The following is a 288,358-nucleotide window of genomic DNA, read 5'->3' as shown; positions in this document are numbered from 1 at the left end:
TTGTCATATACCAGAGCCATGAAATGTGTTCTTGAGCCTAGAGCTTAGACTGTCTGTTATTAGAAAATAAAGAATGGTCTGCCTTTGATAACAAAGAGGTCTTATTTTGGGTGGCTTGGTGATGGGAGTCTGTTTAGCAGGCATGGCATGTGATTGGGTTCAATAGGGTTTACCGCCTGTCCCCTGCAGTCTGTCTGATCTCATACCCTTAGGGTAGTCAGATTTAAAGCATTTTGGTGATGTTTAGGAGTATCCCATGAAATACAGTTACCTAAATACACCCATATATCTGTACATTTCCAACACAAATACATACTTACATTTTTAAGCTCTATAAAATAGACGAATCCCAAACATTTGACATACTAAATTGCTTGCGTTTAAAAAATTATCTGAGTAGCTCAGTGTAAGACAACATTGCTAAACGATTTAGTAGCCTTAGGAAAACCGTGTGTTTACTGGGCTAGTGTCCATGTTGGCCTGCTGTGTCTGGTCTTTGTCCGAGGAAGGCTTGGTTCCTCCTCCTTCCTCCTCCTTCCAGGCTGCTGAGGTAAAGATGAGTCACTGACTCAGCAGCTGGGCTCCGTCACCAGTCATATATCCTCACATTCCACAAGAGACTCGGTCACGGACAAGTCCGACTCTGACGACATAATGACTTCCATTTCTTCCATATATGGACAGGTGTACCCAAGAAAGTTTGACCTCTGTTAAAATGTCTTATAATCTGCGTACATGCAATACAAGGGAATTATGGGGAGGAATAAGTCAAACATTCTGTTTGGTTTTTCTATAGTCGCACTATCTGTTATAATGTTTTAGGCTCAAATTAATGTGGGAATCCACGTAGTTGGAAAAGCAGAATAGGCACATTTGTTTTAGTGGTGCTTTACCTTCACCTTTGAAAACAGACATTATAGCACAGTATTTGGTTACACTTTGAGAGTCCCAATATCCATCTGTAGATATTCAATTGATTGTTTTCTAATGTTTGTTAATAGCATTACTCCCTGTTGATAAGCAACTGCTTGCTAAGATTAAAGTTAGGGTTAGGATTAGAATAAAGGTTAGGGTTAGTGTAAGGATTTGTGTTAGTAGATAGTTAAAATGTTACTAATAGTCTATAGATACAATTTAGAGAATCTCTAAATGAAGTGTCATCCAGTTTATAACTCTGATTGATATAATCTACAAGGACTTCCACAGAATTCCCAATAATAACAGTTATTCCAGTTCTGTCAGAGCTTCTCTTCCGTTTGAAAGACGAAATCACACGAACGATGAAGCCGACGATGTTGAGGAGGGATGGTGCCAATTCATTCCAAGGAACCATAAACAGCTGTGGTATCTCTTCAATACAGGACAGTGAGGGGATCCGATTGGTCAAACCTATTTTAGCACAATCTAAAATAGTTTTTCAGAAGAAATGTGATATTCTGAAGTATACCAGAGAACCCTCAAATTAGTTGTCGTATCTTCAGATGTTCTACATTTTCCAAGCTTTTTGTTTACTTTAGAAGAGATTCCTTTATTGGATGTTTAAAAGAAGGTGTTTAGTGTTTGCATTCCGATAGCCCACTCAGCTCTGTCTCCATCCATTTCATCTTCCTTCCTCCCTCCCTGTGCAAGGTACGGGATCACCCAGCGCGCTGCTTATTTGAATAGATGCAGTAGTCTGCTGGCTGAAACTCTATTTCTAATTTGACCAGGCATGGTGTAGAGATTAGAGCAGCTATACAAAAAGGGCCTGTTTAAAGATAAGCAGGTGATCCTAGTTGTTAATGTGTTGGAAAGCAATCCGTCATGCTTTGAGAGAATTATATGATTGACTTTTTCTCCTTTCCTCCTCTTTATCTTCCAAGCTCACAAGTTTTGAATGTGGCATAAATGCCACAATTTACTGTCCTTCTGTTTAAAATGGTGTAATGCCAATAGAACTTGATGCCCAATGGCACATTGACAGGTACTTTTCTGCTACTAACTATGTAGAAACCTTGAGGCAAACTTGAACAAACTGAAGACCATGGGAATCTGTACTACCTTTTAGTTATAATTTATATTTTGACAGTGTTTGAATGGTAAAAGCAAGACCTAATAGCAATGTCTTAATTTACAAAATCAGCATGTGACTGAAATACATCATGATTATCTATAAAAGAATAATGCCAAAGAAGCAGAAGAAGCATTTTCTTTGCAAACTCATCCAGAGATTATACTACTGACTCTTTTGAATCAATAGCTAAATGCTGAATTTTGTTGGTTACATTTGAGGGAAAAAAAACATTATACAGAGAACCTTTCTCTTGCAATGTGGGAACACATCATTCTTTAATTATTACAATTATAGTCAAGCCAAAATCCATTTTGTTTCCACAAATACTTTTTCATAGTTCTGGATACAAAGCAACCACCTTCTCGCACAAAATACTACATCATAGTGACTAGCTGCCATGCACAGAGGAAAACAGTTGAACACTGTTCATTTCTATCAGTTTTGATAATTGCCACTACTTAGACGACGGAGTCACATCCTTGATGTTTTTGATTTTTATTTCCTAGACTTATAATTCTATTCTATTATAATTCAGTTGTTTTGTAAGAGCTCATTTATTATTTTGACTACGGCAAAAAATTCTTAATTGTCCAGCTGCAGCTTACTAATGGTATTTCCACTTTCTTTCTACAGCACTTTGATATTTGTGGCCCACAGTGGGCTTATTCAGTGTTGGAGGGAGCTTTTCTAGGTCTAGAGGGATGTACAGACTCGGGCCTCTCCCTGACTCACCCATACTGTTGTAGGCTATGTAGCATTTGGCTGGTTCGCCTGTATGACATGTTTCTGTGCACAGGCCAAAGTAACTTTTCCCCTCGTTTGACTTCCCCTCACTGACTGCTTACATTATTCTATACTGTGCAGTAGTAATGGAAATTATTTCTCAGCTAATACGGAATCTGTAGGAATGCATTTCCATAGTATCCTCAGGGGAGAGACTCCCAGAAGCCTCTGAGGATTTTGTCCTCTCATCCATGTGTTATTTGGGGTAGCTTTCTCATCAGTATAATTGAGCCGCCCACCCTACTCTATCTGGTGCTGGTCCAGCAAGGCCTGTGTTGTGAAATCAACATCAATAGCCGTTAATAATATGCTTTCTAGATACCATTGACAAAGGGAAAGGAGACTTCTGTGCAATAGAACAAGTCTACACTCCTCTTCTGTCCTCTGAGAAAATATGTGAATCGGAAACCCTTTTGCCCAAAACACCTCTTTCCCATCATCTGTTCCTCTTTAACACCCCGGTAACAGCAGCCCTACCCCCTGGATTCCTCTGCTTGTCTGGGCCACTATGGAAATATTTGACGATGTGGGACCAATTTGAAGGGATCACATCTCCTTGTTCAGGGTTGTAAAAGTTTTGTTTTTTTTGACTGAAACCTTGTGAAAGGACCAATTCTTTGCAGTCCAAAACCACTAATCTGCATGTGCTGATCCATAGCAGACCAAAAGCATTGGTTATTTTATGTGATTATGGTCCACATGCTATACAATACAATGCAAAACAAAAGTACAGATGGCAAGAATATACAGTGATATCTGCGAATTGTAAGGTTCAAACTTGATATACAGTGGTTCTCAAAAGTATCCACCCTCTGTGATGGTTCTTCAAAGGTAGGGTAGCAGGACCCAGGCGCAGAGATACATTAACAAAATTTTATTTAATTCCACGACTTGACAAAACTAAATCACAACATATCACAAAGGTCTGACGCAACGAACGTGAACATAGTATAGGACAATGGCTCACAGCAAACACCAGGGCAGGAGGAACTTAAATAGAGACATGAATTATAGATGAATGAGCTACAAGTGAAGGCTGAACTAGGCACAGGGGAAACCAATACAAAAACATAGAAACAGAACAAACAGAACATAAAACGATACTGAACACAGAAGTGCAACAGCCAGCTGTTACACCCCCCTTGGACTTCTTCACATTTTGCTACAATAAGTAATCAAAACTGATTTAATTAGGAGTTTTGGACACTGATCAACACAAAACATTTCCATAATGTCAAAGTTTTAAATATATATTTTTTAATAATTACTAGTAAAACAATGAAAATAGATTGCATAATGACCCCAAACATACAGCCAAAGCCACACTGGAATGGCCTAACAACAACAATATTTATGTCCTGTAGGTGCCCAGTTAATGCCCGGACCTCAATCAAATTGAGAATATGTGTAAAGATTTGAAAATTGCTGTTCACCAAAGGTACCTATCCAACTTCACAGAACATTGCAATTTGCAATAGACAAAATTTCTGTGCTCAGAAGTGCAAAATATTGACTAAATGGGATGGATACTTATGCAATCCAATATTTTCTGTTTTGGTTAACACTTTCCCTTAAGTTGACACTATGTAACTGCTATGTAAGTACATATAAACAACTGTATTAACATCATTGTAATACCGCAGGTTTGTATGTACAGTATTCACATAGCAATTACATAGCCATAAGTGTCAACTTAAGGGAAAGTGTTACCTTGTTTTGTATTTGTTATTAATTTAGAACAATTTGTAGACAGATTTTTCACTTTTACATCAATCATTTCTAAATCCATTTTTCTGTAATGTTGTAACCCAATAAAATGTGGAAAAGTCCAAAGGGGGTGAATAATTTTTAGAGCCACTGTAATTACTGCCATTAATAAAATCAGATAAAGTGTATGTGTGCTTCTTTGTATATTCACAAAGCTTTGTGGAAGTACATGATCTTCCATGTGATGATTGCTGGGAACACAGAAACAGCTGGCAAGGCTTTGGGTGGAAATCAGAAGAGAGGAGTACAAAGCATTGGATGTTGTGGGGGACTGGATTCAAAGGGCACAAAGGAGTGAATCATCTTTCTGCTGGGTTGGGTTACTAGTGTTTGGACTGTACACAACCATGCAAATGGCTGGAAAGCTGATTAACCGCTGCACTTTGTATGCTTGACAAGTGTGTGAGCTGATCCTACACAGCCGCCACCCTAAAGCCAGTCCCACCCTTAACACCCACATCAGTGGTCAAATCCCTGTCAGGGTTGTCTGAGGGTTTTGCAATATCCAACGCACAAATTCTTTGTCTTTCCGAATGTTGGATTTTTTAAACATGTTACGTTTAAAGACCGTCATTTTTTCTCTGTTTTGAAGACCTCTGCCACTGTTTTATCTGTAAAAAAAATCTATAAACATTTCTGGTTAGTTTTAAGCTAATATTTTGAAGTATTTTGGAATGATAATTGAATCAAGCTTACAGTGAGGGAAAAAAGTATTTGATCTCCTGCTGATTTTGTACGTTTGCCCACTGACAAAGAAATTATCAGTCTATCATTTTAATGGTAGGTTTATTTGAACAACGAGAGACAGAATAACAACAAAGAAATCCAGAAAAACGCATGTCAACAATTTTATAAATAAGTATAGGATTTTTTCATTTCTTTGGGAGTTTTAGGGCCAATTTATAAATACTCTAAATTATTAGAGTATTTGAAAATAATGTTGTCCTTTAGTGCTATGCATTATACAAACAGACTTTTATAAAACATGTCTAAATGGCATTTGTAAAAATACATTTGTGTATCACTGGCGTCTTGTGATGAAATCAAAACTAACTGCATTCATACTGTGTGGTTTGCACTCTTTTGTAGTTCAAACAGCTGGAATTTTACAAAGAATTTCAGAAAGGTTGTCTTACCAGACCACACTTTGATGAAACACTAGGATTTTCGGCCACAATCAATGCAATGCATCCTTGAAACTAGTAGATTATTTAGGTTGGAAAGGTCAATATGTGGAGAGAAAACAGGATGTTTTCACCCTCAACAGAAGTAATAATCTCAGTGGGTTTAATTCCACTGCATCTGAATATGAATTAATGTCAGCAATGTGAGTATATTGTCTCGTTCTATATTGTAGCCACAACAAGTTGTGTTAGAGGAAGAAAACACTGAGGACGAGATGATGTGCAAGCTCAGCCAGGTTGTACAGACTAAGTGGCCCCTCATGTCAGCTCTGCGGTTATCAGGAGCTGCTATAGTCTTAAAAGGGATTTGAGACCACTGACATGAGAAAACAAGACATGGACATGGTTATTATACAGTATATTTATGAAAGCACTACAGCTTTTAAAGTCCAATTACATGTGTACATATTTTGCCATATTTTTCACATTTTCTTTCCATAATTTGAACATTTTTATTTTGTATTTTACAAACAACCTAATAAAATTATTCCGAAAACCATTTTCTGTGGTTAACTTGCATTTGATAACAAGACCACCTGGGTTGTTCCCAGCGCCCAGTTCAAAAACCAGCAACTGTTATGGTATGGGGGTGCATTAGTGCACATGGCATTGGTGACTTGCACATCTGTGATTAATCAATTAATGCTGAACAATATGTATAGGTTTTGGAGCAACATATGCTGCCATCCAGACTTTTTAGGGAAGACCTTGCTTATTTCAGCAAGACAATACCAAACCAAGTACTACAACAGAGAGTCTGGGTGCTAAATTGGCATGCCTCCAGTCCAGACCTGTCACACGTTGAAATTATTTGGTGCATTATGAAACAAAAGATATGACAAAGTTGACCCCGAACAGTTGAGCAGCAGAAATCCTATATTGGTCTCCCCTCAATTTTGGTCTCCTCAGTTCCTAAATACTTACAGAGTATTGTTAAAAGACATGATGCAACACAGTGGTTAACATGCCCATGTCCCAATTTTTTTTTAATTGTGTTGCTGGTATCAAATACAAAATGGGCATCCAAAAACAATAACATTTCTCAGTTTCAACATTTGATATGTTGTCTTTGTACTATTTTCAGTTAAATACAGGGATAAATTATTTGGACATCATTGCATTCTGTTTTTATTTGCATTTTACACAGTGTCCTAACTTTTTTGGAAACAGGGTTGTACAAGAAAAGGCGGAAATTGTTAAACTGTTTCATAACTTTAACCTTTGACTTTCTTTTGAAGTGAACCCGAAGAGAAAGGACAGACATAAAACCTCTCTAATACCGTTGTATCTATCCTACTGACTTATTTAGCAGGGATGCTTTAAATGTATATTTTCCTAAGCAAAATCTGCAGACTGTGGGTCTTCAATCACAGACACGTCATGTTTTTCTTTTTCCTCTCTCCGTCTTGGTGCTTTTGCATTGCTCAGCTTCACTGGAGACATATACCCTATTGTCATTGGCTCGGCTTGCTCTGTTTACTCCCTGTAGAACGAGAATGTCTGAAGTGATATTTTGTGATTTTCACTGGCTTGTGTTTTCCCAGCTGTATTAAGCACAGACAGTGGTCTGTAAGGTTGCAGTCAAAATATCAGGATAGAAAAGTTAATTGTGGATTTAGAGTGTATTTGTCCAATGAGCTAGGTTGTGTGAAGATATCATAACTGTAGGTGAAATGTCAATGGAGAGGACTGTACATATAAATGTAAGGAAAAGACAGCAGTCATACCAGGCCAGTAGGCTTTTCTGTAAAATTGCTGCAAAAATGAAATATATATCTTCAGTATACACACTACCATTCAAAAGTTTGAGATCACTTAGAAATGTTCTTGTTTTCCATGAAAACATACTTGAAATTAGTTTGAATAGGAAATATAGCATAAATGAATAGGAAATATAGTCACTGACAAGGTTTGAAATAATGATTTTTTATTGAAATAATAATTCTTACCCAAAGCACAGCTCCATACTATGCAATAACTATTTAGGGAAGAATCAGTCAGCTGGTATTCTGTCTATAATGGAGTGGCCAGGACAGATCTCAACCCTAATGAGCTGTTGTGGTAGCAGCTTGACTATATGACAACTAGAGATGTGCCCATCAAGCCAATCCAATTTGTGGGAGGTGCTTCAGGAAGCATGGGATGAAATCTCTTCAGATTACCTCAACAAATTGACAACTAGAACGCCAAAGGTCTACTAGGCAATAATTGTTGCAAATGGAGGATTATTTGATGAAATAAAAGTTTGTAGACAATTATTATTTAACCTAAAGGATTATTAGGAACACCATACTAATACTGTGTTTGACCCCCTTTCGCCTTCAGAACTGCCTTAATTCTACGTGGCATTGATTAAACAAGGTGCTGAAAGCATTCTCTAGAAATGTTGGCCCATATTGATAGGATAGCATCTTGCAGTTGATGGAGATTTGTGGGATGCACATCCGGGGCATGAAGCTCCCGTTCCACCACATCCCAAAGATGCTCTATTGGGTTGAGATCTGGTGACTGTGGAGGCCATTTCAGTACAGTGAACACATTGTCATGTTCAAGAAACCAATTTGAAATGATTCGAACTTTGTAACATGGTGCATTATCCTTCTGGAAGTAGCCATCAGAGGATGGGTACATGGTGGTCATAAAGGGATGGACATGGTCAGAAACAATGCTCAGGTAGGCCGTGGCATTTAAACGATGCCCGATTGGCACTAAGGGGCCTAAAGTGTACCAAGAAAACATCCCCCACACCATTACACCACCACCACCAGCCTGCACAGTGGTAACAAGGCATGATGGATCCATGTTCTCATTCTGTTTACGCCAAATTCTGACTCTACCATCTGAATGTCTCAACAGATATCGGGACTCATCAGACCAGGCAACATTCTTCCAGTCTTCAACTGTCCAGTTTTGGTGAGCTCGTGCAAATTGTAGTCTCTTTTTCCTATTTGTAGTGGAGATGAGTGGTACCCGGTGGGTTCTTCTGCTGTTGTAGCCCATCCGCCTCAAGGTTGTGCGTGTTGTGGCTTCACAAATGCTTTGCTGCATACCTCGGTTGTAACGAGTGGTTATTTCAGTCAAAGTTGCTCTTCTATCAGCTTGAATCAGTCGGCCCATTCTCCTCTGACCTCTAGCATCGCCAAGGCATTTTTGCCCACAGGACTGCCGCACACTGGATGTTTTTCCCTTTTCACACCATTCTTTGTAAACCCTAGAAATGGTTGTGCGTCAAAATCCCAGTAACTGAGCAGATTGTGAAATACTGAGACAGGCCCGCCTGGCACCAACAACCATGCCACGCTCAAAATAAAAAATCACCTTTCTTTCCCATTCTGACATTCAGTTTGGAGTTCAGGAGATTGTCTTGACCAGGACCACACCCCTAAATGCATTGAAGCAACTGCCATGTGATTGGTTGATTAGATAATTGCATTAATGAGAAATTGAACAGGTGTTCCTAATAATCCTTTAGGTGAGTGTATATTTCTTATTCAAAATAATTTCATGTATGTTGTCATGGAAAATAAGGACATTTCTAAGTGACCCCAAACTTTTGAACAGTAGTGTATATACTTTACATACACACATACAGAATATGTATGGCTGTGTGTGCATGTGAAGGTACATTGCTATTAGACACATGCCTGGGTCATGGTTAGAAGTATGGTGAAAGTCAGTTTTAGTGTAATTTTGATTTGCAAATCAAATGCAATAGTGAAAGTTCAGTGCAGTTGACTTCTGAATTCCGTAAGACAAGAGTCAACACTGTCCATATGTTGCTGCTGGAGAACCCTCCCTCTACTGTCATTTAGTAAACCATAGCCAGAGGAATCAATAGGTTCCACCACAGGAATCCTCAGTCCAAACTTTGGATTCACTCTGCCCACTTTAAATCAAGTGTCCCAGTATTGCATAAGAACCACTACTTGTTGATGTAACGTGGAAGGGTAGTAAGTCTTTTCAGCTTTCAAAGGTTTATTCATGTAGATTAACGTTCTATGTTGTTGTACTGGAGTGAAATCCGAAAGAATGTGTACACAAAGTTTATGCACACAAACACATGAAATCATTTACATGGTTTATTACAATAATATTTGAAAATAACACCATGATTTATTTATGCACCTTTTATGTTTGAACTGGGACCATAATTGTTTTATGATCAAAAATGTCAATCATGCTCAGGGGGAACATTTGAAAGTATAATATTTCACGCATGGAAATATTCAACACCTTTTTCTTTTATATTAATAAGATTTTCCAGAAGTGTAGTTTTAATTCTCCATAGAAATAATAAAATGTGTTTGGGCACTACTTTGGCCTGGTTTAGTTATGCAGGATGGAATCTCAACATAGAAGTCAGCCAGTGTCTATCAGATAAAAGGTTCTGGGCCAGCCCAAGAACCTTCCAGAGGTGCTGCTCCCTTTCAGATGCACAATTGGGTTCTTTAGAGCTGCATGGAAAACCTCTTAATGGGGAAAACCACCTTGGATTAATGAGAAGATGTACACAGAGAAGCACTGCAGCATGTCAGCAGAAGCCAATCCATTGACCTTTACTCTAGCTGTATATCAAGGCAGTACTGGTGTATTCCTAATAACTGTAGTGCAAGGTGAAAACGACTAGTTAACCTCAAAAACCGGATGGTCAGGTTACAGTTTGCTAAGAAGTAGGCCTAACTAATAGTCCTGGAAAAATATATTGTGGACAGATGTGATAACAATCAACACCATTTCAGTATCCACATCAATACCACTTCAGTATCCACATCAATACCACTTTAGTATCCACATCAATACCATTTCAGTATCCACATCAATACCACTTTAGTATCCACAGCAATATCATTTCAGTACCAACATCAATACCACTTTAGTATCCACATCAATACCACTTTAGAATCCACAGCAATACCATTTCAGTATCCACATTAATACCACTTTAGTATCCACATCAATACCATTTTAGTATCCACATCAATACCATTTCAGTATCCACATCAATACCACTTTAGTATCCACATCAATACAACTTTAGAATCCACATCAATACCATTTCAGTATCCACATTAATACCACTTTAGTATCCACATTAATACCACTTTAGTATCCACATTAATACCACTTTAGTATCCACATCAATACCATTTCAGTATCCACATTAATACCACTTTAGTATCCACATTAATACCACTTTAGTATCCACATTAATACCACTTTAGTATCCACATTAATACCACTTTAGTATCCACATTAATACCACTTTAGTATCCACATCAATACCACTTTAGAATCCACAGCAATACCATTTCAGTATCCACATCAATACCACTTTAGTATCCACATTAATACCACTTTAGTATCCACATCAATACCATTTCAGTATCCACATCAATACCACTTTAGTATCCACATTAATACCACTTTAGTATCCACATCAATACCACTTTAGTATCCACATCAATACCATTTCAGTATCCACATCAATACCACTTTAGTATCCACATTAATACCACATTAGTATCCACATTAATAGCACTTTTGTATCCACATTAATACCACTTTAGTATCCACATTAATACCACTTTAGTATCCACATCAATACCACTTTAGTATCCACATCAACACCACTTTAGAATCCACAGCAATACCATTTCAGTATCCACATTAATACCACTTCAGCTGTGAGATATGATGAAGGGGGTGTTATGGCTTCAAAGTTGGGTGTAACAGATTACATTTAAAAAGTAACCTACCCAACCCTGTATGGCATGGGCATGTATTGTCAGCCAAACAACGACCACATGTTTTTCTGATTTGGGGAGAAAGTGGAATGGCCAAATCAATTTGCAGATTTGAACCCATTATAAACAGAGATAGTATACTGCATTCGGCCCCTTTTGGTGTCAGTGGGTTCCAGACTTCAGGTGGTTATTGCACACAAAAGATATGCAACGAAATGCTAAACAGAAGTGCTTAATTAGGGGATTATTTTAATCTGTCCCAATAATTTTAATGCCTTGATACAAAGGAACTGTGTATAAAAACTTGCCATGTAAAAAATAAAAACCAGAGAATCAATACATTCACCTCATATTTGATTTTAAATCTAAACTTTGGAGTTCAGAGCAATAAGTAGAAAAGAGTGCTTACTGTCCAAATAATTACGGAGGGCTCTGTAGTGTTCCAGCTCAGATGGTCAGCACGTGGACAGTAATGCCTGTTAGTCTTGGAAGGGAAAATCCTCTCCCAAACATAATTATAGTAATTTTTTAACGCCCAAATCCAAATTTCCCACTATACCAATACATGGTCTCCCTTGCACCTCTCGACTGTACCATATCTGCTTTACCACAAAGAATTGACATGACATGAGAGAAGAAAAACAGGTTCAAATTAAAGGAAAAAATCCTTCAATGTGTCTTGTGTATGGCCTGTTGGTTTCGGTTTACTGGTGGAACAAATAGTGCCATTTGGCTGTAACCAGGAGAGCCATCTTTCAGACCCCACATAACCGGAGGACAGACACAACATTCCCCCTCCACTCTGCCCAATGCTCTGGCTCTCAACCACATCACAGTACATCATGGCACAGTCCAGTGCATCAGCCTAAGCAGACAACTCATCTGGTATGTCAGCATGGCCATTAAGTCTTCTAGGCTGGGGCTGGTTAAACAAGTAGCTGAGGCGGCAGTGGCTGCATACAGTAGAGCAACTGAATCTTCCTTGGTTCCTTCTAATTATTAAACAAATGTGGCTTTTATGAAGTGCAAAAAATCTAGTTATGTTTATGTCAAGTTCTCTCCCTCTTATGGGGAAACGGGCCAGAAACTGCTAAAATCAATTTTCCCTCATGAGAAAGGCTTAACAATTGTACCATTGTTCTGTGGTTTCACATGACTAGCATGTGACTAAATTGTTAATGTTTATTTTATATTAATATATTTTAACATACATTGTTAAGAACAGGTGTAGACTTAGAGTGAATTGTTTACTTAAAATTAGGGTAGAAGTAAATATAGACAGAGTGATACAAATAAATACAACTAAATAAATACAATATATGAAAAACATGAACTTGGCAAATACAGAAATGACAGGTTCACAGTCAATGCTCAGACTTAATTTAGGTGTATATCCTTTATAAGAAGGGCTGGCAGTGGGTGGGTAATAAACAGAAGCAATGCATGTGAGAGTGTGTGGTGTCAGTATACAGGTGTACGTCATGTATAATGTGTGTGTGTTTTGGTGGAAATATTGCAGCACAACTACCAGTTCAGACATCTTGGGGCAAACCTTCTGTGCTTGTGAAATGGAAATATTAAGAAGATTCAGCTAGCGATTATATCTATGCTAGCACACAAATAGTTTCTAATAGGGCACAGACTTTATGGGCTACTCTCTTCCTTTTGCTAATCTCACTACACCGGAACCGAAAGTTAACCGGTTGGGAATCCAGGGTGAAGGCTCCCTCTCTTGAGACCAAGGGTAAATGTTTGTAGTATGTGTTATAGCCAACTTGACTTCCAGGGCCAGCTGTAGGTGGAGGTTGGTGAGGGCGGAGGCCATTACCGACCAAGTTGAGGGATAATGCAGCAATTCTCAGTCACTGGTTCTGGGCTGTAAGATTCCACTCAGTTCCTGAATTAATAATTGTAGTGTCCAGTTCTTGTACAGGACCCTTTGTCAAACAGGAGAAATGACACTTGTATGACACCAATGCATCCACATATAAACACAAAGGAATGGAGTAGGTGAGTGCCAAGCTACTCGGACAAAACGTGTATCGTTTCAGATATGAGCATTTTGCAGGATACAAATATGATCTGATTATTTAAACTTGTGACAGCGTGACTTGCTAAGAGCTCACTGGAACGGGTTTGTCCATTTTCTCAGTTGCTTTGTACCTCTCAGTTATTTTCAGGTAAATTGCAACAATAAAAAGAATGTGTCCAATATGGTCCGATGAAAATGAGATATGACCACGCACCTGGTCCAATATGGTCCGATGAAAATGAGATATGACCACGCACCTGGTCCAATATGGTCCGATGAAAATGAGATATGACCACGCACCTGGTCCAATATGGTCCGATGAAAATGAGATATGACCACGCACCTGGTCCAATATGGTCCGATGAAAATGAGATATGACCACGCACCTGGTCCAATATGGTCCGATGAAAATGAGATATGACCACGCACCTGGTCCAATATGGTCCGATGAAAATGAGATATGACCACGCACCTGGTCCAATATGGTCCGATGAAAATGAGATATGACCACGCACCTGGTCCAATATGGTCCGATGAAAATGAGATATGACCACGCACCTGGTCCAATATGGTCCGATGAAAATGAGATATGACCACGCACCTGGTCCAATATGGTCCGATGAAAATGAGATATGACCACGCACCTGGTCCAATATGGTCCGATGAAAATGAGATATGACCACGCACCTGGTCCAATATGGTCCGATGAAAATGAGATATGACCACGCACCTGGTCCAATATGGTCCGATGAAAATGAGATATGACCACGCACCTGGTCCAATATGGTCCGATGAAAATGAGATATGACCACGCACCTGGTCCAATATGGTCCGATGAAAATGAGATATGACCACGCACCTGGTCCAATATGGTCCGATGAAAATGAGATATGACCACGCACCTGGTCCAATATGGTCCGATGAAAATGAGATATGACCACGCACCTGGTCCAATATGGTCCGATGAAAATGAGATATGACCACGCACCTGGTCCAATATGGTCCGATGAAAATGAGATATGACCACGCACCTGGTCCAATATGGTCCGATGAAAATGAGATATGACCACGCACCTGGTCCAATATGGTCCGATGAAAATGAGATATGACCACGCACCTGGTCCAATATGGTCCGATGAAAATGAGATATGACCACGCACCTGGTCCAATATGGTCCGATGAAAATGAGATATGACCACGCACCTGGTCCAATATGGTCCGATGAAAATGGTTTGCAGGTAAAATCAAACAAAAATCTGTGAAGGCAGTATGGCTAAAAAGTCCTTATAAGATCTTCTAGCTGTGTGTAAAATGTACACGAAGGCCATAATTCTCCTCAAATGTATTCATAGCCCCTGGACTATCAGCTGTCATTAATACGTTCAAAGGTTTTCAGAAGTCTCGGTCTGCTTAGCAAAACAAAAATACTTTAAAGACAGATCTAAAGTCTGCAGAAGTGGTTTTGACAGACAGAGAGCGGACAGCAGCAGCATACCATCAAACCTGTCTGTGTCTGGTCCTCGCTGTGTCACAAGGCCAAGGACATCAGGTACTGTAATAAACTAAGACCTTCTGCTGTTGCTCAACATATTTTTCTAATTTAGTCGTGGCACATCTGTGTTTTTGCAATCACAGCAGGCTGGTAAGGACTGTTTGAGTTCCATCAGAGGAAGACAGTGGGAAACATAAAACCACAACTAAATACCCTCTCCAGTAGAATATTACCTTAGAAGCCCCTGCTATGACATGAAAACTAAGAAGACAACATCCAATCCAGCCTCTAGGCCTCGCCTCCAACTAGTGTGAGGGGTCTACAGAGCACTCCTTTGTGTACGTGTCAGTCTGAGTGCTCATCACTGTCATCCACATCCAGCAAAGAGTAGCCCTGTAGACACATTCTGTTGTCAATGGGTTCAGAAGGACAGACAGTGTCATTTGCTGGGTTGACCTCAGGGGGAATGGTGGGGGCTATGCGTAGTTAATCGCTCTCCTGCTTGATGTGGTAGCAGTGTTAGGGAACTATCAATTACTCAACACTAAAATAAGTTCCATTAAAGTAAACCCTTAGGGAAAGTATTTCACTCTATCAAAACCAATTAATAAAAAAAAATCCGATTTGAAACCAAATAAATAGTTTGAGCACAAATTGCAAAACCAGATCACTTTTGGGTCATATATCAACAGAATGTTTAACCCAGCTGAAAAAATCCCTAGTCCATTGTTTTGACACGTGAGACAGTGTGATGTCATCACATTCTGTTATAAATAGCTGTCTGTTTGCGGTAGAGACTTCCTGTCCTCACCGAATCTACCAGTATAAGGCATACATGTATTGCATTGCATAAGGGTTTTGGAATTCTTTGTTTGTTGAGAGTACAATGTTATATGTTCCAAAATGACAGAGTCTAGGGACCACAAGCATCTTTGTAGGCTCCCAGCAGTATGTATGGATTTGCCAGCTATGGAGTACTTCACCCAAAAATTATATTCTATACATTGTCCTGTTAAATCAGCTCCTTTTTGGTCTTGGAAAAATAAAGGAAATATAAATAAATACATCTTTATATATTTAAGCTTGGCACTTTAAATCAAGTTCCAAGAATCTAGCATGGTTGAAGTGTTATATAAATACACAAGACGAGGTTTGCAAAACAAATGGCCACATTTTACTGGTTGACGAAGTTCAGGAGCTTGATTTAAAACCTTCCCATCATAAAATATTTCCTGTTCCATAGCTTCAAACATGTTCCATAGCTTCAAACATTTAACTACATATTATGAGCCATAATTACTGGTTTCAAAGTATCCATTCCAGAAATATGACCACAGGTATGCCATCCTTTTTATGCAAGTTTTCTTAAATAAAGGGTATGTCATACCTTCACAGAAAATCCCATTTGCAGTTTTTACTAGAAAACCAGCTTTATATCAAATAAGTTTTGTTGGCATACTCCCCAAAACATATTTTCATAATGTATTTTTAGAGTAACAATGGGTGTAATATCTATCAAAATAAGGTTATTTTTGGTCAAGGGTGGCCGAAAGTATACCTGTCTCATAGTTTGTGTTGCCTATCATGTGGGAGGCCTGGGTTTGAATCCAGTGAGGGCAACAACATTTATCACAATCAATTGCGGGCCGGCTGAACTAGGCTTGCCTGGTTTCTTGTTCTTATCAGCAATTCAAGTTGCTCATTTGTAAGTTCCAAATCCTCCTCGCTATTTCACTCATTGGCCTTTGTGCCCTAGCATGTGGCTGTGTGCCCTAAACACTTTGTGACACCGAAAGCCAAATGGCCTTGCCCCTAAAAAGACAACATTCCAAGCCGGGTCCACTCCCTTACCGAAATGAACAGTCATTGGTCTAATCACATCTATTTGGGATGTCACGATCAGGGACCATTGCACTTGGACAGGCTTCAGTCCCGGGATTACGTCTGACACAAAAAGTTCATTAACCACACATTGCCCCGAATTGGGGAATACTCAGATCTCAAATCTCAAAACGTCCCTGTGCTCCATTGCAGCAATGCACAGATTGTCATATTTCTAAGGGTTTTTCCCCTCTCTCTTTAGCATTTAGCCTGATAAAGTTTCCCTAGGACAATGGTACAAGAGACAGAGAGACAGCTTGGCATGGAAGACAGGCATTAAAAGCTGGACATTTTTCACGGTTGAAGCGTCCTGCATTCTGCATTCTTTGGGCACAACGGTCAGCAGTGTTCCTGCCAACCTTACAAAGATGCCAGCCAATGCTGACAATCTGAATGTTTGTTGAACTGAGGTCTGTATAATAGTGAATCTGACAGCCTTGATAGAGCAGCAGCAGAATGAATGGGCATGTTGTTGTGACCCAGTCTGGGTGGGATCCAGGGATGAAGCAGCAGGTGTGGGGTAAATTCACTTCTTTGATGACTTGCCTGAATCTTTCTGCGTGATTAGAAGGAATGAACATCTTTATTACTGTACTTTGACACTGTTGATGGTAGTTTCTGTCTCCAACATCAATTGTACATGTAGCTGCTTTGTAGGACATCAGACAGACTACTCTGCTTGGTAATGAACTGGCCGTTATACAATATTTTTGATGCTTTAGTGGACCCAGCAGCCAATTTGCTAGCGTACTGTTATGGTAATTTTGAACTAAGGTACATTTGAGAAATGTCTGTCTTTCCATTGGCTGGAGTACCCTGTTGCCACACAGCCCCTTACATCCCTTTGTGTTAAGACATAGTGTTAATGAGTTGAATCCATGCTCCTCGGCATACGCACTTTCTTCTTGCTAGTACTTGGGAGCTTTTGTATGACTCGCTGCCCATGTGCTCAATATTGGGCCATTTGGGAAATATGAGTCAGAGACCCAGAAGGGTCCCATACCCTCAGCGTCCATTAAATGCCTCTATCAAATCATAACTTATCTGTACAAATGGTACTTGTTGCACGGGATGAATCTGATTAGCCAACAACTAATGTCACAAACGCATTTGTTCTGAATACGAGCATCTGATAAATGATAAAAAATGTAGAGTAAATGTCTCACTGATCCATTGCTAAATGGGGGGAATCGTTATGCTTGTAGCGTATTGCTTCTCAAGTTTAGAAAAGCCTGCTCTATCTATGGTTCAAACTCTGCTAATGATGAAACACTGCACATGGTACATAAGTACATAGTTGTTGTCATTTGTTGTCAACAAAGGTATTTGTCTCGTTATATACCTCCGTTCAAAAGTTTGGGGTCATTTAGAAATGTCCTTGTTTTAAAAAAATAACTACTTTTTTGTCCATTAAAATAACATTAAATTGATCAGAAATAGTGTAGACATTGTTAATGTTGGAAATGACTGCTGCAGTTGGAAGCAGGTGATTTTCAATGGAATCTCTAGATAGGCGTACAAAGGCCCACTATCAGCAACCATCACTCCTGTGTTCCGATGGTATGTTGTGTTTGCTAATCCAGGTTGATCATTTTAAAGTCAAATTAATCTTTAGAATACCATTTTGCAATTACATTAGCACAGCTGAAAACTGTTGTGCTGATTAAGCAATAAAACTGGCCTTCGTTAGACTATTTCAGCATTTTCAGTGTCAGCATTTGTGGCTTCGATTACAGGCTCAAAATGTTATCAATCCATTCTTGTTCTGATGAATGAAGGCTATTAGATGTGCGCACAGCAATCAATCAAAGCAGATCACCTTTTGAACGTGGCCTTCTGACTCTCCATTCTAATGATGATAGTTACAATCTGGGTCGATTATTGGTGGAATGTGACAGCACACCATCACCATCCCATTATGTTGTCTAACCATGACAAACTTTCTTGTTCCTTTAATCATTTCATCTCTAAATGTATTTCTTTTTTTTTACCCCAGTGGCATGCCACCCACATCTCCAGAAAAAAAAAAGAATTCACTTGGAAGAACATGTTGTGCGAGATAAAAACCAGAAAAAAAGACTGCCTTAGCTTTGTTTCGGCTGCGAGCCCTGTGCTGTTTTAATTCTCAGATTTACTATAGAGGTTTAGCTTTTAAAGTCTCGCATGCTGCTTTCCTCCTGTTGACACCACATTCCTGGGTCCTGTAAGTCACTGGAAATGTTATTAAGAGAAGATCTACAGCAGGAATGTGTGGAACTGTGCCGTGCTACATACCAGTCTGGGCTCTTTGTAGTGGGCAGAGGGGAAATCTCCCTAATATCTTCCATAATAGTGGCATTGGGGTTGTGGAAGCACACCGGGCTTCTGATTTGATGACATTTCTCCAAGGAACATCTAAGAGCTTGAATTCACACCACAGAAAGGCAAACAGCAGACTGTTCCTGGATCAAGCTGCTCTCTTGATTTCATATGAAGAAAAATTACCCCACAGAAGTTCACTCACATACGTGAATTTATTGTTAAAGGGACTACTTGAAACTCTTTTGGAAATATATAAACTGTAAAGAATAACCACAGTGCTATTCTGTGGAAAATGTGAGGTATTCTAGCATTGGTTTGTGATGGTTGTTTTGAATGAGTTGTTTGCTTCCCAGTCTCTCATGTGGTCTCTTACTAGTCATCACTCGGGAGACTGTTAACCCATCAGCATCCACGGGACAAATATTTTGGTATAGACATGTCCTTACTAATTACATTGCGATGTGAAATTATTCAAGTAGTTATGTATATTTGCGTGAAGGCCCAAGTAAGGTTACGAGCTGAGAATGGCACAATGGAGGTACCACAATCTGTGCTATATCATCTTATCCCAAAGTAAGGCCTATAGATTCCAGAGCCCTGCAATCTAATGAGAAGTAACAAAGTGAATTCCACCGTGTTCATTTGAGACAAGCCAAACAGTAATGTCTCAATTTCCTCCAGGCCCTGAGGAACTGTCATTCTGACTAGGAAAGGCACTCGCATTGTCCTCTTTTACTAACGAGTTCAGCTTAGAGCAACTTTAGAAGTGTCTGAACCATCAAAGATTCTGTTATGCAAAGCAGACTTGCTTTTATTTTTCCAAGTAATAGGGTACATTCCTCAGAGCCAATTCACAAAGTGAGCACACAAATGAAACATTCACTCTTCATTGAGCAAACCTAAATAGAAGGATAAAATGTTAAGAGCAAGGACTTGTGAGGACTCCTTAAGAAAATAAGATCCTTGTGTTTAAATTACAGAAATAATAATTTCTGTAAACAATGGACCAGAATACCAAAAATCTGCTGTGTCTCTGCCTTAGAGCAATAAGCACATTGTATTTCACAAATAAGTCTGCAATCTAAAGTGCCATGTTATTTTTTCCCAGCTGTATTTTAATTCACAAAATTACACAAAGTCAATGACCAAGGAACGTGAACACCATACTAAATATTAACGTGTTGCTTTTAAAGCAGCTACCTCACTTTTTAGTAATTAGATATAGATATTGTACATAGTCATCTGTATTTGCATTGGATGAGTTAAAATGTAAATCCATCATGTAAATTATACATTTGTAAACAAACTGACATTTAAAACTGACAAATAAGTCAGTGGCAAAAAGATAGTAAACACCCCATTTAAGCGGAGACAACCAAACAAAATGCAACTTTACTTAGTTAATGCAATAACAAAGTAAAGTAAACAGTTATTTTCCTCTTGAAAATGTGTTTATTTTAATATTTGAAACATAGGAATTGTCAAGACAGAACACTACTTTAAGACTCACATTAATTACATTGTTAATGTGGTAAAACAAACAGAGCATCAGTAGAAGAGAATGGCTGTTTGAATGTGTATAAGTGGACCTTAAACTACCTGTGTACTTCTACAGTACTTCTACGGTGATGGTAGCGTCTCCCTATTTTTCACCCTGGGATGTTGATCCATGTGACGTAATGAGTAAACCCCTGGACTTGACAGGGTCTTTTTATTCAGCAGGCAGAACGGTTGTGTGCGATATGGTCCGGACCCAGTCTTATTTACTGCATTCTAACAGCTAGTCGCTTAGCAGTCGTGTAAACGGAAACCCACAGACACACACTGCTTAACAATCTCTAACCTTGTGGGGAGACAAATGTATTCACATTCAAAATCTCCCATCTCCCTTAATTACTAACCCTAACCTTAACCTAACTGTAACCCCAAAATCCTAACCTTAAACAAATCCTAACCCTAACTCATAAACACCCTAATTCTATCCGGTAAATAGCCTTTTTCCTGGCAAAATGTTCCCACAAGGCCAAATGTTCCTTGTTTAACTATAATTGTGGAGGTTTTTAAAAGACACACAGACAAACACAAATCCTTATTGTTGTGTTGGACAAGCCAACGGAGGCTGCAGAACTTTAGACTAACAATACAGGAGAGACTTTATCTTTTAAACATATTTCCAGGTCTTGGCCAGACAGTGTTACCCATTATGTATTAGTCTGCCTGTGAAGGGAAGGTTGTGAGTAACCAGAGCCCATTGTTGTCTGAGATGGCTTGCTTGGGTGACTGCTGTGTCTGGTGGAAACCAAAAGATACTGATAATTGGAATAACAGGATTTATTGATACCAGTTAGAAAGTTATGTGCCTTGTTACAGTAATATTCTTAATTAAGTGTTGAAGAAAATTCTCCCAATTACGATTTAATAGAGACTTATGATTGGGAATTAACACTCACTTAGGGTTTGTGACCACTATATTCAGCTGATTTACTCATTACACTTCATGATTCTGAAACCAGGTCTGATCATTTTTAGCAGACAGTTGGGAAATCTTCTTTTCCTCCCAATATGAAATGTCTGTAAACACTGACAGTCCTCCATGGCTGGCCTTGTATATGAAGATTAATTTCATAGATTTCTGGGATAATCATCATTTTGCGGATTAGTCTGATATTGGCTAACAACGCAGTTCAACAGAATTTGTTATTTACAGTGCATTTTCCTGAGAAAAGATTTCCTTGGAGTCCTAAGTTGATGAGAACCATGCTGAGAAGCCGTGTTTTTCCTTCACCACCCATATGCTGTCAATCACCTTGCCATACTGAAAGACAAGAGGCATTCTGCTAAATCACGGTGCCATCAAGACTAAATTACCCAGCCAATAACTTCTGCCTTCCATAGTGTTTTCCCTCCTTTACTCCAATGACATAATATAAGTAAGAATATGCAGAAAGCCATTCTTACACGATTGGGTGTATAAAGGAGGATCTGTCCTCTCACCTGGTCATCCGAGACCTGCTCCAGGTATAGATGGGTGGTGTTGTACACTTGCATGCGGGTGTATCCGTAATCTGTACTGCGGAAGGCACTCCAGTCCCTTGGGTTAGGGACAAACGGGTCATGCTTCTCCCGGCAGCCCTGAAAAGACCGCAGATACTGTGAATGTCTATAGTGTCAACACTGTCCTGCTCTGTTGACCGCAACTCGAGACATTATTTTAACTGATGGATAGATGTTGGAAGGCCACAGGGAGGTACCCATGAAGATGAAGATAGTCTACTTACAGCAGAGCCTGTGATGATATGTACTGGAGCTCTGGGGTTCACATAGGGTTGATCCATGCTCCCATTGAAGACCTGGGGAGAAAGACATCAAAGGGCTCTTCGGTCTGGAATAAAAACTGAACAGTGTGTATATAGATTGGTTTGAATCATAGAAAAGGTATTACTATATTGTGAAGTGAAGTGGCATGCAGCATTGTTCTAGTGTGGAACAATTGAATCACTGTATTTGACCTAACAGAACAGCACACAGACTCTGTGCTGTTTAAGTGACAGTGGGCAGGTATTGGTGTGTGAGGGAAGCGGCTGCTCGTGTAGAAAATAAGTAAAGTATGAACACAGAAGTTACGAGTGGCTGAGCTGTCATTCAGAAACACAAGTGTACTCTAATGATATGGCTATTGCACATGTCAATATTGTGATTGTCGATTCAAATAAGAGGCTGTGGTATTCACATGGGTGCTGACCTTGTAGCCATAGACTGGCCACAGCCTCTCATAAGTGTGCTCATGGGCCCACAGTTCCAGATCCACTCCTGTTAAAAGACAAACAGCTGAAATGAAACTGGACACGATTTACCTACAACGCCTGAGGGCAGCAACTCAAAGGACTAAGAGCAATTGCTGGCGATACTAAATGTATATGGATATTATATGGATGGATTAAATCCTGAATGATTTGGATTTAATCCAAATTTGGCTGAAAGTTGTGGCGTGAGGCCATATACCACAGGTATGATATCAAACCACTTTTCACTGCTCTAAATGCACTGGTAACTGGTTGGATTCCCGGGGGTTTGTGGTACGTGTTTGATATACCAAGGCCATGTGCTGGGTCCAGACACTCCACGATGAGTCGTCACTAAAAACAGCTCTTAGCCATTGAACGTAACTCACATACTTTGCCTATAATGGTCTCTCGCCATCAAGGTGCACTACATAAAGATTCTGAAAATCTTAGACCACTCAATAAAATCTCAAAAGGTGAACTGAATCTAGGAGAGAAAAAAACATAGGAAAACAGTCCTTGTTGAGTCATGTCCAAACCAGCTGTTGTAATAAAGGAAATGTCTCTGGACTGCTCATGAGACAAGTTTGTCTTCTTGGACACGTTTGTGTGTTTAACACCTAGTACAGCATAGTGCTGCTGCTGTCAAAGATCGTACCGTGAAGGTACAAGAGATCCTCCAGACCTGGAGCTGGCGGTTTGGTGTCATTCCGCCCAAGGCGGACCTGCAGTGGAGTAGAAGAGAGAAGGCCTGGGTTAAGGATTTGAATATCGGGCATCACCCTCTCAAGCACGTCAGGCTGTCAGTCCATACCCGTGCCAAGTCCTGTACAACAGGGCAGTATAGAAACTATACAACAGTGCTGTACAGAAACCATATGGTTCAAATTCCATGGATTGCAAATCTGAACACAAGCAGACATGTTTTAGGTCTACTGTGGACTAGCCAGTCATCTTAGACGTTGACAGGTCTTAGTCAGACACAACAGACACAGCAGACAACAGACACAGCAGACACAACCGACAACAGACACAACAATGCTGTACATACATAGCTCTGAAATTGTGTGCAGTCGTCTTTGTCATTGTTAGAGCAGTACATGGGTCGGTGTCCCATAGTGATGATCCAGGGTCGCTCTGCCCGGTTCTCTGGCCTGTTGGCCTCCTGAGAGAAGAGCAGACACACAAGTCACATCGCTGTGTGCTTGTGCTGTTAGAACATCATGCTCCATCTGAGATTTTTGTTCATTACCAAAACAAAGCTACTCTATACTAAACAGGGTAATTACTCAAACTGCCAGGTTCTTCTATCTAGAGACATGACAAAAACGCTTAAAAAACTGGGACTTTGAATTAAGTACTTTACCTCAAGGTCCTTTTTAAGCCACTCATACTGCTTAAAGATGAGGTCCAGGCCATAATCAAGAAAGAAGTATATCTCAGTGGAGATAGAGATGATATGGGCTGACCCTACATTCCAGCTGTGGACAGACAGCATGCAAATGATTAAAAGCCTTGACCACCCATAGTAAACAAACTACTGACCGGCACACAATTCACGTGTTAATCCTCAAATATTTTCCCTTAAGGAGTATGTCAATGATGCATATTCAACGAACAAACTGTCACTGCTATGGTATGCATATTACATTTGACACATTACCCAAACCAAGAAAATGGAGCTGGTGTCATCCTTTCTGTTGCTCAGTCATTACTGACTAGCTTGTTTTTCAATGGATGCTGGTAGTGACCGGGAGAGCCCTGGGATTTTACAGTAGCTGGAGGAGCAGGGGAACAGAAGACAGCGATTCTGTATCTGGCCAGATGCTGGCTCACAGCTCAACTCGACATGGTCTAGTGAATGCACATGTGTCATCATAGCAGGGGGGTAAGCCGGGCTGTGACCTCCTCTTTCGGGAGGTGGGGCTTATGGGTCCCCTCCCCCGGTGCATTAGCCCGGCCCTGCGTGATGTGCACGTGCCAGAGGGAAGGGGGCCTCACGCCTTCCTCAGACTGAGCCGGGGGACTGGGGAGCAGGCCTGTGGTCTTGGCGGGTATTATCTTACTTCCTCAGGGACTGGCCCGTGTGGTATGAGCCTGCCACTGGTCGATGTATGGCTCCTTTGTTCTGTAGGCCCCTTCGCTCGAAATGAGCCAGACGGTCAAGAGGGGGATGACCCTTTAGAACATCTTTGTCTCTGACAAAATCATGTTGGATTTACAACCGCTACTGTATACAGGTAGATGTGTGTGGTAGAAGCTCTCTTACCTGTACCATAGACCTTCAGTCCGTCCTGGCATGCTGAAGCGGTTCTTGTAGTTGGAAAAGTTACTGTGAAAACCAGAGAGGGTTCTACTGATTAGATGCCTGAACTGTAGTGTGCAATCTAGATGCCCTAAATATCTCACTAAGATAATTAGAGTCTAAGACCTCGCTCCACTATCATCTTGCGGTTCCCTTGTAAGTATGCTACTCCTAAACAAAGCCAATCTTAGACAGCTATTGAAGAAACACAATTATAACAAACTATCACAATGTTTAAAATACAGTGTCCCTGGAAAGTATTCATACCTCCTCACTATCAACTGATATTGTTGTGGTGTAGACAATTTTACAATTGACAGATTTTTTTTGTTGCCATCTATCTGCACACAGTACCCAATAATGACAAAGTATAAAAACATTTTTAGAAATGTGTGCCAATTTATTGAAAATAACAAACAGCTCATGAACATAAGCATTCAGACCTTTTATTGATGCTTTCTAGAAGGCCCTGGGGGATTGATCATAGCTTCCAGTCTTCTTTAGTACGCCTCTACAAGCTTTGCAAACCTGGATTTGGGGAGTTTCTAAGATTCGTCTGTGAAGATCCTATCAATCTTTCAGATTGGATGGGGCTCATCAGTGAACTGCGATCTTCAGGTCTCCCCACAGATGTTTAATAGGGTTCAAGTCTGGACTCCAAACTTCTTCCAATTGATTGGAAATGTTTTAGAAAGGCACGCACTATCTATATACGGTCCCACACTTCACAATGCATGACAGAGCAAAAATAAAGCCATGTATTTCAAGGAACACTCTGTAAACCTCTGAGAATTGTTTCAAGGCATAGATGTGGGGAGAGTTATAAATTATTTGCGAAAGCATTGAAAGTTGCTTGGGGCACAGTGAGCTCCATTATTGTGAAATGGAAGAAATTTGGAAGCCCCGAGACTCTTTCTGGCCATCCGGCCAAAAGCTTGGAAGCTGTGATCAATCCCCCAGGGCCTTCTACAAAGCACTAAACAAACGGTCTGAACACTTAGGTACATGAGGTGTTTAGATATTTTCAATACATTTTGCAAACATTTCTAAAAATGATTTTATGCTTTGTCATTATTGGGTACTGTGTGCAGATTGATGGCAACAAAAACAAAAAATAAATGGGCACAAAATCTGTTTTCACTTTGTCATTATAAGAATTGTGTGTAGACAGATGCCCCAAAAAATCTATTTAATAAGCAATAAAGTAAGAAAAAGTTCAGAACACTTTCCAAAGGCACCAATTATTGTCACTGCTAATTATGGTTGTACATTCTCCATTAAATACCACACTTACAAAAACTTTGAGTCACATTTATCATTCTGATGACTATCAAGCCTGTGGTGACTATATCAGCATGGCATCCGATTTAACCCTGCACAAAATTCAGACACAAATCAGTCCACCATCCACAGAAACACTACCCCAACCCCCTGTTACAGCCAAGATCTGTCGGTGGTCACCTTTCGAGACAGGACAGCATGCAACAGTTCTTTTCCTGTAACACCACCCCTTTTACCACTGGTAATTTATCAACTATTGTGCCAGAACCACCAGACCGGGACACAAACCCGAACCGGTTCCCATTATGAAAGAAGATCTCAAATAAAACACCAGATATGTGGCTTGAAGAGTGTCATTCCAAGGCATGTTCCCCACCCAAATATGTGCCATTTTGTAAATGTTTAAATTGTCCAAACCTGTGTTGACATGAAGCATACCAAAAGTAGTAGTCTTTCTAGGAAAATGATCACTAACAATGCTAGGCAAAGGGAGGATCAAGCTGAATCTTTCTGGGTTTGAGATTTCAATAAAACTAACAAAATCTTCCATCCAGTTAAAGGATTGATACAGAAAATACCTATACTAACAAATATCTACTTAAATATATTAATGTGGATAACATCAGGTCATCTGCAGGTCAACTGACAGGACTAAAGCAAAAGTAAGTAACCAGAGATGGTTAGGGTCAGAGATGAAAAGGAAATGTCAGGATTAAATTGGATCATAGACAATCTGTAGTTAATGGGATTGCTTGACCTTGGGATCAAGATTACATGCTCACGGTCAAAGCAAAGACAATAACTAAATAATTGGTGATGTACGACAAGTCCAATATTTAGAACATAGTTTATGAACTACAAGTTGTAAAATATGTTTTTATCATGATAAAAAAGCACCCTACAGGATTATTACCAGATTTCTCATATTGGAGGATGTGTCTCTATGAAAATTCTATGAGTAGTGAAGTCAAGTAGAAATCTTAAAAGACTGGGTCCTGTGAAAATGTTATCTAATATGAAAACTCCAATGAGAACCATATAGGGCAGCTTTGCTACATGTAATCATCATTATTATAATGCCATAAAATGTATCACAGACCATTTGAGTGGCTGAGAAGTGGAGTGCAGCAGTATGGAAGAGTATTGAGATGCTGGGAGCAACAATGCATCGGAGTGGAAGGTACACCATTTGGCTGACAGCCTGAAATACAGTCTTAAGTTAATACCCCCATCTTGTGGTGACTAGGCAAGGAAACAGCTGACTGTAGGACGGACATACTGCGAGACCAAGGGGAATGTATTCCCTCATAATGTATAAAAAGCATACATTTTACAAGACCCTGGACAATGGTAATAAAAGTCTCAATAATAATAATAGTTCAATAATATGTACTTGCAAGGTTATATTTTATTAAATGCGACAGCCTTATGGACGAAAACTGCTTGTTGATCCCTGAGGTTGAAGGACAAGCAAATAATCGTGTACATTAACTGGCAGGTCACAAAAGCAAGTAACAGTATCAGGGCTATGGACAAAGAGTGGACTGTCTCTTTACTCCATACTCCAGAGATCATGGGGTGAAAGTGCAGTATTAACATTAATGAGCTATTCTCATATATGATAGCAGGCAGCCATCTTAACACAAGCCCTTTCATAGACAAAGCAGAGGAAAAGCAGTGCCTGCAACGCTGGGCATTATTAATCTAGTGCTGCATGTAGGCTGACCTCAACACTCACTAGACTAACCAAGCTAGCTAACGAATAAAAGAGGAGGCTAGGAAAGAATCTAGGCAAGTTAGAATCTTCTCGCCCACCTATGCAGACCATTAAAGGAACCAAGCCATGTGCTTTGGTAACAAGAGAGCTACTTTAACCACGGTAATATTTACACAGCTAACCAAGCAGCAGGATATAACATGAGTGCGGAAAACATGCTTTACAAATTATAACTCAAAGTAAAACCATTCTACACACGTGAACCATGGAGGACCTTGTGCTAAAACCTCGAAACGGCAACAAACCTAGACTAAGCCAAACCCTTTGTAAGTGGCGTGCCGATGGGTGTTTAGGCCCAAAAGGAAACTATTAGGACTGTGCTTATTTTCGTCCTATTTTAGACATGTTAAGACCCTTGTCCCATCCCCCAACCGAACTAGGCAGCAGAAGTGGCTGGCACGGCACGGGTACTGCCATCCTCATTACCTGTACATAACCTGTGCAGAGATAGGAGGGTCATTTATAGTAGTCACATAAACAGATGGGCAGGGGCAGCAGAAGCATGATCCAAACCCAACTGCATCAGGCATTGGTGGATGCACTGTGGACACCACCGCAGATGACATGGGACAAAATGGAAAACGTTTTGAAGTTGTTTTGTGCTCTTTCGGTGGCTTCTAACTCACTCAGCTGGCTGAGCTGGACAGCCAAAGGAAGAGGAAACAACAATGACACACACACCATAGAACATGAATCCGGATTGGAAGTCATCGTTGACCCGTTCTAGCTGGACTCAATGCCAGCACAGTTTAAAATTAAAGCTACACTGTACCGACCTTGGCAACAGTGTCTGCCAGGGTAAGTACACTTACCTGTAATAAACAATACAATTGAAGTCAAAGCTAGTGGAAACATATACAGATACACTGCTGATTTTGCAGGTTTTCCCACTTACAAAGCATGTAGAAGTCTGTAATTCTTATCATAGGTACTCTTCAACTGTGAAGAGTACGAGCCACTCCTTAGTTGCCCTGGCAGTGTGTTTCGGGTCGTTGTCATGCTGGAAGACCCAGCCACGACCCATCTTCAATGCTCTTACTGAGGAGAGGAGGTAGTTGGCCAAGATCTCGCAATACATGGCCCCATACAGGTAATGAGTTCAAACAGGTGCAGTTAATACAGGTAATGAGTGGAGAACAGGAGGGCTTCTTAAAGAAAAACGATCAGGTCTGTGAGAGCCGGAATTCTTACTGGTTGGTAGGTGATCAAATACTTATGTCATGCAATAAAATGCAAATTAATTATTTAAAAACCATACAATGGGATTTTCTGGATTTTGGTTTTAGATTCCGTCTCTCACATTTGAAGTGTACCTATGATAGAAATTACAGACCTCTACATGCTTTGTAAGTAGGAAAACCTGCAAAATCGGCAGTGTATCAAATACTTGTTCTCCCCACTGTACGCAACTATATAATTAAACTAATCTAATTATATAAAGTTGGCAAATATATTTGGATAATCCAAAAATATAGTTAATTAAGTCCAAAAATGTATTTTGTAACTACAACCTCTAGGTTTAATATCATATTCACACAACAAATAACTCAAGATGTCCATTCTTCTGTGCTTATTTTTCCATAAAACAAATTCATAGATACTGTAATAACACAGTGAAAGGACAAAACCTTCTTTGGGGGCATTATGTAACAGGCATGTTCACACAACAATACAAATCTTAAGAGTTGTTTCAGCTTAAACCTTGTCAATGGATTTATGGATGTACTAGTTCATACACCTAATGAACCTTGCCATGTAAACTAAGAAACAAACAATCCATTCTTCCCTTGTATGTCACTGATTGAGTCTGCACTAAATTATGCCCACATAATCGAAGCCTTTCAAAACACTAAAGGAACAATTACAGCCTGAACATCAACTGACATCAGGGCTCTTTGTTTCAAATGGCAACATTCACATCCTATTGCCTCAGATGGGCCAGTGATCTATAGATTGTGAAGGGGAACAAAAGCCCTCTTATTTTGGGCCTTAGCGTCTCATGTGGACATCATCGTCTCATGCAGCTGGAATGCTGAGATCTCTTGTGGTCAGCCCAGCACTGTTGGTTTTTGGTTGGAAATTAAAAACAGAAGCCAGCTGCTACAAGTTCTGGTTCTGACAAGCGCAACAGAACAAAACAAAGTGTTATCGGACTGAGCAGGCAGTAGGCTTTAGGTTATGTAATCGAGGGTTGGAAGAATTTTTTTTTTTATATCGGTTTCGTGATATAAGGCCAAGAAAAACTGGCTACTGTTAGCAGTTCCGCAGTTAAGGCCAGGCAGTAGGCAGACTAGGCACTCTGCTTTACATCGGAGAAGACCAGACCTGAACATAAACATAACGCTCTGTTACAAGGTGGTTTCTCACTCAAACACTAAATCACATTATGCAAACATTCAGACATGATATAGGCGTTCTGTTGTAGCAGGTGATCTCATCGGGAGATGGCTGAGCCTGGAAATCTGTCTCCTCATGCAGATCTCTCAGTGAGCTGATAACCCAGACCTCGACTCCCAGGACAGTGACACGTTTTGTATTGAATGGCTCAGAAACAACCCTACACCCCACTTGTCTCAGAGTCATTGTGGGGGAAATAACAAAAAAAACTTCAGAGTGTTTCTATCAGTAGTTTCTATTGGCCTTAATGCAAGATAGGAAGATAAATCTCAGTTAGTGTTTATTTTGGACAAGGTTTACTTGTTTGAGATATCAGTGGATTTTGTAACAGCTCCAGACCTTATAAATGGGCTTCAATAGTGGATACACTGTGGTTACTACACTCTGACCAAACAATAGTTTTTCTGAGCTTCTATCATTGTCCAACAGTATATTACCAGTACACTAGAGTAGCACATTATGGATTCCAAGTCTGGAGAGATCTGGCAGTTTCGCCAAAATAAAACCAAGGCAGAGTATTTTGGCCAAACCCTATAATAACAGCAATGATTCGATGTGTGATCTGTATGGAATGAACTAAAATATCTACCAGCAATGGAAAACATTCACAGAAAAAAATACAGACAAACATTTTAGCTGTGACAATGTCAGTAAGTATCAGTTTAACTGAGAATTATTTGTGTGTATACAAATGTTACTATATTTGTGTGTACCAGAGGTTGTCACAAGAATAGTAACTAATGTCAAATTTGGAAATAAGAATATTTGTCTGGACCTCACTTATAAATAAGTATATTTTAGGATTGGGCATATGGTTAAAGTTAGAATTAAAGTTAGGGGTTAAGGATGAGCTTAGAGTAAGGGTTCAGATTATGGTTTGGGGTTAAGAATTTTGAATGTGAATCCATTTTGTCCCAAATAAGTTCTCACAAATATGGCAAGACAAGCTTTTGTGTGTGTGTGTGTGTGTTTGATGGGTGCGTGTATAAGTAGGTGGGGATAGTGAGATGTGTTTAAGTTATTTTATATACTGTTTAGAAAGATAGGGTTTCAGAGGCTCTCGGAAAATGGGCAGGGGCTGCTTTCCTAGCTTCAAGAGAAAGCTGGTTCCACCATTGGGGTGCCAAGACAGAGAAGAGCTTTGAGTGTTTGGGAGAAGTTTGTTTTTGTGTTTCTAGCTTTAATGTGAATGAGTAAAAGTGTTTTTCCCATCCAGGGTGAGTAGCTTGTAAATGGCATATTAACATGTGAAGTAAGAAAATTGCTTAAATACATTAAAAGCCCTATTTAAAGCGTAATGACTTAGTAACAATATTACAACCCTGCCTCTAATGATTATTTTTAAGTACTGGTGTGCCGATACATCCAGAACCGTATCCGATTGATCCCATTTTGTGTACATAATCGGAAAATAAATATCTACTCTTTTGTTCAATGCCAGTGTTCTTTTGACCTTATGAAAGCTCCTATGGCCTTTCCCTCATTGAATGTATCTAATTGATTCAGAAGATCATTCAATTTGGCCATATCTTTAAGGTCAAAATGCTCAAATTCAGTAATATCAGCAATCTTCTCAGAGAGCTCGGTTATCTCTGCGTCGTCTTTAAAGAATGCTGCCACCCTAAAGTTATACAGGCTGAGTTGCAAAACAAAAATAAGCAGCCATATCTCAGACTGGCCAATAAAAAGAAAAGATTAAGATGGGCAAAAGTACACAGACACTGGACAGAGGAAGAACTCTGCCTAGAACACCAGCATCACAAAGTCACCTCTTCAGTGTTGATGTTGAGACTGGTGTTTTACTATTTAATGAAGCTGCCAGTTGAGGACCTGTGAATATCTATTTCTCAAACTAGACACTTTAATGTATTTGTCCTCTTGCTCAGTTGTGCATTGGTGCCTCCCACTCTTTCTATTCTGGCTAGAGCCAGTTTGTGCTGTTCTGTGAAGGGAGTAGAGATCAACATTTGGATGAGATCTTCAGTTTCTTGGCAATATATCGCATGGAATAGCTTTCTCAGAACAAAAATAGACTGAGGAGTTTCAGAAGAAGGTTCTGTGTTTGGGCATTTTGAGACTGTAATTGAACCCACAAGCAGCGATTTTCAGCTGTGCTAACATAATTGCAAAAGGGTTTTCTAATGATCAATTAGCCTTTTAAAATGATAAACTTTATTATCAAACAACAGGCCATTGGAAAACAGAAGTGATGGTTGCTTATAATGGGCTTCTGTACGCCTATGTAGTTATTCCACTGAAAATCATCCGTTTCCAGCTTCAACAGTCATTTCCAAAATTAACAATGTCTACACTGCATTTCTGATCAATGTGATGTAATTTTAATTGACAAAAATGATAAACAAGACAATTTCTAAGTGACCTGAAACTATTCAACAGTTGTGTCCTGGATTTATGGGGCAGTCTACCAATCTCATTAGAAACAACATTATATTCACCGTTAACTATCAACTCACTGGATGGATATTTTCCCAGAATGCATTTCAGTTTTTTGAATTTCCTCTAAAAGAGTCTCTTTGCAGTTTAACAGTTTTTCTTTGTATCCCCAGGCAATGATTGATGTTCATTTCTATAGAGCACAGGTGTCAAACTGGTTCCACGGAGGGCCGAGTGTCTGCAGGTTTTTGCTCTCTCCTTGTACTTGATTGGTTAATTAGGTTACTGATTGGTTAGTTTCTACCCTCACCTGGTTGTGTAGGTATGAACTAGGAACCAATTTATAGGAAAAACCAAAAACCTGCAGACACTCGGCCCTCCGTGGAACCGGTTTGACACCCCTGCTATAGAACTATAAAAATGCAAAAGAAAGAGGTATGCAATCTCCCTGTCAACAAAAAGGTGCTTATAAAACGTATTTCTAGAAATCTTAAAGAGTAAATCGCCCAGCAGATGTCAAAAGACTTGCCATAAAGGTAGTATATAGTGTTGTCTACTCTATTCAATTCTAAGCTATATTTGAATTAAAACTTGGTTTCCTGGTAGGTTTAAATTCTGTTTGATGCCTTAACACTTGGGAGCCAGTTAAGAGGGTGTGTACGTGTACAGTTGTGCTCAAAAGTTTGTATTCCCTTGGTGAATTGGTAATAGGTACCATTTGTATAGAAAACATGAGATTCACATTCAATTGTAGGTCATAACAGAATGGCACAATCATAAAACAAAACATGGCAACAAAGAAAATAATACCATTAGTTCTTAACCCTGTGTATTGCCCCCTTTAGCATCAATGATGGCGTGAGGTTTTTTGTAATGTCTTTGAGAACCCGAATTCTTGCAGGTGGTACAGCTGCCCATTTGTCTTGGCAAAATGTCTCCAGGTCATGCAAAGTCTTTGGTCATCTTGCATGAACCGCACGTTTAAGATCTCCCCAGAGTGGCTCGATGATATTGGAGACTGTGATGGCCACTCCAGAAACTTCCCCTTTTTCTGCTGTAACCACTGGAGGGTCAAGAATGCAAATTGCCTGCCAGTATTTTCTGAAAACATGCTGCATTCATCTTGCCATCAATTTCCACATGATTCTCCGTACCTTTAGAGCTCACACACACCCAAAACATCAGTGAGCCACCACCAGGCTTCACAGTAGGGATGGTATTCTGTTCACCATAGGCCTTGTTGACCCCTCTCCAAACATAGCGCTTATGGTTGTGACAATAAAGCTCTATTTTGGTCTCGTCACTCCAAATTACAGTGTGCCAGAAGCTGTGAGGCATGTTAAGGTGTTGTCGGGCATTTGGTAACCAGGCTTTTTTGTGGCATTGGCGCAGTAAAGGCAACTCAACTATGCAGCTCATTTTTGTTCAAGTATCATATCATTATGCTCCTTGAAACAACCACACCTTCTTTGTCCAGAGCAGCCTTTTTTCTCCTGAGGTCACCTGCAGGTTTATCTTCGTATCCCAAACAATTCTTCTGGCAGTTTTGACTGAAAGCTTTCTTGGTCCACCTGACCTTGGCTTGGTATCAAGAGATCCCTGAATTTTCCACTTCTTAATAAGTGATTGAACAGTACTCACTGGCACTTGCAAGGCTTAGGATATCTTTTTATAACCTTTTCCATCTTTATAAAGTTCCATTACCTTGTCACACAGGTCTTTTGACAGTTCTTTTCTGCTCCCCACGGCTCTAGCCTGCTCAGTGCATCCACATGAGAGCTAACAAACTAAATGACTATTTATACACAGACACTAATTGCAATTTAAAAAGCCACAGGTGTGGGAAATTCACCTTTAATTGCCATTTTCACCTGTGTGTGTCTGTATGTTTGGCCTCTGTAAGACCAAACATTCAAGCGTGTATAAACTTTTGATCAGGGCCATTTGGGTGATTTCTGTCATCATTATGATTTAAAAAGGAGCCAAACAACTGTGATAATAAATGGCTTCATATAATCACAATCCTTAAATGAAAGACATGATCAGTCATATTTTCAAAATCAATGCCAAAATTTGCAAACTTATGAGCACAACTGCATGTGTGTGTGTGTGTGTGTGTGTGTGTGTGTGAGAGAGAGGATGTGTCTACGAGAGTCTGTACGGTGTGTGAGAGGGCATGTAAGGTGGGGGAGTGTGCCAAGTTCTGAAAGTGACACTGTTTTAGATTGTTTTCCATTTACTGCCACAATAACATGCAGATGATTGACAATGATTTTATTACTGCCACATCAGCAGGCCACTAGATATAAAAAGGAATTTGTTTTCAGTAGCCTATTCTATTAGTCCTAAACAGTGTGAAGGAAATTCCAATGCGTTTCTATGAGTAGAGAAGTGTCAGGTAAAGGTAAACAGAAGTCTAAAGGCACTAGGAAAAATGGTACATGGTTTGGTATAGTACTGCTGGTAAAATGTTAGAAATAAATGTAGTACTTTAAAAGTGATTATTTGTGTGTTTCTGAGACCAAACGTATCACCTAAGATTTATCCATTCATTAAAACCCAATCATTTTTAACCATCACCAGTTACTGTGCCCATAACTATCACTTGTGAAACATCTCCGGCCTATATAGCTACTACAGGGTTTTAAGATTGCATTAGGTTTCTTCAAAAACAGCCCAGAGTGTAAAATATGAAGAGAGAAAGACAACAGTGAGGAGCAATGAAGTAAAGGGGGTCATGAAATGATCCTACTGACTATGCAGACTCATGGTTCCCAGGACACGTCATGTAGGGCACGTAGGCTGCTATGGACTGGATCTGACGCATGAACTCATCTCCAATCCTGCCGTTGTCCTGAAACCGTTTCATATGGTCACCTACCAGCAGCGTACACAGCAACAGTGCAATCAATTCTTATATAATAATTCTGACAGGGTAAAACTAAAAAGCCGTTTAAGAGCCGCGACAATCTATTTACAGCCAAAGTGCTGTAAATAAATGTTCCAGACAGTTTTCGGAATGTTCTATTTAAATACCGAACAAAACCCCAGTGAAACAAAAACCGTTCATTTCACAAATATTCTAAGGGTGGCAATTATGTGTGGTGGATGGCATGGCCTTCTTCTGGTTTTCAAGCTGCTATCACTCTTAATGAGCTTTCAGACAAAAAGTATATTTCTGGTTTTATATTTAGGATATAAACAAAGCCGCAGAATAGAGTTTGATATCAAAATCAGCATGAATTGCGGTAATTCATCTTTGCGGTTGTCTATTCATAATGTCCAGCGATTTTCTCCATATTTGAGAAAAGTATGACTGGAACAACATGACCAACACTGTAAAATTATTTAGGGAAATGGCAGCCGATGATGTATGCCATGGTGATTAATATGTCATGGTAATTTCGTAGGATGCGGTGAGACTGGCCAGTTGGGTTTGGAATAGCCATGTCAAAAACAAGGCTTTCATGATGACAAAATGCTAAATTTTGTGATACCTCAAAAATCATCAAACAATTCTAATAACTTCCGATGGCAAGCACAAGGTCAAGTGGTCTATGTAGGTTTTGCAGTGTGCGTGGACTGCTGAGACATTGCTAATTAAAACTTCATTACATTTGTTTTGTGTAAAGAGCACACTTTTGGCAAGAGGGTTCCAGATTTCATCCAGATTTCCTTCCAACCACTGCAATGTCCAAATTAGCATACAGAACAACTCTGCAAAATGTGTCCCAGCCAGTCCAAAAACAATGATGAACAGAACACACTGCCCTAACCGACATGAGGGGAGGGTTCTAGAAATGCTACATCCAATAAAAATGTCATGGTTTTGGCTAATTCACATCTCTCCCAACCTCCACGCCAGGCATGACAACGACAACAACGTTATTAGGTTTGGTGAAACACGACCTCTGTCTACTACTGTCTTGGCTTAATAGAGCCCTGCTTTAAGCCATTGGTTAGTTCAGTGTTTCTCACCTAAATCCAGTTTCTCACCACAGGAAAACATTTAAAAGCCATGCAGTTTGATACAACAGCGTGGTTAAATCATGGGTCAGGCATTATCTACTGATGAAAAGTACTGTAATGGGACGCCAGAGAAAAGAGCAGGAGCAGAATGTCTCTCTCATCTGTCATCATGGATCTAAGCAGACACCAAGATGGCCTTTACCAAAGTCTCCATCTTATCCTGAGGATGTCTCCCTTCTGTCTCCGGTGCTCCCTTACGCTCATACTATAGTCCTAAAGATCCCATGAGAAAACACTCAGCACAAATATTACGTGCTGACTAGTAAAAGACATTTGCATTTACAGAAAACAAAAAACATTTCAGAGATTTTACCTCATGCAAGTCATATGCAAAGTCCCCTAGAAAACACAAAATAACATGAGTCACGCAGAATTGGTCCAAAACACAATCTATAACAGCATCGTTAAGATCCATATTAATAGGGATGTTCACCAATGGAAATCAGTTGTTAGTTATACTCCACTTACCAACGTGTAAAATGGCATCATACATTCCGACCTGGGTCTCCTTCTGCAGTCTGGCCAGAGATTGAGGGTTTTCATTGCCCATGTCCCCATATATTGCAAACCTGGGACTCCAGCCACAGCTCTCATTCAGAGCAGTGAAGGCAAACACATCACTCCAGCCAGCCTCACTGCCACAATGGTAAACTGTAGTCAACAGGGTACAGAAAACTGTCAATATCACTATGACGACCGGACAGACAGGACACGGACACAGACAGGACACGGACACAGACAGGACACGGACACAGACAGGACACGGACACAGACAGGACACGGACACAGACAGGACACGGACACAGACAGGACACGGACACAGACAGGACACGGACACTGACAGGACACGGACACAGACAGGACACGGACACAGACAGGACACGGACACAGACAGGACACGGACACAGACAGGACACGGACACAGACAGGACACGGACACAGACAGGACACGGACACTGACAGGACACGGATGCCTAACCTACCATAAGCAGAGGCCGGTCTTAGGTTGGTGAGAGTGACCCTGTGGATATACATATGCCTCCCCTCCGACCCACCATCTACAAACAGAGTTGTGTTGCCCTTGGCGGTCAGCTCAAACACCCGGCCCCCCCACAGGCCATACTCCACAGTGCTCTCGTCCGTCTCGTTGAAGGTGGTCCAGGTGATCTCCATAGAGCCAGGGAACCCTGGGGGAGGGGGAAACATAGATAATTTTCCAGCCAGGGGCCAGCTGATTGGACCAATTACCCTGCCTTCCTGGAAGCCTTAATACTTTGAGCCACTCAAATAGAGTGGATATAAAAAGTCTATACACCCCTGTTAAAATGCCAGGTTCTTGTGATGTAAAAGAATGAGACAAAGAAAAATCATGTCAGAAAATGTTTCCACCTTTAATGTGAACTATAACGTGAAAAATTCTATAACGTGAAATCTTTGGGGGTGAAAAAAATAAAATAAACTCACAATAACCTGATTTGGTAGTGTACTGTAACACCAGAGTCATACATTTGATTGTGGGGCCAGTACATAAAAATTACAATGAATCCAGACTGGATAAGAATTTCTTCTAAATAATGGAAATGAAGCCACTACAATAATTTCTAAACACCTACTGAGTATGCACCTCACTGCAATAACTATCATATAACTAACATTTTTAAGATTAATAGATGAAGATAAAAGACTTACCTGGATAGGAAATGTGCACCTGCTCAGGCTGGGTCCCAATTGGAGGGACACCCAATACCGACAGAAGTGCCAAGCTCAGCAACACAAACACAGCACCAACAGACCCCATATTTTGACTATTGCACCAGTTCTGGCAAAAGGAAAAATGCACTTGAGAAGGAGGAAGTGGACAATATAATGCTATATCCGCGTGATTTGTTTGCCCTCTCAGTGAATGTCACATGACGTGAATGTCACATGACATGGATACAACGTGAATGTCACATGACGTGGATACAACATTTAGACTCACTAGATTTTCTGCTTCCCGTAAATGAACCACAGCTTTTCAGGATCCAAACTGTCTCAATCGCATTACAGAAAACTTTATCAGATAAATGTTCTTGCAATCGTGTACTACACCATCAGCAAGCCTCTCAGTCAGTCAGTCAGTGTCTCAGAATCAGACAACCAAACTGCTGACATGAAAAAACACTTGCAGAGTCAGCAAAAATAAAATGATTGCTATACAAGAAGCCAACATGCTGTATAAAAATTACACATTATTGATATTTAAAATGAAGCAATGAAAGATTAAATATATGAAGAATAGGAATGAACTATGGATATTCTCAAAAATAGTAATGGTTCATAAACTGTCCTTAATGAACCAATTCAGACTAACATTTCGAATTTGAATGCACTCAGCATTTTGAACACTAGGTGGTGCAAAAACAATAATCCATAAACTAGTAAATACATTATGTACATCATGCAGAGTTCAGGAACTACATCTCAGTGTTCAGGATTCAGGGTAGGAACAGCTGGTTACTGTCGTGTTCAGCAAAAACCAATATTAAAGAGGATGGCAGAACCAGCCTCATGACATGTTGAGATTACAAAGTATGACTTGCTATATATAGAAACGTCTTTTCGACTGACAGGAGGTAGGTAAATGCAAAATATCAGAAAATGATAGTTCATTAGTGCAGTGTACTCATACTAGGTCCGGTTTCGCAGGCACACATTAAGCACAGTCCAGGACTAAAAAAACAGGCTCAATGGAGTTCTTATTCCATGTCTGCGAAACCGGCCATAGTTAGCTAGCTATAGAAATACAATCACTAACCACAATTAATCTGTGTAGCAAGCTACCGTACCTTGATAGCTATAGCCTTTCATATACCTAGCTAGATTTGAATGCTACATGTCCGTTGAGGAAGGCACTTAACCCAAATGAAATTAGATATGTCACGTCTGAATAAGACTGAGCGCCTGCTAAATAACAACAGCAGACGTCATGTTGCAGCGAACAGTACTGTAACGGTCATTGTTGCTAATTACAGCAGTTAACGTGCTGTAATTAATCTAATCTAATCTGCAGTGCTTTTTGGCTGATAACTATAGCTAAGATATGTAAGTATCATGACAATTCTAACAGTACCTTCCAATAACCTGGAGAGAGGATTTATGAGGCAAATTAGCTCTCACCTTTTCTGCTGAGCTACGTCATTGTTTGAAACTGCAACTAGGTGCTCGCAAGGAATTGTGGGTAGAACCTGTTCGCGCTGTTCGTTGTTTGTCCTAGGAGTTCCCTACCCCAAGGTTTGCCCAGCTACACATCCTTTATCCTAAGGTGGTCTATCTGATAATGGATTTTGAGGAACTTTGAGAATGGAGGATTAGTAGTGTGGATTTGAAATTCTAAAAAGGTGTGTAGACCCAAGCTAAATGGTCTTCATTTTATGATGACACACAGTGAAATACTGGATTATTTGGTTTACAGTTGTTATACCCACTGTCTGGTAATGGCATTTTTTCCCTGAAATGGTACAAAAATGCAGAATTTCCATATTGTATTGTCAAAATATTTTATGCAAAATGATCAACCCATTTGTTGATGGAAGAAACGCTACAATAAATCTTTAATTTACTCAAATCAACATATTTTAGTTAACATTTATTTAAACACATTATTTCATGTAAAATGTGGCTGATTGATTGAGACATTTCAGAAGCAAAAATGTCTCAAGCTTTATTCCTATAAAAAAATCCTAAATGTTTGGGGATCTGTGATAATTATTTTCATCTTCAGTGGCTCTTATCCAGACAGCTGTAATTTTATTACCATTCTTTATGTGCTACATTCTTTTATTCATTTGAGGATTTATAATGATTGCAATTTGTCCTTAGCCTCCAGGCAATTAATAATGACCTCTGAGGAGCAGGACAGTGACGATGGAGAATATCGTAGCATTGAAGATGCCCAGTACAGAGTTATCTACACTCATACAAAGAACTCCAAGGAGGCAAGTTTTGGCATGGGGTAGGATTATTTTCAGTGGCTGTCTGTCATAGACCAGTAATGACACATTATGTACACTACCAGTCAAAATTTTGGACACACCCACTCCTTCAAGGGTATTTCTTAATTCTTCCACATTCTAAAATAGTATTGATGACACATGTTATTTCCTGTGTTATCATATAGTAACCAATGACGTTAAACAAATCAGAATCCATTCATATTTTTGATTCTTCAAAGTAGCCACACTTTGCATTGACGACAGCTTTGCACACTCTTGGCGTTCCCTAAACCATGGTCATTGTTGTGGGTCATTGTCCTGTTGAAAAACAAATGATAGTCCAACTAAGTGCAAACCAGGTCAGGTGGCATTTTGCTCCAGAATGCAGTGGTGGCCATGCTGGTTGAGTGCACTGAATTCTAAATATATCACAGACAATGTGGCCAGCACAGCCACCCCACACCATCTCACCTTCTCCATGCTTCACGGTGGGAACCACACCTGGAAAATAGTATAACTAAGGAAATACCCTTGAATGAGTGTGGAAAGACTTTTGACTGTTACAGTATGAATTTTTCAATGGTATCAACAGTGTTTTGTGAACACCTCTATACAGGTTCCTTGAAATTTATACTGCGATATGTGTTTTACTTTTAGTTGGAATTCTGTGAAAAGGAAAACATTATTAAGAAGAGGTATGTTTTTCCTTTTTCAAAAAGGAGGTGTAAAATATACAATTTACAGTGGAATACCATTTACTTTTTTCCCCATTTCAATCAATCAATCAAATGTATTTATAAAGCCCTTTTTACAACAGCAGTTGTTGTTTCCTCATATATTTTATGGCTGTGCCTTTGTATCTGAGTATTCAGCCATGTTTCATAGATGTTCAGCAGGTCGTTCAGCGTACAACCCTGGGAGACTCAAGCGGGTTGTGTCATGTAAAAGGAAGACCCACCATCTCAATGTTAGCCGGAGGAAGCAGCCATCTACAGGGAGAACTCACGATGTGGCCAGCAAAAAGAATGAAATTGCCTGTGTGCAGGACGAGATGGAAGAAATATTTTACATGGACCCATGGGAATTTCCACCCACAGTCCCTGATACTAGTGAGACAGAGGAGCGTGTTTCAAAAGACAGTGACTACTTTATAGAGGTTTGAAATACCAGTAGTCTATAGGCCTTAAGTGTTGGTTGTCTTATCATCATGATATGCTTTTTGTTACATAGGGTATTGGAGTATATTCCAATTCTGCGTTCTTTTAGTTGTCAAAAGACCACAGCAGAATGATGGAGGTGTTGTTTGGAAGAAACCTGAGACTGACTGTTGCCTTGACCCTGTGGCAAAGAAATGTTGGAGAACTGCTGACATATTTTTTAAGGTACTGTAGAGCATACTACTGTACTTATTTTTTAAACACTGTAGTCAAGTTTGAAATGGTTAAAATGTCTTAGATTTTTTATTAACTATTAGCTATTTTCTCCCACAGAATCCAAGACTCTGGTGTGTTTGTTGATTTTCTTCCAATGATAATAAAAAGGTAAATGTCTTATGTATATGTGTGTATATATATTTTTGAAAACATGACTGATCATGCAAAAACTTTCTTTTATTTAAGCATAGTTATCATATGAAGCCATTTATTATCACACAGTTGTTTGCTACCTTTTTAAATCACAATGATAACAGAAATCACCCAAATGGCCCTGATCAAAAGTTTAAATACCCTTGAATGTTTGGCCTTACAGAGGCCAAACATACAGACACACAAGGTGACACACACAGGTGAAAATGGCAATTAAAGTACAATTTCCCACACCTGTGGCTTTTTAAATTGCAGTTAGTGTCTGTGTATGAATAGTCAATGAGTTTGTTAGCTCTCATGTGGATGCACTGAGCAGGCTAGATACTGAGCCATGAGGAGTAGAAAAGAAATGTTAAAAGACCTGTGTGACAAGGTAATGGAGCTTTATAAAGATGGAAAAGGATATAAAAAGATATCCAAAGCCTTGCAAATGTCAGTCAGTATTGTTCAATCACTTATTAAGAAGTGGAAAATTCAATTCTCTCTTGATACCAAGCCAAGGTCAGGTAGACAAAGAAAGCTTTCAGCCAAAACTGCCAGAAGAATTTGTTGGGATACAAATGAAAACCACCGGCAACCTCTGGAGTAATACAGGCTGTTCTGGACAAAGACATTGTGGTTGTTTCAAGGAGCACAATAGGACCATACTCCAACAAAAATGAGCTGCGTAGTCGAGTTGACAGAAAGAAGCCCTTACTGCGCCAATGCCACAAAAAATCCCGGTTCAAATATGCCCGATAACACCTTGACATGCCTCACAGCCTCTGGCAATTTGGAGTGATGAGACCAAAATAGAGCTTTATGGTCACAACGATAAGCGTTATATTTGGAGAGGGGTGAACAAGGCCTATAAAGAACAGAATACCATCCCCACTGTGAAGCCTGGTGGTGGCTCCAGGCCCAGATGCAGGATGCAATGACTGATGGGGCATTTTTCATAAATGAAGGGGTGGATCTAATTCATATACCATTTGCAGTATTTATGGGGAAACAAAACTGAGGTGGCACATAATCTTTCTGGAGGGGCAATGCCCCCTTTTGCCCCCCCGTGGCGCCTGGCCTGGGTGGCTCACTGATGTTTTGGGGGGGTGTGAGCTCAAAAGGCAGGGGGAATCTTGTGAAAATGTATGGCAAGATGAATGCAGCATGTTAGCAGAAAATACTGGCAGAAAATGTGCATATTTTCTCTACATGAAAGGGAGGCTCTTGGACTTTCCAGCACGACAATGACGCACAAGGCCAAGTTGACCCTCCAGTGGTTACAGCAGAAAAAGGTGATGGTTCTGGAGTGGCCATCACAGTCTCCTGACCTTAAAATCATCGAGCCACTCTGGGGAGATCTTAAACGTGCGGTTCATGCAAGATGACCAAAGACTTTGCATGACCTGGAGACATTTTGCCAAGACGAATGGGCAGCTATACCACCTGTTATGACATAAGGTTGATTGTGAATCCCATAAGAAATAAAAGTCATGTGTTTTGCCTGCTCACTCATATTTTCTTTGCAAATGGTACATATATTACCAATTATCCAAGGGTATGCAAACCTTTGAGCACAACTGTATATACTACCTATAAAGTAACAGTCAAAGGTTTGGACACTACTGTGTGTCCAAACGTTTTAGTAATACTGTATATATAATGTATATGTAGACTGTTTATGAAGCAATGATTACAGTTCATGATTCCTGACATTTCTTTAATCTTTTCCGATAGCCTTGATGCTGAGTCACCGAGAGTTTCCATTGGCTGTTGTGTTGACCTTTTCCCCCTTGTGAAAAAGGTCCTCACTAATCCATATGAAGAGTGAGTAGACACACACCCAAATATATTTATGACATAGGCTAAACCATTTGTAGCTGTTAAAAAAAATTATAACTTGCTTACTTCTTCTAGCCTTGTACGGCTGCCTGATCCTGCAAGCTTCGATTTAATGCTACATGGATGTTAGTCTGGTCGTGATGAAGTAGGCTTGAGTTTGGAGCCGTAGCATGTAAATGTAAGTTTGCAGGATCAGGCGGCTGTGCGAGGCTGAACTTCCTCAACCTCAATACAACAGCAATATTAAAAAATAAGAAAGACAATTAAAATACTATTTTACCTAGTCATAAAACTGGTATGTACACAATAGGTAGTATGCATCGAGATAAAACAGATGAATACAAAAACACTCAAAGTTAACAAAAAGGCAACCAATCTGTAGGCACCATATTCGGTATGATTAATTATTCCGTTTTATTACATGTTCTTGACAGCCCAACCAAAAACATTCCATGTTCTCTTGCAGTTACTTGGTAGTTGGTTTACAATGGATCCACTCAGTGTTGAAACATTGGTGGCCAGCGCTCTCAGCAAGTAAACGAAGTGACACTCAGTGTACGGATGGGTATGTTTACTCAACCTGCTGCCTGGATGTGTCTCATTTGTTAGGCAGGCACAACCATGTGTGACTGAAATGTGTCTTTCTTAAATATCATTGCAGAAATGTTCAAGTGTTCAAACAGCAGCTAAAAGAGTTTTGGGACCAGGAGCCCTATTTGATTTCCGTTCCTGGAAGTGCAGGGGAGATCGCAAAGGTGGGTTTTAAGTTTATAATGTAATTGTTGACCTAAAATATATAATCATTTGAATATGTCCCAAAGAAGTAAAAATGTCCTTAGTGAAATATTTGTTTTCTCTGTTCTTGTTCTCCAGGTTATAGACTCTTGCCTTTTAAAACTGCCCTGATGGAAGTAGTGGCCCATATTAAGCTCCTGACAATGTACATGTTGAAACAACTTATAATACACAATGTACTGTACTGGTGACAGTGAAGTGTTTTACTGGAGGTTTGATGTTAGGAAAAACGTTACCTGGATAGTTTGGTCGCTAAAGGGTGCCCTTCCAACTAATAGACACAGAACAATTGTTGTGCCTTTTTCTTTTTAAAGTATTTCCATGTAACTGAATGTAGAATTTGTGATGACTAAATGCTATCATGACTTCACTTCACGATGGCAAGAAATTGATCCATCAGATAAAAGTACATCGAACTGACTTGTTACAAAACCATTTGAAGATGTGGTTTAGGAATTAAATTGATTTTGAACTTTTATTTTATTGTAAATGTAAATAATTTCCAAAATAAAAATGTTAGTTCTACAATGTTATGTGACACATTTGTGTTCAGCAAATCAGTGGTGTTTCAGAGTGCCATGCCTTGTGGTTGATGAGATAGCGGTCATTAGTGAGAAGAAAGAGGTGACCGTTGGTTTGTGTTGACAGCTCCAGAGGGATGGCTGCTGCCTAGTTATTAACTAGATGATCGCTATTGCCACTGCAGATGTTTTCATATTTCTAGTCAGGATACTGAATCTCTGTTTAGAGCCCATTGGAGGAAACTTTTTTTCTTTTTTTGGCTCCGTTCTGTGTATTTGAACTTGAAGAACTACTATGAGGCTAATGTTTAGGTTCTCTGCTTTTATTTTAGGTTATTTGAGTATACATTGGTTTCACCATTTATCCTATACTTTGTTTTTTAGAAACCTGTATTTGGATACTGGAGCTGTGTTGTTTTGGATGTCATGGACACAACAATTCACTTGCATGCATTTACTTAACCAAAAATATTATATTATCCACATTTATTTTAATACATTTTATGGAAAACAATAAGTCAAGCAGGGGAGTGCTGAGTGATGAATACGGATTGAAAAGGCCATTTACCTTTGGCTGTATTCATGATACACCACTGCCTCGCTTTACTTATCGCTTGAATACACAGTTCCCCTATGTCAGGGCATCAAAAAGTACAAAAAACTATTGGAACAGATGAATGTCCAAATGTGTGGACTGCCTCAGGTGCATGTGTACTGCCGCACTATTGGTTCAAAATCATTCGGCTGCTATTTTAGCAAGAACTCTATTCTCTATATATTTTTTTTAAATACAGTACTGTGCAAGTACAGGCCCCATAAGAAAATAGTTTGCAGTTATTTATTTGACCAGTAAGTTTATATTTTCATTATGTAGCAAAAATGAATAGTTATTTAATGAAAAGTAATAAGAATTCCTGGTGTTGTCCAAAAGATGATTGATATCAAATGGCAGATATGTCATAAAGAAAGCTGAATACTGGAAATTCTGTGTAAGACCCAAAAGCTGTCTGCACGTGATGATCAGTACTTAAAGGTCCGTTCTAATCCAGGGCATCTGGCAGGGTCCTCTCTCACTTAAGTGCACATTTCAAACGTCTGAAGAAGTCCTACCAGAAATGGCCTATTATGTCATGTTGCAGCTAAAAAAATTGAATTGCAGAAAGGCATCAAGCAGAAGAGATTGCAATGGTTTCCTAGCTGCAACATGTCATTTCTTGTTATAAATAAATAATAACAATGTTTTTCCTTATTTTGGCAGAATCCAAACTCAAATCATAGAATATATACTACATGTAGACATGAAGTGCCCAGTGAAAATCTTTGACCAAAGCTTTATTCGTAAGAAATACCTCAAACATATATCCTAAACTTAAACAGACAAAAAAAAACACTCAGAAAATAATTACACATCACCATTAATTAATCATAAACTTACCATCATGAAAATAATTTATGCACACTTCATCTGAATGGTGCTTTGTTTATGTGCTTTATGTTTCTTCACATAATACACCTTGAAAGGTTCTCTGTCACAAATGGCTCTAACAGGCCTCTGCATAGCAGGGCGATGCAGTATGTGCAGGCTTAGCGGGATTAATTTAGGGCATGACCTCTTGTTTGTTGTTCCACTTGATCTACTTAAATAAACTGGCGTTGCAACACCAAGACAAAGGTTGAAATCTCTTCTTCCCAGGATTGGGGGAAGTGTATGGAAGGCAGAGATAATGAGCTAACCATGCCACTTCACACAGATAAACGGAGAGTGGTTCTAATGCTTGGTGTTACCTGTGGTGACGTGAAAGTGGGGCTGAAGTCCGTTCATTACTGGCCTGCAGAGGCTGTGCGGGAGGGACTGCTCCTCCGTGTTTATGGCTGGCGGCCTGGATAGTCTTGGCTTGTTTGCTTCCCCTGCCCTTCTCTCCCCATTTCACTGCTATCAAAGTACAGCGTACCGTATGTGAACACGACGTGGGGCAGTAACCGTGAAGGTAAGGGTATTCACTCTTGGTTTTTTCAATACCATTAATTGGCCCTAAAGTAGATATTTTCCGTATGCGGTGGACTTTTCTGCCAAAAACTGGGACAAGAGCGGAATTACAGAATATCTCAATATTTTTGGGGAATTGTCATTGCCTTCTTGCGTGTATGGTCAGTTGAATCCATGTTCATATCTGGTCACCCTGGTCACCTTCTTCCGTTACAAGATGCAGTGTTCTGGGATGTGGGCAGTAGCAGCAGCACTGGTGATATGTCTCATGAGAGTGCACACTGAACCCTTGGTTGCTGAAAACACCCATCTCCTGACCTCTGAAAAGCACAAGATAGTCCTCAACCAGGGAATGAAAGGTTTGTACAGTATGCCTGTATTGTTAATTTTATGTGATTACCAACACTGGATTCAATAGTATGGTTTTGCCTTTAGTTGTCATGTATCATTTAAGTGAATATGTGCTTAAAAAGGTTCACATCTCAGCCTTCTGCCCTTGAAGTTTTATCTTAGCTAGTTTGAGAGTCTGTTATTCTAATACAGTTTCCAGACACATCTTCCAAAATATCCATCCAACTTGGCCTTTATAAGCCAATAACAAAGTTGTAGGACATTCCTTGAGTAATAGGCATTGGTTTAATAGGCTTAGTCTACTTTCCTCAACAGCTTCCGCCATATGTCTTGTGAGCCCAAGCACCAATCGCATGTTGTAAGGGGGAAAAGTTCAGTGTGCAGCAGATCTCTGTCTCGTGGAACATTGCATTAAGTGGGGTGGCAATTATCTGGTTAGCTATTTGTAATATGAACTGGCCTTATTTAAGTTACCAGGTAAGGTAAGCAAAAATAGGTTCACACCCACTAAGGCCAACTTGGAATGGCTGTACACACTAGCCTGGGGATAAAGTTACAGCTGTTCCAGAGCTAGATCCAATTGCAAAGCCTAGATCAAACTACTGACTCTTCCCAATGTCATACTTGACATTTCTTATCCGCTGATTATAACGACATAATATTGTAGTGACACACATGACAGACTGAACAGCTGAGATACTACAATAGAGCATCAATGCTTGACCGTGCTTATCGTGGACATATATATTGGAACTGCCTAGCCACTGTGATTAGCCGGTCAAGGATAAGCCAGGGAGTGGCAGGTTAATCATCCCTTGTAGAGTACCTTGAATCGGTGTGAATGACCCTTTGAAAATCCTGATGATCCACTATGATTTGATCAACTTGACATGACAACTCCCTGTGTAATCTAAGTCACGCTGCATGAATTCGGTTTAATGCCACCTCATCTTGCAGATCCCCCCAGAGACTGTTTTGGGATGCTGATGGTTTCGGGGGGTCAGGCCCGGGATGGAGTGTATCTAATTCAGCCTGATGAATACCCTATCCTGGCCTACTGCGCCATGCAAGAGGGTGGTTGGACCGTGGTACAGCACATTACAGTCAATGGCACTGTGGACTTTGACCGCACCTGGGTGGAGTACAAGCAGGGCTTTGGGACCCTGACCGGGGACCACTGGCTGGGCAATGAACACCTCCACCACCTCACCCGAGGGCCTGGACGCTACAGGCTGGGCATCAAGCTGGTGGACGAAGATGGCGTCACCAAGACAGGTGAGTACGACCCTGTCATGGTGGAGGACGAGCGGTCTGGGTTCAGGCTGCGCCTTGGCCTGTTCCAGGGCTCCGCCTTGGACGCTCTCACCCAGGACACGGAGAACTACCTACACGACAACCAGAGGTTCACCACTAAGGATCGGGACAACGACAACTACTTCCAGAACTGTGCCAAGCTGGAGTTTCAGGGCGTGGCGGGCGGCGGCTGGTGGTATGACGCTTGCGCCGGGGCCAACCTCAATCGCAGGAACGTCATCTACTGGCAGAAGGACTGCAACAAGGAGCACCTGTGTAAGTATGCCTGGATGATGGTGAAACCCTCAGACACGGTGAAGGTGGTCCACACTGGGGACTGCAAGAAGGATGAACTGTAGGTCGATCGATACCGTCCCGTGGTCACAGCGCAGTGTGGTTAGCATACGCTGTTTACATCGCGAAGACAATAGTTCAAATGTTTAATAGAGAAACACACAGAGCCGTGTGATCACGAAAATACAGAAGAAGACAACAGTTCAGTTTCAACTGACTGGTCACATTTCTAATGTAATTAAAAAGCATGCTATTTTGGGGATTTCATACCACTAACTGCAATTATTGGTATCTTAAAGATGCATTAAATTTTGTGGTCATAATATCACAACTTTTTATACCTTTTGCAGTATTTATTTACTATATTATTGGGCTGTCATTTTGCTGAGATATTTGATTATATGGCCTTACCAGAATATCAGGAGGTTATATTATACAACAAAGAGGACCTGATATGATTAACTAAATGTAATAATTATCTAACAAGTCTTTTTTTGGTGTGTACTTTATTTAGGTTTCCCACGTAATTTAGCTTGAAATGTCATGTTTTTTTTTGCAGTATTTATACACAGTTGAAAATGTCATACTGAAATTTCTTGTAATCAAATCTCTTCAGCCCTGTTTCTATGCTGTATGGCTTCATTTGGATTTAGAGATGAATATGTTTGTACTAAAAATGTTTTTTGTGTTGGTGGAAATATTGGCTGACGAGTGTCTCAATAATTGTATCTAACTAAACTGAATAACACATATGAACAAGGCTTTCGTGATCAAAGTGTACAATCGTTTCTTTTCCAGCTCTTTCTGAAGTCAGTATAAGAACTGCAATGGCCCTTAAAACAAACCATATGTAATCTAATGTAACTATAATATAATGAATCAATCAGAACATGTTTTTCTATTAAATTTATCTGACCATTCTGCATGTTGTTTCATGTTATATATTTTGATATACACTAATGTTTGGTGTACAGTATTCAGTATTTGGGGCACAATTATCAAACACTTTTGTATATCTTGTAGCAAGTGATCCAAAAATTGATTAATTAAAGAACAATTCTATGAACAAAATGTATTCTTGTCTAACATTTGCACTTTTCACACTGCCCCTAATTGTAGACACAATTCAAGTACAAAACAGAAATATTTCCACACAAATATTAGTCATTTAGTCGCCATACTTGTTTACTCTGTAAGGATTGGCTCATGTCAGTTTGCTGCCCACTACTGGGTTTTGCCCATACCAGTAGAGATTGTCTTCCACCCTCTTCTTTTTCCATTGGCAGAGCAGCAGCATACGAAATGTCTTCTGGAAGGTCTTGTTGCAGAGGGCGTAGCACATGGGGTTTACTGTGCTGTTGACGTAGCACAGCCAGTAGCCCAGGTGCCAGAGTGACAGAGGGATACAGTCTGAGCAGAAAGTTGAGATAAGCACCATGATGTTGTAGGGTGTCCATGTCAGGATAAAGGCCAGCAGAATGGCACTGAGCGTCTGGGCAGCCTTTCTCTCCTTGATCAGCACCATCCTCTTCCTTTTGGTCAGCTGAATCTTTAGAGTGGTGTCTATTGGCTTGGAGGAGGAGGGTGGGGCACTCATAGAGTCAGCTGAGGAGAAAGACGATGGGGCCATACCGGTGTCTCCATTTTTGCTTTGCTGGGCACCGCTGGCAGTGTCTTTGGGAACTTGTTTGAACTTGTAAGAAACACACTTTTTGCTATTCTGGGAGTTGGTCTTGGGTGGTGTGTTGAAAAACGTGTCCTCTTCGTAACTACTGAGCTGCTCATTCTGGCAGCCTGCTGTGTCTGTGTTTTGCTCACACGACTGGTTCCGATAGGTGGGCTGGAAACCCCCAGGGGACACTGCCCGCTCTTCGTCTTCCGAGGAAGCATAGCTGTTGAAGGTGGTCAGCTGGTCACTCTTGGACCACTCGTCGTTGACGGCTGTGGCTGATTTGGCTGCATTACTCCTGCTGGAGGAGGACCAGGAGGCCTTGGTACCGTCTCGTGAGGTGGAACTGAGCTGCTTACAGTTGAAGCAGGATCGGATGATGGTTTTCTGGGGATTGGTGACACTAGGATTTGTGGAACTGTTGATGCCCTGGAGCTCAGCAAGGTCTTTGGTGCGACGTTCTGTCTCTTTGTAGATCCGACAGTACAAGATGGTCATGATCGAAACTGGGATGTAAAACGCTGCAATGGCCGTCCCAAATGTTATCACTGGCTCTGAGAAGAACTGGATCTGACACTGCCTCTCGGGGACTGTCCTTTTCCCCACAAAATACTGCCAGCACAGTATGGGCGGGGCCCACAGAATGAAGGAGACAAGCCAAGCCATTCCTATCATTATCCCAGCCCGTTTGGGAGTGCGTTTGGCTCTGTAGGTCAGAGGTCGGGTGATGGAGAAGTACCTGTCAAAACTGATGACAAGCAGGTTCATCACTGAGGCATTACTGGCCACGTAGTCCAAAGCCAACCAGAGGTCACAGGCCACACTACCAAGGGCCCAGTACCCCATCAGTATGTATGAGGTGTAGAAGTTCATAGAGAACACACCTATTATGAGGTCCGCTACAGCCAAACTCAGTAGATAGTAGTTGTTGACCGTCTTCAGCTGGCTGTTGACCTTGAAGGACAACATCACCAGGACGTTTCCCACTATCGTAATCAGGCTCACGATAGCAGACACTGTTGCTATGATCACGACTTCCCATAAGCTGTGTGTGACAGGGTGGATGTCTGATCCATTGCCATTCATGGATGAGTTCTGTATTCCTCCACCTTCCATGTTTCTGTCACGTTGTCCTTATTGTGGTGTTAGGGGTATGACCATGACGTCGTAGTCGGTTGGATACGTCATCTTAAATAAGGAATGCTGAAAAGAAAGCAGAAAGTGACTTAATAAAGCAACTGCAGTTCATCTCCAAAAGCAAATTGAATGTGCATCATGTACACTACATAACACAAAGGCTAGTGCCACAAATAGCCACTAGGTGGCAATCATTATCAAGCCATCCCTCGTGAGGGACGTGATGGAACCAATGCTCGCACTGGCCAAAGACTGGGAGCGTTCACCAATCAAAACAACTTGATAACACTTTGTAGGACCTCAGTATCAATAAAAGTGTGACAACAGCAACTGAAAAATATGCATATTTGTGCTTTGTTATAATAAATTGACTGAGTATATTTTTGCTGCAAAAAAGAAATGCAGCATAAACCTGTTAAGAGACCACGGCACCTTTTCTTTCCTTTCCAAAAATAATGAAAAGGAAAGTTTTGAGTGAGGAACAGAAGTGTTCAAGTGTTTGCAGTGGTCTCTTAATTTCTCTTAATCTCTTGGAATGGAAATAAAAAGGTGGAGTGGTCTCTTAATTTTTTCCGAAGCTGTATATATAAACAGTCTGATGTGTTTTTCTCCAGTTAATGTATCTTAATGTAGTATGGATACATGGCAGTATTTACATCCTTCATAGGCAGTTTCATACAGAACAGAGGTACATCAACAGACAGAGGCTGATGAACACATGGGTCATTTTAGGCAGCCTTGCCAAACAGCTGTGGCACGTTATTAAATCCAGGTCAAAGAAATGTATCCTTTGCTCATTAGTATCAGAAAACATGTTTCTGTCTGTATTGAACCTTATACTATCTTTTTCTTTATCATAACAAAATACATACATAACTCTTTTAAAAGATTCTTTGACATGAAATTAATGTTTTTAGGACAATAAAATGAAACGAGGTTGAAACAAAAACAAGGCACGCTCCTTGCCCTTTTTCTGTTAAAAGATGAGGGATATGTAATCACCCTGAAATTCATAGTGGTATAGATAATCAGATAAATCTCAAGAGGCATATGTTATATATTTCAAGAATCCCTGGTTAGGGCCCCCAGCACAGTGGTTTAATTCACTGCCTTGCAGTATAGCTGCGTCGTCATGGCTGTAGAAGTGAATATCGAACTGGGCAGCCATGTCTCGTCGCACTCTACTGACTCCTTTGGGAGGTTGGGAGCCTGCAAGCTCAGTCGTGGTTATTGACACGCGTTTGTGCTGGTGAAAACTGGCAGAGCGATGAGAAGTGAGAGGTGTGATATTCAAGGAGTAGCTTCTGTATAACATTTCTGTTAATACTTATACCCTGAGATTTTATTGAGCTTTTTTGACATCACATTCTGTGACATTACATACATTCTGTATTTAAGGTCATTTGAATCTTATACATGGTCATATTAAGTTATGACCAGTTAGTACTATATTGTATACAATCATTAATTTAAATACTGAGTGTTTTAAACTAACACTATTGCTCAGAAAAATCTATATAAACAAGTTGAAAAAGCTAAAAGGAATATTAGATAAAAGGTACGGGTCAAAATCATACACACCTCTATAATTAATACTTTTTCTATAGCTCACTGTGCAAGTTTAAGAGCACTGAGAGTTTTTGAATCTTTACTCATATGGAAATCAAACAGAACCTTGATACCATTTGTCTGTTCCTACGGACTGGCCACTTCAAATAAAACCACATGTTTTCATTGGTTTTCAAGTCAGGAGATCATCGATATTTGGCCATTGCAAAATGTAGATTTTTTGGCAAATAGACTGTTGATTTTGATGTTTGTTTAGGGTTAGTTTCTTGCAAGCAGATCCAATTGCTGCCAAATGTCAGGCTCCTGGCAGATGAAATAGTGTTGCGGTCTAAAATATCCTGATACTGGGTAAACTTCATACTGCTGTTGACCTTCACAAATGCCCCAGGTCTAACAATGGCAAAATAGTGCCATATCATATAAGACCTTCCATCAGATTCTACAGTTGATGGGTTCAAAGGGCTTAGGAATTCAAATTATTGGAGGATTTGAAGTTGAAATGATAACACGATACGTGGAATATAATAGTGCAGTCTTGGGTAAGTACATGCAGTGATCTGTCTCTACAGGTGATCTGTTTGGTCAAAAGCTGGGATACAGGTCTCCTTCCAGTCTATGGTGATATGGATCATTTGTAATGTGAACCAAGATTTAAAAAAGGTCTTATCAATTAAATTACTATAGACAAAAATGACCCTCAAAGGTCAATATTAATACAGAACCACTATACTTTGATTTATATTGGTTGGAAACAAGTTGATTTGAATTTTGTCTTCTAAAATATACTGAAATATGAGTATTTGATGGATATACACGCACATGGCAAGTGACTTTCTGTAACTATGGAGACAAAGAAGAGATTTATTGTAAATGATAAAGCCTGGTATTAATAGGGCTAAAAAAAGTGCTTTAAGCTTTGACGGAATAATCAACAAGCAGACAAAAGGAGATAGCTACAGTATATCATTTCTGTCCCCGAAGGTTGTTTGAATTGTTTGGCAAAGTGCTGGTTGTAGCAGGTGTTTGCTCTGCCTTTTGGGTGAGTTCATCCAGCTGAACGAAGAGAAGCATTCTAAAATCACTTAGTTTAGAGCTACATATTAATTGACTGGAATTGATAATAAAACCTGGATCATTGCAGTATTTCCATACACCTGTATGTGAAATTAATCCAGCTCAATTAATCCATCCTTCATTTATCCTTGTACTGGCTATGCAAAGTCTTAGGTCTGCACTACAGTATCATTCTGACTGGGCTGCCTGGCATTCAATTAATCATTTGTTATGTCATGACTATTACGATTTGGTGATCAAGTAGATTGTATCTGAGCAACACACAGAATTCAGAATTATTTTAGTGGTAAATCAATCTACACATGTGACTGACAGATTTTGAGGTGTCACACTGTATGTCAATTGGACCTAATGGTGATTCAACATGCAATCTTGACTGATTCTAACCAATTGAATTTAGCCCTGGAGAAAGGAACTTCAAGTGCTCATTTCAACGGTCTGCCCTTTGCTTTCTGCCAGGTCATTTAGCTTAATGTTCATGGACTCAGGCATATGTCGATGTAGTAGCACCCTTAGAGACTGAGAAAATGAAATAGTGATTGGCGTGATTGCTATCATTTATTCTGCCCTGTGTTTCTCTGTCACATCTGACAGCAGCGGTATCTTCCTATAATTGAATTCTGTTGACAACATTGCAGAAAGACATAGAAAAAGACAGCTCTGATGTGTCGTTGAGAGGAAGAACTGTTGACCGTGTCTGTAACCGTTACCATATAGACAATGAGAGACACACAAATGTTGGTTGAAGCTAGGATGTGAAGGTGGTTGACCTCAGGGCCTTGGTAAGTGCACATTCGCAGCGCCATACCAGGTCCAAACTTCTTGAATCAATGGGATCGCTCAGTAATGAGAGATTCCCATTTCTATCCATGAAGTAGACACCTGCCTGGTCATTCCTCTCCTCAAAATATTGCATAATGAGTCTCCTTGAGAAGTCTTTGTGCAGAATGCCTCAAACACAGTATTCGTACACCATGATTATTTTTCAAATAAATGCACTGAACAGGCTATTTCAGTCTTAGATTCTCTGTCCCTGTACAAGTATAATAATAGACTACTTCACTCCTTTTTGATTCGGAATACCTAGTCACCTGAAGAACTCATCTCGGTCTTAGAAGATTAACCTACCCTCTGTCAGTTCACCTCACAGTGGTAGAGTAACTTCTCCACTCATTGATATTCTGTTGGCACACCGTGTTTGGCAGGAGTGCCAGTGGCAGCCTGAGGCCCACACAAATAACATTCCATTCACCACAGGGGGGCTCAGCAAACCCTTGGATCGCCCTTCAGCTTATTACTGTGACATTTTCTGTCACTAATCTGTCCTGTCTTGTCTCTCCCTCTTTATTGTTATAATTGTATATTCAGTCATTCTCTCTGACGCTCCCAACACCATTAGCTGCTTGGTCTGTTAGAAACCAACTTTTCGTTATCAAGTCCAAAGTAACCTACAGTAAATGGGCTCACTCGATAATCGCATGTGAAAATGAGACATCTGGCTCCCAGTTCTGTTTTCTGGCCCGGGTGGAGTAAGTGGGAAGGGTCAGTAAAAGTAGAACAGAGCCAGCTGTTCCCTCTCATATGTTAGAATAATATGGAGGAACTGTAAGCTCATATGGGAAATGCTCACTTACAAAAACAATAGTAAAAGGCCTGTGTGAACTCCAATCCATCACCTGAATAGCTTCATAGTGGTGTATACTAGTCCGAAACGAAGAGGCTTTGTCAGCAGGGTTTTCCTAATCTCATTGCTTAAGCAACACCTCAGGCTTCAAAAGAGTCTTCTAAGGATGTCAGTCTTGCCGAGGTTGTCAGGTCATGTGTTGACCAATGTGTTGGTTAGAAGAGCACTGTGGAAAAGAGTGAAATTGCGTGTTAAAATGCCTAGTTAGGAAATAAATATTAATCCTCGTTGAATATTTAAGGAATCTAAAATGACATAATTAAACAAAATAAAAATCTTAATCCACCCTATTTCATGGTACTCCAGTTTGAAGGATATGTGTTTGCTTAACGAGTAAACACTTCCCTACTAGACTGAGAGTCACCAGTAAGAGCTGTTCTCCTCTTACAATACAATGTTTTAGAGGCAAGACCAGTTTCTCAATCAATACATTCCTTGCCAGGAAGGGAAATAATTGATTATGACTAAGCCTTGCTTCCCAGGTGATGAACACACTGCCGAAAGCACAATGCATTATCCCTCAGAAAAATGTGAGGTGATGAGCAGCTTTGTGTAGCTCAAATATCCACAACAGTTAACCCTAAGATGGCGTTACATAGTGGAGTGAGAGTCATGTCAGACAGTAGACATGACTTTGGCCGCAAAAGCTGCATTAGTGCAAAGTCACTTTTGAGTCAGTACAGAAGGGGTATTTTTGTAATAGTATAGACCCATCAGTAACACAGTATTGTTTAACATGACACCCCAAGAAAGCAGTGAGATGAACCTTCATCGTGGAAAATGACTGACCCGGTTCAAGAAGCTCTTGTGAGAACATCAACATGTCCTCAAATGAGCTCTGTGAGAACACACTTCCATTGTCTCGGGGCCAGGGCTAGAAAATACCCTTCTGACAGGATCAAGGTAATTTGAAGGCAAACCCCCTGCAGTGAGATTGGACCTACAGTATCAGGGAGAATCCAATCCTGTGGTCATAAGTGTCAGACCAGCCCTTCCACCTGGAACACTAAGTCTACATGACACAGCTTTTCCCATCCTCCAAGATTAGATTTTTGGAGAAAAAAAACCTGTCTCAGTAGCCTAAAGCGTGTGTGTACAAGTTGATCAACGCTTGCTCTCCCTGAGCCCAAATTTCTGGGCCCACCTAACGAAGCTCAGCTGCTTCCGCAGCATGAACCAACTAATTGTGACATACCAGTAGGGTCACCTAAAACATTTCACCCTGAGGTAAGCCTTTCCCGAGCGGCCAGATTCTCAGCTAACAGCCTGAGACAGCTCCACGATACTAGACTCTTTCATTCCTGCCTCGCCTGTAACACCTGACTTGGGCAAATCTGAAGACGGGGGTAGGCAGAGACACTCCTGTCAGTCATCATTTCTCCGCTCTCGCAGTAAAACATGCTGTTGATCAAGTACAAGTGGGCACAGTCCGAAACACAGAATGATTCGAAAGCCTAGTCAAATGTTATGGCTTGATATGTTTACTCATCTTCTGGACACACCTGACAACAGAAAACAACTACATTTAGTGAACGGAATACATCAGTGTGACTGTCTTAACGTTAAGGTAATATACAATTTGGGTCATAGAAAAACATGGCAAGGCCTGAGCCATGATTTCCTCATCTGGAAGTCAGGACACAAGCCCTTATTGTTCTTGAAAGATGACTAAATATTGGTTTTGTTTGCAATTAGAATGCGTTCCCTACAAGTGCTTTACCAAGTTATTGACTGATTAGAAACATACATTTGTCAAAGCTTAAAGCAGCAGGGCCAGGGACTGTGTTGTTCCGTTCCACAAATATGGTGAATGCAATACAGGAGCTAGAACAACACCAGCAATGACCCCAGCAGGGAATTCAAAGCTTGGGGACTTGCATGCTGGACCTACACTAAATCTAACTGCTGACTGAAATTCTAAAAGAAACATTGGAATGGTACTGCATGCTCAGACAAGCAAGCCTAAACACAGCCCCAGTTTGCTATAAATAGTGAATCTCTTTTTCAGTGAATTTTTAGGAATATTTTCAGAACAGCGTCAAGTCTGACGCACATGTGGGAACAGACTATAACCTTGTTTTGTCCTCAGGTAAAAGCTTTTCTTATGGGGAGATGCAGGGGTTGTCTCATGGGGAGATGTGGGTTAGAATTCTACCAATGGCATGCACAAATAGGAGACTATCTAGATTTCTATTGTATATAAACTGTATATTCAAACTGTTTGGGATGGACAAAAACCCAATGTTTTTTTGTGTTTGTTCTACTGATATGATATTGATTATAAATACAGTATGTATTTAAATAAATGTATATATGTCTTTTCACTTTAGTCATTTTGCTGCACCTCTTTAATTGGTCAGGTGCGGCCAGGTGTATAAGACTGAACCGTACAGCAGAGCTCAGATTACATCTGAGAGTTCCACTGCACTCCTGCTTGGGTGTATGCTTGTGGAAAGTGAACGAGGATGAGGGCATGCTTGAAAGTCTGAAAGGCACAGAGTTAGGGACAGAGATGGTGTGAAAAAAGTGCCTGCCTGTTTGTCTGGCTGTGCACTCTGTGGCCCACAACTCTTTGGCACCATGTATCCCGCATGCCTCTAGTGAGTCCAGTGACCCATACTTAAGATCCCTGCATATCTGGCATTCTGGAGGAGGACCTGTGACAGGCTTCCTTTTAGGCAGGGTGTAGTGGAGTGGATATAGAGAAACATTATAATTATGATCAAGAAGACAACTATCAGGTACAGACTTTACATCACAGACTTTACATCACAGTATTTCCTTCCTCTAAAGCTAACAACGTAATTTAGCTGTAGGATATGGATTTCCTTCGTCCTTTTACATTTGTTTGAAATGAATAATTTATTACTTTTGTGTATTGTATTTTTTGTATTTTTGAGTCCTCCTAATATAGCATTGAATTAATTTCAGTGGGTATTAGTTCCCCCTGAATCATTCTAAATGGCTTTTTATTCAGACTACAGATTATGACATACAGAAGTATGATTATTACATTCATTTTATGATCGGGATGACAATAGCTGTCTGATGTCTGCTGATGATACTCATCACAGTAGTGCCTCAGCCTCTAGGGGTTCATCTCGAAATACAGCTGGAACACTGTGTTAGTACAAAATCCCTACTTCACAAAAAAAAAAAAAGAAAAGATTCTTGAGTCATTTGTGTTTTTCACAGCTCATGTTCAAAAACTGCAAACTGCGTGTCTCTGTGCCCTTGGGTTGTGAGTTGTGTTTTTCCGAACGCAAGCCAGGTCTTTCTAATCAACGAGTTATTCTGTAATGTACAGTGCCCTCCAGAATTACTGGACCCCTTGCTAAAGATAAGAAAAAAATCTATGATAAAATAGACCCCTTGCTTCACAGTTTTATCAACAAAAATAAATAAATATATAAGATTTATTCATCCATGAATTTTTCTAGATCCTTCAAGGTCCTTGGTCCTTGCTTGTGGATTGTCCTCTTCCACTCACCACAGAAATGTTCCATGGGGATCATTGTCCATCTGGAAGATCCAATTACGATCTAGTTTTATCCTTCTGGAAGATGCAGCCAGAAATCTTTACTTCACAGATAATTTATCCTAACCAGGGTCGCAGGGCCTGTGGAAGCAACACAGCTCCACAACATCATATATCCACCATCATACTTCACAGCAGGAGTTGTTTTATTTCTTCATGACCATATCTCTTTTCTTTTCATACCCAGCCCTCTTGTTTGTTGCCAAAAGGCTATATTTTTTTCCTCATCTGCTCAAAGAAACCAGTTCAAATTAAACTTTCAATGAAGTTTAGCAAACCCCAGATTCTAATGTTTATGTCTTGACAATCAAAATTTGAATCTGGGGTGGGGGACTCAAACAACATTTGCATTTCTTCAACTGCAATCATTGGATAAATGTTTATCATTCTCTCATCTTCTCCTCACTATGCTTTTATCTTATTACAGCAGGCTAATCAAAGATAAAGTTTGACTTAACCTTCTTAATTATTCCCCTTATAGTGAAGTTGGATATTTGAAGGAATGTTTCTTTAAAGCATAGCCTAATTTATCAAGGTCAACAACTTTTGTGTGTTCTCTGAACTTCTCCAAGTTTATTGATGACTAAGGGAGTTGGACCTTCATGTCACCACATATTTATACCCTAGTGAAACAGAAGATTATAGTTGAACAACTGAGAGTTCCTAATGATTCATATGAATGAAAAAATATCTGTGCATTTTTGGTCATCTTGAGCAAGGGGTCCAATAATTTACTATGGCTTCCAATTATTCTGTTGGGTAATCTATGTTTCTGCCTAAGTGAATGTTGTATTTGTGCACTTTGTTGGGCCTATTAAAATGAATCAGGCTACTAAAAACATCCTCCATGTGTCCAGACTCTCTCTCATACACTCTATCTGCCAAGACCTGCACGGAAAGGGCTTAGGGACATTGACAACAAATTCAGGTCGACAACTCAATTTTTCAACATGCTTGCAGTCTGGCTCTGTTGACCTTATTAAGTTGATGTATGAAACATGGGTGAAATGTGCTCAGGTGTTATCACTGCCATAAAGGCACTTGAATCAAGAAAATACATATATCAAATCTAGAAGAGAAATTCTAGAAATGCAGCTGTTGCCTACACGTAACCTCTGGTGAAATATAGTTCCATGGCTACTGTATAACGGAAAGCACTGTTCTCTTGTGAGATGATTCCTAATTATCACATAGTAACGACAAGGTCCTGTACGTGAGGCTCCATGGGACACAGCAGAAACAAGGTCTTTAACACCACTACTGTCCCATCTGACATGTCTCTAAGCCGGGCAGATCCTTCCTCCTTTGTGGCAAGCTTTCCCTGAATATTTGATAGCCTTGTGTCTCAACACATTAGTTTAACGCTCCACCAATTTTTTAGGGCTCTGCAAGGACTCGTTAAAATCACGGTCCACTGCTTAATTCGTTGTTTTGTTTGGTCAAAGAGCAGGGCAGGGGATCAAGGATTGGTAGGTGCACATTGTCCCTTTTTGTGGGTAAAATAAAGATTGAATGGTATTAGAAGGTGGAGGAGTGGAACTTTAGGATTAGAGGCAACCTATTTATGGGCAATTCCACAGTGTACATTGTTAATCCAATATAATTTATTTTATGTTGAATTGACAAGACAACAAGTTCCAGGACCAGGGCTTCAGAGTTGTCTCATCTCAAGTCCTTTATCTCCACACGGTCATTCTTATGTCACTGACTCACCAGGTTCCAGTGAGAAATTAGAGGGAGAGAAGAGACAGGGGGTAAAAATAACAGTCGGAGGGAGAAGGTTCATTAGGAGAACAAGAAAGATAAAAAGAGGCATGGATGGGAAAAGAAACTGGACTGCAGGAGGGAGGAAAATAGACAAAGTGTAATTTTCTTCCAAAATCCACTGAGAGTGTAGGAGAAAATATCAAGAAACTGAGACGTACAGGCGGTCCACTGTGGGATGTCAGAGGTGAATATTCATGGAGAACCATTAAAAATGAATCATGCTGGGAAATGTGAAGAGATGTGTTGCGAGAGGCAGATGTCCGCGTACAGAAGTGACTTAGAGGGATGACGTTTGCATGAGCTGCAACCTCCTCAAGAGATCTGTCTGTCATTCATCAGAAAATCGCTGTAGAAAACTAATGTGCTGCTGATGATATTGTAAAGCATATGAGACTGCCTGCTGCTTTTTCACTGTATCTTTCTCTCCGTGTCCCTACCTGCTTCCTTCATTAGGGCAAAAGGCAGCATTAAATATATATGATAAGATCTCTCAGACATGCTTTCAGGCATGCTTGTAGCAGTATGCGCTCGTCTTTATTCAGGTCACACTTCTGTGCACATGAAACTGATTAAAGAATATCTTCTGTTTCTCTAGAGACAGCGAGCAAGCCCAGAAAACAGACACATACTCACAGTTCACTTTCACCATCCAAGCCCCATTGACTTCAGCGTGACAGCAGCATCTCCTTGATATAAATATAGATTCTCCCAGTTCATATGTAATCCCTTTATTTTCCTCTGAACTCTCCAGGTTATCCTCAGGGCTGAAAGTGTTCTCACCGACCTGGGAGAGAGAATGTAGATGCAACGGATGAGAACTCCCACTGACCGTATTGCAACATGCTACAGATGTCCAGATAGATCCCAGACAGAAGAATATTCGGCTTGGGAACAAAAGGCTTCAGTCAACAGTGACAACAGAGTTCATCTCTCTGAAAAAAAACCAAACTGACAAAAAGGGCTCAGTGTCCAATGAAGAAAAGTTTCCCCAGATACACGGTGTCCATGATGTGTTATTTGTGAATGAACCAAGCTCTCGAGGAGTAGATGCAGATGAAAGTTTCTAATGAGGAGAGAGTGAGAAAGAGGAGGGGAGAAACTCCCCCCCCCTCCGAACGGCTGTGGAGCGGCCTGGTGACGCGTGCTCCCTGTCAGTGGAGCCGGAGCCCAGTCCGTGTCTGTGACGGAGTAGAGGTCTGATCCCTGCCGTCCTTCCTGACAGACACAGACATACAGTAGCTGATGCTAGCATGGAACGGAAACTCCCATAGGGCTGTATGGTTCATCACATTTCAGGACAGTGAGCATGCAGCCCAGCCGTGGAGCCAAGAAGAGAGGGAGGAGAGAGGAAAGAGAAGGAGGGGTGAATCCCAGGCGGCTTGGTAAGGTGAGAGTGGACGGGAGACAAGAGTTGTGACTGGGTGAAAACGGTGGGTGTTGCCAGTTTATCGGCAGTTCTGTGAGAATGGAACGCTAACGAGCATAGCGGGACCGTCTCATACAGACTGAGCCGGTTAATTACCCTAAGGGCACAGCCTTTGTCTCCTCCCACAGAAGCCAGAGGGAGACAGCCCCTGTTACCTGTGATTGCTGTTCATGTATTTGAGCAGCTCCGTGTGCTCAGCGCCTATTACAGATTCCATCTGTGGCTTTCTATGCCCCCACGTGAATCACACTGCCTTTCCCCCCTTTCACAGGCAGCTTTGACCTGGCCTGACCAGATAAGGATGCTGCTGAGGCTACTGCGCTTCTCCGTGGGACGTTTGTCTGTGTGTGTCCGTGTGTGTGTCCGTGTGTGTCTGTGTGTGTGTCTGTGTGTGTGTGTGTGAGTGTGTGCATGCCCGGCTTCTGAGAGGAGAATCGTTGGTTTGGCATTAGAAGGAAAAGGCTCGAGCAGTGGCTGTAGCCGGGGCTTTTTCAGACTAAACCCCTTATGTCTTTATAATCCTGATGATGGGCGCTGGTTTGTCTCACTAATCACCAGGGAAATGACAAAAAGTACATTCAGGGAGGAACACAGGAATATCACTACAGAACATACTGGATCAGTTAATTTCATTTTTTCCTACAGTTTGTGAAGCAAATCGTGTAATTATCTCGAGGTCATAGTGCTTTACAAAAGGAATAACCTTCAGAAACCTCCAAATACGAACGTAGTAAATTCCAGATGGTCATTGCAGCGTAAGCTTCATTTCTAATAATGAAAAGTAATAATATAACGTGGACTGCAACCTCATTTCCTCTGTACCATTTACAGGCTTTCAAACAGAGCACTCGTCTTTGCACACATGTCACTATACAGTATATTACTAGCCAGTGGTGTAAATAAGTTGGTCGGTAAACACAGATATTCCTATATTTTCAATGCATTTTTCTGGAATAGCTGGGAAAATTATAATGCAAAATGAAAAGTGAGTAATCTGCATTTACCCATACTACACCCTCTGTCAGGAATACCATCTGCAATAATATTATACAGACCTCAGGTCAGATAACGCTTGTTATGTAATAATACCTAACATACCGTACACGACTAGTGTTGGTCAGCTGAGATACAATTGACTGGATAGAGATTTGCTCTAACTGGCTTTTATCTCCCTGGGTGCAGAATGAGCTTACCACTAGCCCAGAGAAACAGATGACCCAACCCTCACACACACCCACACACACAACACACACACACACAGAAGCACACAAGACACACAACTGCTCCAGCTACATCAGGAATTAAGAGATGTCTTGGTCAGAGATGGCAGTGAGGCCATGCCACAGCAATATGACAACTACACCCTTGGCGCTTTTTTGAAATCCCATTGCCACATCTGCCCAAAAATCTGTCTCGGTAATGCCTCTCTTAGGCAACCATTCCAGGGATAGCCACACCTGGACCGGGCTCATCATCTGAGATATGCTGCTGACTTGGTTTCACTCTCAGAACATTGGAAGTAGAGTGTGACTGGGCCATGTTCCCTGCATCTTCTGTGCTCTCTCATATCGCGTCCGACGATTAGGCCCACGATTTATACGGCGTAGTGGTGTTATCTCTCATGGCCTGCAATGTTGACGGGTGATGTGTCAGAGGCTGCCCGTTAGAGCCCCAAGGCAGAGCTGTTTCTCTACAGCACAGCGTCTAATCTGGCTGGGTAGTGAACAAGGCATGGAGACACAGCCAGATCACATCTGTCCACAGTCCACAGGGGTTTGCCTCTCTGCTGACCCAGTTGTGCACAAAAACACTGACAAAAGAGCGATCTCTATATCATTTTTTTATGGAGCTGTGGTGAAACATATTCATGTGTCTCCTCAGAGCATTCAGGCCTTACCTGTCTATCATGAGGATTAGATTCAGCTACTGTGGTGACGAAACATTAACACTGTACCAGTTTGGGAAACAATGCTTTGAAAAACTTATGAAATGTGACTTTCTATAGCTTTATCACCAAAGATAGGTAAGCAGAAAGATTTTTGATGTCTGATAAAAAAGGACGGAATCCTTTTAGTAAACTCTCGCTAAACTAGTGAACATTGAAGTTATCATACACGCTCTTTAGATAGTGTTAAGCCATAATGACAATGGCTTTAAGGCATTGAAAGCCGTAATGCAGTTTCAAGAGTTTACCCACCTTTTTTAGGGCCACTACAGTCCTGTTTGGCATATAGTGATGTATCACGCCTATCTAGGGAGTTGTATCACTCAGGGCTTTGATAATAGATGTCGTGCCGCTCATAAACAACTGACATATTGATTCATGAATAAAATGTGTTGTTTCTGTGATTTCCCTCTGAGCAACAAGTTTTCATCAGCAACCCCTCAAAAAGAGTGCTTGTTTCTAGATGCAAAACCTATTTATAGGACTCCTGTAAAAGTTTTCATGAAATGCATTTTTTTTTTTACTGCAGATTCATTTCTTTTTCTTCTTTGATGTTTTGAAAGCTATATGGGCAAGCAGGCTTTAAATTAATATCACCTAATGTGTGAGTGGTTAATCAAGTGGAATTGTTTTACATTGCAACTCTTAAATTATTGAAAATGATGTCCCATATTGGCACTAGAAGCATAGCTGGGTGTTACTTACATAACTGTGGTTCTATTAACTCCTCTTCAGTTCAGTCAGTAGAACTGATGGTTTTGCCACACACCAGCAGGTATTTGGACCTGTGTTTGAGGAGGGCTTGCCAAGGACCGATAACGAAAAACATTTTACGTTCTTCTTAGTACATGGTTGGTTTACTCACAAATTACTGTTGGGCTCACAGCAGGACTCTAAGATGGTGAACAGTCAGTATTGATGTGATAGATAGTTTATGTGAATACTTTGCTTTTTTACATTTTATTTCTTCTTTTCTGTCCCCTTTATTTGCTGTTGTTGTCCGTCAGTGACTTTTCTTTTCCTCTTATCTAATTAGCTACTGTATAATCTATGTCAGTGTTTACACTTGACATCCCTATTGCTTCTGTCCTAGTATATATTTAATCTATATTTTAAAGCACACAGCGATTCCAGGGGGACTACAGGCTGCACTCAGACCTTTTCAACCTGTCTCACCGTGGGCCCTAAGCCCTCCCCTTTCCAATTAAACTTTGATGATTTCTTGACAGAAGAGATTAGCTCGGCTCCACTCTGATTGAGCCATGTTGTTATTAATAGCTGTGTGTGCTGGTGATAGAAGTGTCCTCTTGTTGTTTTTCACCGGGACTGTCACACGAACAATCAGCCAGTATCAGGCATTTGCACATGGCTCGGAAGAGGGCCACAAATTATAGTGTTTCGTATTTAAAGTTCCAGTAAAACAGCCTTCACAAAATAGTTTGTAAAACCCCCAAATGTGTGAACTAGAAAACAAGTCTGAATATGAGAGCCAGGAGTCTAGGCTACAAAAAGGTCTTGTTTGTTTTGGTCAGATCACAATTCAAGGGACGCCCCCCCTTACACAGCCAAACCATTTTGGGCCACAAAAAAATGATCATCTGATTTGTGGGCATCCTGAGGCGTTGACATTTTCGATCTATGATACACACAAGCTTCAGATGAGCCATTTGTCGGAAGTTATGTTGTGTGAAGTGTCACCTGTAATGAGCCCATAAGATGACTCAATGATTCAGTTATCCATTCACTTTCACTCAGTTTCATGAAGGGGGTCATATCTTCTTGAGTTGAATGTATTTCTGCTGAACTAACAAACAGGGATACGTGTTCCATAACCATAATCACCAGTGCCCTTGCCAAGGTTCCCCTGCTGGGGGTATAATGACTATTTACATGAATAACAAAGAAAGCAGCACCAACGTGACCATTTCTGGATTTTATGAAATCATCATATAATATATAAAATGTACATACATTTTGACGTTTTGTTGTCCAGATGAATGTTGTAGTGTAAATACATATGGGCCTATACACACGACTATCAGTTGTTCAAATATTGAATATTTAACATGTTTATATTTATACACGCACACACTTAGGTCAAAGTTCAAAGCATTTGTAGCGCTGCGTAATTATGTCTGCCTGTCGGTGTCCTTGTCCAAGCAGGTGTGTTGGATAAGAGTTCTGAACGTAACAGACTCTGTGAGGTTGTACTGGACAGATAATTTGTACAGACTCTCTATCTGGGCAGCAACTGTCTGAGTGATTTATTAGCCCCAGCCACAGTGTCAAGGCTCTAGAGGGGCCAGGGCAAGTGCCATACAGAGAACCTTATCAGCCTGTCCCAAATTCATGCCCTGTGAAACAAAACATCTAACCCATATTCTATCACACCACAAATGACAACAACTGACCTCAGTCTGGCCCTGTAGAGTCTGACGTTCAGAGAGACAGAGATGGACTTTGAGGAATTGGGAGAGTGAGAAGATGATGTAGAAATGATGGATCATATATACCAATGTTTGTACTCCAAGTTGGGGGCAATCCTGCCAATGTGTAGCGCTGGTATTCCAGGACTGTCTGTCTCTGGTTAACTTGTCTGATTCACTGAATGCACACTATATGCCTACCTCTGGTAAACCACAGCAAGCCACTGCTCCTACTGAGCAGTATAAATGGCAACAAAAACAACTCTTAACATAAGCAACATACTGTATATAGGTTAATCTCTCATGGACAGATTGTTGTCGACAGATTAAACGGTGAGAATCTGCCAAGGCCCACTGGGAATTAATGTGATTTCGAGCTGTATTTATTCCTGGTTTTGCATATTCGTCATTGATTATTTGGATGAACTAGGAAGGTGGTAATTGGCTGCCCAGTGTTTTCTATATTAATATGAAATATGAATGAAATAGTTCTGCTTTTTAATATGTTACTAACAACCCTTCAGTGCTGTGTAAGACAAAACATATTCATGGAAATGGACTGCTAACTTGCCAGCTCATCCTTCTCAGGAGTATTTCATTATATTCCATGGAATATTTTTTTATACTGTTCCCTTGAGATGCAAGGTGGTTCCTTTAAGACTTTTTTCCCCCCCGAATTGATGCTTAGTCCACTATCAGTTACCCAACAGCACCTTGTAGGAAAATGACATCTTGTCAGAATAAGTTAACATTCACGTAATCATGATAAGGAGAATGGGACTTTAACTAGTGCGAAGTACTGTAGATGAACCACCAGCCTTGGTCTTTAATGAAGTCACTTATCTGAATTGATGTTTTTTTCCTCCAGTACACGCAATATAATTCAGGGGAAATTGAATACTATTCTGGGTTACTGTTGATTAGAATAGATGTGACTATGATACATTCCCCATTAAAGGTCTAATATTCCCATAGTAATAGCCTGAAAATATAGACTGCACCAAAAATGCAAATGTGCTTTTTGGTAACATTTACTTCCTTATTGACCATTCATTATCCACAATACATTTATGTGTATTCTCGGACATCCCTCACATCGTGCCTCATTCAACACCACCAAACCTGATGAATTACATACAAGTCCATTTCTGACCACTGTGATTCTATCTAGACCTGAAGCTATGATGTGCAGGGAATTTTCCCAAGGCCCTTCTCACAATACTTTCTGCATGACCAGCTGTGGGACCAGATCTGCTGCAGCCATCTATCACTGATGTGAGCATTTATTAATATACACAGTCTGCAACTTCTGTTGGGCTTGGACATGTTTTCTGTTCTCACCGATGTCCATCCACATTATCTATATTGACAGAGCACAACCAGGGTATATCTAAATGTCCACTAATGCATGTATTGCCTTGTGTCAATGTGGTCTTCTGATTTTGTGTCTTACCCCAAGAGGCTGCAATCTGCGTTTGTCCGAATCACGCAGCCCAGTAAGCATTATTCCCTAGCTACAAACACGGCAACCAGAGACAAGCTCTGTTCTTCTTGTGAAATCCAGAATATTTGAATACCCAAGATATTACCCACTGTCTCCTACTATCTGCTACACAACTATTAGGTGTTCTGAAGAGTTCAAACAAATACTACATTCTTTGTTATCTTATAACATTTCATTTTCAAATGCCAGAGTGCACGTTCATTTAATTAAAGAACACGATAAATTGCTAAACACTTTCTGCTGAAATGTTCTCCAAATTACATTTTCTCATCAAAGCATACTGGCACAGATTACTAATTTTATCTATCGGTGAGAAAAATCCAATCCTCACATTCTGTCCAAGAAAGCGTCTACAGACCCGTGTTTTAACATGAAGAATCACAAGAGCGTCACACTGCCACCACACGCAAATCCTTCATATTGCCAAAGAATGGGAGAAGCACATTGTGATGCCGCTATTACTGCAGTTTGCTTTGGTTATTGTGGCACTTATAATGGCAATGGTTAATGTAAACGGTTGTGAACGCTGCAGAAGTAAACCTGCATCTCTGTAGGAAGGACAGACTGTATGGCTGCTCTTCACAAATAAATGCTCACATCTTTTTTTCAAATGACCAGTGAAGCTCGGGGGAAAAAAATTTCCCCTGGTAAAGCTGACTGAGGATGTTAGGGTGCAGATCTGTGGACATTCAGAGGTAAGTCACAGATACAGGAGGTAAGTCACAGAAACACGAGGTAAGTCACAGAAACACGAGGTAAGTCACAGATGCAGTAGGTCAGTCACAGATGCAGTAGGTCAGTCACAGATGCAGTAGGTCAGTCACAGATGCAGTAAGTCAGTCAGGTGCAGCAGGTGTCAGTGTCAAAACTGCTTCAATGTAGATGCAGTAATAATGTATGAAGGACCTGACATCTTACAAGATGCACATTGCTTCTTCGGGATCTTTGCTTCTTCTAGAAGTATGGGACAGATTTAATTACAAATTCCATCAAAACACCTTGTCAAAACCAGTCCATGTAAACCACTGTCGATCTCTGGTTCATTTGCCCATGCATTTGTCAATGGTGTCCTAGTCACAGATTAAGCCTTGCCCTGGTCTAAAAATAAAACTAAGTGGAAAATATTTTTTGTCCTGGACTAGGTTTAATCTGTGTCCAGGAAACCATTCCCGGGAGAGCTGCAAATTCTGCACATTGCTGTGTTACTTCTTATCTAGCATTAACCAGAACATCATTTCTGAACAGGATGCTGTCCATATCCATCAAGATGAAGAGTGAGGCTTAAAGTGTAGCATCAAGTAATAAAGTCTGTTTTTAAACTTACTGAAAGACCCCAGCAGGGCATACAGTAATATACAAACAAATAGGTCTTTACTGTAAAAACCAGCAAATGGCGTTTTATGTTTTCCTCTCCCAACTCAGCACTACAGGTCATTCAGTTCTAATATGATTTAACTGTTCTAAGAAACACCTCACTTTGAACCAAAGCCCTTCTCTACATATTGCTTCCCCAACCAGCAAACCAGAAACTCAGTGAGTAATGACATACAATTGTGTCCTTCATCTTTATACATTTAAGGGCACCAATCACTGTAAGTGGATGGATATCAGCATTCTGCATGTTATTACAAAACTGTCAACTATACGGTATAGTAGAAAGCCAATGTCATCTCCTGATTCACCAGTCATTTCAAAGATGCCAGTAAGCAATATGCTGTATGCCTGCTATTAAGTAAAAGTGCACACTTCTCTTAATTATCAATGTCACTTTATAAAAGCAGGATTTTTTGTACGGTCACCACTATTTGGCAGTTAAGTTAGCCCACTGTGTTTTATGTGAACCCTGAGATAATAGATCTATATGGAAAGAGTGGTCCCTTAACCCCAGTGACAACTTTCTACTTATTTCAACTGTCACACACAGTCCAGAGTTATAACAAGTTGACCCTTTTCTCCTCCTACAGTTTGCAATTAGTTTATCACTGTCTGGTGCTCGACACTACCTGCCCACCAGCCCAACAGTCATAGAAAAACAACCACAGATCTAAGACAGTGGTTCCTCTGACTTTACAGGGTTTACACTGTTGGCAAATTACTGTGGATTGACAGTTAACGTCACAACAGATTTAGGTGAGGAGAAAATGCGGTGTAATTTCTATGTTGCCTGTCTTTTTCTAAGATTGTGAAATTGTGTACAGCTATGTTTAGAGATCTACTGGTGAGACTTTAAACCTTGTTCAGAGCTTCAGGCATTTCTTAATTTAATGTATGTTTGGTGTCTTGCTGACGTCTATTTAAAGGGTTTTGAAGACGTATACCAAGGACAGCATGGCTAAATCTGTAGGCGTATAAACTGTGTACACTGGACCAAGAGGTAAACAGTGTACACTGGACCAAGAGGTAAACAGTGTACACTGGACCAAGAGGTAAACAGTGTACACTGGACCAAGAGGTAAACAGTGTACACTGGACCAAGAGGTAAACTGTGTACACTGGACCAAGAGGTAAACTGTGTACACTGGACCAAGAGGTAAACTGTGTACACTGGACCAAGAGGTAAACTGTGTACACTGGACTATGAAGTCTGCAGAAAGCGCTTAATAAGACTTTGGAGGGAATAAGTAGAGATATGAAGAAAATGAGAATACAAGTTTGGGGCTAATATCATATCATGTGAAAAAAGAAATTGAAACCCCCATACAGAAAATTGCTTCCCCTCAATCCTTTATTCCATGTAGCACTGGGAGCAGATATATTCACTCTTCAGGCCCCTCTGTTTTTAACTGTGTTATCATGACCTTGAAACATAGCATCACCAAATCAGTGGTGACAACATGCCATTCTTTCCTTTAGTGTGGAGGAAATGAAATATGAAATAAATTATCCAGAGACAATGTTGTACTATATTGGTAAATCTTAGGCATGAGTTACCATTACGAGCAGAGAATAGCAGAGCCTTTTGTGGTGACTCACTTTCTATTCCTGAGCTTTTCTCTTTCGGTCTGGGTCATCAGGGAACTTTGAAAGTCCAAGCACTGAGCAGTGCTATGAAAGGAAGTCTCATCCTTCATGTGAGACAGTCTACCCTTTCAGCCTTTTCCTTGGGCTGGGACTCCAGAGCTTCAACGGTTTGTTGGACCATTAGAATTATCCATATTCTACATGTCAGCTTACAGAGCAAAGCCACAGGGTCTGACGTCTTGATGATGGCGGTGATCCTCAGGAGGATGTTGACATGTTGATGATGGACCATCCCCCTATAAGACTTTCCCCTCACCTCAATTTTAGGCCACGGGGATGTTAGACACGGTCCAGTAGCCAGACTCCTCTTACCCTGGAATACACCCCCGACCCCCCACCCCAGAAAACCCCCAACACTCACATTCCACCCTAAAAACACAGCTGACACTTATTTCCCCAGTACCTTTTCCAACACAAGCAATAGTCTGGCTCCTGACATTCGCAGTGATCCAGCAGGGCGGGAGCAGGGCTGTCAGAATCCATCTTATCTGCAACAGCTCCACTCACACATCAACAACCCCTGGAGTTACACCCAACAATGGCCAACTGCAGGACCATAGGGAAGGGCAACCCCCTTCTGTTATTAAATTCCACAATGCCTAAATTGAACAAATTGGGATGTCAATTTTTTTGTAAATTGGTTTCAACAAATATTAATTGGGGAAGATTGACTCTCTAGGTGAAGTCTGTATTAACTTATTTGAGAGTTAAGGCCTTCACAATGAATATTTAGCTAGACACCATTAAGCATTGTTTTAAACTGACAAACATTTCTTATTAAGTTTACTTCCACCACAAATAGCATCAATGGACTGTATGGCTTTTGCCACTAGCTTACAAGACAGTAATATTAGTATCTTACTACTTGGAATAGTCATAAGAATTGCTAGCAAGACTGAATATGATCTTTACACTGCCAAAAAATATATCATGGCACAACAATATTCATTTTTCTTTCATACATGAATGACATTGCTCACAAGGCACAATACTCTGATCGTAGAACAAGAGCACAGCCCAAGTACACAGATGACAGCAGCCCGTATGCTTTAGGTGCCAGGGTGTGGGTCATGTAGCCAAAAGGAGTACACAGAAAGATGGTAGGCCGAACAAGACTACCTCAAAGTCTTCTCCTATCGAAGAAAACGAGTTCCCTCGGTTATCATGAGCCCAACAAATGCGAGGGGAGAGAGTTCGCTCAGGTACAGACAGTGCTAGTAGAAGTGGAGTTCTTAAGCGCGGAGTTGGCAAATGTCCAGTTGTTGAATTGAAACTAAGGGATGTTACCAGTGTTTATTAGACACTGGTAGCCAGTTTGGCACAATACAGAGCTTTTTTCTGGAAAATGAGGACATGTTATTGACATTGGGGTGTTAAAAGACCACTGCAGCAAATGGGTTGGACATACCTTACTTGGGATATCTAGAATTAGATGTGGAAACTATGGGGATGACTTTACCTCAGTGTGGATTCTTGGTATTGGAAAAGTCCTCAGGTGTGTTTGCAGCTGAGGATGAGGATTTAGGTCAGAATGCAGCACACAATACATTAAACAGATGATGTTCCGGTAACTCAACCTCAGGAGAATCCCTCCTACTCAGTACAAGGATGTCAAGAAGCACATTATCAAGCTTTTGAAAAAGGGTGTGATTCAAGACAGCTCAAGCACTTAGGTTTCACCGGTAGTGCTTGTAGGCAAATCCAATCGCTGCCTACGGTTATGCGTTAATTACACAAAGCTCAATTCCAAAACCAAACGTGATGCTTTCCCTTTTGCAAGGATTGATGAGATCTTTGTTGCTCTGAGATGAGTTGATCTGGCTAGTGGTTATCACCAGGTGGCCATCCATGAGAAAGACAGACCAAAGACATTCACCACGCCCTTTGGTTTACATGAATACTTACAGATACTGATGGGGGTTTGTAATGGACCATCAACATTCCAAAGGCTAATGCAGTCTTCAACCTGATATTCCAAATTATGCTTGTTTATTTGGATGACATTTTGGCCTTCTTTTGAAGTGCATCTAAACAGACTAGAAACACTGTTCAAGTCTCTAGCCAACAAAATGAATGAAAAAGCTGCACACTCTAAACTCAAATGCATATAATATTTTTTTTATTTTTTTAATAAGACCAATGTTTCGACAGACACGCTGTCTTCATCAGGGTACAATGAAAAACACTGCAAATCACATGCTTTTATAGGGTGTTGTGGGACACACACAGGTGCTTGTAATATGTCAATCAGAGAGATTATCTAATTGGACAATAAAGAAGTAGTGTGTCAAAATTGAATAGGGAAACAAAATAAAGAATAGATATATACAAACAGGAATACACCAAAGGCCACAATGGCACTAAGTTTAATCAATAATCAAGAGCAAACCATGTTAAAAATGCCTCTAGCCAAAACAGGACTAAAGATGAAGCTGTAGAAGTGTGAATACTTACAGAATTGGCACAGACCCTAACAAGGTTTCTGATGTCAGAGAATGGATGGTTCTGGGCAGTATCAAAGAGCTAAGGTCTCTTCTAGGATTCGATTGTTATTACCAAAAATTCCCTGAGGGTTTCTCTCGAGAAGCTGGACCACTATATGACCTGGTCAGCCAATTGCTTGCATAATAAGAACTAGGCTAAAATGAGGCAACCGTTTGGTTCATTATGGACTGTAGAGTATCACAATGCCTTTGAGCAACTACAAGAAAAACTTACCTCTGTTCCTATACTAACTTCAACCACCTTTCCATTGTTCAGAAAGCCTCACTAGGTTAGGTGGCGTGTTGTATCATTAGCAAGATGATCCTGGGAGAGAGTGATAGCTTGTGCATGTAGACTATGTAACGCTGAAAAGAACGACTGTAATTGTAGCAGCATAAAGCTACAGTTACTAGCTCTCAATTGGGCTGTAGTGCAAAGATTCTGAGGGTACTTAGGTCGAAACTAGGTGGCACAGAACAGCGATGGGTTGCCCGGCTATCTGTTTTTGACTTGGAAGTGAAGTACCGGCCAGGCAGCGGTAATGCTGCTGCTGATGCTCTCTTTAGACAGGAGTTTGCAGGGGAGCCTAAGCCTAACTCAGACACAGAGTGGGATGACTGTGTGACAATTTGTAGCCTTTTGAGCAGAGGAACAGCTCTTGATTCTGACCTTGTCACCAACGGCCTGAAATGCTGTAGGGTCAGACAAATCCGTGGTCTAAAGTCAAGTGACAATGAAATCAGTCAGTCACAGGGCAATACTCTTACAGGTTATAGCAAAGAGCAGTTGATAGAATTTCAGAGCAATTATCCTATCCTGAGAGGTTTTAGGAAGTTTTGGGACAGAGACAGGATGCCACCTTATCGAGAATGATTTGTCTTGTCTAAACCTGTCAAACATCTTCTGGAGCAGTGGGGTTACATCAAGCAGATAGAAGGGTTAATTTACCATGTAGTGGACATCCCCATGTTTGAAGGAGCAAGTATTGAGTAGCATAAACGATAATGTGGCACATCAAGGAATTGAGTGCACAATCAATCTACTCAGACAGAAATGCTTTTGGGTGGGAATGCATGGAGATGCAGAAAACAGGGTTAAGAAGTGCCAGAGATGCATACTTTCCAAGATCCCTCAGCCTAAGATCCATTCTCCAGTGAAAGCATTCTTGGCATCCAGGCCTTTGAACGTGGTAGTGGTAGATTTCACAGCACTAGAGCCAGCATCAGACGGTCGTGAAAATGTTTTGGTGGTTACCAATGTGTTCACCAAGTTTACACAGGCATATGCAACCAAAGATCAGAAAGCAGGTACGACAGCGAAAACCTTACTGCAAGAGTGTTTATGAAGTATGGGGTGCCGGAAAGGTAACACTCTGATCAAGGTAGAAACTTTGAGAGTGAGGTGATCTCTTAATTGTGCAAACTTCATGGCATTAAAAAGACTCCCTATATGCGCAGGGAAATGCACAATGCGGTAGGTTCAATAGGACACTTCATGAGCTGCTACACACTTTTCCACAGGAAAAGAAACAATGGTGGCCTGAATATTTATCAGAGCTAGTATATATGCCTACAATGTGACTCCACACTCCACCACTGGGTATTCAACATATTACCTATTCATTGGGGTGCAGCCACATTTGCCAGTAGATTGCCTTTCTAGGGCTAAAGAATGTTACGGACAATAAAACATGACTGGTTAACTGTGCATCAGGAGAGATTAAGGGATTCACATAACAATGCTGGAGAGTATTCAGAACAGTGAGCCGCAGATCGGATTGCTTTGCAGAATGAGGTTTACTGTCCATTGGTCTATCTCTGTCATAGACCGTTGGGGTCAGATAAGATCCAGGATGCTTGGAGTCATACCGTTTATAAGGTAGTGAGCTAAGGTACCAATGAGTGATCAGTCAGACTCCAAAGTAGAAAGCATTTCAGAGTGGTAATGTTGTGGTAATGGAAAACGTCTGTTATTCTGGTATCCATCGTCAGACCATCGTCAGACCATGGGGGAAAAGGGGTACTAAGTATATAGGGCCCTGACGTGTAGAGGGGCACTAGAACATTTTTGAATACTGAATAAAGATGGGAGGGACCCCTAGAGACCGCCTATGTACAGGGCCCAGAATTTTGTGTTACACCCCTGTCTGTCAGTCACCAAATGCGTCAGTAACTGCAAATGTCAAGGTTGAGAAAACTGATGCCCAGGGACCATGTTCAGATAATGCCGGGAGCTTGAACCAGATTTCAAGAGCACCACAAACATAGATAATGTTGTAAATTACTGTTATGGTCCAGCATTGGAATCCCACGATGTACAGTTGCAGACATTGGGTACAGAAGATCATGAACCTGAGCCAAGAGGTAGTGTACCTGCTCCTGTTCCTAGACTTAATACTGTTTGAATGCTGAATTTCTCAGGCATTGGGAATGTAAGGGGTTAACAGTTTGTTAACATCGAAATGCTGTTGTGGTACTTCAATTCAACAAACGTAACAAATACGTTAAGCCTAGTACTTTCTTTTTCTTTCTTGCTCTTGTTGAAGGAAACACGAAATATTCACCTGGTGGGCAGAAGGTCTTAATTGCCAGGTTCCCCCTCGTGCTTTTTTTTTTTACCCTATTGCAAACTCTTTCAAAGCAACATCATTTCCGAAAAAAGAGAAGAACTCCAAATCAATGTGTTCAATCTTTATTTTACAGGCTCTGCAGAACGCCGATGTCATCTGTATCTCTTCCGACAAATAAAAAATAACGGTTTACCTTTTTGCTTTTGATTTCCATACGCAGGGACTGAAATTTTATTTCAAAGACAGATTCAGGACAGAAGAACAAAATGGTGTTTTAGTTATTTATTTAACCTCAGACCCACATGTTTTAGATAAGCATATCTGTGTGTGTGTGTGTGTGTGTGACTTATATTGTGTTCAAAGGAGATGTGTGGAGCCATTGCTTCACAGAGGCTTTTGATGTCTGGTTCTTTGTGTGTCTGGATCTCAGTGTGTGCATGTCTCAGTACCCTAATGATCCAACCTGACTCATTATCCAGGCTCAGGACCTGTCGCTGTCGCATAGCGGGCACATAGCTACCCTCACTACACACAACCCGCAAATTACTCCAGCTTAGCCCCACACTGGGAACTGGCGGCCTGCAGGTTACCATCTTTAATGGCCCCCAAAGGAATCATACACTCGTACCTAGTGTACTGTACATGTAACAGGATTAGAATATGCATAGATTTTGAGTTTCTTCATAATTGAGTTATTAAGTAGCCACCTGTTGGGAGTGTTTCTGCACCCACACATTCACGTGGGCACGTGTGTATATATTTCACCCGTCATAATCGGTTTCCATTTTGTCAAGTAAAACTAAGAAACATGTAAGGTTCGTCTGGTGTTTTCATTGTTATTCAGATTTAGCTAAAATCTGCAACATTGTATATTAGCCTAAAAACGACCTAGCCTCTCCCTCTTGTGAGACGTCCACACCTTTTTCTTCACACGAAACATGGATATTGTATGTGAATATTGTATGTGTATGTGCTGAAAACCTTTACGCATGTGTTCTGCCGTGTATCCAGGTAGGTGCTCCATTTAGAAAGCAATTAATTGAAATTCACTGCTAATGTCTTTGTGATGAAGTGGGTTAATGGTAGATTCTGTGTGTAATATAATGTGTAGAGGGAGATTTGTGTGTACAGTTAAGCAAAGCGAGAAAACCCTTCTCTGTGTTTTATTGTATTAGATGAGAGATATTTTAGAATAATCAGGATATCAAGATTAACACTACTGTATACGATGACAAAACGTCATAAGTTGTTCTTGTAACATTGTAAGTATTCGCATGTGCATTCAGCAGAATAAAGTTGCCTGGCTGGAGACAAGTGTGTGTGCAGATGCAAGTGGAAACTTTTACACAGTTGGTTCTATCGTGCCTAGCCAGAACAAAAGTGCCTTGCAGAAATGTAAAGTTCCTTGTCCCCTCGATTGTATTGCCACACACAGACAATTACATACACACATCATTAAGTATCCAATGTAATCTGCCAAGTTCATGTGAAGTTGGATGGAGTAGGGTTAAGATTAATGTTTGGTTGGAAAGCATTGGTGTCGGTTTATCTCCATTTGAGGCATATTGTTGGATCTGGATCATTTTGTTGGGTCTGACAAGTTGTATCTGTGCACTTTCATCTTGTAGTCCTGCCTCTGTAGTTTAGTTGATCTCTGCAGATGGTTGTAGCTGACAGATCCAGGCCTTGCCTTCTGTAGAGTTTTGTTCATCTGTTTTACACTATGGTGAGCATTCTTTGGTCGTCCACTGTATAGGTCACACACAGTCTACCAGGTTGTTAGTAATAGCCGACCTCACCAGTACTTTCATCTTTTTAATGTATGACACTCATGATGGCCCGGTGTTGTCAGACAGCAGAAATAGACTTAAAAAATGCAATGCTGGACTCAAGACTTGTCCATGCACCAACAGAAAATGACAGTGACCTCAAACACCTATATAACTGTGACCTATAGAACTGTGTTACTTTCAATCATCAATGAAGCTTTCAAAATACTAAATGCATTTTTTTTTTTTTATCTGTAGCTAAATACAGATTACATTTCAGATTACCTTAAAGCTAACCAGTGAATTCTTTGTTTGGACATGTACATTTTTGGCTAACAGACACTGAACAACACAACACATGTTTCTCCAAGGTCTCTTCACTAGATGTACTAATCCATTGAAGATGCACTGACGTCTGGGAGTGACTACTTGCAGGCTGTGACACCATCCTGTCTCAAATGCTAATGCTCACTTTCTCCTCACCCCGATCTTTCACTCCTGTTCATAAGAGGAGAACACAATTGAGAAAGGCGCCAGGGTGATATGCGTAATGTGACAGGGCGTTTTTTTACAGTCATTAGAGGATGTGAAGCTGTGAAGTGCCATGATTGGTGCCAGGCCTGCCAGTTGCTGGTCAACAGGCTGTTTTTTTCTGCTTAGCACTGACCTGTCCTTGGCACTGAGACTGAGGACCAGGACCGGTTCAGGGAAAAATGCTTCTCTTCCGCTCACTTGAAACTCCAGAATGTTGCAAGGTCTGTTTGTCTTTAACATTTAACATAGTATAACCTAGATGGCTCACACTAATAATGTCTTGCAGCATTATGTCAGAACAAATTTCCAAACAAAATTCAAGAGGTTCAATCAATCTATAATAGCTTTGAAGGCATTCTCAACCTCAAATTTATTTCTCCCAGCTATGAGTTCCAAAATGTCTGGACATGTATGGTGTCTTTTTGTTGTTGTCAGTATAATCTCAAAAGGACTTCCTTTGTTTTTGATGTAAATCATGTTGCTGATTTGGAGGTGTTGACTGCCTACATAGCATTGGCCTGCATGCTTACTGTTTATTGGGTGGGATGTTAATTCGTTGTGGCTCCCTACTTGCAGCTCCTCTCCTCATCAAGACCAGGGCTGTCTGCAGAGTGGGGTCACTTATTTTAGGAGCTTGGTGCTTTTCGAAGAGCCTGTTATGCATGCCTCAACTTCCCAGTGAACAGTTACTTTAACTTTTTGATAAGTCATACAGAGGACCTCCCTGTCATCTCTTTTATTGCTTCACAAAATGTGACACTTTGCCTCAAACCAGGCTTACCATATTCTCTCTTTTTTTTGTGTTGATGCTAAGTCACTAACTCATTGAAACTCTGTCTCGGTATGGAATGATCCACTGTTTGAGGATGTTCTGTTTGAGTGTGTCTCCTCCATCTCAATCATTCAACTCTGTTTTATGATACTGGATGTTAGCCTGGAGCAGAGACTTCCCTGCTGTGACTGGCTGCTACACTGAGCAGTCAGAGAGTTCCAGACATATTGTAGAACTAATTGAAGTCAGTAGTTACTTATCCAGGCTGCTGTTCTTCCTTGACACACTGCCTCTAATCATTACTGTCCTATGTAAAATGGCTATTATATATATATATATATATATATATATATATATATATATATATATATATATATATATATATATAGTGGATATAAAAAGTCTACAAACCCCTGTTAAAATGCCAGATTCTTGTGGTGTAAAAGATTGAGACAAAGATAAATCATGTCTTTTCCATCTTTAATGAGACCTATAACAAGAACAATTCAATTGAAAAACAAATTGAAATCTTTGAGGGGGAAAAATAGAAAACTCACAATAACCTGGTTGCTTAACTGTGCACACCCTTAAACTAATACTTTGTTGAAGCACCTTTTGATTGAATTAAAGCACTCAGTCTTTTTGGGTAGGAGTCTATTAGCATGGCACATCTTGACGTGGCAATATGTGCCCTCTCTTCTTTGCAAAAGCGCTCCAAATCTGTCAGATTGCGAGGACATCTCCAGTGCACAACCCTCTTCAGATCACCCCACAGACATTCAATTGGCTTCAGGTCTGGGCTCTGGCTGGTAAAGCCATGCTTTTGTGGATTTGGATCTGTGCTTTGGGTCGTTGTTGTGCTGAAAGGTTTCTTCAGCTGTCTAACGGACGCCTGAAGGTTTTGTGCCAAAATTGGCTGGTATTTGGAACTGTTCATAATTCTCTCCACCCTGACTAAGCCACCGGTTCCAGCTGATGCTGCCACCACCATTCTTCAATGTGGGTATAGTGTTCTTTGGGTGATGTGCAGTGTTGTTTTTGTGCCAAACATACCTTTTGGAATAATGGCCAAAAAGTTCAACCTTGGTTTCATCTGACCATAACACATTTTCCCACATGCTTTTGGGGGACTTGATGTTTGTTTTTGCAAACTTCAGCCTGGCTTGGATGTTTTTCTTTGTAAGAAAAGGCTACCGTCTTGCCACCCTACCCCATAGCCCATTCATATGAAGAATACGGGAGATTTAACAGGGGTGTGTAGACTTAATATACATTGGGGAGAACAGGTTCTTGATACACTGCCGATTTTGCAGTGTATCAAATACCTCTGTACCCATGATAAAAAAGGCCAGTACCTTTTCTCCCTTCTATACGAGAAGTAGCGTATCTCTGGGCCATATTCACACACAGCAGCAAAACATGTTTGATTGGAATGGAATTAATGCGAGGGACATTCATGTAGTGATTTCACTTCGTTCATCCACCAACTGTCTGTGAATCCAGCCTACCAGGGCGTCAGGAGCTGACAATCCAACTCGGATGTCAGCTCCTGCACTTCTTTCAAGTCATTAACAGATCCACTCAGTCATGGGTGAACAATGAGTAAAGCAGAGAGCTGAGCACACACACCTGGGGGCCTCAGTGTTCAGAGTCATTAAGGAGGAATGGGTGTTGTCAATACTCACAGGCTGAGATCTGGCTGTCATTAAGTCCAGTTTTCAGTTGTACCGGGTGGTGTCCAGACCAAGTGCTCTGACCTAGGTAACAGGTTTGGAAGGAACAATCATGTTAAACAGTTTCGACACTCCAACAAGCCTCTCACTTCATGATGACATGGGTGTGACAAAGTGATAGTCATTAGGACATATTACCTTGGTTGTCTTGGACACCAGGATCGTGGTGGTCTCCTTGAAGCAAGTGCTACAGTCTGTGACAGGGATAGGCAGGCTGGCATACATGCTAGCATCATGTCCAGGGATGCCATCTTGACCGGTGAATGTTCACTCTTGAGAATGTCCCTGTTTGGGACCTGATACTATGATTTTAATTTGTGCGTAATCATTTGTATTTAGTTTGGGAGTTGTTTAAATGTTAGAACATATAAACATCACCCCTATTTTGAATGGACCCAAAATAATTTGAGTGAATAAATATTTTGAACATTTAATTGACATTACAATGCAACAATTCAACATTCCCTCCTTGGGGCATAGACTTAGTCTGTCAAGAAATCATGGCAAATGACGGTATCACATTCTTGTCACGTTATTGGACTCGATGTTGCTTTTGTAATTAGGGCTTATTACTGTATTTAATGTCCATGCTCATCCTTTACCTCACCTACTATTATTCTGATTAATGTAATCCATTCCAATTCATTAAATTCCCTTTGCAGCAAGGAGATTACTTGGAAGCCAGAGGTGTAAGCAGATTTGGAAACACCAAACCAATGCAACATGGTAAAGTAATGAATGCCAGTTGTGTGCAGAATGTGGGTAAATGTAATGTACGCTTCATAAACACAGTTGAATTGTCAAACCATATGTATCTCAGTGGTGTTTCCTTAGAGGTAAAAATGATATAAATAAATACACATAAAATAACATTTGATCCATTCTATTAAGTATAAGAGAATAAACCTTTCATAGAACCATGCCAAAGTCAATTCAATCTATTTAGTCTAGCAGATGCTTTTATCCAGAACAATTTACAGGGGAAATTAGGCACAAGTTGCTATTTATGGGTGAGTTTCCCTATTCCCTTTATCTGAATGAAACCATGACATATCAGTGACCAAAGTACTGTGAATATGTGTGACTCAGCCTAGTCGCTCTTATTGCATATATATATATATATATATATATATATATATATATATATATATATATATATATATATACCAGGCAGAAATTAATGTCTAACCCCATGCAACCTATGTTAAAATAACCTTTTGAGTATCTACACTACATACTAGACATAAACGGACTGTCGCATGGGTGTATGCGGCGAAACGCTGTGACAAACAATTGTTAAGGCTTAAGGTTAGGTAACACTATAATGTGGTTAAGGTTAGGGTTAAGGATAGGTATACAAAAATTAAGGTTAGTTAACACCACTGTGTTTAGGGTAAAACATACTGCCTATCTTTCATGATTCTGGCATGCATACCATAGCACGATATGGTAATGAAAGGAATTTGCATATCACTTACACGCAAAAGGAGATTTCCATACGTGTATTGTACATGCAATGACATGCAGTACCATTCAAAGAAACAGCATACCTTTGCTAGCACTTATCTTGGGCTTGTGAGTAAGGGGGTTAGTATACTCTGCCAACAAGAAACTAAATAAGGTTGAGTTCTCATTTGAACTTATAATGTGGTCCATATTAACCCTTTGGCGCGTACGATCACACCGGTGTGATCAATCTAGAGTGGTCCCTGAAGCGTACGATCACACTGGTGTGATTAGAACGTCATGTTTAGAAGGCACCATTAGCATGCTTAGCTACAAGTAACGTAACAATGGCTGGTCAGACCGCGCTGTTATTTACTCACATTTAGCTCAAACAGTGTTTATAACTTTATTTCCTGATTGTAATTGTTTCAAGACCATACTGTGATATTAACCAGGTAGAAAGCATTCAAATCGGGACAAGAAGTGTTACTCACGTACCAACAGACAGCCAACACTAATTCACAAAAACAAATTATATTAGCGACTACTACCAATCAAAACCATTGCAAAAACTTTCTAGAAGTTACGTTCCCCGTTGTATGCATTTTATATAGTTTATTCATTTTCACTGCACTGATTTACTGGTCACGATTTGTTAGCTAGCGGGCAGCTGATGTTTGCTAGCGGTTTGCTGACGTTTTCTAGCTAGCTACAGTTATAAATCAACCAACTTTTGCAGCTCTTAGAATTCGAGTCAACGAGAGAAGCTTGCAATGCAATGCATGTAGTGTTCCTTACCTAGCAAGGTGACTGTTCAAATGCTGGCGTGAGTTCAAATGCTGCAGAGTACTGAAGTCACGTGCAAAAAAACTCACGCTGGGGGGTCTGTAAGGAATATTTGAAACTCACGCGTGAAAAGGTTAAAGGGAGCACCATTAACACACTTTTAATAATCAAATATTGGTGCATAAACTCCACGATAATATGATATCGATTGGAAACATACTCATCACTATCACATTTCCAGGACTCTGCCGAGACTGGCATGAGCATACTGAGGCTGGGCTCAAAGTGTGATGTCTGGGATGCCCTTTCCCTCGCATCTAACCTGCCAAGTATAAGCTGCCACAACATGTAGTGCTGAATCCCATCACAGCGTTTCTCCCCTTTCAGACAGTCCGGAGTGAAGGTCAGGAGAATATTCAGTTGCCTCCAACAATTCCTGTGTCCCCTCCCTGCCTCCGTGTGCTTGGCTTTGGGACAGGGTCTAATCTAGGTGCCTTTAAGGTCGACCTCCTGCCATATCAGCGCAATAGAACACCCGTGGACTGTGGGATGCTGTGCATTGTTTGGCTTCCGATCAGCACAGCTCAGCATGGCTCACCTCAGCCCACTTCGCCATTAGATTGCTGTGCGTTTCCCCTGCAGCATCTTTCCACCCTGTAGGCAAACCCTGTCTCCCCGGTACGTTCCTGATGATGACTGGGACTATCCCAGTGCCACTGGAATGGATTACGCCGGGTCTCAGTGAAGACTGGGTATGAGCACTTGAATGCACCGGGGACCGGGGTTTGTTGTAGAACCTTGTCTTGGCTAGTCTTTTCCTTTTTTTTCCTAAGCGCACAATGAATTCTCACCCTTGATCTAATCTAATGACGGTGATGTGCCGTCTGATGTCTGTTTAAATGTAGCTTAGTGAATTACTCACTTAAGACGCTCTCTATGAAACATCTCCTCCGCAGAATGGAGCTTTTCTTGTCCCCTGAAGTTAAAACACTTGAATTCTCAGCAGGGAGGTCCAGAACAGCGTGGAAGGCATAAAATAAAACATTACTCATTTACTGCCTTTGAGCGGGGATTGAGTCGTCTATTCTGTTTGCAGGATGATATCGCAGCAGTAACGCTACGTTGTACTTACACAGATGGTAGGCTGAGTCTTTTTCAGCTAAACAGCCCCCTGCCCTCTGTGTAAATGAAGATGAACAGTTTGATACCAGTATGACTGTTTATGTCACTGCACAACAGAACAAGGCCTATGCATCAGTTGCAGGTAGAGCCTCTGAGGCAGCAGTGGATAAAGGGATTTACCCAGGCCCACAGAACACTTACATAATTGTCAATTTCTAGGACAATGCTGGGAACACACCCACCATGGGTCACAATCCTATCAGACATGTCTTAGAGTGCACTGAGCATATGGGAAGTCGGTAAATATGCACAGACTAAAAACTAGAGATCAGGGAAGGGAAATGTGGATTTAGAACAGCATAATCCTGGGATCACTTGAATCTAATGCACCTCTCTTTCCCTTAACAGACTGCAAGATCATCTGACTGTCTGTATTTCTGTCCCTTCCTCTCCTCTTTGTTCTGTCTCACCCACTTTCCACACACTCTCTAGTGTATCCGTGGACAGAGGGTCCGGAAAGGAGGGACACATCTGTCGCCAGAGTACCCTGCCAGCACTGCTGAGAATGGACAGAGGGCACCCTGTCGGCTTAGAGTGTGGTATCACACGCACACTACCCAGCATCTGCCCACAGAAACACTGTACAGTCAGGAAATACTTTCATAGGCGCTTTCTCATTCCGTAAAAGTTAATCCTAAATCTTCTTTCCTCTGTCCTCTGACCCAAAAACGGATACGTTTTCAAGTGGTCAAGGAGATGGCAATTCGTTAGTATGCTCGTTCTTTTTGGATGCCTTTAAAAAAAAAAAATCCAGTGAGAAAATGATCGTTATGAATGTTGAATGTTTCAGTCTGGGCTGTTTGTTTTAACCACCCGAACAATATTTTATTTTACACACAAACCCTTAGTTGCCCAGCCCTGATGTAGAGTGTAGACTGTGGAGTAACTACAGTACTGTACAATTACAAATAAATCCACATGCAGAAATGGCGGGGTCCTTTCCGTCCAGGACCACCATGGCACATATTTATTCCTAATGAATTAATTTCCCATTAATTCCCATTCTTTCCCCACTGACTCCCAATCATTCCCCATAGGCTTCTATTTATTTCCCATTGAACCCCATTCATTCCCCATTGACCTCCATTCATTCTCCATTGAGTCGCATTCATTCCCCATTGACTTCCATTAATTTCCTATGGAGTCCCATGCATTTGTTGATTATAGCGCCACCATCTGGCCAATAGCCTTGAAACGTTGTGGAGGCCATCCTGCCATAGGCTTGATCCCATGTACTTGCAAGTTTGGTTGCAGAAGGCCTCACCGTCTTACATTAATGAGCATTTTAATTGAGACCACACCCACAGGAATTTTCATTGGCTCATATCAGCCATTCTGAGAAAGATATCAACAATCCTTTTACCCAAGATGACATATACCAAGCGGCGTGGAGATCGGTGAAATGCTTTAGTTGAAGATAACTTAAGTGTTTTAGACAAAATAGTTTGTAGTGCATACCGTCTCACAGGACTATGTGGCCCAAAAAAGTTATAATAATAATAACAAAAATAATTGAGCTCCTTGAGCCCCTTCAGGACCAGGACCTCAAATGATGTGTTCACAAAAACCCCTTAAACAGAACATTACTGTATGAGTTCAATGCATTGCATAATGCATGCTTGCAAAACATTGCTTCTCCTTTATTCAATCCCCCTCTGCTATGGGACTCCCAGTCATTTGAGCTCTAATTAAACAAATGAAGGTGATCTGTACCAATTAGCAATCCAATTAAGCAGAACTTGCCATTATCACACACTTCCTGGAAATGCCCATCAGACACAGACAACGTATTGACATAATGCATTATGTCTTAAAGCTAGTAAAGCCACGGGACAGATATCTCATCACCAGTAAGCTCAGTTCAGCCTTCTCTGAGCCAGAAATGGCTTATGATTAGGTTATGATCCCTATTAAAGACTGTACCCTTTGCCTGTTGTGTGTCATAGTGAATTCCTCTATGTGAAGACAGATTACTCAAATTGCTCTCCTGACATTTCCCCACGGCAGATGCAGTCCAACGCGAACTGAGAGCTGGACTAATGGTGTTCATCTGATAACAGGTTAGAGAGCCCTGGGAGAGACGGCAGGATGTAGCGCGTGGGGACGGTATTCAGCCGCTCGCGGCTGGAGGAGCTTTCTCTGCGGGTACCCAGCGGCTGCAGGTGACAGAACAGTGTGTGTCTCGTTCTTCTTCTGTCCTCGGTCTCTGCCCCGGCACAGCTGGGCCCACCAGAAGGAGCGCAGGATGAAAGGGCAGATGCCGCTGAGAACTTTAAGCAGCAGCTTTACAAATACAACAGTGGGGGATTTGTGGGGTTCCCTGTTGGAACACGAATAAGGGTTGCCAATTTTAATCTGTGTAAAAAAAGTTTTCATTTTCTATCATTGTTTGTCGTCTCTCTACAAACCTAGTTATTGCACTGAATTCTGGTTAGAGGAAGGGGGACACGTGCCTGTGCATGGTCATTGTCCGTCGGTTATCCGGCACCCAGGCGTGCGTCCTGCCGAATGACCAGACGGAGAAGGTCAGACCCCCGAGGGCACCGAGACGTAACAGGAAGCCTTGTTAATATTCAGGCTCGTCACCAGCCAGTCCCCCCGCACTCTTTGTTCCCATTCTCAGGGAGATAACGAGACGCTTACTTGGGAGTCTTGGTTTGCGAAAAGGCGTGTCAGCTGAGGTCACAAAGGGTCAGCTAAAAGGTATTGGCTCAGCTCCTGTGGGTTGTGTTCTGATGATCAGGCCATCAGTAATGTTACAGAGTGCTGCAAAATCAATTCCTAGCTATTCTAGAATTAGCAACGTAGGCTGTTCTTAAATGCAGGTGTGGCAAGTGCAGTGAATCTTCATGTTCTTCGTCATTGGGCGGCAGAGGCGATGTGCCGTTACACAGATGTACATCCCTTCTGTGTATGGATGTCATTGTCATAACCAGTCGCGCGATGTCTCCAAGGTACATTCATATCAGTTCATTCAATTGCTGTCTCAGGATGAGTTTAATCGAGGAATTAACTTAATAGAAGTGTGTCATTACAGAACTAATGATTCTGCCAGAGACTGTGAGATGAGCTCCCCCCTACCATGGCCTTGTTTCCACAACAATCACTTCACACAGCACATCAACCGCTTCTGGGACCACAGACTGAGACAATTATAGAAATGGAGTATTAAAATTCATGGGTATCATTTGTTTGTCAGTACTTTAATCGATTCAATGTTATTTTACATTAGCCAGAGAGTCTTTTCCTACTGCTCTCATTGTATCAAATTATTAAAGATAGTTAAAACGGCAAGGTAAAGTCCATTCTAAAGTGATTTAAAAACATGATGGGATGCAAACATGTCAGAGATGGTGAAGACAGGGAGAGGGACTGCTGTGTGATCTTAAGATGGATACCAGGTCGCAGCTCAATGTGCTACTGAGATGGAAGGGACATGATAAGATCTGACAGGTGGCACCTCGGGTAACAGGGATGAAACTCCCTCGAGCCAAGAAAGGCTATTCTGATGTTCTGCCTGCTCTCTACACCCAGGTATGACTGGACAGGTACTGAACCGTGATGAAGGGAACTGCTAGCACTCACATTTACACTTTATATTCTATAACTTGTAGGGAACACAATGTACTGCATGATCTAAAACTGTGTTTTTCAGTCACGGCTGACACTGGAACACTAGGGTGGGTGGTTATATAGAAATGAGATAATAGAATATCAATATAGTGAGTAAGACATGATTATATAGACCACTTCAAATTTACATAGTACTGCAAGCACTGCACAATTCAAGGACATAAAAAAGTGTATTGTATTCTACAGTATACTCCAACAGTCTATAGTAAGTTCTACAACAGAAGAAAATGAGTGTGAAGTATAGAATTGTAGTTTACTGCAGAAACATTTCATTTACAGAGTGTATGGGTAAATGAGAGCCAGGCTCAGATACTACAGATTTCTTTGAAAGAAATAACATAATCCTTAAAAAAAAAAAAGTCCCTTAATGTAAACGTAGTCCCATCCAGAAATGATGCAGAGGTCAGTAGAGGACCAGTGAGTCATGACACACAATGTCCTTAACAACAGTAAAATTGTACAATCCAAGACGAAACACTGTGAAGAAACTACTTTTATTGCATGGATGTCTTTATTTTTCCTTCAGAAAAAAATGCACAGATCAGCAAAGCTACGACATACAAATGGCCATACAATAGCAATTCATGTTTTTGTTTCAGGTGTCTAATAAATTCTGATGTGGTATAATAATGTGTGTATTTATACTTTTTTGTACTATGTGTGTTTGCAGTTAGAATGCTGCAGTTGGCAAAAAACTCAACACTGTTCATCCTCTTTTAAATTAAAAACATAAGCCACAAAATAATGACTCCGAACAGCTGCTTGTTGCTGGTCCAGGAAAAATACATCTCAGAAAGGAAAACCCTTGGTTTTGCATAGCTCTGTCATAATGTAGATAAGGCACTTAATCAGTACTTGATTTAGGCATTTCATCATATAATAAACCTGTCACCTGGTCAAGTCCTCTATGTTCAATATTTCCTCTCTGCAAGCACATTACTTACAACATTAATAAAACTATGTTAAATCATATTTGCTTCCTGTATAAATCTACTCCCGCTATCTTTTGGCATAAGTCTCATTTTCAACATTCTTGAAAAATTGAAGTAGTATTCTTGTGCATATTAGGACAGGCCGAGACGCACACATTGTCCCATAACCCCACACAACCCAGTGTTTATCAAAAAGACAAACATTTGTGCAATAGTTTCAGGTTATGAAGAGGAAAAGGCAACACGTTGTCAAGAAACAATAAAAAAAAGGGCTCCATACGGAAATCGAATGTTGGGCAGGCTATAAAGTCGCTGCACCAAATGTGACATGTACAGGTACATTTGACATGGATGGGAAAATTGTTATTTCGTCATAAGAAAGATAGCATCTCCTCTCTCTAGTCAGTCTCCCAGATTTATAGGAGGCAATATGTGGTGAAAGGTTACTGAAGGACTACCACAGCCCTGTTTTTAAGCTCTATCCAAGCTGATCCTCATACTGCTTTCTGAAACAGTCTCCAGCAGGGAAAAAGTCCCAGCACCTCTCCTGGTACATCTTCCACACATAGGACTCCTGGGGGAAGCAGTCAGACAAACAGACTGGTCAGACTACAGCAGCCAATGAGCCCAGCCCAAGTGTTGCCGAAAGGGGCACAGAAATCTTTGGTTCCTGAAATAACAGGACCAAGGAGCGAAAAGATGAATTGACCTATACCTGACCAGTGTGCTCTGTCTCATCTTTGTTGATAAGGTACATCAGGAAAAACCTGCAAAGTCATGATATGAACATGATCAGCGATTCGCTAGTATCGTTCTATACATTACAGAAATAAAACTGGATATACAGTAGAGCAGCATCATTCTCATATGTATATGGTACGTTTCCTATCCTTTAGCGTGAGCAACAGTCAGTTTCAGTCTCTGTACCAGTGGACACCAAATCAACATGATGAATAAGAACATATCACAAATCTACAGTATTTCCCAACTAACTAAATCAACATAAGCTAATAAAGTTAGCATCCCATCAGGCCAGTCGACTGAGTGGCCAGATTAAGACCATATGGATTCCCATTGTCAAGCTAAATCACAAAAGCACTGTAAGCGCTGATCTCCAAAGGTCGGAAATGGTTAGTATTTTTTTGACATACCAGACAACCATAGTGTTGTGCAAAACCTATCAATTAGGCTAACAGTTAACAAGTGAAAAAGCTGGAAGAGCAAAGACATGTTGGCTACTTGATACTTTTGACAAAAACGTGTAGCTTTAAAGACCATACAGAGGGATACTCACAGGTAGTTAGCCAAGTTGTGCTCTTGTAATGTGTGTGTCTCAAAGCCGTGAGGCGTGGTGTCAAAGTAGTCATTACCGATCCCACAGATGAAGCATTTGGTCTGAGGAAAACAGAAAAGATTCAAACATTGTTGTCTGTTGACTTAATTTACAGAGGTATAGTTTCCAACATCTCTTGAGCAATGTCTCTCACCTCCATATCCTCTTTCACTTGCTCTTGTTGGTCTCTTAGCTCTCCAAAAGCATCAATGATCAGACCTGCAGCCACAAAACAACCAACTAAGAGGATCTCTTTTCATAGATTGCCCAGTTTAAAACAACTGACCTTCCACCTCTTTGTATTGCAGTATAAATCATTGAAAGGCTGGATAGCGTGTGACTGTGGGAAGCAGCATGGTTCTGTTTTAGTCAGTGCTACATCTGTATCACTCTGCATTCTGGTGACTGACTGAGGCGAGGAGACAGTTTGAATGTGTCTGTGTGGGAGAGACAAGAGGCTGACTTAAGTGGAAAAAACAGTGGCCAGTTTGAGGTTATTCTGACTGTGAAAACGCTGACAGAGAAACATCCCTTTGTCAGATATAGTCCATCGTTCTGTATGCAACCAGGGTCTGATGGAGACAGACAGACAGAGCTGTGGGTCTCTGAGTCATGAATCCCTACTCCCCACAGACCCACTCAGCCCACAGGAAGCAGGGTGACTTTGACTGAGCTGGGTCTCACCCTGGTCCCCTGTGAGACCAACAAGCACAGCACATACCCTGGATGATGGCCAGAAGAATGACGATGACAAAGAAGAAGAACGTAATGTCAAATAGGATGCGGTAGAGCTCATATGGGTCCCCCGCTGGGTCCTCTATCTCGTCTCCGATGCCACCCCCTGCCCTCACACCAACGTACATATGGAACAGGTAACACTGATGGAGAGACAGAGCATAAAGAGTATTTTAGACTCCAAAGGCGCCAAGAGGGGTGACGTGGCATTCAAGTGTCTTATAGCATGTTTGGATAAAATATCAGACTGGTAATTGTGACTGTAGTGAATAGACCAAGTACTCACAGTCATCATGTCATCACACTTCATATCAGGCTGGTCCTCGTCCTCACTCTTGTTGTAGAACTTGCGGAAGAAGTTGAAGGCCACCACTGTGTACAGATAGACCACCACCGCCAGTAGACCTACGGTCAGGACCAGCTGAGACAGAGAATACCTCAGGTTACAATCAGAGCAGAACCACAGAGCTGACTCAACACTGCTCCCTGCTGACCGGAGGCCAAACTGCACCCACCCACCTGTTTGCCATTGTGGGTGACCGAGGACAGGATGGTCCGGAGGGTCTTGAATCCCATCGCAATGTCAAGCAGATGGGCAGCGAAAAAGAAGTTGTTGTAGTGCCCCAGGATGGACATGGTGGTGTACCACACCAGGTATAGGAAAGACTGCAGAGGCACAAGGCTGAGGATCAGTCAGAACAAGTCAATGGTACGGTATCATCAGACCAAATGTAAACACATCACTTACATTGTCTGTGAATACCACACCCATTTTCCAGCAGTGGTACTTGGTGTCGATGGAGCCCAACCTGACAAAAGAGGATGACGTGAATGGTACTGTTCGTGTCTCTGTATAGGGATCATATAACGCGCCACTCCCCCAGGAGTCTCACCAGGACAGCAGCGACGCCTCCTTCACCACAGTCTCCTCTGTGGGGTTGAAGTCCAGGGCACTCTTATCCAGACCCAGCAGCTCTGCTATCCTCTCTGCACCATACAGATCCCCATACTTATTGATGACCTAACAGTGGAGGCCAGGAAAAGAGAGAAATAGAAACCTGAGAGTAAGTGGTGGAAATAGTATGTGCACACTAAAGTGATGTAGCTCTGGTGAATAACGCGTTCATTGAAAACGGTCTACTTACTTTGCGTTTCACAAACTTGTCCCAGTAGTTATTAGGGAAAGAACTACACAAAAGAGGATAGAAAATATAATGATCACATGACTGAGATTCAGAAACAAAAAATTGTGCTTAAACAATGAATTCAGAACCTGAATACTACAGTCAGGAAGCAGTGATGGTGATGATAGTTTGGGGTGATGACAACAGTCAGTCTATGACTTACGGCGTGTTGATGACGAGGCGATCCCACTGTCCTTTGATGTCATCATCCGACGGCTGCTCCGTTATATAGAGGCCATCAAACTCCAGCTTTCTGGCAATCTCCTTCTCTCTCTTGAACACCACCAGGGGCACCTTAGGGAGGTAGAGGATTAGACCCCAGCTTCACAGGGCACTGCCTGGTAATAGTATCACACTCAGGCCTTTGACCTTACCAAACGGGACAATATGCACGGTTGGTAAATTAGTTCCCATATTACAATGCAAAGAACCACATAAAATAAGTAAAACATGTATATTAATACAACACTCATGTAAATTGTTAGGTACCCTATAAAGATCTTAACTGTGCGTGTGTGTGTGCGTGTGTGTGTGCGTGTGCGCTCCCAGACCTTTAGGTAGTAGTATCCCACCACACAGAGGAATGAGATGATAGTGTGGAGTATGGCCAGGAAGCGCAAGGTGGGTGCCATGTAACCCGTGCTCTCCTGCAGGACGAAATACTCCATCCCACCTTCATCCTCTTCGTCAGTACCTCTTCCTCCATTCCAGGGGTCTGGGTCATCGTCATCCCCAGTCACCTGACAACACACACACAGTTTCTGTTCATGACTATTCTACAATAATGCGGTGCTTGATCTGATATTACAAACCACGCACTTCAAGCCCTGAATGCTGATTAGATAAACGCTGCAGTAAACCACCGGAACTACACGTTTCATTGCTCTAATTAGATTGGCAACCAGTTTATATTGGCAATAAGGCACCATGGGGGTTAGGGTTTATGATGAATGCACCAAGGCTAAGGGCTGTACAAAGGCATTTACCACACATAAGAACAGCTCTTAGCCAGTGTATACAGCTCTGGAAAAAATTAACAGACCGGTGCACCTTTTTCTTTCCTTTTCAAAAAAGTTTAGAGTGAGGAACAGAAGCGTTCAATTTGCAGTGATCTCTTAATTTTTGCCGGAGCTGTATTTGCCATAGACCACACCCAGTGTATATTTGCCATAGACCATACCCAGTGTATATTTGCCAAAGACAGTACACAGTGTATATTTGCCATAGACCACACCCATTGTATATTTGCCATAGACCACACCCAGTGTATATTTGCCATAGACCACACCCATTGTATATTTGCCATAGACCACACCCAGTGTATATTTGCCATAGACCACACCCATTGTATATTTGCCATTGACCACACCCATTGTATATTTGCAATAGACCACACGCATTGCGCATCATATTGCTTGAAGGTAGCGATGGACCTACCTTGTAGAAGAGGAGAATAAAGTTGATGGCGAAAGCAACAAACAACGCCAAGAAACGAAGGTTGTAGAAGTTTCTGGCCAGATAGTTCTGCAAACACATACATAGTCAGATAAGATAAAAACATTTTTTTAAAGTAATATGTGGTGCCAATATGTTTCAGATAATAATAACATAATGTTGTAAAAAAACAATATAATATCTAGGATGAGATTGCAAAAAAAAAAACATGGTATTGCTAGCATATAATGTCACAAAAGTTATCAGATCTGTTGCAGTTTATAGATCCTTTATTCTTTGTGTGATGCTTTCAATACCTCTCGGTGAATCCTGCCTTCTTGTTGTTATCTGAACATTACACAAACATTTCGTGTCAGCTAGTCATTCTCCAAACCTGTTTAAGCCAAGTTAACATGCTAAGCTTCATAAAACACGGTGACTACCTTGGGAATAGAGGTTAATAGGCCAGGGTCCGTGAGCTTAGACAAGGGCCTACATAAAAGAGGACTGCAGGGGATTTGCTAGTGAAGATGTACTGTTGTTACTACTTTGTTTTAATTTCCATTAACTCCAACCCCCACAAGGCCTGCTACTCTCCATGTACCAGACACTTCAGAGAGACTACATGTGAGTTTTAATATTCATTTAAGTTTCAATGGCAAAATCACAGCAGTCACTTTACTCTCTTTTTTTTGTTTATGCTCTAGAGCTTCTGTACTAACCCACAGCTACTTTGTGTGTACATTATGCTACACACGAACTGATCAGAGTCTGGTCTCACCAGCATCTTGGTCTGGTAGATTTCCAGGCCAGCGCAGAAGCTTGCCATAAAAGCCTCAGGCGGTTCTTTCTTCAGTCCTGGTCTTTTCTTGGCAGCCTTTCTCTCCTCTGGTGGGGTCTCAGGTGGTGCCTCCTCTTTGGCTTTGTCCTTGTCCTTCTTCTCCTCATCCTCTGCGCTGCAAACACAAACACACACTGTCAAACAGAGCGATACACAGACCGACAAGCCCCCTCAACAGATCAGTTCCCTCGGACCGGGTAGGGAATATTGTGTTCCTACAGGGAATCAAATCAGGTGCAATCACATCAAGGATCAAGGACTGCATTGGACCACTCACTCTGCTTTTTCTGGCTCAGCTTTGTGATCTCCGTTGCTATGCTCTTTAGTTGCAGCCTCCTTCAGGAAACACATGGAATCCTGGTTAAACTACTACTATCATACAATTTGGTGACACATATTATGGAGGCCAGATCTTACACCGATGACTTATTTTATAAGAGGGACTATGAGAGATTGTACAGGAGATTCAAATACCGACCTTGGCCTTCTTCTGCTTGACGGCGCTGGCTAAAGAGGGGGCGTCGACCCCAACTACTTCCCCCATGTCCCCGAGGCCTGGTTCGGCCCCGTGCTTGCCTCCCTGGCTCTTGGTTGGGATGTTGAGCAACTCAGCCATTAGGTCTGCCTCTGCCTTGTCCCCCTGGGCCATGTGGCCCATCTCAGCCACTGAAGACGCCTCGCTGGCATCCATCTTCTCCGCCTCCAGCACATCGCCATGGATACCAAACTGGGTGGGGTCTGGCATGTTCCCCAGGATGTCCGTAACCTTCATGTTTTTGGCCCCTTCCACTAGGCCCCCTCCGAACATGGAGGACCACAGGATGTGGAAAAAACCCCACACCAGGTTGTAGAGAAAGCGGAAGAGGCCCGTGATTATCATCCAGAAGAAGGAGAAGAAGCCTCGGACCAACTCTCTCACACTCATCCTCCTAAACCTTCGGTACTGCCGTCGCATGCTCCGGAAGGTGAGCAGCTGGCGGAAGCTGGACAGGTTTTTTCTCATGGAGACGCACGAGTTGGTGAACGCTGAGTGAGACTCCATCCTTCTCTCCTCATCTTCCTCATCCAGCTCCTCCTCCAAACTCTGTCTGTCGTCCTCGTCCTCCTCCGGACGCTCCATTGCATCAGGCTCAGAGATCTGGGAGGCGAGCTGCATCTCAAAAATGGTGTCCTCACAGAAGTTGACAAACAATTCCATCTTCTCGCTCTCTCCGCCCTCATTGACCACGTCAAAGATGAACTGTCTCTTGGACTCTTTGACCTGAGGCTTCTCCCACTGCGTTCGGCTGGACTCACTGATCTCAAAGTAAACCCTCTCGATGCGCTTAGCTCCACCCATGATCTCGATGCGGCCCAGGTAAGGCTCAAAGTAGTTGATCACGCTCTCTGCCAGGTCCAGGAAGGTGGCTAGACGGGCATCGTGAGGCATGTGTTCTGATAAGTTGGTGAGCAGAACTGCCACATTAAATCCAATGTCCTTGGCTGGTTCATGAAAACGCTCCACAAACTCCTCGTAGTTGAACATGTCATTCTCATCAGCCTCTGCGCAGGAGAGCAGGAACTCGATCTCTGACTGAGAATACTGTTTCTGGTTCTCCATGGACTTTTGAAACTCCTTCTTGGAGATCACTCCCTTGCTGTCTGGGTCATACTCCTTAAAGTTGTCAGAGGTGGTTAAGTCTTTGAGTTTGAGGAACATGTCAAAGAACTTGAGAATCATTTCCACATTGCTTGATGACTCTACCAATGTGTCCACCATCTGTTTGCCGATGGTTCCATTGACAACATTACCTGTAGGTTGGTAAGGTCACTAAAGTTTAGGATGTACAATACAAAGTACACAGTAACCAAAGTACACAGTAACTAAAGTACACAGTAACCAAAGTACACAGTAAACAAAATGGAAGCCTCTACAATACATAACTGGTGGAGTACCACAGGGCAGACAGCTATGGACGGGCATGTCAGCTACAAAGTAAAAATATATAAAACAAACTATTTACAAGCTCCAGGTATTTCTAGAAAGGGTAACTCGCAATCACCTGATCCTAAATATCTTAAAATGAAAAGTATTTTAGTTGGAACGAATTACTCACTATAAGCCTGACCAAAATCAATATTTGAACATTGTGGTGATTATGATTAACGGAAAAATATATATAATGGCTGCTAAGAGTGTTAGTGAATTGCTTCCTCAACATATTTTGGACTTTGGATGGTACAATCAATGAAAGAAGAGTTACAGTGCGAGCTGGACTGTCTTCACACCGTAATGAAAGGTAATAGCTAATTCAATTGATCATTTTCTGTGTTTAGTGTTGGCCACTGGCTTGAAACTACTATAAGAAATACGTATCACTTTGTTGTCATTGCTATCCACTGCTGAGATTACATTCTGGCTGTAGGTAACTAGATAGGCAAACTCAGCAACAATGTTGTAGTCTTTTAATTACCTTCATATGTTAATGGTTATTTCTAGATAGGTAAGACGTCGCTCTTATTTCTCCAAAGTTCTGTGAATCGGAATCCTTAGTTGGCTAGTTATTGTTCTAGCTATTGATCTATTGAAATTTCCATCAATGTGCCAATATTTGTTGTTACAGTATATTTTTGGCTAAAGCTATGCTTGGGACTGCAAGTTTTATTTATTCTTGCCTGGCATGTTAACAGAGCAAAATAATACATTTAATTTGATTGAGCAGTAATTGATTGCTTGAATGGAGCATTATACATGTCTGTTGATATACAGTGGGGAGAACAAGTATTTGATACACTGCCGATTTTGCAGGTTTTCCCACGTACAAAGCATGTAGAAGTCTGTCATTTTTATCATAGGTGCACTTCAACTGTGAGTGACAGAATCTAAAACAAAAATCCAGAAAATCACATTTTATTATTTTTAAGTAATTAATTTGCATTTTATTGCATGACATAAGTATTTGAAGCAGAACTTAAAATAATCTTCAATTTCCTAATAATTGCGCCAACCATTGTTGCCTTCTCACCAAGCTGCTTGCCTATTGTCCTGTAGCCCGTCCCAGCCTTGTGCAGGTCTACAATTTTATCCCTGATGTCCTTACACAGCTCTCTGGTCTTGGCCATTGTGGGGAGGTTGGAGTCTGTTTGATTGAGTGTGTGGACAGGTGTCTTTTAGACAGGTAACGAGTTCAAACAGGTGCAGTTAATACAGGAAGAACAGGAGGGCTTCTCTGTGAGAGCCGGAATTCTTACTGGTTGGTACGTGATCAAATACTTATGTCATGTAATACAATGCAAATTCATTATTTAAAAATCATACAATGTGATTTTCTGGATTTTTGTTTTAGATTCCGTCTCTCACAGTTGAAGTGTACCTATGATAACATTTACAGACCTCTACATGCTTTGTAAGTAGGAAAACCTGCAAAATCGGCAGTGTATCAAATATTTGTTCTCCCCACTGTAAATATGCTGTCACAATTTGGCATGGCCACTACTACACAGCCAATCAGGAGCCGCCACTCCACAGTACTAAATAGAGCAACAGTCACATGGAATTCTCAATCTCCCCGAGTAACACTAGCTAGCAATAAAAACTAATTTAGAAAACAGACATGAGAACACCTAGCAGCACATCTGGGACTGTGAAGACACACATACGCATTAGATATTTTGTATTAGTGCTATCAGATTTGGAGCACACACAAACACGCAGACTATATAAAGAAGTGAAACAGAACCTTCCAGAAGGGAGAGCATCATCACGATCATGTCTTTCTGCAGGTCCAGCAGCTCCTTTAATAATTCAATCTGACTCGAGTCCTGGGGGCGGAGGAAACAAAAGCTACTTTGTGACACATCCTGGACCACATCAAAAAGATTAGAACCACTCTCTGTCAGTGGCCAGCCTGCTGCTAATATCCCAGAGTGGCATTTGGAGAGATCAAGGCTCTCTGCGAGTGCCGGGCCCTGCTAGGCCTCGCTAGGCCCCATCCATCCATCAGCACACAGCATAATGTCATTCATCTAGGCCCAAGCAGATGGCGAAGAGGGGCTGACTCATTTTGGGCCTCCACAGAGACGGCTACAAGCACGCAATCAATCTGAGGAGGGACTTTGATTAGTTTAATCAAAATACGCCCGGCCGCCCTGTCAATCTGGCCACCTGCAAACAGCCCTTTTCCTTCTGATAACCCGGAGATAATGAGGCAGTCTGACGGTCCAAGAGGTTCCAATCCCATCTGGGTTATCGGTTCTAAAGCACATAGAAGGTGTCTGGCTGTGGGAGTGATGGATCACACATTCCTCTCAAATTAATGCAGGCAGAAAATGTCAACCAGGCACGCTGTTAGGTACATCACTGAGCTGAGGGGGCCATCTAGTGGCAACACTGCAGATTGACCTAGTCAGCCTGGATGTGAACTGTTCAGACAAACGGTTCCGTAGTATTAGTAGTGGTAGTAGTATGTTTCATTAGTTTCTCGCAGTCACAGACCGAGTTGTATCACAATTTACAATCATAAAATGAATAATATACTGTAGATTACCAACTACTGTGGTAACATTCTAAACAAGCAAAACACAGCCGATTGCATCAATAACTATGTTAAACCAAATTAAAAATATGCAATACACACAAAACATGCTTAGAAATGTATAAGCAAAACATAATTTGCTTTAGGAAATACATCATTTGAGTCCTGTATTTGGCGTTTCTAATGCCGTGTTTACATGGCATATGCATCCATCACGTGGATGGGTAGAGTTCTGACAGTGTTACGATGTTCACACTAACCAGTTTTGATATCTGAAATTATACATCAAATATCGAGCCACTGATTGACAAGAAATGAGTCTAATAGAAAACTGTTGAAGTGTAATTCTGTATTTTACAGCTGTATTACCTGTGACAGCTTCATCTGCATGTTGGCAAACACATGCAGGAAGCCCACCACTGCATCCCATAGCCTGCTGTGAGCCAGGCTCTGTTGGTTTCCAATACATGGGCCCTGGGGACACAGAAGACATCTCTACAGATCACCATGAATTACCAAACAACTCATTCCTGTCGATGAAGGATTCTTTTGTCCAAACCATGAGTCTTCGGTTTGTTTGGAAATCATTTTAGATTTATTTTCCCCTCCATATTTTCTGAAGTAGAATTTGTGCTTATGGCCTTGCCTAATTACAGCAACTCCCATCAAGCTTGGGAGAGTTGAAGATTAAGACATGTCCTTTAAAGCACATCAACACCATGCCATTATGCTTGTAATGACACTGCAGGCTCAATAAGGAGGTACTTGCCAGCAACCATGCACTTGGAGGAGAATGCATTCACCAGCCCACAACCAAGATTGAACTGGCATGTGCTGGACCACAAGGATTCTCTGTAGTGCAAAAAAGCAAGTCTACACCAACTCCACCAGCCCCTTTTTGCCCTGCCACATGCAGAACTCCCGGCATGGTTGGTATGCTGCAACCAGGATTTGAACTCCAGGCTTCAACAAAGCAGTTGTACAGCGAGGCAGCGACGTTACCGCTGCACCCAAAAAGGCATGTTACCTGTATGTACTCAGTGAGAGAGTTGAAAATCTGCTTGGCCACAGCCAGGGCCTTTGAGAAGTTCCTCTGACCAGCCTCATCCATGATGTCTCTCCCAGAGTAGTACCAGTAGAAATCACTGATCGATTCCTAATATTAGATAAATAAGCCAGTAACACATGATAGTATAAATACATAAAGCACATAAAGCATGTAGGGAGCGAGGCTTGAGGACAGCATTTCACCTGCAGACGGAGCAGGTAATCCACGGTGCTGATTATGATATTTACTGTGGTGGTGTTCCCTGTCTGTGTCCGCAAGAAGTTCTGGAAATCTAAAGAAAAAGGGTCAAATGAAAGAGGTTGTGAGAGGATCTTGATCAGAGTCCAGCAAAATAATGCTATACGTGGTTCATTATTGCGGGTGGTATGTTAGGTCTCTCAGAAACAGACATTAGGTCTCTCAGAAACAGACATTAGGTCTCTCAGAAACAGACATTAGGTCTCTCAGAAGAGTCCCTAAACCACTACTGACGTATTGCATTTTAGGGAGAACATACCGTTGTTGTGTCCCTCACAGAGCAGCTGCAGAAACCTAAAGAGGTCCTTTGTGAACTCATCGTTCTGCAGTACCTTGGAACCTGGAGACAAGAGAAGAGATTGACGACAGTCCTCTTGGGGCAGGAGGGAGTTAGTTCTGACACCCCACTCTGATTTATCTAACACAGGCTTACACCATGGGTAGCATCAATTTCAAGTCCCACAAAGTCTAGTCTTAAAGCACCTACACTGAAACTTTGGGAGTGTATTCACTGCAAGGCATTTTCCATCATTTTCACTTAAATATACGTTACACACAGGCATGGCTGATAAGAATAAAACTGAATGACAGCTTTGTTGTTTTGAACTTCGGAATACAAGCAAAGCTTTGTGAATTTTATTCTTATGAATAAGTGGCTTAATCAAGTAATATTGGTTAGTATTATCAACATAAAGAAACAGACATTTCCGCACAGACAACAAGCACTAACTTTATATGAGGAGAGATATCAGAGACTAATTGGATAGTCAAATCTGACTGAATGTCTAATTGGAGCATGCATGTGTTGCTTTAGACCAGAGTAGTAGGTTATCATCACATTCCAGACAGAGGGAGGGGGGGGAGGTAGTTGGACGGAGGGCAGTCAAGATGGCAGCATGGCGAAATAAGTAGAATCTAAACCATGTATTTACCCCGCTCACTCACGTTGACTGCGACCGATGAGTTAAAAAATGATAAAGAAGAAACAAACAAAAAAAAAAAGCAGACATAAGCAAAGGAGAAGACGTTGAGTTTTCAGTAAGAAGTAAGGAACAAGAAGAGAGATATCAACATCACTTTAAGCTTTGGACCACGTGGCTACAGTCATTGTTTCGGACATACAGAAGACATGCGGGGAGGACTACAGGTTCTGCTACACACTTTGGACTGAGGAGACATTACAGAACTACAGTCACCATCACTTATGCCTGATTATATGAGGTGAGATGAGCTGTATTTATGCATGAGAACATGTCCATGTGCACTCCATTAAAAGCTAATGGAGAGGATGATCTACGGCGTGTATAGGTCGTGTTTTTGGTGTTGGTGTTTTTTTTTTACTCTTGTTGTTGACAGACAGCGACCAGACATCACATGACTGAGGAACACACAGTGGCACAGGTTGGCCTGCACAGCGAAGTCAAACACAGTGCCACGGAGATGAGCTTCTCCGCCGAAACAAAGGAGCGGGTATGGCACGCTCACACTGCGCCCAGTGCATGTTGGCTCTCTTCCAACACCAAAAGGCACGGGCCAATCATTAGCGGGCCGATCGTAATGACAGGCTTGCCGTTATTGCTCGTGCATAATCGTGTAGGATACACGTCAGTAGCATCCAGGTACAGTTGAGACGTAACATTACCTTTTTCAATTAATGTTTATCTGTGGGCAGGATGTACAGCCAGGTGGAACACATTGACCAATGACTGTGGCACAAGCAGTAAGAGCTAGCTACCAAAAATTGCATCAGTGATAAAATGCAATTTGAGACTGGCTTTGTCTGCGAGCATTCCCTGGTTGGACATCAGAAGACAGCTCAACGTGAGACCAAGTGGCTGGGCGGCAGGAAAGGGGAGGGGTCAGAAGAGTTCAACAGAGAGACTTCAGGGTCATACTGTACTCCTAAAAAGCACAATGTTGTCCCCTTGAAAGTAAGAAATATTCTGATCTCTAGAATTAAATGTTTCCAAAATCACAACATTTCTCAGGTATGCATTCCTCTCTGTGTTGACTGGAGGAAGAGGTTAGGATTCTGCCACGGTCGCACATTTCTTCCCCCGACTTACTTGATCCTTCTTCAGTCACCATCCCAAGGCCTTCCGCTTTGTTTTGCCTTTCGAACGCATTCAAATCCAGGACACTAATGAATGTGGAGGAAAAATATAGAGCGCATTGGTTTTGCGTCGCTCAAATGCAAAAAAAGACGTCAAAGATAGTTTTGAGTGCTCGGATATCAATTTACCTGCAAGACTGCATAAGTCCTGACAGACTTTTGAAAAAGCCAGCATCTCTTTTTTCCTTCAGATAGTCAAGCATTTTCTAGAGTAAGGAAATGCACACATTGGAATGTGAACGGTACAATATATTGCCCAAATAAGTGATTGATGTTTGGTTTCGTGAATATTGCACAGTACCTGCTGCACCACAATGTTCCCCCCGTTCAGAATGGAGATGCCCAGCTTCAGAGTAAAGGTCACCATGGGCCCAAGAGAACCTGACGGGGACAGTCAAGGAGATTGATATTGCACGTGTGAAAGTGTGTGTCTGACAGTGTGTGTCTGTGTGGTGGGTCTCCTGCACCTTTGCTCGCACTGATCATCTGCAACACCATCTCAGCTGCTCCCCTGTCATGCAGCCTGGCCTGCTGATACAGTGTCTTCTGCTTCTCCATCTCTTTTTCCTGTCAGGTCAACGGGCAAACACATACACACGCATGAGCACAAACAGCTCCCTGCAAAACCATTTGGAAGGAGTCATTCCGAATGAAAGTCTTGACGGGAGACATGAAACACCTCAAATGTTTTCTCTTTTCCTTCTCCGTCTTCCTCCTCTTCATCTTCTGCACAACTCTAAAGGCAACAGAAGCTTTGTTAGGTCCACGTTGTCTCTGATGACCGCTACACTATACGTTTATTCAAAAAGTAATGCATGTACAGTAGATTTAATACCTTTGCCATCATGTCTGCATATGCAATATATAAAGGGTCCTCCTCCAAAGAACTGTGTGTAAGAGCAGAGTAAATGTGTGAATAAACCTAAAATACACTGAAATATACTCCATAAGAAGAGTCTCAGGTACATTACTAAGAAGAAACGTGACACATTCACAGTCGGGTGCCTCTCCCTGTGTACAATAGGAAGAGATGCTGCAGTGATTATTTATTGCGACAGTTTATTAGTCAAGGAAAACACCTGCAATATTACACAACACATATGGATCTAGCAGCACGATGCCAGCTGCTTTAGTGTGTGTGTGTGTGTGTGTGTGTGTGTGTGTGTGTGTGTGTGTTTACCTCCGCTCAGTGAGCGCATTGTGACTGAAATGCAGGATGAGCTGATGAAGAGGGTCTGGCTGCCTCTCTGCCTCCTCCTCTTCCTCCTCCTCCACCTTCAGTTGGGTCTTCTGCACAAACAGCCACACATCAGAGAACCACCCTAAAGCCTGAGCCCCCCATTACATGTCATTAGACAGTATCTGTGTCCACAGAGAGGCGCCTATATGACCCGATACACATCTGACACACTCTCAGATTTAAGGCTGACTCAAGGAACTCTGGAGTTCCCCAAGGAACACTTGCACATTTCAGTCAATGGGTTCATATTCGCGCCTTTGGTTACGGTTTTGGAAGAACATTTAATGTTTAACTGTAGCCAAGGGTTCCTGGAATAAACTAGCTGGTCCATGCAGAGCCCTAAAATAATTTTGCCAATGGAATTTTGTTCATATATGGTTATTAATGGCATTGTGTTAGAGTTGTAGGAGTTCCTCAAGAGCCTATGCAAAAGCAAATGTTGAAAGTTACTACTATTACTGTATGCAATCAGCATTGTTAATTTGAGTTATATTACATAGAAATGTAAAATACAGCTCCGGATAAAATTAAAAGACCACGGCACCTTTTTCTTTCCTTTCCAAAAAAGTTAAAAAGGAAAGTTTTGAGTGAGGAACAGAAGCTTTCAATTTGCAGTGGTTTCTTAATTTTAACCTTTCTGTACCTCACTCAAAACCTTCCTTTTCAACTTTTTGGGAAAGGAAAGAAAAAGGTGGTCTCTTAATTATTTTATTTTTTTCCGGAGCTGTATATAAAATATTTTACTGTCATTGGTGGCCAACATTTAAGGTCAGCAAGCCATGTCTCCAAAACGCAGAGCCTCCAATATTTTGAAAGCCACTAGGCAATCTACCGCCCTGAAGCATAAAGCATAACTATGCATGGATTACTACCCATATGCAGAAGACAGCCTACTTTATTAGCAGTCCTATCTTGCTGTACGCCGTTGTTGAAAATCTGGCAACACAAGCATGTCGCTGCAGCCAATACAGCATCTGTTAACTGTGCACACAACAAATACACTATGATTTCACTTACCTTAGGGAAAACAGACTGCTCCAACACTTTTAAATGACAGATGTAGCATTTGCTGCCAGAACCCTGTCTCACTAAAGCATGCAGCACAACATGGCTCGAGTAACACAAGGTATGACTGCCTGGGGGGGGGATTTCAAACCCTACAGCATCAAGCACGAAATGGGACGTTGCTACCGTTCAGTACAGCATGCAAGCAAATGCACAGAAACATTCGTTTGAATGATAAATGTCAAGGTCAGCCATGTCAAATGGTTTGTTCTGGAGGGATGAAGGCAGGAAGAAGGGGGTTCGGCGTGACTCTCCATGAGCTTGACCCATACTCTAGTTCACTTCTTCATCCCTAGTAAAGAAAGGCCAATAGGAAAGGATGGTGCAAAAGCCCTCGATGATGATATCCACCTGGCAATATGTTTTATCTGTGGAGACGTTCAATGCATTTTAGGTCAATCAAATCTACAAAAAGGGCTTATAAAGTATGAAAGGGTTTTTAAAATCTCTGTCTTTCCTGTTCAAAAGGAATTTAGCAGATTCTGACAGTTACACATGAGGGGACGGTAAGTATCATAGTGGTAAAGAAAGTCAACTTAAAGTGTTTCTTTCTTGACAATAAATTCTTCAAATGACACTGTGCACCTTTCATAAATTTCCCCAGTAAGCCATAGTGTTGTGGTGTGGGTGAACGCTTCCTTACCCCTGTGGGCAGGGGAAACTACAAACGGACAACGGAGCAGTATAGTACACTGTGGCTGGCATGCAATGTCATGCATGCCCGAGTGGGCACTTCAGTTGGCAGAGGATAGAGCGACACAGAGCCAACAGCAGAACAAGGATATCTGGCGAAACTCCCTCGGCGCTTGGCGGGCATAGTGCTGACAAAGCGCTCATGTTTTATTACGGGTGCGAGGATGGAGAGAACAGGCTAGCCCGACAGGTAACACAGAGAGGGGGGGCTAGGCAGCAAGGGGGGGGGGGACAGTAAAGTACTTACTGCCAGGTCCTGAACTAGCTTCTCTTCAAAAGAGTACGTCTCTGTCTCTATCCATATTCTCTGATAGCCCAGGAGGAAGAGGTTAATAGAGCGATGCCTGGGGGGCAGAGGGAGATTAGGAGGGTTAGCAGGGTGGAGCAGCGCGGACAACAGAGGAGAGGAGAGGGGTATTACGTTAACAACCGTTCATTCTGGTTAGTAGAGGGCACTGGCACATCCAACTGGTCACCGCGGAGAAACAACTTGGATGACTTGGATTTACTGTAACTGTAACCCCCGTTTCGTAACGCAGTCATGTGCTGTATGCAGCAGTGGACAGATCTCAGGACATACAGTGGTCTAGCAGCATCTACAGCACACAGCGATCGTTTCAGTTGAATGCGCGTACAGAAACCTAGAACTCGGGAGAGATTTTTGGTCACGGCGAATGAGTGAATGTGATGAGTGCAGCTAGGCCTATCGGCAGACCAGTTAGGATGCCAGTGGGATCACTGTATGAGAGTTACAGCACAAACCATGTTTGGACAGGGTTGAGGAACAGGTCACAAACGTTGTCTGAACGTTACATTACCATCAGCATGGAGAGCAGACGGTCATAGTCTGTGTTCTCATGCATTTTTTCAAGCCAATAGCGTCGGTAGGCGTTCAGGAAGTAATTATTACTTTTGTGCCTAAGGGGAGGTATAGTATAGTGATGTCATTAAGGAGAGAACAGAAGAAGAAGAGGCAGAGAGATGCTGTAGAAAGGGTAGTGAGGCACTGACACAAGTAGTACAGGTATTCTAGTTTTAGAGGTGGAAAGGAAAAGTACACATTTTGTCAAATATCCTCAGAAGAAAATGCCATTGCCCCTTGATTTAAGGCTCGCGCCTACCCATCACTCAGAAATGTGATGTAGGGTCACATTCCCAAAATAACCCCAATATCTTGGTGGAATGAATCATTTAGTGACATTCAAGCACACAATAAAGATGGCCGCCCCCAGGTTGAGCTCCTAATTATTTTTCTCCTTGCTGTCTCTCTTCCTGAGTAACTCCAACTGAGTTACAGGGCAGCAGGGCATGAAATTGCCAGTGTCCAATTCTATTCCGTGACAAAAGCCTGAGGCGAGACATTTGTCGTGCAGATTGGGGGAGGGAAGCTTTACATTAATACATGATCAGAACTCTGGAAAAGAGGGATGAGACTCATGAGGCAGAGAGAGAAAGAGCTCTGTGAGAGTTAGCTTGGAAAATGCTAAGTTGTACACAGGCGGCTGCCTCCCAGTAGTGGTATTGGCAGCTGGCTTGTCCCACACTAATGTCTAACTAATATGTCAGTGAGCTAATGAAGATTAAGGATGAAGCTGGGCGTGTGATACCTGGGCAGGTTGTACAGCGGAGCCATGCGGAAGCAGGCCACCACCGCACGCTTTCTCTGTTTGGACAGGAGCTTCTGCCACACACACTTCTTAGACCTCAACGGCTGCTCCACCTAAAAAAGACATAATGTCAGTTGCAGTATCATATTATATAGGGCGAATCATATGATCTCAAATACAGACTGTATTAGATATATATATGTTATTATCAACAGGGTGGTTGGAATCCTGAATGCTGATTGGTATGACACAGTATAGCACAAATATTAGGCATCTCATGAGCGTTGTAGTAATTGCCCATATATTACAACCCCTTGTGGCTCATTGCTTAATTAATCCTTATATGATGGATGTTTGGTTTCTGCATTTTTGTCCAACCCCTTCCACATGTATCACATATCCACATGAAAACAGAGGTCAGGTAGTATTTCCTGGAGAGAGGAAGTATCAAGACAACGGGAGAGCTGAAGGATATAGGAAGGTAACAGAAAAGGCATCCAAATGAACAGAGTCTCGCCAGAAGGGCTTACCTGCTCCAGATGAAAGACCGCAGCTGAGATGCTTTGGACACGGCAGACTGTGTTCTCAGGATCTGGGGGGCCTTCGTTCTTTACCATCACATCTTTATACAAGTTCAGCTGCCAGCGCACGGCGGGGTCCTCGGACTGGGGGGGGTTAGAACGATGAAGGTGGTCAGGAAACATTACAGCGCGGTAGTCTGAGTCTCCGCCTCCCGTGCAGTTACTGCTGCCGGACGGCTTTGAATCCAGCCCACCTCGCATCTAAAATGCCCGGGGGGAAATAAAACACTGTTTCTACAGTTCCTCAGATGACAATAACAGTATCACTGACCTTCTCTTGCAGATGCAGATTCCTCCTTACATGGTCCTTCACTTCTTCGTCTGTGTCTTTCTGTTGATGCGAGACAAGAACACACGGTCAGCATGGGGGGCACTGTGCGACCAGGGCTCCTACACCAGTACGGGCTCCATATGGGCGATACAGGCCATCTCACCAGAAGGTAGCGCGTCTTGGCCAGGGAGATGAGCTCCTGGTCTCCCGGGGTGCACATGTTCAGTCCGATGGGCAGCATCTTCTTCAGCGCAGCCACGATCAGGGAGGTCTGGACCGAGTAGAACTCTCCTCGCTTCCTCTTATGCTTCCTCTCCTGGTCCTGACCTCCTGACTAACCCCAGGGCAGAGGGATGTGATCAACCTGTCTTTGGTCTCAGGCGCCACTCATTCCCATTGGGTGCATTTTTGGAATAACGGGTAGTGATTTGAATATTTAGTTGGTTGCTACTGGTTGGATATAGTACATCAGTAGGGGCACACAACAGTTTATAAAGCAGTTAATAAAGAGCCATTATAGTGACTTTCTCAATTGCCACCGTTACTATTGAATTGCTACCTTGACCTCACTGGAGCTTATTTCACTGCCTTATGGGCTACGCTTTTTCTTCACCAGATAAATCTGCAAACAGGCTGAAAATCTGTGCACAGGAAGCGTTTGAAATATAGTGATGGCCAGAAAAAAGCCCAGCCTGGCTCTACCTGTACTGTGAAGTATCAACATGAAAAGGACTGCACCGAGAGAACAACACAGTCATATTCAACCCAGCAAAAGAAAGATCTCATCAACTGCATATAAATACACCAACATATTTCTATTTATATGAGAAGCAAAAGTTGAATAATTAAGAAAGTACCAGGGTAGCGGTGTATGTGTTAACCTCTGTATTTGTTCAATTGTTTGGCCACAGGGAATAATGAGCATTAATGTGTTGCAGTATTGGAGCAGAACACCCTGCCTCGGCTGAATGGATCCATTAACCAGGCTCAGCTGGAGAACACACTGGCAGACAGCAGAGCAGGTTGCACAGCTCTCCGGTACTGGAGATAAGGCTCATATGCTGCACTGTTTGGACTGTCCGGGAAAGCAAGTACACATCAGTGAGCCCTACCTTTGAAATCTTTGTCTTGTTATCGCCAGTCAGGAAGGACAGGTTGTTGATTTCATTCTGAACCACAAAATTCTGCTCCTCCCTTTTAAAATTCTGAGGAAAGAGTATTAACAACGTACACAAAGACATCTCTGCTTTGTTTCTCAATCTGAATTGACTCAGCATTGTTACATTTTGTTTGTCCATTTGATTATGAAGGGAAATCTTACATGTGATTTGCACCAGAGGATAAAGATCTCAGCAACCATTCTAAAGAGTTCATTGGAGTCAGCGTCTGGCTCTTTCAGCCACCTGGACCTGCAGGGGAAAAGACAGTACATTAACCAACAGAATAAAGATGTAAAACTCTCTGCTCCAAAGACTTGCAACCAAACAGGGTCACTGCTTCAAAACAATATAACCTATGGTAAAAAAAAAACAAACACATACACATAAACACATTTCACTTGAACTACATTACCCAAGGTGCAGCATGGCTCACCTGTTGTTGTCTACATAGCGGATTAGCATTGGGTAGAAGGCATAGAGGTCTCTGCAGAGGACTGCAAACTCATCCAGGATGAGTAGCTCAGCCTCCTGGGTGTCTCCTTTACTGTCAGCTTTCAGTAACTCCTCCTCCGTCACCACCTTCACTGTTTTCTTCTTCAGCTTCTCCAGCGTAGGAAGGAAGTGACTTTTCAACAGATCAGCCCTGGCCTTACTGATGATGGGCTGGGCATAGACTGCACACAGTTGTTATAAAACAAGGAATAAGGTGTTATAAGATTTTAATAAAACAATACATAAGTATACTCGTAGAAATACATGACCGCTAGGAATGATCGCTCAACTGAGGAGCACAGTTTGAAAAGCACAAACTGTTACGCAACCTAGCAAACATTTAATCAAACAGAAATTCTTAGTTGGGTTTCTCAGTACAAAAGTATTATTAAAATTTTTAAATGATCGCATTTACCATCAAACAGGTCTATTTTATGTTTTACATCCCAACATGTATTAAGCGCTTTTCCCTTCAAAAGTCATTTTAGTTTTAGTTCTCTATCCACTCTGCCCCAGGCATACTCTGCGTTTTATAGCCTGTACACTCAAGATAAAAGTCCATTACTAATTCCCATTACATATTGTATCGCCAACTGAGTGTCATGACGACAAGGTACTGTGTGGTCACTGACAAGCTCAAGCCGTAATGAGACATTTACGAAGAAAATGGCGCCCTCAAAAAACCAGCATGCCCGTCAAAGCTCCATTCCAAAGTAACAGTTCCGGAACGCCGCTCACCAGCGATCCTCTTCATCCATGAGGCCTCGTCGATGCCCAGGTTGCTGTTGAGGATCTTCAGGATGTTCCCTAGGATGAGACTGAGGTGTTCCGAGGTGACCGTGGTGCAGAAGACGGCGCTGTGCTGGGGTGCCTGGTTCTCTGGGCCCCTCTCCCACCAGTAGGACAGATAGTTACACAACATAGGCAGCACCACCTCAATGACGTGGGGCATCTCGGTGTAGCGCGCCCCCGACTCCGAAATGTCGTTGATGTCCTTCATGAGCACATCCAGCTGGGGCATATCCGGACACAGCTCCTCCACGGTTTCCGGCATTCCTAGGACTTCACAAACAGCACACACACGGGATGAACACGCCTGCCAACGGCCACTAGAACACTACACTATGGAGCGTGTTAGAAGCGCGTCACTCACTGGCACGTTCCCGGGCGGTCTTGGTGTTAAAGACAGAACAGGGGTTGAGCGCGTTGAGCAGGGGCTCCAGGAAAGCCACAGGCATTGCCCCTGCTAGGGTGGCCAGACACTCCCCCAGGGCCGGAAGCTGCCTGGAGGGGGTGGCAGCGGCATGGGTCAGACAGACGCATCTCTGGATACTGTATAAAGGGAGATTTGTCTACCAGGGATATTTCAATAATTGTACCTCTCCACATAGATGTTTTTCCCAGTCCCGAGTGCATAGAGGCTTGTCAGGATACGATAGCATGACACTTGGACGTCATCCACTGAAAAAGCAGTAGGAAAAAGTGTGTTGTTTTGCTTGCTCTTCGTGGATTTCGGCTGGGTATCAATCCAAGCACTTAGCGGCAAATGCTGACATAAACATGCATAACACATTTGACCGATTGGTTCGTATGGAAACATATCAGTGATATGACATGAAGAAACCCCCCTAGATATGTCCCGCACGCCTTGCCGAGGTGACTCACAGAGCAGGTCCACTCCAAAGTGGTGCTGGGTGATGTGTTGGAACAGGGCAGTGAGGATGGGCAGCAGGGCCACCGTGGTGTAGTTGATGTTCTGGGACACGCCCTTCATCTGGGAGCGGGAATGGGTGAACTTCCCCAGCTTCAGGTTCTCAAAGGTCTTCTCCAGATCCTCTGCGGCGTTCTCAAAGAACGTCCTCAGCCCTGCCTTCACCAGCTCTGAACCAGACTTCATCACTGTCCTGAGGAGGAGGAGGAGGAGGATGGGGTTGTCATTGACGGGAGCCAGGATGTCCTCTGTCATTGCTGCCGGTGGTGCTTACAACAATCAAACAATGTCCCCACGTGGAATCATTAACTTCCTGTATTGTATTAGAATACTAATTACCATGATAAAAGAGTTCCAAGGACAGCCTCATTTCCATAGAGAGTGAAGATCATATTGCCAAGAGGTCCCTTGTCTTATCTCATGTGCTTGAGATGCTTCAGTCTGAATTTACAGCGCATTATGTATACGGTCAATAATTCACATACATCTTTAGATTCAAGGTGAGGTTGTCGGCGTGGTACACCGCCAAACAGTTTGAGGGATTGGTCCTTTTTTTTGTAATGCATTTCGTAATGCCCAACACTTTGAAGCATTGACGCATCTCCCTAATGGGTTGAGGCGTAGGACAAATGGGCAAGTACAGTCCATTGTCTGAATCAACATCATGGTTAACAAAGCATTGCCATTTTAACCTCATTTGTGAGAACTGCTGCTTCAAAAAAGACATTACTCGTTTTTTAAAAAAGGATAATAGCAGCCCAGAGCCAGCTACAGCACATGCAGTGTTACCATGCTGTGTTACCATGCAGAAGGTACTAATCCAAATGCCTGCAGATCTCCAATAATGTCAATGATTCCAAGATTACTTGAATAACAAAAACTAGCGAGCGTAAACACGGTGGATGGGTAATGTAATGTTATACAGCTCCGGAAAAAATAGAGAGACCACTGCACCTTTTTCTTTCCTTTCCAAAAAAGTTGAAAAGGAAGATTTTCAACTTTTTTGGAACAGAAGGGTTAAAATAGAGAGACCACTGCAAATTGAACGCTTCTGTTCCTCACTCGAAAACTTCCTTTTCAACTTTTTTGGAAAGGAAAGAAAAAGGTGCAGTGGACTCTTCATTTTTTCCGGAGCTATATATGCTGGACATCACAGGGTCTCATTCCAAATGATTTGTAACATCAAACCGTCAACTGAAAGTCAGTCTCTGGGGTGTCTATTGTGACGTAGCTGTGCGACTGAGCTCCACCTACCTGGTGTCCAGTGTGTGGGCCAGGATGTGAAGACAGCTCACCATGGTGGTGGAGTCACTCCCTGCAGGGGAACGACACAGACATTAGCATAGGACACACACACACACACACACACACAGAGGAGTTGTAGTCATTCATCCTCCCCACAGCGCCGAAGAGAGCAGAGAATCAACTTCTTACCAAAGAGGGAAATCCTGTGTCTGACAAGAGCTGCCAGTTTACAGAACAGGCTGGGGAAAGTAATAGAAGGAAATAAAGAAAAAAGCAGGGAGCAGAAGGTAGGAGGAAAAGACAATAAGATGAGAGGAGATTAGTAAGGAGTAAGTAAGTAGTACTGAAGTAGTGACAAGTGTCCCTGGCTGCAGGGATGAGACCGTAGTGTACTGACCTGGTCACCATCTCCTTCTCCTTATTAGAGGCATAGCCGCTACTACTCAGGTTCTTACTGGGTGAAGACAGGAAGTAGAGACTGTGGTTCTTAAAGTACTGGTCTATCAGGGGTAGGAGGACCTAAAGGAGATCCAAAATGGAGAAGAATTGTGTCCATCTCAAATCAGAGATCTCATGTAGTTCCCGTTGAGGATTATTCGTTATAAATGTAAAATTCTCACTTTGGCAAAGAACTTGATTTCTTGCTCATGGGGTGACTTTTCTGTCTTCCCTGTCGTAGCCATTACCTCTGAAATGACAACAGTTAGTAGGCAGAGACCTTAGCTTGTCTCTTATTAAGTTTTGAATTGATTTATATTATACTTCCTTCAGCCTAAATTCAATACAAATTCTGCTTTAGGTAAGGTTGTCCAATTCAAATGTATGGGTTGAATTTAAATACATTCAGAAATTCTTTATTGACCCAGCCCTGTTTCCTACTGCTTATTCTGATGGATCCCTACCGAGGTGGGCGATGAACTCCTGGGCTGAGTTCACATACTTCAGCAGTTTCTTAAGGAACTTGTAGGCAAATCTCTTCTCCATGGACGACGAGTCCCGCTCCATGTCCTTCAGCCCTCTACAACAGGGAAAAGGGACAGATGAAGTGTCATTCTGTCACAATGATTAAAATCAACGTCACACACACACACACACACACACCTGGTGATGGCAAAGCCGTTGATCTGGAGGAAGCGGAAGAGGTCTTGGGCCTTCTCTCTGTCTTTGGCCTTCTCTTTGGCAGTCAGGGTGTCATAGGGCACAAGCAGGGGGTGAGTTGCCCCACCTGGAAGCACAAATAACAACACTAAAAATAAAATAATGTATACACGAAGGTTACACGAAGGATCCATGAAGGTTACATGAAATTCCAGAGGAAGTACAATGTCATGAGTATAGACAGCCCAGGTTTCCTCCTAGGTTACGGTCTCTCTATAAGGAGTGGTTCCTAACCACTAGGCCGGTAATAATTGCTTGCACTTCTGGGTTTTAGGCTCTGCATCAGCATATCATGACTGCTGAGGAAAAGAGGTCTTTACAGATGACATAATATCGATCAACGTAAGCAGTGAAGTGTCGCTTATCACCTCTAATTCCAAGATCATTTTTTTTCTTCTTTGCCCAAATGTTGTGGTAATTCTCAGCCACAACTTCCACCATGCCCTTGGTTAAAAGAAACAAAAGAAACTGTTAAATCAATAAGATATTTCAGCTCAACCAAAACGTGTTTCTGCTAGTTATATCGAGCCACACAACTAACAACAAATAACAGCTTGGGAATGAACTCACCTGTAACTCTCTAGACAGAACCACACTGCTGGTGTCTATTGGAGTTGGGTTGAACCCATTAGCCTGCCCAGAGTCAAGAAGAAAAAGTCAGTAATACAAACTTAAACTGAACAGAGGAGTCAGCAGTGCGTAAACACTAAACTATGTTCTGGGTGTAAGCCAAGCGTGAGATCATTCCCAGACAATGTGTGACGTGGCAATATAGACACTTGCTTGAAGTGTGCGTAAATGGACGTACAGACATGACATGCATACAAAGGGTTCGGAGTGGTAGAACCGCAACGTTTGTCAAGCACAGACGTGTTTGTGAAGCCTGGTGAACAGAGAGCACACATGATAAAACGTGTGATATTGTGAAAATAATATGGGGATTTTATTGCATTTCCACTGGAAAATATTGCAGAGTATCTTGACGATATCATTAATTTGAAACAGATCAGTGCACATCAAGATAACCCATATAAAGTAGAGAAATATTCAGATTTAGTACAGTAATAACCCACATAAAGTACACCATTCTGATTCAAGTTTAACTATGTAATTGAAATACATGCCACTGTTATGTGATGTGTAGAGTATGACACATAGCGTATCACGTGCTGGCAAGGTGGCTTACTCCAGTTCTTGATTTTTGTAGAATGTCATAGCTGGGTTTGCCATTAAGGCCACATGGTGGAGCTGTGGACAATTCCTGGCTTATTGATGAGTGTTCTCTACCAGCTATTTGCTGGTGCTAAATCAACCGGAAGCTATACTCTATGTAGATCCCTTGATGTGCGTTAATGCTGTGTCCCTTCTGACACAACCGCCTCTATTTCAGCTATGGTAAAGTTGCTGCCGTGTTCTGTATTCTATATTTAAAGGGAGGATTTGACCATATATGGTCAGTTAGGAACGTTTCAAAATGCAAATAGCCAAGGTCATGCATGAAAATGAATGACCTTGGCTTTTTGCGAGAGGTCATACATGCAAGAAAATGTGATTCATCAATTGGGATCTCCTATTTGTAGGCGTAAGACGCTTATTTGATTGCTTGATAAATCACACTTTCTATGCGAACATGTATATTCTGTTAAGTAATATTTGATAACCGTTTCACTCAACATGGATAAATGGGGCCCCTGGTACGACCAGTTATGGAAGTGTGACTTCATACCGCACCTGAGAGGAGGACTGCGAGATCTTGCGCATTTTCTCGGTCTCCCGTTGGGACATGGTCTCTCCGTCCTTGGTCCTGTCAATGTTCCAGCCCATGGCCAGCATGCTCTTCAAAGTCTCCCTCACAGGCCACCTGTAAATCTCCTTCTCCTGTGGAACATTAGAGGACACACACCAGGAGACAGAGGCGTTATGGAACTTCATCCTCACATGGTTTAGTCTTCTTCTGTGGTGTGTTGTAGAGAAATCAACCTTCTCCGTGAGGCCTTTGTATGTCCTGAGCTGAGGGTGAGTCTTGGCCTTGTCGTCTATACAATCCCCGTACTTCCATCCCAACATCACCTGCAGACAGAAGCAGAAGCCTTATACAAAGATGAGAAACATTTTACAAAAAACTCAGAGCTCACAATTAGTGTGAAAGATTTATATAAAGAAAGGTGCAAAAACTGTAGATAATTACAAATTCTGTGTCAGAGTGATTTGGTTCCAGGTGTAATTTTGCATACTGTAATATAAATGTTTCTGGCATAAGAGCCCATCACTGGCCTAACCTTCTCTGCTGACCATTTGTCATGGCAGTGCGCTGCATATTTGTTGGCGAAGTGTTCCAGTTTCTCTGGAAGAGCTATGCTGTAAAGTAACAGTAACCATTACTCAATGCACGAATGAATCTGAACATCCATAATAAAGCATGTATATGAAGAACACTGTATGAAAGCCCCAGTAAATGCACGGTCGGTTTGGAAAACAAATGCCCGGCAGATGAAAGGAATATGCGCATTATTTCAACAATGCACTGATAAGTCAAAGTGTTATCCCTTCGTTCAACAAGGGATTATCTTGAGTGGCCAGTGACCGTTCATAAACTGGACAGTCACCAAATACAGACACTCACTTGGCTGTGCTGATGGGTTTGGGCTCGAAGTTGCCCTGAGCGTCCACAGACACAGGTTTCTCCTGGTTGGTGCTGATGGTGGCGTCCATGTAGTCAGGCGGTAGAGCCCCAGCTATGGCACTCAGACAAGGCATGGCCATCTTAAAGAGATCTGCGTCGTATTTCTGCAAGGTAAATTACGCTACGATTATTGGACTGGCAGAGGAACCTCCACTGTTATCTGACCAAGCATAATAACTAAAGACTGCAGGAATGGCTAGAGGAAAATACAAATGTTTAATGCACAGAAGTCCCTGTAGGCCTAGAAAGCAGAGTCTGAGATCTATGAGAGATGCTGAAACATTGATGTTCACAGCCTGCCCTCTTTCTTACCAACAGTCATTTCTTATTTACATGCTAACAGGATTAACTCAGCTATTTACATAAAAACCATACTATACAGTATATATCATCATGTAATCATATTACATAATTACAGAAATACAATAAGGTGTTCTTAGAGATTATTCAAAATGATGACGATATTGTGCTTGTACTAGGCTACTAAAGATAATCACGTGTGGACGTGAACTGATCAACATAGTCATGCTTTGACTGGATTGTCATCCACCACTCAACTCTCTATTAACTACAAGCTTGCTGGGGTCCTAAAGTCCCCTGGGTCTGCCTGTTTGACTTGAGGTGACCCTGCCGTACCCTCTGTGAGAGAGAGTCCAAAACACCCCAGAAGATCTTCTTTGTGAGGAGCAGCTCCTCGTCTGAGGCCATGCCGTAGCTGCCCCAGCCTGATGGCAGACAGTAATACTTCCAGCTCTGCTCGTAGTGGTTGGTCAAGAGCTGTGTAGGTGGAGGAGAAACGTGTCAGAAGTCTGTCCATTAGACCGAGTGAGAGGTTGTAATGCACACTCTGCTGAGCAACATCATTACATCGCAGGCAAACACGTAATTCACCACTTTATCGGGGTACTGTCAGACAACACCCTGACACTGAGCCAAACATCTCAAGTATGATCTATTGGTGATGCATCATGGGATATTCTTGGGAGAGCCTTGTGAGTGGATGCAGAATCAGCTGTTCAGCCGTCCCCAGGAAATCATCCTGATTTTACCACTACAGTCTCTAGAGGACAAACACAGACAGAGGGGAGCAGTGAAGCCAACCGCTTTAATCCAATTCCTCTAAGCTGCTATCTGCTCCTTGTTACCCAGCTGTTGTATCGAAAACAGAAGAACTGCCAACAACTCTGGGAAGAGCATAATTAATGAGAGAGAGAGAGAGTCACAGTGAGAAAGGTAGAGTAAGAACAAGAATGAGACAGGCAGAGAGACAAGCCGGGAGACGGAGAGACAGGCAGGGAGAGAGGCAGGGAGACAGGCAGGGAGACAGGCAGGGAGACAGGCAGGGAGAGAGGCAGGGAGACAGGCAGGGAGACAGGCAGGGAGAGAGGCAGGGAGACAGGCAGGGAGACAGGCAGGGAGAGAGGCAGGGAGACAGGCAGGGGCTCCATGGCTGATAAACAGCACGTGTTCTGCTCAGCAGAACAGCGTTCATAACTTGTAGCCTCCTCACGACCATGAAGCACAGCATGTTGAGGGCAGAGAACCTGGGCAGAGAGAGACAGAGCTGGGGGGAGGAATATGGCAGAGTTACAGACAGAGAGGAGGAGCGGGAGGGGAGACAATACCCTGAGAGGCATCTTGCAGTACTCTGTCAGCAAGGGAACGTCGAAGACGAGGCGTCGCAGGAGCTGCTGCAGCATAGAGGGGCGCAGGTACCTGCAAGAGGAACATACCGGGGGACAGAGCATCACGTCAACTGTGGACCGGTTGCTCTACGGTCACACACGGAGAGCTTCACTTCCTGGAGCGCTGTCGCTGTTCACAAAGGAGCTTCTTACTTGCAGGCGGCCAGCAGACACTCCTCAATGGCGTCCCTCTGTGCCTTGGTGAGCGAGCGGCCCTTGGACAGCCGGTAGACCGTGAGCAGCGTGGAGTCCATGAGAGCAGCGTAGTGCTCGGTGCCGGCGAAGTGGGGGGCGCAGCGGGTGAGCAGGGGCAGCATGGCAGAGCCGATGTATCTGTTCATGGCCAGGGCTGTCTCTGTGGTGCTCAGCGCCTCCTACGGGGGGGGGGGCAATGCAACCATCACACAGTCGCTGTTGTCAGGTGTACCGGTGCTGGACATGTCATAATGCTAAGGGAGTACAGTAGGAGGGCAAACCAACAGGAGGTGATATCTACACTTTTGCTCTCGAATACCAGGCCTGGGACACTATCATTGACAAGGCCGGGAATTGTTAACTACTAGATTAAATGGTGTGTGATGAACGAGTGATATTCCAGGCCATATCAAGAGGCCCAAGGAATCAACAAGGATAACGACACACACACACACACACACACACCTTCCTAACGCTAGTTCTGAGGCCCTCAACCCTAAATCCACATATTCCCCATTACACATGCCCCTAAATACCCAGCCTCCACTTCCACATCCCTGAAAACCTCACCCCACAACACCAATAGCAAAGCAAAACCTCTGACTTTATGTATGAGTCAGGTTTGTGTCTTCCACTGGTAGCAGTTATGAGACGAGAACTACCTCCCCACCTACCGTGTCCAGGGAAGTGGACGCTTGCAGGTCGGGCAGGAAGCCCACCTCCAGCAGGTGAAGTAAAAAGCTTTGGTCCTCAATACCATAGACACGGTCCAGAAACAATACCATGGGAGCCTTGTGGTCCGGGCAGAAACTTGCTGCCATATCAGGCTCTGTGACAGTGCCATCTAAGAGAGAGGAAAAATTAAAGTTTTGGCAGAGAAAGGATATGAAAACATGGCAACAGTAAACATGCAGTACATCTCGAGTGATGCAGTGCCCTCCCCAGCTAATTCAGTGTCATTTAGTAAATGCCAGATCTATGGCAAGATTAGTCCAAACGAGTCTAGTGGCGTCTGAGATAATGCGTGTGACCTACTAACCAACGGACAGGGACAAAATCTATTGTCCCCTTCCTGATTGCATCAATAAGGATTTTAGAGCGGGCAGATCTATATGTAAATCCATTTTTCCTGCAGCATTCACAGTTGGCGAGCTGCCCATACATTCTAGTAAGTGTCTTCTGATTATGAAATACATTCATATTCATTAGCAGCAGTGCAGCTGGCGAGAGGGTTTCTGGGAACGAAGGCAACGGCTGAGTGATTCAATTGTTGGCCAGCCGACAGCACTTGTTGTGTGGCAGCGCTAGCTAGCAGCGTTTTAGGATCCGACAGTTTCCATGCTTGTGCAGAACAATCAATAGAGAAAAAGACACTGTAACATAATTAAGGAGAAGACAAGGAGAGCCGAGCAGAGCCGGCTTACTCAGAGTCGTGGGAGGTAAAAATACATGGCTGATTAAAAACAAATATGAACTAGGACCTGGGATCAACTGCACATCAGCACCTCCATTTCAGATATGGTAAGACTTGACTAATTCGTTGTTTTCAGAACTTCTGTTTTTTGCGATTGGTAATCCAGTAGATGGGACATGATGGCTAAGTTATTTGGGATGGTACTGTGCGCTAATGAAAGGAAACGATCAAATCCTCTACCTTTGTGGACGACGGGCATTTTCAGGGGTATGCTGATGATGCCCACCAGGTCTTCGGTGGGCACTAGGGAACGCAGGATGGCACGGATACGCAGAGCCTCTCCTTTACCCTTGTTGATAAGCTGAGGAGGTGGGGGGGCGGGAGAGAAGGTTATTAGTTCTACTGACTATCACTGGCAGAGAATATGCACTCATTCAAAAGTAACGTCGCCAGAGAGCAGACGCTGAGATGACTCATGAGAAGCAGCCTCTCGGAGAAGCCGGGCCTGTGGTGCCGGGACCATCGGCCAGACTCACGTGCATCTCTGGGGCACAGCGTCCCAGTAGGTCGATGAGGGCAGAGTAGAAGGACATGATGGCATTGCCCATATGCACCACCTCTTCCTCCTCCTCATCCTCAGCGGATCTGCCCGTTACAAACATAATGAGAGAGACTTACTGGTGTCATCCTCCTGGTCTAACTAACAGGCTAACCTCCAAGGTTTACTGTGCTGTGTTCTGTTGGTTTCTTGCTCCATAGCTACGAGAGCCAGGAACTGTATGGGACTTACGCATCCGAGCTGATTCCCTGGGCGGCGGAGGGCAAGTCCAGAGCAGGGTTCTCCGAGATCTTGATGGCCTCCTTCATGGCTGCCAGTAGCCCGTTACCCCCCTCGCCTCTCAGCGCCGGACCAAAACACTCTGGACGTCTGATCAGAAGCTTCACCACCACACTGGAGTTCTCCTCCACACTCTCACCTACAACACACACACACACACACACACACACACACACACACACATGGTTAATAAAACATGATTCAGTGTTAAACTGCATTAGCGCATTGACATCAACACATCAATAAACAAGATGCACAGAAGATGCACTGGAGGGTGAAAAACATAAATATTGCTTGCAGTACACAGACACATCCACAACTGACATTAACTAAATACTCCCTGGGGTTCCAAAACACCTCAGAGGTTAATAGCACCAGACAGGAACCTCATCTATTGAGCGCTTGCCCAATGTACTGCCTCTTTTTGGACCATCACTGTCAGAAAGCAAATGAATGGCTGCCCTGCTCTTTCAGCCAAAGGCACTTTCCAATATTCAATATGTTGACTTCCTCAAGCTCTACTAGCCTGAGGCTGTAGCTCTCATCAGCTAACCCCCTCAGGCAGTCAACCAAGCTCTGCAGAATGCAAACAGACAGGCCTTCGAACTCTGCCCACGCCGAAAGGCTTTAACCTACAAACACAGACAAGTTGTTAGGACCTCCCTGGAACACCAGGACTGTCATGGTTCCTGTTTACTAGTAGTTCTGTACCAAGCCCCATCCTTCACCTTACAGAGACCATGGTTCAGAACAGTACCACGCCCCATCCTTCACCTTACAGAGACCATGGTTCAGAACAGTACCATGCCCCATCCTTCAGCTTACAGAGACCAAGGTTCAGGACAGTACCATACCCCATCCTTCACCTTACTGAGACCATGGTTCAGGACAGTACCACGCCCCATCCATCCTTCACCTTAAAGAGACCATGGTTCAGAACAGTACCACGCCCCATCCTTCAGCTTACAGAGACCAATGTTCAGGACAGTACCATACCCCATCCTTCACCTAACAGAGAACATGGACGGGGCGTGGTACTGTCCTGAACCTTCATAGTACAGAGACCACGACTCAGGGCAGTACTAAGCCCCATCCATCCTTCACCTTACAGAGACCATGGTTCAGGACAGTACCACACCCCATCCTTCAGCTTACAGAGACCATGGTTCAGGACAGTACCACACCCCATCCTTCACCTTACAGAGACCAATGTTCAGGACAGTACCACACCCCATCCTTCACCTAACAGAGAACATGGACGGGGCGTGGTACTGTCCTGAACATTCATACTACAGAGACCACGGTTCAGGGCAGTACTAAGCCCCATCATTCACCTTACAGAGACCATGGTTCAGGACAGTACAACGCCCCATCCCTCATAGGACAGACACCAAGGACAGTATCTGATGACGACCATCAGTAAAGTACCCTACATACCATTGACAAAGACAGCGAATCTCAGGAAGGAGAGGTAGCGCTCCCCCTCAATGGGGTTCCAGCCAATGTCAGGGTAGCCCTTGTCCAAAAGCATAGGACAGCTCTGCAGCCCACAGCCTGCCAGGTACGTCACCACCTGCAACACACAGCCAGGAGACGTGTAGTTACAGACAGACCCTTTAGAACAGAACGCAGGCACAAAACACGCGTTCATACAAACAAAAGACAGTACTGCCCACCTTATCCAGGTCCGGCTCCTCCAGGGCCAAAGCCAGGCCATTGTTGTCCATCACAGAGGAGGCCGCCACGTCTAGGGGAGTGGAGCCCCGCATGGCCGGAGATGCTGCCGGGATAAACATTATACACACACGATTCATAGGGTCCAATTACATCATCTGCTCTTGTATTCACATGAATGATAATGCGCTTAGATAATGATTCTTCACTGAACTGCACAATCAACAACCTGACTCCACGGTTCACATGAGACAGAGGCAGCGGCAGAAACCTGAGCTCAACAGTAGGGGGCAGCATTACACTCACCATAACCCAGAAGAAGGCTCCAGTTGCACTGGAACTCTGAATACCTCAACAGATGAGTGATCGGCTCCTATTGGCGGCTATACTCTTATGCTTCCGTCGTTTAATTAAATGTATTCTAGCTTGTTAAAACTGCAGGACATTTCACTGTGTTTCATCAATAGAAATATTCAAAGACATGAAAAAAATGTGGTTCAGGCTAACATCACACTCAAAGGCTTCATATGGGTTCATTTTTCTAATGATGTACATGTGTGTGTGTGTGTGTGTGTGTGTGAAAGAGAGAAGGAATTGGTCCAGGAAAGAAGCAGTCTCTCCCCGTCACAGCACGGTGTTCAACCTGCACAACCTCTCCTGACAGAATGTGCGATGACTCACCCTCTTCCCCAACAACACCAGCTCGACGACCAAGCACACACGTGCATGTACACACACACACACACACACACACTCAGGTGCCTCAGGTGTGTCTAATGTACGTAGACTCAAGGATCTAGCCTGAGGCCCTGATGACAATGACAGCCGTGCAAACAGGAAACAAGATGCTGGTTAAACCATGTGATTTCCCTATGCAGAGATGCTGGTTAAACCATGTGATTTCCCTATGCAGAGATGCTGGTTACACCATTGTGATTTCCCTATGCAGAGATGCTGGTTAAACCATGTGATTTCCCTATGCAGAGATGCTGGTTAAACCATGTGATTTCCCTATGCAGAGATGCTGGTTAAACCATGTGATTTCCCTATGCAGAGATGCTGGTTAAACCATGTGATTTCCCTATGCAGAGATGCTGGTTAAACCATGTGATTTCCCTATGCAGAGATGCTGGTTAAACCATGTGATTTCCCTATGCAGAGATGCTGGTTAAACCATGTGATTTCCCTATGCAGAGATGCTGGTTACACCATTGTGATTTCCCTATGCAGAGATGCTGGTTAAACCATGTGATTTCCCTATGCAGAGATGCTGGTTAAACCATGTGATTTCCCTATGCAGAGATGCTGGTTAAACCATGTGATTTCCCTATGCAGAGATGCTGGTTAAACCATGTGATTTCCCTATGCAGAGATGCTGGTTAAACCATGTGATTTCCCTATGCAGAGATGCTGGTTAAACCATGTGATTTCCCTATGCAGAGATGCTGGTTAAACCATGTGATTTCCCTATGCAGAGATGCTGGTTACACCATTGTGATTTCCCTATGCAGAGATGCTGGTTAAACCATGTGATTTCCCTATGCAGAGATGCTGGTTAAACCATGTGATTTCCCTATGCAGAGATGCTGGTTAAACCATGTGATTTCCCTATGCAGAGATGCTGGTTAAACCATGTGATTTCCCTATGCAGAGATGCTGGTTAAACCATGTGATTTCCCTATGCAGAGATGCTGGTTAAACCATGTGATTTCCCTATGCAGAGATGCTGGTTAAACCATGTGATTTCCCTATGCAGAGATGCTGGTTACACCATTGTGATTTCCCTATGCAGAGATGCTGGTTAAACCATGTGATTTCCCTATGCAGAGATGCTGGTTAAACCATGTGATTTCCCTATGCAGAGATGCTGGTTAAACCATGTGATTTCCCTATGCAGAGATGCTGGTTAAACCATGTGATTTCCCTATGCAGAGATGCTGGTTAAACCATGTGATTTCCCTATGCAGAGATGCTGGTTAAACCATGTGATTTCCCTATGCAGAGATGTTAGTTATACCATGTCATTTCTCTATATATACCCACCCAGCCCCACACTGCTGTTTTCCAGAAGGTAGCTGAGGTGGTCAAACATGGCCTTCTGATTCTGACGACTGATCCGGCAGAAGTAGCACAAGAAGCGGCAGCAGCTTGCCACCATCTTGGGGAAGGCAATCTCCTGAGAGGGAAACAGAGACCAGGGTTATTGTGTCAGTACAAAACAGAATCAGCACACATTCTGACAGCTATGCAATAGTAGCAGGTAATCAGTCGAAACTAAAAAGGCTTAACTCGGGAGCATCAGAGAGAGACAGATACAGAGTCAGACAGAGGCAGTGAATACAGACTTTATTCCGAGTTTGGGTTGAGTCAAACAACACTTCCTCAAGGCGTGTTACTATAAATCCCTTCACTAATGACTGCTTAAAAAAAGCCAGCCATACAGTTCCTCCTCCTTTGTTCTCCTTCCTTCCTACTCCAGCACAGTGTCTTGGCAGAGGCACCTGTTGGGGGAGTCACCATTACTTCAGTCTGTTTCCTTCCCCCACCCACCCACCCACAGAACAGCCTCACACACCTTGGCCTGTAAAACTGGGTTAGGGAAGAGCAACAACGCATGAGGGAGGGACTGCAAATCCCCATACTAATCGTATACGCCATGCACACTTGCTCGGTGTTGCTGACAAATCTCTGAGGTTCACTTCCACAGGATGGCTGGGGGGGTTTTTATGGATGTGTCAACTTTGGGACGCACTCGTGACTTGAACAATGCCATTCTGATTTTAATTAATGCACAGGCCATGACATTCAATTGACAAAGATACAAAACACATTTTCAACAATTGCAAATTTAATGTGGGAGGCATTTTGCTTTGTATGCGTGTCTGTAAATCAGAGCGAAAGAAATGTATGTGTCATTAAATTAAGAACACCTGTTATTTAGGCTTTAGCAGAACAGACTTGAACACAACAATGACCTAGCTGCCTCGAGCAAAGCCTAGTAAGAAACAGCTGATACGTTTTGGTAATCAGCCTCCAGTCCTTTGTGAAATGCCTTAACTAGTTGCCTTGAACGGAGCTCCTCGACATTCGCCTGTTACTCATTGCCAATCAGCCTCCACACCTGTTTTCAGTCCCCTTTCAGTCATACTTAAACCTAACCAAACTGTCACCCCTCCTCAATTCAGCATCATATCCCTCATCCTCTATATTGTGTGGGGATCCTCTGAACGTCCGAACCGACATGGACGGACAATGATGACACTCCAAGCCAAACTCCTCAGTCTGCTGCAGACCTGCTATCCTCCAATCCATTCTCGTTTCCCTCCCGAATGCACCTCCTCAACCTAGTGATGGGCAAACGAGGCTTCATTAGTGTTATATTAGCAGCAGGATAAGATGCTGGCAGCACTCAGTAGTATTACAATAAAGGCCATCGTTGAAATATTTAAGGCAATATAGTTAACAATCTAGTCTGTATAAAAGAACAGACAAGAACAACATTGGAACGGACATTAAACATAAAATGACAGACTAGATTGGCAGACAAGATGGTTAACTATATTGACTTCTATATTTCAATGAGGGTTTTTATTTTGAAAAAGAAAATCTGCGTTAGCGCTACTAGCATTATATCCTGCTGCTAGAAGAACGCTAATGAAGCCTTGAATGGTCGTCACTACCTCAGTCCACATCAATGTCAGGTTCTAGAACCTGTGGAACACGTAGACACTGGAGTTGTACAACGGTGCTGTCTGTCAGTACTGTACCTGTGACTTGCCTCCCCCAAGCACGTTGACCATAACCTCCATCACCGTCTCATGCATACCCAGCACGCGCATCAGGTTGGGGTGCTGGTAAAATATCTTGTTATTCATGATGTCACTAAATGGAAACACAAAAATAGGTATATGTATTCAGAACACAATGAGTCATTGTGACCTACTGTGGCGGCGTATAGGACGATGGTGTCACTGAAATGGAACCTACCCCAGCCCGTCCATCATTAGCTTCTCCTCCTCTTTGCCCATTCGTACAGAGAGCAGTGATCTGATCTGACCCAGCGAGGCCAGCAGGTTGATGGTGTCCTTTATGGAGCCAGCACTGATGGTGTAGCTCTTCCTCATGGCCCTCAGCAGCTCACCGATACTGTCGTACTGTCTCCTAAGCAGGCTGAACATCACTCTGACCAGCTCGGGATCCTGGATGTGGCACTCCTGAGCCCAGCTCACCATGGTCTGGCTGATGAGCTCTTTCAGGTTGGCTAGGCACCGGGGGGGGGGGGGGGGGACAGACACGGGGGCCCAGTTACCTCCCTCCGTTTACACTGTAATCATTCCGCACACTCTTTGTTTGTCATGTAGTGGCACTGTACGTATTAACATAATCCTGTTAAGAACTACAGCATTATACACACGTACAGTAGATGGAACAGAAGCTTCTAAGTAGGTACTATACACATTGTATTGATGGGTGCATGTCCTTGTGTACACACAACGGAACAGAGAATGAACTCCTCCATCACCAGAGCTCGACCTGAGACAGCAGCGTTCTTCAGTCCTACACTGCTTACGAAGCCATTACACTGCTGTTAAGGGACTGAACTAGCTGATGCCACTTGTCACCATGCAAGAGTGATAAAAGCCCTCGGAAGACTTAGATCAGATGCCTGGTTAAGTGCTACAAATAGGACTTGGAATAAGTAGCTACTCACTCACTCTCTTTCTGCCTTCTGCATTCACAACCCTGTCTGTTCTCAAAAGGAAAGGTAAGAAATTGTGTGTATGAAAGCTATGTCATCCTTTTTTCCCATATTTTTCCCCCTCAAAGATTTCAGTCTGTTTTTCAATTGAATTGTTCACATTATAGGTCACATAAAATGTGGAAAAAGTTCTGACATGATTTATCTTTGTCTCATTCTTTTACATCACAAAAACCTGTCATTTTAACAGGGGTGTGTAGACTTTATATCCACTGTATAATATGACTTCCAAGACATCGGATATCCTTTGGAGCAAAGTGAAGTCCATTAAAATGGAGAGAATAGGCAAAACAGAGAATCTGGCAAAAACAGGCCAGTCTCAAAAACTGGGTATCAAGGCAAATCTACAGACGTTCCAATTTTCCATGGCTGAGCTGGGAGACTCTGCATACTGCATCTGCTGCCTTTATGGGAGAGCGGCAAAAATAAAACAAACCGCATCTCAGCTGGAGTTTTTCAGAAGGCATGTGGGACACACAGAGACCTAGTGGAAGAACATTTGATGGCCTGGACCACAACAATTAGAGAATCTAGCATTCCAGTTGTGGCACACAGTACCTGAGGGAGTGGAACGATGAAGGGCCTGTAAAACGCCTGGCTAAATGTAATCGGACCCTTCAGCAATGAGGACTGTTTCACGGCAGAGAGAAGAGGGGGGAGAAGGGGTGTAGGAGCAGCATAGCTTCACACAGGTGGTGATTAGTGGGACTTTTTCAGAACAACACCGCTGGGAATTGTGGGTGTTGAATGAAGTTGCAAACACACAGGGTGTAAATGGGATGTGTCCACTTTAGTCGACGCAAACAACTGTCGCAATAAACACTTTCCTTCCTCCGCTCCTCCAATCCTCACGCCACACTTCCTGTTCAGTTGGTATGAGCAGTAGCCGAGAACTCCTTTTACACAGCACGGATAGAACCAATCACGTCTCAAGAGAACAGCCAGAGCTGGCTTGACGATCCTCTAACTAGTCTTCTGGGGAATACACAGCCTCAGTTTTCATATTTGCCTACTCGTTAGATCATGGGGGTTCATGTCGGGGCAGTCTAAGAAAATGCTCTCTGGTTGCTTTTGACTGTTTGCGTTCACTGCTGCATAACTAAGCTCAAATTTAGCTGCTGCTAGTTGGTCACTAATCCATGCCATCAGCCCTTTTATTACAGGCAGCGAGGTGGTTCGGGGACAGGAAGAGTGCCATCATCTTCGCCTTTGAGCAAATAAAACATTTACAAACTGCAAGTGTTGCAGTTTTTTTCCTTGATGTACCGGAGAGGATTTTGAACTCGGGAAATACTGGTATTTTACTGATTTGTATTGATTTATGACACGACAGGTTAAAACAATTATCATTAAACTTAATAAATGGTTTCAGCAAAACTGCTTTAGTGGGGCAGCGGTTGATCCTGCAGGACATGGAGGCAGGGAAAGTGGAAGAGGGTTTTTACTGAGTCTTGCATGGAGCTAATCAGTGAATTAATTAATCAGTGGATTAATTAGCAGCCCCTGACATTGATGTACTTGAATAATGCCAGGCAGTTCCTGGAGTGTGTTTGCCTGTGAGTGTTTGTGTGTGTTTTTGTGTGTTTACGTGCATGCTCGGGATGAAGAAGACAGAGTTATAGGAATGCCAATCTTCTTTCTCATTGCAGAAGACCAGGAGGACTGAGGGAAAAAGCCCCGTGACAACCAGGCAGAGCAGCCAATCCTCTTCCTACTCCACATTACCATAAAACAATTGAAAAAGAGATTGATATGGAAACGACTGCCACCGGTTTCTGTGCAACATGCCAGACAAATGGAACGCTGATTGTGTGCCACTATCACCACTCAACAGCTACCCTGCTCCATCCAATTTCCCCATCCTCCTGTGTAAGCTGGAGACTGAGTAAACACAGACTTGAGGAAAAATAAGCATAGCCTTTAACAAACAGAGTCTGTTAGCAAGCATGTTATTACTGAGGGACTGTATTGTCTTCAGGGACTCCTGAAATGAGGTGAATATCCGACTCCCTAGATCCTGTTATTGCCGGTTCTGGGAGAGTTCTAGAATTGAGCATTATAATAATAGTGTGTGCTTACAGGGGGCTTGCTGTTCATGCTCCGCTGGCTCCTCCTCCATCTTCAGAGGTTGACCTTTGATCTTATAGACCAGGGCCAGCAGACGGCCTTTAATAGACGTGTCTTGTTGTTCTTCTTCTTCCTCCATTGGGATTCCTACACAAACCACCACAGCACAGGAACACTAGAATCCCACTCCTGAAACAATATTCTTTCCTAGAGGGGTATATCTGGACACATATGTCAGGAGCATAACAGGTTATCTTTGGACAGTGTTATTTCTCTCTTTCCTTTCCATTTCTCAACTGTCTCCATTCTAAGGGGCTGGTGCAGGTCAGAGTACTTCAGTAGACTGTAAAATACATGACATTGGTAGTACCTTCCAGGACAGACTCTTTTAAATTATTTAACAAAACATCAAGATGTCAGTGCAATCTGGAGAGGCAGTGAGCTGTAACACTGAACAGGATTTTTTTTATTTTTTTTACTACAATACCCTCTTGTAATTCAAACACACCTGGGAACTCAGACAACAAACATAAATCTACAACGGTAGAGGATGAAAACAAACTATATTACACAATTTGTCAGCTGAAAAATACAATTATAATAACTCTTGATGGATACGTTCTCACCAGGTCTATTTGAACAAGGATTTGTATGCAATTTGCTCTGAGTAACTGTATTGACCTAGTAGAGGGCATCTCTAAGGTGTGATTCTCCACTACACGCCCCTGTGATGCTGCCATTCATTTTCCTTCTTAGGCAGGATGTTGTTGATCATTTTCAGGCCCTGACTGGTAATATAAAAGCAGATGTTCTTTACCACAGTGCAGCCGCAGCTCATTGTGGAAGTCATAGAGCTCCTCCTGGATGTCCTCTGGACATGGGCAGTCCTCCCCCATACTGAAGTTCAACAGCATGTTAATCTGCAATGATACACAAACAGACAGCCATTAAGACAACACAGATGTAATGCCCCGCTTTCTTCACAATGCAGGTAAAAAAAGAAATCATTTCAATTCGGCACTTATTCCTAAATGCTGTTATTCATTTTCTTTAAAAGTTTCACCTAAATCTCTCTGCATTTTTGGGAAATATAGTAATCATTTCATTTTCAGTCTACACCTGTTGCTAATGAAGCACGTGACAACGTGTGATTGGATGGCCCTACGCACAGAAAATCGAAAATTTGAACAAGCTACCATGTAGTGACAGAAAAAACCTAATTAATGTGTGTGAAAAGTGCTGAAGAGAGCGGGTAGCTGTGACCCTGAAGTGAAGATGCAATGAGGGACTGAGGTGTCCTTCCCTCCTGTCAGGCAGGGCGAGTGGAGGGTGGGGGGGGGGGGGGGGGGGGGGGGGGGGGGTCTAGGTAAAGCCAGTGTCCCCATCCCCAGGAAGTGAAAGTGAAGCAGCAGACAGGGATGGATTTCCACAGCCTTGAGACTGGCCAGTGAAGGCGTTTGCTCCAATTGAGGGCTTTGGGGAGCGGTTAGACAGACAGCCACTAAGTCACTCTCACTCACTCCAGGCTAGCCAAGCTGTGCTCTTCACCAATGAATGGAGAGCACTGATTCAAAACCAGAAAGAATTTGAAGTAATCAATTACCCATGTACATTGAAGAATTACTGAACGCTGCCACTAACAGTATCTATAGTTTAGTGTGCCCGCTAAGGTTCATGAGAACAATGTAACCTTGTGTGTGTGTGTGTGTGTGTGTGTGTGTGTGTGCACTCACTCATGACAGTATTCCCAGCCGCAACCTGTTCTGTATTAATGTGCCAACTCTCCTATCTAATACCAGTGCAACAAGGTTAACACAAGCAGATGTCTGCCATCCTCCCTCCTGAAGTGGTCAGCATTTAAAAAGGCCTAACGCACAGGGTAACAGCCATGTCTTAGAACAGTAGGTAATACCACTTCAAACACCGAATAACTCAAAGCAAACAACTAAACTATTTCGAGGTTCCTCAGGTTTGCATGCTTATTTAACCTACCTATTAACTGCTACTTAAAACAACTTGCCTCCTTTCTTAGAAGTTTATTCTTTGGGGTCACCTTGCTGCTGCAACTCTGAGAGTGGAGTGAAATTGTGCGGCCATAAGACGTGCTCTGTGAGATGTAGGCAGAACTATGCCATAGTTTCTGGGATAACAGCGAAAAGGCGCCCGGCGCCAACTGTTTTGTATTGGTATGCCAACAGCTTGCTGGGGAAATGGCTCCACATCTTCTCTTGCGTCCTCCCCACCAATTCGCTCTTCTCACCGCTCATCTCATGGCAATTTCATGTCATGTAGACATTGTTCGAGTGGTTAAAAAAATCCCTTGGTAGTGTCATGCATTGATTTAACGCCCAAGAGCTCTTCTGTAATGGATGAGTTGGAGATGAAAATGCACAATTGAACAGGGTCTGTAACATCAGTGGTATCATCAACAGTGAGTAAACGACAAAGGATTTCCATTTTCAGTGATCTGCCCTTGTAGATCGATGGCTACTGTAGCTCATCCACATAATCTGCCACTGCACTTCTGCTGAAATTGACACTTGCAAATGCTCGCCTTTTATCTGAGCATCCCACTTCGCCAACATTAACAGAAACGTGCAGTGGGCCTGGTTCGGCCCAGGGACCTTGTGTTTAATGTAATGTGTCCTAAAGCCTGTGCCCTAAAGCCCGTATCCTAAAGCCTGTGTCCTAAAGCCTGTGAAGTTATTAGACTCATCACATTTCACATGAATAACTAGGAGGTCTTTTGGGGTATTTCTACTTCAGTGTGTACCTGTTCTTGGGGAGGGGAGCGGAACTCCTTGGTTTTCTTGGCGGTGACAGCCGCAGACATGTTGAGTGCCAGCATGAGCTCGTTGTACCTAAACTTCTGATTGTACTGCAGCTTGGAGACAAAGCTGTCTGAGAAGGACACGATGGCCTCAATACGATGTTTCAGCTCACAGTCACAGAAGTAGTGGAGTAGCTCACACATCTACAGGAAATAAAAACACACAGAGGGAGAGAGAGAGAAAGAGAGAGAGAGAGAGAGGGAGAGAAAGAGAGAGAGAGAGAGAGAGAGAGGGAGAGAAAGAGAGAGAGAGGTGTGTAGTGTAAAATCATCTGGGATTTCAACACAGACACTAATAACACATACGACGAGTGAAGTCATTAGAAGAGAAAGCACTGACAGAGACATTACATGGCTTAGTGACTTTGAAATGGACCATAAATGTCAGGGCATTTTGCAAAGCATGTGATTAAAAACCTGGCTGCTGCAGTGGCTCAGTCTCAGTGGCTGTGTTACCTGTCGCTTGACTGGCTCAGGAAGCCTCTTCTCCAGGAGCCCTTTCATTGGCTGCTTGGCCTCCTTGGCCACCTCCTCCTCCCCGGCCTCCACCGCCTTCTCCTCCGCGCCCGTCAGCCCCTCCTTCTCTGTGGCCTCCGTCACGGCGGCGACCGTCCCCTCAGGGTGCTCCATGAACACGTTGGGGTCGATGAGCAGCAGGATCTTATTGACGTCCTGGCTGCCCAGCACGCCCATGGTGAGCAGTGTGCCGATCAGCCTTAGTATGGGCACAAACTGGTACTCCACACTGCCCCCCACAGGGTCTCTGATGTGGTGCCCACCACCCTGCACGGCTTCGGTCAACATGGTGATGGCCTTCTCCTTGAGGACGTCCACAGGGATCTGGGGACTGTACAGGTGTGGCTCCCGCTTGGTGCTGATGAAGCAGGGCGGGGAGAAGTTGAGCCGGGGCTTCAGGGAGGTGCTCAGGTCCACCCCGGGAGGGGAGTGATGCTTAGAGGAATCACAGAACAGGCGGATGCTGCGCGTCTCCTCGGTGACGGGGATGATGAACTCGTTGTTCATCATGAGGCGGGCTTCCTTGGCCGTCTCCAGGTGAACGCTGATGAGGACGTTGTAGAAGCCCTCGCGCAGTACGCCTGAGAGATACTGGTTGTCGATGGTGTAGAGCAACTGTGACTGGTCGAGGTGCGAGCAGAGGGCGTGGGCCACGCGGGTGTTTCCCAGGGCGCACAGGGCACAGTAGAGCTTCAGAGTGTGGTAGTGGAAGGTCCTCAGGTCCTCCTGCTCTGAAAGCTCCATCACGTCAACACACCTAGGACCAGGTCAGCGGGAGTCAGGGCAGCACCGTTTCAACACGGACAGGGGCAATACTGAAGTGTCGATGTCGTCAAGCGTGCACGTGAGGGCTTTGCTTATATCTGTGTGCACATCGGAAACGTCTACCTGTTCTCCTCGGGTATGTGGACGGCCAGCATCTGCAGGGGCTCCAGACACTGGACCAACCAGCCGTGTCTCTCGCTGACCCTGGAGGTCTCCACCTTCAGGAAGGTGTTGGGCATGCGGCTCCACAGCACTGAGGTGATGGTCTGGACGTCCAGCCTGGGAGGGCACTGGGGCACGGGGTTCCGGTGTTCACTCTTAAAAATGGCCGCCGAAAGGGGCATGGCGTTCTGTAGGGGTCACACAGACGGACACGGTGACACACAGTGACGGTAGAGCAGCGCAAAGGGGGACAGATTGAATGGGGTTTCTCCACCTTTATCTTGGCCAGCTCAAACTGGAAGAGACTGGGGCTGGTCGGTCGCACGAACACGGAGGGAAACAGCTTGGTGTTGGGTTCCACCTGGAGGAGAAAAAGCTCAGCATTAAAACAACACGCTGCAGAAAGCACAGGCTCATTGAGACCACACTGCAGTAACAGAGTTGCTATGGAGGGCAGATTGGAAGTGAAAGCAATTAAAGTGCATAATGTTCTGGAGCTACAGTATCTGACTGTGCACGTGCATGCGCGCGCGCATGCACGCGCGTTTGTGTCTTTATGCATTGTTGCTTACATTGCTGACTGAGACTAGAAAGATGCTGGCTAGAGGACTCAGACCAGTTTAAAAGCATGCCATGTCTCTGCAAAGCGGAGGACTTAAGAAGATCATGCCCTTCCATGGGGAGATGTTGTTATTTAGTTTAAATGCTGGCACAGCCCTTACTCTGCTGCTGAGCTGGAGGCAGGGAAGACTGACTATCACAATGAGTAATGAACCGATCAGGACAGGTAAATCTGTGTGTACAGAATAGATGGTGTAGGTCTGATGAGAGGCAGACTGCACGATGGGACAGATAGTGTTGGGCTGAAACAGCACAAGGCAGACTGAGTAGATGAGTTGATATGAAAGACACTGTACCCGAGATAAACGCTGTAATTGGCTATGCGGTACCTGGTAGGAAGTGGCCAGCTCCTTCCCATTGGCACTGAAGGTCACCAGGCCAGTGGCCAGGTCAATTAGACAGCCTATCTCTAGATCCACATTACTGCGACTGGACGAGTGGCCCGAGCTGGTGACGTCACCCCCCCACACCATGTAGCAGTTACTCCTCCTCACACTGGGGAAGGAGGAGAGAGGATGGGAGGAGAAACCAGGGAAACGAGGCCAGGAGACACAGTTCATTACGATGCATACCCACGTGTGGATGGGGGTTGCCTTAACAACATGCTTACCTCTCGTGGACCCGCCCACGCTCGTCACCCAGGGTAACCGTCACTGTCCTGTTCTTACTGAGGTTGAAGTGGTTGCTATAATAATGGTAATCAGGGGTTACCCAGCCCACCCATACACAGTTTGGATCCTGACCAGCGAAAACCCTCACAGAGTAGTAGTACTGCAAGAAAACACAGTGGGAGTTATTATCTAGAGTACACCCTGTCAGAGTAGTAGTACTGCAAGACAACACAGTGGAAGTTATAATCTAGAGTACACCCTGTCAGAGTAGTAGTACTGCAAGACAACACAGTGGGAGTTATTATCTAGAGTACACCCTGTCAGAGTAGTAGTACTGCAAGAAAACACAGTGGGAGTTATTATCTAGAGTACACCCTGTCAGAGTAGTAGTACTGCAAGACAACACAGTGGGAGTTATTATCTAGAGTACACCCTGTCAGAGTAGTAGTACTGCAAGACAACACAGTGGGAGTTATTATCTAGAGTACACCCTGTCAGAGTAGTAGTACTGCAAGACAACACAGTGGGAGTTATTATCTAGAGTACACCCTGTCAGAGTAGTAGTACTGCAAGACAACACAGTCGGAGTTATTATCTGGAGTCCATCCTGTCAGAGTAGTAGCACTACAAGAGAACATGACAGGAGATCATGAAGTATGTCCAACCTTATGACCAGTTCTTGATGATCACATTTCATACCGTGGTGATGTGGCTGTAATCCGATCCTCTAATTCCATCATGACTGTGTCTCATCGACTTGGGCAGATGTCTACAAGGAAAACATGAACATGAAAGAAGGATGTCAAAATGATAAGATAATGTGCTGGTGCAGAGTGGCTGTGGAACAGGCTTTTCTCAGATCTTTCCTCCTCCAATGACAGCTTGTGAAGATTCTGTGCAGGTAATTCTCCTCACAACTGCTGCCTGCCGCTCGCTCTCTGCTGTTAACTCTACCTCCCCACCACACCCTTTAACACACACTTCACCACACCCTGCACCACACCCTTCACCACACCCTGCACCACACCCTTCACCACACCCTGCACCACAACCTTCACCACACCCTGCACCACAACCTTCAACACACCCTGCACCACACCCTTCACCACACCCTGCACCACACCCTTCACCACACCCTGCACCACAACCTTCACCACACCCTGCACCACAACCTTCACCACACCCTGCACCACACCCTGCACCACACCCTTCCCCACACCCTGCACCACACCCTGCACAACCCCCTTCACCACACCCTGCACCACACCCTGCACAACACCCGTCACCACACCCTGCACAACACCCTTCACCACACCCTGCACCACAACCTTCACCACACCCTGCACCACACCCTGCACCACAACCTTCACCACACCCTGCACCACACCCTTCACCACACCCTTCACCACACCCTGCACCACAACCTTCACCACACCCTGCACCACACCCTTCACCACACCCTTCACCACACCCTGCACCACACCCTGCACCACAACCTTCACCACACCCTGCACCACACCCTGCACCACACCCTGCACAACCCCCTTCACCACACCCTGCACCACACCCTGCACAACACCCGTCACCACACCCTGCACAACACCCTTCACCACACCCTGCACCACAACCTTCACCACACCCTGCACCACACCCTGCACCACAACCTTCACCACACCCTGCACCACACCCTGCACCACACCCTTCACCACACCCTTCACCACACCCTGCACCACAACCTTCACCACACCCTGCACCACACCCTTCACCACACCCTTCACCACACCCTGCACCACACCCTGCACCACAACCTTCACCACACCCTGCACCACACCCTTCACCACGCCCTGCACCACACCCTTCACCACACCCTGCACCACACCCTGCACCACACCCTGCACCACACACTTCACCACACCCTTCACAACACCCTTCACCACACCCTTCACCACACCCTACAGCCATGATCACACGTCTTTATAGGGTGATGTCTAGGACTCTAGTCTAGGACATGCCAACATTCGGTAAAGAGGCAGACAGACAGATGTAAAAACATGCTTGTCAATTGTCAAAGTCTGTGAGTAAAGAGGAAACTCTAGGGAAGGGAGGTTCAGCAGCAGACATTGGTTAAGGGGGAGGATAAGCATACAGAAGTACAGTATATCAGAGAAAAGCTAGGTCCACAGCCACTTCCTTAGTAGAAACCGGCTCTGTCTGTCAGAAGAGATCTGACCTGAGTTTGAGGGACTGGTGTTCCTCGTTCACGCCGTTCATGTCGATGACAGAGCTGGTCTTGAAGAAGGAGTGGAACTCCACAGGCATGCTCAGACGACAGTACACCATGTCACCATTACTATTCTGGGTCCCAAACGTTTTATGGCTCACTTTCAGACAGGGAGGGCTGTCAATGGTGCCATCAATTCTGGTCACCTGGGAAGGATCACATTGTTGCTATTTTATTAATTTATTCTGAAACATGAAGTAAAACAGCCCACTGTCTTTTTCTGGGAACCTCAACATATTCATAAAGAATTTTGCAGGACGAAATCTCTAAAGAGTAACAATACGGGCAATCTATGTATAATACCATAATACAGTGACAGTGAAATACAACACAACTAGCATCAAATAATACAGTAACAATCCAAAACCAATCAAGTTAACTCAATCGATTTTGTGATGGATTTTGATCTTTAATACCTCTTACCATTATATGACTGTGGTTCTTTGGCACATTGACAAAGGTGGGGAGACGTTTGCTGAACCACATGGTGACCTCTCGGTTCATATTGACCGCAAACGGTTCGAAGCCCTCCTGGAGACCACACATGGTGTAGTACTTAAAGGCGCTGGCGTCCTTCCCCAGGTTCATACGGCCCACCTGCGACAGGCCCAGACTACACACTGGGATAAAACCTGTGTGAGAGAGAGAGTGAGACAATACCAGTCTGCCATGCACATCTGGGGAGGCTCAATCCAGCTATTACTAAAAGCCCATTTAAAAGGGTCAAAATTACATGAAGGTCATTTCATAATATGAAGATTTTAAAAATGTTTTACTTCTCAGCATGGTTTTTTTTGTAGGCTAACTTGTCAGCATGTCAGTAGACGCTCTAGGGCCACAAAGCCTTAAAACGGGGAGCAGAGCTTTGAAAGGTCCTTGACACAGTCTTCACCGTCTGTCGAACCCGCACACACGCACAAACACGGCGGCCTGCCTCACACATTCAAGGGCTCACCGTCCTCTGTCTCGAAATCGGTGAAGCAGAGCTCCGAGCCTTTATTGGTGATGAGGATCTCTCCGTTCAGGGTGAAGATCATAGACTTGTCCTCCATGTTAATCATGCATCCCACCACATCCCCCGCGCGCCAACACCGACCAAAGAAACGGCTGCCCATGTTCAGACGGTGACCCTTAAGACAAAAGCACATGCACACGCGCACACGCACGCCACTAACTTTTGGAATCCAACTCGGTCGTATTTAGAGCATTCATTATTGACAATAGTCTTCAGCGCACTCTGAAGCCTGACGATGTAGGAGAACGAAGGGAGGGCTCACCCTGTATCCGTCGAAGACAAAGGCCAGCTGGTCAGTACCCAGCTCGACATCAGGCCTACATCCGGGTCTGGCCCAGCCCACACGCATGTCTCCCCCCGTCACTGCCTCAAACTCAAAGTACCACTTCCCCGTCAGCACGGCGTACGTCCTCTCCACACGGAAGAAGCGAATTTTGTCGATGCTCAGCCTCTCCATCACGTGGGCTGCTGGGTACGAGGATGCCACGGTGTCAAAGCATGGAGTCATACTGTTCTACACATCATTTTCCCGGCCCTCATCTCCTGACCAGGCCAAATGTGGGACCTAGTTAAGGTCATGAAGTCAAGAGAACTCTGGTAATTCGGAGCCAGAAATTATAAATATCCCCTACAAAGGGGAAACTTACCGCCCTCCTGGTCGGGAGGTTCAATGTGGTATCCGTATCCAATCAGAGTGCGGATGGCCTCGCGGAGGCTGTCCCTGTTGGACTTCTTGGTGCGTTCATCTAATAAAGCATACGGCACCAGACGTGGGTTCCGCTTGCTCTTCAGATCCTGACGAGCATAAACAGAATCACAACACCCATCCTCCTGGTGACACATGCTCAGTTCCAGGGACACAGCCTAGGCCAGCATTTCTTACAACCGAGCAGTCAATCTTGAAAGGTCATTCATTGGTTAATGGGGATTTGGTGTTATGCTCTTTGTACCCTGCTCAAAAGTAAAAGGTGGCAATTAACTAAGCAAGACATTTTCTGGTATAACTTTCACAAAGACCATTATCGGTCTTATGTGTGGGTACTTCACCTGCTGAATGCCATAGGTCCAACCTTGTTTGATCCTGTCTTTCGCCCACACATTGTGGGCATTCTCTGCCAGTTTATCTACCAGGAGCTCCTGACCTGGGGTCAGTTTCACATCAGACAACTCCAGTGGCGTGGGCTTGTAACCATTCGACATCATGTAGCTTAAATCGAAAAACAATACATTATTTAGATTAACGGCTGGACAAAAGACAGATGACGTAGTATTTCAAACCTTTCACTTTTACACATATTACTCTTGTGTCCATATTACATATATTCCATCGTCTGTTACTGTATGGCCTTACTTCTTTGGGAGTTTGATCTTCTTCAGGTCCTCTTCTGCATTGACATTTACTTGGACAACATGGCATCCTAATGCCAGCAGGGTTCTGTGAAGATATACACAGATTAACACTCTTCACTTGGGTACACTATCATCATATTTGCTTACAGAATTTTATTGCAATACAGAATTACAACTGAATCAATGTAGCCATATACAAACAGTAAGATTGTTAAATGCTACTATAAAACCATAGATCTTAAAGATGTAATACAGGTCTAATACAAAACATAGATATTCTTAAAGTTGTTATACAGGTCCAATGTAAAACCATAGACCTCCTATAGATGTAATATAGGCCTACTTTAAAACCATAGATATATTCTTAAAGAGGATATACAGGTCCAATACACAAACACAGATCATAATGATGTAATACAGGTCCAAAACACAACCACAGATCCTAAAAATTGTATACAGGTCCAAAACACAACCACAGATCTTAAAGATGTAATTCAGGTCCTGTATAAAACCAGTTATCTTGAAGATGTAATACAGGTCCACTATAAAACCATAGATCTCCTTAAAGATGCATTACAGGTCTACTATAAAACCATAGATCTCCTTGATTAGATACCGATCCAACATAAACCATATATATCTTCTTAAAAAGCTATTATGGGAGGAACATCACTGGAGACTGTATCAGTAGGATCTCACTACTTCGTCACTGTAGGATGAGATGTGATATGATGACAGAATGGCAGGGCTGCTCTCTAGAGGCCCACGCTGTCTGTCTGTTGTGTCACTGTCACTGTAGACGAACGTTAATCAAACCAGGTCTCAGTATAACACACACACACACTTCGGTCTCTTATAATGTTGTGTTTCTCAGCGTCTGGCGGTGGGCTGTCAGTGGATGAATCGCAGGGGTCCTGCTGTGGCAGCTTGATGAGGTAAGGGTCGCTATGGGGTCTCCTGTGCTAAAAACCCAGAAGGAGAGAGCTCTTTCCCTTGTCTTCCTTTCTCAGCAGGGCTAAGAAGCACTGGGTTAGTGGTAATACAGGACATACTTAAAGGTTTCCGTTGACATCTGCAGGTTATAATTCTTTTCGGTTTCAGGCAGCTTGGAAAAATCCACAAGGCATGGGTGCTGGCGTTTATTATCGTCCCGTATCTGAGAGAGACAGAAAGAACTGTTAATGTATGTATATAATGTACATGCTACCGTTCAAAAGTTTGGATTCACTTAGAAATGGCCCTGTTTTCATAAGAAAGCACACTTTTTTTTGTCCATTAAAATTGATCAGAATGTTGAATGTTGTCAATGTAGCTGGAAACAGCTTGATTTTAAATGGATTATATACGTAGGCGCACAGAGACCCATTATCAGCCACCACTCCTGTGTTCCAAAGGCACGTTGTGTTTGCTAATCCAAGTTTATAATTTTTAAAGCCTAATTGATCATTAGAAAACTGATTGTATTAGCACTGCTGAAAACTGTTGTGCTGATTAAAGAAGCATTGTAACTGGGCTTCTTCAGACTGGGCTTCTTTAGACCAGTATCTCCAGCATCAGCGTTTGTGTGTTCGATTATAGGCTAATAATGGCCAGAAACAAAGAACTTTCTTCTGAAACTTGTTAGGCAATTCTTTTTCCTGAGAAATTAAGACTAGTCCATGCGAGATATTGCCTAGAAACTGAAGAACTTGTACAACGATGTGTACTACTCCCTTCACAGAACATAGCAAACTGGCTCTAAATAGAAAAGAAAGAGAAGTGTACAACTGAGCAAGAAGACAAATAGAGTGTCTAGTTTGAGAAACAGATGCCTCATAGGCTCTCAACCAGCAGCTTTATAAAAAAATTAATATATATATATATTTCAAAAACAAGGACATTTGTAAGCAACCCCATACCTCTGAACGTTAGTGTACATAGATAGATAGATAGATAGATAGATAGATAGATAGATGGATAGATAGATAGATAGATAGATAGATAGATAGATAGATAGATAGATGGAAAATGTTGTTAATGGAATGTGTGTGTGTTGAAGAAGAGTCACAGAAATATTACAAAATCAAATACCTTATTATTAAATGAGACAACTATACAACACAATGGTGAGCACAACTGAAACCACAATCAAGGTTACTGTGAATCAAGGTTACAGGAGTGACATGGACTAGCCTGGCGGACATGTTGTGAATATAGAGAAGAAGCATGTTTTCTCTGGAGAAAGAGAGGCGAGTCTGGAATACCGATTAAGATATGTATTCTTGACTGCTTTGATCTACGCCAGATAAACCCCTTCGGATGGTCTCTGCAGCCAAGGCTATATCAGATCCATGTTGACCAAAAAAACATGCAGTGCCTTTGTTGTGCAGATATGTGGCTATTTTTTGATAAATGAACCCCAGACAGCTCTTTTGTAAACAGTATAAGAACTGTTCTGCAGCAGGAATGCTTTAACAAGCAGAGTTTCCTACAGTCACTTACAGTCCATTCACAGATGATTGTCCCAGAGGACAGAGAAACACTGTTAGCCTCCCTATGAGTCACATCTAGTTTAAGACTATTTTTATACTCTTAACGATCTACGCTAAAACCACCATTAACTCTATGCAAAAGCAATCCAGGCCTCAGATTATAAAATGTGTCTGGTAACTAATATCAATACTTTGAGACAAAGTGCTTCTCAAACCCATAGCAACACCAGCCAATAGAACTCACACCTTTTCTACTGTAGGACTTAGCTAATTATAGCTGACAAGTCACCTAATGAAAAACATCATGATGGAATACTTTATAGACAGACAGAAGGACAGAGAGACAGAAAAATAAATAGTTAGAGAGAGAGAGACAAATAAAAAGATAAGAGTCAGAGTGCGAGCAAGACAGATAGAGAAAAAAATTGATCATGTAAGAGAGAGACGGAAAGATAAATAGATGATGTCAGAGAGAGACAGACAGATAAATAAAGTCAGGAAGACAGTCAGATAAACAGATAGTTAAAGTGAGAGAGAACAAGACAGATAAATAAAGTCAGAAAGACAGACAGCACCTAGGCTGTCTCAACCACAGGCTGGGGGGCCTGCTTCTCCGTGTCAGCCATATGCAGGGAACACACTGATCTGCGGAGTGACTCAAGTAACAGATCTAAAAAGAAAGGGATGCAGCAGCTGACGCAGAATCATGGCTGCCGATAAAACGCACATCGTCTGACTAAGATTGGTGTAAGGTGACAAAGATTTGTGCTAGGCAGAGCATTTGCGACAAGCGATGAGAGAGCTGACGAAAGCCTTCCTTCTGATGACTCATCAGCTAAAATTATCCAGCTGGCTCTCCCTCTTCGTCAAGCACTGGGGCTGTGTTCTCTGGAGAGTGGAACACCAGCACTGTCCATGTGTGCATGGTGATCATCCTGGCAGTACAATGTCTCTCGTTAACACCAGATATAAGAGCCACCCTGCTGTGTCTGGGGTGCAGAATTATGTTTTAATGAATGAGCGAGAGCTTGACCCTGGTGTAATAAATGTCCTCATCCCAAATCAAAGGCTCTATTAAAATGTTAGAATTGAAGGAATGGCTGGCTGGCTGGCTGTTCTGTGGGTTGAGAAGTCTGTCACAGTGGAGTTTAAATTGGGATAGGGAGGAGGGAGGAACTGAAGGAATGAGACAATCATTCAGCATGGAGGAAGGATGGGGAACGGCATGGGATCTACACCACTGCAGATTTGTAACAGAGACAGAAGAGCTATGTGGCAGAATGTCTCTGGTATTAATAGTCTGCACCTTTAGTAAGGACAGCAGGGCACAACAGGTCACTTTGGCAATGATCTACTAACATGAAACCATGGAACACTCAACCAACCGTGAAATCACTTCATGAATTAGCATCCAGTTTAATTATCTGGAATTAAACTAGCAAGACGGAGGTAAAATGACCCTGAATAAGCCCATTCAATCAGTTACTCTACTGTTAGTGTCTGTTTTAGTTCCTTGTGACCTTGAACTGAAATGCAATTGTTCAAATATGTCACTGAGGTCTTTTGCCAGGTTAATTCATATAGGGTCTTCTTTGAAATACGGTAGTATTAGCGATGACAAAAAAGGGCATGCAGTTTGGTACAACTACAACTAATATGGTAGCATAATGACTTGAAATAGTTTTAACCATTATGATACCATTGTGCCATTAGTACAATTAGAAACATAGATAATGGGAAAAAACATGACAAATAATTTTCAGTAAATTAGGAATTTGCTGAATGGAGGACATCAATGCGAATATCTAAGATCAATAATCGTACACAGATAATTCCCTAAATATAATTCATGATTTAATCTCAATATTGTTTCTCTTAACACAAAGAGACCTGTTGGATTGAGCCACACCAAATGACAATTGTAAACCCCTATATTTACTGTATGATATATTATAAAACAATGTGATTAGCTTATCATTTTTATTCAGACCCATTAGAGTCACAAGAAATAAGATTATCTGCTAAATGAATTCAATAATAACAGTGTCCCACTTAAGAGGAAGCTAAGGGTCTTGTATAGCTCTCTAATCAATGATTGTCAAGATGTTAACACCCTTTCAAATTAAAGTGTCTCGATGACCATCTGTAGATACTCTATAGATATTTTACCAACAAACTATCTGCAGATATGCAAACTGCTTGGTAGGGCAAAGGTTAGTGTTAGTAGATAGTTACTGACAGTCAGTAGACTTTTGGGACTCGCCAAACAAAGTGTTAACATACAACAGAATAAATACTTACATTCACTATATAACATTCAAAATGATAGATATCTGTTAATGTAAGAACCCTCTGACACATCACCAGAGGGACAGGGCAGGTTGCTAGCAGTCATGTTGTGTGGATTTAAAAATGCATTGACATGGTGCCGACGTCAACGCCTACCAACCGCAATTCAAGAATGGACCTTTTAAACAATTACAAAGAATGCCCTGTTGTGCTCTTGGTTAAACGACTTGCATTGTAATTCATGACTGATTAAGTACACAAAAATGATGAGTCTTACACCGACGAACAAACTAAAATGCAGTGTCTTGAATGAGAGGTACAGCATAAGGAGCACAACAGGAGAAAAAAAGGGAGTATTATTCACTTACCCTCTGTTTGGTTTGAACCGCAAATTATAAAAGAGAAAGCAAAATGGTGTACAGACTTGTTTTGTTGCATTAATGATGGTAGAGGTTGCAAGATTAGGTTGGATTCAATGGATTTTACATACTGATTATATTGATAATTGGGTAACTATTTACTTTTAACTACATTTGGATTACATATTTATTACACATCTATACACATTTCATAAATGTGTTATGACAGATAAAAACACATTATTAAAGGTTCATTCAATATATCCATAGCATTTATTGCACATTCATGTCATGCTATTCAAGAGCTAATAGACAGGCCTGTTTTTTGTAGATACTTTCAAAAGATGGCCATTCTTAAAAGTGTGATTCGTCCACAAATTGTGTGAATAGCCAAACCACATTTAGAAAAAAAAACACTGACAAACAGTAAGTATCCTGTACTGCTCTACAAAGTAACTGAAACTTCATATTGGTCAAGAAAATAGCTTTTGTTACATTACATATATGCTTAGCATATGGACAAATATCCTGTTTCCCTATAGTGATGTGTTAAGGAGGAAATGGGGGTCAAGTTGGCAGTAGCAGATCCAGTGAAACCAAAGGAAATGCGGTATCTCCCACCACTCTGTTACTGCCTTTTCCCTTTGTTTTAGCAAGCTACAGGTTCTATGGTTTACCTTGGTGTTGTTGATGGGTCTTTCCTGGTACAGTTGTCAACATATATGAAACCGACAGCCACATACGAATAGTTTGTACCTGAAACGCAGTGTGGGTGCTTTCAACAGACAAGCTAATATGCTATTCTAGGTTACAGACCTTCTCCTTCTTATTGAGGTCAGTGGCGCATTAAGATCCTCAGGTGCATGTTGTCTTCCTGTGTTTCAACCCAACAAGGGAGTTTCAGCCACTGCTCATCAATCTCAAGTTGCTACTTGCTCTCTGGGTTATTAGGCTGGGTATCTGCATGCGCTTCATGTGACCACCGCTGACGTAACTTGTCCCAAAGCCGAGACTCAAGTCACATCAACCAGCAAGACAACTGGGATCTCAGGGCCGTATGTCCCTGGTCTGACCACTCAGTGTTTTCGGGGGCCTCTTAGAGGGCATTAAGGACCACTTTTAAATGCTTGGGTAGAGACTAGGCTCATGCAGAGCAGATAAAACCTGGCTGAGCACTTACATCTTGGGTAGCCTAGGGATAAATCCCACCGGATGTAATGTCTGTATTACGGCGTATGAAAGAAAGAAAACCCTGTCCGTTATATTTGAGATTATTAACCGCATGGTTCAAAACCTGAATGTGGATTGGCTTAAAGTGGCAGTAAATGTGACTTTACTGTTCTATTTGTGTTGTTAACCGGTGTATATTAGCAAAAGGTACCTCAGGGATGTGTGAAATATACCCAATACACCATGACTAAGGGCAGCCCTTAGTGTTTTGACCATAAACCACAATCTCCTGAGCAATATTGCTTAAACAGACATTTGAGAAAGCACATGGGGGAACCCTAAAATCAATACACAAGAAGAAAGAAAATCCACTAGATGTCCCACCTGCTCAGGAGGTGAAGATGAAAAGCCTGTCTGGCACAAAGACCCTCTCTGGTGGAAGACTTACTGTTCTACTGCTCAAGTCCACAATGGATTACCGTATGGACTGGAGCTCTGGGAGGGTAAGTCCCCACTCGTTCTACCACTGCTCGGATAACAATGATGTACCTATCTGCAATGTCAATCATGACAATGCGCAATTGTATACAAGCAAGTGGGTAAATCCCAAATGATCACTTTCCCCTCAGCTTTTCAACCATCATTTGCACTTAGGTTGCCTGATATACGGTGTCAGTACGTGATTCAAAAACTCAATATACTGTAAAATAATCACCTGAAGAGTGAAAGTTATGTTACGAGTTGAAAATATTGTGGGAAAGACCCTGTGAAAGGATACAGTGACTGGGGGCTGTTGAGCTAGTTTATAGGACTTGGCTCTTTGCTAATAGTTATGTTCTGTCTAAAAAGTCAAACTAAACAATTTCTGTTGAGTAAAGTGGTAAATTTGACCCTGCCCTTACATATCTAATATAACAGGCATACAGCCTACCACAGACGAGCAGCATGTTTTATGGGAACCCTATAAAGTCCTTCCTAACTACCAAGGCCACTACACACACTCTCAAGGTGCGGTCCCAACAACTGTCCTAACAGATTTTACATCAACCATCGTCTCTACTTCACTATTTTTATATACAGACATCAAACTGTGAGAAAACGTGCCATCCTGTCCATGCATCCTGTCTATACATCCTGTCCATGCATCCTGTCTATACATCCTGTCCATGCATCCTGTCCATACATCCTGTCTATACATCCTGTCCATACATCCTGTCTATACATCCTGTCCATGCATCCTGTCTATACATCCTGTCCATGCATCCTGTCCATACATCCTGTCTATACATCCTGTCCATACATCCTGTCTATACATCCTGTCCATGCATCCTGTCCATACATCCTGTCCATACATCTTTTGCATACATCCTGTCTATATATCCTGTCCATGCATCCTGTCCATACATCCTGTCCATACATCCTGTCTATATATCCTGTCCATACATCCTGTCCATGCATCCTGTCCATACATCCTGTCCATGCATCCTGTCCATACATCCTGTCCATACATCCTGTCTATACATCCTGTCCATGCATCCTGTCCATGCATCCTGTCTATACATCCTGTCCATGCATCCTGTCCATACATCCTGTCTATACATCCTGTCCATACATCCTGTCCATGCATCCTGTCCATGCATCCTGTCCATACATCCTGTCCATACATCTTTTGCATACATCCTGTCTATACATCCTGTCCATGCATCCTGTCCATACATCCTGTCCATACATCTTTTGCATACATCCTGTCTAAATATCCTGTCCATGCATCCTGTCCATACATCCTATCCATACATCCTGTCTATATATCCTGTCCATGCATCCTGTCCATGCATCCTGTCCATACATCCTGTCCATGCATCCTGTCCATACATCCTGTCCATGCATCCTGTCCATGCATCCTGTCCATACATCTTGTCCATGCATCCTGTCCATACATTTTGTCCATGCATCCTGTCCTTACATCCTGTCCATGCATCCTATCCATACATCCCGTCCATGCATCCTGTCCATACATCCTGTCCATACATCCTGTCTATACATCCTGTCCATACATTTTGTCCATGCATCCTGTCCATACATCTTGTCCATGCATCCTGTCCATACATCCTGTCCATACATCCTGTCCATACATCCTGTCCATGCATCCTGTACATACATCCTGTCCATACATCCTGTCCATGCATCCCAGGTGTGGATCCAAGTACAATGGACACTGTACAAGAACGTAGGGAGGTTGGAACATACATTGCACTTATTTGATGAAGACAGACAGATAGTGGAGGGGATGTGTTGAAGGTTTGGTCTAGTATAAATATGCTGTTTAAGATATTTGGGGAAGCACAAATACATCTGGAAAGAACAAGAAGAGAGAAATGCAAAGAAGGATGAACATCTAGGAAAGATCTTCAATATTTTGAGAATAAACAACAAGGAACGCTTCTCTGACTCCTGACATTATTATTCTGCAAAATAAAAAATGAGTGGGCTAAGTCCCCTTTTGCTTGATGCAGTACTTCAAATGCACTCGTCCCACATTGCAAACTGCTCCATTGCATTTGACATATTTGGTGAACATCAGGCTGTGGGACGCATGGATTGCATCGATACTCTGCTGCATGGTACATGGTATTTTATATAGTCACAATCTAACAGAAATAATCATGCAGCTTGGAGAGTTAATCTATCAGTTAGACGCAAATGTTCACCATGATCGTGATGCCAGACATGTTCCACGGGTTGGCAAAAGTATTCAGACGCCAGGTGTTTTAACGTCCTGAACTGTTTCATTGTAGATTAATGATGCATGTTCACTGATCAAACCAGCATAACATTAATAACACAAAACATTTCCCCCCCAAAATACAGCAAAGATTTCCCTCTCAGATGCTGAACATTCTTTTCATAACTGCCCAGATGTTTATTATGGATACAATCAACAATCAACGTTGATAGTGTACGTTTTGATTAAATGTATTAAGCTGTCAATGTGCTTGTTTATATCCCATCAACACATAGTTGAAAGCTACAGGTCAGCATCTTCTTCGGTGGTAGATCTACTTGTGTTTCTGGTGGCAGCTGGTCAGATTGCACTCCAGTGGAATTAATTGACATCCAACGCAATGCATATGGCTTGACAAATTTGGTGTGTCCCTGGTATCAGGTGTTATGCCTGATGTCCACCAAATGCATACGACTTTGATCGATTTTTAGTCCAGCATTGTCGAACATGCTTTGCAAGGCTGCAAAGCAGCACGGAGAAGAGCATTTTAGCTTCCCCTTATACCGGGAAAGTTTTGCTAGTATTGGATTATCCATCTGGTCTGTTGAAAATAATATAATTAGCTGGAAACTGGGAGCTGGGTTTTGGTTATTCTTAATTAGTTTTTGATTACTTAAAATATTAAGCAGATAGACTGTAAGCTAGCTGTAGTCTGTTTTTGTCTTCTATTAACTTCCGGTTACAATGGCATAAAAAGACGGAAGAGCTGAAATTATTGAATGCATGCAGTAATCCAAACACACTAAGGCCTAGTCACGCATTAAGTAAGACCACAACAGCTGTTCAAATCCCTGCGAGCCAGTAGGAGACTGCCAGGACTCTACTGTCAGTACAACTTTGTTTGTTTTGGTTTCTGATATTTGGTGAATATCTTTGCTGCGTGTTTGATTAAACACCCTTGAGCATCACACCTCCAAAAATCTCCTGTCGTTTCTCTGCCAACATTACAATACCCCAAAGGGAACTGAGCCGGATACACCAATTGAGCTACAAAGGATTTACCTGATTTCTGTGTTAGCAACATCAAATAATAATAAATAATAAAACCTAAATATTCTCTTAAAAACTATGGTATTCATACTATTTCACATTTAACAGACTTACAGTATGTATATAAATGGGGAAATAGAAAATATTCTACCTTGATTTGCCTAGAATTCACACATATCCTTTTATGTTGGTGGCACAGATGAGAGGGGTTAACTGAACAGTTTGGCAATAAAGGGCTTAACTACATACTGTATGAATAGGGAATTGGATTTGAATTTACCGTGACTACATGTAATTTATACACCAACCCTTCATTTGTGGGTTATAGTGGGGCAAATATTAGCATAGATTTAAAAATACTATTCACTAACAACAGTAGGGAAAAGCACACTCTTGAAAACCGCCATAAAATTAAGCTCCTGCTTAGCAAGACATGAAAGCGCTATAGATATGCTATGGATATATTGAGTTAACTTTCAATAAAACAGTTTGACCTGTTATAACAATATAACATGCCCGTGGAATGCTTGTAGATGTGTAACTAATGTGCAACACAGATCCATTCAAAGTAAATCATCACCAATAATTATTAAACATACACATTTGCAAGCTGGCATTAATTTCATAATAAAAGTTGATTCATATTAATGTTAATACTGGCTGAAACAATGGACCGATGACCCATTTATGAGATTTGTATTGCATATGCTAGTATGTATGTCAACAATAAATGGGTAAACCAGTGCTCTGTGAATCCCCTCTCTGCATCAGCATAAAGAGGTCCCTTACCTTCCCATAAGACCAGCCCAGCTCGATCTTGTTCATGCCCCAAAGCTCATGGATATTCTCAGCCAGTCTATCCCGGACTTTCTCAAGGTATGGCGGCATGACGATCTGAGGAACAAAATTAACATTTGAAAGATAAAAAAATACAGTTTCTCTTAGTAGACAGTGGATCATTCTGTGGATATTTCGGGAAAACCTCTGAGGCTGAGATCGTGCAACAGCCTTCAAAACATCCAGCGTAATCACTGTGAAATGAGCCTACGTTACCTGGCTGGTCTCTACAGGGGTGGGTATGAAGGAAGCCTGGGACATAAACTGAGTGGTCCCCAGCAGGTCTCGAACCCCGTCTATATCCCTCTTATACTCCTTCACCGGCTCCACCTTCATCTTCTCCTTGGGAAGCAAGGCCTCGTAACACGGGGCGTAGCCCGACGGAGGCAGGAACTTGAAGTCGCCGTGACGTCCCCCCAACAGGAAACGGACCCTAGACAGAGTCAGTGTGATGGGTTAGAAGAGGGGGAGGCAAGCAGAGCCCAGCCATAACCCAAACCCCAGCCCAGTGCTGACTAAGTGCTAGCCAAGCAGGGCACAGGAGAAACTAGGGCTAAACCCCACTCCGAGTACTAAGCGGCGTTTCAGTCCTCCTGGGCCCTGACCGTAACAGCAGCTGAAGTAATAGTTATGGTGACACAATAATTTCAGGTCTTTTCTGAGTGCCGTGCCCAAATCAATAATTAAGCATTGTATGTGCCTCAGTGACTATCTGTGCTGTAGCACAACAAGGCCTACTGCTCAGAGTACCAGAAATGCCCCCCAGGGTTCATTATGTACAGCGTCTGCTGTGGCCCACATTTCTCATGTGACATTGTGCGCATGTAAAAAATGCAGAAACGCTAGCAGAATTTCTAGAACATTTAAATTATGTTGATTTTGTAAAATTACCTGCAAATGAGATTGTGGAATTAAATATGAAGAGAACTGTCTGGAGCTGTCAATTGTCCCATCTCAGGGCACAGTAACGTCCATAATAGTAAAATGGCATTTTGATGCAAAAAACGATCATGAAATACCAGGAACATTACTGGGGCCATTTTACAGACACGTCAGGCACATCATCTGAGTTGGCCATGGCAACACAACTGTGTAACACACATAGCTAGGCCCATACCTTAGTTCCGATTCTATAATGAGTATTTATTCTTTTTTTCACAGACTGTCTTGTCAAGTTCTGGTAGTCGATAAACTCATCCAATCGCTTTTTCTGCTATAAAAGCAAAAATACGTCAAACTACAAATGCATTCCTGAACACATAACATAATACTGGAATACCTATGTTTTTTATAAGGTCAAACACTAAAAACAAGGTCTAACACAAAAGCAAGGTCTAACAACACTAAAAACAAGTTCTAACACTATAAGCAAGTTGTAACTCTAAAAGCAAGGTCTAACACTAATAACGAGGTCTAACTCTAGAAAAAAGAATGAATTTGTGGGAAGAATGGAAGCCATTTGAGAAAAATGGCCATGTATAGTATGTGTATACAGCTCGTGTTCATATCCTTTAATGACACATACTTGACCCCAGCGGAGAAGCTGACAACAGGGAAGAAGAGTCCATCGATGTTGAAGTTCTCGAACATGCCCTGGACGGGTTGTCCGTTGATCCTGAAGGAGATGCTGGGAGCTCCCAGATCCAGACAACAGCTCACCACGTCCTCTGAGGTCAGGATGTGCTGGTTAATGGAAGCCACCGCCCGGGAAATACGACCTGCAATAAACCACAGTCTAAGCTCCGAAAAACAAGACACACACAGCCACTGTGGCCCGAGAGTTTTGCCCCGCAGGGGAACATACTGTCTAGGAAGTGTGGCCCTCAGCTTAGAACACCTCTAATAAGGTACTATGTATAATTCAGGTAACGATCAAAACAAACTGACCTGACCAGAGATGAAGTCCATCAAAGCCATAGGAGTAGAGGTCATCCCCCACCCCGTTGCCACCCCAGCCTTCCCCCCCACCAGGGTAAGGGGCATAACCCTTATGGGCCCAGCCAACGCGCAGGTGAGATGGGTCGGCGGTCAAGAAGTGGTCCACATGGTCAATCATCAGCTCGTAGTACCACTTCTTATACTGTGCCGAGCCCTCACTCACCCCCAGGAAGATGTTGGGCCTCATGCTGCCAAGGGTAATCAGAGATGAGTATTAATCACAGCTTTGGGATCAGTGTTGTTTTACGAAACTCACAAAATCCGATCAAACAAACACAGCAAGGAGAGGGCTATCCAACGTCTATCAGACCCAATTCATCAGCAGAAGCCAGTGGCTTTTTACCTTTGAACGTCATTGACCAATCGGGTTTGGAGAAGAAGATCTCTTTTGGGGAGCAGGTGATCGCAGATGAGGTTCTGATTGGCTCTCACAGCCACCCCATTACAGACACAGAGGGAGCAGAGCACATCCAGAATCTGCCGGTTGGAAATAGAGATATGACAGCTCCCTGATCACTGAGTACACTGTGAGCAGTTCACCTGTACCATTCAGCCCCTACCAACACATTTGCCCTCCTTCCTCATGTTTCTATTAGAGGGAGAATGTTTTCATGCAGCTATCAATGCAGCCAGCAATAATTACTGAGTGACGCTAATGGAGGCGGAGCCCCATCCAGTAATATCCTTTTGATGCATTTGGGCTGACCCTGGCTTTACAAAGCAAAGGAATTAAATGGCCAGGGAATGGCAGCCAAGGGCCCCAGGCCAAGACCTGTGCTTTATTATCAGCTGCTTCATGATGGGCTACAGCCAAATGACACATCCACTGTGATTTATGACAAAAGAGATGGCAGCCCTGCTCGAGATCTTATTTAAATGAGGACATATTGACACAAAATGTCTATTCACATCACAGCCAAATGCACCAGCCCAAAAAGAGCTCAATGAGCGATTCCTGCCCTGTCAGGACTGGGTTTACTAAAACAATGCAAGTCCACATGTGAATGACTGTGACTGACATGTAACTGTGGTCACACTGTTGTAATGGACAAATGGTATCAAATTTTTTTTTATCCAGCTTCTCTTCTCCTGTTTCAGCTCACCTTGTGGTTACGTCCATGTTTGTAGAGCAGGGAGATGATGGACTTGATGTGTCCTCTCTGGATGATATTTAAAGCCTCTGGGCTCTCAATTAGGATGCAGTGGAGAACCTCCAGTATGCCTGCCATGCAAACGTTAACGTTCCACAGAGGACAAGGGGAGAAGACACAGGGAGGCAATCCACAGAGGACAAGGAAACAAGACAGAAAAGCTCCTGAGCACAAACAGAGGTTAAGACGAGACATGCATTCCTTAAATCCACCTAGGACTAGATGAACCATGTCATAATCAAATTATACTGCAAATTATTATAAAATAATATGTATTACAGTTTACTGTATTATCATTATACTTTAATGTACATTTTCTGTATATCATAAAAATTTTTATCTGATATTTATTTTATGTATTAAATGTTATAATTTTTTATTATTTTATTTTTCATGCACTTTGAGATTATTCCTCTATAATGAAAAGCACTTTACAAATGCAATTAATTACTGTGTTTTGTGTTATGTCTGAGGTTAACATTATTGTACACTGCCACACGTCACCTTTTAAATCTAGTCTAGTCAGCATTCTAACTTTAAACTATGTTTTCATCATAGTACCTGAGGAGGACTCCAGTCTCTCCAGCTTGCTGACCAGCCAGTCAAGATTGTTGGAGAACTGGGTACAGTTGTTTCTGTTACCTCGGATCAGTGCCGCTACAAGTACACATGGTTAAGAAGGTCACAGGTCAAAGGGAGGAGACATTACAGACATGTTTCATATCCAATTAGTTTGAGGATATGCAAATTGCTCAGAGTATATTGGTCCAACAGTTTGGCAAACACACAAGTATAAAGTAAAACCCTCTCTATCTTATCGATCTTTTACAACAACCAATGACACCAATGTCAACAGAAGGACACATTACATACAACTTGGATAGCGACAAAATGAGAAGATTCATTGGAACAGAAATGGCTTCATAACAACCTGGTACATATTAATTAAGCAGAGTACAGAGGGAAGGCGTGACATCGGGTGGACAGGAGAAACCTCCTAGACAGAAATGACAGGGTCACCCGGGACAGACAGACAGAGAAGAGGAGGCCTAGCTCCCAGATTCATTTAGCAGGTGTGTGGAGGAGGGGGAACGTGGTCGGCACACTAATGCTCTCCATAAGGAGAAAACATCATGTAAACACACTGTGAAAGACACACTTAGAGGGGAACCCAAGGGCTTACATATTGATGCTGACACTAGAAATGGGAAGCTTCTGAGAGAAGAGTGACTAATGTAACTGCTCTGTAAAGGTGGACTGGTCTCTGATTCTGGAAGGTTGGGGTCTAGCATAGTTAAGGTGGGACATGGATAACAGTGACCCAGCAACCAAATACACTGATAAGAATGAATGGCATGTCTCTACAGACAGCAGCATAATGTTAGCAAACACCAGGCCAGGTTTCAATTGGACCATCAATAGCTCTGTAAATGCCAGATCAGCACAGCCAAATTATCCCACTGGGCTTTATTAGCAGGCTACCATGAAGATGTGTGTGTGTGTGTGTGTGTGTGTGTCTGTGTGTGAAGTGTTATGTTAGCATTTTGTCCTAACCAACTCATTTAGTTGAATGGCCAATCTCCAGGGACCGTCTACCCTTTATCGTTCAACGTTGCACATTCTAAAGTTAGCTAGCACCAACCATAGTCCAGTGCTAGATAGCCCAGATCCAGAGCATGGTTGGCATCATTTTTCAATTCTAGACCCAGAAAGTTAGTGCAAAAAAGCCATTGGAAAACGGTGAAGAATAATCGATATAACTTACTGTCACATCGACAACTGCACTTTCTCTTTATTTGTAAATGGTTGTCATTTCATAAGTACAACTTCATCCATCTAAGGACAAAAACCGTACAAAAACAAAATACTTCAATCTCCATAAAATAATTACTTGCTATGACAAATAAAAAATTGTTGTTACGTATACAGGCCACACACTGTACTCAACAGTAACTCTTCATTTATGGGGTTAAGTAGCAGTTATGTAGCAGCAGTTAAGTTTTACAGAAGATAGCTAGTAATATTCAGATATTACTGTCATGCTAACATTCACTCCCCTTCATACGGAGATTAAAGTTGGACCCTTGTTGAATAGTGCTTCAGAGAGTTAAGGGATACTGAGGGCCCATACTGAGGGCCCATACTGAGGGCCCATACCACCGAAACCACCACGATAACACCAGCCCAGATGACACTGCCACCCTAGCAGAGCAGTTTGTTGTCCCCGCTCCTTCTGTTGAATGAGTAAATAAAAAGCCCTAGAGGGCCCTGAACTCCTGTCACGTGTCCCTTCCCTGTGCCTCGCCCATTATAGGTTGTGATGGCTCCCATGCCGCTCATTCAGGTGCCACTGACTTGACAGTCAGACTATTCGTTATTTCTGTGCATTTCTAGTAAGGCCGGGGCATCATATGTGGGGGACAACACAAATGATGCTTTGTTGGGTATAGATAACACATATCTGAACATAATAATATCTATTACAGTTATTTTCCCATGAGTTTTAGTGATTTTCTGAGAATCTCAAAGCCCTTCAAGACAAAAAACGACCGACCAATACAGCATGAGCGGTCAGCCAACTGAGGCCATATCTATGGATGTTGGCATTTTCAAAGATGGAGAGGATTAGGTCATGGCTGGTGCAGAGAGAAGTGGGCAGCAGCTGGAGAAATATAACCACTCTCAAATCCATAGAGAAATGGACAGAATGACCAATCAATCTAAGCCTGGGGCTAAAACCAATGCAGTGTACAAACGCTTTAAAAACTATTCAAAATGAATGTGTGCATGGTAGTCTGACCATCATCAACTGTTATACTCCCACGACATCCTCTCTGTGACAGGGAATGTGACTGTCGCGGCGTTGGTTTGAGGACTGTGTAAGACCGCGTCACTACTATATTGTCTTACCTAGTAGCTCATACAGAAGATTGAGGATGTCCTTCCAGGACGCTCCAGCCTCCGCCCCAGCACACTCCCCGAAGTGGGCGGCACTGTTGTACACGTTGAGGCGGTCGATGCAGCAGGACACCAGAGTTAGCATGCCCTGAAACAGACACACTCTTTCAACGTTCTGGCAGGCCTGCCGCGCCGATGAGATCCGACCCCCTCTCAGGCTCACTTAGAGCACAGACACCTTTTTTTTTTGGAAAGCTTTTCCGTTAATGTCTTGTGTTAGTATTGTTTCATCTTAGTTCTTTTTATTGTAAGTCCTGTGCCTGTCCAGCCTTCTACCAACAACCTTATACACGCTCCTTCACTCTGAGATTCTCATCCATTCATAATTTTTAGAAGTCCCTAATCTCTCTTGTGCCTTCATGCCTTGGTGATTAATATAAGACAGAAACAGTGATCAGATACTCTAAGAGGCAGGCCCAACTCTGAGTAAGGTAAATTGCAGATGATTTATAACTGCATGAAATGCCTGTCAGCTGTCAATAAAGAAACATTTAACTGTAATGTTCATGGGAGGGTGGAATGAAAATTAACGATGACCGGATATTAATTACTTATTGAAGCATTCCAAGGGCAGTATCAGTGTAGATGCCGGATACAGTGTTGGACTCAGCTATTTTACATGAATGAATTTTCTGACATATTTCTTGAGGACACAGTGAACCACTATGGTAAAATGTAATCTGCAGCAGCTTTCGCTTGAGTAAGAAGAGCAGTTGACTTTGAGTGTTTCACATCATAGTCACAAGGGAAGGCAGTCGACAACTTAAAATTGATGAGAGCAATTTTGGGCCGAGAGGCTAATCAAAAGGCTCACTGCGTTGCCACTACTGAAAAACTGCTGACTGTTATGCTTTAAAGGCAATCATGAAGGTGGTGAATGACCTTAGGATTAATTCTTAAAAGCTCTCTAAACTTGGTACTTCAGGATTTGCTTGGAGCCTACTATATATCATTTTGTCCTCCAGGACAGACAACACAATCGGCTTGGCCTTTGAGGTATATATCTGAATTAGTGCATAAGCTACTTTGTTGCTCTGGGTAACCATATTTGCAAGGAAAATAGAGATCTCATGTGGCGTTCCTCAAGGTTATATGTTGGGTCCTGTACTGTTTGTTCGTACATTATACCTCACTGCAGCATTGATATAAAGCATGGTTTGAATTTTCAAAGCTATGCATGAAATTACAAAACGGTTTATCTGTCCTCAGATGATCTTAACCCTACTAAAATCTATTTCTAAATGTATCAACTGAATAAATATGATAAATATGAATGACATAACATTTCTTGCAACTAAACAAATAAAAACAGAGGATTTGGTTATTGGTGCGAATGCCCAAAGAGAGAAACGTACTACACATTTGCATTCTCTATACATTCTCTAACCCACCAGGTTTAAATACAAAACATTTGTGTAATTTAAGACTCCGACCTCCAACAGTTTTGAGAACCAAATCCGAATCAACCATTTATCACATCAGTAAAAAGACATGAGCAAATTACAATTAGTTCAGAATGCAGGCAAATATAAGGGCTCTAGAATCTATTGACATTTTCAAGATTGTTTTTCCCTGGTTTTCTTCATTCTTACAGATTGAATTGGACTCTCAACCATTGTTGTTTTCATTAAATAGTTATTTCGTTATTATTATTACTGCTATCTAAATTCTGTAATCTTTTTTTCACTTTCTCTTTTCACTTTTAAAGCACAGCAGAATGCAGTATATAATGTTTGATTTAAGTTGAATAATCTGAGAGGCACTGACATGAAACTATTCCTTCTTTTAAAAACAACACATTGGTAACATTGCATTTATTTTCAGCTCCAGCAGTGCCCACCTACAAAACATGTCTTAATCACAACTGAAACCGTTGATCTTGCTGCTGGATTGTGACATGACACTTCCTCAGTGGATGAACTCACTTCCTGTTTGAAGAGGTTCTGTCGATTCTTGAGCGAGCGCAGCATGATCTGTTTCTCCTCGTGCTCTAGCTCAGCGTCAGGCAGCTGGAAGTAGGTGATGAGGTCGTTGAGGGTCTGGAGGACCTCCTCGATGGGCAGGGCTACTGATGCACGGTTCTTGCCTCCCAGAGAGTCCAGGTCTCTGGAACAGGTCAATAAAGGATCTTCACCACATTACATTTTAAAAGTGCTCCATTTTGTAATTGAAATAGATCGCAATCAAAAAAGGGAATATATATATAATATATATATGTCAGCTTAGGTTTCATAGGGACGGCATTTACATTTCATAAACACACTAGACCCCGGTATTGGAATATGACTCAATGAGTGACTGCCATAGTGAACATAATGTGTCCATTGAGGTTCATCCATGCTGAAATGTTTTTTTCTGTTTGTGAGCTAAAAACAGATCCTGTTCTGTCACACAGTGGAAGAGGCTGCTGAAGAGAGGTACAGCTCAGCGGGGCAGTCTGGGTCTGGACAGTGGTAAAAGACTGAGGCTGTAGAGGGGTTTGGGTTTGAGACAGTCACGGGCCACTTTAATAGTGGCCTTTTGAGACTTAAAACATCTGCTCATACTCTGCACAGCCCTCTGGTTCTTGACTGGCTGTGTGCGGCCTCACCGCTTCAGATGTTTACTGTCATGTACAGTCACGGATGACTGGGTTATTGAGCCAGGCATGCAGGATAACGTCTGGGGCAATACGATCCATAGAGCTACTGACATGCCATAAGATGAACTACAGGGCATGTTACACTACATGAAGTGCTGAATATATTTTGGGTTTTGTGGTTTAGTGGTTATGTGCCTTAGTAGTTGTGTAGTGGTGGTAATGGTAGTGTATCGGTAATGGTTGCGTAGTAGTGATGGTAGTGGTACTGTAGTGGTGATGTAATGGTTGCGTAGTACTGATGCTAGTGGCACAGTGTAGTTGATGTAGTGGTTGTGTAGTAGTGGTGGTAGTGGTACTGTAGTGGTGATGTAATGGTTATGTAGTAGTGGTGGTAGTGGCACTGTGTAGTTGATGTAGTGGTTGTGTAGTAGTGATGGTAGTGGTACTGTAGTGGTGATGTAATGGTTGCGTAGTACTGATGCTAGTGGCACAGTGTAGTTGATGTAGTGGTTGTGTAGTAGTGGTGGTAGTGGTACTGTAGTGGTGATGTAATGGTTATGTAGTAGTGGTGGTAGTGGCACTGTGTAGTTGATGTAGTGGTTGTGTAGTAGTGGTGTAGTGGAGGTGTAGCGGGGGTCTATTGGTGGTTGGGGTTGTACCTGATGAAGTGGCTGAAGAGGCGAGTAGTGTTTCGGATTATGCGAGCAGCACGAGACTCTTCATGCTGACACCGCTGCAGGGTCAACCCATCATCCATGTGACCCTCAGAGTGGAGGCAGGCCTGGCGGACACAGAGATGGGGGGAGAGAGAGAAACGGCAGGAGTAAAACGAGGGCAAAAAAGGAAAGAGGGATTGAGAGACCACAGAGAGCACCCTCCAGGTAAGACCATGATGAGCATGGCTGTAATTAGCTGGGGATGATATTGCAGGCTGTTGGGCTGTATTTCTGTGCAGCTAAGGGGCTGACATATGCATTCCTCATGTCATTACACCAAGAAGATTTGGGTCAGAGTGTTATTCAGAGTGTTATTTATCTCAATATTATCAGCTAGCTGATATGCCATATGGATATTCTTAGGTCCTCTATCCCACTATATTTATCGTATTTCTTGTGGTCATATGGTCAATAGTTATTTCAATGGAATGCATTTTTATTACTGCTTAGTGTAATAGTCACACAATAACAGTTCTCATTTGATAGTCAGTTAATTGCTCTGGCTAGATGTCTCACCCGTCTCTTTAAGGGGCCCAAGCGAGAAGATTTTACATCAGGTGCCTGGTAGGAGAGCCAGAGTCCTGTGGCCACATGCATGACGAAACAGATTGAGTCCCCATACTTAATCTCTGCCACTCCCATGCCCTCGATGTCCCGCTTCGGGCTGGACTCCAGCTTCTCCTGGAAGAGGGGAATGAACCACAACACATCAAGATATCCCACTCCGTTTAAATGAGACTTTAATGAAAGCCTCACAGCAAGGCTCCAAAAAATGAATACAGCTCAATTCAACACATTTGATTATGCTAAGCAGGGAGACTTTGATCAGAGAAAACCAATTTAAAAGCTGCTGACAGTGGTGGACCAGGTTGGTCAATGACCTCTTCCTATAATACAAATTATGGCAAGGCTGTTCGAGAAAGGAGGAAGACATACAGGAAGAGGCATACAGTACAGTATGTCCAGCCCACAGCATTTCAAAAAGCAAACACGGTCAATGGAGGATTGCCACAGCGCATGTAAGGCCTCGTGAAACACTACGCATCCATGGCCCATTAACAACAGACAATAGAAACACATGTACAATTTACAATGTATTAAACTTGTACTAAACTATCAGTAAAATGGTGGGTAACACCACGCTATTGATCCATCGTGAGGAGCTCAATAATTGCTTCTAATCACTAGCTACGTTTGAAAGCACCATTACCAAGAAAAAGCCTTAATATACTCCAGTCTGGATTTGGATGGAGGCACAAGTCAATACATTCACAGGGAACAACTTCAGCTATATTAACCTTAATGGCATGGCTAGCATGTGCGTAATAACTCCTGTATTCTCCATTGTCCTTGAAATAAATTGACATTTACCAGTTCAAGGAGAGTGGGAGCAATTATTATTAATTATTATTATGATTAATTAATTGTTCCTAGGAATATAATACTCCACAGTTTTTCTTTGAGTTGCTGAGTGCTTGACTGTGAGCATAGGAAAAGACTGAGAAGTGTCTGAGTGTGTGTGTGTCTGACTGAACTATGTATAAAGGGGAGAAAGACATTTATTTCCTGTCCCCAATTTGAAAAAGTAAATTTTCTGGCATAAGTATTATGTTTATGGCAAAAGATACAAGTTAGGGTATATGTTTAAGGTATTAGGGTTTGGGTTATACATTAGGGTTATATTAAGATTTAGGTTAAGTAAAAGTAGGATATTTTTTGTGTGTGTGTGTGCTTGTTTTTGTTAAAATCTTTCCTTACAAATATGGTTACCCATTTTGTCCCCATAACTATAGTAAAACCTGAAAAACATTACACGTGGGGTCGTTTTCTAGGGCCCCATGAGGGGAAAGTCTATTCCCGGCTCAGGGTTTAGGTTTTAAGGTCAAAATTACAATTCATTTTAGAGTTAGAATTTAGGGTTCTTTAAGGTCCAGGCGTTGTTGATCAAGTTTAGGGTTAAGTTTAGGCATTTAGAGATTAGTTTAGATTAGGGTTATGTTAAGGTCTAGGGTTAGGGTTAGGGTTTGGGTTAAGATTAGGGCAAGGGAGCATGCAATTTAGTTTTTCAGGGCCCCATGAGGACATAAAAACAAACGTGTATGTGTTTGTGTGTGTGTGTGTGTGTGTGTTATGAGAGAAAGGCAGAAAGCTGGCCCAGAGCTCTGACCTTGGAGGCTCTAAAGCAGAAGGAGGTGGATGCTGTGTCAGATTTCTCCCGGTCCTGCAGTACCACTCCCGTTTCCTCCGTCAGGGCCAGGTAGTGACCAGTGGTGAGGTGACGGAGACGAAAGGGCTGCCCCCAGCGAATGTGACTCCCACTCCAGCTGTTAAAGGGTACACACACACACACACACACACACACACAAATAATTGCATCAAAAACAACAACCTGTTAGCTCCAAGAAACCTCCTATCTTCTAATGTCCCAGGGCCAAAATGGTTAGAACAAAAATATTGCCCCGTGCCAAGAACCCTAACTGCTCTTTTAAGTCTGCTAAATGAGTAAAATGTAAACGTAACTGGATTCTTTAATTCACAAAATGATGAACTATCTGTTGTTGATTAGCCGGTTCCAGGCCATGTATACCCAGTGAATGACTGAAAACTGCTTGAATAACTAGGCAGGTAATGCTAGTTTGTATGATCAGACATTGTTGTTCACAAGAAAAGAAAATGGGGTCAAAACCATAGCGGATGACACACGGATGACACACGGATGACACATAACAGGCCAGGCAGTTCATGACATATCTAAGTGGAAAACCACAGACATTTAATCTTTAAGATAGCCTACAAACAGTTGGTATCAAAATCTCCAAATGACCCAAAGCATCTTGAAACATCAAAGTGAGTCGGAGCAAAGAGGTGGGAGGAGGGGGGAGGGAGGGAGGATGAGAGTACAGCTAGAGAAGGAGGACAAGATAAAAACAGCTAAACCCACCTGATTCTAAGAGGCTCCAGCCTCCACAGAGACCTGGCCTTGGCTCCTGCATTGCCCGTCTCATAGTTCACTATCCTGGGGACACAAGAGGAGCATGATCCTGACGCCATGGGTGTGTAAAAGTCGCATGTTTTAATGTCATAATGTCATGTCATAATGGTTTTGCAGTCATATTTTATGAATACCGTCTACATTCCTATCTGTCATGGTGATACCGGCTCAGACTGGAACCTCAGATGAACTTCACAGCACTTCCCCTCCCTGCCAGAGAGCCCATCCTTCACCCAGGACACCCAGTACCCCACTGAGACCAAAAACAACACTGTCTATCACTGATATTGTTGACTCGTTCCAAAGATTTTATGGCCCTCCGCGACAGTTTGGACTATTGATGGAACTCCTACGAAATGTCAAAGACTAAAGGCAAAGCCAATCCAGACAACCAATATGTACTCCTCATCTTCTTATTGCCACAATCCGCATCCTAATAATAAAACTCTTTGATTGGTGAAGATGATGAAGGGTCCTCTCTCGCGTCTTTACAGGCTGCCTATATTAACGTGGAAGCCAGATAGGCTGCAGCAACCGTTAACATCCAAAAGGACTCTCCCCCTCCTGCACATCACAAGTGTGCTACTCTGTTGTACTTCAACTCTTGGCCAACTAGCTACAAAATGCTATAAAAACAAATATGCTCGATATTTTAAGAATATACACTATTCACTGCATGTTCTCTCACTTGAACAGACTATGCTGAACTTTCAAACCGAAAATGACAGAGGGATTTAGTTGGTGTCAGCGTGCATGAGGAGAGACTGCACCTTTTTCATTTGCCAATCAAAGCCAGATCAAAGGTATTTAGTAAAGAATGTGATTTTGTATGCAAACAAACTAGTTTATGGGTGAAAAAATATTTATTAATATATAATACGTTATAGGCATTTTCTGTAATTAAAGAGCAAATATTCTAGTTATTGTTCCTTTAACATTGCTGTGGGATTTTGTTACAGGTGACAACCTAATTAAGGTTTTGTGCACAACAAGGTACTGACTGGCTCAATCCAGTCAGAGTCAGCCAAACACATTAGGATAATTTGAATGTAAGTCTCTTACACTCCGAGGAAAAACTATAGGTGTTTCCCTCAAGGGAAAACTGTAGGTGTTACCTCTGTTGGTCATCATTCTGGTCAAACCCTGGGATGGTCAGAACTTCATCATGACCGTGGAACAGACGCAACACATGCCCACCCAGAAGATAACCTAGAGGAGAGTGTAACAGCTTATGTAACTAACACCAGCAGTATTTCAAACAGAATGACACCCTATTTAGCCGGTTTTGGAGTGCAGTTTAAAAAGACGTTGGTCCTACCCTCCTCCACGTTGCTGCCAGAGCAGGTGGGGTGGACATTCCACAGAGTCTGCATGAATGATGCGTCCACCTGGATGTTGCCATTAGAGATGGACAGGTGCTGGAGAAACAGAAAAGCATTGTGTTACTCACACCGCGACTACCTAGAGTATAGGACTCCAACTAACAGTAGGTTCACGCTGCAGGGTCACTGTCAAATACGCAGTTTGATGCAAGGCAGTGGGCCAAGCAACAACTCCCAGATTTGTTCATGCATGCGAGGACAATGATAGAAAGGTTGTTATTGCTGCAGTAGATTAGGAGTCATTTATCAAACTGGAGAGAGGCTGGCACTGGAGAGACAGGAGCACTGTGAAATCGGGGCCACAAGTTTCTGGAGGGCTGTGTGTGTGTGTGTGTGTATGTGAGGACTGTGTGTGTGTGTGAGGACTGTGTGTGTGTGTATGTGAGGACTGTTTGTGTGTGAGGACGGTGTGTGTGTGTGTGTGTGTGTGTGTGTGTGTGTTTGTGTGTGTGTGTGTATGTGCCAGTCACAGGGGAACTCTTCAGGCCTGCCACCTAGTCCTGGAGCTGCAGAAGGCCAGGTAGGTGGGAATGTCCTGGTGGTGACAGAAGTCGAAAGGAGATGTAGCAGGAATAGTAACATGACAGTGGGACTAGCGAGAGCTGTCACTAAATGCCCATAAACATGAGCTTGGCTGGCTGTGTCTTGCTGGAGATGGTTTCCAGGCACAGCATGCCAAAGGCCTGAGGCCCAGACGGTGGGAATAACATAGGAGGTCTGGGGAGGAGCAGGGTAGCAGGGCTGGCCAGGCATACACAGTGAAGGAAAGGTAAAATGGAAGAGAAAGACAGTAGTACAGTAGGGTGACTGAAAAATACTGTACAGAAGGGTGACATATAGATAAGGATTAGCAGGGTAAATGATAAATAGGGTACAATAGGGTGGAAGTAGGGTGTAATATAAATGGGTTACAGTAGGGTCACAGATCGATGGGGTACAGTAGGGTCACAGATCGATTGGAGTACAGTAGGGTCACAGATCGATTGGAGTACAGTAGGCTGACAGATAGATGGGGTACAGTAGGGTCGCAGATAGATGGGGTACAGTAGGGTCACAGATCGATTGGAGTACAGTAGGGTCACAGATCGATTGGAGTACAGTAGGCTGACAGATAGATGGGGTACAGTAGGGTTGCAGATAGATGGGGTACAGTAGGGTCACAGATCGATTGGGGTACAGAAGGGTGACATATAGATAAGGATTAGCAGGGTAAATGATAAATAGGGTACAGTAGGGTGGAAGTAGGGTGTAATATAAATGGGTTACAGTAGGCTGACAGATAGATGGGGTACAGTAGGGTCACAGATTGATTGGGGTACAGTAGGGTCACAGATCGATTGGAGTACAGTAGGCTGAAAGATAGATGGGGTACAGTAGGGTCGCAGATAGATGGGGTACAGTAGGGTCACAGATCGATTGGGGTACAGTAGGGTGACAGATAGATGGGGTACAGTAGGGTGACAGATAGATGGGGTACAATAGGGTGATGATAGATAGATGGGGTACCGTAGGGTGACAGATAGATGGGGTACAGTAGGGTGACAGATAGATGGGGTACAATAGGGTGATGATAGATAGATGGGGTACCGTAGGGTGACAGATAGATGGGGTACAGTAGGGTGACAGATAGATGGGGTAAAGTGTAGGCCAACAGGATACATTAGGTGCTCCGTTTTACTTTGTGTTGCTCTCCTCATTACATCTCCTCCTGTGTAGCACATCCCTGCTCATTCTTAGCTCCCTGTCCATAATCTCCCTGTATGCTTCACTGAGCAGAGGGAGTTGTGCGGGAGGTAGACACCTTTGGAACGAAATCTACAGTTCTGGACACATTCAATGGACTGAATTGCATTATGGCTCTGTGTAATGGCTGGAAGCAATAAATGGGTTGAAACGTATTATTTTTAACGTGCATTTATTGACTGAGGGTGTACTCACAAGGTATCGTTCTGATGATACACTGACAAGGATAAGGTCATCACCGATGCGTACCTTCTCGCCCTCCGACCTCTGCTTGGAGGCTGGGTGAATGGTCCACCAACAAGCCTCGCCTGCAGGAACACAGAGAGGGAGACACTGCTGGGATACCAGGTGGGATCATGCTCATTACAACTAAATAAACAGATGATTGAAAGCACAGACATATACATTAGACCCAAGGCACTCAAATGTATTCACACAATCTTTAATATAGTCCAACTTACACTTATCAACATGCAGCATAGCAACCAGCCTTCCAAATGTGGAGAACCAGGACCATATCTTACATCTATATGAGACAAATGAGCTGAGCCACCAAATCGTGACAAACAGCACGTTTGATACATTTATTTCAGTCTGCTTGAAATCTTTTCAGAGATCTCCTAGGGAATAAATTACTTGACACAAAATCTCTGCAAATGTGGTTCATTTCCTACAATATCAGAACGGCAGTTTCCTCTCATGCAGTGCTTAGTAGAATCTGAAATGAAGGCAGATGAAAACCCATTATTCAGAGTCTCAGAGTCCCAGTAGAGTCCTAATTAAAGTCACAGTTAAAGCCTCAGTAAGAGTTCCGGTAGAGTCTCACTAGAGTCCGAGTTAGATTCCCAGGTTAAACCCCTAGTAAGAGTTTCAGTAGAGTCCCAGTAGAGACCTAGTTAGAGTCCCAGGTTAAAGCCCCAGTAACCGTTCCGGTAGAGTCCAAGTAGAGTACCTGTGAAATCCTAGTGAGAGTCCCAGATAGAGTCCCAGTTAGAGTCCCAGTTAGAGTCCCAGATAGAGTCCCAGTTAGATTTCCAGTTAGTGTTCTAGTCAGAGTTTCAGCTATGACAGACTGTGGGCTCCTGAGAGTTGAGGCAGATAGAGTGGGAGGTTTTACCTGATGAATCCTCCTGCAGTCCCACATCAAAGGACAGCTTATCTGTCTGGGACCTTGATGTCTTCAAACAGGTAAGATACTGCAAAGGATTCAAACACATCAAAACAACATGGATGAGTTGATCAAAAGAGGCATTCTAACATTCAGAGCTGGAACAAATATCACTATGACGTTAATGTTGCAGTAAAACAACATGAAACATTTACACATGAAATGAGGACAAAACAATTCGGGAAGTGTATGAGAGTGCCTGATCAGTGTAGTCTCACCATAGCACTGAAGGAGTGCCTAAGGAGGATAGCGTGTCCATACAGAAGTGTCCTGTGTCCACCTCCCTGGGCTGCCTGTGGAGACAACACAACGCCAATCACACACAAGGCAACATCAAACTGGGTGTCTGCTGAGGTCACTTTCTCTCTCTGTATCTGCATCCAACGGCCTAACAGCATGAGAACTAAGACCCTTGGGCGCTGGATGATGACTTCACACAGGTCACGACCCAGCCTGTCGCCTGGCATGTCATCTCCCCTCCGATGACAGTCCCGCCGTCCGGAGAACGACACTGAAGGCATGCAGTAAGACATGTCACTCAGAGCAGGCACCTGCTTCCTGTATTCATGAAGCAGAATGCCGAGCATCATAATCGTCATCATCCACTTTAACACCTAACTACTAGGTAAAATTAGTGGGGTGGGGGTTGAGAGGGACAAAAATGCTCCGTGCCTCTAATGTGTTACAGGAAGAGGGTCCTGTGTGGTGACATTAGAGAGAGCTGGAAAAAACACAAATAGGATTCCAATCTGGTTCCACTGTGGTTTGAGGAGATGGATAAACTCGGGCAACATGGGCTCTGCTTGCAAACCTGTCTGGTTTTGCAAGCAAGCATGTGTTACTCACCTTCCTCAAGAGCCTCTATGGAGCAGTAAGATAAGAAAGAGTGACATTACTGAGATGGTGCTGTATTGTAAACTGTGCAGTCTCTGATGGTCAATCACAGCCGTTGACATGCTGGGCAGGATCTTATTTGTGACTTAATACTTATGAGATTCTAAACAGACCACGGAGCCTCTATCTATGCTGCTATTTACTATGACAACAGCCTCCAGTTCAAAGCAGCTGGTATGCAGACGGCTGCAGTGCCAGTAAGATGCAAGGCAGCTCTACTTCAGGATTCAAAGTGTAATGTGCAACGCCATATTCAGCTGCATTCATCCCAAGACACCCGGAGAGAACTAGACCAGCTCTAAACATAACACTTATCCTAACCCCGCATCATCCCAAACGTGCAGGCTCAAGTTCCACTGCCCCTAGCCGGCCAGCTGTCCGGAGAAGGGAAAAGGTTATTTGATCGAAGACGTGGAAAAACACTAACACCCCCCGCCAGCTGTTGCGGGGTAAATGACATGCTGACATCACTTGAAGGAAGGTGACCTTTAGCAGCTCGTCACCCCCCGGTGTTTACCCAGCAGCCACTGGTTGGGGCAGCGGTGAGGCGTCGCTCCATGGGGGAAGGGTCACAGCAGCAGACTGCCACAGAGAGGCGCCCCTGAAATACCACTGCACACGTCACACTGCCAGAGGCTGTTAGGCTCACCCGCAGCACCTCTGTCACTGACTCTGGATTGACCTATGACCCAGAGCCCAGATCAACAAAAAGATTAAATCAGAAGATTGTTCCCTGCTCTATTTGGGTCAGTTCCCTCTTGGGGTCACTAGTTCAAATGGTGCCAAAGGGAGGATAGTTGACAGAATAGGCTTCTGCATATCGCCAGTTCAACCTTTACACGATCTGTGAAACTGCTACCCAGCAAATGAACACGGTATGGGTCGAAAATACCATAAACAGAAATCCTATTCCACTACTAGGAAACCCTGCCTATTAGTCGAGACAAGCTAAATATATTATTAAGTTCTTCTTTTTGTTAGTTGATACCGTCCTTTGTAGCTTCGCTGCTCAATAACAACTATGGGTTCCAGAAACATGACAACTTCAACTATAAGTAGAGGTTTCCTCCACTGACAATTCAGAGCAAGAAAAGAAGAATAGCGACTTATGTTTAAAGAAAATATGAGGCGAGGATGTACAGACACTTAACTCAGAAATGACACAGACATGTAACAGAGATATGACACAGAAACATAACACAGAGATATCACACACAGTGTCACGTCCTGGCTATGCCCCTAGCCATCTATGCGCTGGGCTGGGGCCATAGGCAGGACCGGACAGAAGGTGGTGCCTCTAAGCACCTCTAAATCCATTTTGGACTCCCCAATTGGAGGCAGGTGTAGATTGTTCCCTCCAATTGGGGAACCTATTTAAGTACAATGTTTGGCCACATCTGGTGTGGATGATTTTGGTTTTGTTTGTACTTGTTGCCCATCACTGGTTACTGCTTTGTTGTTGTTTCTTTTTATTAAAACTATGGATTACCACACTTTCGTCTCTGCGCCTGTCTCCAGCTATCACAACTGTGACAAACGGAGACATAACACAGAGATATGACATAGACATGTAACACAGAGATATGACACAGAAACATAACACAGAGATATGACACATACATGTAACACAGAGATATGACACAGAGAGACATAACACAGAGAGACATAACACAGAGATATGACACAGACATGTAACACAGAGATATGACATAGAGAGACATAACACAGAGATATGACAAAGACACATAACTCAGAGATATGACACAGAGACATGTAACAAAGAGATATGACAAAGACATGTAACTCAGAGATATGACACAGACATGTAACAAAGAGATATGGCACAGACACGTAACACAGAGATATAACACAAAGAGACGTGATGCGGAGATATGGCACAGACACGTAACACAGAGATATAACACAAAGAGACGTGATGCGGAGATATGACACAGACACGTAACACAGAGATATAACACAAAGAGACGTGATGCGGAGATATGACACAGACACGTAACACAGAGATATGACACAGAGACGTGACACAGTGATATGACAGAGAAATGTAACACAGTATTTGCAAGGAATATAATGAATCAAAGATAAACAGAGATTAAAATATTATAATTAACCATAACATCTGGTTAGCCATGTTTTTGGTTACATTAATATACTATACAGCATAAAACACAGCGTTACTACACCAGTGTTGATACGGATGGGTGAAAGTAGCACCCAGAAAACAGCTTAGCCACTACTAACAAGCAGTTTTAACAGAAAATGTCTCAGTGAACTCAAAAGGCACACTAAGCTGACATGAAGTTTAGTCTGCCTAAACTCTACATGATCTCTTGCCAAATAACCTTTCCAGTTCACACAGTTGTGAAGGAACCAATGAGGCTTCATTCGTTAATTCCCCTACTTTGGGAGTCCAGCGTTGTCATTAGGCTGCACCGTTAACAAGTCCATTTATCTTTGAATAGGAGTGTAGGAAGGTCTAATTCTCAGATTATGAGATTCTTACTAGCAGCATAAGTTTGGCACAGCAAAAACTACAGCGGCAACAGATAAGCAGCCTCTTTTAGGCTGGGCTTATTTCCCAAATATTATTATACAGTTTTAAATTCTCCTAAATGTCTGTGTATTAACTTCTGCATTTATAATTCATCTAAATTAAAAGCAAATAGAAATGTGAAAGATGGGCTGATATGTGGACAGTGGACAGTTTATACCAAGACTGACTGGGTTCACTATGGATGTCGCAGTTAACAATAAAGGTTGAAATCCCCAGAAGAACACTGCTGAACCAGACTCTTTTATGACTCCTTACCCCTTCAAACCATCCGCATGGTGACCTGATCACTGTACCTGCTCAGTACCTTCTCCATCTGTACATGTATCACCTGATCACATCCACAGGAAGTGATTTATTGATCTCAGCACTTTCTTTGGTGCAGTCGCATTAATGATTATTGATGTGTAACTGAGTGTTTATGTGGAACAACTTGCAGTCGTTATGCCTTTGGTCATCACTGCAAAGGAGAATTGTTTTGCAATAGTTAAAATAGTTAAAATAAAATAATGTAATCATACCAGTAAACATTGGCTAGGCTATAGAGTTTGCTGTCTGCTTTTCTCCAGAGTGAAAATCATTTTAGAAAGGAAGGGGGAAGAAAAGGAGGGAAGGTTCACTGGGGATGTTGGATGTTTTATGGGGAAGGAAAATTAATGAATGGAGATTAGAAATGATTCAAGAAATGTTGTATGATGTTCTAGAATTGGATTGAAATGATCTCTTCCATAAGAACTCCCACCAAAATGACTGGATTCAGTAGAGTCCTGAAACTCAAATCTGGACCTTAAAGCCAGGTCCACTCCATTGTTTAATTTAAACCCCTAATAAGGGAAAGACTTGGGACAACAGCTGGGTTCAATTAATGATGAGGCAGAACAGAAAACCAGTAATCTAAAGTTAATTCAGGGGAGGTATAGAAGGGCCTTTTCTGAACAGGAGATTAGCAGTAACAATAAGACCAGACTGCTTGTACGGAAAGTCTATTCTCATTCCATCTGTCTTTGTCATGCTGTGTCAAGTGCTGTGACACAATTGACTCACTTGCTTAACCAAATAAATCCATAATGTCATTAGGTAATTCAGCAGCATATACATTCATGTTTACATTTAAAACATACCTGCTGTGGGGAATCTGTTGGCTTTCACCAAAGGGACCATCATATCCTTAGAAGACATTTGAGATGAAAAAGGGAAAGCAGGCTGCTAGCTTGACTAAAGGACCATGCATCGTAGAGGTTACAGGAGAGGGAAATGAAATGAATGGGGAACACACTTATCTGTCCTTGCCTTGAGGCAAAGAGGTAGGGAGACGACCATAAAACAATGGCTGAACCTAGCACTGTCAAAAGTAGGCTATAGATCTGTCACAGCGGATCAATGAAGACCAAAAAAATTGCATTGTTTTAACAGAAAATTAAGCAAATGAGATCAGTATCAATGTGACCTGAACTGCATAAATTATACTGTCCGTTTACATAAATTATTGATAAACTGACAAGAGATCTGTGATATTATAAATGATCTAGGAAGTACACACACCACTTAGACCAGGGGAGGGCAAACTTTTTGGCACGGGGGCCACATCAGGATTTAGAAATTAAGTGGAGGTCTGCATTTGTTTTGTAATTTGTAAATCATAAATGATTTGTAGGCCAGAAAAGGGCAATCATTTAAACATTTCCACAGTAGGTCCATTGTAATGTCTAAATCATTTAAATTACGATGAATATGAATGGGCTGGTGAGTTGTGTTTTACATCCCCTCAGAACTATTTTATTACCTACCGCGGGCCGGATGGAATTGCATCGTGGGCCGAATTTGGCCCGCGGGCCTTAGATTACCCACCCCTGATGTAGATCAACGATGTTATAAAGTACAACATCTGATGAACTACACAGACCAGAGGCACACAAACAAATCCCTCACACACATTTCAGGAAGTGCAAAACGTAGAGGAATAAAGCACAAAGAGATTCATATTTTACAGACGCTCTTATCCAGATTGCATACATTTTCCTTATTTTTTTTGATGTACTGAAAAGAACATCAACCAATGAAACCAATGAAACCTGAAAATATATTGTCCTTTCTGCATCCTCTGTTGAAAACACTATACATTAAAAGGACTGGTGGTCATTAGGAGGTGTAGTGTTTCTCTATTTACTGTATAGATACTTTCTAACCAGTCACCCCAACACATAACTGGAGAAGAAATACTGTGCCTCTTAGCATTGGCACCTGGTTCTTCAGTGTTAATATGAAAGTGGTGCGGAGACTTGTATGTTCTGCTGTAGCTCACTTGTTACAAACATCTTGCTTGCATTACTAGGGTTGTTGGTTCAATTCCCACTGGGAGCCAGAATGAAATGCATAGGGAACACTTTATGGAGGTCCATTCAATCAGATTGCTTCCTTACTGCCTAAGAGACATGTAAGAAAATTGTACATCAAGGCTCTGTCAACTGGCTTGCTTCTCTTTGCACCAAAGGTATTCAAGTTGCAGTGCAATTACGTTCTATAGTGGAAAGTGACACTTTAAGAGGTGTTCTTTTCAGACTCATTCTTAATCACATGGGTAAGCAAGAAGAACAGGGCAAAACACTTCAGTAAATCTGTAGCAAAAGGTCACTCAACTCCTTCTAAAGACTTTCCTCCACATTACTATTCATGAAGAATTCAACTTCCAAGCAACCAGGTCCCCCGGCCACAGCAATAAGCCAATTCCCCTCAATACTCGCTCTTAAAGAACACAAAATGTTTAAACATAAATCCATGCTCTCTGCATTCATTATATAAATCCCGAAATGGAATTGGTGAAACAGCAGTGTCCCATGGTTTCCCTTCAGATGGAGGGCTCTGCGACTGCTCTCCGCGTAGGCGGAGAAGTACTCACCCCCTCACTGTTCTGCCCAGTCTTAGCCAGCATCTCCTGTAAGGCTCGCACAGACAGAGACTGCTCCAGCACAAAGTTACAGATGCACAGGTCTGGCGGGACATACTGGGAAGAGAGAGAGGAAGTGAGATCAGGTTATGGGTTGAATGCAGCAGACAATTGGCAATTCCGGGTAAAGATTTAACACCTTACTGAGGAGGCCTAATATAGAATGGTGCTCAAAAGGAAACCAAGCAGAGCCTTCTGACTGGTTACTAGAGGCAGTCCTCAGATAACTGACAGACTGACGCAGGTATTCGGGTCGCAATTAGGAATTTCTGAACTTCACTTACTTTTAAGTCATTGGAGTTTATTTTAATTCTTCATTAAACTTTTACTGTATCTTTAATTCAAATTCAATACTTCTATTTCAATTAAAGATTCAAGAAAAAGTTGATTCCAAACCCTGGAATGGATTTTCCCTACTCAGCATAATTTGTCCATAACGTCCATGATTAATGATTTCGAAGCACTTATCCAGAGCAACTTGCAGGAGCAATTAGGCTTAAGTGCCTTGCTCCAGGGCACAATGACAGACATTTTTAACATGTTGGCTCTGAGTTTACAATCAGCAAAATTAGGTTTAGTGGCAATGCTCTCGAACACTAGGCTGTCCGCCACAAATCTAATACCTTTTTATGGCCTAATTCTATCATTATTGCAGTCAAGAAATATCAGTGCATATGGATCGTGGCCAAACGAGTGTCTGAAATGGGAGCATGAACCCATGGGACCATGTAGGGACAGAGCGAGTGGAGCACCCATTCCTTCTCCATACAGGACAGGGCCGCGGGCTGACAGAATGAGGCAAAGAAGGTGACAGAGGGGATTTACACCACCACAAGACAAACGATGCACTGTCCTCCTTTTTGCAGAGCAAGATTAAAAAATAAACTTGACTAAACTGGTTCACCTTGTTACAGGTAAGTCTAACTTTAAAGTGGAACTTCAGCCAACCTACTCCTGCTGAGCTGTGTTGGTACACTTGGGAAGAACCAAGCCCATGTTAAACAACTGATGCCTTATCAGGATATTTTAGTTCCGCTAATTTACATCCCGGCGAAGTATAGATCTGGGGAGCTTGATAACCGGCAGCAGGACAGTAGAGTTGAGAGATAAACAGGCCTGATGTGATTTCCAGTGACACATGTCAATGAATTTGAAGCAATGTGTCTCTCAGGGCGGCCTCAAGGGTCAGCTTCAAAATGCATAAGAGACGTCTCATTTTAGTGTCCTGAAGTAATGCACCCAGACACGTTCACTTGAAAGGTAATTTAAAACAGTTTTATCGCTGTCTTTAGTATAGACACACGTGCTCCACCAATCTCACAGTGAATAGTCATAGGCTAACAGTTGGAGAGCGTGATCATTTTCAAATGAATCAGTGGTTCTTGTCAGACACGTCGTTGCTTATAACTAATAACTGCACAGGCTAATCATGCATCTTAATTAGAGAATACAAGCTGATATAATCATATAATAACCATAAAATGTAAGGGGCTTTGGAAACCTACATGCCTTGGCTTGTGGGCAAAGTGATTGTTATGGCCGCACTCAATTCTATCCATTCAACTCCGGCAATGAATCCTAGATTTCAGTTCCCGGTCTTTTGAGTGAAAAGTCGACTGGCTTGTGAGTCTAGCATAATATTAACTGTTTTGCTTAATCTTCTTTAAAGGGGAATAATGACAAACATCAACCACACACGTGCAGTAAACCCACAAGCTGCCTTTGGAAGAGCTGTCAGTGGGGTGAGAGCAATATACCCCTCCGTCGCTGCTCTTGCGCTGCCTCGACCCTGCTCTCCCTGAGTGAGAGAGCTGGTTGATGAGAGAGACAGTCCATAAATAACCTCAAGCAATTTATGAACTTTGACACATCATTGATATTTGCCGTTATTCCCCTTCAAGAAGAAAAATAGATTAGATACATTTTTATTAATTTTGATCTATAGGCCTATGAGGGTTCATTACAGAAAAAAGAAAACCCTGATGCGGTTGTTGCCTTTGTAGAGCAGGGCGAAATTAAAATCCCATTCTAACGCATACAAGTTCATATGGCTTCATTACCGAATATATAATTTGACTGATTAATCTCTGGGAGGGTAACAGGTCACCACCCTCTGGGTGAGTAACACTAGCATGGTAGCTAGCCCTCTCAGCAGAGCAGCCTAGTAATAAGAAGCCTGTAGGTTGAAATGTCCTCAATCTGAGAAGGCACATCACAAAGACAGTTTTATGTCTGCTTGTCTACACACCGCTCACTGCTTAATGGCCCGTGCTGTGGGGAGGTACCAGCTACACAGTCTTTCAGCGGATCACATTTTCTCTGGGGAGCAGGACCAAAAGGTTACATACCAACTTGATAACCCCACAGAGATGACCCCGTAATGGAGCTCCTTCAAGGTCATGGCAATGGTAGAGCACATGGTGTGCATTTCTTCAGAAACCTAGAACTAGAATCCTCCTCTTACGTTGAATTGTCCATCTCATACACAGTAGGCCTTTCATTTTTTTTGGTCTGGTCCAACCATTGGATAACTGACAGAAAAGAACCGCAAGCCACAGCTCCTTGACTGATTCTTTATTGGCTGATTGATGTCACATTTAAACATGAACCATTTAAATCAAAATCTTTGTGGCTTTGTGTCTGTTTACTACTCTCCACTAGGAAATCAATCAGATCCCAGTGGATGCAGATCAATCCCCTCATTCTTCTTTTAAATTGTGTTCCTACTGGTAGTTGAGTCATTTTTTTTAGCCTTCTCTGTCTGTTGTCCCTGGGGGAGGATGACGTTTCATTCAAACACCAAGCAATGAAGACAAAGTGGCAGACAGGGAGGGCATCCATCACACACGTCTGGTTTAATTGCCATCCGATCTGGGATGGAAGCATCCAGACCTTCAACGGCCTCTCCTTCTGTCCCTAGGTGAGTGCTGTGGGTTGGGGGTGAAGACGTGGAATACTGTAGCCACACAGGGCATAGATTATTTACCATCACTCCATCAAATAAACTCTGCCTCTCTCTTACACTCTTTGTGTCTTTGTCTCTGTTTCCATGCGTCTGGCTACTCGGCTCTGCTGAAATTAAAAATGATATTGTTGGATTATCATTAAAGGAACAGTCAATACAGGAAAATCCAATGAGCCTGTACTGTCAAAAGGACTGCAATGGGACTATAACACCGGCAGGTTAGAGTAACATGAGGATGGAAACTGAGAGGAACTGATGAGAGGGACAACCACTTGCTCCAGTTGAAAGTGGGTTCTTTGATGTCCAATACTGCACTGCATTTTTGGAATTAGATTGATAGAACTGCCGTGGGGCTCCTTTTCCAAGTCCAGAAATACAAGTAAGTAAATTGTGACAAAATAAACGAATCCACTTTGGATCCACTTTGGATTTGAATTGCTGTGTGGTAAATAATTTAGGAGCGACATTTAAACTTTCATAAGGGAATGCTTATTTTGCTTTTCAAACAATCAAGCCTCACTCAATCCATCATTATAAAACCTCCAGTGATTTTATACGTAGTTGCTTAAAAGTCAAATGCAATTCCAAAGCAGCAGGCTGTATTGAAGAAGCAAGTAATTATAGCAAGCAACTATAGTTTGTTTATGAACTAATAAAGAAACACAGCATGATCTAATTTCTCCAACGTGAACATTATCATAAAGATGGAGGCCCGCTGAGATAAACAATCAACAACATAAAAAAGTTGGCATTACGTCAAACTGAATAACTGTGGTTGGGTCCAAATTCTGATGGTTCGTCACGGTAAGCTGCCTCTGTGTGGCACTTAGTGTGTCCCCGGTTCGACTGATTTATTCATTTGTTGTTATACAGATTTTGGTGGGGTGAGCCTGTGGCTGAAGGATGATGTCAAGATTCAACACAATTAAAATGTTGACAACATGACTACATTTAAGAGACATCCATGAATGAATCAAAAGGTTAGAACAATCATTCATTTCAATGGTACATTGATTAACTGAGTAAATCCAGGTGGCACAGGCCTGCCCACGGGAATGCATCAACAGGAGCACGCACAGGCATTGACCTATTGAGCTTCTTTTTGCTGATTTCAGTCAGTGTGGCTGCAAATGACAAGCCGTCTGTTTTCCTTCCATTTGGGACCTACAGCGCCCCCTTGGTCAAAAACCTTCTTTCTTCTTTCTCGGTTTCTTCTTTCTTTTCTTATTTCTCTGTACTACAAAGGTTTGGATTTGAAATCAAAAAAATATTATGAGGTTAAGTTTAGATTCCTTCAGCTTTAACTTTACTGGGGACACGTGGCTTGAAAGGTGTTATTAGTTAGTTGCAAAGCATCTTTCTGGTCTTGATACTAGGCTTTGCATTTGCCTTTGGAGTGTGCAATGGATTTCCATCAATGACCATAACGATGTCAAGGAAAATCAGTTTTCTCTGTGAATCTGGGACTACTTAGTGTTAAATCACATATTTCAAAGGCAATCACTTAAGTAATCTCTGATCACAAACTGGATGTAATTGGATTTAATTGTAATTGAACACTCAAACAAATGACTAGGTTTCTGTCTCTTGAAGTTTTAGTCAAGCAGGCTAAAACCTCAAAAGTCATGCAGACTTTTCAGAATTCTCATTGGACCTTGCAGTCGTGGCAGATAATATTCACATTTTTGGTGACTTGGGCAATGACCCTGTCCTAAAGACCTTTTAGAGGCAAAATTTACTCAGTGGGTTTTGTCCAACATGTTTCAGGAACTACACATTGCCACAATCATATGTTGGACTTAGTTTTGTCCCATGCAATATGTATAATTGCGAATCTCACCGTTTTTCATCATGATCCCGGAATATCAGACAACCATCCTATAATTTTCACCATGACAACCCACATGCACAAACAACAAAGGAATTTTAAAAAGCCATAAAATAACGACTTGAACAAACAACATTTGGTGATGCTCTTTTAGACTCTCTGGACTAACCCAAGGATCTCAAAGTAAATACATCTGTGAACGATCTCACCGAGGATCTAGTCTTACTCATGTGTAATACCTTGGATACAGTCGCACCATAAAAAAGTTAAGAAAATATGAAACAATAAACTGGCTGTCATAGACAGAAAATACCAAATTTAGCTATAAACCCAGTAGTTGTCAACTGGACCCTATTTCAACTAAACTAGAAAAGGAGCTACTTCCCGTGCTAGGTCCGCAATTAGTGAACATAATACATTGCACCCAATCCTCGGGATGTGTTCCAAACTCGCTAAAAGTGGCAGTAATGAAACCTCTTTTAAAAAAATCGGGATTCTGAGAAATTAAACAATGATTGGCCAGTATCAAACCTCCCTTTGCTGGGAAAAGGCTGTTTCCCAGTAATGCTCAATAGAGTTAACATTTGTTGCAAAAATCCTGTGTTGGTACTGCCCTCCAGACAGCTCTAGCTCAAGTCCAGCACTGACTATGGATGGCACTGAGGCTCGAAAAACAATGGGAAAAAAAAAGAACAATGGTAAACTATTTAAATGAATCGCACGTGTTAACAATTTAACTTTGAAAGCCTGATGGACATCTAAACAATGTGGTTACCATTGAGCTGTGCCGAGTCCTGCATTCTCTCATCCCACTAGCTGGGCACTAAGGAGAACACCTGGGAACAACTCCTCTTCAACCGAAATATACACTTTTACACAAAAGGTTTTACCTACACTACGAAACGAAGAGGGCTATGGCTCTACATGCAGTATGTTAATTCTAGTAGTGAATAATTCAATATACTGTACAGCTAGAGTAACTCCGAAATGCTGTCTTGTGTTTTCTTGCACAAGCTTTCGGTTTGAGAGAAACAAACAATGAATAAACTAAATGTGCTACTCCTACACTCAGTATGGATTCCCTCTGTGCCTACCTTTGCCTCTGATGTGGGTTCCAGGTAACACAGTCGATTGCCGAGCCCCTCTGCGGTAAGGCAGAACTTGCGATTTTCCTTGTGGATGCAGGCGACACACTGGAGAACCACTTCATCATCCTGCAAAGACACAATTGAAGTTTGCAGAGTGAGAGGAGGGAAATGAAAACCTCCCTAAACGAACCCCTTCAATTAACTTTCATGCCATTTCTGGAAAATAAAGGGCTTCCAAAGACATTTGATAGGATGTAATAAGGGAAGTCAAGCACATTTGACATAATGCAGAAGTGTATGTACTGTTGTTTTAACATACCAACTCCACCATCTTTTCAAAATAAATGTATTTTGGCCCAAAAGTAGGCACCTTTATAATTTCATAGTTTCACAATTCTAGTGTATTTCTTCGCAATCTGAGTTGAAAGAAATGCTAAAGAAAAGGACAACCTGCCTACTTATTACTAATAACATAACATTCATCTTTGTGCAATCTGTGTTTTGGCCTTTAATTTCAGTGCTGTGCAGTCATCAACTAATGTGAGGACCAACTACAAAGTACCCATTCTGGATCCCATAATGACTGCAGAAAAGCCTCTGGGTTGTTTATATAGCACAAACAAGGCTGAAGTGATTGATTGGAAAGTTTCATTTTAAAAAGACAACGCTCCAACTACGCTGAGTTGCATGGTGAAAAGGAGAGCAACTGTGCACTGCTTGGGACTGGATGAGGCCTAGCTTATTAGACAAGAGACACTTCGCTTGGCTCTTTAGATACTGTAAAGACAATAAGGTTTAAGTAAAAGACCATGTCCTAGTGTAAGTACAGATAACAGTTCATTTATTTTCATCACATTTTATTCATCAGTATAGTCATTACTAGCCTTGTCACCAGTCTCTTTAGCTTACCTTCGAGCCCCTGGTCTCCATGTAATGTGATAAAGAAATAGCAATGGACAAGGAGCGGCAAGGATTGAAATGTCAGCTAAATAGGCTACACAAAATGTTTCCATCAAACACAGTTTCTGGTATACTATAGCTGTATAGTTATATTATACAGCTATGGTATATATGTTACACAATAAAATCAATATTAGGATTAAAGCATATAAACACCCTGCAGAATATGCATAATGAATGTCTTTATTAGAGATTCACTAAGCACTTTATGAATGATTAACAGAATGATTATTCACGCCTGTTGTACACTACGCTCTAGTTCCAAGCACAATAATAAATAAGAAACGCTCAATAATTAAAGAAATAACTTCAATATTTAATGTGCACTTAATTTCAACAAAAGCAATATTGCGGCAACCATAACAATATCCTCACTCTGTGTCCAGACTGAATAGTCCTACTTTCCCAGTAAAATACGCTGATCACTGCGGGATTCCTGAATCAGACAATACATATATAATTTCCCTGTCCCTGAAAGCGTTATTATTGCATTCACAGCGCACACAGGCAGTGTAAATGCTGAAATTGATATTGTTCTTTCCCCAGTGTGGCAGGCAGGCAGAATGTGCTGACGTTGCTGCTTACTGAGGGAGGGGGGTCCTGGAGCAGAGAGAGGAGAGAGTGGGAGGAGAGAGAGGAGGCAAGGAGGGCTAAGGGCCGGAGGAGAGAGGAGCAGTAGTAGTAGTAGTAGTAATCCCAGACAGAAGAAACAGAAGAAAGCGTTTCGGTAGCAGTGTCTACACGACTCTTAAGCCCAGGGTGGAAAAAACGACGTGACAGGCCCTGAGGTTCTGACAGTATTTCGAGTCATCCATTTTCATGTGCGCTTAAGTGAGGGAATTGTCAATCCGTGCGTGTAATGGCATTTTACTACCTACATGGGCCGATGTCTTCACGTTGTCTATACCTTTTATGGCATATTCAAATACCCTCGAGGAAATAATCGCCGGGATTATTGGTTTGGACCTATTTATAATGAGACAATATAGATCCCATCGGACATTACACAGCTGCAGCAACGTCCTAGACTCACTCCTATACTCACCACTGGATTACATTTAAACAGCACTTTCCATGGTCATGAACTGAATGGGAGTGAACAGCCTACTTGGCATTTCAAACCTCGGCCAGTGGCCACTACTGCATGTCTCCTCACTGAGGTGGTGGGAGCTGTGGTTTGGGCCATACAAAGCCACTGTTCATTCGTCCCGTATTGCGCCGTCAGGGCTGTCTGAGGGCCAGCAGCATGCCAAATAGCCCTCATTAATCAGCCGTTCACCGTCTTCTTTCATGGCCCAGGGTAACCCCTTCTGTCTCTCCTCCCCCTGTACCTCGTCTCTCAGCCCTGTCTCCAGGCAGAATTACGCTAGTTAAGGCCCACACACTCACCTCCCACTGCATCTGACCAACCAAGGATGAGACAGAGGGGAGGAGAGCAGGCCCAGCCTCCTGCTGCTAGTCTAACCAGCATCTATCCTTCATGGTGGGGAACTCCATCCATGATTATGGATGAAGCATAGACAAAATACGGGGTCTACCTTCAAAATGTGATGTAATGTATAAACAGTTTAGTTATTCTACCATTACAGACCTAAAGTGCTGTAATACTGAGCCATGAAAAACAAAACATTTGTTGCAGTCCAAATACAGGGGTTCTCTGATGTTCCCCTACAGCTGGGAGGGACAGAATGAGCTTGGAACTAGCCCATTACCACTGGCTGATCTAACACGTGGATATGCAGTGTTGTTTAATGTAGTCGACATTTGGCTGAGGTCATTATAAATAATTCCAACTTATCTGTGCCATAACGTCTATAATCAGTTTCAATGAACAGCACAGCATTAGAGGACACTGGATTTGGCACCGTCTTTGACCTGACACTGACTCTCTCTGAGTAAGGGCATTTTGGATGTCACATCTACCCATGAGGAATCCCTGTAGAAACACAGTACATCCTGACAGGCTAAATGCTGTGAGAATAAGAAATCCGTTTGACACTGAGCCTAGCTAAAGGCATAACCACTGATGTGCTGTACGTGGATGTTGGTCGAGCTGCTTCCACTGTTTTGCTACAGTAAAGCCACTTCAGCCACGTGGACCGTTATGATGGGAGATTTCAGCATAGAAAGAGTGGGTTACATCTCCAAGAACAAGCTGCAGACTAAATCACTTTCTGCATTTTTTCTGTGAACAGTGACACTGTACAGTCAAAACCGAGGTGACAGACCGCTACTGAATGTGATAAACTGGTGACACCTTTCCAATCTGCTCGTCCATGCTTTGCTCGCAGGTACTCTCACACCGCCAGATGTCACAGTGTCACATTCACCTAGAAGCCTGACACATGAGTCTATAGAGCAAGAGGTTTGGGGACTGAGGTGTTATTCTTAAAGTGATGTTTTCCCCACATGGCTTGGGTTGAAAACGCGAGGTTGCAGTAACAAACACTACCTTGTCCCTTCTGAGAAAAGGACCGCAGCGTTCAGACCCTGTGGGTTAGAACAGCCAAGATGTGACTGTATTCTGCTCCAGCGCCGCCAGACTGGCAGGCAGATTTAACACCAGAGGAAATGGTTTAGAGATTCAACAGAAAGGTCCCGCGAGGCATCCTGGACGGGAGTGTTTGATGTGCAGTTTAAGAAGAGGCCCCACACTGATTCTCCAAACTGCACTCTGCGTGTGTAACTAAATACTGCATTGTTATGTTTTTAAGCATTTTGTGAAGTCGGGAATCACACGCTGTGCTCGGATTGGCGTGTCAGCTTGGCGTCAGCGGCAAATACGCGTGTTCACCAGCGCTCCTTCCCGTCAGTGACAATCAGCTCATGTACAGCAAATTTAGGACATGGTCTATGTGAAGCCCACATACATTAACGTACAGTGGGTGTTGAGCATATCAGATAATGGGATTTATGCACTGTGGTGAGTGTTCGGGCACAAATTGCCCATCAGGATGGGAAGGAAAGCGCCGCAGAGAATCAGCCTGGAAGACAGATAAGTCATCATTGCCAACTAGATACCCTTTTCCTGTTTCAATAAACTCCAGGGGGAAAAAAATCGTCATCCAATAATTAAAGTCAGTGTTGCTGCTAGGATACCGTACTACAGTTGTCCAAACAAATCCCAATCTGAAATCTGAAACATGAAAAGGATCAATTAAAATTCCATGTAGGCGATATTACCACGTATTGTTCTGGGAAAGATTCATTCATAGTAGATTGCTAAAATGTATGCTGTAATGGATAATAAAAATGTATTAAACTAGATAAAATTAACCTGGTACTGCTTTCTAGTAGACTAAATAATTTGCAAATGTGCCTTGCCTTGAGTGAAAGTGCCTTGCCTTTTTATAGCAATAATACTGGCGAACATCAGAAGCCAGATACAAAAGGCAAATATATAAATATATAACAGATGAAAGGAGTCTGCACACCATTTGGCTGATCTCTCCTCCCATGCCTTCCATCTCCCCCTTCCCTGTCTCTCCTCTCCACACCCTACATCTCTCCCTCTTATCTGTCTCTCCTCTCCACACCCTACATCTCTCCCCCTTATCTGTCTCTCCTCCCATGCCTTCCATCTCCCCCTTCCCTGTCTCTCCTCTCCACACCCTACATCTCTCCCCCTTATCTGTCTCTCCTCCCATGCCCTACATCTCCCCCTCCTTATCTGTCTATCCTCCCATACCCTACATCTCTCCCCTTTATCTATCACTCCTCCCATGCCCTACATCTCTCCCCCTTATCTGTCTCTCCTCCCATGCCCTACATCTCCCCCTCCTTATCTGTCTCTCCTCACATGCCCTACATCTCTCCCCCTTATCTGTCTCTCCTCCCATGCCCTACATCTCTCCCTCTTATCTGTCTCTCCTCCCATGCCCTACATCTCTCCCCCTTATCTGTCTCTCCTCCCATGCCCTACATCTCTCCCCCTTATCTGTCTCTCCTCCCATGCCCTACATCTCTCCCCCTTCCCTGTCTCTCCTCCCATGCCCTACATCTCTCCCCCTTATCTGTCTCTCCTCCCAGGTCCTACATCTCTCCCCTTTATCTGTCTCTCCTCCCATGCCCTACATCTCCCCCTCCTTATCTGTCTCTCCTCCCATGCCCTACATCTCCCCCTCCTTATCTGTCTCTCCTCCCATGCCCTACATCTCTCCCTCTTATCTGTCTCTCCTCCCAGGTCCTACATCTCTCCCCTTTATCTGTCTCTCCTCCCATGCCCTACATCTATCCCTTCTCTGTCTCTACTCCCCCATGTTCTCCATATCAATTTCACCTTCTCTGTTTCTCCTCCTCTGCCCTCCATCTATCCTCCTTCTCTGGCTCTACTCCCTCCACCTTCCCTGTGTCTCTCCTTGCCCCTACCCTCCATCACCATTTCAGGACGTAACAAGTTAGTGACACTGATATGGATGCTGAGTCGGCAGCCATATTGAATGGCCAGACATTACACAAGTCATGTAGCATGTAGCTGAGGGGTTCGGAAAGGAATCTTTTCAAGTTACATGCAAACCATGCATTCCAGGTTAGTCACACATGATTTTCTAGTGTGTTGTTTAGGTGTGTAATCCACTGCTTTCCAAAAGAATATTGGAAAGCGTGATTGATGAAAACCCTTGTGTGGCAACCCGAGAAGTGTAGGGGGGGGTTCGAACATAGTGGACACCAGGCAGTTGGATGTTAGGTCTACAGATGATTCCTTTTATTCACTACACAGAACGTAGAGAAAACCGCGGTGTTCCTCTGTACCAGTTCTCGAAGGTCCTGCTTTTGATCCGGTCCAAGGCCACCTCCACGTCCACCGTCGTCGTCTTCCGTGAGTGGGAGGGCGACACAACGCCTCCCGGGCGTGCCATTTTTCCAGCATGTTAACATGATAGATTTGGGTTGTTTTCCTCCTGTCCGGTTGCCTTACTCTGTAGTTGACGCTGTTTACCTTTTCCACAATTTCATACGGGCCATGCCAGGTAGCTAAAAACCTGCTCTCTGTAGTGGGAATCAAAACGAATACCTCTTCCCTCAGGAGGAACTCCCGGGGGTTGAACGCCCCTGTTGTATATCCGCTGCTGTTCGGCATGGGCCTGCATGCGTTCCCCGACCACCAGCCATATGGCGCTCAACCTCTCCCTCATTACCTCCATGTGTTCCACCACCAACCTCCCAGTCCATCCGTCTGGGGGTGATATAACATATGTGTGTCAGGGTTTTGTTGAACCTCTCTACCAGTCCATCCATCTGGGGGTGATATAACATATGTCAGGGTTTTGTGGAACCTCTCTAATAGTCCATCCATCTGGGGGTGATATAACATGTGTCAGGGTTTTGTTGAACCTCTCTACCAGTCCATCCATCTGGGGGTGATATAACATGTGTCAGGGTTTTGTTGAACCTCTCTACCAGTCCATCCGTCTGGGGGTGATATAACATATGTGTGTCAGGGTTTTGTTGAACCTCTCTACCAGTCCATCCATCTGGGGGTGATATAACATGTGTCAGGGTTTTGATGAACCTCTCTACCAGTCCATCCATCTGGGGGTGATATAACATATGTGTCAGGGTTTTGTTGAACCTCTCTACCAGTCCATCCATCTGGGGGTGATATAACATATGTGTCAGGGTTTTGTTGAACCTCTCTACCAGTCCATCCATCTGGGGGTGATATACGGAGTTCTGCAGCTGCTTTATTCTCATCAGCCAGCATGAACGGCGATCCCTGGTCGGTTTCCTGGGGTATTCCCACCCGACTAAAGAGATGAAACAACTCACGTGCAATCCCTTTGGACGTGGCAGTGCGCAGCGGAAACACCCTTTACCGGGTAGCATAGTCCAGGATTACCAGAAGGTATTGATGGCCTCTTGCTGTCTTCACCAGGGGTCCGACCAAGTCCATTCCTATCCTCTCGAACGGCACCCCGGCTTTTGTCTTGCGGCGCATGCCAAGCGTTGTCGTCTCTTTTTCCTTCTGGCCGCTCCGGCCAGGTCAGCCAGGCCTCTCTTCCGGAGGGAACAGTCGCGGCCCAGTAGCATCGGTACCGGGAGATGCACTCCCCCTGGGTTGCGCGTAAATGCATGGTCACGGTGGGATACTCTTTGGTATCTCCGTGTACGCACGCCACGGTCATCCTTTCGCCCGATGGGGTTCCAGTGGTCAGGAGGTATGTATTAAAATGTATGTATTAAAATTAATCCAATGTTGTTGTATACAAGCTTTTATAAAACATTAAAAAAGCTTTATGATTCTGAACAGCATGAAAATAGGTTGAAATGCTGTACATGTTTTTATTTCATGAAAACATTATTTAAAAACAAATTGCAAAAAATATTTTGCAATGTATTGAGTCAAAAAAGTCAGTCACATATTCACAATTTCAAATAATATTAAATTTTTGGGGAAAAAGCCAGGGAGAGAAGATATGGAGAGCAGGGGAGGGCAGTGGGTGGCCTCATTCAAGAGGAGCAACCTGATCCTGATGCAATCAGTCACACGAGTCCCCTGGCCTCCTCCTGCTCACGGTCTCATACCCAGCGTGTCCTTTACGCAGACACTACCCCACATTCTCTCCTGTCTTGGTAGAATTATATTATTACTATCCTGCAGGACTCTGGGCCACAAAATAGCCCCGTCAGCACCACAAAAAGCCCAACACAGGGACCATAGTGAACCCGTGGCACTCAACGCTGTACTGGGGAATGGTCCTCCAGCCTCCTGCAGACTTTAGATAGCTGAGACACTTGCAGCTGGTCAGGCACTGCAGAAAGAAAATGCAGCTTTGGGACAGGCCCATAGGTGGTTCATCCCGACTCTACGCTATTCTCTGAAGACAATGAAGATAACGCCAGCGGTTCTCTGTCCTGTTGCTGTCCCCTAGCTTACCTCCTCCACGGCTCCTGAGTTACCGTACCGTGCCAACATCTGGCACACTGCGGGGTAGGCATCAGACAAATGGTGCATTAGAGTACACGTGTCTGTTTCAGAGTGTACACGTAGTGACAGTGAAACTGTGTTCTCGTGTTTAGCCGCTTGGGCCTCTTCCCTAACACGGCTCGGATGATCTAACCACGTATCTCTGGTTGGTTCCGGTCGTGGAGGGCGATGAGTGTTGTTCTCAGACTATCAACTTGTTACATTCGAAGCCCGTCTGAAGAGCCTGGGGTTGCTGTCCACCTGTCTGAGGCCAGCTGTTCTGCATCCTGCTGTGGGGGGATTTCATTTAGTCTAATCACCACATCACAGCTGTAAACTGTATTTTAATATCCTTCTGTGCTATTCTTCAAATCCATTCACAACACACAGGAATTTCATAAAGTGATTAATGATGACAGATACTGAGTAAACAAGCAATATAAACTTGGTTTCATGGGTCTCCATTTTACTTCACTGCATAGTCACTGCATCACAACTGAGCAGTTCATTTGCAGTACTTCTGGTCAACTGTTTAGGAAGTTTGAAAAGAACAGTTTTCAATGTTTTATAGATGACCAGCAAGCGGAATACTTCTTTCCCACTGTAAGGAGTATTGAGTCAGGCGGCATTCTGCTTTACAGAGAAAGAGAGGGGGGATAGCAACAGTTATCATGAAACTATGCAGCAGTACAGCAGGAGTACATCAAGTCTTGTAAAAGTCCAAAAGAAAGGGAATTATAATGCGTAGGTTAATCATAGTTAATTTCAGTCATTTCTAATATATACTGATATAGTCTTTCACCACAGACTGAAAAGAGAATTAAAGATTCATCTTTATGAACTTACTTGCACCATTAATTCATGTCTAGTAAAGATAAAATATGTGAAATGTCTGGACTCAGCATAATTTAACCTTTTAGTCCATGGGCGTTCTAAATAATACCAAGAACCACTCTTAGCCGTGGTATATTGGCCATATACCACACCCCCTTGGGCATTATAGCTTACAGCCAATCAGCATTCAGAAAGTGACGGTGGCCAGACGATGTATATCACATCAAAATTGTTTGAATTGCATTTGTAAACAAGATGTAAGAATTAGAATTGCTAAAATAACCAACAGCTGTCTAAAGCTGCTGATACATCATCGGTGCAGCAATGAACAAACCAGAGAGCTGTTACTTACCCACTGATTACTCTGCATCCATTCTATATAATTTTTTTTACACAAATAAGAGTTAAGCAATAACTTACAGTAAATCACATTACTTCAAATTCCAACATTCACCCAGGCTTCATAAAAAGCTTCCAATACAACTCATAGGAAAGTTGAACCCAGGTTGCAATCCATGGTAGCCTGTTATTTTGATGGATGAGGCAGCGCTTCCTATCACAGCCTGTTTCCTATAGAATGTATTGTACTCTGGAATACCACACTCATCCGTGCCCGCATGCATGTAGCTGACTCATTTAGGTTACATCCTGTGGTAGTGGTCCAATACAATAACCATCATGCACTGGGTAGATCATGTTACCGTGTCCCAGCCACAGGGAGGCTGAAATCCCAGACACCCACTGGTTTACATAGAACTCTCTAGAAACCAGCCAATTTGGTCTGGTCATGGTGATAAACCAGGTTTGTTGACATGTTGACTAGACTGTCACACATTTAACAAGATTATTCCACCAGAGAAAGGACGCTGAAGAAGAAGCAGGCTCAGTATTCCGCCTACCATGTCACATGTTCAGTACAGATAACCTCTCAGACCTATGGGTAAATACCAAAGGTACTGTTGTATAGTAGATCTGAATATAAATGTGGGCCATTTTAGTGACAGTCCTAAGGCATGGAAATACATGATTGATATTGTATAGTTGGACCCAGTCGCGATTTAATCCTGCAAGGAAGTGCAGTATTCCAATTTCTTATCCCCTTCTTCAATAAAGAGCTGGGCGCCCTGACAGAGAGGATCAGCACTCAGAGATATACCTGATCTCCCACTCTGTAAAATACACTTCAAATGTTTAGGACTGACAGATCCGCCTAGGCGAATGGTTCTTCACTCACTGAGTCAGATGGAGATAGATAGTAGAAAAGACCTTGGAGAACGAGAGGGCATGAGTTTGACAAATGCCATATTCACAGATACACTGAAAGAAAATTATAAACACATTTACCAATAGCTGAACCAAAAGATCTAAGACTTTCTCTATGTACACAAAAGGCCTATTTCTCTCAAATAAAAACAAAAGTGTTGCGTTTATAATTTTGTTCAGTGTATAAAGTGTTGAAGTGCAGAGCAGAGAAAAACAAGCAAAAACAACAACAGATAGCAAAATAAAGCCATCTCATCTGGGCCCAATTTAACAATGGTTTATCCAAGTACAACCTCTTACAGTTGCATCAGAATCAACCCAGTGCTGTAATCCACCCTGCAAAGGCCCATAGAGAGAAGAGAGAGGGGACCAGCGCCGTCAGCTCCCTCAGCTAATGTCCCAGTAGCACTTCAAGCTTTTAGCCCGGCCTGAAGTCCACTGTGGAAACCCTCCCCGATCAAGGTGAGAAGAGGCCTTACATCTCCCCTACACCACAGAGCTGAGCCACAGTTCGAAAAGTTGACTCTGTTTCTGCACTGCTTCATTTCCTCAAGCCCCCGGAGAGTCTGCCAAGGAGGTGGATGCCAGTGGGTCGGGATCACACTGACTGTCACTGAAAAGTGCCATGTTGGAGAGAGTGGGCCCGGATAAGGTATTAGGGAGGGTCCAACAAACCAGGCCGTATATATCCCTCCCCACCGCTAGTACTGCTCTCAGCACACACTGGTTCGTGCCACTGGGTGTCCCAGCAGAATAATACGTTGTTTTACTGCACACATCGTTGACTCTGCTGCAACAAGGCCCAATAAATAGGCCGACATCTCTTAGTCCACAATGGCGGTGGGAAGCGGAGGCAGAGGTTGTTAAAACGGCATGAATCTTTTATGGGGTGGGGAATGGCCACGTCGTCAATATCGGACATTAGGCTCAGATGTTGGTATTGGCTGGGAGGGAGAAATATGAGGTTTTCTCTTCACAGCAATTATCGTAGTTCAAGAGACACCAAGGGCTGTGCTGCAGAGGTGCTGGTGATGTCTCAGTTAAACGGCGAGATCAAGGGTGTGGTTGAGTACAGGTGAACAGCAGCGTCATGGGTATTGGGCGGCAGGCAGCCCTAGCCGTTAGAGCATCTGAACAGCAACCCAGAGGTTGCTAGATCAAATCCTGAGCCGGCATGGCGTGCTATCTGTCGATCTGGCCCTGAGCACAGCAGTTAACTCTTATTGGTTCAAAGTCATTGATGTAAATTACAGTGTTTCCTCAGTGAACCTAACTGGTAAAATTAAGAAAGAAAAAAAGAAAAAGTATATATACCATACCCATTGTGGTCAGCAAAAGACTTTAACTGCTTTATATACGGGCTCTAGAACAAAACAAGACAGCGTCCTAAACTTGAGAGTTTGACTAAACTAAGAATTGTAATTCCCATTCTAAATGCTCCTCTCAAGTTAAAACATCTATTAAAAGCCCAGATGGGAGCATGGGAAAAAGCAGCACAGCGGCCATCATTATCGTTCAAATACCAGAGATGCTGCTTATGTAGGAGGAAAATCCGAAATACAGCCAAGTATGCAAAGAGGTATAATTAAGCAATAAGGGCCAGAGACCCAAGCATCCATGACCTAGTTTTTATGCCTATTAGAAAGAAGGTGGTTCCAACCCTGAAGGTGGATTAGCTGAAGGCTGTTGTATGACACCGCAACACAATGCCTATGGCACAAAATATATAGATTCACTGATTCAATTGCAATGGTAACTTATTGATAACCATGTCTGTATCCAGGCAATCTGCATTGCTTGCACTTTAGAATTTGGGCTGTCCTCGACGGTTCTCCCACCCCAACGTGCAACCCCCGTCTCATCCCTGTATGGATGATATACTGACTATTGAGTAGTGTTAGGCTGAGCACTCCAGCACAGGGACTGTTATATAAAAGACAGATAGATTTTTTGAAACCACCTCCGATTTTAGATTTCTGTAGGAGCTATTCAAACTTGGTCAAGGTCTTCTCTGCATTAAAAGCAACAGCAAGGTCCACATTATTTAACCTTATTGAATATATTTTATTATTTAATATTTATTTAGGCTAAGGCTAAGTTCTGTGTTACAGTAAAACAAATAAAACACAATTATGAAAATAATTTATATTGAGCAACAAAAAGGTCGAGTGTGTGAATTGCCCAAAAACCACCAAAATGTCTGGCTTCCTCTGCAGAACATTCCATAAGTGGCATTGCAGACAAATGCAGTTCTACCAAGCTCTGAATGAACCCGTGGTATATCTAAGACCAACCAATCTTGAGAGCACATTTATTGAAGACTGATTTTCCAATGTATTGTTCCTTTAAGATAGTTTGGAGGTTTCTGCATTAAAGCCTTATATACAAACATCCACCCTTATCTGGACCTTCTGAAGCTAGAGATGCCCATACCATGAAGTGTATGAAATGATGTGTGCGAAAGTTCTTACCAGTAATAAAACGCAAAGCTACATGATAGACTGCATCTAGAAGTTTTAGTACTAAGGCGTGCATATATAACACATCACCATAATCTAGTACCGGCATAAAAGTGGCTTGTCCAATTTCCATTCAACACCGAGAAGACATGCACAAATTATTTCTATAAAAGATGCCTGTTCTAAATCTATACTTCTTCACCAATGATATTTTCATTCAACCAAATCCCAAGGTATTTGTATGAGAGAACATGTTCTAATACAGAACCCTTGAGGGTAAACATTTTGAAATAATCTTAATGTTGAGTTTGACTTAGAGTGCAGTATATATTTTTTTCACTTGCATTTAGCACCGTCTTAAAATCGTAGAAAACCAACATTTTGTAGTTGTTGCGAATCAGACTGCAAGTACGCAAATGCTTGAGAAATATGTGTGTGATTGGCAAAAAAAGATATATTACAGTTTTTCACAGAGTTACAGATACTTTATACAAAGTTAACAACACAGGACCCCAAATGTAACCCTCGGGAACTCCTTTGGGAAGTACTGAAAAATGTGATTTAACCCAATCTATTGCAATGGCCTGAGTTCTATCACTAAAATGAAAAATCCCCAAAATGGTATGATCAACTGTATCAAAAGCCTTTGACAGGCCAATAAACAAATATATTTGCCCATGGTTCTGGGTCACTGTGCACAGCAGTGTTGTGGTCGGCACTGTCCATGATAGTTTTTGGCTCGATTGCGGGTGTGTGTCTGTGTGAGGTGGGTGTGTGAGGGTGTAGGTGTGTGCGCATTTGAAGCTAAAGGGCTAACCAAAAGCAACATGGCATCGAGCTAATGATCAAGGTCTACCTGGCTGTGGAGCTAATATCCAAAAGAAAAAAAGTGTTGGGTTTCCTTCCAAGATAAACCTGGCTGCAGGGATGATGACTGAGAGCAACTTATCTCAGATGTTCTGTTATCTGTTATAGAATACATCCTGCAAAACACAAAAACATCTTTAAATACCAAAGCACAAAGTCTCTGACAGACATCTCATTAAGTTTGCAGAGTATTGTAGGTAAATGAAATGCCTTTGAAATAAAGAAGATATTGTCTATAGCTGAGTAAAAAGTGACATGCACATGTCTCGTGTATAAAAACATGAATAAATAAACTTCCTGATTTTAATACTCATGCTCAGGAACACAAATCAATCAAGCTTGCTAACTGCATTCTACTAACATTCCTCATGAAATTTCTTCATTTGGCGGCTGGATCGATAGCTCATTACAGCTACCATTCACTAGGCTGTCTCTGGTTTTGCTGCTGGCTTAATTCCCTGTGTGGGTTAGGCTGTCTTATCTGTCTTTCTCTGTCCACTCGGCAGCAACAGAGCAAAGCTTTCTGCTGAACGATGCTCACACCGCAAAGTCACCACTCTTTTTACATCTATCTAAATGTGCAATATTGAAGATGTTTAATGACAGGAAATAATTAAAATGAACAAAATATAGGGGAAATCAATATGGTAATTAGTCAAACTAACTGTAATCTGTTAAATAAGCAGGAACTTTTTGGTACTTAGGGTACAGAGGCACTAAAATTTCAATGAGGACTGTACATAATGTATTTATATTCTTTACACGTTATCAAATTCAAAATTGAAAGAGACAAGTGAAAACCTGAGCAAATCTTACCATAAGTCAGAGACCACTGTGATGACTAGAGTTGGAATGAAATGCAAATATTCTTTAATTGCACTGAATCTTCAGTACTAATACGAAAAAAGCATGCCTCTTTTGGATATTAAAATGTTAATGTTAGGAAACACATTAGACACTTTTTCAGAGAATTCAGATGAATAGTTATTGGGCTTATAATCATATCATTACTTTAACAAAATGAAAAACAAATGTATTTAAAGTATCTTTTGACTTTTTGTACAGTTCAGTTTCTCACAGTTATTGAACTCTGCATTTTAAAAAAGTATGTATTGGTCTACATTTGTTAATAAAACACAGATGGCCAAATTTAATCTGATTTGAAGTAGCAGTTAGTAGAAACAGTGGGTAAAATCAGATTTTGTTGAAATATTTAACATTTCTATTAAAAAACAGACTCTATCCTACTCTTATACGTGCAGTGAACTTGTAATGTTGTTGAGTTCTGTCTTTTCCTACATGCTAAGGTATATTGCCTGAGTAAAAGACATATGTCAACTGAAGTACTCAGGAAAGCATCAGGAAAAAGATCCTTAAAAACAGAACAATGTTATAGATGGACAAAACCAAAACAAAGATGGACAAGATACACTAGGAAAGGAAAATCTTAAATAGGCACAGGGATCAGCAACACAGGTGAAGGTAATAACAACAAACAGCTGTCCGTGCTCCAAATGAGGGAAGAGTGGGCGTTGGATTCTACTGGAAGAGGATTTGCCATCACAGCACACGCTTGTATGCCATGCCAGGACGTGACAGTACCTCTTATTAACTGGTTAATACCATCTCTACGTTTAGGCATGGTGGTGAGAGCATCATGTTATGGGGATGCTTCTCGGCACAGGGACTGGGAGACAGGTCAGAATTGATTGAAAGATAAACAACAAAATACAGAGAATTTTGAAAGAAAACCTGAGCCAAAGCGCAGAGGACCTCAGGCTGGGAAGAAGATGTATCTTTTAGCATAGTAATGACCCAAAGCACACAAAACAATCCTGGTGTGGCATCGGGACAAGTCTGTGAATGTCTTTGAGTGGCTCAGTTGTTTGCCCGGACATGAACCCCATTGAACATGTCTGGGGAGATCTGAAGATCTGTGAACGTTGCAAAACGCGCTTTAACAAAATACTGAATGAAGGATCTGAACACATGAGACATGTCAGGGTTTGTCCAGTAAATTGGAACACATTTCTTAAAATGTATTTTTGCTTTGTTATCGTATCGGGAATGAGTATAGATTGATGGCAATAATTTTTTTATCAATTGTAATAAGTTAGGTTTATAACCAGGGTCTGAAATTAACACCCGCCAAGCACCAAATCCAGTTAGATTTTACTTTTGCCAAAGAAGGCTATCCGCTACACCGGCAGGTAAATAGGTAAATGTTTTTAACAAATGTTTGCCTCTTATTGTAATCAGAGCGGCGGAGAGCGGCGCTGCTAAGTTGTGATGCACCGCAACAGAAAAATGGAATATTTCTATGACATAATTTTTTTTACCAAGTTTAGAGCATTTCCCATCGCGCACAGTTTTCTATTGCACAAGCATCAGAGCAGAGCAACAACGTCCTGCACCCGGACGTTCGAAGTATCAAGATAGCGAGTGACGTCAGAGAAAAGTACCTGGGCAGTGTCTGTGTCTGTGTTGAACTGTCAGCAAGTGGCTGTCACATTGATATAAAGAAGGAAGCAATCATCTGAGCGACAACCCAAGGTAAGAAGCTAGCTAGCTGACTGTCACAACTCGCTAGCTACAATGGATTAGGAAACATTATACATTCTGCAGTTTTTGCCTTCAATGTGGGGTACAATATAAATGAAACAAATTACAATTAAATAATACATTATATAAGGTAAAGAATAGGTGGAGCACATTGAGAAATGGTTAGAGCTTAAGTAAGTTAATGTAGAGAACCTATCAAATATATATAAAAATATTTTTGATGTTATTGTTGTTAATTTGTTTTGCTCATTAGCTTTGGAGATAGATTATTATAAATCTGGGAGGCGATTCATGAACAGTTTTTGAGAATGGTTAATTGTGGGGGAATACTTAGGTTATTTTAAGGGAATGATGTTAAAAAGGTATTGTCAAATAATGTTGAGAAAGTTGACAAGGAAGAGGGACTGGGGTAAAGGGATGATGTTATTGCAATACTGTATAAAAACATGTTTGTAGCATCACATAAAAAAAACATGTTTTGTTTGGAAATAAGGGAGTTTCAAGAGGCTGGTTACAGTATGATGCTGAGGAGGTGGTGACCAGTTGTTCTGTGTGTGGCCAGTATGCTAAAGATAAGAGAACAACTCATTTGTCATCGGGAATAAAAAGTTTTCAACATAATGCCTTATTATCTCAATGAAATGAATATGTGACACAAAAAGGCAATTAATTATTTTGGCCAGTAAAAAATATGCTTGGCTGGTGGATTTTTTTCATCTACCAGTCCCCTTGCCAGGTGAGGCAAAACGAATTAATTTCAGACACTGCCTATAACTTAACAAAATGTGGAGAAAGTGAAGGGGTCTGAATATATCAGAAGGCACTGTATCTCATATATTTCCATGACGCTGCTGGTTTCTACATAAGCGTTCTTCAAGCTAAACCAGTACCAGGATGCTCAGAATGCCATTAGTTCTGAATCAAATGGGCCAATTACTTTCTAACTCAACCATGAAATGACAGTGAACTTCATGAGGATAACGGCATAAATGCTTTCATCCTCATGCCAAGTAAATTGGAATGACATATTTAACTGAATACCAATCACATGAGATAATTTCATGGCAATTTCAAAATAATCAGACAGAGCGGGAGAAATGTGACATGGGACAGAAATGCAGAAGGTATTCAACGCAACTCTACACAAACTTTAACAGTGAAATTGTACATCGATGTGAGAAGCTATTGCGTAAATGGCCTTAATTTTTTTTTTTAACTAATTTTATAAATGTACATAAAGCAGAAGATCTAGGCCTACTCCAAAAGGGTGATTTGAATGTCACTGAAGGTGACATAGTATTGCAGTTTCATGACCCAACATTGATTGTTATAGGCCAGGAGGAATGAGGATCCTGAAGGTAATGAAAAATAAAATTGTATGTTGATATCACCCATTAAACGATTCTTCATTATGTAGGATATCTATTCAGATCTAGATCCTGTGTATTATATAAATCCTATGACACATACTGTATTGTGCCCTATAGGATGTCATTTCAATACTTGTATTTGCTGCTCTTCTATTTACATACATGTCTCTCGGTTTCTGTGCCCTAGATCAAATGTAATTCATTAGTTGTTTAGGCTTGGTAGATGATTTAAACACACACTTCCCAGGAAGGCGTAGATTGGAATGTGTCCACTGATAACGCAGTGGGCTAAGTGGTTGTAAAACATCCCCCAAATGCACATATTGGGTTAGAACAGAGAGACAGCTTTGTGCTTTTTCCTCAGCCTCTCTGCATTCATCTTTGCTCTTACAATCTCAAATCTCTGGAGAACGGCTTATCTCTGATACTTGTCATGCAGTTATATACTATCTGTACTTATTAAATTCATCTGTTACATTATTTGGTTGACTCCTTTGAATCATGTAGAAAATTGGTCACAATCTGGTTCTATCAATCCACACTGACACAAAAAAAACATATGCTTGGAAAAGGAGGTGATCAAGGTCACCTTTGATACCCTCTGGCCTGGTATTGGAACAATAGAGGGAGCGTTCTACCCCTTCCTCCTCCACACAGCAGCAGCAATTGGTTCCAAAACAACTATTGATGAATTCAAACAGCTGGAAATGGCCTGCTCTACCATCCCAGTTTTCAGATAGGTTACTATTGCTCCCTAACAAGCAACACACTGGATCCTGGTTTAAGAATACCCCAATTGCAGATCAAGACAGAAGAAAATGACGGCACAAGCATGCCCTTCGATGGAGTTAGCACAGAGGGACACTGTATGTGGTCGGGAATGGAGAAAGGAAGAGAGCAATGGGGGGAGAGCAAAAGACAGAGAAGAGACAATAAGAGTCGCTTATTGAGAGCAGTGTGTGTGTGTGTGTGTGTGTGGAGGGCAGCAGCTACCCATCAGCTGTGTTACGACGTGATACAGCAGGATCTGTTTGGAGCTTGTGCCAAGTCAAGCTTACCTGTAGTTGTGTTTGTGTTAGATGAGGGGCAGTAGTTTATATCCCAGGTCAGACAGTCTCTCCACATAAAAACATGTCTGAACACTGGCATAGCACATGAATCCCCCTCATACACTGCTCTTTTCATGGCCACTTCCACTCCCCCACTACCTAATGGAGCCAGAGAATTTGATATTGGTTGAGCGGGGATGTGTCCAGAGGAGGGGGTGTGGCCCCAGCCCATCTCTTCAACTAAGGATTCAGGCCCCAAGCGGTGTAATATATGTCATAGAACAATAAAACAGTCAGGGCCAAAACGACAGAGCCAAAGACATGTTTTTCCTCTACAGAGATCAGATCCCTTTTAGAGCTAATTGGATGCTAAAGTAGAGGTGGAACCTGGCATGCAACACACCAACCCAGGCTACTGATGACAATCACAAGGAAAATGACACACTAATTTCCTTTGCCAAGCGATTCTTTCATTACAGATAGTGTGTTCCATTATGCCTCATCAGCTGAAATGCTTTTGAGGAAACTGCATGACTCCGGACCATCGTCTAGCTAACAGTTTGTATCACAGGGCAATGACAGCACCTGTCTGGTGTACAGCCTTACTGTGCTCTCCCATGTTCCCTCTAACATTCACCATGAGATAGAAGGCTTAGTATGGAGCAATCCCAAAACAACCCCTACACCCTACACTCTATGTACTAAAGCAGATCTGAGTGGATCTGACAGGTGTAAGCAATATGGGTATAGCTCCATCTTCCCCTCTGATAGGTTGCGGGACATTCTACCATAAGACTTATTATACCAATCAAATTGTCACAGATCTCCACAAGTGCTTAAGGTGTAGTAGGGCTTAGATGTTGATTTGGGATTGGGCCAGAGTCTCCCAGCTCACAATCTGAGCTGTTCCTCTTCCTGCAAATTAGCTGAGTAAAACTCTCTGGGATGGCTTTAGAGCAGGAAGCCAGGGGCTTAAATCCTCTTCTCCTTTCGAGAAAAATACTTAGTAATTACTACAAAAAGTTTGTCCACCTACCGCTTTATTAAGCTCTCCTGTAGGAAACGAGAGTATTTTTGTGTAGGAGCAAAACATTCCTGATTACTGCTAAATGCGTGCATTTACAAATGAGAACATTGTTTATTTGAACATGCACAAATGTGTGTGTGTGTGTGTGTGAAGGCATCAGTGTGAGGATGGAGTGTGGAGACATAGTGAAGGTTCAGGAATTCAGCTCAGCCTAGGCCTGATGAATAATTTCTGCACTCTGCTCTGCTGTGACACGTCTGGTGCAGCCTGCCGACTCTGCAGCAGCCCCCACTGCCTAGCCCACTTTGCATTCACCACACACACACACACACACACACATACACACATACACACATACACACACACAGCACTGCTGGAGCGCAGACCCAATCCATATTCCTGTCCCCGTGCCATCCAGTAAGCTGCTGCCCCGTGTGGAGGGATGCAACAAGCTGCTAAGACTCTTAAAGGAGTAGTCTAATTGCAACTCATAACATAATAACTTTACCAACGAGGACAACAGCAGCAAATTTGATTTCCAAAAAAACATCTGATATCAAATCCCACTACGGTTGTTTTATTAGTATAAAACTGTTTTGCCGGTTATTTTATCAGTATATGTAAAAAACTGTTTTGCCTATAATTTAATTATTACAGATGACAAACTGTTTTGCCTGTAGTTTTATTAGTATAGATGACAAGCAGTTTTGCCTGTTGTTTTATCAGTATAGATGACAAACAGTTTTGCCTGTTGTTTTATCAGTACAGATGACAAACAGTTTTGCCTGCTGTTTTATCAGTATAGATGACAAACAGTTTTGCCTGCTGTTTTATCAATATAGATGACAAACAGTTTTGCCTGCTGTTTTATCAGTATAGATGACAAACAGTTTTGCCTGCTGTTTTATCAGTATAGATGACAAACAGTTTTGCCTGCTGTTTTATCAGTATAGATGACAAACAGTTTTGCCTGCTGTTTTATCAGTATAAATGACAAACAGTTTTGCCTGCTGTTTTATCAGTATAGATGACAAACAGTTTTGCCTGCTGTTTTATCAATATAGATGACAATTGCAGACAGCCAGCTGGTATTTGCATCCTGAATTGTCAGACCTCTTTGGGGTGGGTTCATGCTGATGTAATGGTTTCTGAATGGAGTTGGTAGCAAGGGACATGAAGCTGCAGGGGACTGTAATAATCACATTTTTTATGGGCTAATTTTAACCTCTCTGGGGATACGGGAGGCTTCAAGCAAAACCAAAATGGATTTAGTAAGCCCATTGTTAATGTCCAAGTAGCTTCTATTAACTGCAAAGAACAGGATGCATCTTGTGCTGTGCTTCCCTCTCAGCCTGTCCTCCTAGCTCTGTGTCACTGCCAATAGCCAATGTGGTTCCACAGCTTAGAATACCCACCTTTGCATTCATCTTTGCTACTGTATTGAACAGAAAGTTTGGAGCATACGGTTTGCGTATCTGACCAACAACTGAAAGGTTGTAAGATCAATTCTGGGGGCTGGCAAGAAGAAAAAAATCTGTAGTTCTGACCAATAACAAATCAGTTAATCCTAATTACGAAGTATTATCTTAGTCGCCCTAGCTGGGGAAACAAGGTTAACAATGGTATTTTTACCTTTAAAGAAGATTTTTTCCAAATAGCTCAAAGTCGATAGGTTCATAAAACTAACAGCTATATTTTCTCACTCTCCAGTTGTATAATGAATTCAGCTTAAGCACAACTCCCCTAATGAACACAAATCTATGAAAAACACTACTGACATGGATATGCTAATATTCCCACCAACAAGAAGGTCTTAAGCCAGCATACGCAAAACTTCACCAAGTTGATCAGCGTTTCAGCGTTTCAGATATTTATCTTATGAGCGGTCCAGGAGTTATAAAGACCACTTATTCATGAAGTGTTTCATGCTTTAAAAGATAAATGTTAACTAAGTATGGTTTAGGCAAAGCCTATTTTTTTTTTATTATCAATACATAAAGAAGTATTCCAGATAAATGCTTGATAACTGTTTCAATCTTAACAAACAGAACAGCAATCACTCACTTGTCAACGCTTATCACCCACTAATATGTTTCAAGCATTTCCTGCCATGCCACACTACAGGAAGAACTAAGTAGCTCTACATAGGCAGAACCAAAATGAGAGGTGCTGGTTATTCCGCCTCCAGTTAAAGCCGCTGCTTTCATTAGCATGAGCGCATTACGTTGACGGGTTTATGTTCTGCAAGACTGGAGGCATGGTTGAAGAAAAGTGGGGTAGGCCCAATGCACAAATCATTGTTGTCAGCAGATAATTAAACATGCCTAGTTTTAAACTGGGAGTCCTGGGAGAGCACTGGGAACTAAGTGCTGTCAGTGACCACTGCAATGCCTCATTGATCACAGTAGATGTCCATAAGGCCTACAACAGGCCATTGTTGCTCATTATATTGTGGTCAATTTGCTTATTTGTTATTTGCATCTGCTAGTAAACGGTTTCTTTATAAGCCTTTGAAGTTAAGAGTACAAATGGTTCACAGTTATGTTGTGAGCTGGTATATTTTCCTTAAACAAGAACTTAATATGCAAAGGTTAAGTTGTAGACCATTGCTGCATCAGGGAAAAGTTACAACTTTCTTACCAATCAACAAAAAAGCAGCAGGGATGTGCGACAGGAATCGTCTGATTAAGAGGAATAATACAAGGAAAAACGTAGCCGACTGAAACAACCAGACAACTTAAATATAGACGGGAATCAAGGTGAGTGATGCGCCAAACAAAAAGGTCCAATCTCCGCCGAGCAGGTCTGCTTTATGAGGGAGGATGTGTTCGATGCAAAACAAAAAGCGCGGTCGTCAAAAAGCACTCGCGTTTGGTCTACTCGTAATGCCTTAATTATAGCGACATTTCATAATCAGTTGTACCATATAACCTGGATACATAAAGCATAATGTGAAAGGCTAACAGCAACATAGATAGACATGCATCGTTTAAGATGCTAGAATTGCAAACAGGAGGCAGGTTGCCTAGCAAATTATAAGACAGAAATTAGGCTACTTACAGTTCTCAAGAATTGGATTTCATCTTCCCCTTCACCACCTTCAGCCATGGCTGTTGAGTAGCCTTCTCAGACCCGATAGCCCCCACTGTCGGCTCGCAGCACCCCGCTGCTGTTACTCTTTCTTATCGATATTAGCATATAGCTAATCCACAGCCATATAAGGGAGCCCGAGTGAACTACTGCAGCCTGTCACTCACGCCAGCTCGCTCACTGCTGCTCGTTCACTGCCAATGCCAGTGGTGCTGTTCCCGAAGGAGCGTGTGTGCCTTGGTATAGGGTAGAGCAAATGAGAGCGGGGCTGGAATGCGAAGTATTGTCTTGCAGTCAAAATACGGCAGTGGGGTCTTTATCCTCGACGTCACCAGTGGATCTTATTAATATAGACATTTCGCGCGAGGTTTCAAAATTCCCTCAGTACCCGCACAGTAGCGCTAAATAATTGTTCTTCCTTTGGCCAAGATTACTCTATAACGTACTGTATTGTATTTGAACGGATGTAGGTGCGTGGAAAAGACAAACAGTGTAGGCATACAGCTTATAGAAAATGTGTTCATTAGTCTTAAAAGGCCAGAACCTTGGAATCCTGGGCCCCCTCAATTACAGACGACATTTTTATTATTACGATCAGTGGGCACTGCCAATCCTAAGCCCCGTGAATAATACCCACCTTTCCCTGTTTTAGCTAAGGCTCTGTAAAATGCTATCAATCATACTACCACGCATTCAGTTCTAGCTCAGCACGTATCGCCAAACATTAGCACCATGGACAGCACCAAGAATGACAGGACCGTATATACCAGTTACTATAATACTGTAGGCCACGTCATTATAGCGCTTTTAGCGTCCAGTGTACAAATGGACGTATGTCGATTAAGTAAATAAATAATGTAAGTATATAAGTCTGGTTAAAAGAAACACCTGTGACACTTAAGCCTACATACTTTAGCTGCCTAGTCCATTGTTTTAACAATACGGAAGTAAACATTGTTTCAACAATGGAGACCCAATCAACGAGGTCATATGCAGCAATAGCAATACCTATACATAAAAATGAGTCAAGAATTATCTTGACATGGGTTGTAATTATATTGTCTCGAACACCAGGTGTTGTTCGAAGTCTTGACGGGAGATTGCATAATGTTTTATATGTCTCAATGCTGCCACCTTCTGGTATTGCTGTCCAATTGTACCAAGTAATCCACTGAAGTTAAATGTCCTCCTTTCCTCTCACAGTGTCTGGTTGATTCATAAAAGAAGGCTATTTATGTATTACATTGGCCTTTCTCTGATTGTGTAGATAGGAGGTAACTTTGCACGCAAGGTTTGTGCAAGTTATTCAGCAATTTAAGGTACTCTTTTTTTCCACATAGGTCCTCATAGTCTCAAAACCTCACCCTAGTCAACAGTGAGTATGATTTAAATGACAGACCTTTGGTAATTGCAACTTCCATACTAATAAAAAGCAATTCAGGAGTGGGTCCTTTACTGCTGAAGTCTAAGAGCACATTAATTTAGATATGTAAATCCCTCATAATATAGCTAGACATTAAGATGATTATATATTTCATTATCATTCAATATTATCTCATGATCACAATATTACAAAAGTGTCATGAGTGGTAAAGACTTTAGTGATATGTCATCACCCACCTTATTTAATTCAAACCGTTTTTCATTCAAGTTCTAATTGTACAGTCTTTCAGCCCGCATCCATGCTCCTGGAATATTTTGATACAGGGTTTATGCTTTTAATTTATAGCCTAGTAATATACTGACACGTTTGGAGTGTTCTTATGTTATTTCCAAATCCACTGTGCCATCTCAGATATACTCTCTATCTATCATCAGTGCACATACATCTGTGTATACAGTATCTCACAAAAGTGAGTACACCCATCACATTTTTGTAAATATTTGATTTCATGTGACAACACTGAAGAAATGACACTTTGCTACAATGTAATTTAGTGAGTGTACAGCTGGTATAACAGTGTAAATTTGCTTTCCCCTCAAAATAATACAACACACAGCCATTAATTTCTAAACTGCTGGCAACAAAAGTGAATACACCCCTAAGTGAAAATGTCCAAATTGGGCCCAATTATTTTGAGGGGACAGCAAATTTACACTGTTATACAAGCTGTACTTGTAGCAAAGTGTCATTTCTTCCGTGTTGTCACATGAAAAGATATACTCAAATATTTACAAAAATGTGAGGGGTGTACTCACTTTTGTGAGATACTGTATGTATTCTCACATGTAATCCAAGGAAAATCTGTAGAAGTGTTCCTGTCCAAGTCTGGTCATATTGCTGATCTGGACTCTTCCTGTTGATATCTGCTGTCGCTGCTCACAGCTCACACAGTTGGCCCCGACCAAGTCTACCTGGTCATATTGCTGATCTTGTTTCTGCTTGATGATATCTGTTGTCACGGCCCACAGCTCACCCCGTCCAAGTTTACCTGGTCATATTGCTGATCTGGAATCTGCCTGATGACATCTGCTGCCACTGCTTACAGCTCACCCCATCCAAATCTACCTGGTCATATTGTTGATGTTGTTTCTGCCTGATGACATCTGTTATCCCAGCCCACAGCTCACCCCGTCCAAGTTTACCTGGTCATATTGCTGATCTGGAATCTGCCTGATGACATCTGCTGCCACTGCTTACAGCTCACCCCATCCAAATCTACCTGGTCATATTGTTGATGTTGTTTCTGCCTGATGACATCTGTTATCCCAGCCCACAGCTCACCCCGTCCAAGTTTACCTGGTCATATTGCTGATCTGGAATCTGCCTGATGACATCTGCTGCCACTGCTTACAGCTCACTCCGTTAGCCCTGTCCAAGTTTACCTGGTTGTGCTGCTTACCTGGATTCTGCCTAAAGACTCTGATCATAGCCCACCTGTTTTTATGTTCCTGTCGGTCATCTAAATGTTTAAATATATTTATGAATCATGTGACCTAAGTTTGTCACCCTTCTAGTGATTTTTTTTCTAGCCATTATGCAAAAGTTTGTTGTTGTTGCTTGTTCTTTGGGGTTTTAGGATAGGTAGCTGTATAAGAACTTTGTGACAACTAATGTAAAAGGGCTTTATAAAATAATTATTGATTATTGGCCATATTTCATAGAAACCTGGAAACACTGGTTATTTATTTTAACATTGGCTTTTGATTAGGCATACATCACTTGTTTTTTGCCATTTGCCAATTAGATTAACTGACTTTTCCTTGACCATTTTTCCTTGGACTGCTGATGCTGCCACATTGATCCCTGGAGAATTATGTTCAGTTTGCTGTATGTTTTAGGCCTTAAAAAGCTCACCAGACTGAATGAGTCAAGGGCTGGACTATTTATAAAAACTTACAAAAAACTAATTCAATGTGACACATCGCACTGTACAGATAGATCCTTCTCCAGGAATGCCTGCCGTACAAGACAGGAACATGAAACTCAAGGAACATGGTCAATCTGTGTGCTTTGAACCCAGTGCTCATCTTGATCTCTGTATCTGACCAGCTCACAACATTCCTTGCTGTGGGCTCTATGACAGCTTTGAGAGTTTCATAGTATTTGAACACATTGCTGGCTTCTAAGTAGGTTCTATTTGGTCAGATAATCAATTGCGTCATTCTCTGCCTTCAGCTAGTCTTCCAAAGTCAGGGGTTTCTGTGTGTAATCATCCTCTGGGAATACTAGCTTTGTAACTAGGGTGGAAGTCAATTGGGCAAATGTCACGAATGAGAACATTAATTCTATGTAAATAGAACATATAATGGTGTCCATTTAGGTCTAGTATTAGGTCTAAAGGTCAAGAGTGTTTTGGTTATTAGTGGGAAAATGAATTATCTATTATAACACAAAGAGTGGCCCATGGTTTACTGGAACCAGTTATATGGAAAATGAACTATCCTTAAAAAAAAAACATTATCTAGAATTTAACTTTGTTAAGATACATGGCAACATGGACTTTATCAAGTACTTGAACATTCTAGGCCGAAACCTTCTGCCTATGCCAGGAGGCTAAAACTGGGTTGTCCAGCTGGAAAACAATTCAAAGCAAACCTTCAAGTCCATCCGAAAATGGTTTGCTGATAGTAGGGCAAAGCTTTCACAATAAACATTGCAGACACCTGATCAAAAGCCCATCTCCCACCTCGTCAAATATTATAGGTGACAAGTCAGAGATAGGATACTGGAGGGATGAAGAATGCCTGTCTTAAAAAAACATAATGATTTATTAATAAAAATCCATAACCTATGCCCAGCAATGTACACTCACCTAAAGGATTATTAGGAACACCATACTAATACTGTGTTTGACCCCCTTTCGCCTTCAGAACTGCCTTAATTCTACGTGGCATTGATTCAACAAGGTGCTGAAAGCATTCTTTAGAAATGTTGGCCCATATTGATAGGATAGTATCTTGCAGTTGATGGAGATTTGTGGGATGCACATCCAGGACACGAAGCTCCCGTTCCACCACATCCCAAAGATGCTCTATTGGGTTGAGATCTGGTGACCGTGGGGGTCATTTTAGTACAGTGAACTCATTGTCATGTTCAAGAAACCAATTTGAAATGATTCGAGCTTTGTGACATGGTGCATTATCCTGCTGGAAGTAGCCATCAGAGGATGGGTACATGTTGGTCATAAAGGGATGGACATGGTCAGAAACAATGCTCAGGTAGGCCGTGGCATTTAAACGATGCCCAATTGGCACTAAGGGGCTTAAAGTGTGCCAAGAAAACATCCCCCACACCATTACATCACCACCACCAGCCTGCACAGTGGTAACAAGGCATGATGGATCCATGTTCTCATTCTGTTTATGCCAAATTCGGACTCTACCATCTGAATGTCTCAACAGAAATCGAGACTCATCAGAGCAGGCAACATTCTTCCAGTCTTCAACTGTCCAATTTTGGTGAGCTCATGCAAATTGTAGCCTCTTTTTCCTATTTTTAGTGGAGATGAGTGGTACCCGGTGGGGTCTTCTGCTGTTGTAGCCCATCCGCCTCAAGGTTGTGCGTGTTGTGGCTTCACAAATGCTTTGCTGCATACCTCAGTTGTAACAAGTGGTTATTTCAGTCAAAGTTGCTCTTCTATCAGCTTGAATCAGTCGGCCCATTCTCCTCTGACCTCTAGCATCAACAAAGCATTTTCGCCCACAGGACTATCCGCATACTGGATGTTTTTCCCTTTTCACACCATTCTTTGTAAACCCTAGAAATGGTTGCGCGTGAAAATCCCAGTAACTGAGCAGATTGTGAAATACTCAGACCGGCACCAACAACCATGCCACGCTCAAAATTGCTTAAATCACCTTTCTTTCCCATTCTGACATTCAGTTTGGAGTTCAGGAGATTGTCTTGACCAGGACCACACCCCTAAATGCATTGAAGCAACTGCCATGTGATTGGTTGATTAGATAATTGCATTAATGAGAAATTGAACAGGTGTTCCTAATAATCCTTTAGGTGAGTGTATATGCAATGCCTTGGCATTATGTTCTGCTCCTCTGGGGTAACTCATTGCTATCACATGATTGTGTATTTGATATTACCAACAATAAAATCACTGTAATATTATTAATTACAATTGAGTGTAAGATCAATTAGACAAATTGTGTGTAAGATCAAGTTGATCAACATCAATGACATTTCTTTGCAGACTTTTTTGCACATATTTAACTTTGTTTTACGGTTTCAGTGCATGTAGGTTTCAATAAATGGATCCCACAGGGTGAATGTATGTTGTGTATATCACAGTATTAAGAGGAGGTCCTTTGCAATGACATGTTTTTCTGAAAACTAGCTCACAAAGAAAGAATTGCATCAAGGGGCAGTCTAAGGTATTTTCAAGAGGACTCATGCCACAGGGAACAGCTACCATTTCCCTATCCATAACGTCCATCCATTTGCACTGGTGTGTTGCATCTCAAAAGACACCTTAATCAGCACTTATTATTTCAGACATAAAACACCCAACGTATTAGGCTAACAATGTATCAGAGAACAATGTAGCGATGTACATGTGTGTTGGTATTAGGTTCTTCTCTATCGCCATCACATTATAATGTGTACAATATTACCAATACCAACAATAACAACACAGTGACATTATTAATGACAATTGAGGAAGGTATGCAGTACCTTCTAATTGTACATAGAATTTCTAAACAGCTGGAGGCAGGGGTTTATCCTATATAGCTCCACTAATGTGGAATGATCTGCCAATTAAGGTTAGAAATGCAGACTCAGTGCAAACTTTCAAGTGTCTCCTAAAGACTCATCTCTTCAGCATGGTCTATGATTTTGTGCAGTCTGGCCCAGGAGTGTGAAGGTGAACGGAAAGGCTTGATACTGTCCAGCCTTGCTGTCTTGCCAGGTGGGTTGGCAAGACAATAATTTGGGAAACCCTACCTTACACACTATTTTTAAGCAGCAGATCTGTCAACTTTCCTCGTAAAATGAAATAATGCTCAGTAATGGGTTTAGCTGTTGGTGTAAGCCTAGTCAGAATCAACATAATAATTATTTGACATTTTGTACACTGGTCTGGTCTGGAGAGAGAATCAAGCAATGAAACTACAATTTCATCTAAACCTAATTCAACCCATTGTTATGCACACAACTTATTTTTTCAGATGTCACTGCACATTGGACACCGAAATAATGGAGAAATATGAGTCACATCTCCACAATTACCAAGAGATTTAATGTACAATTAAGTGTGTTATAATTATTATAAGAGAAAGTTCATTATATTTCCTCCTCTCTGCCAGGCCCTCAATATTTGGATTGACTGTTTTGTATGTGAGAACTGCAGCTGCACTGACTTAGTGTGTAAGGGTGGGACTTTCCTGCTGCACCAATAAGAGAGCTCCAAAGAAACGGTGTGGTGTCCAATTGGCTCAATATTTTGTCTGTCACGATGGGTAGATGCTGTGCTCTAAAGAGGCTGCATTTGGTGAATGCTGGCCGGCTCAGTTGTAGAGATGCGGGGGAAAATATTCGTCCTGCAACCACGGTTGGTAAGTCTTTTTTTTTTAAGCCAAAGCCTGTAGCAGGTGCGTTGTATGTGTCCGTGCTTTTAACTACAGCATTAAGATTCACTGAATTAGGCGAAATACAATTTAAAGGAGACGCTCAACTACTGCTGCACAGTTTTGCAATGGAATAACGTAATGCATAATGAATAAAGTGTATTTTGACAGTATATCTATGTTGTGTATAATTTTTTAAATAGGACAGAGACCCATGTTTTAAAAGGCTTGCGCCTGCTCCAAGGTGACATGCGGAGGCGGTGAGGTAAACACTTCAGCTCAGAGACGTACAGTACAGATACACACATTTAGAGAGGACATGATCACTTCTATATGATTTATATGATAGGCCTGCTATTGCGTCTTCAGTGTTTGTCTATATTCACAGTGTGGGACAGTGACGCAGCTTGTTGGGGTATTCATGGAATTCCTTTAAGTAATCCGTTTGTTTTGAAGACGTTGATTGCGATGACTACGGTAGTTTGGATGAAAATGATGTAGGGATCCCTCAAATAACATCTTTTTTGTTGTTAAGTTAGAATAACATTGAAGGATGTCTCTCGGGCACCTCATCTATGCAATTGCATAGCCTAAAAGTAAGTACATCCCAATTCAAGGTTACATTCAGGACTGGTGCAGTGAGGTGCATTAAACAAAACATTGACTAGTACTTGAAGCAATGCAAAAAACCTTAGCATTTTCTTTAGTCAGAAATGGTCTGGCTTGTGTTATTCATGTCAAGTGCACAGACTTATTATGTGCTGAGCATTTCCACCGGTTTACCAGTTATTTTGAATGGAATAATGGAGAAATATGTAAAACGCCTTCTGGTTTTCTGCCTTGATGTATTTCTCAGATAACAATATCAGAATACAATATTAATGCTGATATTACTTGACTCTGTTATCAGGCTGCATGTACGGGTGGTTGTCATTGTCTTAAAATACAAATACAACTTTTTCATGCTTATGTATAAAAAAAAATTCTATCATGATTTCTATCATGATTTCGATCATGATGTAAAACAAAGCTTTTTTTAAACAGATTACTTAATGAAATTGTTTGAATTTAAAAGCCGCTTGTGTCACTGAAAGCCTATTTTTCTCTGACAGGAGTTCGATCAGCCAGGTGATGAACAACATCAGCCCCTCAGACTCTTTCTCTGCAGTCCATTGCCAAATGCACCAGCCTCTAGGTTCAACAGCTCATTTAATTAAAGTGCTTGAGCAATTAACACGGCGCACATAATGGAGGGCAGGCATACGGTCCTGTACCTCTTCGAGCCCATCCGGGAGAGGTGCAGTATCAGCCTCTATCTCCCCAAGAGGAGGGCCCCAGTGTTTACATACAAGAGCCGCACCCCTCAGTGGGCCCAGCCCAGTAATGACCACGACCAGGCGGAGGTTGATTCCACGGCAGCCAAACAAAGAGTCCAGTCTTATGAGTCTGCGGGCGAACTCCTCAACTCCCGCCAGGCAACAAAGGAGGCTGTTGCTGAGCTCCGCTGGCTGGCTGCGGAGCACCACCAGTTGCTGGCCGATCTCCTTTCTCTGTGCCGAGACTGCACCAACAGAGTCAGGATGGGAAATCAGGACGGGAAGCTCCAGGGTCAAGGAGAGGTTCACGGGAGCCCGTCAGGCCAGGTCCTTGGCAGCGGTGCTCAACTTGCTCACTCCATATCACCGGAGCACAAGAGGGCCATCTCACGGGGCAGGAAGCTTAAGAAGCTGGGGGTGAAGAAGTTGGATAGTGCAGAGGAGTTCCTGCACAGCAAAATGAAGAAGAAAGTAGTACTAGGAAACACTGCCGACCAGCCTTTATCTGTCCAGTTCTCCTTGCCTCCACCCCAGGGTCAATCCAACCTCGTCCCGGTGGCGGAAAGGGTTATTCCTGGAAGCTCAGCTTCTCTTGGAGCTCCAGACACTCCAGTGTCAGGGTCCTATGTCAGTGTGGCCAGCAACCCTATCCTCCCTATGGAGGAGCACTTCCATAACGCTAGGGAAGGCTGGGATTTCACGGAGGACGAATCTCGTGCCTCTGACCCAGACCTGGACTTCTGCAACGACATGTCTGAGTATGACAGTGAACTCTGCTTGGGCTACGAGGCCTCGTCCTGTAGTCTGTTGGAAGATGCGCAGGGTCCAGTCCAACGGGAGCATCTGCAAAGCGGGGACAACATTCGTCCCACGAGGCCTGAGGACAAGAGCACCCGCCAGCTGTATGATGACATGAACAGAAGAGACGCCGGGGTCAGGGTGGTGGTCAGGGCGCAGGAGGCGGCGGCCACGGTGCAGTGTGTAAGCCACATTAGCCCGACCTGGTCCAAAGACGTCTGTCCAGAGGCTGAATGCGAGCTACCTCAGCCGGGCGCAAGCAGCTGTCAGCAGGAGGGGTGGAGGAGTCTGAAGACGAACAGGGTGACGGTTGGGAGCAAACATCCCGGGGGACTACGGCTGCGTCTGTCGAACACCGCCGAAGCCTCCTCTGTCCAATCCTGCAGTAAGAGCCCCGGTTCGCCCTCCCTGTATGGGGTGTTCAACACCTCCTACCCTGCCACCAACAGTCTGCAGAGCATGTCCCCAGTGCTATCCCCCGTATTGACCAAGCTCCCCAGCCCCCAGCTCAATCATCGTGTCCTGCTCCTAACTGAGGAGGATGTTTGCCCTGGAATGGACAGTGACGGCCCGAGGACTCGATCCAAAGAGGAGCCCAAAGTCAAGGCTGAAGTCACGGATAAGAACGGCAACAATCAGACCACTACACGGTTGGACCTGAACCTGGGCAGATTACCTGGGACTTCCAAATGGAATTCAACCAGCTTCTCCATGGCAACAGGTGAGTTAATCTTATTTAAAATCACTTCTTCCACAGGTTACAATACTTACATACTTTTATTTAATGTCCCTGTCTTGACACTAATATTCACAGTGCTTTTTCAGTGCTTTTCGTACCTCCATGTGATGTGTCTCTCAGAGTTTCACCTAGATCTGGCAACAGTACATCAGCGGAATAGGATGGCTGTTGTGATCATTTTGCAGTAAGAGATTACAGAGCACGATAGCTGTCTTGTTTTTCACCCAGCCCATGGAAGATTGCAGCTGTCAAACTGCTTCTGCTATTATACTGTAGGAGTTTTATTCACTGAATTAGGGGATTTGGTCACTGTTTTTATGTCCTCCAGGAGACGGCGTTAAGACTGACCCGGTGCTAGATGATGCACAGTCATCATGGTTTTGGATTGTATTGTTTTGGTTCAGGCTGGCCAGATGTGCTTGCTTTGCCCTCCGTATGTGACTCACTATTAAAAGCTGCCCAGCCGACAGAGAGAGAGAACAGAGCTTGAGACTGATTTGATTTCTATCCCATGGTGATGAGCTGCTCTTAACCGTTTCAGCTCCATTGGGCAAGAGCCACTGTGACGGGGTCCCAGATCAAAGGCCCTGGGTTGACAAGCAGTTCAAACACACTACCGCACTCATGAAAGCAATGTTAACTGAAGCACTGCCAATGGGTCCTTTCAGTGCTCTGCTCCTCCTCCTAAACTACCTGCATCTTAGTTCATAGGCTGCCAGTTGACAGATCCACCCTCAGTGTGCATATGGGTTACAGAGTAAAGGAAGCACAAGTGTATCCGAACTTCTGAACTGCCTGACCACCACTTAATCTGGCCTTAATAATATGTAGCCCAGTGGTTATTTTGACAGAATAAATGTCCTAAAAAAAAAGCTCCCACAGATCCTCTGTATAATTTAATGTAGAATTGTTCCAAGCCTCAAGCCATTGAATAATGTAACATTGACTCTCAGCCATTTCAACCCTAATGTATACAAGTGCTATAGCCTGATTCTGGCTCATTGTATGACTATATCCCATCCATCCAAATTGGCAAGGGAATACATGGATGTCATTAGGCGCGATGGTTTAATCAGTGTTTGTTTGGTGCTTTCTATTGAAGCATTTACTTGATTATTGCATTATCACTGACTATACTGTAACTATATTGTAACTATATAGATGACATCTACCTCACCAATAAAGCCTGTACCTTTTCTGTCTTTTTGCCGGACCGTGTGAGAGCGGAGTCGGCCAAGAAGAGCCAATGTCTCTTACTGAGTGAGTGAGTGACTACCCCTTGTTAAATAGCGTAGTGGTTAGGGATGCAGACTGCCATGCAGGGGACCTGTGTTTGAGCCTCGCCACAATCAAAGCAGATTATGCATTAGGATTTGTTCGTGATAGACAACAACTTTGCTGGATACAACCTTCAGTAGCTACGTTATAGTACGCCTAAAAAAAACTGTTTACCGTTTTATTGTGACTATTTCCGGTGGATTTTTGAAGTATGCATCCGTACATGCTTTTTGGGATAATATAGATGACAACCCCTTGGGCAGTAAAAGAGGAGGGGTTTCCATGATTCTCTTGTCTTTTCAGTTGACGAGAAAGTAAATTATCATCATGAATATGAATAGTTATTGTATCAATGCCATTAACGAATTAAAGAAAAACAAACGTTGTTGTGGCATGAAATGAAATAGCTTTGGCAGTTTAAAGTTCATCTTCAGTCTCGCTAGAAATTGCTCAGTTCTTATGACTATTCCAAGTAGTAAGTTTTAGTAGATACTAGTAAGCCTATTAATGGCTAATAAGCTGGTAAAACAAACCGTGGCAAAAGCCATACAGTTCATAGACGCTATACCAACACACAGCAAAACACTAGTGTCGTGGTTAAAGACACAACTTGTCACATGGGAGACCCCAGTTTGAATCCAGTGAGGGCAACAAATTTCATCCCTTCTAATCGCAGGTTGGCTGAACTAGGTTTGCCTGGTTTTCAGAGCAATTGACTGCCCACAGTGTCATTTTTTAATACCCAGTGAGGTATGCATGTGAAATTGCCTTCATTAGTTGGAGATTTTGGATCAGTAAGAAGTGTTAGTCCTGCGCTGTCAGGATTCCTCTACAACAAAGAGGAACTATATGAGGGAGGTGACACAGACTAGGCAGATAATGTCATGGTGAAGACAGACAGGATGGTGTCTGTGTATGTTGACAGAGATACAGTATGGTGTTCATCTCAATCTATTTGCATTGTTGTAATGCTTTCCCTCCATTCACACAGACACACACACACACAAACACACACACACACACCGAGCTGGCTTAAGTCTTCACCTCTTTCATTTTTCATTAATCTCATGACCCTCGATCACCAGGCTTCCCGGAATGCAGGCGAAAAAGTCTAGATTAAAACAGACAAATCCTTGTTTCTCTGAAAGGTCAACATTATTTTCTGCCTTTAAATGGTTAGAGAAATATGATGTTGATATTAATTCAAAGCCATATAATTCCCTCTCAGTTTTTTCACATTGTGCTGTTAATGGCAGTTCAGTGTGAATTCTGTAAATTACTATTTTTCTCCTCTAAGGACTTAGTGAACAGGATACAGTTTCAGCCACCAGCATACAGCATGAAGGTATTGCATTGCATGAACAGTGTAGTATGTAGAAGGGAATATGGGACCTAAGTGTTGCACCTAAACCCCCCCTTTAATAGAGACCAGAGAACAGTCTCCCTGTGGGTTCTTCTGTCCATGTTCAATAATGAATTACACTTGAAATGTTTCCAAAGAATAGATACTAGTAGCTAGAATAGATACTAACAGGGTCAGATTTTAAGCGTTTGTCATGGTAATTCTGCCAATAATGTTGGAAAATATATATTGGGGAGTGTGAATGAATGTAGATGAAATTTACAAAACTATTGTCTGTTTGTAAATGTTTATTGCACTATATGTTACATGCTGTTTTTATTCATATACAGCTAAAGTATGTCAAAAGAGTTTAAAAAAAAATGAAGAATATAAGAGTCATGGTACATTAGACATTTCCACTCTGTGTATCATGTAATTAACACTGCTCTAAACTGTTGTCATGGCAGAGGAGGATTTTCCAGGGGAGAAAACATAAGCTAATTAACGTGCCTAAGCCTATATCCCATTTTCAAATTGCTTTAAAAAATGCAGAAATGACGGCAACAGATTTAGAGACATAGCAGGAGGCAGTGTTCTTTGCTCAATCTGAGATACCCTAAATAATATCTTAATGACATAAACCAATCAAGGACCAGGTCATAAGGAACTGATCACTCCAGCCCGGGAGTCAGTTCCTGTCTTGTCTTCCCTACCCTCTCAGAGGGTCCAACATAACATGCTGGGAATGCAATACTGCTTCTCTCACAGAGGACAAGGGCCAGCTCTATTTAGATAATGAAATGGATTGTCCCAAGCCCGCTTAGGTAGGAGGGCTTTGCTCTGCTCTCATGATGCCTATCTAAGCTTTATTGCAACCAGAGGAAAAGTACTGCTCAAAGAACCCCCTCTGCTGTGGAACGTGTTTTCTGGAAATAATCACCATTTTCGTACCATACAATGTGTCATAACATGCAGTATATGCATGTCATGTACATTTGGGTATAAGTCATCTATTGAAAGGCTGTTTTAATGCTGGTATCTTTTATTACAAAAGCTTTTTCCCCATCTCTAGGCTAGTGATTGGAAGTGGGGAATAAGGAATCTGAGCATCACATCATGCTATATTACGGCTCTCCTCTTCAGGGCACCAGAGACAGAGAAAACTCTACACTTTCTTTGCCTTGAGTCGGAAACTGTTAGTCCTCCCGACCTCTGTATACCAGTGCCTTGACAGACAGATACACAGACAGACAAACAGACACCCAACATCCCACAGACAACAATGGGAGCAGGGTAAAGTTAAGCACAACAGGCAGGAAATAAAGATAAATAAGGTCCAGTCTGCCTCCAGATGGGAGATGATGGAGTTTCTAGTCAACCAAGCACGTGGGTAGAACCACATGGCTCAGTCATAGTAGAATAATGAGTATTGATTTGTCTGTACTATAGTAGCAGTAGAACTAGGACACTGCGCACCAATGTGAGTGAGTATGGTTGAAAAGGGGAGTAGAGAGAGAGAGACTGCCATGTAGAGAGACTGCCATATTTGTAATGCACAATACATGAAGATTGTTTCAGAGAGTCAACTGTTTCAGAGAGTCAAATATTAAACAGTTGAACAAGAATCACGCCTGACATCTCCGGGTTTGCTAAAATCAGCCATTAGATGACCCTTTAGCAACATTTGACTAGCAGAGGCCATGTTCTGTTAGCCCCACGATGCAAAACCCATTTCCATCTCCCCCAGCCCAACCCTAAAAGTTCCCTTTCTCACTGTGTCTGACGGCCGTTCAGTTCACACACTGATTTATAAACTTTCACAGCACAGCTCTGTTAATCAACACCTGCAGGTTCACAGCAAGCCCTGTCTGTCAGCCTGTATCTACAGGGAGAAGGTGAAAAACAGTTATTATACAGTAATGTGAAAGGTACACTACCTGGAGTGGACATACTGTATGGACATTTGAGTAAATTCCAACCACATTTATTAATAAAGGTAACCCAATTTAACAAATCACCAACAAAAAATATATTTTTTAACAAATTATGCAATTAAAATCAACCAAAATGCAATTTCATAGTGAAGAAATGCATAGCTTCAATAGCTTGTGTTTTTTTGCTGAAATAACTCAATCTAGCTAGTCTAGTTTTTTGTAACTATAATTATTTTTTACAGTGTTGCTTAAACTGTATCATGTTTTAGGGCTTTCTTGCATGCAAGTTCCCCTCTTCAAGTCCCCCCTCTGCATTTGGATAGGATTGAGATCTGGGCTTTGAATTTACATAACCCTCCATTTAGTCTTTTTGAGCCAATATTTTTGTAGCTTTGCTTGTGTGTTTTGTATCATATTCCTTTTCCAAGATACATGTTTGATTCACCTTTCATTTTGACAGATTCTCACATTCTCCTCAATAATTTTGTTACAATAATGGAATTCAAGGTGGACTCACTGATTACACGTTGACCAAGCCCTGAGGCAGCAAAGCACCCCCAAACCATAATGCCCCCACCTCCATGCTTTACAGTTGGTAGGAGGTTATTTTGTTCAAAGGCATTGTTTCATTTTTGCCCAACATGGCATGGCATTGCGACCAAACAACTCCACCTTTGACTCATCAGTCCAAAGCACATTGTTCCAGTAGTATTAGTCTTTACCCAAGGGTTGTCTGGCAAACAACAGTTGTATCTTAATATTATTTTTGAGGTGTGAGACCTGCCTGAATGTAGGTCAAGTTTGGGCAGTTTCCTTTTGACAGCTGACCCATGCACTTTAACCTTGATTATGGCCAAAGAGGCCATGGAATTTAACTCCGATATCCATGCGTCCAAATATATTCAAACAATTAAAAAACTTTGATGGGTGTATTTACTTTTTCACATGACCGTAGGTCTTGGGCGGAATAGTTACCGTACTTACTGGTTGTGTGGTGGTGCTTCGCCCTAACATAGGACAACATCACCTTGTAAATCTGATACTGTCTAGTTGTCTTGCTCTAGACAGTACCTTCCATCACCTGCCTGAACAACTACCGCACTGTAGCACTGACCTTCCTGACACCTTGGACCCCTTTCAATTTGCATACCGCCAATAGATCTACGGATGAGGCCATCGCCCTGACGACACACACCGCCCTTTCAACCAGTAACAGTGATCCATGATCATACTGATCACACATGAACATTCCAGATGCTCTGATGTCCTTTCAGGTACTTTTATGGACATTAGAATATTCCTTTGTATGTACCATTCATGAGCACATTACACTCATATGTATATATAATACTCAATGCTTCTACATTACTGTTCATACTCTCCATCCTACTCTTTCAAAATTGATACTAGTTTAAATTTGTTTATGTTTATTACTGCCATAACATTCTACAACATTCAACACTACTACCAATATTGCTACTAGTTAACAGTTATAAACTGCTGCTATGTACAGTGTTATGTATATTATTGCTTTATCCTCTGGATATATTTTTTGCTGTGTGTAAATTCTTCATCATAATACTCAGTTTGTAGTTGTCGTGTGCTATGCCACCATCCATAAGCTTATTGCTGTCATGTCCTAGCATGGCAGGCTTGCCGTGCCAGTGAATCCAACGCCCCTCTCTCCCTCACTTCAACACGGACACCTGTTTTCTTTGATTATTGCCCGCACCTGTTTTCCCTCATCATGGACCCTATTTCGGTTCCTTCTTCCCTATTGTATCCTTTGTTTGGTGATACCCCAACGTCATGCTGTTCTGTTTTGGTTCTGTGGTTTATTTTGGTTCTGTCGTAGTTCTTTTATCAAATATTCTGTTTTGTCTCTGTCCGTTTTGGCTCATTTATTAAATGTCCTCTGTTCTCCCTGCGCTTGTGTCCTGCCTCCATCCTAGATTGTGACAATTGCACTCATATGTCCATAATATTCAATAACTCTACCAATTTCTGCAATTTCACAATGCTTTATATATATTTTCTGCCATACTTGCCATATCGAAATGTTCAATAATACTACCCAAATTACTGCTATATCAATGATACTACACAGATTGCTGCTAGTTTTACACTACTCTTAAACTGCTGCAAGTGTATAGTGTACAGTATATTGTTGATTTATTATTATTTTCTCTCTAGCTATATTTTTGCTTATAAACTCATTCTTCTTAACTTTAACTATGCAGTTGTCGGGTGCCATGTCACAAGAATTTCATTGTGCCGGATGACGCAGTGTTGTTCGGTGCATTTGACAAATAAACCTTGAAGCTTGAACTCGAGATACCGTACTTCTACAGTAGCTAGAGCAAGACAACTTGACGGTATGAGTTTTACAAGGTGATGTTGTCCAATGTGAATTCCAGGCTTTACCCTGAAAAGGGGGCTTATCAGATCCCAGGTCAGCGATACAAAATAGCAGTTTTATGTATATCTCTCGGTCCGGCGGACATATGCTTTAGTCTCCCTTGGCAGTTGGACATTAATAGCAAGGGAAGCCTTGTTTTCCCTAGTGCCAGTGAGTCCTGCTTCATCAAGCCTAACACTAATACTGTCTGTGTGTTTAATGAAGTAACTGCCAAGTGTTCCCTGAGCACAAGCTAATAAGTGAATTCATTACCTAATGCAGCAGAGTGCTTTCTAAATCATACTCTCAGCTTCACTTTCTCTACACGTTCAGTGTTCTGTTATTATGCTGGTTTGGTGTCTGATTTTCTAAAAATGAACTGTTGAATGTACTGTATCTGCAATATTAACAGTAAATTTTCTAGTTAATATTGCAAAAACCTATTTTCAGTGTTGGTATTCAAAACCTATGCAGTGTAGTGTGTCTTTCTTCTCAGAGCTACGGGGATGTTCAGAGCTGTGCTGCTGAGTGTGTCAACTGGGAAACAGATTCTCTTTAGTTATTCCTGTCCAGATGGTGGCAGTGTGGCCCTATTAACACCTTCACAGACTGCTGTCTGTATTCTCAATAAATAACGTGTAGCTTGTGTTCTAAGTTTAGAACGTGTTACCTGTGTTCTCAGCTTTGAACATGCTGTCTGTTTTCCCAGCTCAGAACATGCTGCCTGTGTTCCCAGCTCAGAACATGCTGCCTTTGTCCTCAATTTAGAAAATTCTGCCTGTGTCCTCAGTTTAGAACATGCTACCTGTGTCCTCAGTTTAGAAAATGCTGCCTGTGTCCTCAGTTTAGAACATGCTGTCTGTGTCCTCAGTTTAGAACATGCTGCCTGCGTCCTCATTTTAGAACATGCTGCCTGTGTCCTCAATTTAGAACATGCTGCCTGTGTCCTCAGTTTAGAACATGCTGCCTGTGTCCTCAATTTAGAAAATGCTGCCTGTGTCCTCAGTTTAGAACATGCTGCCTGTGTCCTCAGTTTAGAAAATGCTGCCTGTGTCCTCAGTTTAGAACATGCTGCCTGTGTCCTCAATTTAGAAAATGCTGCCTGTGTCCTCAGTTTAGAACATGCTGCATGTGTGCTAAGTTTAGAACATGCTGCCTGTGTCCTCAGTTAAGAACATGCTGCTTGTGTTTTCAGCTCTGAGTATAGTGCCTGTCATCAAAGAACAGTGCATCTAGACAAAGTGGTCTCAAATCTAATTTCTGTGGTCCTTTGTACTTCAGTCATTTGAACATGGTAAAACCATAACGCAGTGGTTGTGGGTTTATGTCCAGGGACAAACCATACTTAAAATGTCAAGAGGGAAGAAGCAGCTGCTTAAATATACGTATGTTATCATTTGTCAGTAATTGTTTAATATTGCTAGAGTACTATTCTGAGCTCTATGCAATTGATTCTGTTGGTTGAGTATTGAGAATACACTGTAATATATTGTAGTAATGGGTTGACAATGACATGGTCTAGTCTGCCTTGACTTAAATACTCAATATGCTATCACCAGGGTAGTTTATTATTTACTTTGGAGGTGTTCCAACTAGAGGTTCTACCCCAACTGGCAGTCACTGTAGCAAGTCTGTTTTTATGTGGATATCGACTTTACTAGAGACAGCTGAGCTAGAGAATTGTAACAATCTGACTGTTTTAATTCCATTGCATTTAGTATTTTTATTATTCACTGTAAAGCACATTTCATTGCTTCTATGTATGAATATATAAATAAACTTGCCTGCTTGCTTTACCACTTAAGCATGATTTTGTGGTGCAGTTGAGGCCATGGGCCAGAAGGTTGGGGGTTCGCCAACCACCCTGGAAGATTTCTCCTGCCTGTCTCTACTGGCTGTTGACTATGATTGACTATGTGGGAAATCTGATGTTCATCATTATGATGCTATTTTTCATAATTTAAATGTATAATATGAACTATATGGCACAGATTTTCCCAAACTTTTGCCTATGCACCACACAACCAATGAGAGGCACATAGCTGCTTTCCAATGACCGACCACAAGCTCTTCAACATCGTGTCACCACTCAATTTTGTCACCACTATCAAATTACTGCAATATACTAAAATGATATCCACCTTGACAGTGGTGTTAATCACCTCCCTAATATACATCTGCGTCACTGCATTCACAAATCCTGGACGAACATACCAACGATGCTGGGGGTCCAGTACACACAAGAAATAGCCTTGTGGTTGTGTTTCTTTGTTCTACCTCATTATTAATTGCACCCACCTGCTGTCCCAGGTCTAAAATTGTCTTCAAGGTCAAGGTCCCTGGAACACTGAATGACATTGGGGCCAAACATTTTAAAGTGATTTCTTGACTATATACTAAATTAGCGATTCAAAGTGCAGAATATGTAAATTTAGCATTAGAGGGGCAACTACAGCAACATCCTGTCACCTGCTCTCCATTTGCTGCTTTGGCCCTGTATTTGCTGCTAATGTTTTAGCCAGCCATTAATGTGTTTAGTGTTTTTGTTTATTCAGGAATTAGACGACCTACTTATTACCAGAAGAAGTACAGTCATAAGCTGTCGTGCACCCCTGCTGTCAGTCACAAGTGGACTACAAATTATCGGAATTCTGGATTTTCTTATTTTGCTGTATTCCTTGGATTGTGGATTATACCCTGTTCTTTGGAAACCTCTAGCATTTCTTCCCTAAATTGTATGAATACAAAGACTTTTCATTTTTTGCTTCTTGGCCAGATTTCTTTCTAGAAGACAAACTCTGAATGTTTTTGTTCGGACATGTTTATTTCCCACCCAGCCTGTTAAGAGCGATTGGACTTTAAACTGGTCCTCTCTCAGCAGTCTAATATATTTAAAAAATGCATATTCTGTTTTTACTAGGCAAAACAAAAACAGCTTCTCGCAATCTTTTTCTTCAGAAAATGCCTGAGGTTCCACGGTCAGCCAATAACTTTTGTTTGGCTTAAATGACAGAAGGCAGTCCTTCTCCCCCAGCCATCAACTGATAGATTGGCATCATTCATCAGGTATTTAGCTGCACTTAGACCAGTTTTGCTGTGGCTGATCTTTAAACTGGATTTAAAGTGATATTGAGCCTCATGGGACTGGAGTGGCCTTGACTGCATTTGGGGTGATTCCAAACTGTCCTCAGTATCACCATGTCTGCTGGATGTTGAGCTCTGCAGTGCGTTGCTGCATTATCATAATGAAAATATATTTATCTAATGAATACTTCACTGCCAGAGCCGTTTTGCCTGTCTCTGCATTTCAGAGCTGCGGTAATAATGTCTGTGTAAAAATAACTCAACTAGTTAAATACTGAGGCTGAATAGTAATTTTTAGATGCAGGTCTGTGTATGTTCTCACAACTAAATTGAAACCATTTGAGGTGCCCAAACTGTAGGTGGAGGACATTAAACGGTAGACTGCATTTACATGTAAAATCACAACTAAATTACCTTACAGAATTTACAAACAAAATAGTTCTGGCTGGCTTGCTGATTTAAGTGGTCATATTCATCTGATTTCCCACAGTCTTTGCCAAAAGTGTCTACATTTTCCTTAATTGCCTCATTTTTGTAAATGTTTGCTGCGTCTCCAAACCACACAATTACCATTCACTAAAAATGGCCAACAAACCTTATGTTACAGATTAAGCGATAAAAGGCTAATGTCCACAGATTTACACAAAATCTGGGAAAATGTAGAACATTTTTGGGGAAGGATTAATTCAATATCTGCATGCTCTACACTGATGATGACGAGTGTAAAAATACTGATTGAGGCCGCTTCCCACCCAAGTTTCTCTTGATCATGTGGGCACATTCTTTGAATTGCACTGCTGCAAACAAATCACTGATGTGAACAGCACCTACAGGTACTCTGCACAGGAGGAGAGGAGTACACATCCAGTGTGACTTGCCAACCTGGTCTCAGGGGAATTTGTAACATATTAATACATTTACCTGTGACAGTTGATTCGTTTGATATATGACGTTAGGGTACATTGCAGAGCACTACCAAAACGCATGTTACAAATTTACAAAAAAGCTATTATATGTTTAGAAAGCTAGTAAAACATATAATATGTTCTAAATTATAGTTAAGATTAGGTATCACAGCATTAGGGTTAAGGATAGTGTTAAGGTTAGAAAACAAAAAGTGTTAAGGTTAACGTTAGGTAACACAGTACTGTGGTTATGGTTTAAGTTATGGTATTATCTTACAAATTCAACTTTCACAGAATAAATTCCATATTCCCCTGAGACCAGCCTGGATCTGCAAAATGTAAGAAGTTACACATTAAAAAGGAATTCCATTTATTGCTTACTTTCAAAGGGAAACACATCTGAGTGGAGAAAGGGGAATACCTTTCACCCATCTTTATACTAGCCTATAACATCAATTTAGAATGTCATCTGGCATTTTCCTATAGGTGGTGTTTAGTCTGGTTATTCCTACCTCTATGGGGATTTTTTTTTACCCTGACTGGGTCTGGGTTATGGCTGGTTTTTGTGAATATAATTACTTTGTTCATTAAAAGGTTTGATCCTGTCCCGCCACCAAACAGTGGTTTTTCCATGGGCTACAATCACATCCAGGGAGGGGAGCTGATGCTCCACCAGAATGTTATGCATGCTTAAAGAATCAGTATCTGCTTAACCTTCTGTGTGTAAATATATCTCAGAAAAACATGGGAATCGGGTAAAAATCCAAGAGTTGCAAGATTTTCCAGTGGATTTCCAACCTGGTAGTCAAGTGGGTCAAAGCTTGAGGGCCTGCTTACTCACCTGACAACTTCAGTTAGCTTTACAGGCGCCCGCGTTGCCCCAGGGAGTCGCTGGAGCGTGATGAGTCCAGGAAACCCCTGCCGACCTTCTTGCATCACCCATAGGGCTTCCCAGCCAACTGCTTTCTGTGCCATCAAGGCTTGAAAATATACTTTTTCTAGACTATTTGACTGGGTCTCTGCTGCGGTTTAGGATGTTGAAGTGTGCTTTAGTGCAAGCTTGTGATGGCAGCACACAGCAGGTGAAACAGCTGCTCAATATCTTTCCAAACAAACGATTGAGTGGATGTCAGTGTGATCCTCCTGAGGAGGTGCTGTATGACCAAATGAGTGGATATCAGTGTGATCCTCCTGAGGAGGTGCTGTATGACCAAATGAGTGGATGTCAGTGTGATCCTCCTGAGGAGGTGCTGTATGACCAAATGAGTGGATATCAGTGTGATCCTCCTGAGGAGGTGCTTTATGACCAAATGAGTGGATATCAGTGTGATCCTCCTGAGGAGGTGCTGTATGACCAAATGGAAGCCACTGAGCATTGTGTTGAGTATGAGTGGCTCGGCTATTTCTCTGCTGCACCCACCTCTCTGCCTGCCACAAGTGCCTCTCGCAAAGTGAGGAATGCAGGCGTGACTGTGGAGGAGGAAGGACTTACTGTGTGCCAATGTGGATGTGAGGGTTTCTTCCATATAATAGGCACCACTGTGTTTTGTGCTCCCCATGGCAATGTTTCTGGTTGGAGCCTGGAGGAGGAATGCACAATAGTTATGGTTGTCTCTGGGCAATGATTCACAAAGGGATATGATTCCAGTATGGAATCATATCCTCAATCTTTCATGTCCTGTAGGCTGCAAGAGCGGATGAGTTTGAGGATGATGTTCTTTGAATACCTGTAGTTTATTGATGAGGCCCGTTTTAGCAGCTCTGTTACGCAATAGCTTGGCTAGAATGCAACCTTCTCCAATCAGAAGTCAGATTTACTCTCTTTCCGAGGGTTGCACTCCACTGCACTCCGTTCAGTTTTGACCAAATCTGTTACTGTGAGTGACAATAAGCACACATGCTTTTGCTTGTTTCATTTAGGTTGTAGTAGAGTGATTGATACCCATTGATATACCCCTGCTGTATATCTGTGGTGGTACCAATCTCCAAATAATGTACCTTTTTACAGCCCTGTGGCCAGTGAATCATCCATATTCAGCTCTCACATCCATATAGGATTGTGTCATTAGTTTTATAGGAAACTTTTATTTTATAATTCTTAAGATATTAGATCAGCATTGGCAGTCCTCAGGCTGAAGCAAGGCAAGCTAAGTGCATTTTATATATAGCCGTCTGTACCCTGCAGCAGAGATTGGCCTGCTCTGTGTCTTTGGTTTTAACAGATACTAATGCCTGCATTCTATCTCAGCCAGGTTGATGTATTTTGGCTCTGTTGCTCTTTGTATCTTAATGACCCTGTACTTTCACATAATTCAATAACTCATAACCATATGCTATATTATTTTGTGTACTTGTGTGTGTGTGTGTGTGTGTGTGTGTAGAGGAAACTGACATCTGGATGCTGGATGGGGATGATGCCGTCTCCCAGACCCAGGACCCATTGCACTGTGCCTCTCGTCCTGACCACCTGGACTTCCTGCGGATCACGCCTCCAGAGGATGACATCATCGGAGAGACCCCATACCACCCTCGACTGGAATGCGCGGTGAGAGCTCCGGCGTCCACGCGGTGGCCTAACATCGGCACATTGTCCCCAGGGGGCATGTGACCACACAACGAAAAAGAAACGAGCCACGTTGTAACTGGGGTCTGGAGTTTTCCCTTGTCACATGGTCAGGAAAGTCTCTGGGCCCTAGTTAGCCTTGAATGATGACTACATATTTCACGTTAGCATTAGCAGTCCTCCTTTTCATAGAACCATTCACTTTGAAAGCAGTGAAGTGTGTCAGGGCTGGGGGCCGGTGAGTATTCTGCCCCATTGAAGGACTAAACCGCCTGATCATGTGTTCCTACGTTTGAAGAGGCCTGGGATCTGCTGCTGTGTAGTGAGGTTGTTCCCAGAGCACAGGGCCCAGAAACACTAAACTCCACTTCCACTTGTCAAGCCACTTTTGACCATGTTCAGGTGGATTGATTGTGTCATGCAAAGTATTTAACTCACTTTTTGTTAGTGAGTAGAGCCCAGAGAGCTCAGCTATGTTTGCTATACCTATATTTATAAAATTCAGGCATATTTCACTTATATTACAATATTCAATACTTCCCATATTGTTCATATTCCCCATTCTACACTCTCTAAAATTGCTGCTAGTTTACATTGTTATGTATATTTTTGCTATTTTTCTATTTTTGCTTCATATATTTCTTAATTCTTCCGGCGTAGATGCCATGTTCCGTGTCTCAAGAACTTGTTCAGAATGACTCTGTGTTATTTGGGGCATTTGATAAAAGAATATGACTCTGACTACAGGCAAGGACACCTGATTTTGTTAAGACAGCCAAACACACCAACACAAAGATCTACTCTAGATGCACTGTCTCTCTACACCCTGAAAAGAAATGAAGGGTCCTTTAGGGATTTTTCACATTTAAACTGTTGGGGAATCCCTATGACTCCTTCTCAAGGTTCTCTTTTTAAGGTGTAGCTGCTGTACAGATAGTCATATTAGAAAGGAAGAAACTGCTTGCTGAACTTGCCTTGTGCTCTTTGAATATCATGGTTTTTGTGGTTGTGTGTAAATAGCTGTAAATAGCGTAAATAGCTGACACTCCCCGATCTTTGTTGAAGCCTATTAAATGAGTGGTCATCTTTTGTGCTTTTCTCCGCTAGACTGGCTCCACATAATGACCCTGACATACCTATCTGCGGTGTGTCCCAAGCTGGCATTTTATTTGTGGTGTGGTCCCAGTTGGAATAGTACAGTAGTGATTGCATCGTTGTGGCATCATGTTTTTCAAGTTAAATGCTGGTTAATTGACAGGCTGCTTTTCAATCACTGTGTTGTGGTCCCTATTAGATGTTTAGATGGGTCTTCCTCTGTCCATCACTGTGACTGCCACAGCTTTGATCAGGACAGAGCGCTCTGGACTATTTATGGATTGGTTTTAATCCTCAGAAGGATTAAAACCAATAAAAGCAGAGTTACTAAAGTAATGTTTAAGTCATGATGTTTTGTAGTACGTTATCAATTTTATTTTGTAATACTGTTAATAATTATAGAGTTTTATTATTATTGCTGTCAAATATTGTCTTTCAACACAAACCCGCATACCTGGTTTGGTATGGGGTTTGAAGATTACAAGGTCATTGGTCATTCATAATCTTCGTGTCTCTGTTGTAATGCATTGAGGCGTGAACTTGTGAACTGGTAAGGCCAACGGAAACTTTCAAGTTCCTTCTAGAAGATCAGTGAACAAGTTGCCCTAATTTCACTGAGTACTATGCAGGCCTCTGTGCTCTGTTTTGTGCTCAAATCTTTCAGGTGGTATAGTGCCCATTCAGTTCAAAGACAAGATGGGTGGTACTAAGCATAATGTATGTCTTTGAAGCAACAGGTTTTGTAGGCTTCATGTTGCACACTGTCAAATGCTTTTGTAAGCAAGCCTAAATATTTTTTTCTTACCAAAATGAATTGGCTAACTTCATTGGCTGAGCATTTCTTTAACCAGTATGGCTTAATACAAGTTAGTTATTAATTAAAAAAAGTTATATTCATAATTAATATTTTTTCAGTGTAATGATACTAGTCTATTTTAAATCATAATGTGTAATCTATTTCTGTGTAGTTCATGATCTATTGTGCAGACATTCCTAATGTACTGTAGCAATGTTTAAAACTCACCAAAATGTTGCCACAGTAGCCCATTGGTGTGATTGAAGCTACCAACTACACAAGATTTCAGTTTTGGCTCTGGTAGGGGTTCGGCAACAGCAGGGTCAGACTGACTAATCACCACAGCTTAAGCCCTGTTCTGTAGAAGTGCAGAGAGAAAGAACTGCGGAGTAATACTGGGCTGGACCTCCCCAGCTCTCCACCTGATCACCAGGAGATTAGTTAGCTAACAAGCTATCAGCCCCACTCTGTTTACACTGCACTGTGAAAGCAAAGCATCGGTAAGCAACAGAAAGCTCCAGCTACCTGCGGTTGCCATTTTGCGCAAAAAAGTAGTAACCAGACACCTGTGCTGCCTGCTGCGACGGTTCCCTTCCAGGCGGGGCAGGAGAGGTCTGGTGGAGGCGGAGCCAGACCGGGTAGACCAGTGAAGCACATTCCTTTCCAACCTGAAGGCTTTTTCTCAGGAACACAGATATCTCCTGTGCTCTGATACGCAGGGAGTGAAGAAAAACGGCTTCTTCAGGAGTGTAACCTGCAGTCACTTTGATTCAGGTCTCTATGCGGTAGGAGAAGAGAAAGGGAACCTTCCAGAACAAGTCTGAATTTTAAAAACTTTTTCCTTAGAATTGAGAATTTGTTGCTCCTGGATTCCCTGAGAGATTATTCCGTAACTTGCTTCCTGCTTTGACTTCACAGTGCGCATAATTGGAATTTTACTCGACTCTACAACACTGGATGTTCTGGAACACTTGAGATTGTGTCTGTGACCATTAAGGTGACCTAGAGGATAGAATGTTTATAAAAGATAGAGAAAGTTTTTTACAGGCATCATAGCAGGGTTTTGTGTTGCCAAACAGGATTATAGGATAGCAGGAGTTATAACTGGAGCCCTCCTGGAGTGGGTAAGAGGAGCAAGAGGATTTGCCCACACAAAGGCCTTTTGTTCACTGGAAACAGTTGAAGTGGAACACGGCTAGGCAGGTTGAAGTGCTGGTGGTGTTCAGATGAGCCTTTTGTGACACTCTGAATGGACACCCTGGGCTGGGGTAGCCTCTCTAGCTGGTTGGCTGGCTAGGAGTTAACTGGCCTAAGTACATGTTACATTACAGTTAAGGATTTGCTGAAAATGGACAGTGTAAGTAATAGCTCTGACGGTCAGGGGAAGCAGCAGTCTAGTTCATTTCGCAATGCGATCTCCATTATGTTTACACATGGGGATAAACCTGAACCTCAAAAGCTGATTGGAGAGACTGCAGTGCTGACCTCTTTCAGGACTCTGCCTGAGGAAGATGATTATCTCACAGTGGTGGTGGATCAAAGTGATGTTTTCAGTTATGACAGACTTAGAGCTGAGGGAGATGTGAGAGGTAGGGTACTCCATAATGGAGAGGCCACAATCCTTGATACTGAGGACAAGACTGAATCATGGGGAAATGAGTCCAGTAGAAAGAAGAGCTCTGTTACCTCTCCTTACAACTATGACAATATGTCCACTGCTGACCCAGATCTGGTTCAGGTCACCAAGGTGGAGATCTGCAGTGATACAGAGATTGAGGACGAGGAGGGGAGCAGCAGCCTCAGCCAATCAGACAAGCGTGCAGCGTCTGAAATGCCCCTCCCACCCGATGATGATCACTGTATAGTGGCCGTGAGCGATGATAAGAGGGGTCGGTTATTGCATGCTAGCGCTGTAAGAGGTGCCTCTGAGACAGACTTAAAGCACCCTGTGTTCAAACAGCACAGTCTTTTAGAGAGATCCCTGAAAGACACCTCTGTTCTGTTCTCAGCGAGGTTGATGGGTAGATCTGACAGTGGGACAGATCTTGGACCCATCTCCTCTGTCTCCAAACAACAAGTGCCTGGAAATGGCTGCAGCACAGGCATGTCCACTGATCCCAGGCCTGGTGAGGTTTGTGTGGATACAGTTGCCATGGGCACCAAGGGGTCCAGCCATCGTCACCACAAAATAGCCAAACAGTTCAGCTGGAGCCAGGAGGTTTTAGGACTTACTGACGTGTGTGCTGGAGACAACTCCGCAGTGGCTTCACCTTTTAAACTTTCTCACACATCCAATCCTCTGACATCGATGGCAGACAACCCAATGTTGCCATCAGGAAAGCCAGAGGAACAAGAGCCTCAACGGAGGAAGGACGTATCGGGGGGAAACACTGAAACTGAGGAGCATCAAGAGCATGTACCCTGTCTAGACTCTACCTCCACCCTCTGTCAGTCAAGGCCTCCAGCAGCAGAGTCACCTTCCCCCAGCCTAGTAAAGGGGCCTGAATGTGAAATGATAAAAGGTGTGTTTGGGATTATCCCGGTCGTGGAACATGCTTCTAGACAGTCCACTGCTGACAATCCGCCAAGTGCCATTCCTGTCTCTGACTCTCTCAAGGGCCATGGTGACAAGGCTACCTCCAGGAGGCATGATGCAGACATGCCCAGCTCAGCTCCCTCCAGGGCCACAGCCTCCTCCCAGGCCCCCTCCTTCCAGCTGCCTGCCCTGTTTAGCGGGCTGCGAGTTCTAAAGAAAGGGGCTGTGGGGGATGAAAGGGAAACGGTGTCCGAGATCAAACAGAGAGACACTGACCTGGCCCTACTGAGCCTGAAAAAGACTGTCGACAAAGCCAAGAACTTCCCTGAGCAGATCAACTCCAGTAGCAGTGCCCCCAAGAAACGATCTGAGCCCAAGCCCATGTCTGAAGCCAAGAGGGAGTTCCAACCGCAGCTAAAACAGCTGCTTAGCATTGATGAGACCAAGGCCGAGGACCAGCCGGAGACACCACTGGAGCTCAGAGACAGGGAGCCTGAAGGGGGGGAGGTGGTGGCAGCAGACAGGGGTCCAGAGCACATCCCCACCACACCACTAGCAGACAGCAGGAAAGTCTCAGACGCTGTCACTGACAGCTTGAAAAGCTCCAAACCTGATAAATGGGATAGAGCAGAGTCAGTGGATTTAGAGGCTGTCAAGAAAAAAATCAAAAGTGAGAAGGATCTGCTGAAATCCATCTTTGGGAGAGCCTCCAAGTCTCTCAGCGCTGAGCCAAAAAGTCCAGCAGAGTCTAGAGTATGTACTGCTTTTGTCCAACTCAACTGCTTTTTCCTTGTTTTTTTAGAACACCAAGATTTTCAAAATATATTAAATGTGTGAATTTGCCATTTGAACTGCATGTTGTGTTTTCTTGGGCACTGCCATAATTGGTTCTTCTTGGTCTTGATTTGAGAGGTGCCTGAGGTGTGATTTGCTGTCTTTCTTCCCAGTCTGAGTCCATCTCCCCTGCAGACAGTGAGGACCGGACCCCTGGGCGGCTTCAGGCTATCTGGCCTCCACCCAAGCCCAAGGATGAGGAGGAAAAGGTGGGGCTCAGGTATACTGAGGCAGGTAAGGGCCTGCTCCATAATGGAGTCTGAACATACTTTACGTTGTCATACTTCTCCTGTTTTGAAACACCTGTACGCAAATGTCTTTTGTACCTCAGTCTCACAAGGTAAAATAGTGTTAACCAGAATTAACACATTGCCTCCACAGTTTTATCCAGGCTAGGCACTCTCCTTACTTTCCTAATTGGTCAGGTTAATCTAATAGAAAGGAGGCACACACATGTAGAGTAGCTCTGTTAGTATTTACATGGCCAACTAAGTCAGTGGCTGGGATTTTCCTTAAATCCATTTAAATCGTGAATGCACTGAAACCTTTCCTCGCATTAATGCTGTTGTCTGTCAATATTTCTGGTAGTAACATACAGAAATGGTTTTGAATAGATTTTTTAAATTACTAGAGAACATGTACCCAGATAACTTTAGTTTTCAGTTTGGGCATTTCAGTTACTTCAAATACATGTCATTGTTTGTATTTGCAATACAAGTAATTCAAATATTTAAAATATGTTTTATTTTTTGGAGAATGGTATGGTTATTACATGTATAAGTGTTGTTACGTTCTAATCACAACACGCAGCCCATACTTGGTGTCACATAAAAGAAAAACATCAGTTTTGGGCAATTGTTCTGATGCACCATTAAGCTCTGGAATAATAACAAATGTATTAATATGTACATTTTAGTCTTATTTGATCAGGAGAGGGTGACTGAGAACACATTCTCATTTTCAGTGATAATCTTGGAGGAATCTTGGGGTAACAACTGAACTTACAAATGCCTCCTGAGCTTAATCCGACTATCACACACAATCAGAACTCACACTGTCCCCTATTTTTACTCACAGTGTATATGTTAACAAACTCTATAGCTTTCAAACAGGTAAATTCATGACATTTATGTCATGGTCAGTCCTTGACATTCATAGGTCTTTCTATGGATTTCAGAGTGCTTCCATTTCTCCAGTCCATTCGTTCAGCTTTTTTCTTTTTAACCAAAACACAGATGGGTGTTCTTTATGTTATTATTTAAACTACGGATTGTTGTTTTTAAGGGCCAGGTTTTGGTAAGCTGCTGCGGGGTGGTGGGTTTGGTGCAGGGTCCCTATAAAGTAGATCACAATGTCCATACTAAAAAATGCTGGTTTCTCAGATTTCCAACAATATACTCAGATTTCCAAAATATGACAAAAATACAGGTTTTACAATATCTTAATGGAAATGTGAAATTTCTGCTTGAAGCCAAGCATTTTTTCAGGCCATGTTCACTGATCATGGAGTTTGGAAGACTGAGCAAAGGTCCTGATTAACAACAAAGTACATGCTTATGTGTGTGCTGAAATCCATTTACTGTAGACACACCTATGCTTTGTCACACAGAAAAGCACACTCCCTTACCATAAACCATTACCATTAACTACTCTACTTTCACTCTAAGAATACTAGCTTTGAAACCTGAAAAAGGATAACACAAATAGAAAAAATACCCATAATTTGATGTGATTTGTCAAACATTCTTATCCTCACATGTATGTTGACCGTGTAAGAAATATTTCAATGTAATTTACTAGAAAATGATGTGGTAAAGTAAATCAAGCACTGTTTGAAATGTAGTATTCTTCACTTCACCAGCAAGCAGATGTGAAACAAGTTAGTTTGGTTTCCTGAATAGGCTCTAACGGCTGAGCTGTAACTAATCATGTTCCCAGAAGATTCCACCCAAATGAAAAAATAAGTTAAACTTGTCCTTGATTAGTTGGGATTAATTTCCAGTGCAATAGGCATTTGTGTATTCGGCTTAGTCTATCTATCTCCCACAATATCTTCCACCCTTGAACCCAAGCACAACTCCTTACATTGTAATATTGCAGTAGGACAGCAGACTAAGAAATTGACTGCTTACTAAAAAGGTGTTAATTGTGTGGGGAAAGAAATAATGTTAGATAGCTTATTGAAGTATCATTGCATTTAGTGATGGAAGCTACTAGCTGGTTAGCAAAAGGCTGCAATAAGAAGTGGCTATCTTAGTCAAGACTGGATGTAATGTATTCCTTTATTTTAACAAACAATGTTTTGTTTTGATTGACTTATCACAGTATTTTTGATTAACTGGAATTAAAAAAATGGTGACACTCTTATACAGTGTACTACTATTGTATTCATGTTTTTATATTAAAGTATATTTGGCTACACAAGCATTTACATTTTTTAAACACTTTTTCCACAATTTCCACTATTATGAACATACTGTCAACATGTCTAAGTACTCAGTGTCAAAGCACTCAGTGTCTAAGTACTCAGTGTTTAGGTCATAGATTGATATGCTTGTGATAGCGGAAATCTGTGTTGTAAAATGTGTGTATAGCCCACAAAGACCGGCTGCAGAGTATCTCGGGGGGATTTCTTAAAGCACATTGCCTTGAGTCTATCCACTACAACAAGCATGGCTTGTGCTAATGAATATGCCAGCCAAAAGAGATCAGAATGGAACTTTGACCAAATAAAATCTGTATGATACTCCACCACCAAAAACTGGAAATTAAGTTTAATATCCAATATATACATTTTTAATGATATTATAATGTGTCCTACATATTCATTTCCATTCCAGAGCACCAGGCTGCCCTCTTGCAGCTGAAGAGAGAAAGCAAAGAGGAGGTGGAGAAAATAAATGTAAGTTTACCTCCGTGTTTAAAACTGCTTTTCATTTCCTGCTGATTACAGTGCTAGGGTTTGTTTCAATTCAAAGAGAGAGGTCTGCTAAAATGCAGTCACTTTACAATGTCTCTCTGGCATGTAGTAACCATGTAACTGATTTAATAACCTCAGAAAAGTGCAGTATTCTTCCGAGGCTCTAGATGTCACCAGTCAACCACATAATCACAGCCAGCTCTTTAGTGACTTGACGCTTTGGTCTCTCCTAATGAGGTTAGATACTGTACTTTTCATCACTAGAGAAAATAGGCCGGCATGAGTTTCTATTTGAAGGTATTATTGGCTTCACCTGTTAGTCTTAATCAAAACTTAGTGTCATCTTTTGATTCTTTCAATATGGTCTTGTCGACCAAAGCACCTCAGTCTCCATAAACCTTTCTCAGGCCCAAGACTTTGTATGGAAAGACTAAACTGTGTTTGAGCAGGACACATCTTAATTATGACAGCCCAGTCACATTTGATATACACTCACCTAAAGCATTATTAGGAACACCTGTTCAATTTATCATTAATGCAATTATCTAATCAACCAATCACATGGCAGTTTCTTCAATGCATTTAGGGGTGTGGTCCTGCTCAAGACAATCTCCTGAACTCCAAACTGAATGTCAGAATGGAAAAGAAAGGTGATTTAAGCAATTTTGAGTGTGGCATGGTTGTTGGTGCCAGATGGGCCAGTCTGAGTATTTCACAATCTGCTCAGTTACTGGGATTTTCACGCACAACCATTTCTAGGGTTAACAAAGAATGGTGTGAAAAGGGAAAAACATCCAGTATGCGGCAGTCCTGTGGGCGAAAATGCCTTGTTGATGCTAGAGGTCAGAGGAGAATGGGCCGATTGATTCAAGCTGATTTGACTGAAATAACCACTTGTTACAACCGAGGTATGCAGCAAAGCATTTGTGAAGCCACAACACGCACAACCTTGAGGCGGATGGGCTACAACAGCAGAAGACCCCACCGGGTACCACTCATCTCCACTACAAATAGGAAAAAGAGGCTACAATTTGCACAAGCTCACCAAAATTGGACAGTTGAAGACTGGAAGAATGTTGCCTGGTCTGATGAGTCTCGATTTCTGTTGAGACATTCAGATGGTAGAGTCAGAATTTGGCGTAAACAGAATGAGAACATGGATCCATCATGCCTTGTTACCACTGTGCAGGCTGGTGGTGGTGGTGTAATGGTGTGGGGGATGTTTTCTTGGCACACTTTAGGCCCCTTAGTGCCAATTGGGCATCGTTTAAATGCCACGGCCTACCTGAGCATTGTTTCTGACCATGTCCATCCCTTTATGACCACCATGTACCCATCCGCTGATGGCTACTTCCAGCAGGATAATGCACCATGTCACAAAGCTCGAATCATTTCAAATTGGTTTCTTGAACATGACAATGAGTTCACTGTACTGAAATGGCCCCCACAGTCACCAGATCTCAACCCAATAGAGCATCTTTGGGATGTGGTGGAACGGGAATCACTGTGCCCTGGATGTGCATCCCACAAATCTCCATCAACTGCAAGATGCTATCCTATCAATATGGGCCAACATTTCTAAAGAATGCTTTCAGCACCTTGTTGAATCAATGCCACGTAGAATTAAGGCAGTTCTGAAGGCGAAAGGGGGTCAAACACAGTATTAGTATGGTGTTCCTAATAATCCTTTAGGTGAGTGTAAGGGGCACAGTGATTCCATTTTATACCCTGGATGCCATAGAGATTTTATTTTCTGAATCTCTCTCCAACTGGAAGTGTCTCCATTATTTATTGTAAGATCTAGTTTTGAGTTATCCTAATGCACTCAGCAGATTCCACACGGTTGCTAAAGCACCATAATAGATTGTTTGTTGAACTTAGCAACCATGTACCAAGGTAGTGCAGTTGAAAGCAACATTTCAAAGGAGTAGCCACATGTATTTGTTATGTTATTTCTATGTTCCAAGGTGTATACAAACACAAATCAAACCATGCCACTCAATAGAGCAGACCATTAATCTCATTCATGGAACAATTTCTCTGAAGAACATCCTTATTGTCTCTGGAAAGTGGCTCTAAAAATGACTATTATTAAAGAGTGCTGATCCAGCAGTTCTAGGCTAACTGTTCCTCAGTGTCCCGTTCCATTATACCCTGTCATCTTGTCTGATCCCTTCTATCATGTTAACCATGTACTGTACCTACTTAAACCATGACAAAGAATAGAAATGTGTTCATATAAATTTCAATGTATTTTCCTAGCTGACCACGTGCTCACAAAGAGTTTCCTATTCACTTTGCCTCAAGTGTGACCTGATTGTGTTGAAGTTGACACATCCAATAACAATCCAGCTTATTATGTTGCCCTCTGTTGTCTTGTGAGTTAAATCATCTTTTTTTATTGGGCATGAAAGATTGTAATGAGAATGAGCATCGAGGATGTACTCTTTTATTTATTCTCATGGCCCTGATGACCATTTTCCTCACAATTAGCTTGTGAGTATAATAAATGCATACAGTATAAAAAAACAATATTTTTCAAACGTGACATTATTATAACATAGCTTGTAGGAGGCAGGACACAGGCGCGGGGAGAACGGACTCGTTTTAATTAAAGTAACTAAGATGTAACAAAACTAAACAAGACATAAACTGGACAACATTAATAAGAAAAATGGAATCCAAAACAGTGACTGACAGGAGGCAATAGGGAAGGAGGAACTTCAGGAACTCAGGTGAGGGGTGATAACAACAAACAGGTGTCCATGCTCCAAATGAGAGGCAGGCCTGCCGTGCCAGGACGTGACAATGACATTACATTTTATTGGGATATTTCAAAGACCGACTGGAGTGTGTTGTGGTTTGTGATTCGGTTTCACGTTGTTTAAGTGGGCTGTTTCTGATCAGACCTGATCTCTGTTCCACACAGAAAGACTTTGAGCTTCAGATCTTCCAGGTACGAGGGGAACATGCCGTATCCGTGGCCCGTCTGGAGGAAGTCATCAGCCAGATGCAGAGAGATCGTCACTGGGCCTGCAGCCTGGGCCATGGGAGGGGGGAGCTCCGTGAGGCCTGCGTGTCTACCGAGGATGACCTGCCCCACAAAACCTTCCGGAACGTCTGTATACAGACAGATAGGGAGACTTTCCTCAAGACACCTGAGGGGGAGGCCAACCTGTCTAGTGTCAGCCCCAGTCAGACCGTGCCTAAGAAACTCAACCTGAGTCTGCACGGGGGAAGCTCAGGACTGCCCGGCCCTCCTCCTCCGCCTCCCCCCCCTCCCCTTCCTGGTCAAACAGCACCTCCACCTCTCCCGTTACCTGACAACATGGGTCCACCGCCTCCACCCCCCCTCCCAGGTTTTGGTCCACCCCCTCCACCTCCCCCTCCTCCAGGGTTACCCGGAGCTGGGCCTCCTCCCCCACCTCCTCCCCCACCACCCGGTTGCGGTCCTCCCCCTCCACCTGCGTGCGGTCCACCTCCTCCCCCTGGGTGTGGCCCACCTCCTCCCCCGGGGTGCGGCCCACCTCCTCCCCCTGGAGGGGGTTTTGGGTTCGGCCAGGTAGCAGAGAAGGCCCCAAGGAAGCCTGCTTTGGAGCCTGCCACTCCCATGAAGCCTTTATACTGGACCAGGATCCAGATCCAGGACAATAAGTATGTATTCCTTATATGGAGCTTTATTATTTTAGTCACTTATCAGAGCCTGTTATACAGAGAGACTTCCAGTCAGTTCATTCGTCTGGGTTGACCTCCCCCTGCACCAGTAATCTGGAGAGGACAGGACATCTAGTGACATGTAGTGGATTAATCTGATCATTTCCCATGGCTGTGGTTTCTACTGCTGGATGCCAGGCTCCCAGTTTTATTGCCTTGTATTTAAATGGCTGGCTTAGTAGAGGAAGCTGACATATGGTTCACACTCTCTTGTCCTGGCCAATGTTGGAGGGTTAGGTCGGCCACGGTGGTTTCATGTCAGCTATAAAGTTTACAGTAGAACACAATTAAACAGGACTCTTAACTGTAACACGTTTCTGGGCTGATAGACGTGAGGTGAAATACAGTACACTTTGAAATAAAAACACAGGTCAATGAACATATAAAATATACACTATTTAACTATCAAAAACAGTCTTTATGAGAAAATGGTATTAATGAAGAAATTCAGGTCTTAATTTGAGAGTGGTTACATGATGTCTGTTTTAACTAGGAATATCAAAAGCTTTGTTTACATAGCTTAAATTATCCAACATTTTCCAAGATTGTTTCTTCAACCGCAGTCTGCTTGGATCAGTCAGAACGCGTTGTGTGGAAATATTTGAGTTGGTCACTGTGAAGGCAGTGTGAAATGAAAGGGAGTATATTCGGGAGTAGCGAAATATTTTTGGCGCAATCACCTGCTACCTCCATAGAATGAGACATAGATCCTGTATATAAAGATACTAAATCATGTAAAATTACATATCACCATTGGTTTATACAGTAAACTCTAATGTGAAGGTTAACATGTCTTGTTGTACCTGCTGCCTGTGAAATTGTCTGACCAAGCCTATATGCTGGCTGAGTTATGACTGAGTTCATCTTCCACTCCCTGCTTTATCATGGCTAGATCCAGAACCTGAGGCAGCCACACTGTCTGGCCCAGGGGATATTTTTCTCCTGTGAGTTAATAGTGGAATGGAAAGTGAAGGTAACAGAGCAGGGCTGAACTCTGGGAGACTCCTGCACAGAGAGACATCTTCAGACTCCCTTTCTGTTTGCTTTCAATGTTACCCAGCAACATAGGAAACAGAAACCTCCTCTTTTCCTGCTGGTTTGTTTGAAATGCTGAAGTCTGACATCTCAAAATGAACATATGATTTTCAGAAGCCTTAGTCATCAATGCTACTTTATTAAAAAGTGAAAATTCATGTATATTTTCTTGTAATTGCAAATTGCATATTCTTAATCCTACAAACATCTGACATAAATCAAAAGATGGAAGTAAACACTGGACAGCCCAAGTAAACATAAAATAAACCGCTTCACAAACTGTTTATCTCTGGAACAGAATAATTTATACTGAGAATACCAGCTATTCCCCTTTTTTTTCCAAGAAGTCACCCCTGTAACACACTCTCCTGTCATCACAGTAACACTGTTATTAAAGAGGCTTTTATGTTGAATTGTGGTGCCCCTCAGCACCTCTCCCCCAACCTAAGACTAAAAGCATGTCTCTTGTTTCCAGTAACAATACACTGTGGGGTTCTCTGGAGGAGCCAGACATTGTAGACACCAAGGAGTTTGAGGACCTGTTCTCCAAGGCCACCTTCCTGCCAAAAAAGAAGCCCCTCTCAGACACCTATGAGAAGAAGGCCAAGACTAAGAAGGTTGGTTCAACTCATCCATTTTCTTTGTTTCAGCGTGTTGCTGCTGTTTTTCCTCTAAGGAGGAGAATCTCAAATGTCTTTGCTTTTGACTTTGCTGAGGGCTACTGGACTGTCCATGCCAGGAACTATATACTGTAGCTTTAAAATTGTCAACAGTTACAATGACATATTTCTCAGGCACCTGTCTTCAGAAAATACTTTATCATAATGTGTTTTATTGTTGCCACACGAGGGCGATAGTGGCACATTTTAATTAGATTTCCTTTTTAGAGTTTCCTGGTCGGTATTAGGAATGATTAGTTAGTCAGGGGTAATATTAACATAAACATATTTGTGATGACATTATCTGCCCTCTGTTAAGAGCATCTGCTTTGTAAGCAAACTGCTTAAAAAAACACATTGTAAGCAGATTTTTCCGTATTCTCTCACCCTAGACCACTTACCTCTGGAACATTCCTTCTCTTCACACTGGCCCTGTGCATAGAAGCACAGCTGGGTTGGATCCACCTTTAGTAGATCTGCTGCTTACACATCACAATCAGCAGCAGACTAAACTGTCCTCCAAAGTTTGGAGTATGTTTTTGATTTTCCTTTCCCCTGTTCTTTTCCTACTGAACCAGAATATAGTTCTCATTTGAGAGAAATTATAGAAAATGCTAAACTATTCATGTATTTCTGGGTTAATGCATCTTAGTCAAAAAGGGTTGGCTGGGTTGGATCAAATGTTGGGCAGGTTTGTGGCTTCAAAGTGCCTAGACTGGATGAAGAGCACCAGAGATGCACCCGAAACACAGACACACACACACACGTCTCACACACAGCCACACATACATACATACACTCTGAGGCCTCTAGAGTGGACTGGAGCCTTAACAGATTGATCAGAATGTGTATGGATCGGAACGGTGACAGTCTGGGATGCAGTGGGGCCGCTGACACATACAGCTGAAGAAGTGCAGAGTTGCAGCATTGGACTTGACAACCGCATGGGGCCAGACCCTGGCCTCAGCTGACACAATGGAGCAGCCTCTAGGCAGGGCTATACTTCACCTCTTCATTTTCAAATATAACTGTAATGATAACAACATGCACAGTAGTTGCCTTAAAGGCTAAAACAACATTTAAAACAAAGGATATAATTTACATTCAGGGTTATTTACATTCAGTGAAACAATATCACTGAGTAAAATGAAATGAGCGTACCAAAAAATGAAAAAAAACAGGGAACATACCAAATCAACCCCTTTCCCTCTCTCGAACTGCCCGCGTTCCCCGGTTTGCCCGCACGATTCCTGTCATTCTCCTTCCACCTATCTCATTAATCCCCAGTGATAACCTGCAGGTCTGCTGTTGACTGTTATTAATTTGGAACACTGTTCCCCGTAAACCCTAGACAATGTTGAGTGTGAAAAGCCCCTTAACTGATTGGTTAAAAAATACTGGAACCAGCACTCATGTCACCAACAATAATATTAAAGCTGCTTGGGTCACACATTTTGCCTATTCTAATATTACATTGAAAGGGAACTGAATGCCTTGGTGTCTGTCTGCCTTCTTTATTAATCACCTGATTCACCGTCTGTGTGAAAGAGCCTAGGTCATTATGGTTTTCAGCCAACCAGAATTCAGTATTTTAACCACCCAGTTTATAGTATATCCATAACCAATTGGCCTATAAGTGAACATCAATTGCAGTAGGGGCTATACTATACCCAGGCCAGAGAAAGCAGCTTGGGTTCAACTATGATTACTGGGAGACGATACCACAACTGTGGAAAAGCATTGGCCGCAGCCCCTTGGCACTTCAATACGTTTAGAAGCGCCAGCTAAACAAAAGTAACTTGTTTACTTCTTCATCTTTTATCCCTAAGAGTTTATACTCCAAAGTTCAAACTCTCTGAATCACCATCTGCTGATAGGTTCCCAGAACTATCAGCTTTGACTGGACAAAGGGGGAGGAAAGGGGGTGGGGGGGGTGGGGGATAGTGGAAAGAAGGGTGGCAGAATGGAGGGAGTGATGGAAAGAAGAAGAGCAGACTTTCATCCTGCTAGCTAATAGACCCAGACTGGGCTTGCAGAGACACATGGTCAATCAAGGTTGCTGTCTTGCCTTACTCAGCAATATCTGGCCCCGAGGAGATCTGACATGCCAATAGTCTTGTCCGGGCCTCACCACCACACCGATACGGGTCGACATGGATCAGAGACCCGTCATTCAATCTCTGCCCTGTAGACGTGTCCATCAAGCTCATGAAGAGCCGCCACACTCCCTTCTGAGTTGTTTGGCTTCAGGCCACAGTGGTGCGGGTGTGTGTGTATGTGTGATGACAGCCCAGCTACACATGCGTGACACAATTGTTTCTTCTTCTGAAAGTGTTGCCAGATCAGCTAATGCCTGTGGCCCCCGGGTGTGACGGTAGAGGGGGGTGGAATGCCTGCGTGCTTTATGTAGATGGGACGTTTTCCTCACATCCCTCCCAATGCTCAGCTTTATGTACAGGACCATAAGTGGAACTGGGGGCTATAGGGCAGGACTGGAGGAGTCGGTATATTTGAGGGCTAATCAGTATCATGTGTCCAATACAAATGAAAGCTGCTGTTTACTCTGGATGCCTTCTCTTTCCCGCTGCTGATTATCATATCAAAGAAGCAAGGATGGCATCCAGGGGAATGAGCTCTCAGTCACCATCCCCATCCAGTGCCGCCCAGGCCGCTCAGCACCAGACAGGGGGTAACTGGAGGCATGTGGCTCCGCTCAGCTCCCCTGTGGAGCAGGAGGGGGAGGATATCTTTGGGGGCGTCTGAAGTTCAGAGGAGAGGATGCGCATGTCGTTGCATATTGCAGGGATTCCCAAACCGTATGCTAGGTCGCGACTCCAGAGAGAAATTAAAGAGTTTGGATTATTGGCTGTGTAAAAAGAAACATGTACAGAAGCTGCTGTGCTGTTAAAGGGTAGTTACCCAAATAACAAAATGACACATCCGAGTCCTGTAAATAGTCAATGGAAAAAGGTTGACAGAATGCCATGCTTTGGTATAATTTCCTGGTACAAATACTTGCATTTTAGCATTTATGGCACAGTGCCTGTTCAGGTCCAGAGACCTACGTTAGCGTTTTTGCACAACATATCCAAATTGATTTTGAAATTGATGTTGAGGCTCAAAAAGGCCATTATAGATAATTTGAAGATATGTGTGAAACATGCTTATGGGTACCATCATTTGATTGGAATTTGTTGAAACAAATACCAGATAATTATGATACAATATAATAATTGTACCAGTCAAAAGTCCACGCGGTACTGAATGTCATATTAAAATCATCTGTAAGGGCCTATGTTGAGCTTCACCATACATTTGATGATTTGGATATGATGCTAATGTAGTGTAGATCTCTGGATATGGATTGGATTTGTGCCAGAAATGCATTTAGAAATAATGCCAGGGAAATTAAACCAAAGCATGGATTCCTGTTATACTTTGTCCATAGTGTGCTTACAGGGTAAGGACATTAATGTACTGTTTTGTAGTCTGGTGTACTCATGTTCTGGTGAGTACACAGTAATTCCCAGCACCCGTGATTCAAGCTCCTATCCAAGTTTCTACATCATGGACCTCTGTAAAAACCAACAATGGGTTTAATTTTTTCAGAAACTACGTCTTTAGCAATGAGTTATGATAGTCTAAAATGGGGTTTATTAAAAGCATATTTTTAGTATTGAGTGTGACGTTGGAGAGTGGGTGTAAGATTAACACTGGAAGAGAGCAAATTGTTATGGGTGATGCTCTCTGTCCATTTGTTATTGTTACATTTCTCCTTGGTATGTCAACTAAGAGGGTTGGCTTCCAATGACCCAAATAGCTGCCTGCACACTCAGCCATGGCAGTATGAACCTGACTCCCCTTTCCACAAAACCTGTTACTCCTCAAACCACTTTCTCCTCCTTTTGTTATTTCAATCTTCATTTCAGTGTCAAACCAATGTCTCTTCTCTATTTCCAGTGGGGTTTTTTTAAATCTGTTGTCAGGACTTCACCTCAGCTTGGGCTGGTGGGTATTGCTCTCAGTGTCCACTGGGGAGAGCTGTTATCTTTTGAGACGTGTGTTGTGGTTGGTGACAGCTCTCAGCATCAGCATCGGGAGGTTCTGAGAATCAGCATCCCGGCATCCCATTGCTCCTCCAGATCAGTTGTCTTTTCTCATTAAGTAAATTGGTCAAGCTAATTGGTGCTTCTGGGACCGCAGCAAGTGGCTAGGGTTCCTGGGAGGTTTTTAGTGTGGCCCGTCCAGCGCAGTTCATTAATGGTGTTGGGAAAGCCTCTTATTCTGCCTGCACACCTCTCATGTGCCCATACAGGGAGATCCCCTGTGATATTGGTAATGGACTTGGAAGCAGCATGCACTCTTACCTTCTGTAATGTAATACTCACTTCTAAGGCTTCTGCTCCTTGGTTCCCACTGGATGGCCCAGTAGCTGAGACCAAGTAATAGCGTCCAGTGCTACCTAATGAAGAAGGCTGAGACATTAAGTTTTAGAGCTAGGCTTTACCTTGCCAAAACTGTTTCTTGCTTTATGGGTAATTCAGTCATAAGTAATTGTGTCCATGTGTAGGCAGAAATAAAAATCCTGTGAATTTATAGTTTGTTATAAAAACCCATTGCCTGCTCTTCCAGACTGAAAAGATGTCCTTTTATGGTTTCATTTCTTAATTTTACTTTCCAGAAGCATGATATTATCATGACTATATCAAAAATAGAGGATGATTTTCTTCTCTGTACTCTGGACTGTCAGCTTGTCAGTGACGTGTGCATTTCTGTCATCCATCTCACTCTCAGCCGCCTGTTATCATAGAGGATGAATTATCCTAACACTATGTAGGTTAGTCTGACTTTATGGTCAATTCCAGCGCTTCACAGAGATGTTTAAATAACCCCCCCCACATACACACACACACTATAGGGGACAGCAACAAGTGCTAAGTACTTTTGTGCCCACCCAAAGTTTTGGTTAATTATTATTATTATCTTTACTATGCTTTTATTTATTTATTGGGATTTACTTTTTGTAATGAACTATATCCACCAATACTCAGCTCCTTATTATTCCTACCAATAAAATGAGTGACATATTTTGATCGTATCTCAATGTAATCAAGGTGTGAATCGATTATTACTTTCAAAATAGTGTAAGACTATGTAATTACAGTATAATCTGGCCACCCTACCATCCACTGGTACAATCTAGTTTCCTACTTTTGCAGTTTTTTAATGCATAGTATTACAATACTCTTGTCAAATGCATCTTGTAAGATCTGCCTTTTATCAACTGTATACTGTGCCACTTAAATCCAACTGAGAAGGTGATCTGAGACGGTGAATAATGATGCCAATATAATTCTGCCTTTCCAAAGGAATCACTCTAATTAACTTGTGATGTTTGTCTTTTTTGCAGATTATCAAACTTCTGGATGGAAAACGCTCTCAAGCAGTTGGCATCCTCATCTCAAGTCTGCATCTTGAAATGAAGGACATTCAGCATGGTGATTATTAACTTCATGTCTAAGTTAAACTCTGGATGTTTGTCAGATTATTACAGAAGGCTATCTTACTTTTTCTGAAAAAATGTCATGTTGAACAGCTCAGTTTTTTTCTTCTCCCAAATAAAAAAACTGTTAACATCAGTTACAATATTGTTTTCACATGATTCGAAAACATTTGCTGAAAAGTAGATACAAGTGGTAGTTTTTGGATATGTTTCCAGCCTGTTGACAGGCCAGAATGTGTGACTTGTTCCACTTTTACAGACAAAGTTGTGTTTCATGTCAGATGTGGACGTTTTCCAAGTTTTCCAAAGCAGTTCTCCCTGTTTCCCAGACTAGGGTAAAGTTTCTAGTGAACAGTACTGGAATGACATTAGACATTTTTGCAGTGCTCTTTTAGCTATTTTAATCCTTCCTGTACTTGTCAAAATCACATCCATGTTTTCTCTCTATAGCTAAAGATAAGTGTAGAATTGGGTTCTATATGTGTGTCTGCGGGGGCAGTTAGGTGTGTGCTGAGGCCATTTGCATTGGATTGATACTGGGACTGGGGCTGAGAGTGGAGCGCCTGGCAGTCTGAGCATGCGACTGGCCCGGCGGATCTGTTTATTGTTGCCGGTGACGGTTTCCACCGCCTAATGGGAGCGACACCCCGCTAATGACCTGGGTGTGTAAATCCAGCTTCGCAGTCAACAGACACCGGCACCGCCACGTAAAAGTGCCCCGGCCCAATGCATGCAAAACAACACACTGGGCCAAGCTGACGTTGTTTGGGGTTCTTTTTTTCCTCTCCTTCTCCCTGGGTCGGTGTCAAGGTAAAGAACCCCTAATAAAAGAGCTTGCTCTCGCCCAGCGTGAGGCTGCTTCCTACAGCCTTAATGGGAGGTGTAGGTGAAATGGACAATTTGAATCTGACAATGCAGCACAGCAACTTAATAAGCACTTCTAAGGGCCCTGGTCTCTCGCCTCGCCTGCTTGCCTGCCCTTTGTTGGCAAATTAAAAGGACATGGGACATGTAATGTAATTACAGCCAATAGGGAGGGGTGGGAGGAGAAGGCAGGCAGGGCTCTGGTTGCCCAGGGCAGGAAGAGGTGAGAGAGGGGACCGACAGAGGGACTGAGCCTGCCTGGGAGACCTGCTGGGCCCCCCCCCCCCCCCCACACACACACACCTCACTATACACACCTTGAGTGATGAGTGAGAAGGAGGGAGAGGGAGTGACTCTGCGACAGGTTTCCTTTGATATGCCAGTGTGGAGAGAGATCTGGAGCTCCGGCCTGCTTGGCTCTAATGGACGGGGGACATTTTCATCCACCTCCAGCTCGCTGCTCTCCAATCAGATCCATCCTCCTGGGCTTCCCTGCTGCTTCAGCCGGTCATAAGGTTTTGGGAAAGCTTTGGACGTCAGTGGAGGAATGCTTGGATTGTGGGAGGCACAGCTTTTTAATCTCATTTGGAGGCTTTCTGTGAAGATGGGAGTTAAAATACCTCAATGAGTCCAGGGGTGTCATTGTATACAATACAGTCAGGTGCTTTTGGTTCGACTTTGCTGGTGGTTCTTGCTGGAGACATAACGCAGCTCCAGTGGTCTGGAAACAGGCTTGTTTCTACTTCCATTGGGTCTGGACTTTGCTGATTTGAAAGTGAGTGGTGCTCTACAGTCTGCAGCTGACAGCATACAGATCCATTATCTAATCAAGATCCATATCTAATCCAGATCCATATCTAATCCAGATCCATAAAAATGAGACAAGGAGCCATTCCTTCCTGTCTGGATCCTTGTTCCTCTGTCCTCTCCTCTCTGACCTGCACCCAGCCACAAAGCTGTGACTTCTCTGTCCTCTCCTGTCTGACCCGCACCCAGCCATGAAGCTTTGACTTCTCACTCTCTATTTTGATTTCAAATGTTCCTTCTCCGTCTTTCCCTTAAGCTGATAAGAGACTGTCACAATCTCTCTCTTACGTCTCCCTTTCCTTGTTCCTCTATCCATTCTCTATGTCCCTCTCTCTCTTTCTGTCCCTCATATACACTCTTAATTATTCTTTCTCTGATTCCCTCTCTCTCGACCTCTCGTGGCTTGTGGCTCCCCTTCAGGGGTCATTACTGGAGACTGTGGTGGTTCTGGCTGCAGATTCTGGGGTTAAGCAATTACAGGCTGTCTCATGTGAACCGTGGCCGACAGGCAAAGTCCTCAGCATGTCGCCCTGTGAGGTGGGCCCTGTGAGGTGGGCCCTGTGAGGTGGGCCCTGTGAGGTGGGCCCTGTGAGGTGGGCCCTGTGATGTGGGCCCTGTGAGGTGGGCCCTGTGAGGTGGAAGCTGGGCTCAGACGAGCAGCTGCCCTTGCCTGCCTTTCCCTACACTCCCAGTAATCTCTAATGGACAGAATACGTAAACATACTTGGTACCATAAATAAATGATGGTTACTGCGATATCAGTATTTTTCAGACATTTCACACCTAAAAACATAAAAATTTCACACCTATCTTAATGTTAAAATCAGTGAACAAAATAAGACATTGGCATTTATCTGGTAGCTTGTGCGCCCCTCGGGCATTTTTGTAAATCTTTCTCAATTTTCTTTTTTTATTTGGGTATCATTTTGTCTGTGTTGATTTGTTTGGAAGAACTCTTCTTTTTTGTTACATTTTTGAAATCCAATGTCTTTAACTCTTTCATGTCTTTCATACTCTGTTTATGAATTTTGCACCCTCTTGACACCTTCGTGGACTTCCATTAAAAAATAATAATATTATCTCACTGCCATTAGAGTATAAAACCATGCATTCTGTAATGTAAGCATTTCATTTTGAAGAAAAGTAGTGATATTTGAAATTTTGACTGTATTCCACCACACACACACACACCCATACATGTGAGCGCCCACAGACACACACACGCGCACACATACACACAGGTGTGCACACCAAAATTCTTGGGGCACCTTGGTAGTCACATGGCTCACAAAAATAAAAATACAATAATTTCTTCCATGGGCCTACAATGGGAAAATGGTTGAATCTGGTAGAAGAGTTTTTGTGTGCACGTGTGTGTGCGCACGTGTGTGTGCGCGTGCGTGTGTGTGTGCGCATGTGTGTGTGTGTGATGGAATACAGTCAAAATTTCATCAAAATGAAATGCTTACATTACAGAATGTATGGTTTTATACTCTAATGGCAGTGAGATAAAAAAAAAATGTTTTTAATGGAAGTCAATGGGACATTTTTGTCCACGAAAGTGTCCAGAGGGAGTATCTGGCACTACATAAAATATACTAATGCGATCAAATCAATTTTGTTGAAAATCTTTGACATATCCAAGACTCTAATCACCACCAAAGCCCCATGCCCCTACTATTTATTATATGGAAAATATAATGTTTTTAATTATTATTTTGTAATAAATAATGAGGTAATTCAAACAATCAAGCTGGCATTTAAAGGGTTAAAATCCTGAAAATTATTGAATGTTAGGTTGTTTTGAGCAGGTTTCAAGTTGTTTAAGAGATTTAAGAAAAAAAAAAGCTAGAAAAAATACGAAGGTGTCCAAAGGGTAGTATATTTGAGAGGCGCACAAGGGTTAATTTAGCTCAGGCTCGGTGCTACTGATGGCTATTGTTAGCTGCTATCTTTCTTTTTGTACATAGCATGCCTATATGCATTTAACATCCCTGACAGGAAAACAGGCTTGGGCTCCAAACCCTGGCTGCAGGTAATTGAGACAGCATGCTTGCCCTACGTATTCCACCTTTATAAGAGAATGCCTCTAATAAATGCATTTACTGTTTCAGCTGTTTTGACAGTGGATAACTCTGTGGTGGATTTGGAGACCATTGAAGCTTTATATGAAAATGTAAGTATTTGCTGTAAAGTAATCAGATAGTATGAGAGAAATGTGAGAAGCCAAACTCCTTTTCATGTTGCTTTTTTCTTGCTCAGGATCCCAGCTAACAAGAAACATTCACAAAACTTTAGAACATGTTCCTCTAAGAGTCTCATTAGGTCATTAAATAACATTTTCACAGGAATGTTCCCATGTTGTTTAAGGCAAGTTTTCAAGAGACCATTCCCTTAATGTCAAATAGAACTTCTCCAGAACTTGGTTAACCTTTCACAACAGAATTGAAGATATTGCTGTCCTATAAACAAGACATTTGTGTGCATAGTTGTCTGTGGATTGAGAAAATATTCTGTCAACGTCCGGGTCCTCTAAACATGTTTATGTATAACAGAAGACATTTCAGGTGTGTTCAAAGCACACTAAATAAAAAATATTTTTAAACAGGTTTACATACCTTACCAACATCAGACACCACAAAGCCCTTACAATGCTTTAATTAGTCACTCATTGGTCAGTAAAGTAATAATGACCAATATCTGACATTAAGATCCCAGAGTTCTTGATGAGAACATGCAATATAATAATTCCTTTATAAATGAACAGATAGAGTGTGATCATGTGTGTCAGTAAGTGAAATACACAATCTGAAAACACACAGTTCTCTGGAAACTGAGCAATGGATGGGTCAGTAAGTGAACAGTCAAGGCCTCAATTAGCTCAAAAACCATAATAAGGGCTGTCATGTAATTCAAGCATTTCTTTCGAACCAGCTTCATGGCAACTGCTACACAGAAATATATGTGCCACTGTCTTGTGAAACTTTTCGACAACAGTTATACAATAAGAAAAAGCTAAATCAACCGTCCAAATTCAGTAAATACAGAAGATAGCAAAATAATAACAGAAGAAATACAAATTAACAGAATTAGTTAGAAGCCCATAAGTTGGAATATTGTCTGGTCAATACCGTGCTATGGTCTGCAAACACAACAACATGTGGTAAACATGGTGGGTACTTCTTGATGAAATATTCTCTGCACAATTTCCCATAGAATAAAATAATATTTTTGTTTGAAATATTATTTACTGAACACACAAGCCAATAAATTATGCAAAGAATATACTGGGTGTGGTTATTTTTCTAAAGAAAAAAAATGCAAACAGACGTCCATTACCATAAATAAAAGCAAACAAAAACAGAACAAAAGTAAAAACCCCAGGAGGTCTGGAACAATCTTACAATTTGTCACATAAGGGAGACACATCCTATGTAATTTAATGTTTGAAAGGTTTAATAGTTTAATGTATATGTCACTGTCTAAATACTTTTTGAGTTCCAATATTTATGTATAGGGACATGGCAAAATATTACATGAATTTAATAGTCTACATACTCTAGAAAACTGGATAGATCCATGTCCTTGCAACATCTCTATTCTGAAAACATGGTAACCATGGTTGCATTCTGTTTGACATTAACTTCAATGCCCAAACATGCTAAAAAAAAGGTTCTTAGATCATTTCTGCTAGAAAAGATGCATTATGTTCCCCTAATTAATGGAAAACAAAATGGGGAAAAGGTTTTCCCACCCTAGAATCTTTAGCTGGGATACTTTTGTTAACATTAGACGAGGGCTCCATAACATCTGCTAGCCTTCAGCTCATTTCTCAATGATGTCATACAGCATTTGTCTATTGTTTTTGTACCACTTGTTCTGAGATGGCTGTCTACATTGTTCATTGTCCTCTAACTCTGTTTTGTTTGTGTGTTTACAGAGGGCTACAAGTGATGAGCTGGAGAAGATTAAGAAACACTATGAGACATCCAAGGAGGACCAGGTCAAGCTACTGGACAAGCCTGAGCAGTAAGAGTACTTCCCCCAGGGACAGTCGAACACCCTGCTCCCTACTGAACTCAGAGAACTACAACATCATACACACAGAAAACCATTCAGTCCAGTGAATTAAGTGTCCACACTTTCAGAGGGGAGCCAACCTTTATTTTGATAATGCATTTAGAAATGCATCGTGTGGTTTTCACTGTGTACATACAGAGACAAACTGTTTGAGTTTCTAAACACTTTGTCGTAAGTTTCACTCACCACATCGAGTGGCTCGTTGCCAAACGATTATAGGGAGATATTTTATGTAAAAGTCACTTAAAAAAGGTGGCATCCCTTTTGTGTATATTTATTCTTTCACAAAGTAAATAAACCAAGCTCCTTAGGGTTCATCACACAGTAAATATTTGTCCCTGGTCTGTTTTGCAGCCTTCATGTCTTCAGTACTTAGGGAACAGGCCTTTCCCTTGTGCATGCGTACATGTGTGCGGGTGTAAATACATGTGCCCGTGCGCACGTGTCTCTCTCCAAGTGAACGACAGAGATTGCTGGCTGCTGTCTCTCTGGGAGGCATCCCTCCCATAACTGGCCCAGTAATGACTTGTCACTGTGTGGCTGATGACCATGTTTGAACAGAGCTGTCACCGGACTCGGAGTCATAGCCACTCAGTGTCTGCTTCCATCAGCAGCCTAATCACACAGGATATTACTGCTCGCCTCGGATATGTCCCTGTTTACATGAGCTGGAGGACGCTACCTTTGATCAATCAGCGCCGAGGCCCTGCTTCAGTTGACCCTGGACCTGTCAAACTATCAGAGCAGGACAACTCATGACTATCAGCTGCTAGTTAAAAGCCATACTGACTCACTCGTGTGTGTGTGTGTTGGTGTGTGTGTGTGTGGGGGGGGGGGTGTGTTGAAGCAGTGCAGCCAAGGATTAAAAATAGTTCTTCCTTTTGGACATTTTGTTTAATTTTGTCATAACACATTATTTCCCCTTGTGCAGGTTCTTGTATGAACTCTCGCAGATTCCAGACTTCTCAGACCGGGCCCACTGCATAATATTCCAGTCTGTCTTCGTCGACTGCATATGTTCCATTCAGCACAAAATAGAAATTGTCACCACCGTGAGCAAAGTAAGACAAAACTTAAGGACTACAATTGTATCGTTTTTTCAGTGTATTACGTTATATCATGCTGACCCTCTGTGTGTGTGTGTCAGAATCTTCTGGACTGTAGCAGTGTGAAGGATGTGATGGGGCTGGTCCTAGCCTTTGGGAACTACATGAATGGAGGCAACAGGACGCGGGGTCAGGCTGATGGCTTCGGCCTGGAGATCCTGCCCAAACTAAAGGACGTTAAGAGCAGGGTACTCTCACCACATATGTTCTACTGTTTTCATTTACAGACCAAATAAATTGAACACAGACTGGATTCTGTTTAATCTTTTAGGACAATCGCATCAGTCTGGTGGATTACGTAGTCGGATACTATCTGCGTAATTTTGATGAGGTACAGTCAGTTCCAATGAGTGAACACATTTCATACGATGGACTGAAGGCTGCCATTTTCTTATTCTGGGTTGCTGATAGGTTGCTTGTTTGTTGGTTTACAGCACGCAGGAACAGACAGAAGTATATTCCCACTGCCTGAGCCACAGGATTTTTTCTTGGCAGCTCAGGTCAAATTTGAAGACCTCACAAAGGACATGAGGAAGTTGAAGAGGGACTTGACAGGTGAGACAGTGGTTATTTCCCTCTTTTAGAAGCAACTTGATTAACACCAGACACACAGATGGTCAACTCACTTAACACCACTATGTTTGGCTTGCTTAGCCTTTAGGCCAAAAAGCGTAATTGTTTAGTCTAATCAGACCATAGAATCATCTTCCACTTGGTGTCTCCCACATGCCTTTCTAGCAAACTCTAGTTTGTCTTTAGCCTTGCCGTCTCTGGGGATTTGATCTAGCAACCTTTCGGTTACAGGTGAAATGCTCTAACAACTGTGTTACCTTGGGATTCTAGCTTTTTCCCTTTTGGGCTCCCCCATTACCATCTGAGGTACAAGAAAAAGTTTTCATGCCCTGAGCCCAGTGGGGGTTTCCTCACATACGGTGGATATAAAAAGTCTACACACTTCTGTTAAATTGCCAGGTTCTTGTGATTCTTCTTCTTTGCAAAAGCACTCCAAATCTGTCAGATTGCGAGGACATCTCCTGTGCACAGTCCTCTTCAGATCACCCCACAGATGTTCAATTGGATTCAGGTCTTGGCTCTGGCTGGGCCATTCCAAAACGCTAATCTTCTTCTGGTGAAGCCATGCTTTTGTGGATTTGGATGTGTGCTTTGGGTCGTTGTCATGCTGAAAGGTGAACATCATCTTCATCTTCAGCTGTCTAACGGACGCCTGAAGGTTTTGTGCCAAAATTGCCTGGCATTTGGAACTGTTCATAATTCCCTCCACCCTGAGTAAACCCATGTTCCAGCTGAAGGAAAACAGCCCCAAAGCATGATGCTGTCATCACCATGCTTCACGGTGGGTATGGTGTTCTTTGGGTGATGTGCAGTGTTGTTTTGGCGCCAAACATACGTTTTTGAATTATGGCCAAAAAGTTCAACATTGGTTTCATCAGAACATAAAACATTTTCCCACGTGCTTTTGGGGGACTTGATGTTTGTTTTAGCAAACTTCAGCCAGGTTTGGATGTTTTTCTTTGTAAGAATTTTTATATCCACTGTACATTATATGGTCTGAACCAAAGGGTTCGGACTGCCTCACATGGCATATGATAGCAAAGAGCTAAAGTTACCTAGCAAGTTGACAGCTAACTCTAAGAGCTGTAGCAACATTTTGGGCACGTGGTGAGAGCACTCAACCAAATGTGTCATACTGCAGCAATGACGGAAAAGGTACTGGTTATAAATATAATCAGACCAGTAAAAAAGTCATTTTGAATCGTAGCGTGGTACATGGAATTTAAGCCATTCAGCATCCAGCATGAAACCTACCCAGTTTATGACGTCCGTTATGAACTGGATCTTTAAAACCCTGAATTCAGATTGGCTGAAGGAAGTGCTCTATCAGATTTTATACCACAGATATGAAAACATTTAATATTTATTGACGTTTTACAGTTTAAGAGTAATTAGGCACCTCCGGGGTGTTTTTTGGCCAATATCTAGTACATTCAATATATAACATGCATACTGGCCTTGCATTGCTATGGGCTAAAACAATAATAGCGGGAACTGACAAACTATTCCTCGGCTCGCACTCTTGTGACACTCTCAGGGGGACAGGCACCTGAAATTGTTCATAATTTCTTTATTAATTTTTTTTGCAGCAATAAGAAAAGGTTGTATCTGCAGTAGTAATTGGCCATCGCGTATAGGGTAGAGGAACGGGTTACAATTTATTAAGAGAAAATAAGTTCCTTAACCTGAGATAGTGTAGATTTGAAAATATTTAATATTGTGAGAATTCAAAAAAGCTCAGTAATATCAGTAATATTTGACCTGACTATTTTATATGGTACTACTAATGGTATGTTCTGTCTTATCCTGAATGAACTCTTTCCTCCACCTTCCAGTCAGAGGTGTTTCAGGACCTCAAAACCCTTAGAGCACCTTTCCTTGTTTCTAGGTACTGTCATGTATAAATAGGCCTTAACAGGTAGGTCATCACACACCAATATTCCCCAGCCCCATGCTTTACATATACTATGTCAGTTCTACCATTCTACTGTCTTTATTAGAGCCAAATCTTCATCCCTGAAAGATTTACAGATGATAGAAAAGGTGGAAGAAAATTCTATGCAATGCAATAAATGAGCAGCACTCCCGTAACACGTTTTACAGTGTGGCTTACATCAGGGGCTTGGTGCTCACTGAATCTGTCTGCCCAGTTCATCAGCCAGTCTGTGAGCCAGCCAGCAAACCAGATTGTCAGTCAAACAGTAATCCAGTCAGTGAGTCAGCCAGTCATTTAGCCTGTGAATAAGTAAACCAGCCAGTCAGGAGTCCTTTGGGTTGTCCGGGGGTTAAAGGCGCTGCCCCTGACACCCTGGTGTCTGTGATTATTTAAATCAACCAATAATGCAGCATATGAAAGCAATTACATATGCTCTCCACTCTCCCCTCCTAGTGCAGATTGCTGTTAAACCCTGATCCTCTCTGACCTGCGGGAAAAATACAAAGAGTCTACAAAAGCGCCCCAGACCCACCTCAAGCTGTCACTCATTTATTAGGAAAAATGGAAGACTGAAAGACAATAAATGTAACATAAGGGCCCTCGTATTTGATCTGTACTGCAGAAAACATGAGCCGTCTCGCCCGGGCGTCCTCGGGGTATTGGCAGGGAGCAGTGAGCGTTACTTCTCAGAGTTTGGTGAGGTCCACCTATGACTCCCATTTTTATCCTTCCCACCAGCCACCAGGAATAAATATTTATGCTGCACTATTATAAACTACCCCAAAGAAGCCAACTGGTCTTAATTATATCGGATCACTTCCATTCGCATCTGAATTATGTCTTAAGTAGGAGTGACTATTAACGGATCACACATCCAAGGGTTCCCAGCTGATGGGGGGGGGGGGGGTGTGCTAGAAACTCTTTATCCATGCAGGAGCCTGATGAGTCCTGTGTTGTTCAGGGTTCTCAGGCATTAGATTTCTTCCTGTATATCTCCTTTTTCTCATAGCGAGGCTCCCATTAGTAGCTATGTGTACGTGTCCGGACAGTATTGGTCTGGTACGATGCACAGGAGCAGGTCAGGCTCGTTGGCCTGGCAGCTGGCCTTGTCTCTAGTCTGCAGTGCAAAAACATGATCCTCATTTGATCTGCCTTCCTGTTTAGGCAGGGGGTAGTGACCTCATTCTCAGTCCCTGTCGGGGGATTTGTAGGGGTGTGCAAATCCATCGCTTCTCTCCTACACAAGGATCAATGCTCCTGTATATTACACTCTGTGTTTCCCCATGTCTTCAAAAGCTTTCAGCTCCAAGTATCCAAATTAGAGGTTTGGTCCTTTGGGGGCTACAGTTCATGTGGATGTTCCTGGAGAGTATCCTTGGTTCATGTGGGGACACAGAGGGACCTTTCATTCCATCTAGCGGAGGCCACAGCCACGTAAAGCATCATTTAACGGCTGGGTAATTGGGCTGGACAGCAAGGCAGGGACGCTACTGAATGAAATAGTATCAAATAAAAAAGAACAGTCAGAGCTCATTTGCTGCCCAGGGGAGTTTAGTGTTTCACAGAAGGCCTGTGCGGGGTTAGGCATTCATCACCACGGCAAAGCAGACAGTGTCTTTATTTTAAATGCCCCTTAATGTCAGGTCGAGGCAAGGCCTTTACCCTGAAGCCTGTTTTACGACAGAGGCTCCAGTTAGAATTCCATGTGTGGAGTCGTCAGGGAAGAGTACTGCCGGCCCCCTCTCCTCCCCACATAACAGTGAAAGACAGGCTGATTCTCAGCCTGCTCAAATTCAGGCACACGATGCAGGGAACATGCATAGAACTCAAGACCTTCACCTACAATTCTAGTGTCTTAGTAGTAAGCTTTTTATTGAAGGATGACGGTGTCCTGTCAACAGATATGCATATCTTCCACTTAAGTACCTTGTTTCCATCTGATATGGAGCCAACTGAAACAAAGTCTATCTTTTGTAAATTACTCCTCAAATTATGACCTCATAAGCTTTCCCTGAGTAGAACCAAACCCAATTATGTGATCTAGTTGAAATCCTGAACAATGGAAGACCATGTCCAAAAGCAATTTTTTCTTTCCAAGGCTATCAGGTTTGGGATCAATTGTGAATTAAGTGGAGAATTGCACTTTATTTCTTTCAATTCTTGAATTTCAATTGGTCACACAAACAGAAAGAAGCAGAACTTTAATTAACTCAGAGAACAAATGGTTACACATTTTCCCATACACACCTCATCATTATTGCGCTTCCAACTGTGAAATAGGTCATCTTGGTTGTAAACCATTCATTCAAAAGATAAAATAATAGTTTTTATCTATATATAGGAGTCATTAGAAATATAACTATGCTCGGTTTTATATGTTTAAGATTATTTTCTTGATTATTTATCTTTATATAACTACAGTTTGAAATGATCAAACAAATAATTAATCTAATATTTTAGATGCAATTTGTATTATTTGCATTAATAAGTGACATATTCTTTTGATTAAATATTAGTCAAACAAATTAGATGTGTTTAACGTAATTTGAATACAATTAATTTCCTAAACTTTAAATTGCATTATATTTCTGCTTCCTGTGGAATATGGCCACTTTGTACTGTCAGTGTATATGTGAGTTTTTTTTTATTGTCAGTGATTTTAGTGACCTGAAATAAATCAGCATGAATCTGTAAACCTGGAGAGTAGTAGAACATTAACAATAGAAGCATTCCCTATGGCTGTCATTTGTTTTTACCATCATTAGCCAATATAGTTTGAATGTACGATGTTACCTTTTCTGAATATCCCAGGGTCTACAGCAGGGTCATCGTTAGGCATATTTTAGCCTAAAATATGATTTAGCTTTCCCTAAATAATAAATATATCAGTCAATATATTTCCTCCGTGATTTATTTTTTCATCTACCGTTCCATCGCATCTAAACATCTTACAAATTGAATAGAAATGGTATAGAATCGTATTCATTTGGCAGCATGTTCGGTTTAGTTTGATGCTTTGAAATTATAACTCGCTCATCTGAAGCGAGCTCTCTTCTGTAAATAGTAGCTAACGTCTCCCTAGTAACCGCCACCCCAAATTATTGGACATTTCTAGTGGTCGGAGAAGTAAATCCTCTCAAGCTCAACATTTAAATGCACTGAAAAGCAACGGTAGGTTTTGCTAATCAATATACCCTTTCAGCTAGCCTACCACCATTTTTATTGAAATGTATAGAGGTAAAAAAAAAAAAAGATCTTAAAAATAGCATGTATAGAAAGTGTTTAGACAAGTTGCAATTCGTGAAATTCGACGTGCACGACAGACCATACGTGATGTAATATCAAAGTGATCAGTCTTTTTTTTCTTTACCGGAAGACAAGAAGGCTAGCTACAACTTTCTAGTAGACACTTCAGAGAAGACTACGGTCTGTCATTTGTAATACAGATAAAAAGCAATTATAATGTAATGAAATAGTAAGGTGGGGATCGTGGCCGATAATAGGGTTCGTTAGTATGTCACTAACCAACTACTGAAAATATAATTTCCCCCTGAAATTTAAGAAATTAACATTAATGACATGCTAGCTATCATTTGTATGTCACTAATAATCATCATAAACAAATGATTACTCGGATGTTTTTCAAAATTGCTGTTGGATAAGCCGATGGAGGTTCGAGATTAGTTATGTTCAATTCTTCGGTTTCAACAGAACACATGTTGCAAAACTGCTTGTTTCACAGATTCTTGTTTGTTTGGGTTTGAAGTAAACGTATTTTAACCTATTCTGTTCAGAGGAAGGAAGATCCGGTTATTAAATGTTGTATGGTATCTAAAATTGTATTTTGATGTTAATTTACTATAAACTATAGTTGACAAAAGTATTTGTCAACTATATCTCTGTCTGAATTTCTTTATTTGGATAGAAATTTTGTCATATTAGATCAGTGTCTAACACAAACTATGAGACAGGTATACTTTTATCCAACCGTGACCAAAAATAACCTTATTTTGATAGATTTTACACCTGTTGTTACTCAAAAAATAAATGATGAAAATATGTTTTGGGGAGCATGCCCAGACCCCCCAAAACAGGGCTTAGCTCCCCATCCATGAATTTCTAGTGACGTCCCTGGTCTACAGAATAAATAAGTCCTCACATTTCTCTGTACTGTAGCTTTGGCCAAGCCGATACTGGTTAATGTGGGGTATTCATGGTTCATTTATTACATCAAAGTTATGCACTTGACTAACCACATTCGCCTTGTCTCAGAGGAGTCCGATTCTTTCCATGTTAGCCCACTCCCATTTTGGAGTACAGTAACATTCCTGATATGATGTAATCCTCTAACATGCTACCTGGTCCAGTGTCCAAGCAGATATCATGTAGTGGTTATATTCCTGTGGGAGTTTTACAGTATTTATCCATGACTTACTACAGTATTAACCACCACGTACTGTCGATATGGGAATCAAATCATCCTGCCATCATATATGTTGTACATATATCTCCACTCTGAACTCAAACAACTCTGCATGCACGTCTCAGAGTTGTATTTTGAGTACTGGGCATAATGAAATTGGAGGAAGGGCTGACTTTCTAATAGTGTGTATTCCAGAAATGTCTCAGCTATGGCATTCTTTTGCTGGAAAATCCGATAAAAGTTTTAAATATTTTTTTATATTTATTCATATGATTCCAATCTGTATCTACTGAGTTTAAGCAATTCTAACCAAAACAAAGGAGACCCTAACAGTGGAAAGTTCACTGAATATTATTCAGCATAATTCAAAGCTGTAATGACTGCCAAATGTGGTTCCACCAATCCTTTTTCACTATGACGTGAAGGCACATTGTTTGTAATCAAGACATCTGTTTATTTGTATTCATTTGGAACATTTTCTAACTTTCTTACACTTTGACAAAGTGGAGTAGATCATTTAGAAAAATACATAACACCTTTTTAAGATTTAAATTGAGGGCGGCAAAATGTGAAGACTGCAAGGGGTGTGAAGACTTTCACAAGGCTTACGAATCATCCTCCATAATAATGCACAATCCACAGGCACATGAACCTTGGCACTTCCTGGATGTGGTGGCAAGCTGATCTTTCTTCAGAATACAACATGGTTGTGAGAAGGGAGGTGATTCTGGATGGGAAGCCAGACAGCAAAAACACAGCTAACAGTGGCATTGTGGCATGCCTGTGTCTGACGTTGTAAAATAACGAGCCCGATTTGCTGTTTGAAGGTAGGCCTTAGCCGTTAACAGGTTAACACAGGTGATCTTGGAAAGCAACTCCACTGTTGTGGTCATTGGAGACATTTCTTTTCTCTGTGAAGGTTGTGCTCACAGGGATACTGATATGGCTGTGTGGGCACAGAGGGCACAGATTATCACTCTTTGGCCAATTAGAGAACAGCACGGATGTATTTACAGTAATGGGATTAGGTGATTGTGGGCAGAGCAGGCCCCTGGGAACAGAGTGGGGCTTTTAGTCGCTCTGTTAGACCTTGACTAAACCAGCCATGCGCGTGCCTCCATGTGCACTTTTGTGTGCAAGTTGATTTTGTCTGTAACCGCCAGAAGTGCTCATTGCACGCAGGCCAAATATCAAAACCAAATGTAAACTAACAACATTCATTTTGGGACAGTATGAATTAAACATTTTTGGACATTTAAGATCGCTTGTTGTTGCTAGCAGATCTGACCTGCAGATGAACTTTGGGTTCTCCTTGAAATACATATAGTCATGTATTGTTTTTGCTGGATTTTTGTAGAATGTTGATCCTTCACAGTCATAAGAAAATCACATGTTTACTCTACTAAGGATTATTCCATGGGTAACAGGGGAGGCAGAGTTATCTTTGAACATCTCTTGCCAGTGTATCTGTCAATGACCCACCTGGCCTAGAATGCTTGTGAGAACTAATGAGTAGAAGGGAAAGGTGGGACTTGCCTTGAGTCAAGCATCTCGATTATAAAGTGTTACATTTTAGCACCGGGCAACGCAGTAGAACATTGACATGGGAGGATTTTGGATGAAATAACGGAATAATATTTACTATACATTTACTATACAAAATGTCCAGCCTGATTAGTAGTACTGTAATCGTGTTCGATTTTAGTAGTACTGTAAATCTCTAGTAATACTGTAGGAATACTGTAACACGGTAGGAATATTGTAACACGGCACTAATACTGTAACACGGTAGTTCGAAATTTGTAACAGTGTACTGTACTGTAACACCGAAAGTCAATTTCTTACATTGTAGTAATACTGTAACACTGAAGTAAATTTTACTTCAGTTAGTACAACTAACACTGTGATGAATTGTTACCCTATGGTAATACTGTAACACTGTAGTCATATTGTTATACTTCAGTGTACATGGTTCTTCAGGGAAACAAATCTCCCTTTGCCCTCCGCCTACCCCTCACCACTACTCCGTGCCGATATGCATTGTCACTGTAAGACAATGTCCTAAACCAGAGCTTGCTGGGTTTTAATTTAATGCAGCTGCTGATGTTTTTTGGGTTTCCTTCTTGTGGCCTACGCTGTCTGGACCGCATTTGGTGGAGAGCTGCCTCTAAATTGTAGTCTTGCTGTTTTGAACACCCTTTAATGTGCCCATTTGCAACATGGGTGAATTTTAGGAGAGAGCGTTTTTGGAGGTTCATTTAATTTACATTTCATTCATTTAGCAGATGTGCTTATCCAAATGCATTTACAACGGTGAGGGCATGCATTGTTTACTTCGTACTGATCTGCCGTGGTAATGGAGCCCTCTACCAGGGCACTGACAGTGCCACGCTCTCCCAGCTTAGCAGGTCATGTTGGAGCTAGTTTATCTGCTCAAGTTTGTGTCATGGTTGGAACATTGTCTTTGCTTACTCATGTAGCGTGTGATTTTCAATTTTCAACTGCAAATATTCCTGAGACATTGAAAAAGGATGGTGGGTAATGGGGAATGTTCACTTGTTCTTAATACATTCCTCGAGATACTTCTGGAAACCAGTGAAACAGTCACAGTCTCTAACCAGCCAAGTGTTCCTGTTGTGTTGCAGTAATAACCAACACAAGGTATTTACTGCACTCATTAATGACTTGCAGCTTTGAGCAAATCTGCAGAAGTTATTCTGGCAGACGGCTATGTATATGGCTATGTATATAGCATGCCACGCTGATTGTTAAGAGGAAATGAAATCGTTTGGCTCACGTTTGCCCAAGTCATCGAACGCTTCCTTTGAGCCTGTGTGAGGTAGGTGGTTTGGCGGGACAACAAAGATTCATCCACCGAACACAAAGCTTCCACATTCAGCTGACCCCCATATGTACAGTCCCACTGCAAAGAGGAACAGAGAACAGGACGTGGGCCATCTACTGCCATTGTGTTGCATCCAGCAACTCGACCAGACCCTCAAGGTGTGGGGTGACTGCCATGCCCCACAATTGTCACCATCTCCTCAAAAAAACATTTATAGTAAAATATTGAGCATGAAATCCATTCAAAGAAAAGTCCATGAACAACTTAGGTATAACTATTCCTAAAATATCTCTATTGAATGTTTTATGAAGATGTAACATTTCAGTTTTTTTTGCCACCAGAAAATGTTATTACCCTTTTAAAGTGTATTATTTGGCTTTACTGATAATGAGTAATGTTCTCTGTTTACATTTTGAATGCAGACCAAACTTGTTTAAAGTGATTGCCAGGTCTCTTTAATAGCCATCTGGTTGGGATGTTTTTGAGGAGATTCACACACTTCTTTTCCCTCAAATGTTTTTCCTCAGCAGGCTTTGGTTAACTCATGAAAGTGTTGGAAACGTGATACCGACTCTCACATGTCATTAATTAATTGGCTACATTTGCTGTTTGGGCACGCTTTTTATGGTTTTATACCTTAGCCCAAATGATGAGGCTTCAACAATAAAAAAACAATGCCAATTTCACAAACTAAACTGCAGCCAGAGTTTTATTTTAATCCAACCCTTCTGAGAAATGTTGAATATTTAACATTTCTTGCTCTCCTCTCTTCCCCAGCGTGTGAAAAGGACGTGCTGAAGGTGTGCGAAAACTCCTCAGTGGAGAACTTGCAGCCCTTTAAGGATAAAATGGAGGCCTTCATCTCAACCGGTGAGTAAAGAAAACCAGAGCCAGAGACAGAGTAGGACAGGAGACATGGCCCCATGTGTTGACTACCAGGGGGTGTTAGGTGTTGTTTTAGTGGATGGGGTTGAGAACATTGCGTGTCACCTAACCCAGGCTGGGCAGGCCAGGCTGTTTGATCCCCAGTGAGACAGCTAATAAAGCCAGGGGCCACAGAGGCATCACTGGGTCTGGCCTGATTGGGGGTTTAGATGTGTTTACACTCCCCATGGCCTCCACAGACTGATTGTAATGACCGCATTTGGGAATGAGAATTCAAAAATTCTGGATATCCGACTTCTTGCAACTCAGACTTGGTGCAACTGAGGCAGTTGGAGGCCTGTTCTGAGCTGAGTGATCTGATCCTTACATCTTATGGACTTGGACACACTCCCACATTCAACCAGTAGATAGTGATGATAAATTCCCCCCTCCCCATCACATCTCTAAGCCAGCACATCACCTGAGTGTAAAATGAATCTCCTGTCTTCAACGCTGAAACATTCTCCACACAGACTATTTATTGCTGAGGAGGTTGTCAAGTAAACAAACCAAACCCAGAAAACAGCTAGAGAGGACTTGCTTTCCTTCCTGAAAAAACAATAAAAGGAACCAAACTGTAATTTATCTCTTCTATATATTGTTTTGCTGTGTCACGTAATTAGTTGGGCAGTGGTGGAGCCCAGGCCCAGTGTCAATAAAGGCCCTAGTCAGACAGGACAGGGGACACGACCCTGTAGAGGATCACAGAGGATCACGTTGCCCCTTAACCAGTCGCCTGTACTCAGGGCTGCTGTGAAGCTGGCAGGACATCCCTGGGTGAGGGCTCGTAAAGCCTGGCTGGGACAGCTTGGGGACCACCGTCCAGGCAGCCAGGGACACACTGCAACAAGACAGAGACATTCTGATCCCCTCCACCTCTCCCTTGTCCCGGAGACATCTTCACCAAGACATTCCCCTCCCCACAGCGCCCCCTCCCCCTCCCCGTTTGCTGCTACGTCAGTCAGCCAGCAGATCGGCTTTTATAGAAAGCATGAAGCCTATCCAGTCCCTTTGTTTCCATGGTCTGCAGTATGAGTTCTCTGTAAGTATGGATGGAATTCAGCATGAGAAAACGCAGAGGTCATAGCATTCCGAGAGAAAGTAGACATTCATCTCATAGCATTCCTTAAAGCTCCAAAAGGGGCAACAGGTTTAACTGTGATTACTATTGATCATCTGGATGCAAGAGGCAGAGGACCAGCGCTTACAGTGACGCAGTGTGAACCCTGATTTACTGGAAATGACTGTGTAAATATTCCCAGGAGTTACTGTTCACATAGCAGAAACACGTCCGCTTCTTACACACATTGGAATGTGGCGTGCAGACAGACTTTGAGACTTTGTTTAAGGCTTCTGCAGAGCAAGTATAAGGCTTGTGTTGTTAAAGCAGCATAATACATATTGATCAGCCCATTTGAATGACTGCAAACACCGGGTTTCATCCATGCAGCAGATACACAACTGTTCAGAAGTTTCGGGTCATTTAGAAATGTCTTCATTCTCGAAAGAAGAAAACATTAAAATAATATCAGATTTGTCCAAAATACAGCATAGACTATCAATAATAACACTTTACAGAAAACATGCATCAATAATATTAACTATACAACTGTACAACCGTAGTGCAATGTAAAAGTGACAGGAGTGCATGATATGATTGGCAGATGAGCATGATATAAAGTGACAGGTGTGCATGGGACTATAGATGGAAGGGAGGAGGGGTTCCTGATTTGAGCAGCCTTACGGCCTGAGGAAAGAAACTGTTAGTTTTGGACGGAATACTCCTGTACCTTCTGCCTGATGGCAGCTTGGTAAATAGTCCATGGCATGGGTGGCTGGGATCTGTAATGATTTGTTTGCTCCTCCTCCTACACCTCTGTGTGTAGAGATCCATCGGGGATGGCAGGTCAGTCCTTGTGATGCACTGTTTTAATCCCTATCTGAAGTGCTTTACGGGTCGAGGGCGGTGCAGCTGCCATACCGGGCGGTGACACAGACGGACAGGATACTCTCGATAGTGCATCTGTAGAAGTTGGAGAGTATCCTGGAATCCATGCCAAATCTCCTTAATCGGCGTAGAAAGAAGAGATGTTTCCTGGCCTCCTTCAAGGAAGCGGATGTTGTGAACTCTATCTACTGCAGACCCATTGATGTGTGTGGGGGCGTGGTCTCCCCGCCGCTGCTTCCTGTGTTCAACAAGCATCTCCCATCTCCATCTCCTTCAGGCCTATGATGGTGGGGTCGTCTGCAAACCTAACGATGGTGTTGGAGACATGGGTTGCCAGGCAGTCGTGGGTGAAGAGAGAGTACAGGAGCGGCCTCAACACACAGCCCTGGGGGAAGCCAGTACTGAGAGTCAGTGAGGAGGAGGTGGCGTTGCCCATCCACACCACCTGGATTAAGGCTATTCCATGCGAGAAATTGCCAAAAACCTGAAGATCTCGTACAATGCTGTGTACAATTCCCTTCACAGAGCAGTGCAAACTAGTTCTAACCAGAATAGAAAGAGAAGTGTGAGGCCCAGGTGCACAATTGAGCAAGAGGACAAAGACATTAGCGTGTCTAGTTTGAGAAACAGATGCCTGACAGGTCCTCAACTGGAAGCTTCATTAAACAGTACCTGCAAAACACCAGTCTCAACATCAACAGAGAAGAGGTGACTCTAGGATGTTGGCCTTCAAGGCAGAGTTAGAAAGAAAAAGCCATATCTCATACTGGCCAATAAAAAGAAAAGATTAAGATAGGCAAAAGAACACAAACACTGGACAGAGGAAGATTGGAAAAAAAGTGTTATGGACAGACAGACCTATGTTTGAGTTCGTATAACAAAGAAAACCATTTGTGAGATGCAGACCAAATGGAAAGATGCTGGAAGTGTGCTTAACACGATCTTTCAAGTTTTGGTGGTGGGGAAGTGGGAAATGTGTACAGGGTAAAGGGGATCTTGAAGAGGGAAAACTATCACTCCATTTTGCCATGCCATACCATACCCTGTGGACAGTGGTTGACTGGAGCCAATTTCCTCCTACAACAGGACAATGACCCAAAGCACATATCCAAACAATGTAAGAACTATTTAGGGAAGAATCAGTCAGCTGATATACTGTCTATAATGGAGTGGCCAGCACAGTCACCAGATCTCAACCCTAATGAGCTGTTGTGGGAGCAGCTTGACTGTATGACACCTAAGAAGTGCCCATCAAGCCAATTCAACTTGTGGGAGGTGCTTCAGAAAGCATGGGGTGAAATCTCTTCAGATTACCTCAACAAATTGACAACTACAATGCCAAAGGTCTGCAAGGCTGTTATTGCCACAAATTGAGGATTTATTGATTCAATCAAAGTTTGAAGAACATTATTATTAAAAATCATTATTTCTATCCTTGTCAGTGACTATATTGCCTATACATTTTTCTGTATTTCCTATTAAAACTCATTTCTTGTATGTTTTCATGGAAAACAAGGACATTTCTAAGTGACCCCAAACTTTTGAACATTAGTTTAGGTAGTGGTGCTTCTGCCAATGTTCTCACAACATTGGACACAGTTTACTGGTTTTGAACAGTCAAACTTTCGTCACTCCAGCTGTGGGTGAACATCATAAGTGCAACCCAGCAGACTCAGAACTCAGAGAAACTTGCCAAGCCAACAACCACCTGCATGCAATCTCACCACCTTCACCAATTTTACATAGATGCCACAGGCAAGGGGAGGGCCTTCACAGATTTCTGTACACCACAAAGAGTGGGTCATTAACAAAGCATGCTGCCTCAGGTCTAGAGACATCTATAGGTGTACTAGCGCATCAGACTTGGCCTAAAGTGGAGCCACCTCTCTCCTTATAGCCAACATCCTCAGCAACCTCTTTTATCTCACCAAAACACAAGTGACAGACAAAAGTGTCAGCATCACGCAAAGCCATCTGCATTTTAATACGTTAAAGGGAAAATTGCACACATTACATGCGGTGGACAGAGAATATTGTGAAACAATAGGCTCTTTCTATAAAATATGTAAATGAGTTATCTCACAGAGAGATTGCATCCATATGGTGTTGGAGGTACAGAGTGAGAACTGGAGGCAGGGAAGTGTTTTTAGAATAGAGATTTTCCCTTTACTTGTGTTACAAACTAAGTTTTCCTTCATATGTTTGTGGCTTGGGTGCACATTGTAGTTTGACATCCCAGTATGTCAAACTTTTATCTGTATTATTGGTTAATATGTACATTTGAGTTATTTTGCTGATATTACCTAGAAAGAGCTACTTACATGAATGATTGCATACATTTAGGACTAGTGTATAATTACATTTTTGTTACAGCTAAGAGATGGAGTAAATGCTGGGAAGCTAAGAATAATTAGGTGGCCATAATGATATAAATGAGAAAAATTTAGCCCAAGATTAATTTCTCCAGTCATACAATAAGTGAGATGGGATCTTTAGTGACCACAGAAAGTCCCCACCAAAAAGAAAGCCCCCACGCAGAGCAATGTCCCATTCACTGCCTTGGGCCATTAGGATTTGATCTATAAAGGGAAGAATGCCCCCTACTGGCCCAAAAAAAAACACTTCCAGTAGCATTTGGTCTCAATCCAGGGACCGACCACAACTGACCCTGCTTAACTTCAGAGGCAAGCAAGCATTGAGAATTTAGGATGCTAGGTTGCTGGCTATCACAACATATTTGACGTCTTTAAATCATGATGGTTGCCACAACATGGTATGGGTTAAAAAAAACACATCTAAAAATAAATATTCCAGTGGGAAACATAAACCATTGTTTTTCCCCCACTTTTTTTCATGGGAGTAGATCAGCCATGAGCGAGCGGACATTATCTATCCATAAATAGGCCTGTTTAACTCAGTCTGGTTCACCATAAAAAATCTACTGAAATTGCTTTATTCACATGACTTAAAAAAATTATCTTGGTGTAGGCCAATTTTCCTATCAAAGTTACAAGAGGTGAGGTCTGTATGTATATTAAGGACGTCCACTTAACCATCAGCCTTTTTGACAGGGAGTTCACATGGCAGTTGAAAGCTTGTAACTTTTATTGATCCAATACATACTGCATTTACTATAGTCCAGAGAGATAAGAAACATTATCTATGTCGTCAAGGAGAAAGCACAGTCATTCGATTTTTTTGTCTCCTTTCCCAAGTATTCTCATTTCTTTAAAGCTGAGCATTGTATTGTGTAGCCTCTAAATGTAGATTTCAACCATACAATGATCAGTTGGTTATGAATTCCCTTGTCTTGGTTAAGTGCCACTGGGTGATAATTTATAGTATGATGTCCTTTATGATCAGCAGAAATATTATCAAGATTTTCATCTCCTATGACAACTTTAATAATCATTATGTGATAGACAATGAGGTTTTTAGAATGAAAAATAATGATATGGCCATTACCAGCTTATAAATTCAGTAGGCTATTATACACTGTGAATCATCTTTATTTGGGCCGTAGAGATTAACCAGCCATATTTGTTTATCCAATAGTTTCATATAAAAAACTATTAATCTTCTATGAGCATCCTTGAGGACAGTTTGCAAAGTATACATCAGTTCAAGAATTTCCACAACACTACACACCACTGTTAAAATGCCAGGTTCTTGTGATGTAAAAAAATTTGACAGGGATAAATCATGTCAGAACTTTTTCCACCTTTAATGTGACCTATAACGTGAACAATTAAATTGGAAAACAAACTGAAATCTTTGAGGGGAAAAAAAAAAACTCACAATAACCTGGTTGCATAAGTGTGCACACCCTTAAACTAATACTTTGTTGAAGAACCTTTAGATTTTATTACTGCACTAAGTCTTTTTGGGTAGGAGTCTATTAGCATGGCACATCTTGACGTGGCAATATTTGCCCACTCTTCTTTGCAAAATCGCTCCAAATCTGTCGGATTGCGAGGACATCTCCTGTGCACAGCCATCTCCAGATCACCCCACAGATTTTTAATTGGATTCGGGTCTTGGCTCTGGCTGGGCCATTCCAAAACTTTAATCTTTTTCTGGATGTTTTTCTGGATGTGTGCTTTGGGTCATTGTCGTGCTGAAAGGTGAACTTCCTCTTCATCTTTTTAACGGACGCCTGAAGGTTTTGTGCCAAAATTGCCTGTTATTTGGAACTGTTCATAATTCCCTCCACCCTGACTAAGGCCCCGCTTCCAACTGAAGGAAAACAGCCCCAAGGCATGATGCTGCCACCACCATGCTTCACTGTGGGTATGGTTTTCTTTGGGTGATGTACAGTGTTGTTTTTGCCAAACATACAGTGGGGAGAACAAATATTTGATACACTGCCGATTTTGCAGGTTTTCCCACTTACAAAGCATGTAGAAGTCTGTAATTTTTATCATAGGTACTCTTCAACTGTGAGAGACGGAATCTAAAACAAAAATCCATGAAATCACATTGTATGATTTTTAAGTAATTAATTTGCGTTTTACTGCATGCCATAAGTATTTGATACATCAGAAAAGCAGAACTTAATATTCAGTACAGAAACCTTTGTTTGCAATTACAGAGATCATATGTTTCCTGTAGTTCTTGACCAGGTTTGCACACACTGCAGCAGGCATTTTGGCCCACTCCTCCATACAGACCTTCTCCAGATCTTTCAGGTGTTGGCCAAGATCTCGCGATACATGGCCCCATCCATCCTCCCCTCAATACGGTGCAGTCGTCCATTCCTCTTTGCAGAAAAGCATCCCCAAAGAATGATGTTTCCACCTCCATGCTTCACGGTTGGGATGGTGTTCTTGGGGTTGTACTCATCCTTCTTCTTCCTCCAAACACGGCGAGTGGAGTTTAGACCAAAAAGCTCTATTTATGTCTCATCAGACCACATTACCTTTTCCATTCCTCCTCTGGATCATCCAGATAGTCATTGGCAAACTTCAGATGGGCCTGGACATGCGCTGGCTTGAGCAGGGGGACCTTGCTCTGCAGGATTTTAATCCATGACGGTGTAGTGTGTTACTAATGGTTTTCTTTGAGACTGTGGTCCCATCTCTCTTCAGGTCATTGACCAGGTCCTGCCGTCAAATACTTGTTCTCCCCACTGTAACTTTTGGAATTATGGCCAAAAAGTTCAACCTTGGTTTCATCAGACCATAACACATTTTCCCACGTGCTTTTGGGGGACATGATGTTTGTTTTTGCAAACTTCCGCCAGGTTTGGATGTTTTTCTTTGTAAGAATTTTTATATCCACTTTGTTTGGAATGTCTTTGGTTCTTTCTTTGTAAGAAAAGGGTTCCGTCTTGCCATTCTACCCCATAGCCCATTCATATAAAGAATACGGGAGATTGTTGTCACCTGTAGCACACAGCCAGTACTTGCCAGAAATTTCTGCAGTTCCTTTAATGTTGCTGTAGGCCTCTTGGAAGCCTCCCTTACCAGTTTATCAATATCATCACCCCTTTTGAATTCCCCTTTCCATTTTTTGAATTGGATAAAGTATTCCCCTTCGATCGTTGCTCTTTCTGGGAAATTGATCATTGGTTTCAAAAAGAGTCCCTTTGAGCACTCTTTCCTTGCATTTGACAAATCATTTTTGTTTATAATGCTCAAAATGTTGATCGGCCATGGTACCCTGGTTGCGCTTTGCTCTAATTCGGTGCACTCTTTTAAAGGCAATTATTTTCACTCTAAGGTGATTGCTTTGAAGGTGTGCTTTACACAACATGTTTCACCAGAAGTTTATGATTTTATGGGGTCTGGTTTTCTGGAATTCCTGAGAATATTACGTTGTCCTTCATTCCCTGTGATTGTAATTCCAACAACAATTATTTTAATCTTATGTTTTCAACCAATACCTTCCTCATGTTGCAGTCAAGGGTTTTCACTGTAGCTACAAGTGTTTTGTTTTTGGAGAGTGAAAATTTCACTCTGACTAAACTCTGGGGTTGTTCATATTCCATTTACTTCCTCACGCACCTTTTCAGTTGTTTAATGGATTCAGGCTAGGGCACTAACATCTACTTCATGAGTAAGTAGGAGTATCAATAGATGAGTCTATCTTCCTTTTTTGAGCGGGTGTGTGTCCTCATGTCTAAGTTTGGGGTTAAATGTACTACAGAGTTAATCCATTCCATATCTGTGGTGGAAATCGTCTATTGTTAGTATCCAGCTGGGCTTTTATCAAACTGTGAATGCAGTTTGTGAGTGTTTGTCTTAAAAACAAATTATATTATGTAGATTTTAATATATAAACCATTGTCAATAAACAAAAGCCTTCACAATAGCCTTTAGTTATAGAGGCATGTCCATCTCATAGTCCATTTCCTTCGGTTAGGTCCATGACTGCATTACACGAAACAAAATCCAAGTCTAACACAAAAGGCTTGTGTAGGTTTGCAAAATAATGAGAAAACATATATTATTCTTGTCGATGTATGCGTTTGTGCCAGTCGTAAAAGTGTCACTGCCAGTTATTAGACAGCACTATAACCATAGGAAACATGTGTAGGAAGGAAGCCACTATGAATTATCTCATACATAATCTTTTTTTTTTTATTGAGGAGCCTATTGGCCATTGCGCACTTCCAGTGTGCTCCTGTGCAAGGCAGGGAGCAGAGCAGCTCATGTGACTGTGTCTGTGGAGCACTGACCCAGAACTGCCTGAGAGGCTGTGGGGAGGTTCCCCACAATGCTCCTACAGCTCCAACTCATTGATCTTTCTCTTGTAAGGCATTACTCACCTACTACTTGTGACCCGCCCCGCTTCCCTTTCATACGTACAGTACTACTGCCCCTTGAATTCACCCTACCCAGATTTATGTTTTCATAACATGCTGTTTCTGTGGTACTATTTAGCCTATTTAAGCAATATTTATACATGCGTGGGAGCAATTAACTTTTTTATTTCAGTTTACTTAATAATATTTTAGGGAAATTGCTTTTTGCAAATATAAAAAATACTTTTAATTTTCTATGTTGTCCTTATGTGAGTTATCCTGAGTAAACCTGGGTTATCCTAAGTAAACTGCAGTAAAGCTGATTTGTTCTGAGTAAACCTGAGCAAGGCAGATTTGTCCTGAGTTAACCTGATTTCTTCTTTGGTCTCAATGCCCCAGGTCTGAGCCAAACACTGTCTAAGTCAATGCTCTGCAGTCAGTCCTTCATTAAAGATAACTGTCGCTAAAGATTCCATTTCACCCTGGTGTCCACCATTATCTTACAGGACTACTGATGACCACCACTATCTAACAGGACTATGGTGACCATCTCTATCTAACAGAACCAGTGTTTTTTCTAACAGGACCACTGGTGTTCATCACTAACGGGACCACTGGTGTCCATCATCATCATCTAACAGGACCGCTGGTGTCCATCATCATCTAACAGGACCACTGGTGTGCATCACTATCTAACAGGACCACTGGTATCCACCACTAACAGGATCACTAGTGTTCACCACTATCTAACAGGACCACTGGTGTCCATCACTATCTAACAGGACCACTGGTGTCCATCACTAACAGGATCACTAGTGTTCACCACTATCTAACAGGACCACTGTTATCCAACATTAACAGGATCACTAGTGTTCACCACTATCTAACAGGACCACTGTTATCCAACATTAACAGGATCACTAGTGTTCACCACTATCTAACAGGACCACTGGTGTCCATCACTAACAGGATCACTAGTGTTCACCACTATCTAACAGGACCACTGTTATCCAACATTAACAGGATCACTAGTGTTCACCACTATCTAACAGGACCACTGGTGTCCAACATTAACAGGATCACTAGTGTTCACCACTATCTAACAGGACCACTGGTGTCCATCACTAACAGGATCACTAGTGTTCACCACTATCTAACAGCACCACTGGTGTCCACTATCTAATGGGACCACTTGTGTCCATCACTATGTAACAGCACCACTTGTGTCCATCACTATCTAACAGCACCACTTGTGTCCATCACTATCTAACAGCACCACTGGTGTCCATCACTATCTAACAGCACCACTGGTGTCCATCACTATCTAACAGCACCACTGGTGTCCACTATTGGTGCATGTGTTATTGTTTTTGCTTTGAAAAGATGAGCCTCCAGCATTGTGGTGAAATAAATCATAGTACTTTTCGTTGTTCCTCACGTGCAATGATGTGAAATGTTTTACCCACAGGGAAAGAGCAGTGTTCATTGTTTGAAGTAATGTCTTTGTTGTTGTAATATCACAAACAGACGTGGCAGTTTTACCGCTATAGATTGCAGCTTTAAAGCAGCTCATATATGTAGTTCCCCAAGCCCTTCTGTTATCTGACTACTCAGTAAACCAGTGGTTTGGAAAAGTGTGTCAGAGTTTTAAAGCTCTAATTTATTGTCCCTCTCAGCATGCGCGTCTCATAACTTTCTAGTTAGCCACTACTGGTTTCATGTTTACACGGAGCAGAGGAAGAGAAACTTCACACATCCTCCCTCGCTCTCTCTTTCACTCTCTCTCTCTTTCACTCTCTCTTTCTCTCTCTCTCTCTGGGCTGCTCTCAGAGCGCCGGCCGGCCTGGTGCCACCTCTGCACAGAGCCACACCAGAGAGGACCTCAGGCGCCAGCTCGACCCCCTGCTGGGACTAACGCCATTGGTCACGGTTCTCCCCCCTCTAATCCCTTTCTTCATCCAAGCCATGGCCACCCCTTCTCTTCATTAGGTTTACCTCAGACAATCAGCCTGCTTATGGAAAAAATAAAAAGTAAAAGGTGGTAGCAGCTTAAGCTCACCCTCTCCCAGAAGACCCCCAAACCTGCCTTTGAACAATCTTTGGAGACTTCCCCCTCCTAAATCTTCAAGTCCCCCCATCATTGTAAAAAGGATGAATCTGGAAAAATGCAATAAATCTGAGATCACAGGCACTCTCTGGCCCTAGATAAATTCTTGCACCTCGCCCTGGCCCGCTGCACACATCTGCCTTGCATTTAGACACTTTTACATGGCAGGAGTCCACAGGAGCCTCCAGTTCCCAAGCCTCACACACTCCCAGCCCGGGCACGGTGCTTGCTGCCTGCTCCTCTGCCCTCCTCACCACAGTCCGCCGAGACCTTGGGTTTTACACACTACCCCAGACACCACAACCTCGCCGTCAGCGCGCTCACACACGGACACTTCCTCCTCTGCTAATGAACCTCAGTCTCCCTCCACTGACAGCCCCGTCACATGCTCCTCTGCTTTAGACCTGTCAACCTGATCGCACCTCTGGGTGAGGGTAGGATATGTGTCCACAGGAACCCCATGTGGGCTCCACCACAGAATTAAGATATGGAATTAGAATACGCACATACATCCTTTATGGGATGGGAATTAGAATACGCCCTGTTCCAGCTGTACTATATGGAGTGGGTGCTTATATTTCAGCTTGCCTCCATTCAGATTCAAATAATCTATTCTCCCTATGGTATGTCCTGTAATGTCAGGCTCCCAGTATGACCTCACTGTGACAGGTCTGTTGACTACATGTGTATTCAAACATGTTGTTCTGTCTTCTCCAGCTCAGAAAGACCACAGTGCTGAAGAAGAACGTCTCAAAGCCGCAGGAAAACGGTAGGAATGATCTCTGTCCCTTCTAATGTGACAAACCGACACAATAAACATTGAGGACTTAGGCCAAATAACATGGACCATCTTAACAGAGGGGCTCTGTATTTACTGGTCTGGCTGTTTGCATCCTGTAATGCTTGCTTTTTTTAAACCTTCTGACATGCTGAAGGTAGTGCAGCCCAGTGTAATGGATGTGGGTGTAGCCATCACTGGTACTTCAGCCTGTTTCACATAGATTACATGGCTCACATCAGATAAAGGTAATCCGGGTCATTTGTAAAGCTGTCTGTATTAATTAGAGTTGCTGATAAGGTTTGTGATTAGACAGAGCTTCCAGCCCTGGAGATTTGCGGTATCCAGGCAGTTCCATCGTTTAGTAGAATCCCCAGATCATAACCTGGCTCCCTGTAGACTAGCCCAGAGACAGGGAGGGCTGTCGTCTGGAGGGCTGCCTGTGCAAACAGACAGATGCACGCCCACTCGCCCACCCTAACTTACTCATACTCAGTAACACACTGCACCACGCCGGTCCACCCAGCAGGCTTACACACACACACTCTTTGGTCACTCCTGTCCGTCTGTTATCAGGTTTTTTCTTCCGAGTGCGGTACTGCAAACTACAAAAGTCACTGTAAGGAGCAGCCCATCTGATATATGGGGAAATAGTCAACTGGCAATGGCTTAACTAGTGTCAGAGCAAAACTATATCTGGAAAATGTCATATAACAAAAAACACACTAGAAAGAACAAACAAAGCAAATAGATTATTTTTCCTTGTTTAGATAGAGACCAGAATTGTTTGCTTTAAATCGTAACTATCCCAATTCCTAAATAAATCATGAAAAGCACATAAATGAGAAACCGAAAGATGCTGAACGTAAGATTTTTTTTAAACTATAAACAATTAAGATGTTGATTGCTTTGGACAACACCATAACTCAGCCAATGTTTTCAAATGTCCCTGGTTCATGTTTCCATTTCAAGCCAAGATAAGCATTCAGATTTGCTATGCTATGAATGCATTGGTCTCTCCCTCTGTCTCCCACTCCACTCTATTGCTCTCTCTGTCTCGCTCCCCTCTTTCTCTGAGTTTCTTTCCCCTCTTTCTGTCTCCCCCAATCTCTGTTTCTCTCTCCACTTACTCTTGACTTCTGTCTCTTTCTCCCCTCTGTCTCTCTGCCTCTGCTCTGTGTCTCCCTCTCTGTCCGCCTCTCCCTCTCTGGTGGTGAAGTGGTATCTCTGTGTGTGGCTGTGAGGGACACCGGTGTAATGAAGGTGTTGAACTTGGGGATATTGATCAAAAGGGCCCCGCGGCTGACAGCCCCAAGCCTTTAATGAAGTTTGCTTTTAATTTTCCCCAAAAGAGGGCTGGGGCTGCCTGCCGCTGGGGGGGCTTTCTCAGGTTCCCAGAGACGCACCTCGTAAAAGTGACACACCAGTGATGAATACGGCCGGTGGGCTGTGGTGTGTGCCCTGTTCTGGTGGCCCTGGGTGGGCCATGGCCCTTACATCTGTCCCAGAGGAGGCATCCACAGAGACCCACACAGCCATGCATTAGAGCCCCGTGTTAATAACATTCATACAAACCCCTTCACCGCCTCTAGCTACTGAAACACAGGGCCAAGCAGCGGGATCGGCCTGGCCCGTTGTGGCCTGAAGACAGCCCTCATCACAAATTGGATTGACTTGCTTTTAAATTTGGGTTGTAGGGAATTTACATCACGTGACTAGGGACAGTTTGTAGGATACAGTTTTGACAGTTTCTGAGGTTTCCTGAGTGTCCTGTGAGGTCAGCGGTGAGGTCTTCTCCTGAACATTCAATCCTAATTGGTTCCTTTTATGTTTCATTTGGCCTGGGGATTCCTGATGTGTCCAGGGTTAATGGCCCGTTAAGTTTCCCCATCATGCTCCGTTTTCATGACCTGGCTGCAGGCTGTGTGCTCCCTTCACGTGTATGTGGTTGCTGGGTGTTAAACGGTAGGGATGTTTAAACCCTCATCCCCCATCCATGACATACTGTTGATGTCACGTCACCATTACATAAACACGTTGTTGGAACAGCTGAGCACAACTGTGAGTTTACTGTTCTTATCTGTTTTTGTACGGGGGGGGGGGGGGGTTTAGCTGACCAATTATGCTCCTGATGATGCCGGCATCCCAGGTTTAAATAACTTGCCTGTTTTATAGCCTTCAGCGAGGAAAGCTGAACGTGGGCACCGTTTGTAAAGCATTTCTCAGCTGTTGCATCATTGCCCTGCAGAAGTGCCTGGTGTGCATTTGAAGGACTCAGAGTGGGCGTGGCCGTTGTGCATCTGTGTATGAGGATGTTTGGTTGCCGTAGATTTGAGCTTTTTTTTTTTATATGGTTGAGTCATAGTTCTGTGCATACTCTCTGTCGAAGCGTCCGAGATGTGTCCTCCGTGCTTCGTTTCACATACTCTGATTTTGACACATGCTCCGACCTTCCCGTGCTGGAGGCAGATTGAGAATCACCCTGTGTGTGATTTGTGTGACCTCTGACACCTGACCCAAGGTCAGAGAAGGAGCCAATACAAAAGGCCTAGTTAATCATGCCGGACGGTGCTGGTCGGTTCTTCAAAGGCCTCCAGAATTGATGTCAATTTGGTAAATCAAAAAGATCCAGATGTCCTATCTCTCTTCTGTTCCTCCTGTGTTCCGCTGGCCTGGTTGGGTTGTGGAACAAGGCAAGGATGATCTACTGCACCATTTTCCCCAGTCCTGGAGCATCCAGCGAGCACATGACGGATATCTGGGGAAGCGGCAAGTCTGTGAGCAGCCGTCTGCCACGCACATTGCCCTGTCCACCGTCACACTAGCCTCCCAACATGTCTTACATTAGCGTCACAACAGCCACCTTCCATATGGAGGTCAGAACTGCTGTTTCAATCTGGTAGCATCTCCTGAATCATGGCTCCTCTATATCAAGCGCGTGACATGCAGGGCCAGAAAATGTCTTTAATGTTTGGGTTAGAGGAAGCCCCTGGAGCAGTCGGTGCCGAACTGTAGATACTCTGAGGTGAAGATCTGCCATGCACAGAGCTGTAGAAATACTGTGGTGAAGATCTGCCATACACAGAGCTGTAGAAATACTTTGTTGAAGATCTGCCATGCACAGAGCTGTAGAAATACTGTGGTGAAGATCTGCCATACACAGAGCTGTAGAAATACTCTGTTGAAGATCTGCCATACACAGAGCTGTAGAAATACTGTGGTGAAGATCTGCCATACACAGGGCTCTTGTTAGTGCCTAACTTCAGGCTGGAGAGGTCAATTAAAAAATGAAGCTTCAGCTACCAGCTCTCACTGTGCAGGTAATCCTCTTACTGTGCAGGTTGTTCTCTCACTGTGCAGGTAATCCTCTCACCGTGCAGGTAATCCTCTCACTGTGCAGGTAGTTCTCTCACTGCCCAAATCTCCCTTCTCTCTCCCTGCTCCTTGTTCATTCACTGCAGATTCCAGGACATGGTAGGCTACTTCGGACTCAAACCAAAGTCTGGTGAGAAGGAGGTGGCGCCCGGGTATGTCTTCATGCTCTGGTATGAGTTCTGCAGCGACTTCAAGAACACATGGAAGCGGGAGAGTAAAAACATATCCAAGGAGAGGTTTGTACTGCGGAGGCTTGTGTCACCACACATCAGGGATCCAATCACACAGTTCTAGAGAACTTTTCCAACTGGACATTTCTAGAACCTTGAATGTTCTGTTTTTTGATGATATAAAAAGGGGATTTGCTGCGAATGGGCCAAGTTTCAGTCTTCACAATTAAAATCTGTCAAACTGCATATTTAGACATGTTTATTCTTCTCCTTACCTATAATGTTAACCAGTTTGTTAAGATTAGAGGTATGTGTGGTACAGAAACACCATGAAAAAGTCATTGTGGAGTTGCTTTATCAGTTATCAAAGCTCAGGGGTTTCAAAACACAGGTCAACAGGCCAGCTATAGGGCCTGATGCTATGTCAAAGCCAAGTGATGCATTTATAATCCTACATGGTGTCAGGAGGAGTCTTACTGCAGGACAGCCGCTCCTCTGGAGGCCCCCTGGCTTTACTAGCAGAGGACAGGGGCCTGTTAAAGAGTGTGTGTTCATGGAGGACTGTTAAACTGTGTTGTGATCTGACCTGCAGGCTTACTGCATGTGGAGATGCAGCAATACATGCCTGCTGTCAGTGCTGCTGGAAGGGCTGCTGTCAGGGCTGCTGTCAAGGCTGGTGTCAGGGCAGCTGTCAAGGCTGGTGTCAGGGCAGCTGTCAAGGCTGCTGGAAGGGCTGCTGTCAGGGCTGCTGTCAGGGCTGCTGTCAGTGCTGCTGGAAGGGCTGCTGGAAGGGCTGCTGGAAGGGCTGCTGTCAGGGCTGCTGTCAGTGCTGCTGGAAGGGCTGCTGGAAGGGTTGCTGTCAGGGCTTCTGTCAGGGCTGCTGTCAGGCTGCTGGAAGGGGCTGTGAGGCGCCAGAAAAGATTTAGGGTGCTTTGACATCATGGTACAATGTACTAATTGAATATATATTGTTGTAACTGTAAATGTTTATAGCAGCCTCGGATTATGAATATTATTACTTCAACTATTCTGCCAGAAATCTATTGCTAATTTTGGGCCAAGCCCTCATCCTCAGGACTCTGGAGTGGAAGAGGCAGCATGAGAGGCATACGATGCAGCATGAGAGGCAGACGAGGCAGCATGAGAGGCAGACAATACATCCTTGCAAGACTCTTGTCTGGAAGCAAACAAACCACAATATATCCTACTAGAGAACAAGAATAATCTGTTAAACCATCAGAAGAACAGATTTCTGTCCCTCTCAGTGTTAGGATGCATCAGTTAACCATACGATCTACCAGATGTTTTCATCCATTCTTGTTTTTTGTCACTACGTTCCACCACAAACCGAAGGTGGCCACCAACCAAATTCATGCAACCACCTTACACACACACAGCTCATTCACACATAACACATACTCATGCATACTGATGCAACACACACACACACACACACACTTTTAGACTTGAAGATCAGTGTTGGCCTAATTATGTTTTACTGAACCAAAGGAAGACATTTATGAAATGAAAGTGTTGCTCTGTACCACACATCTCCCCCAAGCTAAACACTAACAACTGGGAATTTGAAAAGCCATACTAACTACATACAGACAACAATACGTGTACAGCATTGACAAGTCAACAGATCAAAGCGTTGTAAATGCACCAAATCAACATAATACCATGGTCCTTTTACATGATAGAGTGAGGTTTATTTGTTTGAGCTACACTTGTTGTAGGAAGAATCAAATAAGATGAGAGGTTTTTTGATGTGTGTACACTGATTTTTTTCCTGGGTGTGTTTTCTCCATTCATACAGTGAAGCAGAGAACTGGTGACTTCTGGATAAAGTTAATGCTATCCCAGTCATTCTGTGGATCCATGTGCTCTCTCTTAACTGTTTACTAGGCAACCATGTCCCATATTACCCACAGCTGATTGTGCTTATGTACAATTAACTGTATTTTAAATCCTGTTTGCACACCCATAAAACCCAAGTGTTTTTAAGACTAGCTCGTTATCTCATCGTCCCACTGTCATTCTCTCTGTTTTAAGCAGTGGCTTTCACTACCAGCTGACTCCAGAAAGGGTCAACAGATCAGAGTGTAGCTGTGAGGGTGGATGAGGACGCTCTGTGAGGGGGATGAGGACACTATGTGAGGGGGATGAGGACTCTTTGTGAGGGAGGATGAGGACACTGTGAGGGAGGATGAGGACCTTTCATGAGGGAGGATGAAGACCCTTTGTGAGGGTGTATGAAGACTCTCTATGAGGGGTATTAGAACCCTATGTGTCACAGAGGAGTGCCCAGGGGGATACATGCTGTAGTGGATACATGGTGCTATTACAAAAAAAACCTTGAGAGGGCCTAAGGGCCCTGGAAGCAAACTCTTATACGTCCAGGTTTTACCTACTAACAGACATTGAAGTGTTCTCTTAGACATTACGTTTCTTTGACGTGTAGTCAGATATGTGACACAATGTACAAAAATCAGGGAGCTGTAACGTTTTTTTAACTTGTATGGGAAGACATATGTTTGTAGTATCCAGGCATGATTGAAGTTGACATTTCCATTCTTCCAGGCTAAAAGAAGCCCAGGAGAACATCAAAAAGATCACAGCCGAGAAGAGAGTGGAAACAAAGAAGATCAATGCCAACAGTTTGGTAAGGAATAGACTCCTTTTAACCCTGAAATATTTTGATCAGAAAATGTTTTGCTATTACCTTTGCTATTAGCTATTAGTCAATGATGGTGGATCTTAGAATATAATATAATGGTATAAAGGTCAGATCTCCTTTTTTCCTCTGGCAACAGAAAGAAAGACTGCGTCAGAAGGAAGCTAGTGTTTCCTCCAGCTGAAGAAGATGATCAATGTAGAATCGACTGGACAGACAGATAGTGGAGAAAGGAGATGACAGATGGGGAATGCCTGCTGGCTTCATCACTTCTCACCTCCGTCACCTGCCTCTTATCCAACATCATACCTCATAAAACCCTCGGTGTCCGTAAATGCTCTACCACAGCCCTATTCAATTGGTGATACTGACTGGACCACCTCCACTACTTTCCATGACCTCTCTTCCATCTTAGCCTCTACCCCCAGACGAAAGGCAGCTCATCTGGGCCTCCATCACTGTGTATGCGTAAGGCCACCATCCAGACCAACACTTACACCACAGGGACCTGTCCGCCTGCCACCCTGCTGTTCATATGCAGGCTGCTGAGTCTACACAAAAGGTCTATGGCTGCCTAAAGAGTTGACATGATGAAAGTCAGGGAGGCCAAAGGTCATCCTCATTCATCTAAACTGGTGTAACCTTTGAATTGTCAGCCTGTAGAGCCCGCTGTGAGGGATGTTGCAGGTCAGGACAATAAGCACTCCAGCTGACGTTGCTACCCAGATGACCTCTAACCTGTGGAGCTAAGGACTTCCATTGGTTCCTCAGACTAGGTTTCTGTCAAGATAGCGTCATACGGCCTGATTACATACTGTATAATCCAATATGTTGTAGCCAGGTTGTGCAAATCAACAGCCATGACAATTGGAAGACATTCAACAGTTGTCAATGATTCCGGAATATAAAAGGGTTATACAAAACTTGAAAAAATAGCTTTTCATCTGATGTGGCCCGTACATTTTATGTGTCTTGTACATGCATTTGAAATTGCGTTTGTTTCCAAATAAGGACTGAATTGGTTGATCCCATGTGATGTGATGGGTAGAACTGGTAGCCTTCATTGGACTGAGAGTGCTGTTGAAGGTGAAACTAATTGAGTCTCATTCATAAGTTAGAAACTGGATATCATACCAATGTTGACTTTCTCACTGCACCAGACTGACCCCTCCTGGATAAGAGCCAGAGAACCCCAGACCTTGACAACAATGCCTTGCTCTCTACCCGAGTACAATATCACATTCTGAGATTAACAAACAACACAATATACACTATGATGAGGAAATCAACAGGTCTTTTGGGTGTGGCTGCCCTACCACGTTTTTTAAAGTGTCTATGCTACAACTGTTAGTTGGTCTTGTGAATGAACATTGTTTGTGACATATGTATGTCATTACCCTAAGCACTTTCCTGCTTGCATCAGCTTTATCTAGTAGGTGAATGTCACATCCCCTGTTTATGTCCGAATAGTCCTTAATCAAATGTATTGCACTTTTTTGCACCTCGTTTGAACTCCTATGCAATTCCAAGGTTACTGTGTTATGATAAACATTTGTGAATTGCATTGTCCATATAGAGATTTTAGAGAGAACTATAGTATATTTATTTAACTAAATATTTTTTATTTTAACTCTTTAAAGATGTAAGCTTTGTCCTGGAAGCTGTCAATGATAGCGTAAAACCTCTATAGTACATTAACATGAACGATTTACGGTTTGCAAAAATTGCATCGTTTTGTCTTTGAAGCTGTATTTTTGTATATGATTTCATTCCTGCCCTATCAAGTTGCGCAGGATTAATTAATGGCCAGTAGTGGATTTGACCATGTTATATGGGGCCTTATTAATTTAAACCCAACGTTTGTGTTTTTACCTGACTTAAATTGAGACAGAGAGTACATTGGCTAAATATATTGCCTTTAGTTTAATTTCATTAAAAAAAAAAAATGTTTTAAGTACAAAGCCATAGGCCCTCTTGCTGTCTGAACCTGTCCAAATAGCACTGTCACTGAATGTGCCATTTTTTTATATGAAGACATTACATATTGCAAATTTTACGTTTCAAATTCAAATATGTTGGCGGTGGAATTTGATTAAGGCCAATGTCTATAATATACAGTATAGTTATGTTGGTTCATAGTTACATGTCTAAGCTTAGTTAGGTGTTAAGTCATCACAATGAATTGGCGTTAGTTCAAAGTAACAGACTGCAAACAATGCGGTCTCCAAAGTTGTATCTGGAGTTGATAGATAAGGGAGTTTGAAAGGTTGTTAAACCCTCTTTTTTTACAGTTTAAACAATCCTTAATAATATTTAGGCTCAATAATGATGCAGAAGCCGAATAAAGAATTTAAGCTGAGAATGTGTTTATTACGATGAGTCGATTATAGCCCAATTGTTTCATGCGAATGGTTTATAAAATGATACCTGTCCATCTCAAAATGCACTTTTTATTCTAATGTAAGAAAGTATGCATAAATTGGTAGATATTTATAGATACAGGCAATTTCTAATGCTCATGGCTTGTGCAACTTGGCTGCACCCTTATCAACACCCAATTATGTAGTGAAGGCATAGCATAGTCAAACTGAAGAAAAGGATCCCATGTTATAAGAGCCAAATTGGCATTTGCTAATTGAGTTCGATAAGATTAAATCAGGCAACCCTGTTCCGTACTGATCAACGTGTATCGAATGGCTATTTTTTTATGTACTGTATGCATTTTTATTGTAAAAAAGAATTTGAGAGACAGGTTTGCACGCTGAGAGAGGTACCATTAGAAAATCTGATAACATTGTTTGTACTTGGGTATTGAAAAATATTTGTCTGACATGTATGCCAAATCGATGTTATACTCTATCCACGTTCTTCGTACAACGAAGTGTTCATGGATCTAAGGCTATACAAGCAAAATACAAAACATACCCCATCGCCATAGTGTTTTAATTTCCGTTTTTTTTAATCCGGTGCATAAAATACTCTCTATGAAATCAAAAACCTATACGTTTAGGTTAATTTATAATCCATTGCATATCTGTACGCTCTCAAACTTTCAGACATAACTTGTTGTGTTGTGTTGGGCATAAACAACGTGAGCAAAAACCAAACACTTTTAGTGACCACTGCATCAATGTCCATAACTGTTTATTTTGTTTTCTGGATGATTTGCTCCGACATAACTATGAAACTGTTTCATATACAATTGCTGTATGAATAACATTTTTTAAACAAAGAAACGCTTCCATCTATAGCATTATAAACATCTAATATTTTCATTTAAATGTCAAACTAATACAAACAGTTGTATATTAGGCTTAGCATACTTTACAAAACCTCTCCTTAATCAACTATAATAGCTACAGAACACTGCAGTGGAGCATTCTGGCCACATTAAATAGTCGTCAATTATTTTCAAATTCCACATAGTGGAAACTATCAACCATTATAAACTCACTGTCCATCGTATTACCCTCCATTATAATTTGTTGTGAAAGCCTATTACTGTTTCTGTCCGAAAGAGTAAACGTTCTGTAAGAAAACTCTCTGCAGACCTATTTGCGGAGGTTGAGAAAAGCCGTGCGCTTGGTTACAAGTCAATCGGCAGCTTGTTTGGTTCATTCCATGTTATACCAACGTTGCTTGCCATAGGCAGCTATTGCAATTTCAATAATGAGAAATTAGACACATAATAGTGTATGAACTACAGCAGGCTTTGTTTACAAACTAGAATGCCCAAGTATAACATGGGATGCACGTCTGTCTGATCTTGGATAGGGAAATAATGCTCCCTGTCAGTCATAAAGGTGGTTTCCTTCATATGAACAATCCAATAGTTGTTTGATGAGGAGAACAATTAACCGCATCCCAACCCCAGGTCTAGTCCAAGTCTATGGAGATGCAGCGGCATTGCTTTACGCGTTGGATGCGCTTCTTCTTGGTGGACGGCTGCTGGTCCGGACAATTCAAAGTGAAAGTCATGGTTGTAAATCGTTTCGGCTTGCAGAATGAACATGACTGGAAGGCTCCCTCTTCCCTGCGGACATGTCTGGGGATGTAAAAAGAATTACACTGTCCGTAACAGAACCTGTTAATGATGGTGCGACTGATGCAGCCTTCCTCGTGGATGGTCTGTTTGAGTGGCTGGGTCTTGCACCAGTCGCGTTTAAGATATCTGCGCTCCGTGACATGCAATGCTTCTTGGCTGGACTCCAGCACCTCCTCAGCCGGCGCAGCAGAGGTCTTTCCCCGCCCTCGAGAACCAGAGCCCGCCTGCGGTGTCTGTGGTTGCTGCTCCGATTCGTTTGGGTTGTTTTTGTCGGGATGAGGGATGGCGCCTTGGGTGCCCCTGTTCCTTTGGGAATCCACTGGAGATGAGAGCAGTCCTAGGATGAAAACCATCCCACAGACGATACGCGCCGATCTGGCCATCCTTGAGGAGGAAATATAACAATCATCATTCATAGCCTGTCATTATAACACTATTGTTGTAAACGACAGCCCATCGCCAATTTTGTGTTCTTACTTAGTTATTCTATTATCAGAATGCAAACATATATGTATAAAGGTTATTGCAGTGGCTTAGGCCATTGCGTAAAACGAAGAAAAATAATACTTACGAATTATTAATAATTTTATTTTACCTGTATATATACAATAGTCTACATCTTTGGAACATGTAGTCTAACTACACAGTATGTACACATAAAGCCGAAATATGCGTAAAGGGCACCAGCGACATGATGTTAGCCAATCGAATCTGATTACAGGGTCATGTTTTACGCACGTACTTTCTAAGTCTTCGTAGTTTACTCACCTGTCAAACGCTCCAAGTTGCCACAAATGAAATTATCTCTTGTGGGTGTTCTTTAGAAGGTGTCCCGGGGCACGAGTCAGCTAATGGTGGAAACGGTAGTACTGCAGAGGAGAAGCGCGCTGTTGGGAGTCTGGAGTCTCTAACGATTCCATAGAAAGAGGCTGGGGTTTTAATACAAATTGCAGCAGCGCCGGACAGTCTCCTTTTTAAATGTCTGCCAGCTGAGATGTGCACAACAGATCCTACCACATTATTGGCTAAGCGCGATGCAAGAAAAATCAAAACTATCCGCCCCTCAACACTTCCCCGAACCCACTTTAAGAAAACAGCAATACCATGGGGGAGGGAAGTAGGAGAACTATGGCACAAATTTCCTGGAAATCATGCAAACTGCAGTACTCAACCGGGCAAACATTTGGGAATGTTGAGCATGTCATAAATGTAAAAAGTCTCGCTTATTTTTCAGAACTGCATGTTATCTTTAATATCTGTAATCCTATAGCTTAGTTTTACAGAAAGAGGGAAAGGATAAGGGCGCAGTTAGTTTATTTCACAGTCGGATTTGTACATTATTCAGGGTGATGATAATTAAACATATTAGTCTTCGAAATACAAATTGACACAGTGCCAGTTGATGGGACTATATATTAAATGTGTTACCATAACAGCTAATGCATGTCCAAGTTGATCAACTATTACTGATAGCATTTCTAATGAATAGATGCGTTTTGACATATTTGTCTATATTTGTCTATAGTTTCAATCTTAAACTGATCATATTTCATAGAAGGTATTCATAAAACGTAATTGCAGCAGTCAAGTTTTCCTATTATTTAATTTGGCTTTTTTTGCGAAATTTATATCATTCGGCATTGTTAAATTATAATTGTAATGACCTGTTTCTGATTTTGAGACAATCACATATACTTTTTTGTCCGAAGAAACATTGTTAGAAAGTAGCTCTTTTAATATATACGATTGAGAACTTAGCCACGACACTTTTAAAATTTTGATCCAAGTATTTGTATACACGCTACATTTATTTGCATTGTATTTTTTCATATATACTATATATAATGTGTGTTTATCATTATATAAAAAAGGAAAAATAAGTCTAATTCGTTGATGCGCAATAGAGCTGAAGCTGAGAAAGGTTTACAAATCAATTTAGCGCAACCCCTACCCGCCCAAAATATATATTTTTTACCAAATCCAATCTAATTATTGACATTGATCACCAACAATTCACACTTTTTAACTGTTTTCAATATAATTTTATAAACAGGATTATAGTCTACAATTGATATAATCATATAACTATTTGAGGCATTCCAAATATCGTTGGTTTTTATTATGATCTGAAGACTGTACTTAAAGATGTGTTCTGCTTAGGGAATCGTGATGGTAGCCAATGTGTTTTTTGGCTTTTGTACGCCTGCACGTATTTAGGAAAACGAAAAATCTAGGTCCAGACAGTGATATTTCACTTTGGCAAATAAACTCATGACCTGCTATGTATCTTGAAATATAAAATATAAAACAAATACAGAACACATGTATTTCATAAACTAGTCAGTATTCTACATTGAAGCTGATTTGTCTGTTTTAGGCAAGCCTGTTTAACATTCGGTAGTCAGGTGTTTTTCCTCAAGTAGGCCCATTAGGCCCATGTCACTCAACAAATCCTCTCCGGTCTCTTGACTCCCAAATGATTGGCAAAGCGCCTACTAAAGTTCTGCATCTGGATAAGTAGGCTAGTGTTTTGAAGTGGGGATTTGGTGGCCGGGCTATACATACCGTGTCTATCGACTGTTGCTCATCAGAGAACTGCATTATTTGTAGACCTATACTGGGCCACGCTCCATCTGCGCAACACATGGTTGGCGGTCAATCCATGAAGCAACGTCAACAAAATGCAAGGCTAGAGGGACCTATCGAACAAACACATCTTGGCCTATGCTTGTGCACAGGAGTGTGGTGTGAAAGGGAATTTATTGAGGCGCAAGCAATGCTAAACCAATTCATGTTGACAGACCTCATCTCTGTGCATTGTGTGCAGTTATTATCAAATGTACTTTAGGCTACTACTCATTCTTGGTTTGAAAGCCTACAGCTAATCGAAGATCTGGTGTTTAATAATTTATTAAATTACCCATATTACTCATATATATATATATATATATATATATATATATATCTCACTTTAGCTAGTCTCAACATACTATGCAAAGACATGGAAATATGGTTGTTGCGGAATCGATTCCTGCACAATTTGAACATCGAAAGGGATACAGCTACATAGGCTTTCCTTGCATTACCAGCCCCTAGACTATTTAAATCATTAGATCAAGACGGTTTCAACCAAGTGGACCTGACGGAGATTGCGCAATGACAGTTACAACGAGGTCACATTTTGTAATGGGTCATTAACACATCAAATAACTGATTACTTTCAAAGTTTAATTGCAAAATAAAAGGATTTGTGGAACAAGAGAATGTGTAACAACATCTGTAGTACAGATGTGGAATAACATTCAGTAAGTGAATGGGTAATGAAACATCCCTTGTTCCAATTGCGTAATAACATTTACCGAAACAACCATATAGTTATAAGGTTTATTGAAGCCACAGCTAGGCTAATGTGTGTAAGTTACATAGTCTTAAGGAAACTGTTTTAGTAACCTTTTTATTTTCCTAAATTAGACTACATTATTAAAATGTTCTTAAAAAAAACATTGGGAAACAATTCCACAAATTATTTTGTGGGATAACAAAAACCCATGTTAGCGACGCGCACAAAATCCATGATTGTACAGCCTATTCAAGATAATGATGATTATTTAATGTTTAAGCCTTACACACATACTTTTGTCTAAAATGTTTGACATCTATACACCTTTATAACAGCTCCTATAGTTTAATTATGTAACCACCTG

General features: G+C 42.3%; 7 protein-coding genes and 1 long non-coding RNA gene across 21 annotated transcripts; 3 read left to right on the top strand and 5 right to left on the bottom strand.

Annotated features, from left to right (window-relative positions):
* Positions 1–20,666: 20,666 nt before the first annotated feature.
* acp7 (acid phosphatase 7, tartrate resistant (putative)) lies at positions 20,667–40,446 on the bottom strand. Of its 3 annotated transcripts, none has more exons than XM_010878982.4 (14): positions 40,362–40,446; positions 38,892–39,021; positions 38,186–38,389; positions 37,671–37,853; positions 37,516–37,541; positions 35,930–36,027; positions 25,289–25,351; positions 24,386–24,500; positions 24,071–24,184; positions 23,678–23,744; positions 22,980–23,047; positions 22,516–22,587; positions 22,232–22,369; positions 20,667–22,052 (listed from the first exon to the last, which is right to left on the bottom strand). In XM_010878982.4, the coding sequence occupies exons 2-14, from the start codon at positions 38,998–39,000 to the stop codon at positions 21,978–21,980; spliced, it is 1,332 nt and encodes a 443-aa protein (XP_010877284.1). In that variant the 5' UTR covers positions 39,001–39,021; positions 40,362–40,446; the 3' UTR covers positions 20,667–21,977. The 3 variants fall into 3 exon arrangements, with proteins under 3 accessions (XP_010877284.1, XP_034153296.1, XP_010877288.1); XM_034297405.1 differs by lacking the exon at positions 40,362–40,446 and adding an exon at positions 39,184–39,296; XM_010878986.5 differs by lacking the exons at positions 20,667–22,052; positions 22,980–23,047 and having other exon boundaries at positions 22,244–22,369.
* LOC105015674 (KATNB1-like protein 1) lies at positions 39,332–45,907 on the top strand. 5 transcript variants are annotated; one of them, XM_020054300.2, is made up of 11 exons: positions 39,335–39,817; positions 40,459–40,582; positions 41,064–41,179; positions 41,834–41,871; positions 42,062–42,332; positions 42,443–42,558; positions 42,667–42,717; positions 44,479–44,568; positions 45,050–45,148; positions 45,245–45,338; positions 45,457–45,905. In XM_020054300.2, exons 3-11 carry the CDS (start codon positions 41,081–41,083, stop codon positions 45,487–45,489), a joined length of 891 nt encoding a protein of 296 aa, XP_019909859.2. In that variant the 5' UTR covers positions 39,335–39,817; positions 40,459–40,582; positions 41,064–41,080; the 3' UTR covers positions 45,490–45,905. The 5 variants fall into 5 exon arrangements, 4 of the variants coding, with proteins under 4 accessions (XP_019909859.2, XP_019909861.2, XP_010877289.2 ...); XM_010878987.3 differs by lacking the exon at positions 40,459–40,582 and having other exon boundaries at positions 39,336–39,817; positions 45,457–45,904; XM_020054301.2 differs by lacking the exon at positions 40,459–40,582 and having other exon boundaries at positions 39,671–39,684.
* A 1,547-nt stretch (positions 45,908–47,454) lies between these two features.
* On the top strand, positions 47,455–49,914 carry zgc:194887 (fibrinogen-related domain-containing protein). Of its 2 annotated transcripts, none has more exons than XM_020053887.3 (3): positions 47,455–47,887; positions 48,110–48,245; positions 49,195–49,914. In XM_020053887.3, the coding sequence occupies exons 2-3, from the start codon at positions 48,119–48,121 to the stop codon at positions 49,887–49,889; spliced, it is 822 nt and encodes a 273-aa protein (XP_019909446.1). In that variant the 5' UTR covers positions 47,455–47,887; positions 48,110–48,118; the 3' UTR covers positions 49,890–49,914. The 2 variants fall into 2 exon arrangements, with proteins under 2 accessions (XP_019909446.1, XP_010877283.1); XM_010878981.4 differs by having other exon boundaries at positions 47,468–47,887; positions 48,104–48,245.
* Positions 49,915–50,788: 874 nt separating this feature from the next.
* Positions 50,789–63,285, bottom strand: chrm5a (cholinergic receptor, muscarinic 5a). 2 transcript variants are annotated; one of them, XM_010878980.3, is made up of 2 exons: positions 62,896–63,285; positions 50,789–52,696 (listed from the first exon to the last, which is right to left on the bottom strand). In XM_010878980.3, exon 2 carries the CDS (start codon positions 52,607–52,609, stop codon positions 51,029–51,031), a length of 1,581 nt encoding a protein of 526 aa, XP_010877282.1. In that variant the 5' UTR covers positions 52,610–52,696; positions 62,896–63,285; the 3' UTR covers positions 50,789–51,028. The 2 variants fall into 2 exon arrangements, with proteins under 2 accessions (XP_010877282.1, XP_034153135.1); XM_034297244.1 differs by lacking the exon at positions 62,896–63,285 and adding an exon at positions 56,908–56,978.
* A 16,412-nt stretch (positions 63,286–79,697) lies between these two features.
* On the bottom strand, positions 79,698–82,867 carry LOC109616668. Its single transcript, XR_002197906.2, has 3 exons — positions 82,584–82,867; positions 82,398–82,469; positions 79,698–79,904 (listed from the first exon to the last, which is right to left on the bottom strand). It is a non-coding gene; the product is annotated as an uncharacterized LOC109616668 (long non-coding RNA).
* Positions 82,868–89,991: 7,124 nt separating this feature from the next.
* Positions 89,992–203,031, bottom strand: LOC105015717 (ryanodine receptor 3). The gene is made up of 103 exons (XM_020054320.2): positions 202,750–203,031; positions 180,398–180,517; positions 174,463–174,567; positions 168,947–168,961; positions 168,319–168,393; positions 168,050–168,128; positions 167,128–167,240; positions 165,126–165,225; positions 164,923–165,016; positions 163,757–163,831; positions 162,983–163,139; positions 161,332–161,496; positions 160,759–160,880; positions 159,444–159,624; positions 157,471–157,606; positions 155,122–155,217; positions 154,513–154,631; positions 153,753–153,886; positions 153,359–153,597; positions 152,997–153,189; positions 151,688–151,904; positions 151,424–151,528; positions 141,626–141,729; positions 140,575–140,658; positions 140,271–140,430; positions 139,871–140,018; positions 139,486–139,691; positions 139,164–139,338; positions 138,632–138,840; positions 138,158–138,354; positions 136,627–136,696; positions 135,927–136,087; positions 135,646–135,811; positions 134,970–135,056; positions 134,657–134,883; positions 133,709–134,525; positions 133,196–133,396; positions 131,240–131,342; positions 130,435–130,569; positions 127,584–127,857; positions 127,364–127,478; positions 125,640–125,772; positions 123,599–123,702; positions 123,360–123,495; positions 121,875–122,061; positions 121,621–121,729; positions 121,325–121,445; positions 120,345–120,514; positions 119,629–119,849; positions 119,416–119,506; positions 118,427–118,567; positions 117,731–117,894; positions 117,387–117,465; positions 117,088–117,177; positions 116,839–116,985; positions 115,678–115,740; positions 115,476–115,551; positions 115,051–115,174; positions 114,852–114,967; positions 114,570–114,637; positions 114,347–114,468; positions 114,139–114,188; positions 113,959–114,019; positions 112,659–112,897; positions 112,373–112,454; positions 112,147–112,277; positions 111,732–112,055; positions 110,935–111,175; positions 110,663–110,750; positions 110,454–110,546; positions 109,505–109,675; positions 109,342–109,401; positions 109,020–109,154; positions 108,490–108,602; positions 107,130–107,226; positions 105,065–105,174; positions 104,720–104,771; positions 104,564–104,620; positions 104,352–104,451; positions 104,186–104,265; positions 104,014–104,090; positions 103,838–103,911; positions 102,031–102,111; positions 101,717–101,805; positions 101,493–101,621; positions 100,835–100,939; positions 99,671–99,752; positions 96,430–97,742; positions 96,229–96,287; positions 95,892–96,066; positions 95,114–95,200; positions 94,228–94,416; positions 93,840–93,970; positions 93,638–93,680; positions 93,386–93,513; positions 93,241–93,301; positions 93,012–93,158; positions 92,779–92,913; positions 92,479–92,635; positions 91,912–91,976; positions 91,719–91,819; positions 91,140–91,191; positions 89,992–90,998 (listed from the first exon to the last, which is right to left on the bottom strand). The coding sequence occupies exons 1-103, from the start codon at positions 202,795–202,797 to the stop codon at positions 90,903–90,905; spliced, it is 14,649 nt and encodes a 4,882-aa protein (XP_019909879.2). The 5' UTR covers positions 202,798–203,031; the 3' UTR covers positions 89,992–90,902.
* A 6,675-nt stretch (positions 203,032–209,706) lies between these two features.
* LOC105015669 (formin-1) lies at positions 209,707–283,485 on the top strand. Of its 6 annotated transcripts, XM_034297388.1 has the most exons (21): positions 209,741–209,790; positions 210,006–210,067; positions 210,338–210,398; positions 210,915–212,637; positions 225,978–226,141; positions 231,534–231,654; positions 234,261–234,322; positions 237,270–237,994; positions 239,565–239,706; positions 245,159–245,246; positions 249,037–249,098; positions 250,863–250,951; positions 251,934–252,063; positions 252,150–252,296; positions 252,380–252,439; positions 252,543–252,663; positions 262,663–262,755; positions 274,327–274,378; positions 277,849–277,998; positions 280,516–280,597; positions 280,749–283,485. In XM_034297388.1, the coding sequence occupies exons 4-21, from the start codon at positions 211,050–211,052 to the stop codon at positions 280,791–280,793; spliced, it is 3,921 nt and encodes a 1,306-aa protein (XP_034153279.1). In that variant the 5' UTR covers positions 209,741–209,790; positions 210,006–210,067; positions 210,338–210,398; positions 210,915–211,049; the 3' UTR covers positions 280,794–283,485. The 6 variants fall into 6 exon arrangements, with proteins under 6 accessions (XP_028981347.2, XP_034153279.1, XP_028981348.2 ...); XM_029125515.2 differs by lacking the exon at positions 210,338–210,398; XM_029125514.2 differs by lacking the exons at positions 210,006–210,067; positions 210,338–210,398 and having other exon boundaries at positions 209,707–209,790.
* A 265-nt stretch (positions 283,486–283,750) lies between these two features.
* On the bottom strand, positions 283,751–285,642 carry grem1b (gremlin 1b). Its single transcript, XM_010878976.5, has 2 exons — positions 285,423–285,642; positions 283,751–285,038 (listed from the first exon to the last, which is right to left on the bottom strand). Exon 2 carries the CDS (start codon positions 285,035–285,037, stop codon positions 284,486–284,488), a length of 552 nt encoding a protein of 183 aa, XP_010877278.1. The 5' UTR covers position 285,038; positions 285,423–285,642; the 3' UTR covers positions 283,751–284,485.
* Positions 285,643–288,358: the final 2,716 nt, after the last annotated feature.

Source organism: Esox lucius, chromosome 15 (genome assembly GCF_011004845.1).
Source record: "Esox lucius isolate fEsoLuc1 chromosome 15, fEsoLuc1.pri, whole genome shotgun sequence".
NCBI classification, from domain to species: domain Eukaryota; kingdom Metazoa; phylum Chordata; class Actinopteri; order Esociformes; family Esocidae; genus Esox; species Esox lucius.
Note: the sequence above shows the minus strand (reverse complement) of the source record. Positions and strands in the feature narration are given on the sequence as shown.

Excerpts from the sequence above, each read along its gene's own strand:
- acp7 (XM_010878982.4), bottom strand. The coding sequence starts at position 39,000 with ATGGGGTCTGTTGGTGCTGTGTTTGTGTTGCTGAGCTTGGCACTTCTG. Across the intron at positions 22,588-22,979 it reads GGCCAGTCTATGGCTACAAG|GTCTTCAATGGGAGCATGGA; the intron begins GTCAGCACCCAT and ends CTTTCTCCCCAG. Across the intron at positions 22,053-22,231 it reads AGCAGGTCTCGGATGACCAG|TATGGCAAGGTGATTGACAG; the intron begins GTGAGAGGACAG and ends CTTGTCTTTCAG.
- LOC105015674 (XM_020054300.2), top strand. The coding sequence starts at position 41,081 with ATGACCTCTGAGGAGCAGGACAGTGACGATGGAGAATATCGTAGCATT. Across the intron at positions 41,180-41,833 it reads ATACAAAGAACTCCAAGGAG|TTGGAATTCTGTGAAAAGGA; the intron begins GCAAGTTTTGGC and ends TTTTACTTTTAG. Across the intron at positions 42,333-42,442 it reads ACAGTGACTACTTTATAGAG|TTGTCAAAAGACCACAGCAG; the intron begins GTTTGAAATACC and ends GCGTTCTTTTAG.
- zgc:194887 (XM_010878981.4), top strand. The coding sequence starts at position 48,104 with ATGCAGTGTTCTGGGATGTGGGCAGTAGCAGCAGCACTGGTGATATGT. Across the intron at positions 48,246-49,194 it reads CCTCAACCAGGGAATGAAAG|ATCCCCCCAGAGACTGTTTT; the intron begins GTTTGTACAGTA and ends CTCATCTTGCAG.
- chrm5a (XM_010878980.3), bottom strand. The coding sequence starts at position 52,609 with ATGGAAGGTGGAGGAATACAGAACTCATCCATGAATGGCAATGGATCA.
- LOC105015717 (XM_020054320.2), bottom strand. The coding sequence starts at position 202,797 with ATGGCTGAAGGTGGTGAAGGGGAAGATGAAATCCAATTCTTGAGAACT. Across the intron at positions 167,241-168,049 it reads ACTGCAGGAGGATTCATCAG|GCGAGGCTTGTTGGTGGACC; the intron begins GTAAAACCTCCC and ends GTGTTCCTGCAG. Across the intron at positions 163,832-164,922 it reads CAGAATGATGACCAACAGAG|GATAGTGAACTATGAGACGG; the intron begins GTAACACCTACA and ends TTGTGTCCCCAG.
- LOC105015669 (XM_029125512.2), top strand. The coding sequence starts at position 229,399 with ATGGACAGTGTAAGTAATAGCTCTGACGGTCAGGGGAAGCAGCAGTCT. Across the intron at positions 252,440-252,542 it reads ATCTGCGTAATTTTGATGAG|CACGCAGGAACAGACAGAAG; the intron begins GTACAGTCAGTT and ends GTTGGTTTACAG. Across the intron at positions 280,598-280,748 it reads AGATCAATGCCAACAGTTTG|AAAGAAAGACTGCGTCAGAA; the intron begins GTAAGGAATAGA and ends CTCTGGCAACAG.
- grem1b (XM_010878976.5), bottom strand. The coding sequence starts at position 285,037 with ATGGCCAGATCGGCGCGTATCGTCTGTGGGATGGTTTTCATCCTAGGA.